The 254,397-nt window shown below is 36.2% G+C and overlaps 2 protein-coding genes across 6 annotated transcripts; one reads left to right on the top strand and one right to left on the bottom strand.

Annotated features, from left to right (window-relative positions):
- Positions 1–14,033: 14,033 nt before the first annotated feature.
- wdfy4 (WDFY family member 4) lies at positions 14,034–249,152 on the top strand. Of its 5 annotated transcripts, XM_039773967.1 has the most exons (65): positions 14,034–14,316; positions 16,062–16,227; positions 18,437–18,662; positions 21,498–21,763; positions 24,623–24,737; positions 41,080–41,189; positions 41,895–42,032; positions 42,674–42,863; positions 44,998–45,187; positions 52,902–53,062; positions 56,627–57,088; positions 61,492–61,593; positions 66,651–66,841; positions 70,325–70,920; positions 71,741–71,828; positions 79,176–79,390; positions 79,826–79,932; positions 87,573–87,798; positions 94,127–94,203; positions 94,767–94,985; positions 96,444–96,622; positions 97,291–97,522; positions 104,250–104,398; positions 104,542–104,653; positions 109,483–109,673; positions 110,433–110,585; positions 111,397–111,470; positions 114,784–114,945; positions 116,915–117,006; positions 129,534–129,633; positions 130,077–130,282; positions 130,974–131,140; positions 135,801–135,920; positions 136,833–136,994; positions 138,659–138,847; positions 139,493–139,619; positions 141,219–141,376; positions 143,944–144,182; positions 146,587–146,708; positions 146,842–147,033; positions 151,354–151,493; positions 158,409–158,486; positions 158,600–158,806; positions 162,277–162,364; positions 162,871–163,025; positions 176,855–177,003; positions 177,144–177,264; positions 178,076–178,161; positions 178,252–178,314; positions 200,748–200,790; positions 200,889–201,008; positions 201,700–201,817; positions 202,554–202,663; positions 209,708–209,861; positions 210,213–210,304; positions 211,520–211,732; positions 216,180–216,321; positions 217,275–217,432; positions 218,051–218,209; positions 222,054–222,233; positions 222,820–223,002; positions 224,574–224,670; positions 226,173–226,241; positions 241,221–241,332; positions 248,724–249,152. In XM_039773967.1, the coding sequence occupies exons 4-65, from the start codon at positions 21,512–21,514 to the stop codon at positions 248,788–248,790; spliced, it is 9,669 nt and encodes a 3,222-aa protein (XP_039629901.1). In that variant the 5' UTR covers positions 14,034–14,316; positions 16,062–16,227; positions 18,437–18,662; positions 21,498–21,511; the 3' UTR covers positions 248,791–249,152. The 5 variants fall into 5 exon arrangements, with proteins under 5 accessions (XP_039629901.1, XP_039629915.1, XP_039629893.1 ...); XM_039773981.1 differs by lacking the exon at positions 18,437–18,662 and having other exon boundaries at positions 87,576–87,798; XM_039773959.1 differs by lacking the exon at positions 18,437–18,662.
- LOC120541971 (leucine-rich repeat-containing protein 18-like) lies at positions 182,606–188,529 on the bottom strand. The gene is made up of 2 exons (XM_039774003.1): positions 188,250–188,529; positions 182,606–183,992 (listed from the first exon to the last, which is right to left on the bottom strand). The coding sequence occupies exon 2, from the start codon at positions 183,986–183,988 to the stop codon at positions 183,221–183,223; it is 768 nt and encodes a 255-aa protein (XP_039629937.1). The 5' UTR covers positions 183,989–183,992; positions 188,250–188,529; the 3' UTR covers positions 182,606–183,220.
- Positions 249,153–254,397: the final 5,245 nt, after the last annotated feature.

The following is a 254,397-nucleotide window of genomic DNA, read 5'->3' as shown; positions in this document are numbered from 1 at the left end:
ATATCAGATATAAAATGCACCTATTTGACTTAAAATGTTGGAAACAACAGCCGTAAACAATCATTGTTACATATTAAAAGAGGTGCTAAGAAATCTTGCATCTTTCACTTCTTCCATTATCGCATTTGCCGAAAAACATCCCAGCAGAACTGGCCAAAGAAAGAACACTTTCTGGATGACATCATTTATTTGCAATGCATTCTCAAAGCCACCCCCACATTCACTCACATGCCAGTTTTATTCTGTTGTATTTTCAGTAAAAGTTTGTCTGTTTAAGATCTCATCATTTGATAAACAGGGAAAACCCATGTGCTTGCAGGCTTTCATTTCAATTTCACTATCAGTGCTCTCTTTGACTAGTGAGCTGTCCCTTTTTTATTCTCATAATCTAAGAAACCTTAAAATATTCATATTTTTTGCTGAAATCTTAAATTCTTAGGTTTCCTTTACCGTCTTCTTTTTAATTTACCATTATCTGTGCAGTTCGCTCCCTTAATTGTATATGAATGTTAAGAACAATGCGTGCTAAAGGGGAGCAATTACTTTACTGCAAAACTTGTTTACTTGTATAGAAAGTGTATTACATTAAAACAAAAAGACCAAAGAAACAGATCTTTAAAGCTATAGCAAATAATACATGTTTATGCATTTTTTTAAAATGTTTGTTGGCCAGTTGATTCTGGGGTTCGTCAGGGGTGTGTTCTTGCTCCTACTCTGTTAAATGCTTGTATGGACTGGGTGTTGGGCAAGGTCGTGGGGTCCAGCGGCTGTGGGGCATCTGTTGGTGAAGAAAGATTCACTGATCTTGACTTTGCTGACGATGCTGTGATTTTCACTGAGTCAATGGATGCTCTGACTGGGGCGCTCGAGAGACTGTCTGGGCTTGCAAGTGTCCTGGATAAAAACCAAGATCCAGGCCTTTAACGACCTCTTGGGCACAGCCATCAGCAGCGTGCCTGTTTGCAGAGAAAGTGTCGACCTAGTCAAGAGGTTTACTTACATTCATGTCTCTGGTGACTCTTCCTATGACGTCAGTAGACAGATTGGAAGGGCATGGGAGGTCATGGGGTCGCTGGAAAGGGGTGTGTGGTGCTCCCGATATCTATGCAAAAGGACGAAGGTCCAAGTCTTTAGAGTCCTGGTGCTTTCTGTCTTACTATATGGTTGAAAGACATGGACGCTATCCAGTGACCTGAGATGAAGACTGGACTCCTTTGGTACTGTGTCTCTCCGTAAAATTCTTGGGTATCTTTGGTTTGACTTTGTGTTGAATAACAACAACAACAACAACATTTATTTATATAGCACATTTTCATACAAAAAAGTAGCTCAAAGTGCTTTACATAATGAAGAAAAATAAAAGACAAAATAAGAAATTAAAATAAGACAACATTAGTTAACACAGAAATAGAGTAAGGTCCGATGGCCAGGGAGGACAGAAAAAACAAAACAAAAAAAAAAACTCCAGACGGCTGGAGAAAAAAATAAAATCTGCAGGGGTTCCAGACCACAAGACCGCCCAGTCCCCTCTGGGCATTCTACCTAACATAAATGAAATAGTCCTCTTTGTATTTAGGGTTCTCACGAACGCTCTTGATGATGCAGACTTCTGGCTTTTAGTCCATCACTGTTGGAGCATCATGGTGCTTTGAGTAGATGGTGGTGGCACAAAAAGACACCAAAAAAGAAACAGAAAAGAGAGTAGGGGTTAGTACAAGTACAGATTTTAGAGCCACCATGAATAGTTATTATAATGAATTGGATATACAGAGTTTTAGGATTAAATTACAGTGGGGTTATGAGAAGGCCATGTTAAAATAATGTGTTTTCAGCAGTTTTTTGAAGTGCTCTACTGTATTAGCCTGGCGAATTCCTATAGGCAGGCTATTTCAGATTTTAGGTGCATAACAGCAGAAGGCCACCTCACCACTTCTTTTAAGTTTTGTTCTTGGAATTCTAAGGAGACATTCATTTGAGGATCTGAGGTAACGATTTGGAATATAAGATGTCAGACATTCCGATATATAAGATGGGACGAGATTATTTAAGGCTTTATAAACCATAAGCAGAATTTTAAAGTCAATCCTGGATGACACAGGTAACCAGTGTAGTGACATCAAAATTGGAGAAATGTGCTCGGATTTCCTTTTCCTGGTTAGGATTCTAGCTGCTGCATTCTGCACTCGTTGCAAACGATTTATGTCTTTTTTGGGTATTCCTGAGAGGATTGCGTTACAGTAATCTAGACAACTGAAAACAAACGCGTGAACTAATTTCTCAGCATCTTTCAGTGATAAAAGAGGTCTAACTTTTGCTATGTTTCTTAAGTGAAAAATGCTGTCCTAGTGATCTGATTAATATGCAATTTAAAATTCATATTGCAGTCAACAATTACCCCTAAGCTTTTTACCTCCGTCTTGACTTTTAATCCTAATGTATCCAGTTTATTTCTAATAGCCTCATTGTATTTGTTTTGCCTGTCACTAAGATTTCAGTTTTCTCTTTATTTAGCTTGAGAAAGTTACTATTCATCCATTCAGAAATACAAGTAAGACAACAAGTAAGTTAGTGAATCAAGAGAATCGGGGTCATCAGGTGCTATTGATAAATACAGCTGTGTGTCATCAGCATAGCTGTGGTAGCTCACGTTATGCCCTGAGATAATCTGGGCATAATGGAAGCATGTAGATTGAGAAGAGCAGCGGACCCAGGATAGAGCCTTGTGGAACACCATATAGGATATCATGTGTCTTTGAGTTGTAATTCCCACAACTAACAAAGAATTTTCTCCCTGCCAGGTAGGATTCAAACCAATTTAAGACACTGCCAGAGAGGCCCGCCCATTGACTAAGGTGATTTCTAAGAATATTATGATCAATGGTGTCAAATGCGGCACTCAGATCTAAGAGGATGAGAACAGATAAATGGCCTCTGTCTGCATTTACCCGCAAGTCATTTTAGGAGGATCCTCAGTGTTGGGGAGATATACTATGTTATTTCTAATATCATTAATTTTTTGATCGAAAAATACAGCAATAGCCTCACAGGTTTTAGTGGAAGTACTAAGGAGGCATTCCTTTGAGTTACCTGGGTTTAGCAGATGATCAATCGTCGAGAATAAGACTCTGGGATTACTAGCATTGTTATTTATAATCTTAGAGAAATAGCAGTGCCTCTCAAGACGGACAGTGTTATTGTATTCTGTTATTTTAACTTTTAATATTTCATAGTGGATAGTTAGTTTAGTCTTCCTCCATTTATGCTCAGCTCTACGGCATGTACTCTTTAAATCAGACACTCTTTGGGTCTTCCATGGTATAACAATGCTAGAAGTTTTTTTAACTGTCTTTTCAGGTGCAACTATGTCAACAGCAGCTCTCACTTTAGTATTAAATCTTTCCACCTTATTATTTACATTATCCTTGCTATTATAGTTGGCACTATAAACGCACTGATGTTTGTAAATTTTAAAGCTGCTGATGAGTCAAAGAAGCGTTTTTTAACAATATGCTTCTCATGAGTGTTTTCTATCATTATTTCTATACTAAAAAGTAAAAGAAAATTGTCTGATAGACCCTTATCAATGACCCGCTTTATATCAACTTTTAGTCCTTTAGTAATTACTAAGTCTAGCGTATGACCTGCTTTATGTGTAGGCTGATTAACGAGCTGTCTCATTTCATGGAGACGTTGCCATTGCTCATTGAGTCCCGAATGAGGCACATTACCTGCATTGTGAGGGAGCATCAGTTAAGGCACAAGACCATGTGGTGCATTTCCCAGAGGTTGATTCAGCTTGTAAGATCCTCATTGTTGGAGACCCGAGTGACTGGACCAGGCCAAGGGGTCGCTCACGCAACACCTGGCTGCGGCAGATAGAGGGTCATTTCTGGAGGGTGGAAACGGACTGCATGTCTGCCTCGACTGGTGCTACCTCTTCTTTGGCATTCTGAAAAAAACTAAAGCATCTAAAGACAATATATTACAATGACCGTAAAATTTTAAAAATATACACAAATTGTGAAAATGTGAAAATGAAAACAAAAATGATGAAAATGCAAAATAAAACAGAAAAACAAAAAGTGGAAATGCAAACTAAGAACATGAAAATGAAAACAAACTCAAAAAACAGAAATGGCTTCACTATTAGGAATGGGTCAAGTAGATCAGTAGTAAGAAACTGAAATATCCGAAGAATGTATTTTGGTTAACTTAATTAAGTGCCTGCTAAACTTGTTTTCCAGCTTTTTAAAATTTCTTAAACATTACTTCTCCCTTCTCAAAGGCAGATATTTGTACATATATGGGTACAGAACTGCTGCATTTTCCCAGTTCATTTAAGCAGACAGGGACATTTCTCCCCATCTCAGTTAAAAAGCAGATGTGGCTGCACCCAGGCTTTTAAAGAATCCCTGTCTTCAGCCTGTAAATATAGAACAGTCTATGACAGTAAGTTAAATAATAAAATGGAATAAGCTTCTTCTAAGTACTTATTAGGTGCACTTGCATATAATGCAAAAAGCATCTACTGTGATCAGCATGTCTGGGTGTCTGCCTGTCCGCATAAAACAACTGAAAGTTCACCGATTTTGTTGAAATTTGCCACACTTATTCTTCAAGGAAGTTTGCTGATAATTTCTCTTTTTCATTTAGATATCTTGAATACAGTGTGCTGTACATAGTACTGAAAGTTCACAATCTTCGATTGAAAAGCATTGGTGAATTTTCTAATTCGCCTCTTAAAAGAATGGATCATTTTGTGCAAGATCAATTCACTCTATCCTTTCAAATATACCTTGAGAGGGGTTGCTTCATTTTGGATATTTAAAATATTTTCTTCTTTGACAGTCGCACCTGACAGCAAAACAGATTCCCAATACAAGTTAGTCAAATGCCTGGAGTTGAAAAATAAATAAATACATTTTAAAAAATCACTTACCTGGAAATGAATGTCAGAGGACAGGAATTGTATAAAATTATGTAAGCATTGTTGTGTGAGCATAGAGTGCACAAATACAAACCGATCAGCCACAACGTTAAAACCACCTGCCTAATATTGTGTGGGAATTATTAGTATTATGGGAATGCACCTTTCTTGACTATATCATATACTGTTTTCTCTAAATAAATAATAATATTTTAGCAAAAAATGCATGCGTTTTGCATATTTTGAGCAAACAAATGGATAACGTGGATTATGAAATGTGAGTTATTTGAGCTTTTTTTTCAATGTTTCTCACATCATTTGCCATTGGACAGAATGGGTCACCATTACGTTCCATTATATATATATGAAAACATGAAAGCTTTAGATTTGTTACATCCACCACTATAAATTACAAGTACCATATACAAAATATCATTTTGGTTTGAGTATTTCTTTTACCATTCTAAATGGTCATATTGTCCTTTAGATTGTATGTGTCAGTTTACCCAATGATGTACAAGCATCCCATTCAATGTTGGTTAAAGGGGGTACTTGATATTGTCTGAGTATTTTCTCCCCTGTACAGATGGTGATGGTGGTAAAGTAGGAATTACAACAAATACTGGATGACGAGTATAAGTTTAGCTATGTTTATAGCATTTAATTCTGGAAAAATTCATATTGAGTTAGAATCCGTGTTGGACCACTCTTGATACAAAATCTCAGTAAATAAATTCTCAGCAGAGTAGCATTTTAATCTCTGTACTTAAAATCAACAGCTCTGAAAGTATTTGCCATCTGCTCGGTGTAGGCAGTCTCATTTTGCAGCTGCCAATGTGCAATGCCAAAATACAAACTGAATTGAACTGAAGCAAACGATTCAGTCTAAGACAATATACTGCTATTCTCAGATAAGTCTACTCAGGGATTTTGAAAATATGTCTGTACAGTTATTAACCCAAAATGAAAAGCTCGGTTTACCACTCTAACTGATGTACCAACCAGTGGTTTAGTGCATGGCCTTAAATGCATTGACAGAAATAGGAACCAGAAAAAGTTATCCTTGGAAAGCAGCATTTTCATTTTCAATCACAAATGTAACTGTAGATCTTAGCGAAGGGGGTATGTTAATTTAACATCTCATTTATTAAATGGATACAAAATTTAGGTTTTAAAATTATTTGTGTGGTAATAAATCAGAGTTGATCATAAGCAGAAGGTAGTTCACACTTTTTATTCAACTGTTACAAATATAGATTATACAGCAGTACAATGCTGTATTTACTGCTGCAGCTTCATTGCTTTAGGTTCTGTCCTGGTCTGGACACTACCTGTGAAAAGTACAGGCTTATGACATTGGTTTTCTTGTCATACTAAATCCCAATTTCTCTCACACCTCAAATTTTTCAAACATCCTAATGACCAGCTTGTTAAAATGGCATTTTGAAACTGACATGCTAGGACTTTATGTGAATGAGTGATGGACTGCCACCCCATCCCAGATCTGACAAATTCTGCATCTCTTTATTCTCTGTCTGCTGGTTAATAATAATAATAATACATTTTATTTAACCCTTATCCTTGAATGCCATTTTTATAACACTTCCATGAATGGGGGGTCTTGCAGACCCCCATCTTGCAGACCGTTTTAAACTGGTTAAATCTGTCTAAAAAGCAATACAATAACTTCAGAATTTTTTATTACCTCTAAAATGAAGTAAATGTGATGTAAATTTTCAATGGTTTACTTGTTACCTTTGTAATAGTAATGTGTGTTTAGTTTTCACCAAATCATATAAAATACAGTCATAGTAGCACTAAAACAAGACGTCCGTTACATGTCTGATTCGCATACAGAACAATCACTCAGAATCTGCCTCAACTTCAACTTGTTTGCAGGCCAGACACACAAGGGAACACTCTCAATGTTTCTGGCAAACCGGAAGTTTGCACTGGGAGCAAGCGGCCTTTATCTTTCTCTCCTTTGCCCTTGGGCACATGTGACAGTATTGCTTCTTAGCTACATTTGCTGCATCTCCACAGGACTGTTTCATCGTCAATTTTTGTTTCCTCATCACTTGACACAGTGTCACTTCCATCACCATTGTCCTCTTCATTTGAGTTGTCAGATGTATCGAAATCCGACAACTCCTTCATTATTTCAGCCAGGGCTTCACTTGCATTCAATTTCTTTGTTGGTTGTTGACTCATTGTTCATAAACACAACAGCTGGACTTGCTATCAACAAACTATACACCAGCAATGTCTCAGGCAGGACTAAGAAAATCTAAACCAAAGAAAATACAAATTTAAATAGAAAATTCAAATATAAAATATAAAACAAAGCAAAAGCGCTTGTACAAAAATGATTACGTTTCCATGAATGGAAACTACTTTGTGCTACTGTAGGACCTATTTGCACAAAGCTATTGAGAAGCAGATTTCGGCACATTTTTCAAGACAACACAAAATGAAAAGGCAGAAAATTTCATGGCCATCGTATTACCTTGAAAGGGAAAGAATTTGAAAATCTGCGACTGGGGGTCTTGGAAACCCCCTCATTCATGGATTAGGGTTAATAGGTGCCTTTCTTAACACTCAATGTCACCTTACAATGAAATTAAACAACACTGATAAAATATAAAAACAATGAGGATGATAAAATCAAATACTAGTAAGGTACAGAGGTAGTAGCAAACATCCAAAGATAACAGGTGGTAACAGTGTTAAATTCATAATTGGTATGCCAGTTTGAAAATATAAGTTTTGAGGGCAATTTTAAAATGTGTTATTGAGTCTAGTTGACAGATATGAGAGGGAAGAGAATTCCAGAGATGAGGAGCACAATGAGAGAATGCTCAGGCTCACATAGAACAAAATTTGATGTGTGGTAAAGAAAGTAAAGCTGCAGATGAAGATTAAAGTGAGCAAGAGGGAGTGTAAGTCCGTAGGAGATCAGTACGGTAGGAAGGAGCGAGGTTGTGGAGAGCTTTAAATGTTAAGAGCAGTATTTTGTATTGTATTCCGTAGTAAACAGGGAGCCAGTGAAGTTGAGAGAGAATAGGTGAAATATGTTCAGTGGATTTAGAACAGTTTATTATCCTAGCAGCAGAATTTTGAATAAGTTGTAAGCGATGGATAAGTTTTTGTGGGATGCCAGATAGAATAGCATTACAGTAATCTATGCGTGAGGTGACTAGGGCATTAACCAATACTTCACTTCAGTACTGTGTTGCGTAAGAACAGGACGAAGTCTAGAAATGTTTCGGAGATGAAAGAAGGCAGTCTGAGAAACATTACCTATATGGGAAGAAAAAGAGAGGGTACTGTCAAGAATGACGCCCAGGCTCTTAACCTGGGAAGAGGTGTTTGTGTTAATGTTGTTAATGTTGTTAATTAAAACAGAAGAATGGTTAACCTTAGTAAGTGTAGATTTAGAACCAATGAGGAGCACCTCAGTTTTATTGCTATTTAATTGGAGAAAGTTGTGAGTCATCCATGACTTTATGTCTTGGAGACATGCCATAAGAGTATTTGGAGGGAAAACAGAAGTGTATTTAGTTGATAGATATAACTGTGTGTCATCAGCGTAAAAATGAAATTTAATACCATGGTGCTGAAAGATATTACCTATTGGAAAGATATAAATGAGAAAAAGAAGCAGCCCCAAAACAGAACCCTGTGGACCTCTCAGAGTAACAACTGCATTCTCAGATTTAAAGCCCTTTACTTGAACAAACTGTATCCTATCAGTGAGGAAGGAAGAAAACCATTGGAGGACAAGGCCACAGATTCTAAAACTAGCTTTGTTTCAAACGTACAGATGAGATATGGTGTCAAATGCAGAGCTGAGGTCAAGAAGTACAAGAATTGAGAAAAGTCCCATGTCAGCTATCTGGAAAAGATCATTTGTGATTTTGACCAGGGCAGGACAAAACCCAGATTGAAGCTGTTCAAAAACGTTATTTTTTAAAAGATGGCACTGAAGCTGGGAGGCAACTATCTTTTTGAGAACTTTAGATATGAATGGAACATTTGAAATAGGCCGATAATTGTTAAGGTTATTAGGGTCTACGCCAAAGGAAATCAAGGTTAAAGAAAAGAAAAATGTATGGCCATGAATCTTGAAAACCAAGCCAAAAATTAACACAATGGAATCATTGTGTATTCCATTAGGAGCAGTAATTGGGTACTATTAAGAAAATAGCTGGAACGAAAACATATAGCCATTACAGCCCTCTAGCATCTAAGTTTGACATTACCAATTTAACAGTAACATGTCTTTGGGGAAGTGGGCGGAAAAAAAAAAGTTCACACAAACATGGGGAGAATGTCCCCAAGTAGATCTTCACCAATCTATGCTGCCTACTGTCTGCAGCCTTACTCCTCTGGAGGAAATGCAACAGAATTGCCAGCTCAGGAGGAATCCCTACCCCTCCCATTTTTGGAGGGAAATCATGGCCATGGGGGGAAGAGTTTCATGGGGAATTATGGGGGATCAAGAATATTAAATTAGGGATTCTTGAAATTAAGGGGGATTTTTTTAACGTAAATTACCATCTTAATGAAATAGGAGTTCATACCTTCCTCATTTTAACCATTCCTAAATGATTTATGAATGCAAAGTCAGAAATAACAAACATGTTGAGCCTTCCAGCAACTACCTGCCATTGTACTGCTCACTCATTTCGAAGTTCATTTATAATTGGTTAGGTGTCAGAGTGGTTTAGGATCGATAGAAAAGATCGATTTAGAAAAGCTGAAGAGTAGTATTCTTATCCTGCCCAAGTCTGTATGCCTCCTCTTACTTTTTCTGTTTTTATTAATAAGATACAGAGTTCTGGCTAAGTATGAAAGCAAATTTAGGCCTAGTATTAGCTTGGAGTGCTCTGTAATGTTGTTGTGATAGCTTTGCAAGATTAGTGTTGAATCTTCTGAGTATATTTCATTATAACTATTACCATTTGTAATGACATCTCAGCTCCAAAGGCATCAAGGTATGGGCAGAGATTCAGCAGTCAATAAAGTGCAGAACCAGAGTTGCATCTACAGTATTATCTAAATAACTACTTTTGGTTTTGTAAAAAAATATTTCCAGTAAATGAAACTAATATCATAGTATATTTTGGGATAAACACTATCCTAAGTTATTCATATTTATAATGAAAGTGTCTGTTCATATCAGAGCACACACACTGCCACATTGCCTTTACATGTTTATGCTGCAATTTTTACCCATTTTCCTAACCCATTTATTCAGATCAGGGTTTAGGGGCACCTGGAGCCTATTCCAGCAAACAAGAGGTGCATGGACAATGCTTGGACAGATGACTGGCCCATTAGCAGGGTGAACACACACATATGCAGGCACACACACTAGGACCCATTTAGTAATGCCAATTCACTTTGGACTGTGTCCTATGAGAGATTTGTATGTCCATCCATCCATTATCCAACCCGCCATATCCTAACTACAGGGTCACGGGGGTCTGCTGGAGCCAATCCTAGCCAACACAGGGCGCAAGGCAGGAAACAAACCCTGGGCAGGGCGCCAGCCCACCACAGGGCACACACACACACACACAGCCACACACCAAGCACACACTAGGGACAACTGATAAGTTAATTAAACTTTAAGATCATTAAAGAATATCTTCAATCTTTTAGATAACAAAAGGTGTCCATCATTTGTTAAAATCTTCCATGTAGTGCAAAAAATGGCATTTTCTTGCAGAAGGCATACAATAATGTACATGGAGTTTGGAAGTGATTTTTCATCAGAGTAATTTAAAATATTTTAGTTCAACTGTAGCCTCAGTCTGTGGTGGGCTGGTGCCCTGCCCGGGGTTTGTTTCCTGCCTTGCGCCCTGTGTTGGCTGGGATTGGCTCCAGCAGACCCCTGTAGTTAGAATATAGCAGGTTGGATAATGGATGGATGGATGTAGCCTGAGTTAGTTAGTGTTAGGTAAGTAGCATGGGCAACATAATTTACTTATACAAGTGATAAGATATTTCTTTACAATAGATCAGTGTTCCATTTTTTATAAACAGCTGGAACCAATTGTGCAAATTACTAAACAATACTTATGAGATTTTTTTTTTTGAATATGGAGAAAATTCTCAAAAGGGAAAAACTGGCTTGCTGATAAGGGGATTTTGACTGAAGTACCTGACAACCCTGATTTGCAAGCAGGTACTGTATCCATGAGGTGGTAGCATTGTTCTCTGTGCCACTTTAATTTAGTAGCATATCTTAAATATGACCCAAATCAAAACCATAAACTCTCAACTTTCTTGCAAGGCTTAAATTTAACTTAAAAAAAATTCATTAATTGGCAGGAAAAAAAATCAAAAAAGGTGTGATTTTAAAATCTTGACACCATCACAATATTTTCCTTTCCCTATATTATGTACTAGCTGTGCTTACTGTCTAAGATGGGTTGTCAGTAATCAACATAGATGTCAGCATAAATGTTTGCAGTACACCATCTATTTTGGAATGTATGTCAAATGTATTGCATTTGTCATTTGAACAGATGGCATAGCACAAACATTTTTAGTAATGAATTTGATTTGTAATGTACCATCTGTTGGAATGACAGAGATATAGCAAATGGACAGATACACAGATGTTGCGCAGATACAGAGACACACAGCCATTATTAAGGTAGATTTTTGTCCTTCTGGCAGTTTGTTGGATGCATTCAGAGTTACTGTTTGCAATGCAGTGTATCTGTTGAGTTGCCATGTCTCGGTTACATGCTGTTTGATACAGGATTATTAGTAAGACTGTGAAGTTGGGAACATGTGCAGCACATTGTTGAACCCACCACACAACGAAACACCTGGATTGGGACCCGAGTGCAAGCTGTGTAACGGGTGACACTTCAGCACCACACTGAAACAGTGTCAAATGTTTTTTTTTATGGTGGCTGGAGTGCCTGTCCTGCCCCCAACCCCCTACCCTAACCCTGTAAGTTGAAGGTTCTGCTTGTTAATGTCATACCCAGGATGAAGCAATTACAGGTTAAGGGCCTGCTCAAGGGCCCAATGGAGTAGAATCATTTCTGGCGTTTACGGGATTTGAAGCGGCAACCTTCCGATTGCTGGTGCAGATCCCTAGCCTCAGAGCCACACCTCAGGATTAGTCAAAGCAGTGCTAATCTTTGTAATGCACCGTCTGCTGGATAACCGAGCCATAGCAACTGGACAGACATACAGACACTTATCCTTTTAATGCTTTAAACTCAGACCCGCCGGCAGGACCAAACAATGATACAATTTAAAAAACAAAAAATGCATACATTCATTAATTTCCTCATAACTATAATTAAAGTGCAGTGTTTTGCTATTAAATTGCCGTATTTCATACTCCGATTCCACGCTGCAATGTTTTTTGTACTTACCTTAAATTTGGCCGAATTGCTGTATCACAGCAGCACCTGACCACACCCATGGCATTCTTGAACGTTCTGATTCAATTGGGTTCAGTGACGTATCTCGGTTATTGTCTACTAAATGACAGGGGTGTTTCTATTTTCAAATGGCACCGTATTCCACTTTCTATGCATTCCACTTTCTATATTTCCGATATTTATTTTTTTGTAAAAACGTTTCCGAATCTTACAACTTTTGGTGTTGTAATTTGAAAACACAATATACTTTGTTTACCAACTGTATTTTGACAGAGTAATGTCTGTCCTTCAAAATTATACATAGGCCATGGGTCCTCAATAACGGTTATACCCATCCATCCATTATCCAACCCGCTATATCCTAATTACAGGGTCACGGGGGTCTGCCATGATATGAATATTTACAGTATTTAAAAACATCAAAAGTGGAGAAAATTAATCATTTTCTTGTACTACTTCAAAAAAGTTATTTCCTAACGATTTTTTTCCTGGGTGTTTCTGACAGATTCATTGACACTTTTATTGTGTTTGAAAGCTTATTCCAATACTTATGAAAATAATAACATTCAAAGTGCGTTTTTTGGTAAACGTGTTGATGAATTTTGCAACGTATTTTGGTGTAACATATGTGCACACTATAACCAACTCTCCAGCTATTAAAATTCTCAAAGGGAAATGTCATATCTTTGTTTTCAGGGGGAGAACATGAATCTTGCGTGAAAGATGATGAGGTCACAGCCAGTTAAATCAAAGTAGCAGAAAACGGACAAAATAAGGCTGAGGTTAAAGGATTAAGGTGGATGTTGCTGTGGTTCCTGTATTTGCAGGGGAACTCTACTGCGTCGATTTGATTACAATGTGCTCATCTTTTCACAGAGCTAATAACTATGGTAAGATTCATTCACACTGAGTGACCGACATCAGTCTGTATTTGATCAGTATGATCAAATTGTTAAAAAAAACCTTTAGGTGGTAAATATTGACTTACGAAGACACAAAGGGCTTGTCTTGGTAAATGTTCCTGGTAGATGTTGTCTGCATTATTAAACAAGAGGAATATTGGAAAATTAAATATTAGACATTCGTAGGCGTGTTTTGCCATGTAAGGCGGTGAAACACAAATTACTCACGTAGGGGCGGTGCCATGTAAATAAATGTAGAGCTGCGATTGGATTGGCCATTTTAGCGCCGTTCCTGCACCCTCCCAAAGTTCCGTGCAGTTCAGGGCTCATAATAGTACCACAATTTCAAGAATATTTGTGCACCAAAAATTTGACGTGCGCAATCTCACGCAGAGCGGTAACCTGTACGCTTTTTGTGTGTGGTGTCCAGTGTTAGTGATTTTTTTTCCTCCGAGAGTTTGGCATTATAGCATTTTGTAGAAAACAGAGACGCATGGTCACCGAAAGACGGGCATAATGGTAACAGTGTCTTATTAGAGAGCACAAAATTGAAAAGGTACAGTCCCCAGAAATGACCCATGCAATAACGTCCCATCAAAAGAGCCTTGAACTAGGGGGTAGGGAATGGCAATCTGAGTAAGGAAACACTAATAACAGGAAAAAATAATATATTTTTAACCATCTTTATTATCAATGTTGAATTGACAGTTTACGGCAAAATAGGGCGTTGTACGATGGCCCGTTTGCACTTAAGGGCCACCGTAGGATTGGACTGGAGAGGCTCTGGAGGCATTGGTTGTGGCTGAATCGAGTTGTTTTCCGAGTATGAACTGTACGTTTTAAAGTAGAATCTACGTGTACAGCTTTTACCTTAACGTTTTGCCTGATCTTTTTTTAAAGATCACATTGACGCTTGTGTGAATGCCAGACCTCGAGTAAATGCGACCCCCGGAAGGCGGCCACAAAGTAGACCTGAAAACATGCTGCGTACAAGTAAACCGAAGACTTAAGAAGATGTAAATCATGCGGCTGTGTTTCAGTTGAAGAGTATTGTGAGACCATCATTTCCCATGTAAGGTTTGCAATGATCGCACTTTCTCATGCTGTTTTTATTCAATGTCAAATTCACGGAAGCTTGATAAAAACTGCTAGACAGAAAACCCTCGAGAGCTCTTTAAGTGTGTCCTTCCAAAAACATATATATAAATATGCCGATTCATTTGTATATTTTTATTTATCATTATGAACAGACTCACTTAAGTCCGAACTGTTGTACTATTAAAGTGAAACGAGCTAAGGATTTTTTTTTACGTTTTCAACACAAATTCCTCTAGATGTCGCCAGACACATAATAATATTTTTCATAGTCTGATTTTTCTGTGTGACCAAAATTGCAGGACATCTTTCAGCCGAAATACGTATTTATATTAGTTAAACTAACTTCTGCAGTTTTCAGTTTTTTTCTTTCTGTGAAGAATAACGAATTGAAGTTCACTGGTTTAACAACAACCTTATGCCCACTTAATTCGGTTTAATTAGTAATAATTTTTGATTTCCATGTATCAGATATTTGAAAGAGTGAATTTTTCTTTCCAAGAATCTGTTATTATTGAATTGGAACATCCATTTATCAGTAACCCTGGTAGCTAAACGCACAAGGCAGAAACCAAACATGGAAGGAATGCCCCTTTTTTATACAGTAGAGAGGGCCGGTTTTCAGTCCTCAGTTCACTGAGCTTGAACAGCTGTTGGATGAAAATGTTTGCTGCATCAACCTCCTTTCTGCTCAAATTGTAGAAATTCATGTTAGTAAATATAATGGAAAAATAGCTGTACGTGATAGTAATGTATGCAAAACATTAAGCATATGTTACAGCAAATAATATTTAAAAAACGTTTATATTACGTATTTCACAATGAATGGGATGACAAGACAGCTTACAGAACAGATAAAAGCGAAGCATCATGAGATCAAACACATTATAAGATAATTTGATTACAAGGGACAGTAAATTGCTGAGAAGTTTTGAGACTCATAGCAGAACTTGGCAGTATTCGTTGACTGAATGTTCACAAATATTGATTCACTGAGGTATTGATAGCACTATAGCAGAATGAGTATTAGTTTGTTTTAAACCAATTTGGTACTGATTTTCAAATGTAATTTAAACATTAATACACAAGTAGTAAGAATTTATTAAGCATCCTCTGTTATTGTTTTTGGCTTTACATGAATGTATCATAAAATGCTTTATCCAATCAGTTTTATCAGTGAGGAGTACATTAACTGTATTAATTTTAAAATAAATATGCCAGTTATTACATGCATTGCAGATTTTTATGAATGGTTATTAGAAACATTCTACATATATTTAAACATGATTGTCTCACTTTGTCCGTGAGAGATACAGATTCCCATTTACTAGTGAACAACATATTAAGTTAAGTAATAAATGAAGACTTTTTAATGTATAATTGCATTTGCAGTTACCAGTAATTAAAATGTTTTCATTGATGTTGTTGAGTGACAAACCCACATCTTGTCTACAGTTCAACTGTGAAAAGAAGCCGGAAATGCAGGTTGCAGTAACTTTGGATCAGTGACTTCATGGTTTTATTTTCAACATGTTTTTGCAGAAATTTTTACTTTCAAGATTTGCAATGTTTTAAATGTACGTAGCAGCAGAAAATACATTCTGTTGTGTGATGTGTTTTTGGTTTAGAGAAAAGTAAGAAAATCGTCATGCAAGTGTTTTACAGTATAGTAAGTGTGAAAAGGAGCATTCAGCCACTGCTCTACTTCTGCTTTTCCAACAGGAAATATACCACATGATACAGTTCGAGTCATTCCTTGTTTAAAGTTCAAACACGCTGCAGCCTGAGTACTGCACATTAAGAAATAGTGAAGAGTGAAGATCCTGGTGGAATTTTAAATTGTTTTCAAGGAACTGGATGATGGACTATACATTCTTTCTGTAGAGAGGTAACAATTAAAGTATGGGGTAATTTTTGAAGACACTATAGGGGTAGGATTATTTTTTAGGAGTGGATGAGTGACACAGGGCAATGTTGCTTGAGAAGTCAATATATGTAACTTTTTTTTTTTAGGCATTCTTCATAGTCAGCTGTGTGTCTTTTATTCTTTCAGTGTTAATAGTTTGTATATTCAGAGGATGGTAAATATACTGTAGAGCATGTGCGGCATGTGTATTAATAAATCTAGACATGTTTTGAAACAGATTTTTAAAACAATCTCATATAAACATCCTTAACCCATTTCATTTCTGTAAGTTTTACACGTATTTCTGGAATGATATGTATATGCTGTGGTGGGCTGGCACCCTGCCCGGGGTTTGTTTCCTGCCTTGCGCCCTGTGTTGGCTGGGATTGGCTCCAGCAGACCCCCGTGACCCTGTAGTTAGGGTATAGTGGATTGGATAATGGATGGATGGATGGTATATATATAGATAGTTGTTGCATTGTTGTGCAGTATTTTTAGCTCAGCTGCCCCACTGATCCAGCGTCATTTGAATCTTAAGACCATTTATTCTCCTCCTTTCAATGTGGGGTTATTTCTTATGTACTGAGGTTTCCCTCTCACATTCAAAAGACAAGCATGTGAAGTTAATTGACCCTGTGTGGATGTTTGCATGAGTGACACCATAGCTACGGTGCTTTCCTGTCTTGCCACCATTACTTGAGACATAAGTTCTAAGCCACCTTCAACCCTGAACTGGATTACTCATATTTGAGTGTGTGTGAATCAAAGCGGTACTTTTGGAATAACATTTTCAGTTTTTGTTTCTTTCACAGAGCTTTACACAGTTGGTAAACTTCATAATATGTATTATCAGAGCAACTTGTTTCTTTCTCATCATTTCTCTTAAATCCAACTCTGTTGGGCCCTTGACCTGCAAATTGCGGCAGGGGTACTGTACAGTGGCGGACCCTGTACTCTGACCTCCAAAGGTTATAGGAAAAGTCAATTTCCCCTTAGGGCAAAACAATTCTGTACCTCTGGTTAATAAATAATTTTATAATACATATTTTTTCTCTGTGAGTAGAACTGTTATTAATAAGCTGAGTAATTTTAGAGCTTAAAGTGCATGAAAAATCTGAATACTTCTAGTAGAACATTACACAGTATAACAGACTGCATAAATTGAATATCTAAAATAGTTATTTCATAATATCTGGAGTAACCATGGAACTTTTAGTGGGATGTCTCTACTATTGATGGCTAGAGAACCTTTGTTTAATTTCAGAGATGGAAATAATTTTAGAACAGGGTACTAAGTATAGCACATGGTAAAATGGCATAGCATAAGCCTTTGCTTCATTCAGAAATCCCTGTGGCTTTAGAAAGTCTACCTTAAAATAATCTTGCAGAATTATGAATTTGCAAGTTTAAAATAGCATTATTTATTTGTGAATTATTGGTGGGGCCTGAGCCTATCCTGGTAAAACAAGCCTTTGATGGGGAACCATTACATTGTAGGCCTTATTCAAACACACACTTCCATATTCACACTTACACAAAGGCCAAATTTGAATCGATTGCACATCTTTGGGGATGTGGGGAAAAAAAATCCCATACAGATATGGAGAGAATGTGCAAGCTCTTCATGGGCAATATCCAGGCACAAGGTTCAAACTCGGGGCACTGAACTCATGAGGAAGAAATAGAACTCATTGTGTCTCACATGCTGCCCACATACTTTTCCAATATTATGTAAATGTCCATTGTTTTTGAAACGATAGAAAAAAAAACCCCAGATGACTCATAGTTTAAAATACACTGATTAACACAATGCTGATTTCACCCTACTCATGACTATGAGGCAAGAATATGGGGATTGCAGCCTGACAGTGTAAACATCCATAAGCGTGTGCCATAGTAGTTGCAGCAATTTCTGTACATTACCTGGGAAGGAAGAGCTGAATTAGTGTCTTATCTTAACTTAAGATATTCTGGTCTTCTACCACTTGCTAAGTAATTCATGGTATCTTTTCTGTAGAACAGCAAACATTCCAGAACTATCTAATTGGTTACTTTAGTTCAGCACCTGCTATACAGGAAAAACCCAACTGGATTGACAGAGAGAGAGAGAGAGAGAGGCGCTTGCAAAACTGAACATTAATCAGAAGTAATGCATTTGTTTTAATTTTTCTGTTTCTGTTATGAGCTACAGGGAGAGTCTTAAAACATCTACCAGTCGATTGAAATCAATGGGTTGGTGACCATTGCTCTAGAAGATCATTTGACCACTGCTGACATTTGCTGTAACAGAGCAATTCTGACAACAACAGGCCATTCAGCCTAACACAACTTTCCATCCTGTTTGCCTAATTTTTTCAAAATAACATCATGTCAAGTTTTGAAAGTCCCCAAAGTACTGCTGTCGACCACATCATTTGGTAATTTATTCCATTTATCTATGATTCTTTGTGTGAAGCTGTGCTGTGCCATTTATGCAGAACATGGATGGGAATTGTCATAAAAGCTGATTTTTTTAAACATACAGTGTATGTTTTCTTGTATAAAATTAGAAGCAAATAACAAATTCAGTCATGCATGAAGAGTAAAACCTAGACCTCTGTATGATATTAGTATGATTCTTTATTATGTTATAGCATTTAATAAAGTCACTTAGATTGTGACTGGAGGTGATATGCAGCTCATTGTTAAAACACAATCCAAGTTTGTCAAATTTTGTGACTTGTGAAGGAAGGTGAAACCATCTGATAAGACTTTAAATAACAGGATGTCTGTGTTACTAAAAAGCCGCAGTACACAATCACTTTTGAAACTTTGTACTTTAGTGTCATTATCCAAGTGAGCTTTTTTCTAGCAAGCAATATTTGAAATGCTAGTATGTACAGAAATTTAGCATTTATACTTAAAATTTTTATATGCAACAAAGTGCTTATCCAAGTAGCCATGAAGCGGTATTCTTGTACATCATATAAGTGTTGACACAACTGTCTTTAGTGAGTAGATTCGAACCTCAGATTCAGGAGGAACAGTGTGGTTTTCGTCCTGGTTGTGAAACAGTGGACCAGCTCTTCACCCTTAGCAGAATCCTGGAGGGTGCATGGGAGTTTGCCCAACCAGTCTACATATGTTTTGTGGACTTGCAAAAGGCGTTCGACCGTGTCCCTCGGGGAATCCTGTGGAGGGTGCTCCGGGAGTATGGGGTACCGGACCCCCTGATAAGAGCTGTTCGGTCCCTGTACAACCGGTGTCAGAGCTTGGTCCACATTGCCAGCAGTAAGTCAAACCCGTTCCCAGTGAGTGTTGGACTCCGCCAGGGCTGCCGTTTGTCACCGATTCTGTTTATAAATTTTATGGACAGAATTTCTAGGCACAGCCAGGGTGTTGAGGGGTTCCGGTTTGGTGGGCTCAGGATTGGGTCACTGCTTTTTGCAGATGATGTTGTCCTGTTTGCTTCGTCAGGCTGTGATCTTCAGCTCTCTCTGAATCGGTTCACAGCTGAGTGTGAAGCGGCTGGTATGGGAATCAGCACCTCCAAATCCGAGACCATGGTCCTCAGCCAGAAAAGGGTGGAGTGCCCTCTCAGGGTTGGGGGAGAGATCCTGCCCCAAGTGGAGGAGTTGAAGTATCTTGGGGTCTTGTTCATGAGTGAGGGAAGAATGGAGTGTGAGATCGACAGGCGGATCGGTGCGGTGTCCGCAGCGATGTGGGCTCTGTATCAGTCTGTCGTGGTGAAAAAGTAGCTGAGCCGTAATGCAAAGCTCTCAATTTACCAGTCGATCTACGTTCCTACCCTCACCTATGGTCATGAGCTATGGGTAGTGACCAAAAGAACGAGATTGCGAATACAGACGGCTGAAATGAGTTTCCTCCACAGGGTGTCTGGGCTTTCCCGTAAAGATAGGGTGAGAAGCTCAGTCATCCGGGAAGGGCTCAGAGTAGAGCCACTGCTCCTCCGCATCGAGAGAAGTCAGATGAGGTGGCTCGGGCATCTGATCATGATGCCTCCTGGGCGCCTCCCTGGTGAGATGTTCTGGGCATGTCCACCCGGGGAAGACCCAGGACATGCTGGAAGGACTATGTCTCCCAGCTGGCCTGGGAACGCCTTGGGATCCTCACGGAAGAGCTAAAAGAAGTGGCCGGGGAGAGGGAAGTCTGGGCATCACTGCTCAAGCTGCTGCCCCCGCAACCCGACCTCGGATAAGCGGAAGAGGATGGATCAATAAATGAAATATTCCTCATGAAAATCTGTTCACATTTCTTTATGGGGATCCCAAGAACTGAACAAAATTATGCACAATCATTTGTAAAGCATTTAAATGTCTACAAGTAACCATGTGCCTCATACAGCTACCTGTATATTACATCATACACAGTTTTCAAGGATGTCTAACTTCTTTCCATAGCAATAAAACCTATGATGGCAAACTCAGTATCATTGTTATTATACTATATCTCATAGGAATCGGTAGGAGCTATTCATAAATGTTTAAAAGGGTATATTTTACCACAGATTTGTACATTGTCCAAGGTTGCTGGTCAGTGAATAGCAGGCTAACTGTAGAAAAAAGTACAAGCTAAAGAATCGATGAGTAAATACTGTGCAACTGCCATAGTATCTGCAATATTGAGGCCATCTTTGTGCCTGAAAGTCAGATCCATGAATAGTACAAAAGCTGGTCATAAATGTAGTAGGTACTTTAAATTTTGTCATTTCCTATTGGTAGGATCAAAGACACATCATTATGGTATACATTCATTTCATTTACTTGTTTCAAACTGTCTATTTTGGTGGAAATGCTTGTAGAAGAAAGCAGAAAGGGATACTTTTAACTGTTTTACCTCTTTTTTCTTGGAAAGTGATTAATAGTTGCTAGTATATATTTATGGTAAAATTTATATTACATAACCTGATTGCAAGTAATGAAATCTGATTAAAGTATATTCATTAAAGTGAATAAACTAGATGTAATTATAATAAAAAGAAAACCTTTCAATATGCAGAATTTCAGTCTTTATGTTGTCATTGTTTTATATATGAACTCAGAAAACGTGTTAAAAGATATATTTTACAAAGAAGTCAATAGTACAGTAGTACAAATGACTAATTTATGACTTGTATTATGACAGTATTTTAAGTCAAGTTTGCACCACTTAAATCAGCCTAATAAAATATGGACATTCCAGCCATAACAATTGTAAGATGTCTTTTTGTTTTGCTCATAGAAATGATTATTTCTGTTTTCTTTTAATTTAAGATAGTACAGCCATCATGGAATTGAAACAAGATTATGTGGGGGAATTTAGCTCCTCTAGCTTTACTGAAGACCCACAAGTGAAAATGGATATTGAAGAACTAGCAGAGATTACACCAAGACAAGGAAATGAAGATGTGGAGGTGGACAGCGCAGAAGCACAATCAAGGTTTAGGAAGCAGCTGATGCAGTATGAAAAGCGCAATCTAAATTTGTCTTGTGATGAATGGGAGGACGCTTTCATAAACCTAATGCAGCTTTTTCTTAAGGTATTCTATTAATTGCATTTGTTTTGTTAATTTTTTCATGTGATAGAAAAACTGCACTGATTATCAAATAAAAGGCAACAAAGGGAATACAGTAAATAAACTGCTCAAAAAAATTAAAGGAGCACTTTTTATAGGATCGAGTATAACATCAAGTCAGTGAAACGTCTGGACTATTGATCTGGTCAGTTAAGTAGCAGAGGGGGTTGTTAATCAGTTTCAGCTGCTTTGGTGTTAATGAAATTAACAACAGGTTGACTACAGGGGCAACAATGAGACGACCCCCAAAGCAGGAATAGTTTAACAGGTGGAGGCCACTGACATTTTTCCCTCCTCATCTTTTCTGACTGTTTTTTCACTAATTTCACATTTGGCTATGGTCAGTGTCACTACATGTAGCATGATGCCATACCTGGACCCCACAGAGGTTGCACAGGTAGTCCAACTTCTCCAGGATGGCACATCAATACGTGTCATTGCCAGAAGGTTTGCTGTGTCTCCCAGCACAGTCTCAAGGGCATGGAGGAGATTCCAGGAGACAGGCAGTTACTCTAGGAGAGCTGGGCAGGGCTGTAGAAGGTCTTTAACCCATCAGCAGGACTGGTATCTGCTCCTTTGGGCAAGGAGGAACAGGATGAGCACTACCAGAGCCTACTAAATGACCTCCAGCAGACCACTGGTGTGAATATCACTCCCCAAACAATCACAAACAGACTTCATGAGGGTGGCCTGAGGGCCCGATGTCCTCTATGTGGGCCCTGTGCTTAGTGCCTGGCACCATGGAGCTCGATTGTCATTTGCCATTGAATACCAGAATTGGCAGGTCCACCACTGGCGCCCTGTGCTTTTCACAGATGAGAGCAAGTTCACCCTCAGCACATGTGACAGATGTGAAAGGGTCTGGAGAAACCGTGGAGGACTTCATACTGCCTGTTACATTGTGCAGCATGACTGGTTTGGTGGTGGGTCAGTGATGGTCTGGAAAGGCATATCAATGGAGGGATGCACAGACCTATACAGGCTAGACAACAGCACCTTGACTGCCATTAGGTAGCGTGATGAAATCCTTGGACCCTTTGTCAGACCCTATGTTGGTGCAGTGGGTCCTGGGTTCCTCCTGATGCTCGATAATGCCCAGCCTCATGTGGTGAGAGTATGCAGGCAGTTCCTGCAGGATGAAGGAATTGATACCATTGACTGGCCCCCACACTCGCCTGACCTAAATCCAATAGAACACCTCAGGGACATTATGTTTTGGTCCATCCAGCGTCACCAGGCTGCACCTCAGACTGTCCAGGAGCTCAGTGATGCCCTGGTCCAGATCTGAGAGGAGGTCCTCCAGGACACCATTCCTCATCTCATTAGGACCATGCCCCAACATTATCAGGCATGCATACAAACGTGTGGGGGCCATACAAACTACTGAGTACAATTTTGAGATGCTACAATGAAATTTCAGCAAAATGGACTAGCCTGCCGCATCATTTTTTCACTTTGATTTTCAGGGTGTCTTTGAATTCAGCCAATTGAATGTAGGTTGATAATTTTCATTTCTATCAAACAATGTGGCATCCTTTCATTCCTAACACATTACCCAGTCAGTATAGATGTCCAGCAGGATTTTTTTCCCATTGAGATCTGATGTGTTTTCAAAGTGTTTCTTTAATTTTTTTTGAGCAGTATATATCATTGAAGCAACATAGTAAAGTTTTTTCCTTCTCTCTGTGAAACATAATGTAACTGAATGTATATCTAAATCAAACAAAGAAATACATGAAGAAGGCATACCAATTATAATTTTTGTTGTTAAGAATATGTCGGGCATTCATTCATATGAAACATTCATGACTGTCAATGTGGTCATAAGTGAGTAACTAAATATAAAGGCTTAGGGTTAGGTTTGGGTTAGTAGAGATGGTGTGCCCCCGAAGAGGTACAATGCACTGGTACACATCCTGTGTGTATAATTCTATGTTTACCCCCCAAGCACAGCTCCTATTCCTAAAATGGCTTTAAATACCTTAGAAAATTGCCTTATAAGTCCCCTTTACAAACTTTTTAAAAAAATAGTTAATATTACATAAAACCATATAAATACCTTAAACTGCATAATAAAACAGTTAAAAGTAATCTTTGTCTAATAGGTCTAAAATACAATAAAAAAGGTAAAATCAAGTATCGCAAAGCCATAAAACAATATACCAGTGTTATAAAAATTAGTGCTCACTAGGGTTTTTAAGTAAGTCTAAAAATAGAGAATTAGGGTTTAATTTTTAAAAATTAGGGTTAATACAAAATGCGCTAGGGTCTAATTTTAGATGAAGCTCCCTTATATTTAAGATTAGAGCCCCATCTGAGATCTTAACATTAGGGACCCTAGCTAACTTGGCCCTACCCCCACTAACTTTTTAAGTTTAGAATTTGTAGAAGAAAAAAGAAGTTCTAGAAAAATATTAACATAATCATTTCGACTCAGTTATGTTAATTTTCTAGAGAAGTATGGTAAACTTCTGTAGATGGATTTTGACCAAAACATTTTTTCAGGAAACATGGTGATGAAGAGATTAATTTTCTGACTGAAATTATTTGTCATTTATTAAAATTTTACAGTGTCTATATAGATAACAACTAAAGGAAATCTACAGACACTATTGTGTAATCGGCAATGAGGCCACTGAATGTGTGTGATTGAAAGGGAATAATTTTAAAGAACAAGTTATGCAGTCAGATAGTTTTGATGTGTAACTTAACATAACACAAGCATCTTGAATCTCTTGGTACATTTTATATTTCAGTCAGGCCTTAAGTATAAGTTAGCTTTTTTTTAACTAAATAGTATAATATGTTAACATTTTGATATAGGCAACTGAAAAAATGGAAGGAGAAGAAATAACAACTGGCTTGGAGAAATTTGCTTCTGAAGTTTCACAAGAAATGGTTTCAGCTATTCAAGAAAAATTATTTAGCAAGCCTGCAGGTATTGAAAAATTTATTTTATTTTTTTGTTTCGTTTTTGTTTTTAGTTTATATCAAATTCTTTCAAAACACAAGGCATTTAATGACAGAGAAAGTATTATGTCAAATGAGAGTGTTTCCCCCATATTCAAGATATAGGTTATGTGTTAGTTCTATACCAAATGCTTCAAAGTGAATATTGTGGTTTGTTGAATATGTAGAAGTATAGTGTGGATTTTGAGCACATGTTGCTTTTACTGGAAAGTGAAAAATGCCTTTGAGTGATGTTTTGTCCTGTCTTGGTTTATAAATAAAAGAATTATTGAAACATATGATTGTCAAAAGTTTATTAGGAAAAAATAAATGAGAAAAATTGTTTTACCTGTTTTATGGATGAATGCAACTTCTGCCCTCTATGAACTATTTTCTGGAGGTGTCTGTTTATTGCAACTAATGAACACTAAGTTGTGAATTGTATCTTACATCAATCAGTATAACATTAGCTATCCACTAGGGGGGAAGCTAAGCAGATCCCAAGTATTTAATGAAAAGGTGTGTTTTCAAAACACACCTACACACAAATAAACTAGGTGCAGTACAAATCGATAAAGAGAGATCATTGCACAGCTTTGGAGCAAGAATAGTGAAACATTGTCCAGTCTTGGTACATCTTCCAAGAGGAGGAATGATAAGCAGACAGGTAGAGGCATAATGGAGACTTCTTGAAGGGATGTATAGAGAGACCAACAAATGGAAATACAGAGGAGCAGAATTGAGCAGAGATCAAGACAAGAGCTATATTGAACTAGATTCTTGAAGCAACAAAAAGCCATTGGACTGTAGTAGGACAGTGGACAGTAGTAGGAGTGAAATGAGGAACTAAGGTCACTAGTTGAGCCACTGCATTCTAGAGGAGCTGAAGAGGTCTTATAGCAGCTGAAGCAAGTCCCATCAGGAAAGAGTTGCAATAATCCAGCTGAGAGAGAACCAGTACCAGAACAAGGAGCTATGTGGCCTGATTAGTGAGGAAGGGTCAAATACTCTGAATATTATAAAGAAAGAAGCTACAGAACTGAGACATTGAAGATATACTGTATGTTCAATGAATGAAAATGATGACTCTGGAACCACACCAAGATTCCTGACCGTGACAGAAAGAGTGAATAGAGTCAAGTTCAAGAGACAAAGCTGAGGAAAGAGGCTCGGAGGGCAAGTACACAATGTCTGACTTTGAAAAGTTACGTTTAAGGAGATGATCATTAATTCATGATGAAATGGCAGAGGAACAGCAAAAGATTTGAGCTAAAAACCTGTGTGTTATCAACTGATAGGAGAAGCAGTGAAAAAAAATGACATTGCCTAAAGGAGTAGTTTAGAGAAAAAAAAGAAGAGGTTCCAACACTCATCCTAGACTAGAAGGCACAAAATAATTGGTCTGAGGGGTAGAATTTGAACCAGGCCAAAGCAGAAATACTAATTCTACCAAGGTGGTGGTTAATGTATCAGAAGTTGATGAAAGGTCAAGGAGCAACTTGAGCAGATCTGCGAGCATTAGGTACAGAAAGCAATGCAGTCTCACCAGAATGATCTTTACAGAATACAGATTGAAGCAGATCTAGTAGATTACTATCTGAGAGAAATGAGTTGTTTGTGGACTGTACGTTCTAGAGTCTTGGACAGGAATGGCAGAAGGGAGAGAAGACAGTAATTCTCAGAGGCAGATGAGTTGAAAGAGAGGATTATAATGAGATATTTTTAAATCAGTAGGGAATATGCCAGAGGTCAGTAAGGCATTTAAAAGAGAAGAGATTTGGGGGATCAAGGAAGGAGAGATGGACTGAAGAAAATGTTAAAGTAAAGGAATAGGGTCCAGGGCTCGGGTGGTGGGTCTGTAGTTACAAAGCAGGTCAAAAATATTTAAATAATTTACAGTAGAGCAGAAGGAAGAAGGATAGTGACAGAGAGGATGGTCAGAGGATGTTTTTGAAGTCTTGAACCGTTTTTGGATGTTGGTGACTTTGTAAGTAAAGAAGGAAGCAAAATCGTTAGGAAGAAAGGACAATGGTTTTGGAGCAGAAGGAGGGCTCAACAGAGACTCGAAGAGGTGGTTGGCATTTCTATCAGAGGATGCAATAATGCTTTAAAAGAAGGATTTCTGTGCAGATAGCAGAGATGCAGGGAAGAACGACACAAGGGACCTATACCTATCCAAGAGGAATGGTAGTTTATTCTTGTGCCAGTTTCCTGCGAACACCAGTGAGTGGAAGATAGGTAGAGGTGGTACGAGCAGGGAGATGGACAGAAGGATAGTGGGCATCAAAATAAGAAGAGAAGCAAGGAATAAGAGTGCTTGTTGTAGAGTCTACAGAGAGCTGGGCAAGGTAATTGGGATAAGGAAGTGCAGACAGAACTGAAGTGCAAATGACGTGAGGACATAGAGAAGGCAGATTTCATTGCATTTTGATGGTTGCAGTTGAAGGTGTAGAAGGGGGGACAGAAAAACAACAGAAAAGGAAATGAAAAAGTAGTCTGAGATATGTATATAAGGGAGTGATGGATAGGAAAGGAGGAGAGGAGAGGTTGTGCATGGAAATAAAATCAAGTTGATGACCTGCTGAATGAGTTTGAGAGGATTGAGACAGGGAGAAGGAAAAAGAAGAGCAAAGGGGATAAGGAAATCGGATGAGCTGGGAAAGTCAAGGTTATGGTTGAAATTTCCTAGAATAATGGGATCTCAGCACAAAGATACAGAAGAAAAAAACAAAATCAATTTAATGCAGACCTGGAGGATGATAGATCATGATGAGAAGTAGGTTATAGGAGAAGGTTACTTGAACAAAATGAAATTCAAAAGAAAAGAAAATAAGAAGGAGCTAAGATGATCAGGAGCAGTAAATATTCAGTTAGGAGACAAGAGAAGACCAATACCACCACCTCGTTTAAAAGCAGGAGTGAGAAAACATGTAAGAGGAGGAAAATGCAACAGGACTTAGAGTTACAAGAAGTGATCCGTGTTTATGTCAGAGCTAGGAAGCCAAGAGAAAGATGAGAGACATAGGCAGTGATAAAATCAGCCTTGTTCAAAGCTGAGAAAGAGTTCCACAGTCCACCAGTAATCAAAGACCTTGAGGGTAGAGGAAGAGAGATTAGTTTAAAAGGAATAGAGACCTATCGGTGTGGGAGGTGAACATAGAAGTAGGAAGTAATATCAGGAATAGGGAGTGTAAGTGAGGAAAACATGCTGGAAAAACAAACATTAGTGAAAAGCTGGATATTCAGGACTATCACTACTTCTTTTTAATTATAAATAAATACCTGACAAAAAAAGAATACTAAGAAATTCTCTTGATGATCACACATTTCAGTAGATGAGGAACAGCTGTTTCTGAACAGCTTCTTAAATGGCTAAATCACACTACTACTCACTCTAGCCCCATTTAACAGCTAGTTATCAACACTTGGCGGCAGATACAGAAAACTAAGTGCATTGATCTTACCTGAATCGGTTGTCAACAGTACCTCACTTTGAACCCAAAATAGACACAGGCTGAAGTAAACAAAAAACTGAGAACAACACTACGAGAATAAACTATGGACAGTAATACCACAACCACAACAACAAAAAAAGCAAATGCCTGATTCCTACTCTATTCTTCCATTCATCCATTATCCAACCCGCTACATCCTAACTACAGGGTCACGGGGGTCTGCTGGAGCCAATCCCAGCCAACACAGGTGCAAGACAGGAAACAAACCCCGGGCAGGGCGCCAGCCCACCGCAGCTACTCTATTCATTATAGGTTCAATTCAGTCTATCTTCATTTCCTTAATCATCCAATTTATCAATCTTTTGGCTATAGAGTGTTAACACTACCTATAAATAGGGGGATCCAAAACTTTTTTTTGTCTACCAAAGTATTGTACCAACTAGTGAAAGCCACATACTAATATAAACCCAATGCTGCGAAGTGGAGTATGATGGTTGATTTTGGTTACTGATAAAAGTAGGTCACACTTCTTGATTTGGATAATAGTAGACATACTAAACAATGAAAATGCTTAACCATAGCAAGCTGTTGATGCATATCTGATCAGATGTCATGTGATATCACTAGATCAGGTGTTCTCAGCCTTTTTCTCGGTTTGCCACCTCTAGGAACTTATTTTTCAATTTGTTCTGAATGTTCACTCTAATGTAGTGTCCTAATTGTTGATCCACATAGCTTTTTTTCTGATTCTTTTGGAGTATTATAGAGGTTTGTTCAGAAGAGGAAAGCATTGAAACCAACTGTTTAGCCTGTTTCTGTATTGCAAATATCCTTAAGTTTGAATTAAGTCATAGAGAGGACAGGAATGGTTTTAACAATATTTTCTCTTGTAACATGTATGCTATGTAAGTCCTGAAAGATTTATTAAAATTGAGTATGCTGTTTGTTTCTGTATGGAATATGCACAAATATGTCTTTCTGTGAAGGTACTGTATAGTCTGTTAAATTGATTTAAATATTTTTTGCAACAAATAAAGTTGCATAAAACATTCATCTAAGGAAATGTTTTTTATGGCTACAGTTTTGCTGAGTACTGTACACTGGTTTCCTCTTACACTCTAAAGCACTTTGAGCTACATTATTTGTATGAAAATGCGCTATATAAATAAATGTTGTTGTTGTTAAAGACCTATGTGTTAAGTTAATTGTTAGCTCTAAATCAACACTGTATACGTGTGTGTGTGTGTGTGTGTGTGTGTGTGTGTGTGTACATTGGTGTGCCCAGCAGTAGAGTGCTGCCTCATTCAGGGTTGCCTCTCACCTTACAGCTGACTCTAAATGGGACAGACTACATACATTTAGTAATTGAATGAATTTAATAAATTAATGAATTTGCTCAATTTCATTCCTCTGTTGTGGTCTGGTGATTTGTGCAGGATTGGGGACGTCTCTTCATTACAGCACTTAGTCAGGTACACACCCACACACTCACTCATAAACAGTCAGTTTAGAGATACCAGTGAACCTAAAATGCATGTCCTTGGTATGCAGAAGCAGAATTGTGTCTCAGGAGAAAACCTCACACATGTACATGCAAACACACTTTTAATATTTGGGCCAGGATTCAAACCCAGTGTCTTGGAGCTGTTAGGCAGCACTGTTTCTTCCAAAATGGGGGTGAGGGTGGTTGGCTTGGTGTGTGGTGGGGGTTGTGGAAGAGCTGGTATAGCCTGCCATCCTAATATGACAATGTGTAGGTGTCCTTATTACTCCTTACACCTAGAGCACTGCTCTAATGTTTTCTTCCTACTAAATGGTGATTTTGCTTAATCTGTGTGCCGATCAAGATCTCTTCCCATCGACCACTACACACTTCCGCTGACTACTGGGATTGAGGTCCTCTCTGCATCTCTGCCACAGTTTAATCTCAGTAAATCTCTTACAGTATAGCTGGAACGTCCACAAATAAATTGAACCACAGTTAGCTGCTTTTATGACAAATATCTGGTTTATCTGGTCCCAATTGGTTAATGTTTAACTTTTCTGCAAGTATCCCTCTCACCAGTGTATTTTAAGATTTCATGTCACATGTCCATTTTGTGTAGCTACTACCGCTCCAATGGACAGGGGATTTCTCTTTACTGCTCTAACCTAATATTTTATGCGCTCCTGATTTGTTAATGAAGAAGGCATTAAGCTGAATCAGGATATATCCCCAAAGGATGATGTTAGCAGATGTCCAAACAGCACAGACAGAAAATATAGTACAGGTTTTGACTCTGTCAGTAAAGTAAAAATTTGTAACCTTTTTTAAAATAATATGCTGATATGTGACAACCACATCATTTACATTTATCTGGCCAACACCTTTGTGCAAAGTGACTTGCAACATTTGAGATACAACTGCTTACATTTCTTTTGTTTTTCCAGTTGAAGCACAGGCGGGTGAAGTGACTTGCTCAGTGTGACATAGTGTCAGTGGTGTGATATGAACCCACAACCTCAGGGTTTGAAATCCAAAGCCTTAACCAATGTGCCATGCTGCCTGCTCATTATAATTTAAATTAGTTAATACAAAAATAGTGCTTAATTTCAAGTAAGGTTATGATTCTTATTTTGTGCTGGTAAAAACAAGTTTGACAGTATCCATGGTGGGTACAGCACCATTGTTGTCCCTCATATCCGTTACTGAGTACTGTTCACTTGACTATAAACCTTTGAGTGATTCAACAGATTTATAACAATAATATGGCAGGAATAAATATGTATCAATAGAAAGAAAACATTTATCAATTAAAATAAATAGCACAAAAGTTTACACATAGACGAAGACATGCACAAATATAGTACATGCTGGGTACAAATGATATTAGTAATTCACAGCTGAGGAGAGAAAACACATTCACATTCTTATGTGAAGAATCGAGGGCGTCCACGGTCCAATATATAAAACGCACATTTTGTTAAACTAGTCTAAATGACTTCCCTACACTTCTGTGAATTCTACAGTTTCATATGCTAGAGAGCATCAGTCAGTTAAAATCTTGTACTGCAGACCACCCTCTTCCACCACTACATTTTTCTAACTTTCAAGGGATCTAGAGGTAATTGCTTATTCCGCTATTAACCTATAAACTAGCACTGTCCTGAATCTTCTTCTTTCGGCTGCTCCCGTTAGGGGTTGCCACAGCAGATTATCTTCTTTCATATCTTTCTGTCCTCTGCTTCTTGTTGTGTTACACCCATCACCTAACACTGTCATGAATAAAGATTCTAAATTAACCCTGTGTGCTTTTGTGTGCCATGCAGTGCTTTGAAGTCTTCACCAGGGTTTGTTTCTGCCTTATTCATGATGCTGCTAGGAAAGGCTTAGTGTTCTGCAATGGTGAAATAGTATAATTGCGTTCAAAATGTTAATGAATAGATTAAATTTAGTAACTAATAGCCATTAAGAATGTAAGAATAAATGCTAAAGTATTGGGTTTCACAATTTAGAATTTAACAAGCCTGGTACACTGGCCTTATTATTCAGTAAGCCCTATACATTTTTAAATTAACTCTTCAAAGTCTATATTTTGAAACTTTGCTTTCACTAGAGATATTGCTGCATTCCATTAATGAACAGTGTGGATGCATTCACCATTCTGATAAATGTATAGTTTAAAAACTATAAATGCATTTAACAATACAGTCTAAGACTGGCTTACAGGTCAAAATGGAGTAGCCTGAAGTTAAGTAATGATTTTATAAAACACAAATGTTGCCCAGTTAGCATTTTTTTTTTAAATTATTTTGGGTTTTGAACATGTATACTGTATTTTGGTAGAACAAAAATAACAAGTAGCTTTACAGTGCAGTTGTACAATTAAGCTCTTTCAATACTTCATCTTCTTTAATCTACGTTTTATAATTCACCTAAGAACTATTTTAGTCAATTATTAATTTCATTTTATTCCTGCTATGCCACACTCAGACAAGAAAAGGAGGTTTCAGTTCTTTAAAACTCAGGTGTTTTGCAATTCTTCTGTAAACTTGAAAGTCTTCGGTAGAGCATAACCTACTAACTGCTTTCATGGGGACTTCATAGCAGCTGCTCAATTCAGTACAAAATATACTGCTTACTATTTAAAGCAACAATCAGGGTCTTGTGAGCGGTGAAATGTGAAGAAATGTCCTTCAACTATCAAACGCTTCAGTGCTGTCTAGGGCATAAAACATTTGTTTGCTTTGTTGATATTGGTTCATTTACAATACCCGCACAACTTTGATAAAGCAGACTTTGGAATATCTTGCTAAGTCTGAAATTACAGTTTTCACAGAATTTTTATTATGGATTGAAAAATTCTTGAAAATTGCTTTATTTCACATGGCTTGCAGTCTCAGAATTGTATAGAAGTAATCTAACAATATCCGAGTCTGGGTGGATTAGAATAATAAACAGCCTGTGCTAAAGATTGACAAATGTAGAAAGAGTATTGATTAAAACTTATACATCATGGTTATTGTTTACCTCAACCTCTTTTATGAAAATGAATGCTTCCGTCCTCATCTAGACTGATGTAAGCCTATTTCTAAATGTTTAGCTCTGTCCAGAGGTAGTGTTGATAAAATCTGTTTACATTCGAACACAAGTCATGGAGGGATGATATTGTAACCAGGGTATTATTTTCCAGTAGCTCCTTAGATGACCATTCAGCCTGTACATAGTAGCTACTGTGCTGTCTAGTCCACTTATTATTCCCTACAGGTGTTATTGCTATCATTCCCTTAACCAAAAGGAGCAGATTATGGCAGGTCTTTTCTGTCTCTCTTGCATAGTTCTCAATAATACCACTGGCCTCAGAAAACTATTTGAGCTGCTTTAGCTGGTAACTCTGCCTACACTTCTGACACATGCTCTCTTCAGTTTACTTTGTCTTGCTTTCATTTTTATTACTGTCTAATACACTCCTGGCACTAACTGGCTAAGAACTCATAGTGTTTTCCTGGGACTTACCACTCATTTTGGTACTCAAGTCAGTCAGTCAGCCATTGTCCAACCCACTATATCCTAACACAGTGTCACGGGAGTCTGCTGGAGCCAATCCATGCCAACACAGGGTGCAAGGCAGGAACCAACCCCTGGCAGGGTGCCAACCCACCACATGGCACACACACTCACACACACAAGGGATAATTTAGGATCGCCGATGCACCTAACCTGCATGTCTTTGGACTGTGAGAGGAAACCGGAGCACCCGGAGTAAACCCACACAGACACGGGGAAATCATGCAAACTCCACACAGAGACTCATGTAAAGTAATTCTAAATAAGTGGAGCAATATTATTACTCATTAACTATCATTTTGGATTTTTAGGTCTAAATCAATATGGAATGGAACTCTCATTTTTTTCCATTTTGCTTAGTATGCACTTTTCATTTCACATTTCAATCTTGTAGTTTAACTCATCCAAGATCCTTTGTTGCATGTTATTATCAATGTTCAACATGGTAGCCAAATTGCATTCTGTCATTTCCTAAAATGCCAAAATCTGGATAATTTGGTGCATACTTCATGTTTATATAGTGTAATACTTTATTGCTAAGTAATCCATCAAATGTTTTTCAAATTACCCTGTATATTATATTAAGAGGGATTTAACACTGGCCTGCCTCAACAGTTGTACAGTACAACAGAGAATGAAACTAATTGTGTGAGGAGAACAAACTGTCAATACACAGGAACTTTCAGCTGTTTGAACAGGAACCTTCAGCTGTTTAGACAATTTTCCATGTTCTTTGCAAAACACTGTCAGTGTGCTACAATGACATTTTTCTTACAGTTTAAAGAAAAGATTTTGGTCAAGCCACATATACATAACATGGTAACTTTGAGACATAAACCACAAGTGTTACCCTTTTTAACATTTATTTATATGCTGTTTACCTTTGTTATGCTGTAGTTCTGTTTTTGTGTATCATTACTAAGATGCAGGGGTAGATCATTGTAGCATCTATAAAAAGAAGACTCATTTCTTAAGCAACAAATCTTTTCATCAACCTTCCTATGGCACAGCCAAAAAGGATATGGTGGTAGTAAATTTTTAGAAGATTCTAATTTAACTTAAATGTGTTGATCTATGTGCAGTGGTAGTGTTTCTGATGAGTTTGTTAGATACACTTACTAACTTAGTACAGCTTGTAACAAAAACTACATCAGAATTAAATACGGGAGATGGTTATAGAAAAAATGCTTCAGAAACAAAATGGTAGGTAACTAGGTATGGACTCAGTGCGGTAGACTAAGGTAGTTGTAAGCGCTGCACCACAATGTTCAGGTCAAGTTTGGGTTTTTTAACATTTTCTGACTTGCAAGAATAAAAGAGCACATAAGGTTCCAAATATTTATTTATTAGCATTTGGGAAAAATGTGCATGCTGTAACGCACCCACACATGATGTGCTTACACAAATATGACACATTTGAATATGTTGTTCTATTATTAATGTAATGGATTGCTAAAAAATAGCTTTGATTAGATTTGATTGTCATTGGTTATTGCAAGCTACCCCAAGACTTTAAAAGATTTTCAAAAATATCATCCTCTACTCAAAAGTAGTAAAAGTGCTTAATTTCTGAATCCTTTATAGATGTGTCAGTGAATATAACTGCAAAATAAGAACTAATCTGTAATGCATTTAACAGTCTTAGCGTAATTTTAATTTTTCTTGCAAATTTAAGATCTCAACATTCTTTCATTTTGATCGTGTGACTTAGCATAGCAGCAGAGAGCAGTGCCTCTAGACTTCGGCATCTGACTTGGAGATTGGTTACAATTGTTGCACTTAATGTGACCCTTCATAGATTTAGTTAAGTAACCATTCTTGAGGTTACTTAGAGCAACCTCAGGGTTAATTTATGTACACTAAGAAGGCCTTCTTACTTGAAGTTGCAGGCATTGAAGTTTACGAGGTATGTTAATCTGGGATATATTATTATTACAATTGGTATATGTAGGAAAAGTAGAGAGCATTTTAAGAATAGTACATGTGGGTGTTAGTGTCTGTGCAACTATGGTCTATTGCTCACTAATGGTACTTACCTGGGAAATGTATCATAGCAATAGAACCACATGCTTTTGGGGGATCCCTGACAATCATATCAGCTATCTTATATATATACACCTGTACATCTACGCGTGGAAGTGTGTGTGTCTGTTTGGCCTGGAAGTGAGATGTAGAGTCGGGGTAAGGGCTCCACCTCCGAGGATACACAAGCGAGGCCAGCATGTCAGCAAACCAGAACCTCCGAAGAAAGTCCCTCGCTTAGCTGCTAATACAGAAGCGAGACGAGCACGTCGGCAAAAGGAAACCTCTGAAGAAAGACGGTCGCTTAGCCGCAAATGCACAAATGATACAAGCATGTTGGCAACATGAAACCTCCTCGGAGAGAGATGCCCAGAGTAGTTCCTTTCAATTTCCTGACATCTCCGCATTTCAGTTGTTTTTCTGGCAATTTCAATAGTTTCTAGGACCCCGTGCTTTTTACAGCACGGGCTTACACAGCTAGTAGTAAATAAAAGGTTTATTCTATTTGATGGCTTTGGGGGTGGCACTGTAATATAGTAGTACATCTGCTGCCTCACAGTAAGGAGACTAGGGTTCATATCCCTGTGTGGAGTTTGTATGTTTTTCCTGTGTCTGCGGGGGTTTCCTTTTGGTGTTCTGGTTTTCTCCCACAGTCCAAAGACATGCAACATACAGTGCATCCGGAAAGTATTCACAGTGCATCACTTTTTCCACATTTTGTTATGTTACAGCCTTATTCCAAAATGGATTAAATTCATTTTTTTCCTCAGAATTCTATACACAACACCCCATAATGACAACGTGAAAAAAGTTTACTTGAGGTTTTTGCAAATTTATTAAAAATAAAAATGTGAATTGACATTGGTAAATTGGCCGTGTGTGTGTGTTCACCCTGTGATGGACTGGCACCCTGTTCAGGTGCTATAACTGACATATACCCAGTAATTACTGGAATAAGCTCTAACTACCATGTGGCCTTGCTCTGGATAAGTGAAAAATGGATGGATGTATGATACCCTTGGTTGACCGTAATCCTCTTATTTCTCTCCTTGTGTTTATACCAGATAGTAAAGCCTTTCTGAATGGCCATTTTAACATTGCCTTTGCTAAATTTCTAGTTTGCTGCATAGACTAGCTGAATTGGCAGCACTTTATATCACCTTCTAGTTTGCAATGGGCTAGGGTGGTGGTATAATATCTGAAATTGGCAAAATAAACTGCATGCAGTGAGAATCAATATGATAGCATGTTTTGGGTTTGTCTGTTTTTGATTTTTTAATCCCAGAGCAATCTTAGAAATTAAATGTTTCTGTTCTGTTCTGTGATGTTATTTATTCCCTAATATTTTGGTAGAAAAGACTGAGTATATTAAAAGGTTAAACATATTTCTAACATTGTGTTTAGGGTAAATGATCAAATGAATCTAAAATGCTTTGAAATACTTTGAAAGACTATAACAGAAAAAGGAGTACAGAAAAAAATATAGACTTGGTCGTCTGTTGACATGACATTCTGTTAAATTCAAAAGTGCATTTTAGATTGTATTTTGATCTCAGCATATATTTTCATAAATGGCATTTGGGTGGCATTTACAGGAAATTAAACCTGTTTGATATAATAAAGACAAGTTAGGTATTGCCCCATATACCAAACAGCTAAAGACAATGCAAGGCAGATACAGGGCTTTACAAGTTCCTAATAGTAGAATAACAGGAACATCTACCATTGTACAGAGCCAAAATTAGAATGTAATATGGGTTGCCATACTTGTACATGGAGCACTGGAATGAATTAATCTTAGGTGTCCTAATTAAACCAAGTTCATAAATACTTAGATGCAGACAAACTAAGAGAAAAGAACAGGAGAAGGTATTAACTTTTATGTAGAAACTATATTTAAAAGAACTATTTTAAGGACTTTGTCTTGGAGTGGTTTAGACATTTTGGTTAGCAAAGTACACCATACCCTTCCTTTGGAATTAAGGAATTACAGTCTCTAGTGTAATGTTCTTACATTTACTTGAACATAGTTTAAATTAATAAAGAAAGCATACCTTCAAACTAACATCTATTTAAAAAAACAAATTAATATACACATTTCTAAATACCTGTAATAGTCTGGAGGCAAAATACACTGAATAAATATATGTAGCTTCCATATTACACTGCTTTAAATTGTAAAAATGCCTGAGCAGTCTTCAAGTATAAGAACTGAATGTTGGATGGGTGCACACAGTAAGCTTAAGGGTTATTTGACGTAATATTGCATCAGTAACGATTTCAGTAACTTTTATCTTATACATCTGAAATAACCAGAGAGATAGGCATATCTGTGTTTGAAGTAAAAAGTTGAGTTAGGGCTTTTTGCAGTGAAATACCCTAAAAAAGATGGTTTGTCTTTATCTTGTGCAATCTATACTTTTACATGTTTTAAGTTAAAATGTAGCACATTATTTTTCTCATTTCTCTTCAAGTGTTTTTATATGTATAATGCCAACCACCATCCATCCATCCATCCATTTTCCAACCCGTTGAATCCGAACACAGGGGTCTGCTGGAGCCAATCCCAGCCAACACAGGGCGCAAGGCAGGAAACAATCCTGGGCAGGGCGCCGACCCACAGCAGGACACACACACCCACACCCACACACCAAGCACACACTAGGGACAATTTAGAATCGCCAAACCACCTAACCTGCTTGTCTTTGGACTGTGGGAGGAAACCGGAGTACCCGGAGGAAACCCACGCAGACACGGGGAGAACATGCAAACTCCACACAGGGAGGACCCTGAAGGTGAACCCGGGTCTCCTAACTGCAAGGCAGCAGCACTACCACTGCGCTACCGTGCCGCCCCCAACCACCATTCATATTGTATATTTAGATTTAAAGTTTTTGTTGGTCTTTTGTTTCTTTTTGAATAAAAAACTTTACTTATTTTTAAATCTTCAAGATGCTTTCAGGTTCTTCATTGAATAGTTACTGTGTTTTAGCTGTTCCAGCTGTGTTGTCATTTACCCTTGAATGATAACATTTCAAAATAATTAGCTTTTATTTAGTATAAAGGAGAAAAACACAAATCTAGTTGTTACATTATCCTCTGTTTTTTTAGCAGTATGCCTTCACATTTTTTCATTTTCAAATATCAGTTTAAAAACTGATTATCACAGTTGACCTCGGCATCATTACGGAGCCCAACCTGGGCCTAGCTGGAATAGGTTCAGAGCAGGGACGTATGCCCTTCATTTAAAGTGCATACATACATATGTTAAATGCGTTTTAACAAAACTTGCTTATACAATTTATGTACGTTAGTTTGGGATGCCGTGTGTGTTTGACTGTGTAAACAATGCAGTATTGCCATAAAAAGCCCATGCTCACATAGTTTATCCATGGCCACACTTAAACCTAGCACAAACCCGGTTCCTATTGGTGCAATGCAGGAGTTGTGTGCCATGATGCTTTCCTTTTTGGTTTACAACATTGCTATCAAAAGTTTTAATGTTGTGCAATAAAATGCCTTATGTTCCTTGATGATTATTTTTACAGATATGCCTGTTCTGGCTTTTTAAGATAATTTCTGTTTAAAAATGTTATTAGTTGAAATCAGTTCTCTCCTGACTCATTATGACATTCTGCTGTTTAGCTTTTAGTTCAAATTTGACATTAGTTTGAAATCTTTGATTATGTATATTTTTCTCATTTTTGGTAACTGTTATTAAAACTGTAATTGGAAAATATAGCTGGATGATCTCAACTCATTCTTTCTCTCCTTGACTTTAAGATGATGAAATAGTTATTGTTCTCTTTTGCTTATATTTTTCAGAAGCCATTTCCATCCTCATTGTCTGTTTGGTATAGCAGTAAATTTCTTGTTTCATGATTTTCTGGATCTGTACGCAATCCCACTTTAAAACATCCATTCATCAGTTTTTTCATCCTTTTCACACTCAGAAAGTTTATTAGTGCAAGCTAGCAGCATTATGTACAATGTAAGAACCAGTCCTTAATGGGATACCAATCCATGCCAGGCCATACTTATGCAACACACACATGCTGGACCAACTGTAGAGTCACTAAACTGTGAACATTTTCCAGATATGGGATAAAAGGGAAATTCTATAGTCTGGGGGGCATCTCTGTGTGCCAACCTGATCCTCATCAAACTGTCTTATTTCAAAACTTGCATCAAAATGATGTTTCTTGTTGAAAACAAATTCTGATTACTTGTGTCACATGATCCATATATCAGATATACAGCCATGTGTTCACAAAATCCAAAACGCATGTAATTGTAATAAAATACTGTACTGAATGGCTGAGAAGTGTGCTAAAATGAGAACGATCGTTTGAACTGAAGACCGAACTCCCCTGACATTCATTGGTGAGTGGTCTTAGCCAGTAATAGCTCATTCATTGGCTACAGTGGTGCATCATATCAACCTGGCAGAGTGTGGTCTGAAAGAGGTGTGATTAGAGATTGAAAGTTAGAAAAAATACAAGTAAAAACTTTACCAGGTGGACACTATGCATTGTATTTGTGCATATTCAACGTTGAATGTCCAAGTCATTAGAGTCCTGGTGCTTCCTGTCATGCTACATGGTTGCGAGACATGAATGCTGTCCAGTGACCTGAGACTCCTTGGAGAATCCTTGGTTACCGTATTTTGACTTTGTGTCGAATGAGCAGTTGCTCGTGGAGTCCTGAATGAGGCACATTACCTGCATTGTACGGGAGTGTCAGTTACAGCACTACGGCCATGTGGTGCGATTCCCTGAGGGTGATCTGTTTCGCAAGATCCTCATTGTTGAGGACCCGAGTGGCTGGACCAGGCCAAGGTGTTGCCCACGTAATACCTGGCTGCGGCAGATAGATGGTCATTTCCGGAGGGTGGGACTGGACCGTGTGTCTGCCTGGGGGGTTACCAACTAGGATCCCGGGCTGTTTTGTCATGTGGTGGGTGTGGCAATGCACTGTACCAGTGTAACCTGACCTGACCTGAAGGTGGCTTAATTCAATGGTGCAAATTCACAAACTGCCATAGGAAAGCCCAAAAGTATACATAGATAACATATTATTTTTTTCGTACAACCTTTACAGTGTTTTCATGATATAAAACGAACATCTGAGTAAATAAATCCATCCATCTATCCACTTTCAAGCCTACTATGCGAAACAACTTCATTTTAATATGTGATCTGGCATTAGCAGACATGAGACGTTTTTCTCTAATATATAAAAACAATATATAATTATATTTCATAAATTTTTTTGCTTAAAAACACCTGTGGCTAATTAAACAATGCTATAAGGCTTCTGAAAATTTAGTAAGATTCAGCATTATTTCTCATTTGATTCAATATTGTCACCTAAACATTTTTATTTAATGTATTACTGGTCTTCCATGTGAGCCTGTGTTAGGATATAGCGGGTCAGAAAATGACTGACTGACTGACTGATTATTGGACTTTGGAACTCTTTTTCTCTTTTTTCTGCAACATGAGGAAAAGAAATCACCTAAAAGTTTATCTTTGTAACTGTAAAAATGTCTTGATGGATATGAACTGCAGTGAATGGGTTTAAAAAATATCAGAATTGTTAACGCCTGGTCTTCATCCTTTGGTTGCTTACTGGCCTGGGCCTTTGCAAAATAAAAGAAAGTGCAATATTAAAGCATGACTTACGGAGTACAAAATAAGCCATTTATTCAAAACATATTTTTAGGTAAAAAAAGGATAAATAATTCATTTGGATATAATAAAAATAAGTGGCTAAGGTTAAATTATTTTTTTCCGTTTTTACCACAGAGGAAGCACAATTTGCTCTGAAACAGTTCCTCCAGTGGAAAGAAGAAGTGAAATTAAACAAAGGATGGCTTCTCTTAAAATCAATTTTTATACTCTCAAGTGGTAATTCGGTGAGTGAAATGGAGTCAGTGACATAATGTCTTTCCAAAACATATTTATACTTCATTGGTTAAATTCATATTTTGACTTTTCTAGAACACTTTTATTATGTTGAATTCAATTTGAATCTTTAACTGTTAAGTGATATGGTAACTAATCTACATGATGTAATTGACAGGCTAGTTAATTGTTAATGTTTTTAAGACAAGTGCTGTTTGCCAGAGTTTGCACATATTTTTCCATAGTGCTGTCTTTTTCATAAGGAGTAAATTCAGGTAGCACTAATTCTCAAGATAATTTTTAGATAATATTTCAAAGAATTGTGCTGTTTCTGGCCACGGTACATGATAAAGAACAATAGTAGACATATATTTTGAATCCATCATGCATCATATAACAGTCCAGTGAATGACAGATGTATTAGCCATCACCTGCACACACATACAGAATCAATGGTGTCCCTTGTTAACACAACACTGAGTTTTAGGACTGTTGGAAAAAAATGTTAACACAGGAAGAACTTAAAGACTTCTAACAAGAAACAGTTCTAAGAAAGGGATGTATAGTTCAGTGAAAACAACATAAACTAGTGTTTACATAAAGTGTACTTAATGCTTATTGTGAAATAAGTAATACTTGATTTTGTGATAGGTGTTATTTTTACAGTTGATTTGTTTATTGCAACTTATTTTCCTTTTTAATTCTTTTTAAAATAGGTAATCACGTCAGTTATTACTGAGAGTGGTATCCCAACCATTCTAATCAAAAGCTTGTACTTATTTGCTGCTTTGCCTTCCCAAGATGAAAATATACAAAATACATCGGTCAGTTCTTTCCAGGACTTGCTGACTAAGGTAAGGCTATGAGTGCATTATTGTATGCTATTAGTAATAGATTACAGATTAATCAAGAGATTTAACAGTTCCTTTTTCATTGTAAGTTGCTCATGATAAAGTTTTAAATATTTCACTTCTTTAGAAATAAATGATTTCCTTTATGAGTAGGTTTAAACTATTACCCATGTTTGTACTGATAAAAATAAGCATAGAAATATTGTAACTTTAACTTTACAAATTTGCTCTTATATGAAGTGAGACATCTTGTAAGTTATGAGTTACTTATGAAATGTTATTCTGATGATTGTAGACATATCATAACGGTAGATCACATTTCCATTCTTTAAGTTTCTTTTCTTTAATGTTAACTTGGGAATACACTGCATTATTACCATGTAGACAAATCTAATAACTGCTACATAATTGAAAAAAGAAAGTCAATAAAATTGTATTTGCTGCAAATGAAGCAGGGATTAATGATGCAAATAGTTTTCACAATTGAGATACACTACTAACTAAACGTTTGTTATTTGTGATTGGGCAATCAACTTAATGTTTGACTTGTATAACTTTTTTTTGAAGTAGAGGTACTAACAGCAAGAACATACTGTATACATATATTTCCTTTGTACTGATATATTCCTTTGTTGTAATTTCAGACAATATTACAGCTATGCAGGTCCTTGAACTGTGTTGAGGAAATGGTACAAACACGTGAACTACAGTGTCTTATAATAGCTATGACCTCCCTTTGGGACCAATGCTGTGCCTCCTGGAGAGATTCTGCATCACTTGTTCTCAGAGCCATTTCAAAGGCCCAGGCAATAAATACAGTTAAGGTGCTAAAAGGTGAATGTATAGATTAATGGTGGCCATAAACTATGAAAGTAATTATACTGTATTTGAAGCTTATAATTTTTATTTTATTATATTGTTGCCATTCTTTCCATGATAATGGGAGTATTCTTGAAGGGGAAATTGGAGGTATCCTTGACAAAAAATATAATTTTTGTGTTCATAAGAATTAATTAAGAATGCTTTGAAATCACCTTAGCTTTTTTCTTCTGGCATCTCCTTTCTCACCAATACAAGAAAACACTCACATTTTATATATTGTTTGACACATCTTAATTCGTCCCTATTTTTGGCCCTCTAGACCTGAAAACCCCTCACTTGTTAGTCCATTTTTGGACCATATTTTGTCCAGGAAATACACTCTTATAATAATAATAAATATGATATTATTTTTGATCTTCTACTTGGGATCTGGCCAATGAGAAATTTGAGAATATTTAGACTTTAAATGTTTAAAATGAATCACACATTTTAATATTTCAAATACTGAGACAGCTATTCTTGTTAATTATGTACTTCTAACTCAAAAAGTAAATTGGTGCATTTCTTATGAACACCCCAAATTAGGGCAGCTTACGCTAATTCAGACTTTTTCTTTGTTTATTGTTTAGCATTCGTTTGCTCACAGGTCGATGCGCTTTCTGCTTCCTGAGCAGCTCTTCTTTCCTCCACCATAGCGGCCCGCTTCTTCTCTTCTTTCGTCAGCATCTTTTCTCATTAAAACTGATTAAGTCAGTGTTTGTGTTGCAATTACTTAGTACGTTTTCCTTAATTTTTAACTTAAGCTGGCAGTTAAATTTTCAATCGCCTCAAAAATGATTTAAGATATGAAGTGACGGTGAAGGTGATAGGGATGAGAATGGCGCCCATACGCATGCGCTGCCCTATTAGCTGCTGCAGAGAGTTGATTCTACAATAAAATAAAAATAAAAACAGGAATAACCTAGAAGGTCAATCATCACCCTGAAGGCAGGCAGTAGACATCACGTAGTATATGTGTACCAAATTTCAGGTCAATAGGTCAAACGGTGTGCAAGCTACAGGTGATTTAAAATCCTGGACAGACAAATGGACAGCCACGGTAGTGTATTATATAAGAAGATGTGTTGATCTGGCCAGTTAGAGTGCTAGAAAGGGTTGTAACAGGAATTTACAACATGAATTTCTCAAATACCTCTACAAAGTGCCTGTTGCTGTTTAAAGGTGGCAGTAGTCATTTGCCTTTGCTTATTTAACATTTAATTTAACATTTTTAAGGCTACACTATTTAGCTTGGCATCATTTTTCATGTTACATGCAAGAGTGGAATCAGCAGACATAACCATTTTGGAATCTTCATACAAAATGCATTTGTTTTTAGTAAAATAAATAAATAAAGGAGTGGTGACAAGACCCAACTGTGTAGGGCACCTATTCTCAAAATGATGGAATTAATGGTATTACCCTTCAGCTTTACTTCCTACTTACTGTCAGAAAGGAAATCTAATGCCAGTAAAACAAGTTATCAGGTTAACAAAAAAGTTTAAGAATGATAATGGTGGTAAAGGCAGAGGTGCAGTCAATAAAAAAGTACTCTGCCCTTACCATCATCATCATCATCATAATAATAGTAAGCACTTCATTTTTGGTAAATTAAACTTTAAAAAGTTTAAAAGACATAGGTTAAAGGTTCAGGTGGTGGTCATGTTTCATTGCACTAGAGAAACATTAGTGATGTTGGGATCTTTAGTAGAATAAAAATAAATAGTAAAAAATGTATGGAGTATGGATGTTGTGTATGTGGGCTTTTTATTTTTTACATGAGGAACATAACCTAAAGTGGCTTTGTGAGACAATGAACTTGTGGGGGTTCAGTGTGGCATGCTATATCATCTGAGAGACACAGTCCTCATCTGGTTCTCAGCAGGTGGTGTTTTTTTTCTAACATACATTTGAATTTTATCCCTTGTTAATCCATCAAATTATGTCTGTCACTGCGAAAAACAGCCTTCTGTACTAAATTTGAAAATACTTGGATCTCTCAGTCCATGCCATTTATGTACTAGCTATACAGTAGTGTATATTATATACTAATGTTACATTTGAGCAAAAAATATAATATTCATATTATCCTGTTATTCTTTCAAAGATACAAACTGTATTAAGATCTGCATACAGAACCTGCTGAAGATAATCAATGAAGTCCCTGCCATCACTTTGGCTCAGGTAGCTGTGAGTGTATTCAGTTTTGTAAAGGATTCCTATTCCATGTCACCTTGGCTGCTTACTGAGTTTGAACATAATGATGGCTACAAAGTTCTTCAAGCTATTTTATTTCGGTGAGTACAGTTCAATTCATAGTCAAATAAATACTTTTCATTACTTCTTTTCCTGTAAAAATCAGGGATCTAAAAAAGAATAATTGCTGTATTTGTATTGTTTTTTGAAAAGACTAGTATTTCATAAGAGGCTAGATTGAATAATAAAGTGTACTCTTTCCAGTGAATTCTCAAGCATATAATATTAGATTAGATACCCTACCTTTTATCATTGCAGAATAGTTTAAATACCTCGGGGTAAACATCACAAGTAAACATAAAGCTCTTTATCAACAAAATTTCGCCGTCTGCATGGAAAAAATCAAGCAAGACTTGCATAGATGGTCAACCCTTCATCTCACGCTAGCTGGAAGAATTAACACTGTTAAGTGTAAACATTCCAATATACATTAATAAATCATTCTTTAAGCAATTAGATTCAGCAATAACCTCATTTATTTGGAATTCAAAACATCCACGCATCAAAAGAGCGACCCTACAAAGACAAAAGGCAGAAGGCGGCATGGCTCTACCTAACTTCCAGTTTTATTACTGGGCAGCAAATATACAGGCGATAAGAACCTGGACACAAATTGAAGAACATAGACAGGCTTGGTCCGCAATAGAAGTAAAATCCTGTAGTACTTCTTTGTATTCCTTGCTCTGTGCTCCAATAAGTACATGTTATCGGCAATATACAAATAACCCAATTGTGCGCCACTCACTTAGAATCTGGAACCAATGTAGAAAGCATTTTAAGATGGAGAAGCTTCTATCTGTGGCACCTCTGCAAGCCTGTGCACCTCTTTCAACCTTCACAAACATATGCAGTTTTTAATATCTGGAAAAAATTTGGAATTAACTTGCTTAGAGATCTTTATATAGACCACGTCTTTGCATCCTATGAACAATTACATTCCAAATTTAACATTCCAACTACACATTTCTTTCACTATCTTCAAATCAGGAACTTTGTTAAACAGAACCTTCCAGATTTTCCTCATCTTGCATCCTCATCCATGCTGGAAAAAATATTGCTCAATCTCAAGGACTTAGACACCATCTCTACAATATATAAAATCATTTTGCAATCCCTCCCTTTCAAAGATCCAAGAGGACACTGGGAAAAAGATCTCTCAATTAATATACCAGAAAAGGAGTGGAAAGTAGCAATGCAGAGAATTCACTCGAGCTCCATATGCGCAAAGCATACAATTATACAACTCAAAATTATATATCGAGCACATCTGTCTCAACTAAAACTCTCCAAAATGTTTCCAGGGCATGATCCAACCTGTGAACGTTGCAACCAAGTCCCAGCCTCACTGGGTCACATGTTCTGGGCCTGCACCAAATTAACATTATTCTGGACGAAAATTTTTAATTACCTTTCAGACAGCCTTGGACTCACAATCTCTCCTAACCCATAAACAGCGGTGTTTGGGGTTCCTCCAGATGGGTTTAAAGTAGAGAAAGAAAAACCAAATTGTGATTGCATTCACTACACTCTTGGCTCGCAGACTTATTCTAAAAAACTGGAAGAATTCAAACTCTCCTCTTTTAAGTCAGTGGGATACTGATGTGTTATACTATTTGAAATTGGAAAAAATCAAATACTCAGAGGATCCGTACAGACTTTTTTCAAAACATGGCAGGATCTAATCAGTAATATTTTAAAATAATCTCATAAAGCGCAGAGAATTTATTAATTTAGGTATGCTTACAGATCTTAAATTTCATGCCGTTTGGCTTGTTCTCTCTCTCAGGGGTGGGGATCGATTTGTTCTTAACTCAATTTTTCTTTTTGTAAAAACTTGATTGATTTGTATGGATTGCAATAAAATTAATAAAAAGGAAAAAAAAAAACCTTTCCATTTAGGTTTCGATATTTTCCAACTGGAAAAGTACAGTTAGGTCCATAAATATTTGGACAGAGACAACTTTTTTCTAATTTTGGTTCTGTACAGTACCATAATGAATTTTAAATGAAACAACTCAGATGCAGCTGAAGTGCAGACTTCAGGAATACCTGTTTTATGTATATCTAATGATAAAGTACCTTCCGTTTATATCTTTCTGGAACTATTTCTTTCTCCCATGTGAATTTGGTGTCAATATCAGTTCATTCTTTAACTACTTTAACCTGTCCCTGTATAGATGGAATATCTCTTTGTGGTTGTCTTAATGCTATAGAGAACAGTCAGAACATACCAGCAATACATTAAATGTTTGTGATTGCTGTAAAAGTAGTCTGAGCTAGAGTTCTATGTTGCAGATTGTCTTTGTAATGAACTTTGAATATATAATTAAATACTGCATATTTGTTCAACCCACCATGCCCTTTTTGGGTGTTTTGTTCATTGAAGTGTTAATGTTTCCAGTCTTTAAATTATACCTGACTCCTGTTTGACCAGAACAGAAGCACACCAAAATTCGGGTTTTGCAGTACTGACAGGATGGAAACAATCATACTTTTTCAGAAAATGTTAAGAGTCACCTAATATATAATGTTTGATTCCAGGAAAAATCCAGTCTGCCTGTTATGGCCTGTATAGGAGATGCTAATAATCAACACTTTATGGTTTCATTTCTTAAAGGAACTGTTTACTATGTATCTGTATTGATAAATAAATTTGAAATGTTTGTAAGATATACAGTACTGTCGAGGTTTTGGCAGTCTACTAAAAATTGCCATTTGTTACATCACAGTCTAGACCTATACCCTTTGTGGAAGGAGACGCTGTAAATCATTAAATCACTCACAGGATAAGATATACTCTGACTGTAACAGTCTGCTGAGATTGATTATTTGCCAAATCCTGGCATTCCTCCTGGAGTTTGTACTTATACAGTATATCTGGGGTATAGGCCACTTCATTGAAAATATCATTTAACCAAAGTATTAAGTGTAAAGACTTTTTTTATTCTAGATACATATGTTTCATGTATAAGTACACAGAGCACAGTGAGAAGCAGGTGTGTGTATTGCCTGTGCAATTCGATCAAAAATTAATAAACCAACAAATAAACAAATAAAAAAGAAGCCCTTCTTCCCTTCACTCTGTAATTAAAGTAAAATTAAAAAGTAAAGTAAAAGTAAAAAAGTACCTCTCACAAATAAAGGCAAATGAAATAAGTATTTAAAAAAATAAAACCTTTAATAGTGATATTTATTAGTCAGTTGTAATAATGCATATTTTATGAATGTCACATAAAAAAAATCTGCAGCAACCTCACACCGCTACAAAGTAAATGGTAGGGAGTGAATAACAGACTGGAAGTTTGGCAACAATAGTTAATAAGCTAAGAGTCTAAATTAATTATTCATTATTCTTATTTTAATATTTAGGAAAAATAATAATTTGAAATAACAATACAGTAATTTATGTGTGTTATCTGTCTCTAATTGCTAATTCCTCTGCCGATCACCAGTAACATGATTTGTGGATCAAGGATTGAACTCCTCAACTATGTAATTTAATGAGAGTCATTTTTAGTTTGAGTCTCCATAAAAAAGAAAGATAGAGAGAGACAGAGTGAGTGTAAGGCAAGAAGGACATGCGGGCATGCATGTGGATGGAGAGATTAGGAAAACATGTAGTTTGCAATCAAAAGACAATAACCGAACAAAAGTCATGAGCATTGTGGTTAATTGATGTCTGCAGCTGATTAGTGTTTTAAATAAATAATCACCAGACTTGTGTCTTCAGGCGGCGGCGGGGGGGGAGGGCGGTGTTAGAGTGGTGAGAGCAGTTCCCAATGCGCGATGCAAGAGCAGATAGCCCAGCACTTAGTGCTCAGGTGCGGGGATCACCCGTGACCCTAATTAATGCTGGGAGCTGCTGATTGCCGCAGCTATGCCACATCCCCATTTAAAAGGGGAAGCGCAAGTGTGAGTAAGGTAAAAAAATTTGAAAGATAAAGAAATGAACGGACGTTAAAGAGAGAAAGAGACAGAAGAAGGCAGGAGGTGGATGGAACCAGTGTGAGCAAGATAAAGGGAGCAGGCTCAAGGGATAGAAGGCAGGCAGCTGGGAAGACAGCCCCTGGGGACGAGTGTGTGGCTGACACTCGGGGGTGCTTCAAATTGGTCACTCTGGCTGAGCAGGGTTGAAGAGCAGGAGTGACAAGGAGTGTGAACAGCTCGCCACAGAAGACCGGGAAGGCAGCGGAGGTCGAGAAAGCTTGGGAGGAGAGCCCGAGCGTGAGCGCTATGACCGTTGGAGACATAAGCCTGTGTCTGGAGAGGGAGCCTTACTGTAGACCTGGACCTACGGTAGGTCAGCTGCATCTGTCGGTAGGGTGACTCCTCTGCTGCAAGGCCTGTCTGGGATAAGCAAGGGAGCCCCCAGTGAGCAAGAAGAATGCAATGGGCTTTATACAGTCGAAAGAACTGTTTCCTACTAGTTGATTTTAACCTTGTTTTAATGGATTTTTCTATTTATTGAATTTTAACCTCCACCTCTCCTTTGTTTTTATTGGATTATTTATTATTGATGAAGCACTGCACTTTTTGAACACTTGCTTTGTTTTGATTTCTTTTTAATAAAACCAATTGCATATTTCACCATCCCCTTTCTTAGTTTGTTTGTCCTCATCTTCTTAGCTCATTCTGGTCATGACTATCGACAGTGTCGGGTTCTATTGACTCCCAAAAATGAAGAGGTAGCAAGGAGCTGACCCACACCGTCACAAGCATACATTTAATTTTAATCAGGTTAAAAATGAGTAAATTTGGTACCGATGTTTTAATGTAAGCAGAGTGGTAGAGCCAGGGTCTCCATGGGGTTTGCACATTCTCCCCATGCATGTCAGTTAATTGCTTGCTATGGGCTTTCTTAATCTCTCTCCCCATGCGTGTGCCCGATGTTATTGGGAACACCAGGCAAGATCTTTGAATACTGGAAATGTGTCAGGAATACTCCTCAATTACCAAAAATCATTTATTCCTTAATGTGCTGTGAAGTAAACAGCATTCGTCCCCTTTTTCTATCCCCAACGACAGCCCCTGGACATTCAATTTATGAACAGTAGCCGCAGAGCCACCAGTTTAATACTGTTTCAAAATATCTATAGTAAATAACTAGACTAAAGCTAAACAGATACTTTATTTATCAGTTTATATTAGTGGACTGCACACAGCACAATCATTTCTGCTTGGCTGTGTAACTGTGCCCTGTAAAGGATTATCATATTGTCCACCACAGTTACTTCTTGCCTTATAACCATGTGGACCCTCATGCCATGAGTCAGAAATGATAGCTCTGTGCTTCCACTCTGCCTGTGTCAAAACATACTGTATGTACAACTTATTAAAGTTTTTTCTTTTTAAAATTAAATGTGTTTCTTTAACCTTTGTTCAGTTATTGTTCCTTGATTGCAAACAACATGCTTTCTTTACCTCTCCCTCTATGTGAATGCCCAGTGTTACTGGCAGGTTGCTTCTTGTTTTACACTTAGCACTGCTGCAATAATCACTGGCTCCCTGTGACCCTAAAGTGTGCAGATTAAACGTATCCCTCCACACATACATGATTAAATGTGTACTGTAGGAAGAAGACGGACAATTATAAATGGTCTGGGGCACCTTAAGGTCAAACCCCGTATATTGAATTGGTGCAAAAAAAATGCACATTAGGCGCAAGATTGTTGAGACTTCTTCCTAATAAATTGAGTCTGTCCAAAATGGCTGCTCTTACGGTAGTGATGGTTTCTGGGAGGAAGAGGTGGGATCAGGTGGAGTGACCCCGGAAGTGAGGTCTTGATTGGTGGCACGTCAATCCTCCTTTCTGAATAGGGGAGAAGAGAAAAATGTTATTGCCTAGCTATCTTGTGTGTTCCGGGGTGGTAATACAGTTGATTAAACCCTTGAGATGTTTCCCAAGCACACATGTATGATGATACCTAAACCTTTTTTTCAGTTCTTGTCATCGTTTTAATCCTTAATCTCTTACTAGCCATCACAGTAATAATGCAACACTTTTGCAAAATAAAGCAATAATTATTGTGAAATAATACAATTCTTTTGAAAAATAATGCAATACTTTTGTGAAATAACACAATCATTTTTTGAGTGGTGGTAATAAGCTTTCCTTATGTATTTTTTAGAGAAACCGGAGTAATATAGTAGCTAGTAATTCACAAAAAGATATGACTGAGTACATTTTGTAATAGGTAAAATTATCAGCCTTTAGGGACCTTTTCTTTTTTATGTGATGAAGTATTTATTAACATTTAAATAACATTAAATGAGCAATAGACATAATAATAGCCAAAATGTTTCTTATAAAATTAGCAACCAGAAGAAAACAATTGTAAAAACAGTAATAACCGTATAAATTTACCCCACTCACCCACAAAATTTGCTCTGTTGGGAAGGTAAGACGAAAAATACCTAAGCAAAACCTAGGAGGTATATTCCTACTGAGATAGGATTTAACAAGTAGAAACAGGGGCGGCATGGTGGCGCAGTGGTGGCTCTGCTGCCTCGCAGTTAGGAGACCCGGGTTCACTTCCTGGGTCCTCCCTGCGTGCAGTTTGCATGTTCTCCCTGTGTCTCCAGGTACTCCGGTTTCCACCCACAGTCCAAAGACATGCAGGTTAGGTGGACTGGCAATTTTAAATTGTCCCTAGTGTGTGCTTGGTGTGTGGGTGTGGGTGTGTGGCGCCCTGCCTGGGATTGGTTCCTGCCTGGTGCCCTGTGTTGGCTGGGATTGGCTCCAGCAGACCCCCCGTGACCCTGCATTCGGATTCAATGGGTTGGAAAATAGATGGATGGAAGTAGAAACAGGAAAGCATCAGTAACCACAGGTCATTCTACTCCACCGAATTTCCCCCAGATCACACAATATATAAAGCAGATGACCCATTGATCACTATCACTGAGGGTTCCAGTAGATTAAGATTAAAATATTAAGCTTGGCTACAGAAACAACAGATGTTCAACAAGACTCTAAGGATGTCTTTGCAGCTACTGTGCCTAAGCACATTCTCCTCAACTGCACAGATGAAAGATAGAGAGAGTGAGATGAGAGGTCCAGTAATGGAAAAATTTGAGGAAGGCAAGGGATGTTAATGTGAAAGACAGTCAAGAGAAATTTAACTATAGACAACCACAAAGCTTTGACTGAGGGGCACCTCCAAAATATATTCAAAAACTTTATCAAACTTTTCTATGCAAATTCTATATGCGGTGCAGTAAAATATTATTATGGTATTTGTGTACATTTGTTTTATACTGACAATAATTTTCTAGAATTTTGAAAAGTTATTGTAAGTAGAAGATCATTTATGTCTAACTATTTTGCTTTACGCATAAAAGCATTTGTGTTATCGTTAAGGTAACCAGTTGAAGTCCTGACAACATTATTAAGAGATTAATTTTCATTACAAATCTATTGCATCTAAAGTTCTGTAAATGGTAGAATAATATGGATGAAATAGCGGCACAGTGGTTAACATTGCTGCCTCTCAGAGTCCGAGATCCTGCTTTTATTCCCATGCTGACTTTCTGTGTGGAGTTTGCACATTCTATCTGTGTCCATGTGTTTTCAAAAAGTATTCCACTAGACTAATTAGGCTAATTGATGATTCAAAACTGAAATGGTTATATTGAGATTTTGCATTAAAAAATCTTTGAAGGCGGAAAAACAGTAGAATAGCACAAGGAAAAGCATATGTATATTTACTTACGATAAATGTTGGCTTTAATTTTTTATGTGTTTTTGTTCTATAGATGTGATACACAAATGAATGAAAGCAATGGGAAAAATATTGTAGACCTACTTGACTTTATTGCATCACTGACTATATGTGGACAATCTGAGTTAAAAGTGGCTGTTTGCATCACCAGCCCTCAGCCTACTGGATTCCAATTTAATCCAATAACTACAACAGGTGATTTTTTATGTGTTTTGTAAATAAAGTGTCCTTTATAGAGCGAATCCTAAAGTGATGGTCAAACTGTAATAGACAAAGGTTAAGGCAGTGCCTCATTTTCTAAAATATTCCATAGCTAGGCTCTATCAATGACAATCCGGGAAGTCTAAATTTGTAACTGGCAAAATATACTGAAATGCATATCTTTAAATAGAATTTAAAAGTAAAAATACATAATTTCTTAAAAACGACATGGCTTACCACACTGCTTAGTTTTTTTGCAACTCTAGTACATTTTAAGTAACTTTCAAAACTCCACTTACTGCCATCCAGATATATGCAATCCTATTTCCCAACACAAGAGTGAATCCAGCTATGTAGGACAATATCTAACAAACAAAACATTTGTCATACTCATGTATTGAAGGACAGCTTGACGGGGAAAATAGTTTTTTTAGTTCCTTCAAACTTGGACATATGTTAATATACCAGCTCAAGCACCAGAATGTTCAGGTTTCTTTTAACCTTTAGTGGAGCAGTGTGACTGAATATATGTTTTAAGTTCTGAAATACAGTGTTTATTTTATTAACAATACTTAATAATTAAGTCTTTTTTCAGAGTACCTAAAACAAATTATTTTGATGTTCCTCAGCGTTTTAATAATAAATCTGATGAGGTTTCCAATATTTGACTCATTTTAAGTCTGGATATATATTAATTATATGGTATCTATTTAGAGTCCATTTTTATTTCTTAAGCTCTTTATGAAACGTCCACCACCACCAAGTGGTTAATAAAGCTTGCATCTTTAGCAGTCATTCATTTGCAGCAGTCATCATTCAATTTTCTCTAGTACTGACTTAATCCATTAAAAAAACTGAGAATAGGTGTGTTAATTAAGTGTAACAACTGTAGGGGGCATGCCAGCCACCCAACCCGGCACAGACAGATGCTAGAGGCATATTGATAAAAACAAAGATTTTTTAAAATGTTTTCTTCACAATGTGGGAAATGCCTTCTCCATTTCCCACAGGCACAACTCAGTCCCACCAACTCACCAAAAAGCACACAATACGATAAATTCTCTTCTGTTTCTCCTCCACTCCTCCTCGGCAAGCTTCGTCCACCTTCCACCCGACTCTTGCTCACTGAGTACTGTCCACTGGTCCCTTATATAAGGCACCTGGAAGTGCCTCTGGTGCTCGTTGCCCTACTTTTGGCAGCATTTCTGGGTGTGGCAGAAGAACCACCCATATGGGCTCAGGAACAGCTGCAGCGCCCCCTGGTGGTGCCCCTGGATCCCAACAAGGCTGTATCGGACTCCAGCTCCCATGAAGCCCTGTGGGAATCCGAGATAGGGGGGCTGCCATCTAGTGTTTCGGGGGAGGTAGTGTTCTGTCCACACTGGCTCCCCCATCCCATCCTGGCTGGGCAAGGGCCCTGGCCATCTATGACATAAGTTATAATCATTTTTAGTTCATTTTACAGCAGCAAATTTCAATGTAAATATATATTTGGCTTGAGATTCAATCTCTTTCAATTTTATGTCTTTTCTTGTTATTTATTCTTAGGGATCAATTTCAATTGAATTTGCATTATTTTTATATAGCATTCTTTATTGAGTACAGGCTTGGAGTTCTGTAGCAGGCTTACAGATATACATATAAAAAAATTAAAATTAAGCTAAACAACCATAAAACTGTAGCAAATTTAAAGAATTTAATTTGTTGCACTTAGTATAATGAGATCATCACTTCACACTGAACAGGTGTAACCATAGCTTGTTGAGCAACAGAGACACCCTTTAAGCAAGCTACATTTCTTGTTTCTCTGCTTCATTAATGGACTGATCATTATGTAATGATAACTTTAAGTCAAAGAGGAAATGTCTCTAAGCCAGGCACCAAGCAAATATTTAATGATAGACACTGAGTCCCCTTCAGCGTGGATGGTGAATTTAAATGGTTGAGGATGTAACTTTTAAGGAAATTAACACTGTTACAATTACATCACCAAGAAAGAAGAGTAACTTTAGCTTCCTGGGTTAAGTGAAATGTTTACTTAGCTCAGCAGGCTACGTCTTTCACTTTTGTTTAGAGGGTAGATGCTTAGCTGCAAAGTTTTTGGTTGAATTCAGTAAGCATTCAACTTGTGATATATGACACAAACCTCTTGCAGCAAGAAATGTTAGGAAACACACTAAAAATAAGTAATGGTTTTCATTTTTTCATATAGTTTCATTTTATGTCAGTTGTAGATTTCACAGTAGAAACATCAGAAAATTCTGAACATTAAAAAAATAGGCTTAAAAGTTAAAAAAATTGAAAGGCTAAAAGGAAAATAAACTAATTTATTCATAACTGTAATTCAAAACTTTTGTTCTACTTAAAAATAGCCTAGCTCAGGGGTCCTCAATCACGGTCCTGGAGAGCCGCAGTGGCTGCAGGTTTTTGCTCCAACCCAGTTGCTTAATAAAAAGCACTTATTGCTAAAGTAACACTTCTGCTTCACTTTAGTGATTTTGAGCCCTTATTGCTTAATTTTGTCTTAAACAGCTATTTTAATTGCTCCTTATTATCAATAACATGCAAATGACAAGAGAGAGCAGCATTTCTCCATTTAGCTTATTTACATTTACACCTGTGTGTATTTATCTGCACTATTGGGTTTAATTAAATACTTGGAAGAAAAACGAAGAGAAAAAAGTGAAGGACTGAGAATTACTCGTCCATTTTAGCCTTCAAATCATTTGCATGATAGAAAGGGAAAGAAAATCTAGGATATGAGAATGACCTGACATAGCAGAGTTAATTTAATTTCATAGCTTGTTAGTGCCTTATTGGCAAGAATTGCTTTCTAATTAAGCAACCAGGTCAGAACAAAAACCTGCAGCCACTGCGGCTCTCCAGGACTAGGACTGAGGACCCCTGGCCTAGCTCTAATAAAAACAGAAAAAACAAAATAGTCTTTTACAACAGGTAACTGCCATCACTTGTAGACCCTGTGTGAAGTGCTTCTACTTCTGCATAACTTCAATTAAAACAACAATAATAAAATAAAAGATAACTGTTTCTTAAATATTTGTCTGCAACAGAATTCATTGTTCCACATTGTGATTTTAGAGTTTAGACTAATGAAGAATTACATCCCTGAGCAAAACCCAGATATATGGGGAAACAATAAGGCTATTAAAGTCAGGATAATCCGTTTACCCCAAATTACTTACCAGTGATCTTTATACATTAAGCATTGACTTTAGCCTTTTGTAAAATATTCTTAAGGGATATGGGGGAAATACACCTTAAAAGGTACTAGCATAGTAAACAATAAAATGTATAAAAGATTTAGATTATATAAATTGTGTAATAACAAACTATACCATTATGATTATTATAATGTACTATGTTACCAGTAATTGCTTAGTGCATGAACTTTCAAGCCAGTGCTGTATTTTGATAACAACTATAAACTGATAACAAGTCTGTTAATATAAACAATGCTCATTTGCATATAAAGTGCTGATGGTTTTAAACACCATTTAATCTGAAAAAACGTAATCATATATTTTCACTTTCTCAAAGGTTCAACAGTAAAAAACCTATCAGCTTACCGGATTCTTCAGACTACATTCCATCAATCAGAAAACCAATACTTGTGCACAGAAATTCTTTCTTCAATTAAAAAGATCTGGACTTGGGCGAAGACAAATTTCTTTCTGCTTGAGTGGACACTGCAGTCTTTCTCCCAGCTTGCTGATTGTGTTTATCTGAAGCCCACTACAGTTTACAGCTCATTCTTTGATCTTTTGGAGACTGTGGTGTTTGAATTTTCTTACATTCCTCATGAAACATTAAAAAACGTCCAAAATAGTATACAAGAAAAATGTTCCTTATCTTTTAACTGTGCTGCTCTGGATAGTTTTTGCAAATTAACAATGCATAATATGTTATTTATTGATATCTTCAGTGACTCAGGGCTTTTGGAGCTGCTTCTTTTAGAACTTCGGAAGGAAGCAAAAGTATTGAGAAAAGCAGGAGTGACAGGTATGTCTATTCAGTCAAAAATATGTTTTCATTATTTTGAAATTAAGCTGGTTTAGTTGCCATTAAGTGTAAGTTTACTAACCATAATTGGTTAAACAAGCGTCCACATCTTAATAGTCTTGTTTTGCTAGCTTCATAGACTTTTTCTGACATTCTGTGCCTTGTTTGAAAGTAGGGGTTTGAGGTGGGACAAAAAAGCAGAAATCCGTTTGTTATATTAGTGTAATAGCTATATTTTCTAAAGGATTTTTGCATTTACAATACATTTATATTAATATTTTATTCTGATATTATTTATCTAATGTTATTTTTATAACTATTCATAGTTTATTTTGTATTGCTCAAGACGTCTGCATGTATTATTACTATAAACGGTTTTTCTTCAAAATCATAAGCCATTTTTGTTGGACTTCTTTATTATTGTTGTGGCAGCACCTTAAATTCATTGTGCTTATCACATACAATTTGCTTTGAAAATGTTTGTATGATGATGGACTGGCTGTTTCATGCCTTGTACCCAATACTGTTGGGATAAGTTTTGCTTCTGTGCAACCCAGTACAGGAATTAATGATCTTACAAAATGGATGAATGAACAGCATTTCTGGAAAGTCCTCTGGTCAGACCATTAAAATCAATAATTATTAAACAATATATAATATTTACCAAACACAAAAGTATTCAATTAGAATTATAAAGTAACTGTTTGATAACCCTGAGGAAGAGGTCAACAAAAATTATGTTAGACCAGATTGATTCCATTTTGTGCACCTTGTCATTGCTAAGTAGTGACTTAGTTGCTGTTTTCAAGGTAGAATTTCATCTTGTTTAATGCTTTAGCCTTATGTTATATGTATTTTTGTAAGTATTGGGTTATGAACTTATACCATCTTTCTTGATGTAAGAATTCATTCAAGAACCCACATCTTAGATGTTAGATAGTAACTAATTCACTTGAAGTCCAAGTGACCAAAGAGTACCAGTAACTTAATCAGTAGTAACTAACTGTTTTGGTAGATACATTATTCTCTGTATATGATCAACTTCAATTATGATCACCAGTTCTATTAATTTTACTAAGAAAAAAGAAAGAGCAAACCTCTGGAAATGTACGATTTGAAATTTCCTACCCTCATCATTCTAACTTCACACTGTTAAAACTCATTCATATCTGGCTAATTAGGATGTTGCAGATAAATTCAACATACATATGTGTAGGGTGTGAAAGGAAACTGGAGTCCTCAGGATGAAAAATTTGCACAGAAACAGGGAGAATCTGCAGACATGTCTAGGTTGAGTTTCAAACCTTGGTCCCTGAAGCAGTTGTGCTAACAACTCCACCACTGTGATCTCACTGCACTATTCTCATATTTATACTCCTTGACCATTAGTGCAGATAACTATAGCAGTCTGACTCTAGTCCCAATAATGATGAAGATCATGATTTTTTTATAGATAAAATGTGCATGAGTTGCACAAATAAGGTAGTCTGTTGTACAAAAAGTGGTTAAACAGATTAAGTCACAAAAAGTACTCAGTTATAATTCATACATAACATAATTTATGTAGTCAACACATTTAAGGGCATATTATTTTTGTTGAAATGTATATTACTGAAGAAATGTCTATTTCATTCATGCTTTGCGCATTTTCTGAAATTTCTCAGAGACAATTTTAACATAAATTTGGTAGTACTCTATAAATTTATTTTTTTATGTTTACAATTTGTTTATTTTATAATTTCCATTATAAAAAAACATTTATTTCTATACCACATTTTCATATAAAGAATATTGTTCAATGTGCTTTACAAGATTTCAAAGAAATAGATATAAGCAAAGAAAAACATATTAAAATTACATAAGAATAAGAATGGATAAATTGTATGCAGTTAATAAATAATACACACTTAAAAAAATAGATATCTAATAGTATCTCTAGATTTAACAGTCTTTAAATATAGAATTGTTTTTTAAGTCTGTAAATGCAAGTCTGATGATAATGTCAGGTTGACAGAAAAAAACAGAATGTGCAGGGTTTCGGGTTGCAGGACCACCCAGTTCCCACCGGTAATTTTACCTAACATAAATGATCTTAGGTCGTTCTTATTGTTTTTTTTTTTTTGGTATTTTTTTAAGGGATTGTCTTAGAACATAGATTCTTAAACTATGGGTTGCAACGTATTTTGGGTCGCGTGTTATCTGAATTTGGGACATGTTGTGATTTCCATCCATTATCCAACCCGCTGAATCTGAACACAGGGTCACGGGGGTCTGCTGGAGCCAATCCCAGCCACATGTTGTGATTTACAATACTCAATTTGAAAGGGTCACGTGTGGCTGTGGAATGTGCTGTATTGCGTTGGTTCGCCATGGACAGTTTAAGTAGGCACTATTTTTCTCTATGTATTTTATTAGTGTTTCTTCAAGGGGGGCATAAACCACCACCACCTCCCCAACCTGCAATTATTTCCAGCGGCGATTCTTCTTGGGAGCCGCACACTTTCTGGATGATGGTCGGTGACAGGCAAAATTTGGTCACAAGAAAAAAGTTGGTGGGTCTCGTGGCAAGTTCTCACGTGCAATGGAAAAACCAAGTAACTGCCATTTTTTTCAAAAGGTAGTTTTTTTTAGGTTTTGGAGTTCTTATCTGTTTCCTGATGTTATAAGGTAGTGGTGATGGTCAAATATGTCTTCAATCCGGCCATAGCACGATGGAAGAAGTTAGTATGAACACAGTATTTTACATACTGCAAGACAAAAGCCTAGCAACTCCACTAACCAATTAAGAAAGACCGCCTACCAATAAAAACGTTACATTACGATCACGTGACTTAAATGCTACAACTGCGCGAGTTAAAAGGTGGTTGATGTTAGGTGTTGTTGATTCGTGAAAAAAACAATATTCTGTATGTGAAGCTCAGGAAAAATGAAATCTAGGTGATCATTAATTATAGGGATGACATCATTTTTTCAGTTTTCTGAAAACGTGAAAGATGTGACATACTATGTTTTTCTATAGTTGGTGAGAGTTAGGGTATCCACTTTTAAACATCATAGGCAGCCACAGGACTTTGATGAGGTGGTGGTGGTGCAGAATGCTGCCACTGAAGAACTGCTAAACAAAACAGAGAATAGTAAAGATTAATAACAGATTCATCGAAGAGTATGAGAATTCTATGCATATCTAGTTTATATTGGGTAGACACAAATGCAGCTGCAAAGAATTCAAATTGAAAAAATGTTTTTTAGGAGTTTTGTTTTTGAAGTATTCCACAGTATTAACCTGACGTGTGTATTGGTAACCCAGATTTTCGGTAAATAATAGCAAAACACTTCATTTATGCTTGTCTCCTGCCTCACCACTTCTTTTATGAATGGCTCTGTGAGTAATAAGCAGACCACTATTTGATATCTAAGATTACGACTTGGAATGTAGTGGGATATACACTCCAGAATATAGTACGTTGTAAGACTATTAGCAGCTTTAAAGCCAAAGTCAATTCTGAAGGGCCACAGGTATTCTCAGGTATTTTAAATAATATAGCCAAATGTAGATGCAATGTATTATTTGGCATGTTTAGTTTGGCCTTTTTAATTGTGTTCTGAGTTGCAGACTCTAAAAGAACTTGCAGTTTTAAAAGAATTTTGAGACAGATTAGAGATGTAAGCCAGACAGCAAGTCCATGGACCTTGCCCCTACTATGTCTTTTTTTAGGTGTGCCACATAATTACAAGAGCTCTTGGTATACATGTAAAACATATTTAAAACATCTCTTTGTTACTCCTGAGGAACAAACCATTTTTTAATAGATTAATACCTTAATTAACTATTTGAAGTATGATGCTTATCCTTTTTTATCTTATACAGATAAGAATACAGTATTTTTAGATCCAACATTATCTTGACACATAACATTAATGGCATAGTGTTTAGTCCTGCTGTTTCAGTTTTAGGGACTAGTGGTCTGATTGGAGTGTGTATTTTAATTTTCCCTTGATTTTTGAGTTTTTTTTCTCAAAACACAAACAAGTGTAGGTTAGGTTAAATGGCAATGTTGTGTTGGTATGATTAGAATGAGTGTGGGTGTAGATACTGCAATAAACTGATTTCTTGTTCATGGTTGTTTCCTTCCTTGTTCTTAATACTGCTAGAGTAGGCTCTGGGTTCTTCCTACACTGAAACATAAGTAGTACTTTTAGTAAAGTCTGGGTGGTTTAACACCATCTATGCAATTACTTATACTGTACTCTATTTTAGCTATGTTTTTCTTTTTAATTTTCAGATGTATGTTAATAAACCTGTTTTAACAACATCTAATGGGTAGAGTGATTACATGGTTGTTACAATATGGAAACAAATAGATAATAACAGTGTATCATTTTATGTTTATTGTTTTCTAAAGATAACAAAGACATTTTAAATAATGACGGCCTTTCAAAGGAGCTGACTTGTAAAATGCTGAACGTTGTTGCTGCCTTGGTCCTGAGATCAGTAAAAAATGTTGGTAAGGATTGAAAGCTATTCCTAAATTTTCTGTATGTCAACTTGTCTCAAACCTATTATTTATTACTTACCATAAAGAAGATACTTCATTTTCACATTACCTTTATTAGAGATGACACAGAAAAACATCTGGTGTATATTGCTCCTATAGAGATTTGCTTTAATCTTCCATCATTTATTCATTCTCCTTCTTTAAATAATAAAAAACAAAAGAATGCTAACATCCACAATCTTACAGAAATAGTTAAACATCCTTCATTCTGTCTGCTGCATTTCAGCTTTCTTTCATAACTTATGCTGGCTATGTTTTTATTCTTGTTGGGCATGTAATAAAATTGTTGATTGGACAGTTTACAGTTTCACCTTGGCTATTGAAAAAGGTTGCATTGCGTGGTTATTACAAGAGATTTCCAGCTCTACATCCTCCAGATCAAAAATACTTGAGCTGCATCCTGTCAAACCTTCCTGTGTGCTGCCCCTTACCTGGTTCGGTCTTCTTCCAATTTATTTTACAATTTTGCAGAACTGTTATGGAAGTCCATGAGTTAAAAGCAAGGAAGACATTAGGATGGTAGATTACTCTCCTAGATAGATAGATAGATACATACATACATACATACATACATACATACATCCATCCATCCATCCATCCATCCATCCATCCATCCATCCCAAGGGGAAATTCACATAATCCAGCAGTAGTATACTGATACAAAGAAACAATATTAAATTAAATAGTAATAAAAATGAAAAAATTAAAACTAGTATAAACTTATACTTAGAGGGTGGGTTGATGCAAAAATAATAGGGACATTGTCATGGACTGTTTGAATCAATGTATCTTTTATCATTTTTTGTTACAAATGTTTAGTTTTGGATGTGTTTAGTGGAGTTTCAAATTTCCATCCATCCATTCTCTTCCGCTTATCCGAGGTCGGGTCACGGGGGCAGCAGCTTAAGCAGAGAGGCCCAGACTTCCCTCTCCCCGGCCACTTCTTCCAGCTCTTCCGGAGAATCCCAAAGCGTTCCCAGGCCAGCCGGGAGACATAGTCCCTCCAGCGTGTCCTGGGTCTTCCCGGGGCCTCCTCCCGGTTGGACGTGCCCGGAACACCTCACCAGGGAGGCGTCCAGGAGGCATCCTGATCAGATGCCCGAGCCACCTCATCTGACTCCTCTCGATGCGGAGGAGCAGCGGCTCTACTCTGAGCCCCTCCCGGATGACTGAGCTTCTCACCCTATCTTTAAGGGAAAGCCCAGACACCCTGCGGAGGAAACTCATTTCAGCCGCTTGTATTTGCGATCTCGTTCTTTCGGTCACTACCCATAGCTCATGACCATAGGTGAGGGTAGGAAGGTAGATCGACTGGTAAATTGAGAGCTTTGCCTTACGGCTCAGCTCCTTTTTCACCACGACAGACCGATGCAGAGCCCGCATCACTGCGGATGCCGCACCGATCCGCCTGTCGATCTCACGCTCCATTCTTCCCTCACTCGTGAACAAGACCCCGAGATACTTGAACTCCTCCACTTGGGGCAGGATCTCTCCCCAACCCTGAGAGGGCACTCCACCCTTTTCGGCTGAGGACCATGCTCTCGGATTTGGAGGTGCTGATTCTCATCCCAGCCGCTTCACACTCAGCTGCGAACCGATCCAGAGAGCTGAAGATCACGGCCTGATGAAGCAAACAGGACAACATCATCTGCAAAAGCAGTGACCCAATCCTGAGTCCACCAAACCGACCCCTTCAACACCCTGGCTGCGCCTAGAAATTCTGTCCATAAAAGTTATGAACAGAATCGGTGACAAAGGGCAGCCCTGGCGGAGTCCAACTCTCACTGGAAACGGGCTCGACTTACTGCCGGCAATGCGGACCAAGCTCTGACACCGGTTGTACAGAGACCGAACAGCTCTTATCAGGGGTCCGTACCCCATACTCCCGGAGCACCCCCACAGGATTCCCCGAGGGACACGGTCGAATGCCTTTTCCAAGTCCACAAAACACATGTAGACCGGTCGGGCAAACTCCCATGCACCCTCCAGAACTCTGCTAAGGGTGAAGAGCTGGTCCACTGTTCCGCGACCAGGACGAAAACCACACTGTTCCTCCTGAATCCGAGGTTCACTATCGACGGACCCTCCTCTCCAGAACCCCGAATAGACTTTTCCAGGGAGGCTGAGGAGTGTGATCCCTCTATAGTTGGAACACACCCTCCGTTCCCCCTTTTTAAAGAGGGGACCACCACCCCGTCTGCCAATCCAGAGGCACTGTCCCGATGTCCATGCGATGTTGCAGAGGCGTGTCAACCAAGACAGTCCTACAACATCCAGAGCCTTAAGGAACTCCGGCGATCTCATCCACCCCGGGCCCTGCCACCAAGGAGTTTTTTGACCACCTCGGTGACTTCAGTCCCAGAGATGGGAGAGCCCACCTCAGAGTCCCCAGGCTCTGCTTCCTCATTGGAAGGCATGTTAGTGGGATTGAGGAGGTCTTGGTACTCCTCCCACTGACCCACAACGTCCCGAAGTCGAGGTCAGCAGCGCACCATCCCCACTATATACGGTGTTGACACTGCACTGCTTCCCCCTCCTGAGACGCCGGACGGTGGACCAGAATCTCCTCGAAGCCGTCCGAAAGTCGTTCTCCATGGCCTCTCCAAACTCCTCCCATGCCCGAAGTTTTGCCTCAGCAACAACCGGCCGCGTTCGCTTGGCCTGCGGTACCTATCAGCTGCCTCCAGAGACCCACAGGACAAAAAGTCCTATAGGACTCCTTCTTCAGCTTGACAGCATCCCTCACCGCCGGTGTCCACCAACGGGTTCGGGATTGCCGCCACGACAGGCACCGACCACCTTGCGGCCACAGCTCCGGTCAGCCGCCTCAACAATAGAGGCACGGAACATGGCCCATTCGGACTCAATGTCCCCCACCTCCCTCGGGACGTGGTTGAAGTTCTGTTCTGGTTGAAGGGTGTCCTGGTGCCAAGTGCACATATGAACACCCTTATGCTTGAACATGGTGTTCGTTATGGACAATCCGTGGCGAGCACAGAAGTCCAATAACAAAACACCGCTTGGGTTCAGATCGGGGGGGCCATTCCTCCCAATCACGCCCTTCCAGGTCTCACTGTCATTGCCCACGTGAGCATTGAAGTCTCCCAGCAAAACGAGGGAATCCCAGAAGGTATGCCCTCTAGCAACCCTCCAGAGACTCCAAAAGGGTGGATACTCCAAACTGCTGTTGCGCATACGCACAAACAACAGTCAGGACCCTTCCCCACCCGGGCGGAGGGAGGCCACCCTCTCGTCCACCGGGGTAAACCCCAATGCACAGGCTCCGAGTCGGGGGGCAATAAGTATGCCCACACCTGCTCGGCGCCTCTCACCGGGGGCAACTCCAGAGTGGTAGAGAGTCCAGCCCCTCTCAAGGAGATTGGTTCCAGAGTCCAAGCTGTGCGTTGAGGTGAGTCCGACTATATCTAGCCGGAACCTCTCGACCTCGCGCACTAGCTCAGGCTCCTTCCCCTTCAGAGAGGTGACATTCCACGTCCCAAGAGCCAGTTTCTGTAGCCGAGGATCAGACCGCCAAGGTCCCCGCCTTCGGCCACCACCCAACTCACATTGCACCCAACCTCCTTGGCCCCTCCCATAGGTGGTGAGCCCATGGGGAGAGTTTAAAATTTTTTACGTGTTATGTGGAAATTCATTGTATATGTACTTTGTGATTTTAGAAAGGACACTAGGAATATTATGCTTCAGTGAAAAAGGGATTATTTATTGCCATGATCAGTTGGTTCATAAAATGATCTTTTTATAATAGTTTCATTATAATCATGTAAATAACAGTTGGGTTGCATGATCACATGCCTTACAATATGTGAGGAAATGTAGTCTTGGCCTGTATGCCTTTGTGAATTGAGTTACAGTGATCCCTCCTTTATTGTGGGGGTTGCATTCCAGAACCCCCCGTGAAAGGTGAAAATCCGCAAAGTAAAAACCATATATTCATATGGTTATTTTTATATATTTTAAGCCCTTATAAACTCTCCCACACTCTTATAAACATTTCCCGCACAGTTATACAGCATAAACCCTTTGTATTCTCTTAGATATTAGGTAAGATTTGTTGAAATTATGTATGTAAACACACTATTTATATACAGCAAAACCTAAATATTATTTTAAAGATATTGAGTGTCTCTGATATCACATATGTTACAGCCATTACGATAGACAGATCGTTTTGGAGCCATAACGAAGGAGTTGACTATGCACAACGATAAACACAAAAGAGCACAAAAGTTAACTCTTTACACAGCGAAACATGTTGATGCTGAATGAGTGAGACGGGACTTCCTGGTTAATGCAGTGCAATCGAATTCGGCCCTCTGTCTCTGAGCCAATCAGCACACAGGAACTTAACTACATGCTCTGATTGGGTAGCTTCTCAGCCATCCGCCAATAGTATCCCTTGTATGAAATCAACTGGGCGAAACAACTGAGGAAGAATGTACCAGAAATAAAAAGTACCATTGTCCACAGAAACCCGCGAAGCAGCGAAAAATCCGCATTATATATTTAGATATGCTTACAAATAAAATCCACGATAGAGTGAAGTCATGAAAGTCAAAGCGTGATATAGCGAGGGATTACTGTATTTATATTTTATCAATCAATGACTTTTTTCAGTATACTCCATTAATAACAGGATTTTCTCCATGGATATTATTTGATTGACTTTATTACATTTTTATTTTTACATACCTATGTATTGCATTTTTAATAACAGGTTATGTTAAACTGTATGGTGAAGCATTCATGTTTTAAGTTAGTGCAGCAACACCTTTTGTGATACAAGTTGAAGATTTTAATTTCCAGTCAATTTTTTTCCCAATTTGTCAGGTAGACTGGTAGAACCTTGTGACAGCCAAGTTATTTTATATACATAAACATTCCAAATGTCATAGTATTGCATAAATGTTTTACTGAACTTGCTATTGCCTCTTTTTAAGTATCACTGCTGTCTTTATTAACTGTGCCTAATTGCATCAAGAATTTAGTTTTTTTAAGGGACAAAGGAATGGTGCCATACATTAAGATATTTCTTGATGACCAACTCTTCCGAAATTCCACTCTGTGTATTCTGGAGCAATTGTCTGTCGTCAATCCAGAAGAATATATGAGCACTGTAATTGGAGCCCTGTGCACTGCCACTGAAGGTGAACTGCATCTAAAAAGGGACCTTCTTCAGGTAAACAATTAGTTTTTCATTATTAAAAAAGTAATAATTGAACCTAAGAGTTACGTCGTTTATCTTCAGTTGCCAATGTACTTGTGTTTACCTTCTAGTATCTTCCTAAGCATGATTTATTCTTCCATTTTCAAGAACCTATTTTTCTAGTAAAAGGTTATGAGGTACCAACGTTTACATCTATAACGACAAGTACAAGAATGTAATTAACTCTGGATGGGATACCGGTGAATCACAAGGCAAACATACTAATACTGAGATGAAATATTGTTGCCAGTTAAGTTTATACTAGTTGTTTTTACAATGGGAGACCTTTAACTCATGTATGTAAACTCAATGCATAAGATACTCCAGCATGTAAATGAGCAGACGTTCAAATATTGTAACGTATTGACACCACACACTGCATGGAAGTGCATCCATTGTTATTTATTTATATATTTATTTTAGTATAAAATGTTTGAATTCTGCAAGGTGCACTCACGCACACCATTAGAAATTATTCTTTAATTTACACCCAAGTATAAAACACTCAAACTGGAGAGCTGCGTTCTTGTGGAAATCTTGCAGTACCCGAGGGACCCGACTCAAGGTCTTACAGAGCAGAGCTAATAGTTGTGAGTGGACATATGTTGTTAGATTTTGTTCAAGTAGTCAGGAGCAAGTGGTTACAGCGTAAAAGAATGTCTGAGAAAAAAGCTTCTTAAAAAGTAAATAAACTATCATCAATATTCTAATAAATACTGTATCACTGTAAAATTGCATGCAGTCAAAAAAGGAGAAAAATAACTTATACACATCAGTAATGTGGCACATCTCAGTCTTTTAAAGCTGTATTTTGAAACAAATTATTACAGGCAGCTGGCCCTGAAGATGCATTAGTCCATTGGAGGACACATTTGTGAATGTGTCAAGATTACTACTTAGAATTACTTGGCTGACACCATTTTCCATGTTGACTTACACCATTTTAGAGATACAATAGGTTATATTTCTTTTGTTTTCTGCAAGTGAAGTGACTTGTACTTGGCCACGCAGCGTCAGTGTCAGTATTTGAAGCTACACCCTCAGGATTTGACATCCAAAACCTTAACCACTTTGCCACACTGTCTGAGCCAATTCAGAGTCAAAAGTTAACCTAAGACACACATCTTTGTGATGTGGATAGTAAAGTGGAGTACTTGGAGAATGGGCAGAACATTAACAGAGGGTGCCTGGGCTGAAGTTTGAACCCAGGAGCTGTTGTCATAATTTTAACTCCATACATATTATCTTTTCATAATATCAGTTATACTAAATAGATTGCACTGAATATATTCACCTTTATAGTGGACATTTTCAGTAAGTCTAAAGGCCTTTTTTTCTGTGTGCTTCCTCTGGTGCCTCATTGATTGCCATTGTAAGCTAATTGAAAAGATGTTTTTTATAAAAAGAACTTTGACTTTACAAATACCAACCTTATCATTTACTTCTCATCCCATTTGCAAGAATTCTGTGTTTTTGTAAAGCAGTCAAGATGATTAAAATATCTTACTCTTAACTTGTAAATTATGATGGACAAATGGTTTCTGTGTACAACATTTTGAGTCTAGATAAAACAGGTTCAGAAGAAGGTTTGATAAATAGTTGGGAGAATAGAGGTATATAGTATGTTTGTTTTTGTGCAATTTACATTAAATGGTAATAATATTATAACTTGCTTATTCTAAATTTCATTTTTGTTGTCAAAACACAAATTCAGATTTGTAATTGTCTGTGTTAAAAATTAAGAGTTTCATGCAATCAGTTTATTTTCTTCAGTAACTTGCAATGTGTGATCTGACAGCTCACCTACCATTATAACTTAATCAAAAGCTTTTCAGTCTTGTTTCTGAATTGCTTTTTAATTTTTTAGTATTAACATATTACATTTACATATTCTTAAATGCACCAATACATAAACGATATACTGTACATTGCACTCACATTAGTGTTGCTGTAATGAATATAAAGAAACAATAGTGCCTCACATCTATGTTTATTTCTTTCTGGTTGGGGCGAGAGTTAAGGCACACAGCTCATAGATTTCACATTTTTACTGATAAATAAGGTTTTCAAAAAGCCATAAGACAAGAATGGTGTATTTAAAGTATTGAATTGGTCTGTCTTAGATACAGCGTTTTCTGAAAGGCTCTGACTAATGTACAAATACCTCTTTTTTTTGTGGGTGGTGTAATTTTGACAAATTGTAACACACTTAAAATATAATAAGCAAGTGAATTTATTATCCCAGCCATTGGGAGTTTGATTACATTACTGACAAATTCAGATTGATTTGCTAATATATATTTAGCTGTTAACTCAGCCTCAATTTGATTACTGCACCACTCTTCCAGTGTGACACACCAAAAATTATGAGCAATATCAAATCATGGAATGTGAAATAAATTCAATTAGGTCTAACCAAGTTACCGAGTTACAGTAGACATCAGTTTTTATAGATTCAAGCTAAAGGAATACTAACTCACAGGCGATTAAACTGTAACTGGGTTAAAGCCTTTGGCAATAAGATTTACTTTGACCTTTTCTGAAATGTGTCAAAGCCATTCTGATTACTTCTATTGGCGTAAATTAAATTTCTCTTCCCTTTATGACACCTAACCCTTTTGATACATTATCATGCTAAATTAAATAACTCTAATTTAGTTCTGCTTGGCCTTTGAAAATTGTTGCCCGGCATGATGTATTGTTTATTTTTTATTTACAACAGAAAACCGTTTGCTTTAAATGATTTAGAAGATGCACTTACTGCTTTGAATTTCTGCTCATGATTACTGCTCATTAAAACACCCACATTGCACAAGTAAACACACAGTAACAGATAATGCTTATTGTAAATGTCTGAAAGTAAAAAGGCCTTTTTATGATGGGGTGTATTTCATACCTTTGAGTATTTGCCTCTCTTGTTTTAATTATTATTACTATTATTGCTGCAAGAGACCAAAGTGGAAGTGTATTATTGTATTATTTTTAATATATCTGTATTTTTTTTTTAAAGTTTGTTGTCTTTTCAAGAATGAGAGAAGTACTGATACCATGGAATTTAATTTTAGCTAGCACCTGTGTTATTTATGTTATGTATAATGGACTGGTCAATTTTTGCACTTGGGAGAAGCAGATCTACATTTTCTTTTTTTTATAAGGGTAAAAAGAGCTATTTAAAAAGGAATAAATAAAATGTCTGCAGGCAATTGCACAAAAAGGGATATCAAATAGGTCTGTACTTATGAGTTATTAAAATATAATACAAAAAGGAAGAAAAATAAATGTTATGAAAATGTGTTAGCTTTAAAACTGAAGGGTTTTTTTTATCAATTCACTCCTATTGTTTTATTATTTCATTTTTCTGCATACTGTATTTACATGCTGAACATTTTATTTATATATATTTTTACACCATTTCCTCAAATAGTTTTTCAAATTGTTTTACTTTCTGTTTTACAGTCTCTACTGCTAGTACTGGAAACACCAAAAGGCTGGTGTGCTTTTAGAACTGCAGGTGGATTTAATGGATTGCTATCTTTGATAATGGATATGGAGGGAGCCCTGTCTGTTCATCCTTCTGGACTCTGGGCCACAGTGGACCCTGAAAAAACTCTACATTTAATTTTGTTAACCTTTCAAACTATTGCAACTGCTATTCATTTGGACCTAGCCAACAATTACTACTTTAAAGTGACGGACCAGTATGAGAAAATGGCTGAAGCCCTCAGGTTGCTTGGTTGTTTCAGTCAGAATGAGAACTGGTCCTCTAACAACAGCCTCCCAAGTGGCAGAACATTTTTTCAATTTGTCGGTATTGCAGCAAACAGAAAAGGATCAGTTGACCAGATGCCATTGTGCTTACAACATTGCGTGAAACTTTTGTACTGTCTAGATAAGATATCACGGGGGATTTATCAGAACGTAACAGAAATTTCAGAAATTTCTGAAGAAACAGTTAATGGTTTGGATGTGCGGTTAGATGACTATGATTCTCAGCATAACACCAAGAGTGACCTTGCTCGCTATAGGAAGAATACTGTAGAACTGAGACATGGGTTTGTTTTCTTTTTTCTTCTTCTTTTTCTTTATTGATTTATGTCAGCTTACATTTAATAAAGGGTGCCTTACAACTACAGTTACCATGTTATTGTCTGTGTGTAGTTTGCATGGACTTTCTCTGGGTGCTTCAGTTTCTTTTCTGTTTCGAAAGACATGCCTCTTATGTTAATATGCAACTCTAACATTCAATAGCTAGAACTATCTATTTCCTAATAATGCTGAATTAAGCTTTTGCTCACTTCAAACCTTTGATGGAATACGCATGTTAGCAAAGTGGATTGCAGATAGATTACATTTATAATTTATTAAGGTAGCACACAGTTTTATTATAAATTGTATAGAGTATTGTATGTTTATGTTTAACCTGTGTGCAGGCAGTGTGGTTTAGGGGTTAAGCCTTTGGACTTCAGGCCCCTGAGCTGTGGGTTCAAATCCTATTACTAACACTGTGTGACCATGAACAAGTAATCAATTGTATCATGAATGTTGTAAGTTACCTTGAATGGAGGAATTAGCCAAATAAGTAAATGTCACCTTTAGTAAATTCACCTAATAGCACATCTTTAGGACTGGGAGGAAAACCACTGTACCCAGGGTGAAACCCAGGCAGCCTACAGAAGAATGTAAAGACTTCATATAGACAGAGACAGGCCAGAACCCAGGCACCTAGATCTTTGAGGCCGTAGTGCTAACAGTTGTGTTTTTCTGTAGTCATTACAGATAATTGTAATTTGTGGCAATAATAAGAAGTAGATTTTCTCAATAATGTTTTGCAAAGTTTTATATATATATAATAATTTTTTTTTTTTTTTACAGTCAGTCAGGAGACCTGATATATCATCCTGGAGCTATACATGTTATTATGACTTTAATTCCACTAATATCCTGCAAAGAGGATACAGAGGTTAGTTGTCTTTTTATTGGTAACATTTCATCCTCACTGCTTCTACCAAGACTTGGGCCATTGTCATAAGCTACATACTTGTCAATTGCTACTTTTGGGTGTATATACTTTTATATTTTGATATATTTCTTTTCATTTGGTGGTGTTATTCTGTAACTTGTGTAATGTAATAATCTGAAAAGCATACGTACTGTACTTTGTCAAACTCACCTAATCCAGTTCAGGATGGGATGAGAGGGTGAAGTCAATCTCTGTAGTTTCAAACACAAGGCACAAACCAAATCTGGACAGAGCTCCATTCCATTGAAGTATATGCATTTTCACAAAAACACATACCTACACCTATTTATAGTCACCAGTTAAATTAACATACTTTTAGAACTTGAGAGAATTGCTGAAGTTCATGGTGGAAAACCCTAACAAACATGTCATGTCATGAGAAATAGGTACATTGTACTACTTTCTAAAATTCAATTACTGTATTTGCATGCTTTTAGTAGACATAGTTAAAATGTCATCAACACTGGTAGAATAAGAAGTTATGCTCATCAGCATCTCCCATTTAATGGCCATTTTACTCAAATGAACAGGTTGCCCCCTAAACCCCCAAATCTTTTTCTTCCACTCCTCACTGTCCTGGGCATTAATTCATGTGAGATCCAGTCTTTTCATATTTTCAGACACCACCTCCAACAACATTATATTCAACCTTCTTTTGGGCCTGTTCCCCACCACCACCACCCTCTTCATGTACCTCTTTGCAAAATCATCCTCTGCAATTCTCTCCATGGGCCCAAACCACCTTAGTCCATTTCTCCTCAACACAACCATTATCACCTCTACACCAAATCTTTCTCTTAAATTAGCATTTGGTTATCTTGGACTGCTACCTAATAGTTTACTGATATTTTTTCACTTTATTTATTCTGGTTTTGTATTTGGACCATACTGGATATCATAAGGTTTTACTACTAAATGGGACTTTGAAATTAAAGAAAATGAAAATACCAACTAGAATAAGCAAGAAACTGTGGTTAGCTTATTTCAACAGTCTCTTATTAAGAGGAAGTGTTTAAATGGGAAAACAGGACGTGTTTCTCAAATTAAAAATAATAGAAAAGGAGAGGAGGCGTAACTCTGTTAAAGTCAGGGGCATGCTTCCTTGGTCCTGGGGTACCACAAAGACTGCAGGTTTAATTGTTGGCCGTGTGATGTCAATGAATCAACTTCTTGCTTCACTGGCTGCCTTCTTCATTTGCTACTGCAGCAGTGGAAGTTATTTTGTTCTTGGAAATGTTGATGTAAATACAGTGACTATAAAAAGCATTCATCCCCTTGGACCTTTTCATATAATATTGATGTATTTAACTAAGATTTTGCACAAGTCATCAACACACTGTATAATATCAGAGTTAAAAGAAAAATCCAAATACCACACCATCCATCTATACTAATAAAAGGCAAAGCCCTCACTCACTCACTCACTCACTGACTGACTCATCACTAATTCTCCAACTTCCCGTGTAGGTAGAAGGCTGAAATTTGGCAGGCTCATTCCTAACAGCTTACTTACAAAAGTTGGGCATTTCGAAATTGTACACGTAATGGTCATAACTGGAAGCTATTTTTCTACATATACTGTAATGGAGTTGAGCTCGAAAGCCGTGGGGGCCTAGTTTCATGTGACATCATCACGCCTCCGGCTCCCACGTAATCACATTAACTGACTGTCAACACAGTACGTAGAAAACCAGGAACAGCTCCAAAAAGCGCTGAAGAAAACATGCATTATATAATTCAGCAGGCAGCGAAACAATAAGAAGCGAGCGAGTGACATATACAACCATATTCATGAGTGCTGCTACTTCGGAAACAAAGCACGGTGTAAACCTGAACTTTAAATTACGTTCATAGACAGGCTGCCGTTGGCGTTTGTCATGCCTACGGGTAATGCAGGATACAAGTTTAATGAGAGGACGCAGGATATAAACGACAGTTTTGATCACTTTGTATCTAAGTTAAAATTGCAGGTGAGGGGCTGTGCTTATGCAAATTCCGAGAGACTGTGTTTGTGGGGCATTGACAGTTAAGGCGGGTGGGGGAGTCACGTCATCATCTCCCCTCCCATTTATCTCATTTTGCTCGGAGCTGCGCTCCGCAGCTAACGCAGTGTTACGACTTTGTGACGCTGCCACCAGATACTCACAGAAAAATCCACAAGTTAATACACACGCTGTGTCTAGAGTTTCTCCACACTAAATCCTCCAGGCACTACTTACAAAAGGTTACATTGACAATCGTGTTATTTTTAAAATAGTTCCTTTTCTTAGCACAAGCACAGCTGAGACGCTTCGATGCATGTGCTCCATAACGCGTTAAAAATCACGCATTTAATCATAAGCAAAGGGAAACTTCTGTCAATGCACGATTTCCTGGTACACCGATTACATTGATCAGTGCATCCCGATTCATTTTAGCCTCGCACCCCCTTGGTTTGAGAAGAAGTATGACAAAATGTGAGGTTAACAGAAAAAAAGATCACCAATTGAAGCTTTATGAATAATCGATTCGCCATCAATAATTGTTTTGGTAAAGCCATACTCAGTGTAATCCTCCTTCCATTTTATAATTTTTCTGCCACTAGCCATGATTAAATGAACGGTAAAAAAGTAAGAGCGAAGTGAGGGTGATTTATTCAGGCAGGCAGGCGAATTTGGATATAAGTAGCTTCTATTTAGTTGCCAGAAATATCTTTGTTAGGAATGGAAGTTGAATTTAGTCTTTAAATTTCTATGGTAAAGAAAAAGTTATGCAACGATGACTACATTTAACTATATAAAGTCAAAACTTGTATATATAAAGTCATTCGCGAATATATAAAGTCAAAACTTGAATATATAAAGTCAGCACTGGAATATTTAAAGTCAAAACTTGAATATATAGCCTAAAGTCATTCCCAAATATATAAAGTCAAAACCTGAGTATATAAAGACGGCGTTGGAATATTTCGGAATATATAAAGTAAGCGCTGCAATATATAAAGTCAAAACTTCAATATATAAAGTCAGCGTCGGAGTATACAAAGTCAGCGCTGGAATATCCATCCATTTCCCAACACGTTGAATCCGACCACAGGGGCACGGGCGTCTGCTGGAGACAATCCCAGCCAACACTGGGCGCAAGGCAGGAACCAATCCTGGGCAGGGCACATGCATCATTTTCAAAACATTAACCAAACAGTGTTTTTTTAATTTATTTTTCTGAATACGTTTTTGTTAACTTAGTTCAGTTCAGAGTCATTTCAATCAATAAATTTTGACTTTCACTTTATATATTCAGGAGTCAGTTTATATACTCCGATGTTGACTTTATATAATCAGGAATGACTTTATAAATTCCGACGCTTACTTTGTATATTCAGCTTTTGACTTTATATATTTCAGCGATGACTTTATATATTCTGATGCTGACTTTATATATTCAAGTTTTGACTTTATATATTCTGATGCCGACTTTATATATTCACAAAATCAATTTATTTGCCTGTTTGGCACCCCATAGTTTATGTGTGTGTTTATATATGTACACATGTATGTATGTATATATATATATATATATATATATATATATATATATATATAGATATATAGATAGATAGATAGATAGATATATAGATATGACAACAACACTCATATCAAAGACAAAACAATTACATTAACAATCATGTTACGTTATTTTTAAAATTTTTCGTTTTCTTTTTCATAACTTCTTTAACACACTACTTCTCCGCTGTGAAGCACGGGTATTCTGCTAGTACTATTAATACTTGGGTAAGTCTCTATCAGCATTGTATATTTTGACACATTGCACATTTTTGAATGTTTTCTTATAATTTTTGGTAAAATTTCTTAAGTTCCATTAAGGTGAACAAAACCATTTGTAAAAACAATTTTTAAGACATTCCACAGATGCTTAATAGGACTGTGGTCTGAACCTTGACTGGACCACTTTAAGAACATTAACCATTTTGGTTTTAAGGCACTCTAGTGTGGCCTTTGCTCTGTGTTTCTGGTCAATCCTAAGTTGGAAGACATCTTAAGTGTCATTGTTCTTGAAGACTGCAAAAGGATTTCATTCAGGATTTTTCTGTACTAAACTCCATACATTTTTTTCTTCTATCCTTTATGAAATTTTTTGTACTCTAATCGCAGAGAAGCATCTGCCAAGGTGCCAACACCATTTTTTACTATGAGACAATTTTCTCTTTGCGATGTGTTATATATGTTGCAAATATACAGTTGTGTCAAAATGTAAGTACACCCCATGAAATGTTGTTTTTTTTTTCCTTTTTCACATTTGTTAACATATCAAGATTTGATTGTCATTTAAACAGTGTCTCTGATTAGATAAAGGTGATACAATGTAACAAACATCTACTCACATTTACATTTTGTAACCCCTTGCACAACTGAAATAAACATAAATGCCATTTTGCAATGGATAATGTAAGTATGCCCCTACATTTTTCACTAACTCACATGTCTAAAATTAGAATCAGGTGCACCAGATCAAGGGCAAATTATTAGAGATGATCTTGGAGAAATGTGTCATGTTTAAACCTCAGACATTTATTTTAGTTATTTTTCTTGTTGAAATGTGTGTTATCACCATGCCTGGATTGAAACAAGCCTCTTAGGTCTTTAGAAAAAAGATTGTAGAGGAGTGTGGAAAGGGATTTAATAAGATCTTCAAACACTTGAAAATCAAGCATTCCACTCTCCAGAAGATCATGCCGAAAGAAGTCTCTAAGAACCTCTAAATTTCATCAAGGAACCTTCAGGCAGCACTTGTCACTATTGATGTCAAAGTCTACCCTTAGAAAGAGGGTGCATAATTATACAACTTAAAATTATTTATCGAGCACATCTGTCTCGACTAAAACTCTCCAAAATGTATCCAGGGCATGATCCAACCTGTGAACGCTGCAAATTAGTTCCAGCCTCACTGGGTCACATGTTCTGGGCCTGCTCCAAATTAACATTATTCTGGACAAAAATTTTTAATTACCTTTCAGATAGCCTTGGATTCACAATCCCTCCTAACCCATTAACAGCTGTGTTTGGGGTTCTTCCAGAGGGTCTTAAAGTGGAGAAAGACAAACTAATTGTGATTGCATTCACTACACTGTTGGCACGCAGACTCATTCTGATAAACTGGAAGAACCCAAACTCTCCTCTTTTAAGTCAGTGGGAAAATGATGTGTTATATTATTTGAAATTGGAAAAAATCAAATACTCAGTTAGAGGATCTGTACAGACGTTTTTCAAAACATGGCAGGATCTAATCAGTAATATTTTAAAATAAGTTCATAAAGCATAGAGAATTTATTAATTTAGGTATGTTTAAAAGCTGTAAAATTTTTATGCCGTTTGGCTTGCTCTCTCTCTCGGGGGGGGATCGATCTGTTCTTGACTCAATTTTTCTTTTTGTAAAAACTTGATTGCTTTGTATGGAGTGTAATAAAATTAAAAAAAAAAAAAAAGAAAGAGGGTGCATAAATTAGATTTACATGGGAGGTATGTCTAGTGGTAGCCTTTGCTGTCCCAAAAGAACATTAGGGCAAGAAACACTTAGGCAAAGACTATGACTTCCGGAATAATGTGCTCTAAACTGATGAGGCAAAGATAATTATTTGACCAAGGCACCAGAAGACATTTTTGGAAAAAACCAAGAGCCTGATATCTACTATATAGCAAAATAGTGGAAATGTTATGGTTTGGAACTGTTTTTCTGCACCAGGGCCAAAGTAAGTCACCTTTATAGAATCCACTATGAATTCTTCATTGTACCAGAGGGGACTTGAAGATAATATGAGACGATATGTCAGAAAATTAAAGCTCAATCGAAAGTGGTCCTTGTAACATGACAGTGACCCTAGGCGTAATAGTAATTCCACTAAGGAATGGCTGTAAAGTAAGAAATGGAGAGTTCTGGAATAAAAGTGGTAAACATTCAGAATGTTAAGTTTACAGTAATCCCTCCTCGATCGCGGGGGTTGCATTCCAGAACCCCCCGCGATAGGTGAAAATCTGCGAAGTAGAAACCATATGTTTGTATGGTTATTTTTATATATTTTAAGCCCTTAGAAACTCTCCCACACTGTTTATAAATATGCTGCGCACAGTTATACAGTAAACCCTTGTTTATAACGGTTAATCCGCTCCAGACAGATAAATGAATTTCCACAAAGTAGGATTCTTTATTTATAAATCTAATATTTTCACAGTTAGAGCATAGAAAACCTGTTTACGACCTTCTAAATATGTTTTTTAACATTATTAGAGCCTATTATTAGACGTAAAATAACACCCTTTAGTCAAAAGTTTAAACTGTGCTCCATGACAAGACAGAGATGACAGTTCTTTCTCACAATTAAAAGAATGCAAACATATCTTCCTTCTTCAAAGGAGCGCCGTCAGGAACAGAGAATGTCAGAGAGAAAAGAAACAATCAAAAATCGATAGGGCTGTTAGGCTTTTAAGTATGCGAACCACCGCGATAAAGCGGCTGCAATGAAGGGATCAATGTGAAGGTAGTCTTTCAACATTTTTTAGAGGAGCGTCCGTATCTTCTAAGCAAACAGCCTCTGTGCAAACAGCCCCTCTGCTCACACCCCCTCCGTCAGGCGCAGAGAATGTCAGAGGGAGTGAGAGAGACAGAGAAAAGCAAACAATCAAAAATCGATACGGGCTGTTAGAGCTCTGAAGTGTGCGAAGCACCGCGCGGGAAGCATATTGTATATCATTGAGGAGTTTTATTTAATACGTAATACATGCTCTGATTGGGTAGCTTCTCAGCCATCCGCCAATAGCGTCCCTTGTATGAAATCAACTGGGCAAACAAACTGAGGAAGCATGTACCATAAATTAAAAGACCCATTGTCTGAAGAAATCCGCAAACCAACGAAACATCCGTGATATATATTTAGATATGCTTACATTTAAAATCCGCGGAGTGAATGGAGTGAAGCCGCAAAAGTCGAAGCGCGATATAGCGAGGGATCACTGTATTATCAATTCATTTTTTAATATAGCACCTTTTATTGTTGATACTGGTTAAGTTACCATTCAATTTCATTTATTGGCACAAACTTTACATGAAATTAGAACTAAGACATGGCAATGTGGGAAGTTTGAATTTGATTCACATTTGTGGAAATTACTTTAGTAAGGCATAGATTACACTTCAAAATGTAGAAGCAGTTTATTAGGGCAGAGAAAATAACCTACTTTTGGGTAGAGAAAACACACTGAGTTGAAGTAAAACCATATTTTTATTCATTTGCAGTTGGCAAAGGATCTTCAGTGTGCTGTGGCTGATCGAGTTCAGTCCATAGTTAAGTCTGAGAGAAATCGACAGATTATGTGTGAGTCTGGGCTGCTTGAAACCATTTTAACTCATTGCCAAATGGCTCTGTGTAACCCTGCTGATCCATTCCATTTATCTGTCACAAGAATCTTTGAGAAACTGGCTTCACAGGCTATTGGGCACAATTTACTAAGGTTAGTAAATATTTTTATTTTCAAGTATGAGCAATATGTTTTCTGGTGTATTTTGAATAAGAGTGGAAATAGAAATATCAGGCTTATATAAATCATTGGAAAGATGTGAAATCTTTCATATTTCCACTAATCTGTTCACAAGGTTTATGAATTCACCTATTTCAAGTCAGGATTGCTAGAAGCTGGACTCTGTAGAGTTAGGGCAAGGCAGAAGCCTTCACTGGATGAGGCACAATTTCATCCCAGATCTTAACTATGATGCAGTGAGATAGCTATTGAAACATTAGTATATTTATGTATATATTATTTGTACATTTAAGGCATTGAATGTCATTTCTCTTTATATTTAATGGAAAATATAAACCATAAAGTACTGTGTGTGCAAAATGCTCAACAATTGCAGCTAGCATAAAGAATGATTTTCATCTTTTTCAGACAGTTTTTGAGGATTGGAGACCCTTTAAAATGTGCAACTGGAAAACAAATTCAAATGGGTTCTTCAATAAAAAAAGATTGTGAGAGTTCCACGTTTGTTACCCACGGTAAGGTAATTTGTTTTTTTAACCTAAATTATTATTAAAAGCGCACTTTTCAAAAAAGTAGCAACAGTTTTTAAATATAGTATAGCATCCGGTGTAAAATTTAGCCAAATCAATATGTGGACAACAATTTTGGATTATCCGCTGTGGCAACCCCCTAATGGGAGCAGCCGAAAGAAGAAGAAGAAGTCTGTTATTTGAAGCTGTTTCCAATATACTCAAGAACATGAAAACTCTTGCTTCTACTTGCATTAGATGACTATACTTCTTCCATGATTCGTCACTTGGACATTATTTTCCCTTATGGTAGCCTTACTAATTTTCCTTCATCATTGTTAACTGCAATCAATGGCTGAGTGTTGTATTTCAACCTGTTCCTCCTGAGGTGATTCGTTGTGTGTTGGGTATCAGTGCATGCTCCCATCCTCTCTCTCTCTCTCTTAGTCAGAAATGAATTGCTGCTTTAAGATTCCCCATGAACCCAAACCCTTTAAATACAGAAATAGTTGTGTATTTTAGGTTCAGAGGTTTGTGAGGTGGCTTGAGCTTAGCATGAGTTTTTCTTCTTACTTTGTTCTAAATTGTTAAACAAGGTGCTTGAAGTTTGTGGTTAATGTGTGACTAATCTGGCAAACATTCAAACATTATTCATATGTATTTTTCACGTTTACAAACAGAAACCATTAAAAATAGTAATTTCTATAAACATCATGCATTAGGTTTGATGTTTGTGCATACCTTGGAGGTGTTAGCTTTTAAATGAGAAGATGTGGCTTCTTAGGATGAACATATAGCCACTAGACTTTCTTTTTTCCCCATATTAGTTATTATTTTTTGATCATATTCCTTTGCTTTATTTTACTTAATAAAGCTGAAGTTGTGTTTGTCCACACCTGTACTTTATTAGGGAAGTATTTTTGGCACATGACACAGGTATGCAAAGTTGCCCCACATGGTGAGTTTAGTTTGTGAAATTTTGGTTTGAGACTAACATTTTCTCTCCCAGGGAAATTTATTTAGTAACATCACCAGAACTTTATTCCAGTCTAGGCAGCCCTGGGGTTCACTTCTAGTTGTACTTATTCTTATACACTACATTCTTCTTTTCATTTTTTTTGGACAGATATACCCCATAAAAAGATTTTTTTTCTTATTTGCAATTATTCTTTTAAAGCAGCAGTCTGATGTTCTCACTTGGTTGCCAGTCTTAGTCTGTGTGTGTGCTCAAATAAGTTATATAAGTATTTAATTTAAAGAAAAGAATACATTTTTTTGCATTTATTAGAAACTAATGAATAAAATAAAGGATATTCACATGCTGAACAAAGAAAAGAAAGTTAGAAACACATTGTTTTGGCTGTGCAGGTTAGTGCCTGTCTTTCTTTTTATTTTTTTCAGCATGGGAATAGCATAAATACAGTGGGTAGTAGGGAACACTTATGGTATATTCCCCAAAACAAGTCCATGGAGTTCTTAACTCTGTCCTACACTAAGTTGAAACACATGAAGGCATGGCCACAAAAGGGGTGTTGGTTACAACATGCATAAATAAAGCAACGTTGGTCAATTACAGGACATGTGATTGCTGATAGCTGCACTCGTTCTTACAGGAACATGCAACCTCCGCAGTAGAAGTTAATATTTGAAACCGCGACACTCTAGAGCATGGGTGTCGAACTCCAGTTGTGGAGGGCTGCAGTGGCTGCAGGTTTTCATTCTAACCATCTTCACCATTAGTGACAAGTTTTTGCTGCTAATTACCTTCTTTTGCCTTAGTTTTAATTCACTTGACTCAGGACCCTTAGTTGTCTCTTTTTCCTTAATTAGCAGCCAAAATATTATGAGACACAAAACAAGCCGCATGACCAGCTCACCTGTGCCCATCACACAGTATCTGAAAATGAAGAAAGGTGAATGTCTCGGTAAGGTTGATCTATCCTGGTCATCAAAACATGTTGACGGTGTTCTTAGAAAAAACAGAAAAATCAACAGTTTTGGAATTGTCTGCTGTGGCAGAATGAGAGCTGTAACAAGCCATGGAATTTAATAATGGGTTTAATTAACAGCAAGAATCAGCTTCTCATTAAGAGATTGGTTGGAGTGAAACCTGTTGGCTCTTTTCACGTCTCATTTCTGTGTGGCTGTCATTTAGTGAAGAAATGAATCAATTCAGAGGACTGAATCCTTAAAAACAGGGCTATTAAGATGAAGGGAAAAGAAATTACTTAGCAGTGAAAACTGGTCACCGATTACGAAAAGGGTTAGAATGAAAACCTGCAGCCACTGTGGCCCTTCAGGCCTGGAGCACGACACCCCTGTTCTAGAGCTATGAGAGAGCAACACTAGCTACTCAACCACTGTATGCTACCTATATATATATTTGGGAGGTGCCTCAGAAAACTATTCCACTTGACCTTGCAGTAAGCAATCTAACCTAAACCAAAGTCAACTGCAGACAAATTCCTTATTTAAAATTATCGAAACATGGCAGGAATGACGAAAAGGAGAACATAAAGTAACACAACTGCTTAAAGAAAACACAACCGTGCATCCTCTGTGGGTTTGCCTAAATTATAGATCTTAAGCACCATTTGAAGCATGGAATGACTAACCTGTACATTCTTACAACATAGAAACACTCATGCATAGCAACACCTATCAATTTAACAGCCTAAACTTTCACTTATTTTATTTTTCGCAGTCACTTACAGCTTCCCTGGAAGCCAAACTTGTATTCAAAATTACCTTCAGTAGGTAAATAGCAATAAGTGGCTTTTAAAACCAACTATGGGGTTGTTTCTAGAGCAATTGCCAGATTCACAGAATCAGAAACACCCTTTGGAAATTATCTAGGTTTCTCCATAGATCTATCTCTGGTGTCCCCATGTCTTTCTGCAGCCATGAACCCTGACCCTGTGACAGTCTGTGTCAGCTCCACACTCTTTTGTTGCATTCGGGAAACTCTTAAATCTGAAATAGTCGATAGTCATCAACAGAGTTAAGTCGGGCAAATGAGGAACACACACTTACATCAATGGGTAGGTGCAAAGGTGAAAGTACTTTTATTAAAAAATCCAATCAAAATGCCAATAGTGCAAACTAATAAATAAATAATCTTTAGTAAAATTCAGTACATATGGAGGTTAAAAACAAGTCAATAAATAATCAGATAAATGAGGTTAAAATCCAGAGACAGTTCTTTCTTAGCATATGAGCCCCAGTGCTCTTCTAAAGCCTGCCGACAGGTGCAGTCATCCTTTTCCATCCATGGGGCGCCGCACCAAGCCACACTCATGTCTCCTACCACCAGTCCCTCTGCATCCACAGGAGAAAAAAAATAACAGGCTGTTCCTACTCCCCAGCATCGTTCAGTAGGAACACCTCTTTTTCACCCCCAGGCTCCTCTTACTGAGGCTCAACCCCGACTACCTACCCCCGTTCCTCTTTCGCACAAGCTCTCTCAATCCTGCCTCTCACTTTTGCTTTTTCTCTTTCCTCTTAACCTCCATCTTTGTCATTTGGCTCTTCTGAACTGTTTTTCTTCCTTTTTCTTTTTTCTGTTCTCCTTTCTGTCTTCAGTGCAGGCTTCTTTATACAACCCAATCGGGTGCAGATGTAACCCTTCTCCCCTTCCGAGGTATGAATGAGGCACCTGGCAGATCTACTCACATCTACACGTGAGTGTGCGATCAGACAAGAACCACAGTCAGTCCAGGAAAGTGCCATCATGTGCCCAAATGCACCTGTTCTAAGCCTGTACGCCCTCGGGACTTGACTATTTATTTAAAACCTGCACCGCACCAAAGACCACTCATCACAAAACTCCAATATATATTTAAAGGTTTAGTGACCTAGGCATTGCCTGATGTGCCCAGGTTATACTAAGACTCTACCTATCCCCCACAGGAGTCCAGTACTGCCACTTCCTCTCTTTGCATTCTGCCCATCCTCCACCATCTTTTTTCTGAACTGTTGCCCTCAAAGTGATTACTTCCTATGCACTCCTTAAACTCTTGAGGTACCCAGCCCTTTAACAGCTGCTTATCCACTTTATATCTTGCATTGACTCCTGCTACATTGTCCTAGTCACCAAGACCTTCAGTCAAATACATGAAATGTATAAAGTTTAAAAAGCTGTCAAGCAATATTGACTGATTGCTCTTTTATCTACATAAATACATACAATACACTTTTCTTTTCCTGCATGTTCATTTATCACATCATGTGTGCAAATCAGTTAGTCAAACAGTGACCCCTTGGGTCCTGTATAGTTCATCTAGTGATTTTAAATTTTTAATAAGCTTCACTATGCTTCTGCTAATTGACTGCTGATTCCTTTCTGCCACTTTTGCCCAAGTTGATAAATAATGTATCTGACACTTTCCATTTTCTATGATTCAGTATTTTGAGACAGTTCCAAGTGGCTACAGATGTGAAATGGACAAGTAACACATTAAAAGGCACAATGTTGACAGGGCAGCTAGTAGTGTGTAGGAGGTAAACGACTTACTGTTCTTGTTGATTTGCTTTTTCAGATCATTAAGATCTTAGAGATGCATTTGCCCTGAAAAACATTCATTCCATTGATGTTAATGACTGAAAGAACTGATTAATTTGCTCATAAAATAAATATATACTAACCATACAAAATGTTCATTGTTTGAAATAATAATAATATGATAATATTTCTGTGTTTAATGAGAAAATGACAAGCACTATTTTGTCATATAGTCTTTAATAATCAACACAAAATACAAGTATTCACTACATGTTAAGACAGTTTTTTGGGAGTCTTATTTAAATCCATTTAATCGTAACATACAATAAAATACAGCATATGTATTGTTATTTTTAAATTCAGGCACTTCATGAGATGTTATTTTTCATTATGTCTTCACTGGATGTTCTTTGTCTTTGTTCAGAATGTGTCATGATAAGAAATGTGAAAATAATGGGTATAATGCTCCAAATGAAATACTTAACAAATTTTGTTTCTAATAGGGTGATCAAGTTAACAAACAGAATGATATCATAGATAAAATTAAACTGTGAAAATATTACAGTTCTGAACTAAATTGTAAAGAGTCAGAAGATGGGAATTTTGATATACTGTAATGCTTCTCCTGTGTTGTAAGATTTATTTTTGCTTCTGTAAATTGTTTATATCATAAGCATGTGTAAGACAGGGCACTACTAATGACACAGAGCTCAATAGTTATAAAATAAGAATAATACTATATTTATTTGGTGGCACGGTGAAGCAGTGGTAGCACTGCTGCCTCTCAGTAAGAAGACCTGGGTTCGCTTCCCATGTCCTCCCTGCGTGGAGTCTGCATGTTCTCCCCATGTCTGTGTGGGTTTCCTCTGGGTCCTCCGGTTTTCTCCCACGGCTCAAAGACATGCAGGTTTGGTGCATTGGCGATTCTAAATTGTCCGTCGTGTGTGCTTGGTGTATAGGAGGTGTGTGTGTGTGTGTGTGCCCTGCGGTGGGCTGGTGCCCTGCCCAGGATTTGCTCCTGCCTTGTGCCCTGTGCTGGCTGGGATTGGCTCCAGCAGACCCCCATGACCCTTTCTTAAGATATAGCAGGTTGGAAAATGACTAACTGACTGACTATATTTATTTATTTACTTATATAGTACCGTTCATAAATTCGGTACAGTTCAGAACTAATTTGCTTTGTTTCTACATTTCATATTCTGATGAGAGTTGGATTGGCAATATGCTAAGCTGGGCAAACTAGGCTGTCCTAGCTACAGTTACCATTTTCCAGCTTCTCTCTTTTCAGGCCAACTGGGAAATACAGTATAATAGCCTCTAGTGTGTCTTGGTCTTCTTGCAGTGGGTCTTACCTGACATACCTCTAGAAAGAGACACTCTCTACTCTCACTCTCTACTGATTCCTTTCAGTCTGGCAAAGTAGCAGTTGTAGTTTATGGTTCTCTCATTTTGCTCACCTTCTCACCATCCTTTGGAGAGTGAGAGCAGCAATCCTTCTCAAGAAAACTTATTATGGTCTCTTATTCTTGAAATCTCAATGTTTCCGTTACTATCTACAGCTTGTGAAAGCCGGTGAGGATGAGGATATTGAATGAACAATAAGTGAAAAGGTTTATCTGAGAGTTCACTTCTCTCCTGTCCAACATGCTCCAGTACAACTTCCACAAAACTGCTGTTGCTGTGCAGATTCTTTGATAAATCTTTCATTTAACTATGCATTCATTTATGAAGGAGACTCTAATGTATATCTGTATTTGAGTTCCACCTTTTGAGACAGCTGTTCACCTTACTTAATTAGAATTAGGCTATGTTTGCACTTTGAAACAAGATTATTGCTTGTTACTTCTCATTCTAACTGTAAACTCTAACTCATTGAGTTGCAAATCCATTCCAGTACTTGTCGGAGATTACAGTCTGATAATGAAAATAATAAAAAAATGCAGCTTTTGGGGATTAAGTGTAGAGTAAGAAAGGTCCAATTTTGGCTAATTCCCCTAACCCAGACCATCCTACGATAGAATGCTGGAGGACAAAATTATGGTATAATTCTGTGATATTCTGAGTGCTTGTAACTGTCCATACTGAATGTTTTTAAACACTCTGATGTTTTCTTTCACTGCAGTGGGTTGGCACCCTGCCCGGGATTGGTTCCTGCCTTGTGTCCTGTGTTGGCTGGGATTGGCTCCAGCAGACCCCCGTGACCCTGTGTTCAGATTCAGCGGGTTGTAAAATGGGTGGATGGATGGATGTTTCCTTTCATGTCTATGAATAGCAAGCCAAGTTAGCAAATAAAGAAAAGAGCTATTAACACCTGATGGTGATAATTGCCATAATTTTACTATAGAACAATAACTGACAACCATTTTTGAAAATTAAACACCCAAAATCAGCAGTTCTAGTAATCTCACAATAAGGTATTTGGTATGGATTTAAAAGACTGAAACTAATGGAACATTTTTCACACTAGCTAAATGATCACTTTAAAGTTTTGGGATTCTATAGCTAAAATGCTTCACCATCTACAGCCATCTAGTTTATCTTATGAAATCTAAGAAGGCCTAGATCCTGATATTTCAGTATGTTCATGTACTTAATTGAAAAATTCTGTTCAGTAAAAGGGCTTAAGTCATTGACATTTGTATGTTAGGAAATAGATTTTGAAAGTTGACGCTACATTTACAGGTAGCTGAGGGGAAAAGTAGAGACATAAGAGCAAGAATTCTATGATGATGCTTCCAAATTCTACAAATGATCCATGTGCCAGCATTTTGAATTAACTACAGACCAGAAGCAGAACCTTTGAACAGCCTATGAACAAGCTTTCCTGTAGCCCACTCTGCGTGAAATAAATGTATGAATTGGCTTTTCTTTATTTTGCAAAGTGAGAAAACACTTTAATTATTGTGTATTTAATAAGTAAAAGTTGAATGGTGTCGTAATGTGGCTACATTTAGGACAGATCGATATCGAAGATACTACAAAATTATATGTGCTTTAACCAATAGTAACCCTCAATCCCTCTTAGTTTTACACTTGACAGTATCTTGCTATAGTTGTCAGAATTTCCAGCCATTACCCTCTTTTACTCTTTATTTGTTTGTTAGTATACTAATTGTGTCTTTTTGTTTAATTATTCCCCATCCAGCAGCACCTTTAGAAGAAATGCGCCCAAAACTGCAACACAAAGAAAGTGTCAATGATTTAAAGTCAAAATCCGTTTTTAGCTTACTCTCTGTTTTGGACAACTCACCCACTGATGTACAACGTATGATCAGCCTTGTGTCTATCACCTCACCCCGGAATTTTACAATGCAAAAAATAGCATCACCGCCTTCCTTTATTGAATTTGACATGAGCACCAATGGATACGGGTAAAGGATTTATGTATTTTCACTAATTTTAAAGAAAAGCGATTTATTCTGCTCCATATTAATGGATAATTTTACTTTTAAAGGTTTAAAGTTTTATGTTTTCTACAGTGTAACTAGTGCTTAATAATAGAATTATATAATATTGCACATAGGTGTATATAAGTGAAGCAGAACATCATGTGATAATTCTTACATGAAAACGTTAAAATTATAATAATATGAAATTATGTTATGAGAATCATATAGCATTTGAGTGATGATTCTCCTTTCATTTATATATAACCTATTTAATTTAAATTGCATTTTACATTTTCTTGAAGAATTTAGTTACACTAATTAAACAAATCAGTATGTTGTTTCCAAAGTGCAGGTTATGGTAAGACTTTACAAATTTGCCTCATGTAAGAAGGCAGTGAAGGCTATCATGCAGTTATTTTTTTCCAGAATCAAATGGAATGAACAATAACATTCTCACTGTACTTGTGACTTGAAGTCAATGTCCAATGGAGTGCATTTCCTGAGAAATTAATGTAGAAGATTAAATATTTGGCCACTGAAACTCAAATGCATTTAGCAGACTGCCCACAGGGAGCTATGTACTAAGTTCATTTGCAAAATTTCCAAGGAGCACAAGTGATAAATGTGAACAAATGAAACATTCTGTAAATATGTCATCAGATAAAAAGTAAGAGTACTGTCTAATAAAGATGCAGCATTTCTTTGTGAATAGAGAGCTCTTTTGCATGCTGTGCTGTTTTAATCTAATTGGTGCTTGCAACTGTTTTAATTAATGCCTAATGTGAAGGCTGCCAAAAATACGGGAGCATGTGCTTTAATGAGACAACTGCTTTCTTCAGCACTGAAGGTTCATAGTTATTGTCTGATGAATGGTTAACAAAAATTAAAACTTCATTTCTAGCATGGTTCTTTCTTTGGCTATCATAGCACATGCTTGTTAACACTTTTATTTTTTCAGAAGATCAGCGTTCAGAATAACTAAAGAGGATAGTGGGGTTTTTTGTTTTAGTTTCAGCAAACTAATGGAAGTGGTAAATGCTGCATTTGGTGCATTAGAAATTAGGTTTGCAAACAAGCTATCCCCTGTAATCAATTAATGAATCACATTTTATGAGTTAATATGCTGAATGGTGAAGAATGAAATTGTAGTGCTAGTTGCTTAAATACATTCATATAAGAGCCACTGAACAGATTGACATGATACTGTTTTTCTTTATTTGTCAGAAAGCTAAGATGTGCATGTGAGAATAGCATTAAATGTTAGTTTTATAATTGCCAGATGTTTGGGAATTAACTTCAGGCTTGAGGTTTATTACGTTTGAGGTTTTTTTTTCCTGAGCATACTTCAGTTCCTTTAAACTAATTTTGTATTGTCATGACAGAAACAAAAATAGCTAATCACATGGTAAGGGCAAGTTTTTGCTTTGGGTTCTTCGCCATTGTAATGAGGCTGATGAATCTTTTACTTTTTAAGAGCCTCCTCTTTCTTTTCTATAAATCCTACTGTCTTCCACATCATTGTGCTCTCTTCTTCACTTTATTTCCCTTTGTGCACCTCTTAATAAGCAGCAAACTTTGTGTTATTTTTTGGATACATTGTGATATGATGTTTCAACTAATGAATGATTCAGAGTAATCTTGAAAATGCTACAAACAAGCTTTGAGAAATAAAGAAAATCCAAATATTTTTCTAAAATAGAGTTGCATAGTTTTGCTTAATGCTGTTCTATGTTTTTATTTTACTATGCATGACAAACGTGACTACCTACCTAATTAAAGTTATATATTCATAGGATGATGAGTTGCAGGGGCTTTTTGAAAAGTAATCTGAAACAGACTCAAATCTTCTTTGTACATTCTTCTGAGGTCTGGAACACCAAGTTACCATCTTTGTTCTATCTATTTTAGTTTTTTATACTCTGTATCTAGGTTTGTTATTGTTATGTGTTCACAGTAGAGTAAAATTATTACTTTCATGTGCTAATCAACATGCAACACATTGTCACTCTCTTACACCATAATTGATCAGTATGGCATTGACACAAGAGAAAAAAAAAAGTATAGTTCTTGTCTGGAAGTATTTTCGTGCAATAATTCCACACACGTCTGCCTGTCTTTTATCCTTCCATCCATTATCCAACCTGCTATATCCTAACTTGCAGGGTCATGGGGGTCTGCTGGAGCCAATCCCAGCCAACACAGGGCGCCAGGCAGGAAACAAACCCTGGGCAGGGCACCAGCCCACTGCAGGACAGCCTGTCTTTTAGTATTTAGTAATTTAAAAAAAAATTGACGAAATCACTTCCTATCACATGAAGACATTTCTTTGTGTGGTTGTTTTGGTACTGCTTGGTACTGCATGCTGTGATGTTCACTTTGCCAATTATGATAACACTCTTGGTGACTGCAATGCTAAATATGCATCAGAAACAGAAAAGAAACTGAGTGTTTTTTCATGTAGCGAGTTTTCCTGTGGAGGAAACACAATAATGTGCATAATGCTGCATTTTGGTATGTCTTTGTGTGGAAAATATGAACGGTGTCACATTTTTAGTAAATGCACTGCTCACCTCCATAACGGTGTGAATGAGAGGAATAAACAGAATTGATTTTTACTTGCACTCGAAGAATTACATGCATCACACAGCAATGAAAGAAAACACAAGGGGTAATTTTTGTTGTTTTCCATACACCTCCTTCTAGTGAGTTTTAAGTTTCACAACTGTGAAATTCCTTGCTAAACGAATTTTAGTGTAAATTTTGTAAAACTGCAAAATGAAACTTACCTTTTTGACTCATCACTAATAAAGCTGTCCTTGTCATCCACTATGTATGCTAATCTTTTATTTATCTAATTGTACAGACTACAAAAACTATTACCCCTTGTCATTTGAGCATTTCTCATTATTTATAGAAACTAATTATATTAGACTCAGACTTTCTTGCTGATAAAAAGTTTCTTAAATAAGGTCCATTCTCCTTTGCTTGTAATAATAATATAAACTGCAGCTAATACCATTTATTTTTCTTATTTTATTGAAAAATAAAGGTACGAAGGGCGTTCAGATATAAACAGGAATTTATGAGCTATGCTTTATTTATTGAATACACTGAAACGACTTACACACTATTTTTCTATGTAGTTTCTATGCCCTTGTTCCAGCGCTCAGGAAGCTTCTTAATCCCCAAAGAGTAGAAGTCTTTTGACGGCATGTTGACCCATTCTTGCACAGCATCAATAATCTCATTCATCTTGAATTTCTTCCCTCCTAAAAATTCCTTAAGTGGACGGAAGAAATGATAGTCCCTCTCAGAAAGACTTGCACCAGTCATACACACTAGACTGAGAGAGACACTCATCCTCAAACTGATTTTTATGTCTCTAAATCAGGACACACACAAACACACCCACACAACAAGCACACACTAGGGCCAATTTAGAATCACCAATTCACCTAACCTGCATATCTTTGGACTGTGGGAGGAAACCGGAGCGCCCAGAGGAAACCCACGCAGACACTGGGAGAACATGCAAACTCCACACAGAGACTCGCTTCCCGGGTCTCCTAACTGCGAGGCAGCAGCGCTACCACTGCGCCCCCATGCTGCCCATTGATTTAATTCAGATACATTAATATGTCTACAAGAGTGAAATGCTCATTTCAGGTCCGACCACAACTTCCCTGTAAAAGTCCAGAACTTAAGCTTTGTTTCTTCTAAGCCTTTCAGTTGAAGACTTACTTTGTGTTTTGTGCCTGTTGCAAAACCCAAACACTTTAGGTTCAGGTGACAATAAAAATGACTGAATATTGTTCTTAATAATATTCTGATAATTAATTGTTTCTTCAATAATGATTAGTCTTCTAGGTCCCGAGGCAGCAAAGCATCCCCGCACTATCACACTACCACTTCCCTGCTTTATTGTAGGTATGATGCTCTTATTATTGAATCCTGTATTAGCTTTATGTCTTAGTGTCTTCCAAAGAGATCTACTTTTGACTTGCCAGTTGATAGAATATCATTATAGTGAGCTTGTAGGTCATTCAGGTATTTCTTTCAAATGTGAAAGGAGCCTTGTTGACTTGCTACTCTCTCATGAATGTCTTTCATATTGTGGAGTCATGAACATTGATCTTAGCTAAGGTTAGAGAGGCATTCAGTTCCTTGGATGGTCTTCTGAGATTATTTGTGACTTCTTGAATAAGTTTTCACTGTATAATATATATATACGCTACTGGTCAAAAGTTTAAAAAACCTCACTTTTTCCAGTTTTTCTTCATGTTTAATCAGTTGAAATTCAATGAATAACCAAAAATGGTCAAAAGGTAAGCAGTAAACCTCAAGAGGTTTACATATAAAGCTTAGGTTAGCAAAAACTGGAAAAAGGAAATATCAGGTGTTACAGATTGCTGGGATTCTTTCCCAGCCGGGATGCCTGGAAGGACCGGAAGTTGGCATTTATGTCCTCTGGGCCACAAAGGGCAACCGCCCCATGGGAACCATGGGAGCAAAGGAAAGAAGTTCCAACCCGTTGGGACCTGTGGCCACCGTCAGGGGGCACCTCAAACCTCGTAGAACCCGAGAAACATTTACTTCCGCCACACCCGACAAGATGGAAGAAGAGCCTTCCAGGGACGCCCGGAGTGCTTCTGGTGCAAAGGGCAGCACTTCCGCCACACCAGGAAGTGCTGCCAGAAGGACGTCATCAGCCACCTGGAGCACATCCGGGCGGGAATAAAAGGGGCCTCCTTCCTACATTTGGGGAGCTTGAGTCGGGTGCAGGTGCAGGACAAAGCTCCCATAAGGAGAGGAAAGGCGGCCACGGACTGAGAGAGAAGTCTAAATAGAGGTGCTGGGAGCATTGTGTACTGTGTTTGGGACTGTGTTTTGTGGATTAATAAACGTGTGACTTTTATAAAGATGTGGTTTCCGACTGGTGGTGTCTGGGTAAGTCTCACACAGGATATTACAAAGGGCCTTCTTCAGGGAGCAACTAATAAGTTACAACCTACACTTGTTCCGGAGAAATTAAAAATATACTAAGCCTTGCAAGTTGAAGCATACAATTTGCACAGGCGTCCTAGCTTCTGTTGATGACTTAACAACCTTCTGTCTATTTAAAAACCTTCTATCTTGAAGCAGAGCTGGAACAGATCCTCTGCAATACTACTTCGACAATATTCCAGTGATAATGGCAAAGGAAACGACAATTGACAAATGAAATGAGACAGGGCATTATTATCCTTAGAAGTCTAGGCCTTTCATTTAGAAAAACTGCAAAAATAATTAAAGTGTCAGTGAATAATGTAACTGAAAACTGGAAGAAACTCTGAAGAGACCTGGCAGACCAAAAAGCACAACCCAATCAGAAGAAAAGTTTATAAGTTTACAAGTTTACAGCTTGTGTGATAGGTGCCTCACAGCACAACCGCTTCAAGCACAGCTCAACAGTGGTAAAAAAAAAAAAACACAACTTAGTTTCTAATGTGAAGAGGAGACTTTGTGCTGTAGGTTTGACAGGGAAAGTGGTAGTAAAGCAATTCCTTATAGGACAAGATAGGGCCTTGAAACACCAGCTGTGGACTACTGCAGACTGGAAGAAAGTCTTACCGACTATGGATTCAAAATTTGAAGTCCTCAGTTCATCATTCAGGGTGTTTGTACACCGTCAATTTGGTGAAAGGATGGTTCCTCAGTGTGTGACATCAACTGTCAAACATGGAGGAGGAAGTGTGATGAGTTTGCCAACCAGGATTAGCTGGCATCCTGGCCAGGATTAGTGCGATGGTAACAGTGGGATTAAACTCCAAAAATCAGACATTTTCATTCCCCATTTGCTAGACTTGGATTGGAAACAATAAATTGACCCTGTAAATGTAAGTGTACATTTTTGGGTAAATATCCAATGCCATGGGAAAATGTTCTGGCTACTGTCCCTCTAAACATAAGTAAGCACATTTCAAAAAGCATTGTACTCAAATTTCAAGAACAATTTTGGTTTTCAGGGCGTATTCTTCAAACACAAACAGATATAACTGTAAAATAACATTCATTTCTGCCCTTGCATCACAGATTCAAATTAGTTATTTTGTCTGGTTTAATGATAATGCTGAGTGAATCATTTTTATTTTATGCAATACTGTAAGTTATTAAAGCTTATATTAGATTATCTTTGATCTTTGTCAGAATATTATTATATTCCATGTTTTGAGATAAAAAAATAATGCAAATAAACCACAGTTAATTTATAGATATCCAGTATTAGAAAAGAACTTGAATCTGACCATTGCTTTATTTTTGCTTCCTTCAGATGTCTCTTTCTTCCTTCTCTTGCTACAGTTAAGGGTGTCAACTCTGATTCAGTGGCAACAGGAGGACATGGCATTGGTAAGTGCAAAGTGAAATGCAAGGGTTTGTAATGTAAATAATATACTTTTTGACTATCAGCAGCATGTATACTGTATCAGTCTTGCTATATTCAAATTTGATGAAAAAAGAAAAAGAACTTTATATTAAAAGAACTACATTAAAACTGATACAAAAATATGATTATGTATTGTGTACAGGAGTGTTAAAGCATTGACTGATACCTTAAATTGTGTATTGTTCCAAAGCTGATTTCTAGTTAGCAAAAAAGTATGCTTAGCAACTATTCTCTTTAATAAGCCTTGTTCCTCTTATATAGTTATCAGTTCCTTTTTTTGGGCTGTATCCTTTATTCTAAAAATGTTTTATTTATAATAGAAAATAGTAAGTAAGGGTTGTAGTGTAATGTTTTACTGTTTTAACCCCATTTAATTAAATTAATATACTGTATACTAGTTAACCTGATTTCATGTAATTATTACTCATTCTTACAATTATTTGGGAATAAATGTGTTTTTGATTAATAAACTGACCTTTGCATGAAAATTGCAGTACAATTACAATTTCAGAACTTCTTTTTTCAGACTGCCGGGCCTTTCCTCCAGCTACAGGCTTGTCTTTCTCCATTTGGTTCATGGTCGGCAAGTTCAGTTCCATTTCTGATGCCCATCCTGTTCGCTTGTTCACAGTCATCCGGCATATGTCTAGAATGTCTTTCCACTATGTTTGCCTTTCTGTCAGCATCTCAGCTCCAGATAATATCTTGGTCATTTCAACAGAGGAAGAAATATTTCAGTATCTAGGTAATGCCAATTTGCATTAAAATACAAAACATTAGTGAACTGTAAAATAGTCGTGAAAGATGTTTTGTATATAATGACACAAAATTGACATGATAATGGAATAATACTTAGAATCATTCTGTAACCATTTCTATAATTAATAATTTTAAAAGTATTTAGAATTTATAATAAATCAAAATAATTGTATACTTAATATGAAAAGTTGGATAAAAGGGAATTTGCTGTTAAAGTTCACTGTTATTAGTTAAACACGTGAACACTGGTCTTCAATTCAACTCTTTGTTTAATTTTTATTTAATAAGCTAAATTATTTTTATTTTATAGAAATTAGTCTGGTAAAGCACACATTTTCGTCAACTTCCAAAGCCCATAACATCAGTTAACCAGTCAAACAAAGAAAACAAATATCTGACCAGGGGATCCCACAAGTTATATAATAAACCAAAAGTAGACCTAACTGAACAGAACTAAACTTGATATAAACATATGACAACTGCAAATAATGGAGGTGGTTTGGTTTTTCCTGAGGGACACATTCTGGTGAATAAATGATTCCTTCTACAGTATTTCATAAAAAGGCAGAGAATTTCAAAACATATACAATATTAAGTATAATACATAACATTCCTGAGCAACTTTAACTTGAATCATTTTTTAGAAAACAAATTCATAGTGCCTTAGAGCTCATTTTCTGTCCTGACTGTAAATGGTTAGACACATCAAATTATGATTGCTAGATCTTGTAATTGTCCACAAATTCATTTTGGAACCGTTTCTCTAATTAGAACTTGTATGGTTGCTTCTAATAAAATTAAAAAATTGTTTTCTAAAAACAAGTAGTTGAAATCAGTAGTGTTCTAGCTTTACAGAATTTTAAGAAGAGTTCCAGGTTTGATTGCAATAATCTAAAAATAATCTCTTGATTATATTCTACAAACATTATGCCAAAGACCTTTCAGTGTGACATGATATGTGCACTTCTAGTCATCAGTATACTGTAGCATTCTCTCCTTCCCTTTTCACTACTTTATATTTTCAGTACATTATCTCCAAATATATATTTAACTTAAGGTTTTGGATATAAGACTTCACTGATTATATAAAATTTATATTTGTGCTGTTGTTTGTAATTTATGTCTTATTTTGGAAAGAAAAAAAAGCAATGCAAATATATAAAACAGTGACATTGGTAAAAATTAAGATAACAACCTGTAATCAATTTAAAAACAAATTTCGGTTTACTTGTAGACATAGTATGCTTTTTATTGTACGTTTTGATAATAATATCCTAAAACCTGCTCTGTTTAGAATTCCTAGAAGATGTCATTAGTCCGGAACATGTGCCATTGTAGCAAAATCATTACAATATCAGACATGTGAATTACTGAAGTTTGAGGGGAATATTGTACAGGCTATATTTATAAGCAGCTGTATCTTGTTCATTTTAATCTCTTGCAGATATGATGGAGCCAGACACCAGCCATTCAAGCTCAACACCAAGTTGTATTCGTTTAATGTGTTCCAAACTGTTAACTCCTGACCAGTGGCATCACCTCACTATAGTTATTGCAAAGGATGTAAAAAGAACTTGTAAATTAACTGCTTATTTAAACGGAAACATTTTAGGAGAATCTAAGGTAATTTTCTGTAAATTAAGATTTATTTCTAGAGACTAAGTCAAGAAACAAGTATTTCTAAAGCAGCTTCAAAAGAATACTTTTCTTTTGGCATCTACCACTATATCCCTTATATACAAATGAAATTTTGCTAGGGACTAAACTTTGCTAGGTACAACCCATCTACAACTCTTATAATACTGCTTTTAAGGGGAAATCCTTATTTGTATGCTTGTGTTATTGTTAAGTAGTTTTAAAATTAACAATATGCTGGGAAATAAAAGAAGAACTTAATAAAAGCCACAGAAAATGTTTTTGTTTCATGTATAGTAAGTTTATGGTGCATAGTGAAGAAATAAAACTGTTCAAATTGTCTTTTATTTGATTTTAGGCATTTATAACAACAACAGTAAACCAAACAACAAATGTTTTATAATTCTAGTATTTCTAACAAGTAATAACTTATGTTCTCTAACTTTGTAAAAATTGTGCAATGTGCTATAATTTTTCCTTAAGCATCCTAACCACCCAGCATAGTCACATATACACAACCCATCTACATAGACTGCATAAGCAACTTTCCAGCTTTAATAGATTTTTGATAAATCATACATTAATAGTTCTGCCATTATTTTTTATATTGAATTAATTCCATTTCTGCAAACATTCACTACTTATTTATTTGACAGATGCAGTATATCCAGCCTTTTCCTGGGCAAAGTGTTTCTATGGATCCAACTTCTGTAACTGATGTGCATGGAATCATAGGTACTCCACTGATATGGAGGAAAGTTTCATCCTTGTCGTGGCGTCTTGGCCCAGCATACCTGTTTGATGAAGCAATTTCTCAAGAAACCGTCAAAGCTATAGACAAGCTGGGTCCTAACTATATTGGCAATTTTCAGGCAGTTATTTATTCAGGTGTGTAATGTATATATGGAGAGATTTTTGAGAAATAAAAGAAAAATAAAGACATAGTCAAATGTAATTACAAATTACTTGCCATATACAGTACAGTATATGCTTAAGGACAATGGGACAGTAACTAGTGCTGCTGACCATCTGCTTTAGAGATCTGAGTTCAAATGCTGACCGTATAACTTTCTTTTTGGGATTTGTCAGCTTTTGTCTATATTTGAATGGGTTTTATTTAGGCACTTCAGTTTGTTCAAAATCCTAAAATTGTGCATTCCTGGTTAAGTGATGATTCTAAATTGACCAAATGTCAGCAAGTTATTCAGAGTGAGTGCATGTGACTAACTGAAATGCCATCTAGGTTTCTGTCTTTTGCCTAATGCTGCCATGAAAGACTCTAATTACCTGTGACTCGGTAATAAATAAAGTAGGTTAAGGATATAAATGGATGGGTAGATGGATGAACATATTTATTGTCAGTCATAATACTAATGGGTAAGTAATATTATTTTCGTAGAATGATATTTAGTATATAATGTGAGAGACAATAACTAATAAAGAAAACTGGGATTCTGAGGCTAGATATTATCATTAAATTACAGTGGGATGCAAAAGTTTGGGCAACCTTGTTAATAGTCATTATTTTCCTGTATAAATCGTTGGTTGTTACGATAAAAAATGTCAGTTAAATATATCATATATGAGACACACACAGTGATATTTGAGAAGTGAAATGAAATTTATTGGATTTACAGAAAGTGTGCAATAATTGTTCAAACAAAATCAGGCAGGTGCATAAATTTGGGCACCGTTGTCATTTTATTGATTCCAAAACTTGTATGTAATGGTTCCCCTAAAACAGAACTGCTATTAGTAAAACTGAGTTAACAGAACAGTTTTATAGTAGACTAGCTGTCCCCCGTGGCTCTGCCCATTTAGTAGTGAAACAGGACAGTGAGGAGGGCCCTGCTCGGCTCCCCACTCCTGATGTCACTTTTCCCCCTCCCCTCGGCCTGCAGCCTCTGTCTTGGATTAGCGCGAATGTATCACTCCTGCAAGTGAACTATGATTAGTAGCGCAATGAGAGACGTAAGTGAGGTAGCGCCCCTAACTTAGCCCACTGCGTGTCTCTCAGATTTGCACAAATAAATTGGTACCACAAGCGAACAATGATACATAGTGCAAAGAGAGAAGTCACAAAATCAAACCGGAATGTTCCAGCAAATTCTAAGATTCTAGAAATCTAAATTCATTAAGTAGTTCTCTTGTGAAAAGTGGACAGACATACAGACAGACAGACATTGGATTTTATATGTATAGAGATAATATAAGATGTGTGCACTAAATCTTAATGAACACTGAAATGTTCTTAAGTTAAAATAAACATATTTAAAAATATGTGAAAATACCAACTATAAACTTGACATTAATATTTTAATGAAACATTCAAATAAACGTATTAATAGCTGATTGTTTGAATATCCTTAACTAGATTCAGTAAATGGTGCAAGCTGAACTGTTATGCAGAAAAACAAAAGACTGCCAGCAATTTAAGGTGGACATTGTCACTGTAGCTCTGCTGATAGGAAGTTAAAATTTTTATTTTGTGAATTATGTTTAAATATCTCTTGCTCTGATGTTTTCACATTAGTGTAATATACCTGCATTTTCTAATGGTTTAGAAAATAACTATTGTAATCCAAGCTTATTAGTACATCATATTATTCCTAATGCAAATTAATTTCTTAACAAATACCAATGGTACACAAAATTAATTTTAGACAATTTCTTGCTGTGTATAATATCACATTTCTTGTAGTTTAATGTGACCAATGTGCCTAAAAACTAAGAATATTTGTAGTGTAGGTGGAGAAAACATATTTGCTCAGCATTCCTAATATTTCCTATATGCATAATACAGTGCATATGACTGAAAGTATAAAATGTGTGTTCCATACAGGGTGAAGAAACATCATACTATAAACATTCAAATTAAAGACATATACATATATCTGACCCTCGACTTTAACAAGGGCCCCAGTCCCTGATCTAGCCACACAGCCCCACAACATAATGGAACCTCCACCAAATATGACAGTAGATAGCAGGTGTTTTTCTTGGAATACGGTGTTCTTTTTCCGTCATGCAAAACTCACGTTTTGTCTCATCAGTCCAAAGCACTTTGTTCCAAAATGAATCTGGCTTGTCTAAATGAGCATTTGCATACAACAAGCGACTCTGTTTATGGCGTGAGTGCAGAAGGTGCTTCTTTCTCATCACCCTGCCATACAGATGTTCTTTGTGCAAATTGCAATGAATTGTAGAACGAGGTACAGATACACCATCTGCAGCAAGATGTTCTTGCAGGACTTTGGAGGTGATCTGTGGGTTGTCTGTAACCATTCTCACAATCCTGCGCATATGCCGCTCCTTTATTTTTCTTGGCCTGCCAGACCTGGATTTAACAGCAACTGTGCCTGTGGCCTGCGATTTCCTGATTACATTCCTTACAGTTGAAACTGACAGTTTAAACCTCTGAGATAGCTTTTTGTAGCCTTCCCCTAAACCATGATACTGAACAATCTTTGTTTTCAGATCTTTTGAGAGTTGCTTTGAGGATCCCATGCTGTCACTCTTCAGAGGAGAGTCAAAAGGAAGCACAACTTGCAATTGACCACCTTAAATACCTTTTCTCATGATTGGACTCACCTGTCTATGAAGTTCAAGGTTTAACGAGCTAATCCAACCAATTTGGTGTTGCAAGTAATCAGTATTGTGCAGTTACATGCATTCAAATCAGCAAAATTACAAGTGGACCTACATTTGTGCACAGCCAGTTCTTCACATTTAGTTTAATTTCATACAACTAAATACTGCTTTACTAAAAATCTTTGTTCGGAAAACACCCCAGTACTCAGATGTTTTCTAGGAAATGAAAGACACTGTTATCTTTTTTTGTTGAAAGTAGAGTCAATTATTATGCAGGCTCACAGGGGTTTTTCATATGACTGTATGTATAAACATATATATGTATATATATATGGTGAGTCAAAATTATGTAAACACTAATGGTACTTCTATGTATATACTGTACTTGTATACAATTTTTGTGGACAATTTATGTGTCACATATGGTACATGTGTTGAACATAATGGTGAACAGGTTGAGACATTCCTGTAAATCATCTTGCACACATGAAGTATGTTTTGTGAATAAATTGTTTCTGCCATTCAAATGTTAAAAGTTTTGACTCACCCTATATATATATATATATATATATATATATATATATAGTAACAAGGGGCTATATGGCCGCTGACCCGACACTGACTGACACCATGAGGCACACGTAATGTAAATAAACTTTTTATTTTTCTTCACCTGTGGGGTACGTCTTCCCCGTGACCCCCACAGGCACAACACAGTCCCAAGTACAGCAAACAAAACACCAACACACACAGTCCTCCTTTGCACCACCACTCCCATGTCTCGGCTGCACTTCTGGGTGTGGTGAATATGCTGCCCATACAGGCTTAGGAGTCCCAGCTGCAGCACCATCTGGCAGTGCCTGCAAGACACAACAGGGCTGCACCCAACTCCAATTCCGATGGAGCCCTGCGGGAAACCAAGGCACCGCTCCAGCCCAGGGGGGCGGCCATCTAGCATCCAGGGGGATGTATTGCACAGTCTATGACTGCTCCCCCTAAACATATAATGAAGGCGTCCCGGCCAGGCATGGAACCTGGCCGTCCGCCACAATGTATATATATATTAATTTGATCCATTATTCTGCTAATAAGTCAACTTTAATTAATAAGTAAGTCTACTAGTAAGAATAAGTAAGGTCCGATGGCCAGGGTGGACAGAAAAAACAAAAAAAAACTCCAGACGGCTGGAGAAAAAAAAATAAAATCTGCAGGGATTCCAGACCAAGAGACCACCCAGTCCCCTCTGGGCTTATACATAATGTGTATCCACACATTTCCATTTTCAGTTATCATATCTGAAAATTTCAATTTATAGTGTCTTCAGATTTCCTTCAGATTGGCAAAAGTAGTTAAAATTGCCTATGAATTGGTAATTTTGTATTTTTTTTTTTTAGCAACCATTTCGCATTAACAGCATTTAGGCCTATGAGCTATACTCTTTATTTTTGTCTGTCTGTTAGTAAAATGTTAGTAGTTAGTTAGTAGTGATAAAATAATTATTGCTTAGTGATACTGATGGTTTGTTCTGATCACATTTTGCCTTTCAAGTTTTTATGGAATAACCTCTTTATGGGAAAATTATTAGTCTACTGTATAGTATGTCCAACATTTCTACAGCATGCACATCTTGCAATCTACACTCTTTAAGTGCATTTGTAGATAATAATATGAGTATGAAAGGCCTTGTGTATTTATAATGATTGTATGCTAGTAACAAAAATATTGATTATGGTATTTTGCAAATAGTTTATTTCAGCATTCTCAGCCTTTTCACATAATGATCAATTTCATTGAGAAAAATCTGATAAATTGCAAATGGTTTTAAGTGGTAGTGTTTGGCTGGAATCTCTTCACAGCATAGATTAAACTCATGCTATCATAATAGTATATTTTACAACTAGACTGAATAGTATGGTTTTACAATTAGACTGAGAAAGATGTTATCTTTATAAGTGATTCAAGTAAAAGTCAATTTAACTGAAAAATCCCTTTCTCAAAGATAATGTTTCTTTTTTAACATTTTAAACGACACACAGTTGGTGAGAATATTTAAATGATAGCCATGATCATTCATCCTTTTACTGAATATGCTATGTCATGTTTGTTTAACTCCAATCCTAGAGGGCCGCAATGGCTGCTATTCTTTCTTCTTACCACTATCCTAATTAGTGACTAATTTCTGCTTCTACTTGGCTTCTTTTTCCTTTATTTTATTCAACTTGCTTTTTGAGACTCAGACTCCATAATTGTTTCTTAGTTCATTAAATAGCAGCCATATGTGCTGCAAAGCAAGCCAACAAATGATCAGCTGCTGTAAGTAGGGGCATCACGCTCTAGTCACTTTCTCTTAAATCCATTTCTTCTATAGATGCCGAATCTGCTTGTTAACTTAACCTGTTATTTAACTCCTTGATTTGCTGGTGCTCTCGTTCTGCCACAGCAGACATTGCCAAAGCTGTTGATTTTCTTTTTTTTTGGAGGGCAACGTTAATATGTGTTTGTGGACCAGAGTAGAATAAGTACTTCTCAGACTTTTAACTTTTTATTTTACAGTACGTTTTGATTATCAAAGATTAGCTGGAAATCTGTTGTCATCCACGCAGGTGGCCCAGTGGTAGCGCTGCTGCTTTGCAGTAAGGAGATTGTGGGTTTGCTTCCTGGGTCCTCCCTGCATGGAGAGCGCTTTTACTAATGAGAAAAGCGCTATATAAATGTAAAGAATTATTAACTTTGCATCTCATTATTGCTTGATTGCTAATTAAGGAAAGAAAAACAATTAAGTGGTCTGAATCTTAAAAAAGCGAATCAATTCAAATTGAGGCAAAAGAAGTCAATTAGCAGCAAAAATCAGCCATTAGTTAAGAAGTGAGTGCTTTAAGGATTGAGAAAGCACTATTTGAATATAAAAAGGTATTATTATTAAAGTGGTTGGAGTGAACCACTGTGGCCCTCTAGGATTTGATTTAGACACGCTTTTTCTATGTCTCAGGAATGAATTGTGCATTTAATTGTGAAGATACAAATACATCTCTACATGCTTACGTATTTGTACCTGTGTATATGTTTATACACAGTGCCAATTGTAATAGGAACAGTATGTTAAAATAATTATGTTTGACTCCTTTAGCCTTGTGCAGAAATCTGTTTGTCTTATTTTAATTTCTTTTTTTTCTTTGTAATATATTGAACAACTCTGTCAGGGAAGATGACTTTCTGAAAGTGGACTGAATGTGACTTAACACTGAATTATTCATGTTTACATAAGCTACCTAGCCAGTAGTTTCTTGGTAAAATCAAAAATAAAATCTGTCCATGATTAGATTTCAATGAGAAAACAATTACAATACATGCTAAAAACGTAGCTGAATGTCAACTGTAGTGATTTAAAGTGTAACACTAGGTATTTCCAGGTTAAATGTGCTCAATGCAACAACTTTGTGCTGTTTTTTGTAAGTAAACTGGTCCGTTGAGGATGACCTCTAGTTTGTAGATCAGGAATTCTTACAGTATATAAATGTTGTACGTATAAGCACCTGTCCTCATTGTAAAGGTGCTGGTTAGAATTACAGATTAGTTAATATGGCACTATATGTCCAGTTTTGATACTATTTAAATAAAACAAAGAGCCGAATGGAATTTCTCAGTCTTGTTTTATGGAAACATTGGTTTCAAAGATTAAATATGACAGTTGAGTATGAGTAAATATGTTGGTAATCATCACAAAAGACAAAAGCTGTGTTTCACTTCTCTTTTAAATGCTGCTTAGTTTAAACTTAAGAATCATATACAAAGATTGTTAATTACAGAATAGCTGAAGTGACACACTTACTTTTGAAAGCATTTACATAGCTGTTTCTGTTTATTCTGAGAAGTACAAATAATGGCTTTTTAAGTTTCTCACAGCTTGTAATGATTGTGGCAAGAAGTGTAACATTTTGTTATTGGTTATATTCATTTTGTTTTTGGCAGATAGGTCATTTCTTTGAACAGTTATTAAAAATCTCAATAAAACCTCTTTTTTTAGAGAATGGTAATATCGAATCATCCCCATGCAGACTGATAATGGAAGAAAAGATTTCTTTTGGGTTGCATGCAGCATCATCCACTGTCACAAATGTAACGTCAATCAAAAACTCCTTCAATGAAGTTGACAGTCGACTAATAGCACAAGAGGTACAATATTACACATGTGGAAACAGTGAATATCACGATTATATGCAGTACATACTGTAAATATCACAGACTGTTGAATTCTGAAAGATGTATTTATTAAAATGTATAAATATATGTTTAAAACTTAATTTTAATTTTTGTAGCTTGGAATTTCTTCTCGAGACAATGCAACACCAGTTTATCTTGCTAAGAATCTTGCTCTCCATCTCTCTGGAACATCACGCACAATTGGAGCTGCACTTGTAGGAGATTTTGGTAAAAAAATAAATTATAATTGAGTTGCTGAAATTAGCAAATCCAACTGTTTAAATGTAATTATAAGTTAACTTGCAGCTCCTCTTCTTCTAAAATAAATGGTAAATGATTAAGCAAGTAATTAAGAAGAACTTTTAGACTCCTCTTTTTCTATGTGTGCATCATTTGGTATTAAATATTGCTGCAACATATGCAAATAGAGCAGTAATTGATTTATTTTATTAAATAAGTATTCTGCTGGGCGGCACGGCGGCGCAGTGGATAAAGCTGCTGCCTCGCAGTAAGGAGACATGGGTTTGCTTCCTGGGTCCTCCCTGTGTGGAGTTTGCATGTTCTCCCCATGTCTGTGTGGGTTTCCTCCGGGTGCTCCGGTTTCCTCCCACAGTACAAAGACATGCAGGTTAGGTGCATTGGCGATTCTAAATTGTCCCTAATGTGTGCTTGCTGTGTGTGTGTGTCCCTGTGGTGGGCTGGCGTCCTGCCTGGGGTTTATTTCCTGCCTTGTGCCCTGTGTTGGCTGGGATTGGCTCCAGCAGACCCCTGTGACCCTGTAGTTTGGATATAACGGGTTGGATAATGGATAGATGAAAAAAGATATGCACTTATCATTTTATTTAAGACAGTAAGCATAGTTTTTAATTTAGTATAATTGTAAAACACTTTAATAAAAGGTATGCAACCACCTTAAATCTATTTAACCAAAGATAAGATCTGTAATAGTGGTTAAAAATAATGGATCCACAAGGCATATTCATAAACCAATCAGGTAAAGGCAGTGGGGCTTAAATTTAATTAGCTTATGTAGCTGCCATAATCAACAGTAATTTATTTTTACCTAAGCAAGGTACTCTCTAAAAATACTGTCCTTGAAACACATCTAAATGTCAGATTATATTAGAATATTCCTGGAGATGGAGATAACTTATAACTTCATTATCTGGTGTCCAAATATTGCCTTGGTATGGAATACTACAATAATCATAATAATGTTGCTATTAGATTTCAAGAGCATTTAAATTATTTTATTATTTCAATGTTCTTTTTTGTAATTTTTCATACCTTAACTTTATTTTCAGTCAGTATAACTATAAAGTTGGACAGCACGGTGGCACAGTGGTAGCGCTGCTGCCTCGCAGTTAGGCGACCCGGGTTCGCTTCCCGGGTCCTCCCTACATAGAGTTTCATGTTCTCCCCGTGTCTGCGTGGGTTTCCTCCAGGCGCTCCGGTTTCTTCCCACGGTCCAAAGACATGCAGGTTAGGTGGATTGGCAATTCTAAATTGGCCCTAGTGTGTGCTTAATGTGTGGGTGGGTTTGTGTGTGTCCTGCTGTGGGTTGGCACCCTGCCCAGGACTGGTTCCTGCCTTGTGCCCTGTGTTGGCTGGGATTGGCTCCAGCAGACCCTCGTGACCCTGTGTTCGGATTCAGTGGGTTTGAAAATGGATGGATGGATGGATGGATAACTATAAAGTTGTTTACTTCAATACAAGTGTACTGTTCTTAGAACAGTCCTCAGAACAGATTAACCATTTAAAATTAATATATTAGTTCTTCTTCACAATTTAAAAATGATTTTTATTATTCAAAGTAATGAAATTTAAAGACCTGTATTATAAAACACTTGGAAATTGGAAGTTGTTCTGGTTGTAGTAAACCAAATGCACAGTATGTTGCAATACACATGCTTTAATGAAATATTACCTGTAGAGGGCAGCAAAGAACACGAAGATAACAAATGAGAATTGCATTTTACTTGTCATCAATATTGATTTTCTGGTGTCATTGTCAGCATCTCAGCGTATATTCCTTCAGTCTTTGAAGATGAGTCTTATCTAACTTTTGCCTGCATATTAAAGAAAGGTGCCTGTGTGTTATATAGGAACATGTTGAAAGGAATAAGCAGAGGGAAGTCAAAAGTTTGTTTTGGAACTGGCCCTTTAGTAAGACACTCAACAGTCCAAACCAGAAGGCCTTAATCCTGTTGACTTAAAATAAACTACTTTCAAGCAATGATGCTATGAATTTAAAGAAGCGTTACTTTAAGCCAAAAATCTTTTGGTACTTTGAATTCAGGATTAGTTGTATCATTTGTATCAGGCTTCCTGTGAGCCTTGTGAAAATAGAGTATATTGTTCTACATGAGTTATCAGGCATTATTAGGTGTATTGGGAAATTAGAATTTATTTTTCCTCAACCTCTTTTTCTCACCATCTAGAGTCTGGTTAACAATTGACTCTTTTAATGTCTCATAGATCCAATGAATCCTTGTAACAAACAAATGTTAAAAATTACTCTAACCAGTTCTCCTCCAGAACTGTAGGTCCAATTTATATGAAACTTAAATGACTTCTTTTATTTAATATTTTTTACAAAACTGCTTTGTATCTCTACAAAGAAAATAATGTCTCTACTGCACCTGATCTTGTAACAGATTATGGTCCAATTGTGTACAAATTGTAGTTACTTTGCAACTCGCCCATAGCAGATGTTGCAGTTGACAAGAGCTTTCTGGGCAAGTCCTCTTGGACAGATTTTATGTGGAGTGTTGCAGATATCAGAAAGTGTTTTTGTAAGGAGTATTACGGAAGAGTGATATTACTACCACTAAAGCTGTTGCAGACATTGCTACACTAATGTTAAGACTGATGACAAAATTTCCTGATCTTACACTAAACTACACTAAAGTTGAAGAACATTGCTAAATCAAAACCAGAAGCTAGAAGTAAAATTGTGTACTGCTTGAGCACAGATCTGTTTCAAAGTTCTCCCTTTTCATTAACAAATGTTCAGCACTACTTAAACTATATGGTATATGTAAAGTGCACCTACACAGTCACATAGCGTCATAGTGATTGCAAATACTAAAATGGCAGCACCCAAAAATTATAGTGATGTCATCATCATAAGTTAAATTACTAGCAACCACATAAAAACAGAAACAAAATACAATCTGTGCAATCCTAACAGCAAGATAAAAATGTGATGTGAAATTTATCATTTCCGAAAAATTAGCATTACTATTTTTGTATTTTTAGGTTCTCTAAAATAGTAAAAAGCAGATTTTAAAAAATTAACTTGCAAGCCAGGTTAAGCTTTTTATGTATGATACTGAAAGGACCCTATTTGAAGTCTGCTCACACTGTAATTTCTGAAAATGGTTTGATATTAGCTGTAGATTTAATGTTTTTTAAATATCTGACCACACTTATTTTTGTATGTCTTATGGAGCATCTTCTAATTTAAAATGAGCAGATGATTTCAGGTCTAAGATAAAAAAAAATCCTCCTCTTGACCCTGCAAAATGTTGCTAAAAATAATATCAATATAAATAATATCCTATAATTATAGCGTCAGCTTTTCTTTCAAAGGAGTTACTATTAATTTTGACCTTTCATTACCCTATAGTGGAAAACTTTGCTTTAAGATAGGAATACTGTGGCCTAGCATTTGGAACTAAGGAATCAAGAACTATTTTCTTTCTTTGTTTATTAACACATATTGCATTTCTTGTGTCTGAAATCTGTAACTATGTGCCATTAACAGTGGAAGGACTGAGCCGTAGTGATTCTTTCCTGTTCTGTAGTTGATTACATTTAACTTGAATAAGATAGTGGCAATAAAAAATGCGAGTGCATTCTTGAGACAAAAAATAAAATCTGTGTATGAACAGCGAAAAACAAACCATTTCCATAAATAGTATAGGCACATTTACATGTTTATACTGTACTAGTTATGTAAGCCTGTGCTGTAAAAAGCCTGGGCTCCTAGAAACTATTGAAATTGTCAGAAAAAAATTTGAAATGCAGAGTCGGTGGTTTATTTTTGCGGATGTGCTCGCCCCCCTTGTCCATCAGCGGCTAAGCGAGTTTCTCTCTCCTCGGAGGTTTCATTTTGCCGATGTGCTCACCTTGCTTGTGTATTAGCGGCTAAGCGAGTTTGTCTTTCGCCAGCGGTTTCACTTTGACGACAGAGTCGTTTTCTTTCAGCTTCATGCTGTAGCCTCGTACTTCTTTCTTCTTCCAACTTGTTAACTTGGGGTCATCTTGTCGCCTTGCACTTCCAGGCCAGACACACACACTTCCACGCGTAGATGTTTATATATAACATGTTCACACTATACTTAGATAATTTGCCTCATTATTCTTATTATTTTCATGGTATATTTGTCAAACACTCATTGTAAGGGACCTTACGGTGTCTTTAAATTGGTCCTCTGGACAAATGGGTAGTTTAATTTAGGCCATAGATTCAGTTACGAAGAGTGATTGAATACTCATGACGAATGTATTGTTCATCCAACTGGCAATGTAAATGTTAATAGAGATTACAAGATATTCGAGTTCTCTAATAATGATGGCCCCTCCTAAGAAGAATGTTTCAAAATGGACAGGTAATTTTGTTGTGAATGAAAGATATCTTCAGAACTGGGAAGCAGTTGGCATTGTTCTTTTTGCTGCCAACAGTCTGAAATTTGTCCTCTGCATGGTGGTGAAAGTGAGTCTACATGCATGTTGCAAAAAATGTTTTTATAGATATAGACTAGTATTATGATTTTGAACCTATATTATAGCTTTTACATTTATAGGTGTTTGTAATCTTTTTAGTAATGTTCTGGCATTAATGGTCATACTTTTTGATAAGAGGATTTCAAGACGTACTGAAGACGTCAACACTTAAAGACCTAAGCACCTATAAAAATAACTCAGTGAAATGAACTCTTTCTATGTTAATACTTAGCCACAGACGATGTATTGTTTGTTTTATTTTTGTACTGTTTCATGGAAAGTTCTGATTAACTTATATATATTTATCAACATATTTTATCTTTCAGGAGTGAGGAGTTTTGTCTCTCAGACGGCTGCCAACAGCTTTCTGTTTGTAGGTGGGCCAGCAGTGATTTTAGGTTTTGTTGCAATAGCATCTGACGATAGCTCCATGTATACGGCTATGAAAATTTTGTTGTCTGTCATTACCACTAGCCCCGCATTTGAGAGGGAAATGAGTCGAATTCAAGGATATAAGGTATAGTTTCTAGTGAAAGTAATAATTATCTTTTTGCTTCAGTTTAAATTTCCATACGTAGCATAAATAAATAAATAAAAAATTTGAAAGAGAAGGAGATTCTTCTCAGTATACAGTAACTCATTGTTTTTACTTAAATATTGTAATAATAAAACATTATCATCTAATATATAAAGTTGAAGGCGTGCTTGAGTGTGTATGTATTTGTCCAGTATGCAAACCCACATTGTTGAACTTTTGGGCCAAATTTTGTGCATATTCCCCATTTCTATAAGTGAAGATCACAAGCAATGTTTTGTTTCAAAATTTTGTCTGTGCCCCACCCTGGACAAGCCCAGGTACCCTACTTGTGTTTGTCTGGCATGAAAATCCATTCCATTGAACCTATCTTCACCAGATGTTCCCATTTGCACACAGGAACACCATAGGCCATTGTTCATTCAAAAATATAGTTTGTACTTCCTTGCCATGCAGCGCCAGGTACCCCTGCTAGAACTAAATAAATATAATGCTGATAATGAGTTTGTGCATGTGTGTGAACGTGCTGAACAGCAGATAGGACTGGTAATGAATGTTCAGAAATTTTACAACAGCTAGGTGGAGACTGACAATTGTTTTCATTTCTTAAAATAATAAAAATGGATGGATGAATACTAACAATCAAACAATGCGTACTTTTTTTTTTAGAAATGTACAGTGTCACTGTATGAATATTGCCAGTTTATTATGAATAATTCTTGTTATTTTTTCATTTTCAAGATTTTAGCATTTCTCCTGAAATTTAAGTCTCCCTTATTAAGCAACAGAATTTTTCAGTTAATTCTTTCTGTTGCTGGTACCATGGAATTGGGCTGTGGATCAGTTGCAATTCAGAACTACAAAGCTTTTGAACACGTTCTCTGTGATTTTGAGGTATTTTATTATCTGATCAAATGTATTTACATACATTTTTTTATTTGCCAAATGTTTAATCAAACCATACAAAATGCAACACAATTGAGCAGAAAATTTAGGAAGAAAGTATTATGGCCTATTTTCTTGTAAGAACTAAACTTGAGTCCAAGCTAGAGCTAGTACTTCCTTGCAAAGTTTTCATGATCTTTGTTTGCTTCTCTGATTGGTTTGAGTGGCCCACTCAATGCCCGTATTGAGATTTTAAGGTCTCATTGCATCTGTTTGCTTAATTCTGATAATATACAGTAGTTTAATTCCAGAGTTTAAGCCAGAGATCTACAACTTTAGCAAAGGTTAGGGCTATCGATGCATTTTCCATTCAATATACACTCACCTCAGCCAATGTTACTTCTTGACTTACTGCTGAGTATGATCTGATAATAATATAATAGATAGATAGAGAGAGAGAGAGGAGCATACTGATAAAGAACAATATTAAATTAAAGAGTAATAACAATGAAGGTATAACAGACAGACAATAACTTTGCATAATGTTAAAAATTACACTGCGCCCCCCGGGTGGAATTGAAGAGTCACATAGTGTGGGGGAGGAACGATCTCCTATAATATAATACAGTATATAAATATAATATAATGAAAAACAGGATAAGATAATTAATATTTAAATTGCCACCAGTATACTGTTATTAAATTGGTATTAAATGTGTTTGAAGGCTTTTGTTATGCTTAGTTATTTAAATATACAGTACATCAAGAACATTTGTAGCATTTTTCCACATTGATCAACATATTCACTTCTTATTTAAAGATTTGGAAGACTGCACCAGATAACCTGGAATATGCTGTGTTGACTCACTTTGATGATCTTCTCAAATCTACAAGGTACTCTAGTATTGTTCAGCTGTGTAAATATGTATTCAGACAAACATTAAGATGCACAGTGTTGTAAATCTTGAATTTCTTTATTTCATTTCAGCCTGCTAGCATATTAATGATGTTCATGCCATTATTCATTTGAGACTGTAGTTTCAGTTATCATTTTAATTCAGCTATTTAATTTCTAGGTCCAAAATAGACAAGAATATCTATGCACTGTTTCTTTCCAAGGGCACTTTTTCATTTCCTAGGCCTGTGTTATACATTTCACTTTGTCTTTTTGTCGATTTTCAAATGTGCTTTTCTTTAATGTTATGCAATTTGGTTTATTAACTCTATCCAACTCCCACCATTGGCAAAAAAGGTAACTTCATTATGATGCATCCTTCCACATTGTGTTTTATAATGTTACATTGATGGAGATATGGCTTTAAGGCGCAGTGTTAGTGCAGGCGGCAGAATTCATCTCTACTCTTTGATCTGTTGAGGAGTCATAGAGAAGTCATAGATTAATAATCATCAATAAGCTTTTTAAATTTAGTAACTGTGACTTTTTAAAATACTTCTTTTTATGTATTTCATTATGTAGAATGTAACGCTGATTTACAGCATTATTATTTCATGTATAGGCTATCTGGGAAAAATCCAGCACTATAATACATAAATAAATTTGTGCATTGCTGTGAAATGATTGTTGCTGAACAGTTCTAACTTAAATAGAGAAACAAGATAATAATTTTACATACAGCATTGATATTTGTAATTCTTCTTTTTGTTTATGCAAACATTCTTCACAGTAATTCCCTTGTCAGCCATTTATTTCCCTGAGAGTTTTATGGTAAAGGCATTGTTGTTAACTCAAAACTTATTTATATTTAAATGTTCTACATCTATGCCCATGCCTGGGCGTAATTTTGCCCGGTGTCCTCAAAAGAACGGGAATGCAGGATGAACAAAGGCATGTGCCTGGCGTAAGATCGTAAATCGTGTATTGTATGTCAGTATGTTTGGGCGTCATGTTGTCTGGCATCCACAACAGGGCTGGTATATCTGATTAAGAATGGCAACAAGAAACATCAAGAAAGAAGGATGTAAGGGCTAGAATCTATGATGAAAAAACGCAACAAGACAGACAAAGAAAGAGGGATGTAAGCCATATCTAGTAAACAGGGCATGATAGGCTGATACAAAGATACATTTTGGGGCACAAACCCAGCCATCCCTGCTTAGTACAGAGGAATAGGATTAAACAAAAAATAGCACTTGATGGCATGTGAAAGAAGTGCAAATTACTGCTACCAAAATAATGTGGCTTATCACAATAAAGACTGCTTTGTCTGCTGTCAGGTAAGAGTGGAGCTCCTTTGCTCTGGTCACTTGGGTAAGAAGTAACATCACTTTCCAGGTGGTCATGCTTTTTTGGCCCAGGGACAGGAAGGGACTGAGTCATTTGCCCTCAATTGACAGTTTATACTCAGACTGGAAATAGGAATGCAACACTAGTTATTGAAGTGAACCTTTATTTAAAATAATAACACAGAAGAGTAAAAAATTGCTACAACACACATCTTGAAGTAGCAATCCAGGGCAAGCTAAAGTTTTACTATGGGGTTACAAGGTAAGGGGAGATGGCAGGCCAAGGTGGCACTTGCACAGCATTTATTTTTCGGGGAAGGTGTTTTGTGTGGCCTGGCATTGCCCTAATGAAGGGTCAGGTCAGGAGGTGAGATTAGAGGGTCTCAGAAAGTTCACCTTGCTCTAAGGCCAGAATCGTGGAGCTTGTTCCTTACTGTCCTATAACTGATGTGGGCATTGTGCCAGGAGGCAGTTTCAGTAACTGTGTGGGTGGCAGATCTAAAATAATCTCCTTGATGGGTCAGTCTGATGTGCTGGCCCTCCTCTGATGTGCGAATTGAGTGCTAACAGGTCTTGGACAGTCATCTGACCTGTTCATCTGCTGAAAATCTTGCTTACAGTTTGAACACAGTCCACACTGGCACATGACCTGCCTGCCTACAGTACACCAGTGGCCTTCTCTTTTGCTTCTGGAGAAATCTGAGGCATTAGGGAAAACATACAAAAATGACTAAGTGCGGCCTTTGTAATGCTGTGACCTAAGCTTTGAATTAAAGCCTTTTTTGAAAGTGATCTGGTCAGATACTGTGCCACTTGGATGTTTAGAAGGTTGCAGGGTGTCACTTCATAATCTGTATTGCTGGTCAGGGGGGTTTAACAAATTGACTGTTTATGAAAGTATGTTGTAGCTGCCTCATTCCAGAAAACTACAGTATGTATCTTTTCTTCCATCAGTACAGTATATATTTAAATACAGAACAAAATTCACAAAGATTTTCAAAAAAATATAAGAAAATCTATTGACTTTGTCAAATAAATATATTCTATTAACTCATCACCGTCTACATTTTCATATTAGCCATGGGTATCCTTTCACAATTTATTTGAATCTGCTGTATGTACAGGACAATCAGAATGTCATACCAGAATCAATGTCCCCAGTTTAATGCACAAAAACATCCTTCTGAGGGTAAAGGCAGAAGTTGTAATCTGAGGTGTTTCTCAGTGCATAATACTGTATATGTTACAGTATCTCAGAAAATACAGTACACAAGATATTATATTATAAATTAGTAATTTAGTGCATCCGTTTTCCATTTCCTTCCTTGTTAATATATTTCTGGCTAACAAAAAAGAAAGGGAAACTCAAGTTATCCTTTTGTCTATGGTGCAAATTCAGAAACTATAATAACTGCAAAACTGAATTTGTGGTAGTAGACCAGACTAATGAATAGAAAGCATAATATCTATAGCAGGTGAACCATTGACTAGTGTCTAGACTTCAAAATTTTGCTCTTGGAGAAATCAATACATTTGCATTAATGAAATGGCAGGCAAAGTTATTGCCAATGCAGTGATAATACACTGAGTATTATAAGACAATTTCATCCTTATATTGGTTCAATTGGATTTTAGCATGTTTTAGTTTTTTTTCTCTGATGGAATCTTTTTCTTAGTGCATTATTTGTGTTTTAGTGGCTTATGTGTATAGTTTAATGGATTTAATATGAAAGCCCTTTCTAAAGCAATGATAACATCTTTGTCTGACAAGCTTATGGAATCATTTAATAAATAAATACATTTTGGTGGATTAGCCAAAAAGAATCAATTTTACAGACACATGTTCAATTGATGCTTGACTTTCAGCCAATATAAAGCAATTAGCAAATGCGACCAAGTGTGGTTTTTGAGAATTGAATTGCTTAGTTTGCCTTCCAGTAACTTTGTTTTTTTTTATTTCCAGTGATGGTACAAGAAATGCGGAAATCATGCATCAGCTGAATTTGATGGAGAAGCTAATATTCCTTTTAAACGAACCTAACATTACATGTGCAAAAGTGAAACTGATTATTGATATTATGAAGCAGCTCTTACAAAGGCAATTTAACATCAAAGACATTCTTAGGTATGCTAGTATAAATGTGTTCAACAGCTCTGAATCTTCTGAATGTTTACTTTTATATCTTTATCAGTCTATACAATATACTGTATGTACTTGTATTACTTATTACTTGGATCACTCAACAACCTAGCAAGGCTAGAAAACTACTATTCCACCTTTAAAACACACCTATTGAATATTAAAATGAATATGAAACTATTTTACCTAAACCCTTCCTACTTTCCACTATTTGTATTTGACGAGAATGAATAATTTAATGTACAATAGTTGTACAAATTAACTTTACGGAATTATGGTATGGCATGGTACTATGGTAATAAACTGTGGCATTTTTCTCAATACTTGTGACATTTGTATGAATGTATATTTTTCACAATACATTAAGAATGAAGGCATTATTACTCTTTGTATTCCATGTACTAAAATGTTGAGTCTGCATAAAACAATTTATTTACTCAAATTACAATAAAAGGCAAATTTTCATCCATTTAAATACATGATTGAATATTTGCAGATTTCTGTTTGTTAATTTTGGTTTCTGTTGTTGCCTTTGAATGTGTGCTTCATTGCCTAAAATCACATACTCAGTGCATGTGAAGATTACTTTCCTTCAATATTGTATCTGCTCAAGAATTAGAAGATTAAGCTTTCCTAAATTGCTGGTTTTTCAACATGTCCATGGAAGCACATACAGTGGTTGCTTTAATCTGTTCTTATTTTTGGTTAATTATTTACTTTTTCTGTGTGGATTCTTTACCCAAATTCAGCATGGACATTATACCTCTTGCAGAAAGAATGAGACTTTTTATTTTCATAAAAAACTATTTCCATATTCTGTATTTATATTTTATATGTAATTGCAGATTTACATAAAATTTGATTATCTAATAGAAGGTCTTGTGTAAAATTAGAATTTACAAGTGACTTGTACTAGGAGTACACTTAATAAAGGTAGACATAGTTAATAGTGAGGTGGTCCTCCATTCCCCTCAGAAAGGTTTGAAGTTATCTTGCAATTAACTGAATAAAGTCTTAATGTACAGCGCAAGAGGCCTGTGTGAAGTTCAATGTGTTACATAGTTACATATGCCTGTTTGGACTGAAATCAGATGGCTGAGTAGGCCACTGTATCAAGCAGAATTGCTGTATTACTGGATCATTTATTGTTATATTTTCATTCAACCTTCAGCATACATCAATAGAAAAAAGGATTCATCACACCAGTTGACATTTTTGCTGTCATCCAGTGTCCAGTATTTGTTTTCCCTAACCTACTACAACAGGGTTAGGGTTACAATAATAAGAATAACATTCTTATTTAATAATTTACCTGTGCTGTTGATTATAAACTAGAAAGAGTTGTATATTCTGATATTCTTCTTATGTTACCTCTATTGTACTTAGCTGTTATTTGGGTGATTATTGCTGCATGTTAATTTGTGCAAATTGGGATAGCTGTTGGTTGGCCTCTTTTTAGCGGACTATTTCTAACCACAGAATCTCGATACGTTTCATTTGGTGGTTAGTTATAACTTAGTTACACTGACCTGCAAAAAGATTATGGTAGTTTTATTGTAATTTGTATGTTTATTCCAGCATGTTTTGCTGTTTCTCACTCACATCTGTCTATGTTCATAACCGATTGGTAAAAATAAAAAAGTGTAGCAGTTTTCAATGTGAACTCTACCTTTAAGACCTGGCAGTGAGTGTGGGTGTGTGCTTGAGTGCACACTGCAACAGAGTTGTGTTTTGCCCAGGATTCATTTCTGTCTCAACTCCAGTTCTGTGTCACCCTGCAATTGAAAAAGTGGGTTTGAACAATTAATAAATGATGGAACATGCAGACTACATATAAAATAAATGGTATATGCAGTTATTATCTTTAGAAAGAAACTGAACTTTTATTTCTAGCTTTATATCAGCCATAATTTCTTCATATAGTTTACTCTAAACTGTGTTTTTCACATTATAGGATTGGGTTATTTCTAATTTCAACACTTTTACCAACTTCTTTGAATGAAAATGTAATTTTTCCTGAGAATGTCTACAATGTACAAAAGCAAGGTAAGGATTTCACCATTCTTTTAATTGTGCAATACACATTAAACCTGCTTCTCCAGTATTTCTGGCATCAGAACTACTTATTTCAAATACAGTATTGTACCATTAAGTATAAGTATGAATGAAGCAATGATTAAATTCAAAGTATTCCAAATAGATTTCCCCTTGGGATTAATAAAGTATCTATCTATCTATCTATCTATCTATCTATCTATCTATCTATCTATCTATCTATCTATCTATCTATTCCTTGGCATGCATATTTAAAAAGATATGTCTTCTCAGAAAAAAACAAACATATTTTGGCAAACACATGGAATGTTATTGTTAATGTGAGCTGCAATGAACTTTGGTAATAATTCTTGGCTATTCCAATAATTACTGAACTAAAATTAGAATATTTTACTCCTCTGTTTGAAATATCTTATAATGCTTTATTTGAAGGATATTTGTATTAATATGTAGTCACATGTTGTGGAAATGGATATACTGTAATCTAACACTCATATGCAGTTATATATATGGATTGATAACCGTTGAGTGCCTAAGAAAACAATCATGAAATCAACACACTTACTTTTTAAATGAAATTTATAAATTTACTCAGATGTGAAGTTTAAATTAAAATGTTCATTTTTCCATCAGTAAGTAAGTTTGATTGCTTACATTTTGTAGTTTGTTGTATTGCTTATTAAAGTTAAAGTACTGTACATTATTAAGTAAGTGTAAGTAAGTGTAACTCTAACCATTTTGATGTGCACAAAATTTAAACCTATTTTACAGGAGAAAAAAACATAAGGATTAATGTTAAATGAGTAATTTTTTTTATCTTGTCATCTTTTAAATTTCTAGCATGACAAACAAAATTGTCTATAACAAATCTAATTCTGTTTTCCACTTTGGGAAAACATATAATATTACAATTTAAAACCTATGGATATGTTTGTCTTTATTCTTTCTTGAGTGTAATGCATAATTAAATAGTACAGGCAAACAATAATCAAAAGTATAACAAGAAGAATATGAATTGAATAAAAAATAATGATTTAGTACAGGAACATTTCAAATATTGAGTTTTGTAGAAAATCACAAATGAAATTAGTACAGTGGATCCCAGCTGTTACTATAAAATGAGCTCTTCAGCAGTGGAGGGTGGAGGGACATTTTTTTAAGGGTATATTTCTGACAAACATTTCAAAGTTTTCCTTCACATAAAGAGACATAGAAACATAGAAAGATTACCAAATAGTGTGATAGGTAACCAGGAGTCATCTTGAGTAAATTAGTTGAATAGAATTTGCAAGCTTTGTGGGTTGAATAGCCTTTCATAGTCAAAAGTGTTCTACTGAACTATCTTAAAAACAAAGCAGGATGCATGAAGTGATTTACAACTAAGAAAAACCACAGCAACAAATACTGTAAAGACACACACTCACACACACACACACACACACACACTCACACACTCACACACACATATATACATATATATACATACATACATACACTGGGGGTTCTGCCCTGCTCGCTTCGCTTGCCAACCCTCCAGGCCTGAGCTACGCAATAGCCACTTCATGTCTCTGCCGCTTGTGTTGTGAAGAGGAGGCCTGAACCCAACCCAAGGAGACACAGTCGCTCCTCTGAAACCTCCTCTTAAACAGTGGTACAATGGGAAACAAATAGTTTTTTTTTTACCTCCTCTTTGCTCAATCAGCTGCTGGCTTGCTGCTGCTGCCTTGCCGCATGATCTGCATCTTGAGCAGTACTTCGAACATTTAAAAGCCTGTACAGCAGCTGTCCTACTCTTTGTCTTTTATTTTCAGGCTTAGGCGTAGGTTAAATCTCTTGGTACAAAGTCTCGTCTCGCTGGACGTGAGTTCTTGATATTTTGCAGTTTATAATTTAAAAACATAATAAGAATCTGAAAATCTAACAACATCACATTAAACTTTGATAACTCCTGAAAAAAATGATAGCAAACATATATATGTAGGTTTTAAAATAAGCCCAATTTATAGCATGACAAAAAATGTGAATGCTATGCTATGAATTCTTTACATTTGTGGATTTCTTGAGTTAATACCAATGTCTGGTAAGAATTTCATGTAAATAGCGTCATTGGAGATATATTTACTGAAAAAAATGTTGACACTTTCAGTACTTATTTCCCTCTCTGTGTGTATATATATTTATTTACTGTACATACTATTTTACTCATTAATTTATTTATATTAGTAAACATTAGAGGTTCTAGCACGTTTATACAAATAAGTGATTTAAAATCAGACATTGAATCAGGCTATCTAATCCTAAAAGGAAGGCTGTTCCAGAGCCCAAGATTAAAATTAAAATCTAGACTTAGGCCCATCAAGCCCTGACTGTTCTGAGAGATTTTTAAGTCTCACTTGAGTTTCATTAGGGCTCAGTATCTTGTTAATATGCTGTTGGAGAAACCCATGTAAAGTCTTGTACACAATTAATAAAATCATAGAAACAGTCCTAAATCTCATAGGCAATTAATGCAGGGAGCTAGTCATGGGGCAAGCTGAAAGTTTTCTAGTAGTTAACAATTTTGTAGCATATTTTAAAAAAGAAAACAAAGCATTACAAGAATATGAGCAAGGCAACATGTATATATGATCGTTTCTATGCCACTTAAAGTCACTAAACTTTCCTACATTTCTAAGTTGGTGCAAATAAGACTGCACAAGTTTTTGCATATGGTACTCAAAGCTGGAGTTTGAATCAAAAATTACTTCTACTTTTTTTTTTTTTTGCAGTGGCTGAGCACTGGAAGCCATTGCCCTGAGCACACCCCTAATTTGTTTAGCAGAGTTAGGCACTGTCACAGCTACAGTAGGTACACTCAGGGAACCCACAATAAACATTGCAGAGCCAGCTGGACAACCCTGTTTAATGAAAGAAACACAAAACTATTGTGGCTTGCTATCGAAAGAAAAGATGGCCAATACAGCCTCAACACAAGCAAACATAACACCCGTGAGAGCTTTTTCAAAATACACAACAGTTGAAGAATGTCTGTTTCAGGTAGCTCGCGAGCTGCTTTCATGTTCAGGGTCCAAGTGAGTCATTGTACCCTGAGCATGCCTCTTTTTATTTGGTCCCGGCAGAGTCTTCTCCTGGCTCCAAGGCAGTGTAAGTTGCTGAGGCTCTTTTCAGTACGAGTGGAATAGAGAGAATGATTAGTAACAGCATCTTCTCCTAGTGTTTGGGCGGAATCACTCGGCACAGTGTAATTGCAGAATATGTAACGCCCCAACATCACAAAACACCCTCAACATCAGTCATGAAACGCCCATTGCACACCCCGTTATACTATGGTTAAGACTATGGCGCCATTACGCTATGGTTAAAATTAGGATTCTGGGACGGTTCTCTAACTCAAAGGATGTTTCATGACTGACCTGGGAATTACATGACCTACTGTATGTCCTAAGTAGTGCAGACTGCAGTTAGACCTCGATTCATCCAGCTTAAGTCCTTAAAGTGACTCCCAGGCACTCATTCATGACAGCATGCACTTGCTGAAAAATAGGCTCTTTTATCATACACTGTTACTATCCCAAAAAAACAGACACACATACAGTTTACAAAACAGGAAAGAGAAAGCACCCAGTCACTAAAGAAAAATGGAACTTCAATTAACTTTTAATACTAATTTAAAGGATTAGTTTAGTATTTTTTAAGTGAAATTAATTTTTTCACTACTATTGTATATATTCAGTTTTCATAGGAAAATGTTTTATAAAGTGAAGCATATTTTATACATTTCAGAAATAAATGCAGTACTATATTCTGTACTACTGTACATATGTGCTTAGTATATTGTACACCATACCACCAGAACACTTTGATGGGCAAGGGTCAGTTGTTATCTTGCCTGTCGTCACCTGACTTGAAGCTGTAGGTTGGTTAGATATATCATAGAGACCCAAACACTTAAGTAATGTTTATTTTTTTTTTTTTTTTTTTTTTTGTTTTTTCTGTCCCCCCTGGCCATTGGACCTTACTCTTATTCTATGTTAATTAATGTTGACTTATTTTATTTTCTTACTGTGTCTCTTTTTCTATTCTTCATTATGTAAAGCACTTTGAGCTACATTTTTTTGTATGAAAATGTGCTATATAAATAAATGTTGTTGTTGTTGTCATGGGTACTTCAAAGCATAATAGTGTTGGGAATGTTGTCTCTGGCATAGTGTCATAATAGACTCAATATCAGAAGTGACTACAAGCAGCCCTGCATTAATAATACTACATTTAATTAAATATAAGACCCTCAAGTAAAGTCTGGCTGCCAGAAGATTTCTAAAGATTTGGGAAGCACCACAGTGATGAAGAGCAAAGGACATAAAACCTTCACTAGAAGTACCAACACTGGAAGTGAGAGCAGTTCAGTATGCCATTGTGGAAAAACATTTTGATTGCTTAATTGTGTCATGCATGGTGTACCAGAAGGGCATCAAAGCAGGAAAGATAGAATACTGCCCAGTTAGATAACATTTAGTGTTCTCCAGAATTCTACAGGGCAGGCGATCCAGTGGATGCCAAATATACCTGACTCTGTACCTACAGAGAAGGAGTGATAGAGAGAGAGAAAGGCCAAAACAATTATCTGAACAGTATTAATCAGTGCCCTGAAATGAAGCCATGCTGCTGTTTGCTATCCTTCTCTCTTTTTACAGAGCTGAGTTAAAAGGACTGAGACCATTACACACCATTAGCAGAGTAGCCAACTGGGGAGCTGACATTGATGCCCAGCTATTCAAGAGCTATGGAATGTTAAGGATCACCAGGTGCCACAAAGGGAGTGCCATCCTAGTTACTGTGTGGCTATAGAAGGGCTGTCAATAAGCCCAGGATGGATTTTGAGATGGTCAAAAGTGACTAAGAGAGAGAGAAAGACAGGTTTGAGCCTTACTGACGTTATGAGATGAGAAGGAACAGTCATGGGGTAGAAGTAGAGAGAGAGACACTGATGGTAGGTAAGTCATTAGGTTGGCTCAGTGGGGTAACAGTTTTATTTTTACTTTTGTTGTTTTTCTTTGTACTTTAGATTCTTCCTATTGATGGTCTCTCTCCTGCAAGATAAAATTAGCATACCATTTTAGGTAGATTTAATTTTTTGTCATTATTATGTGTATGGAGAGAGACATAGGCACCATCTCCTGTTGAAATACTTACTACACATTAGCATTTAAAATAAAAAAATCATATTTTTACCATACTATGTGGAAAATAATCCATTGAACGCAAGATCAAGTGTGCATGAATATAAAATTGAGATTTGGTGACCAAGAGAATCTTGTTAAGGGGATTAATTTTATTCCCAGTATGAAGTTAAGGGACTGCAAGTAAAGCTTATATAGAATGCTTTCTCAAATGTTGTTATTGTCCCTGGGTGGAGAAAAAAGAATGAAGTTAAATGTGGTAGCTTTATAATCTTGTTTTACAATGTTAATCACTATAATTTTTTAATATGTGGTCAAAAAAAGAATGAAGGTTTTCAGTTTTCTTTAGTATTCACTGCAGACATTGACAGAATAAATCAAACACTTCATAAATAGATTAACCCAATTCAGTGAATAAAGAAAAAAGAAAATAACATAAACACCAATGTACATTATTATTATTATTATTATTTGCTATGTATTAAAAAGTTAAATGCACATAAAAGTGTTTTAAAACTTACAAATTCAAAGGATATTTGCTCATGTCAGAGTAATGAACATTTTCTAGCTTTCTAACATACTTTGTATTCTAAGTTAAACACACTATAAATAAAGAGAGATTTCATTACAACTCAATTTAAGACTTTAAAAACTGAACAAGCAACAACAAAAAGTTGCCTAATCCTAATTCAAAAAATGTAAGTACTGTTTCCTTCACATGATGATTGGTTACCAATTAAGTATAAAAAGTAATTACCAGTGAAAATCATCTGTTATTTTATTCACTGGTGGAGTTCACAAATGGGGCCAAAACATACTTGTCCTTCTTAGATGTGTCTCCTCAGGGTACATCTAGGACCTGGAAAAACTTTCTGGATAAGGACTTTGTAGAGCTCCTTCCACTCTGCAGAATTCATTTATACTTTGTTACTGAGTGTCGGAACATGGTTTAACGGAAAAAAATGTAAATGGGTGCATGTGAAATTTCTAAGCTTCCACTTGATGCAGCAGGACATAGACTAAAGGCTAAGAACAGAGTAATATAAGGCCTTTGAATTAGGCCTGTTGTCATCAACATAGGTCCAGAGCACAATTTGTTTCCTTTTTTTGTAACTCTCTCTTCAGCTACTCATTCCATCTGTCCACATTTCCTTCCTTACTAAACATTGTCTAATATTGTCATAATTTTCCATCCTCTTTATCTGCTCCTCAGGAATTTTCCCTCCATCACTTCCTTTATCAGGTTGTTATCTCTCGCGATATATCCAGTCCTTGTTTTGCTCCTGTTCATGGGATGAGTCCTCATTCTTCTTCTACCTGACACAGGAACAATTTATTTGCTTTTCCTTTCCTTCAGTCTTATTTTTATACCTCTTTCTCAGATCCAGATTTCAAAACCTTCTACTCTCTTCCTTTTGCATGTTCAAGGCTCACACGCATATGTTGCTGCACTTTAAACGTAACTCTTTGTATTTCACATTGTGAATCCTGCTGATTGTGTGGGTGTGGCAAACATTCCTAAAGAGGAGTCCTTACGAGATTATTAATAACAACTTGATTCCACATTTTAACCAGTTTCTTACATCCTGCAAGTCTATTTTTGAGAACCTCTATGTACCTAATAACTTCCTCTTAATTAGTATAGCCAATCTGGCAATGTTGGCCTTTTGGTATTATCGCTTCCACAACAGTACCATAGAGCCCTGATTAAGTTTAAGCAAGCCAAATTACATTCCACCGATAGCTTTACATCTATAAAATAAAGGTTACCTATCATACCAAAGTTGAGATAAAACAGACAGGCATTTGTGCTACTACTGACCTCAGTTTTTAGTAGCTGGTGCTCAATGGCCAGAGCATACAACATATCCAACAGAGCACAACACTGCTGATCCTATAAGCAAACCAATGTTTGAGGCCACTACTTATATATAGAAAACTTTAAAGATCACTGTAGTGGGCTTGTGTTATAAGGTGTGTTAGGGGTCTGTAGCAGTGTGCTGGTTTTAATTAAAAATGCTCTCTTCAGATGAACAGCCAAAATGTGAACTAGCAGGAGGGAGCATGGCTATGTGAGTTGATGGAAGGAAAGAGTTGATGCAGTTGCACTTAATGGCAGCCATGATGCCTTGGGAACTGTGGGTATTGGCGGAGGTGGTAGTTCGGGTCCACAGGTACTGGAACAGTTGGCAGATTGTCGGGATGTATCTGATAGAATATCCTTACAAGAATGAGGAAAGAGGAATGACATAGAGTTTACCTCTCCCTTATGGATTTTAATTTATTTTTTGGATTATTTATTGTTTATTTTGTCCCTTTTCATGGGCACTGTTTTATGGATTGTTGAATTATTTATTTCAAGAACTGCACTGAACCTTGCTTTGGATTTGGAGTACTTTTGTGAAAATAAAACCACAAAGCATTTATACCATCCACTGCTAAGTGCCACTTGTCCTCATTGCCCAGATCATCCTCGGACATAACTATTGATGACCCGGTTTCAAGGGAGTGATACCAGCTGCGGGTACCCAGACCATAAAAACATGGGTTATTTAAGAAAAAATAATGAAGGACCTAAACCCACAAGTATGCATACATATTGATATTCCACCCAAACAAAAGCTTTTTTGTGACATAGGAAAGTATAACTCCCGTGCAGGTGAACCACTTTATTTGATGTGTTTGGCATCCTTCGTTCAGGATTGACTCTACTTTATTGCATATTAGCTACCACAATGTAATATTTATACCTTTTATTATTTCCAGCCACACAATGTTATAGTTGAAACTTTATGATGGTTGGTGCATCACTTTCATCTCTTCGAAAGGCTTCAATGGACATAATTATATAACTTGTGACATTTAGCATATAGTGATGTCAGTACTGGCAGAACTGCACTCTCCTAACACACCATCATTATTTTATGGAATACTATGTAGCTTCATCCCCTGCTTGCTTTGCTCACCAAATAACCCAAACCAGCGAATGCGCTACACGCCATTGTGAAGAGGGGGACTGAACACACCCCAAGGAGATGCGGTCACTCCTCCGAAACCCCTCTTAAACTGTGATACAATGGGACACAAATAGTTTTTTTTTTTACCTCCTCCTTGCTCGATCAGCTGCTGGATTGCTGCTGTGCCCCGTGATTTGCAATTCGTGTGGCGCTACGAATATTTAAAAGCCTGTACAGCAGCTGTCCTTTTGACTCACTGCCTTGTCTCTCTTCTCCCCCAGTCATCCTCAAAAACTATTTAATCTCTTTTCGCTGTTCCGTTATTTCACCAAGTAATAATTTCCATTTGTTTGCGCTAATGCAAACTTTGCTATCATTTTTTTGAGACTTTCAAATTTTCCTACTTCCATGATCTCTAACCTTCTCTGAATGATATTGAATTCTTTATGACGTTCTACTTTGTCATCTACTCTTTGTCTTTTTCTGACCCCGGGCGTGTTTAAATCTCTTGGCACAAAGTCTAGTCTCGTGGGATGTGAAAGTGTCTTTCTGAGAAAGTCACATCTTGTCTCTCTGAACAGGTCTTGTCTCGTCCCAAGATTTTTTTATATAATAGCGAGACAATTTATCATACCATACCATAACCCCTATTTCATATTGCATATAAAACACCTTCAGCTTAATAAAATAAATTTGTGATTTCTTAGACTATAGAGATGGGATTGCTGCTGTACATACGATCCAAGAGTGTTTAAATTAAAATGTGAGAATAAAAACAGAAAAGGGGAAAAGACTAAATTGATATAATAGGGAAAAGGAAGGGCATCCATATGTCCCAGAGCTCAAGCCACTTAAGTAACCACCTGCAGTTGTCATGCAGAGTGGGGCTCAGATTTAACTATTAATTTCACTATTGTCTGCACAATGGAAATCTCCTCCTACAACACATATAATAACTGGGGGCACTAAAAGCAGTGCGTTCACTCTTTACAGTCTTATTATAAATTAAATAAAAACCAAACTGCAACTCAAATATAGCCTTTGCTGTTAGTAGCCATACTTTCATAGCTTAACATGATTGGACGCTGAACTTAGTAGTTGTGATATCTCTAGTACAGTATATCAGGCCTTTGTTTTTAACTGTGACTAAACAAAACACAGTCATCTTTGCCACACCAGTTCTGCGGCAGAATTATTGTATGTTTTCTGCAGATAAGCCCACAATTATTAATTGAAGGGTTATTGGTGGAAAACAAAAGTAATTTATTTTAAACATTTGATAATTTAGATGCAGCATATACCTTTATAATAATTCTTTATAACCTCTAGTCATGGCTTACAGAAAGCCCATTATTCCCCAAACCCTGCTTTAAAAATGAATAAATTATAAATAAATAAATTGAATGTTGGAGAAAAATTTATGCACAGCAACCCTCTTCATCCCTTTAGCCTCAGTTAGAAAAGATTTGATTCTATAATTGCTATTGCTCTCTGTGGTGTCCAGACTGCCTTCTTAGGTTACAGCCATACTGCTGTCTCTTTCATGCTTTTATGTTGTTCTGTGTGATGGATTTTATATCCATTAGATTCCATTTCTGTGTCACTTCATTCAGAATGAATTACTAATTTGCTTACATTATTCATTTAATTTTATAATAATTTATATGGCCATCTTTCTTATTTTCTCTCAAGTTATGTGTTTGCAATATGTTTTCCTGAAGATCTTTTTATTCTAGACATTCTTTGATTATTGATAACCTTCAGTTTGAGCAGAATGCCCAATGTGGATAATTATTGTGACAACCAGCATCTCTTGTGATCTCTGGGAAAGGTGTTTTTTATTTCCTTTAAAATTTCTTTGCATTTTACCAGAAATAACCTAGGTATTCACATCTGGCCAGCCATATACAATGAGTCAAGTGCTTCCACATTTCTTATGACAAAAGTTCAAACATTCATAGTCATCTAGTCAAAATCTCAGAAGACCATGCAAAGAAAGTAGGCTGACAGCACACTATATTTAGGGTAGAAGAAAATGGTTAAGTAGTATTATATGACACTGACCTGGCAATAGTATACCCAACTGACTTAGCTATAGTAGTTAGTATTTTCACTTGATGTGCGAACAGCTGGGAATATAATGGCAGAAACTTAGGTTATGCATTGCCACAAAAAGGTTTGGGACAGCCACCCATATATTATGATCCTGACTGCAAAAGGTTGAAATGATTGAGTTGTTTACAAGACTGAGTCCAAAACAGAACTGAATATGTGGAGGTTAGATGGCGGTTTTAAGGGCTGGTGGAGCAAATGATGTCATCTATGCCAGAACCGGAAGTGATGTCTTCGGAACCAGAAGTGGTGTCATCAGAGGCGCCGGAACCTGACAGGATTTCCTGGGAATGGTCTGCAAGGAACTGAGAGAGACAGTCAGCACACTCTGCCACCCCCTGGTCTGATGTAGTATTACAGTTACTCTGGCCCTTTAGCTGCCTCCTAATCACACGTGTGTGACAGTATATACCAGAGAAAATTGTGCACATGAACCACTGATAAGTTTCATGTAGTTATCTTGGTTAGAGAGGTATAAAAGCTGAAATAAAGTAAGGATTTACACATGCATTTCCATAGAATGTAATAATTGATGACAGAACTATTGGCAATAGAAGCAGGATTACTAATATATAAAAACAGTTACAAATCTGGAATCAGTTATATTTGAAGGCAGAAGCAGATTTGTTTTTGTGAATCACTAAAATACCACTCCGCACAGGTATATGGGATGCATGATACATACATTTTTAGAGACTTCTTTATCAAAAATATATTTGTATTTTTTAATAACTGAATAATTTTGTTCTAAATGTAATATCTCACAAAAAACATTCCTTCCATTAAAAGGAACATGCAGCTGTGCTCAATTTACTAGCATTCCTTTATTACCTTCAGTAGAGACTTTATGACAAAGTATCACCATGGCTAAAGGAAGTTCATCAAAACTATCCTACTGCTTTCATAATAGTACATCTTAGAAAATCCTGGGAATTGGACCTTGACATTTTTGTAGATTCTCAGAAGATTCTCAGTTCTAGATGGAATACATTGCTCATCATTTTGTGTAAAACATGGTCTAATTCAGTTCAAAATTGCCAATTACTTATATCTCTTCAAATTTACACAGTCATAACTTTCAAATACTCAGAAGCTCCTAGATATTTATTTTGGCTATGCCCTTAGCTGCTGTATTAGTACACTACAGTTTTGACCTGCAGTACCTTATCAAGCAGCACCGGGGTTACCTCATCTTCTAATAGTCTTTTTTTGCACTTTTGCTTAACTTTGTAACATATACCACACTAATTGCTTGATGTCCCATGCTGCCTTCTGTTTTACAGTTAGACAGATATGTTGCATTATGTAAATTAGAAAAAATTAAATTCTCTGAATGATAAGACTCACAAATGTTTAGGATCAAATGCATACTTTTATCAAAACCAACCAAAGTTAGCAGTGTTTAAAGTTATACAACAGTATTTACTGGAATTGTATAACTTTTTTCACCGCTTTTAATGGTTTTTAACTGCGTGCTCTTTGCAAAATTTCATATGTTTTTTTCTTTCTATGCCTTTCTTATTTTCTATTACATTTTGTCTTTCTTTTTCTTCCATTATTCAATTAGGAATGGTAATTGATTATGTTTAAAGTACAATACGGATTATATTGTATATTCAATATATAATTATATCTAATTTAACTTTTAATAAATATATTGCAACAAACCAGAGTGTTCTATTTAAATAATTAAAATATAATAAATGCAAAATAAAATAAAGACGGAGAAATAGATATAATCAAGAGCATAGCTGTCTGACAATGATAATAGTTCAGCGTTAAATGTATTTGTCAAGTGTACATGTAACTGTAGCTAGCTCATGTGACCCTGTAAGAATAAAGTGGTTATGAAATATAGATAGACAGATGTATACAAGCAATTTCAATTTGCTGAATTCAATTCATTATCACTGGCGGCTGGAGTCCAGCCCAACAGGACATAGCACAAGGCAGAGAGGGCACCAGTCCATTGCAGCGGTGACTTGTGCACATACCCATACTCACTCCCACTGAGTCGCCTCTCCATCTGTAATTTACATCATTGGGAACTTGGGAAGTACCTACACAGACACAGACTGGGCTGGGCACAGGTTTAGACCCCAGGATCCTGGATCTGTGAAGTAGTAGTGCTATCTCTTAATTAATCAAAAGAAATGAATATTATCATGTCATATTTCATCTTTCACATACAAGTGGATATCATAATACTTGCTAAAAATTTTAAAAGTTTCAGTAACAGTTTCATTTATTTTCCTTTCCACATTTTTAGCCTTAAGCGAGACACCTGCAAGAACAATCTGGATGAGGAACCAGCTGTTAGAGATGCTGTTAGACTTTGTCAGCTCAAACAATTCTGGTATAAGTTTAAAGTGAGTATACTGCAAGCTAAATATGTTACAAGCATGTTTTTTTTGTATATTATATTTCACTGAATGAAGACAGCTTTCTTGATTTTTGCATCGGATTTCTTTTAAGAATTAATTATGCTTTTGTAGCACACTAAAAATGAAATCACTGTCAAAAGCCCAACTTAAAACAGATTAATTGATTTAGGCGTATTAAGCATTTTTTGCCTTATTATACTTTTGGATTAGTTTTGGAAAATTAAATTAAATCTGGCCTTTTTTATTAAGTCTATATCAGTAGGTTTTATACAATTATTTAACCGGTGCTTTTTAGTTCTGATTCCATGAACTTTGCCACCTGCTAAAAACAATTGCTCTTAAATTGTCTTTCACAATAGCTCTATAACTTTTTTCTTTCTCTTTTTTTGGTTATGTATTTATGTTTGTTTTTCATTGAATTTTTGAAGAGATAAAGAAAACATGTTCATGGCCTTGGGATCTGATTGGTTTTTGCTGTTTCTACAAAGTCATCTTCATTCAACCACTATTCTGCTAGCAATACAATTACTTTTATGTTTTCTGAATAACCCAAATATTAAAAATAAGTTCCAAGAAGGAATGGCAGCAGGTACCTGGCTGGAGAATATAATAAAGGAACTTGGGAAACCAGTGGGTATGTTTACATAATTGATTTCATTGTCACACAATCTAATGCATTGGGTTTACTTTGTCTGCATCTTTAAATATATGAGTTACACAAGTGATTTATCTAAAGAATTGTTTTGAAAACCAACATTTGAATTGGGGTAAAATGTAAAGAAAAGAAAATGTGATGAAAACTATATACTGTAAAAAAATGCATATGCAAAAACAAGACAAAAAAAACTTTAAATGGAGTTGTTTTGCTTTTACTTAGCAAAAAATTCTGCCAATGGGTTAAGCAAAATTTAATTTCTTAAAGTAAGCTAAATAATAGTAAATACAAATTTTTGGATAAGTCCATAACTCTTACAATAAGGAAAACAAGATTTCATGATATCAATACTTTTCCACTTGCTTAAATTTTACTAAAATCTTGTGTGCTCAGATTTCCATTTATTCAAAAAGGTTCCTATTGTTTCCACCTGATGCTTGTTGGGATGGGCTCCAGTTTTCCCATGACCCTGTTCAGGATGAACGGATTTGGAAAATGGATTGATGGACATTTTTAATTGTTATGATTTTTAAATAATAACTACTGTCAAACAGAAAGAGTTCTTTTTTAATTTGGAAATCTGTGCTGTATTTGAGTATTATGAAAGTAATTTATAGTAACATCATGTTTTCCTGTGAGCAACTGTCATTTTCTTTCATTATACTTCTAGACCCGCTAAAAGGTTATCCTGCTTTCACTGAACAGACAATATGCATATCACCAGGCTTTAAAGTACTGCAAAGTCTTTTGTGTCATCATATACACATTTCTCAAATCTACTACTTACTGGCAGCTTCCTTCTTGGGAAAAATCACTTTTGAAATCTCATCTGAACAGGTAAATTCATATTTTCAACTGTATTTTAGTCAACTTAACAAAAATATTATAATTAATATAATTTTTCCAGACATGTGCTCATATTTCTCAAGCATCTCAACCCTAACTGGCTTAAAAATCTCAGTCTAATAGTATTTTTTCAATTTACCTATTTTAAGAAACTACTCCTAACTTCACCAGGATTCAGGAGTGCTTATGAGCTGTCCTAACTCTCTAGGAGCTACCGGACCATGGCTTTCAGGCAGAGATCAGCATGCAGAATTTGGGAAAGACTAATTGCTTTGGAAATGCTGGACAACAGTGAACTCATAAAAAGATATTGATTTGACAGAGATGGAATAATCTATATATATAATTCACTAAGGCAAGACAACCATGGAAAGCACTCCGGAAGAGGCGTGGATTCACTAACCTGCCGACAAGTGAGACACCTATGGCGCACGCAGGAAAGAGCCACGCCCACCAACTCCAAGACCATTGGATACGACGACAACTCGCAGGGCCACACCCACCAACTTGGACGCGACGACACAGAAAAAATGGCTTCATTTATATTCGTCTGTCGTAGAGGCCACATGCGTGCAGGTCAGGTTAATGTCATGTGCATTGACTGTTCATAGAGGCATGTTTCTCGCGGAGGTGAATCGCCATATGCAGCGTGTGAAACGGTTTGCGAGGGGTATCCTATGGGATCCTTAAAACAATCCTTTACAACTGAGGTTGAAGCACAATGAAGTAAGCAGTCTTTAAAAACCAACTTTTTGGTTATGATGCATGACCGCGTGCACCATAGCAAACTGTTTTACACGCTACATACAGCTATTCGCTTCCGCGACAAACATGCGTCTTCTTAGATGCTCCTGCAGGAACACGGAAGACGTTTTCCTGCCCACCAACGCTCCTTTTTCACCGGCCGGCATCTACCCTCGCTCTCTAGGCATTCACACTGCCTGCCCATTTGCCCGGACGCAAAAACTCACCGACCACCCAGTTAGTCCCTTTCGTCTGCGGTAAGAGTCCACATGCACGTCTGAGCCACGCGCTGTTTGTTATGCCACGGGTTCACTATTGTGTTGTATTTTGCTCTCTCCAGAGTTCCATCTTTTCATTCACTTACTGTTGTATTCTCACACCAACCCGTTTTAGACATCCGTGTCTTTCCAGAAGTGTTTAGCATTCAATAAATAATTATGCATGACATTGACCGTGTGTCTACCCAGCGCAGACAGGCATGGGTAAGCCGTTAAACCCCATTCGGGCTGCAAGCCATGGAATTCCCACTAAGTGTGACTCATACGCTCCCACTCATTACGTCCCTACCCTTTGTGCACACCCCCCTCCTACCGTGGTCGGGTATCTTGGTGGATTATATATAGAAAAGCAGCCAAAACCGAGGGGTTTCCCATGGGGTCCTTACAACATTCCTTTACAACTAAGGTTAAAACACAATGAAGTAGGCAGTCTTTAAAAAAGAGGTTTGATTACACACGCCTCGTGCACCATAGCAAACTGTTTTACACGCTACATACAGCAATTCGCTTCAGCGACAAACATGCGTCTTCTTAGATGCTCCTGCACTTTGTTCACACTCCCCTCCCACCTTGCTACTACCGTGATCTGGTGTCTTGGTGGATTATATATAGAAAGGCAGCCAAAACCGCACAGAGCAATGAAAAGTTCCATCTTTTCATTCTTATTCTGTTGTATCCTCAAACCCTCCCTTTTTAGACAACTGTATCTTTCCAGAAGTGTTCAACCATCATTAAATAGTTATGCGGCGTTTGTTATGCCGCTGTTTCACTGTTGTGTTGTATTTTGCTCTCTCCAGAGTTCCATCTTTTCATTCACTTAATGTTGTATTCTCACACCAACCCATTTTAGACAACCGTGTCTTTCCAGAAGTGTTTAGCATTCAATAAATAGTTATGCATGACATTGAGCGTGTGTCGACCTGGCGTGGGTAAGCCGTTGAACCCCATTCGGGCTGCAAACTAAGTCCCACTAAGTAAGACTCCTGCGCTCCTACTGGTTGCGTCCCAACCCTTTGTACACACCCCCCTCCCACCTTGCTAATACCGTGGTCGGGTGTCTTGGTGGATTATATATAGAAAAGCAGCCAGATCCGCACAGAGCAATGAAAAGTCTACGTCACTCACAGGTACATCTGGACTATGTAAAGACGGCGACTTGACGAGTTGGAGGTGGGCACATGAGCGGGCAGTGCATACTGAACGAGAAATCAGCAGACTAGCATGTCGGACGGAGCTGAATGGACGTCATTCTCCTTTCCTCCCATTCCACACTCCACGTCGTGCACCCCCATCCCTCCGTCTGGCAGGAGAAGGCGCGAGGACGGTGCGCCAGTTTTCAGTCACTTCAGACGATTGTGTGTTGGTTCGTTCCGTGCAATGTTACAATGTTGCTTTTCTTGCTGATTTATTACATTACCGATTTTTCAAATGTTAATTTTCTCCCTGTGCTTAAAAATCATTAAAAAACAGCCTGATTATGCGGCGTATGGTACGCCGCGGGTTGGCTAGTATTCATAACAAATCTTGTATGTCACATGACATCTACATGAAGAAGAAGTCATGGTCTGTCAGCCAAAATTAAAGTGTTAGCAAGGTTAAGTTTTTTTGGCCATGGGTAAAATGCAGCCTTGCAAAAGCAATAATCTGAGTATGTCCCAGCCTTTTCTTGAATTATGCACTAATCTTTGAATGCCGTTACAACATATGAGGTAATACACACATTTATTAATTTCCCCATCACTCTGCATGTATGTCTGGATTTGTAGGAGTGATTTATAGCACACACATAAAGGCTATTACTCCTAGTGTGGATGAGCATTAGTATGTGACTCGCTTGCGATACTACAGTATCTGCTCTCTCGGCACATTGACAAAAAAGCTTTAGAGCCCAACTGGAAGATGCACATAAGAAAATAAAACAAACAAAAGGTTGATAACAAAATGAAATCAAAGTTCAAAATGACAAGAAGAAACTGAAATTAAAATAATAAAAAAAGGGTCAAAACCGAAGTAACATTCAAGACAAGACAAGGTTGATTATGCTTTTTCTTAAAGAGATTTGGTTTCCGCAGATCAGACAAGGAAATGAGCGCAAAGCTGTCCTTTTATCTTGTCATTTTCAATAATCATGGGTCTAACCTCAGAGGCCACAGCCATAGAAATGCTGGAAGCAGACCTAACAATGGGAATCAAAATGTAGTACAAGACATTGCAAAACAAAACAAGAAATTTGCAAATAAGCAAACAGAATCAAATCCTGACAGAATCAACACACAGGTGGATATGAATGTAAACTATGTTGTTCTTAATATTTTTTTGAAGTGGCCAGTTTAATGCATGACTTTATAGTGGCGTAAATCTTTTATTTGAACGTAATCACTTCCCCCCTAGATGTCATTTTCTTGGAGATGAGGGATGACCTCAGAAGAGAAGGATGATTACTACTTTTTCAAATCTAACAACTAGTTCTCAGCTTTCTTACTTGATGATGATGATGATTATTGTTATTAATTTTATTATTGTCTTTGTGATAACTACAAAACACATTCATAGTTTCCAAAGAAAACTAAATAACACTTTCATAATTGGCATTTTTCAGCTCTGGGTGCCGTAAAATCACGCTAGGAGAGAAAGGTGTAGGGCACTTCATAAATACTTCTCATGTCCTACTTTGAGATAGGTCAAATTCTTATTCTAGTCAAACTTTTGTTGCAATTGATAGTAGTAATTCGGTGATCTTCTTGAAAAATATGGGCACTGTTTTTCATTTGATTATGGATATTGATATTGTATATAGTTGGGATGGTGGATCAGTGGTTAGTGCCTTATATGGATCATAGGATCATGCATCCAATGTTTAAATCCTGTTCTAGACCATTTTCTATGTGGACTTTGCATGTTTTTCCCAATTCTGTTTGGGTTTTTCTTCAGGAATCCCACTTGTACTCAAAAATCGCAAAGGTGATTGTTGGATTAATTGGCAACTCTACCTTTGAGATATACAAGTGTGTCCAAGAGTGGGCCCTGATGGGATTGGGTTCCTGCCTTGGAGCCTGTGCTAGGAAAGGCTCTAGCCATCTGTCACCTTAGCTTTGAACATTTTGAGAATGTTTTGTTATGATAACAAGAGAATGTGTTTTGATATTTTATAGGGGAGATAAACACACTTTGCATTTAAATCGGAAAACAGAAAACCCTACATTTTTATGTCCTTTGCAACCTAATATACTCATTTGTTAGATTAGTAGATTTATACAAAGTTGTGATTGTCTGCCATTTTTCTTAACAAAAACAGAAAATAAATATAAGGTAGTTTTCTTTGAGTACTCTGAATATCCTGGTCATACATGTTTAATGATATTTCTCCATTGATTGACAGCTGTCTTATATATCAACACATGTTATAAATCTGAAGGTTGATCTTTTTGGTTGATGGAGCATGACATCAACATTTTTCCAAGGTGGAATATTCTTTTATGGTAACTCAGTGTAATTAATATTGAATGAAACTATTATTTTTTCATGCATATTGCATGAGTGTCCTTGGCCAAGACACCATTATTAAAGTATATTATAAAATATTATACAAAATGTTCTAATAAAAAAAATCCTATATACATTCCTTTTAGGTCAATTTGGATTCAGTACTTGAGTCTCTCATAGAAAGCATTGATGAAAAAGAAAAGGTTTGTTTGTGTGTCAATATGGCTGTTGTTCTCTTTGGAATGGTGAAAGCCATATTATCCAAGGTAAGAAACAATGATATTAAGTTTTCTAATCATTTTACTATTACCAAATAAAAAAGACTTTACATGTTTCAGGTTCTTAAATTATTTTTATAAGCATACTGATGTAATAATGATATTTTACTGAATTAAGTCTAAGGGCTGCTGGCATGTTTAAAAATTGTCAGGAGTAGTTGAGTGGCACAGTTGGTTTCAGAAGAGAGAGAAAGAGATATTCTGGCAGCAGGAGAGGTCATGCATATTCTATTGTTAAAGCACAGTAGCCATCAGTAGGTGGTACCTTTGTATATGTTGAGAAAAAGTTGCTGTATGGGCAAGAATCTATGATAGTTCTCCAGAAGAGTAGAGTGTTTAGTGCAAATTGGTGCTCCCAAACTGCTGCTGCTGGAATATAATATCTGATAATAGAATTTAGACCTTTATTTGGTATCTTTATTATCATGTTTGATTTTCCTGACCCTTGACATATTTTGCCTATGTTTAAAGTTTTCTTCCTAACTTAAAGTTAGATGGACACACACATACACGCACACCGACACTTGTCCTTTTATTAAAGCAGATAAACTGATTTCTATCCATCTAGCAGTTATTGCATGTTGTATTTTGGAAATATTTAATGTTAACATTTGCAATGCATATAGTAATAAAATGAATTGTGTTTTTCATTCCAGAAAAAGGCTCATCACAAATATTAGCACGTCTTTAATGTATCCCATTCTAAACTGAATATAATAGAGACATAGCAACTGGACAGACACACACACAGTCACTTGTTCTTTTATTAAGGTGGATTTTATTAAGGCTGTTTGAAAAAGTAATTGTGCTGAATGTTACATTTAATCTAAACACTTAATACAAAATTCTATTTAATATCAAAATATGTCTCCATTAACCTTTATACTTTTGTCACTTTAGTCTGATACAGGTACTGAGGAATCATGGGAAAATCTCTGTCCTGGGAGTATCATGAAGTTCTTCTGCTTGATACACAACATATTTCCAAGGGACAAACTTTGGTCCACTCCAAGATTTCTTGAAGCTTTAGCTGATACAATTTTTCCATGTTCTTCGCAACAGGTAAGAACTTTGGAAGAGTTTTACCTACTGTGCATATTCATATTTGTTTTGTTGTTGTTGTGTGGGTGTGTCTAAATATATCATAAGTAAGACTGACACAACTATTTGCTTTTTTGACCCAAATATAAAGCTGCCAATTATGTAATATATCAATGGCATATAGGTACCAGGCAGCTTTTGTAACTGAGGAGGTGACATTTCTGCTTACCTCATGTTAAGTTTTCTTCCTATTTTCCTTGCTTTCTTAGTGTGTTGCTCTTCTTCCAACCTGGACATTTTCCTTTCACTTCCTTTTCTTAATTCATTTGACTCTTGGTAGACACTTTGAGTCCACTTTAAAGTTTAGAATGTGTGATTTGTTGTCCCAACATTCTTCATTCCATACATTCTCAAAACTTCAACAGGTGTCTGAGCCCCAGTAGTTATCATCTAAGATGTCATACTTCCACTATGTAGCTTTATATGTCTGGATATAACCTGGAATGAGATACCTCTTTAGTTTAAATAAAGGTCAACAAATAGATATACAGTATATAGTAGGCAGACAGTTACAGTATGATACTCCATGTGTTTTATTGTCTTTTTGTTTTCGCAAAGAGGGTGCTGTTTTCAACAATCCCAGACTTATTAAGGATACATTTTTCTTTATACTGAAAAGAACAAATACTAATATAACATTAAGAACAACAAATTAACAAGGACAGAAAACAAATGAGTCCTCTACATAGACTTTTTGGATGCTCCAGATTCCACTGACAGCCTGGTTTGAGAGCACTTGAGCACCTGTGCCATGAACTGATTTGATATTCAGGGTTACTTCATACTTTCTTCCTGATGCTGTGGTAAACAATTCAACTTCCTATAATGTACTTAACAGGTTGGAAAAGTCATGCATACAAAATTAATTTGCATCTTTAAACAACAGAACTTAAACAAGACATACTTTTAAGTTGTGGTACAGCATCATATAGCCAAAATGAATAAAGTATGCCCTTATTTCAAAAGTGAATGAAAATGCAAGAATAATGAGAAGTGTGTTTCTCTTTCACCAGAGAATATCAGTCATATGTTAAACTATGTTTGATGTAATGGACTTCTGTAAAAAAAATGTTTAGGGTGAAGATGAAACATAATGAAGTTACAATTACATTTTTTGTTAAGATGGTTTCACGGATGAAAAGTAAAGGAAATGTTTAGATTATGTTGTTGCATCCCCCTGTGGTAGGTCATCCATGGTTGATTTGTGCTGCTAACTCTATTATCTGTTGAAGAGATGCTGGATTTAACCCTGTACTGGATAAAATAGGTTTAAAAAAGAATGAATGCTGTCAATACTTGTCTCCTAGTTCTGTTTTCTTCTTTTTTGTAAGCACCCTTTTATGTATTCTGTCTATTATGATCTCAAGTAAATCTTACGGTCAGAATTGATTTTTTTTCCCTTGCCTATAACTGGATTGTAAAATTGAAAAAGGAAATTAATCTACTGAAATCTGATTTGGTATAAATTAGTTTTAAAATTTTCATAAAGTAGGCAATTGTATATAATGTTAGACCTTTATGTTGGCAGACATGTATTTATAATTAAATTAAATCATATTTGCTAAGCTATTGTCATCTTTTAAATTGTGGAAGAATATTTTTTTTTTTTTTGACATCTAATTTAGGTCTATTTGGCTTCATCTGGGCAAGTCAGTTCTGTACTTTCAGAGGACTCCTGTAATCAGGAGACAGTTTCCATTGACTATTCGCACCCTGGCAGGAAACAAGTGTGCAATTTCATGAGGATTCTGTTGATGGATAGTCTCATTAACATCACTGCACAAAAACAACACCCATATGAAGTTATTCTAGAGGTTAGTGGTTTATACATTTTTTTGTAAATAACTAATGTTTTCAGTATCTTCTAAGTGAAAGAATTATGCAGACTTTTTATGCCTGCTCTTTCTGCTTTAAAATAAGTCCTGTAATGATTTCATAAGTTCTATCATGTATGTTGCATTGTTATGATATTGCTTTTTGCATTCAGAGTATTTTGTGTTAGTTTAAAATTTTTGGCAGAAACTCATCTTGTTCTGTATTTAAAATACTTTGAAATCTACCTTTATTTTAAAATCAGTCTTTATTTTGCAATCTATCTTTACTTATTTCTTTTAATACTGAAGGCTCTCCCATTGAAGTGTTATGATAATACTGTAGAGTGCAAGTGAGTATGCATTCCCATCAAACTGTAAGAATATTTAAAATTTGATGAACATTATTGGGCCCTTGGAAAGTTGAGTACAGTTGCTGCCGCACAGGTCTACAATCTCAAGTCTAATCTCAACTGAGGGGCAAAAGTATTTAACTTAGTTAAAGAGAATTGCTACTGTAAGTTACCTCAACTTGAATGCCCAGTGTTCACATTTGGTCTTTGATGAAATGATAATTTCTAATTTGTACCACTTTGCTGGATTAGATATATTTATAAACTAAAAAAATGTTCTTTTTTTTAATTTTAGTTTTTTCCAGAAAAAACTACACAGGAGCAAATATGCAGCTACCAAACAGAGATTTTGGAATTTGTAATGGATATAATTCGTATGACCTGCCAGGAAGAAGGAAAAACAACACATTTGATAAGAGAAGGTGAAATTTAATGAGGCCCATGCTTTTTCATCCATCAAGGACAATTGCTCTTCGAGAGATTTAATTCATTGTTAGCACACACAAAGCAGTATTTACTCATTGTGCTTATAAATTTGAAACATACCATTATGAGCATTTGAATTTTTAAACAATGGCTATCATTGCCAAAATCTTAAACTAATGTAGATAGACAACCTTTGCATTTGCTCTGGATAGCTAGACTCAAAAATCCTATTATCCTGGACAAATCCATAGGCCGTGGTGGCTTAAAATAACCTCTGATGTTGATTTTCACGTAATCTACCATAGTAATGATTTTACCTTTTTCTTTCAGTATATCATCAAGTCTAATAGCAGAATGTTAAAAAATTAGTAGGGCATTGAGATTTTCAGAAGTGCCATTTTTTCATATTGCCATTCAGTAGTTTAATGTTCATTTTGACCATTTGAGTACACCTACTTATAGAGATCTCCCTTTGCTGGGTAGACCTGTCCAGTACTGTTTAAGGCCTTTTTTTACTTCTGGGTAAGCTTGAGTTTTTTTTAGCCACGGACTCAACAAGGTGCTGCAAATATTCTTTCCTGGTCCATGCTGACTTGATAGCATTACACAGTTGCCAATTCTTCAACCCTGAGTGTCCCGTTCCACCTTATCCTAAAGTTGCTATATTGGATTGATTCATATTTTAGGCTGCCTCAGTAAATTCAAGTCATTTTCATTTTCATAAGATCAGCTTGAGGCGATGCATGTTTTCTGATGTAGCACCTTATTCTTGTGGAAGTATCCATTTTGAAAACTGGTAGACTGTGGCCATAAAGTGATGCATATGATCAGCAACAATGCTTGGGAACACTGTATCATTCAAATTATTATTAAGAGTTTAAATGTTTTGATGAAAAGATGTTAGTAGTGATTAATATTCCAAGTCCTGAGATAAGTACGACATATTAAAAAAAAAACAATGACTTTATAATTGCAAAATCTGAAACATAGATAGAACATTACTACGAGTATCAATAAAGAATTCATGAACACATAAAATAGCCTGCCATTGTAAATTTTTGACTGCATATATTGGAGTCTAAAAAAAGAACATTAGCTATAAATTCCTTATCATCAGTATAGTCAGAATTAGTCTTTGTTTGTTTGTTTCCACTACTATAATCTAATGCTATTCTGTGTCAGAAAGGGAAGTTTTATTGCTATAAGTGGAATGAAATTCTTGTTCAACCTTTATTTCTCCAAGCTAAAGTAATCTCTAATATTTAAATAGCTCTCCTATAAGAAGGCAGTGTCTAAATTCACTGAATCAAGATGTCATATAGTAGCATTTTATTTTTTGTTTTCAGTTAATGATTGAGACCCATGACATTCCAACTAAATAAAGTGTAATAAATGATCATAATATTCTAATGTTTGGTTTTTATACTTCATGTACTTCTCAGTTATGTTTTATGGTGATCGGTAGTGAATTATGCTATGAAAATACTACTCACAATTTACTCATACATGAATTTACAGTATTGTTTTAATCTTTAAAATAGATTTTATATGATTATACATCTGTAAGTGAAAATTTAAACTTTATGTTTTCATAGATGATAAGAAATCCATCTATAAACAACAAGGAAAGATTGCTATATTGATAGAAAATGTTGCTCTTTTCTCCAAAAAGTTGGTTGAGAAGCTTTACACCGAGATGTTTTCCACAGAGCCTCAAAATATTCTCATTTTCATTACCGAACAAATTGTTGTGGTAAGTTTCATTCTTTGAAAAACTGGAATACTTCTTATCTGATCATGTTGTTCCTTTACAACACCAGGCATGTAATAGATTTATTTATTGTGATATTACTTATCATTTTTTTTAATTTTCTTTTTATTGTGAGGTATTCCCCATCTGTAATGCTTCCTATTTTTTCCTGCTTCAAGTTCACATTTAACCTTTCATTAAGAAATATATTTTTACACAAAATCAGCAACCATTGGGGCTTTCTCCAAATCGAGCTATATGCCGATACTGTTGTAGAAATGTCAACTTTTCTTAGCTGAATTCATTAGAAAATGTATACAGTAATCCCCCTCTCTATCGTGGTTCAGCTATCGCACCCCTGCTACATCGCGGATTTAGTAATACTATTATTATCACTAGGCGGCTCCACCCCCTGCTTGCTTTGCTCGTCCACATCCTCGTTTGGTTTACCAGATAAACAATTTAAAGAGATTGTTATTTTCATGGGAATTGTTACATATGCATTATTTTCATTTTTACTTTAAAACATTTGTAAAAACAATATTTGTTCTTTATTTCCTGCCCGGGTGTGGTTAAATCTCTTTCTCGCGGCACTTATAATGCTCCCCGCATTGTGAAGGGTGGGGTCTGAACGCACGCTAAGCAGAAGGGGACAGATCAGCTACTGGCTTTGTGCTGCTTCTGCCAAGATTGCTGTTCTGTTTGCTCTGTGCGTTCTGAAGGAGGAGGAGGTGTGTGACGGCTGAACGCACACTAAGGAGAAGCGCTCGGATCTTGTGACGATCTCTTCGCTCAAGCCACCCCCCCCTTTCCCCCATCACTTCTGGAGGCACACTACATGGGGAGCTGAAAACAGGCTAAGGAGAAGTGAACTTTGTGCTGGCTCTGTGCTGCGTCTGCCAAGATGCTTTTTCAGCTTGTCGCTCTGCATTTCAATCATTTAAAAGCCTGTACAGCAGCTCTTATCCTGTCTCACTGCCTTGTCTTGCGTGAAGTTCAAATGTTTTGTAATTGAGAGATGTTACTCATATCCTTAGCCCGACATCCACATTAAATATATGTTTACAAAATGTGTTTTAATAAGTTTACATGTGTTTAAAGCGTGTGAGATGGGTATTTTAAGGCTTAAACTATAAAAAAAAAAGTGGTCTTTCTATATCACGGATTTTCACCTATCGCGGGTGGGTCTGGAACGTAACTTCCGCGATAGGCGGGGGATTACTGTATTGTTTCTGACAACTCCAATCAGATATAAGAAACATTTGAGCACTTAACAGAAAACCAAATAAATACAGAATCTATATGAATTTGCATTAATAAGTATCTTAATTTGCTATCTCATCTCTGATATTCTATATATGTCAAACCCACTTTCATTATGAAAAGTACAGTATCACTTTTTTCGTTACTATTAGAAAGTTTTTCAGATGGTTATGCTCAGAAGGAATTATAATAAACAGAGATTCTTGCAGGGACAAGCCCTCAAAACAAGCAGGAGCTAAAGATGGCTGCATTAGAGGCTTGGCAGAGAATCACCAGATAAGATACTCAGCACCTGGTAATGTCTATGAATCGCAGACTTCAAGCAGTCATTGCATTCAAGGGATTTGCAACAAAGTACTAAATTTGACTGCTTTAATATATCTGCCATTGCTACACCCCCAAGCATGATGGTGCCTTGAAATGTAGAAGTGTTGTAATTTGTACACGATGTGACCGAAATGTATGCAAATACCCTTAAATTAAACGTCAGCAATGTGCACTTTAATCATGTCTGAATTGTTTGATTTGTAATTTTAAACTGTGGAATAAAGGGGTAAATAAAGGGAAAATGTGTCTTTATCCCAAACCTTATGGAGGCCACTCTACTGTATATGCTTGAAGAGGATAGATCTCACGTAATCCTAATGCTCCTTACAAACAGACAATTTTCATATGCATCTGGTATGGTTTGTTTCATTTACACATTCTCTGTATTTTACTTACATATTCAGCAGCACTTCTGAAAGAAAAGATAACAAAAAAAGAAAACCAACACCTACTACAAAGGGCTCCTCACTGCAGCTTTACTTACAAGCATTTTTGGTTTGTCACCTCACCCACTTGCAATCCTTCTTTCATTTGATTCCCAGTGGAGTTTTGAGTACAGAACACAAGCTAAGATACATTTGTCTACGAGAGAGCATACTGTGTGTGCATATGAGCAAAATGTCACGTTACATCAAGTGAAGTCAGTCAGATTTATGGTCATGTGTACGTAGCACAGTGAAATGTCTCAAACGCCTACAAATTCTTATACTTGCTGTTTTGCATTCATTTTTGTACTGTATATGTTCAAAACTTGCACCCAAGAAGTGTTCTATCAAAATATTTTAAATAACTAAATACTTTTCCAGTTAGTTCAGTTTTAAAGCATTTACATGTTAGTTTAAAAGCTCACAGTGAGGGTTACTGAGCAAAATAAAAAAAAATATTGTGTGATCCCAGTAATAGTTAATGTAAATATAATAACTGTTCACATCACCTAATCTAGTTCTGTGAAGGATGTTAATATTTATTATTATTTTCAGGTAACGGAGAAGGCGTACTCTCAAAGGGAAACACTTATTAGCATTCTGTATAACAGTTTAAATAGAGTTATACTGTATTTTCTGTCACGATCAAGACAGTCATTATCAGATCTTCAAATGCTTGTCAACACGTTAAAAGTCTTGCAAGAACAATGGGACATTATCTTTGCAACCTACAATTCAAATGTGAACTTCATTACCTGTTTAATGCATTGTTTGATTCAAATTAAATCAGGAAAGTAAGTACCAGAATTCATTATTTATCATATTAATTTATTCTGAAATTAAAAACAACATCAGTTGAATTTATTACATTCATTTTTCTGTTGTTTGTTTTGTTTTTTTTTTGCTTAATTTTTAAAAATTGTACCAAGAAATAAATTGTAATATTAAACAAAAGACTATTCTTCCAAGTTTTATTTACTTGAATAGTAAGTTACTACATAATTCAATAGTCACTTATGCAAATCCTTTTAATCTTCAAATGTTTTAATGATTTAAATATATGTGTAATCCATTTAGGAACATCTTATACATTATTTGGAACTGATTTAAAGGAGTATGTAGTACATTTAAATATATTTGAAATATGAAACAACTTATCTTGTACCAACTTGAGAACTGTTTTGGAAATTAAATAATTAAGCACTGATTCCAGAATAAACTCCTGCAAAGGACAGAAATACAGTATTTTCTCCTAGCCAGTGCTCAATTAGTCTGGAGTCTGGACATGAACTGAACTGAAGGCTCCCTAGTGTTGAACTTACATGAATAGAACATTGGAGAGTGAGAACGAGAAAATAAATAGGAAAATAGACAAAGCAGGCCCAACTTTATTGTATATTATACAGTATGTAGGGGCTGTTAGGGTCTTGTTTATTGTTTTATTTATATGCTTGTGCACATTCTTTCCCTATATCAAAATAAAGACACGCTTCAATTTAAGTCAAAATAGGATCCACATTTGACAACAAGATATTTTTTAATAACAAGTCATTTGTATAAAAATATTAATTCTGTTTTGTGAATAATTAAATACCTACTGGAAGTTGTATGAATGCTTTTGTACTATACCTCATTTTTTGAGAGAACCTAATTTGGACATGAATTTCTCCATTTGATATTTTACTTGTTAGATATTTTACATCTTTCTAAATTAATGTAATGATGTCAAGGCCTGTTGAGCAGTTTCCTTTAAGCTTGCCAGTTATGTTGTGTCTTTTGTTAAAATAATTTTGATCATTTAAGTGTATATCTACACATATAATGGCAGCTTTAGTTATTTTTGTTATTCATGTTATCTTTGACATTCCATTATGAAGTATTTGTACAACCAGTTATTTAAATGTATGAACAGATACTGTATGTCTCATGAGATACTACAATAAAAAAATGTTCTTTTAGGAAAGGATTTTCTACCCGTGAGAAACGTCTATTAACTTGTCTGTTGTCAGTCTTGAATGATGTCATTTAAGTTTACTGGCTGAACAATAAATAGCCCTCCTGCTGTGATATATCAAACAGAAGGAGAAAAAAGCACTTCTCACTGAAAGTGCACTTCCCCTGCGGACTCACTAAACTTTTTTTAAGGCAACAGACATTTGCAAGCATAATGTCAAGAGCCAGACGGTGTAAATAAAGAGCCAAGTGTTGCATTGAAGCTGATGTCACAATGTGTGGAACATAGCACATGGAAGGAGAAGGTTTTTGACAAAATCCTCAGTAACAGAAAGGAACCAACTAATTCATAACCTAGTGTGCATTAAAAACAACAACCGTCGTTAGTAGAATCGATAGAGAGAGAGAAAGAAATAAAGAAAGAAACAAAGAAAAAGATTGTTATTTGTCCATGAGGAAACATTTATGCTAACAGAAACACCAGTAGAGGAAGCTCCATTTGAATTGGGAGGATATCAGTGCAATTCCACCATTATTTTTGTATTGAGAGAAATTATGGTGACCCTTTAATATTTTATAGTTCAGGAGTGCAATGGTCTCAGGCAGTGGCAGTGTAAACTGTACTTTAGATATTACAAGTTTTGACATCTTCCCCTGACACTGACGTTAGTTCTACATCAGAGTAGTCCTAGTATGGGGTTCAAAGGTAAAAGCACTCTTCTGTAAAAAAAAAAAAAACAAGTAAGTTTAGAGAGAGAGAGAGAGAAAAGAAAATGGGAAAAAAAATAAAGATTATCATTTTAGATTCTGACTTCTCTTAAGTACCCAGCTCAGGACATTTTATATAAAAGATGTTCTTATTTTAACGTCTTCCATGAATAAAGTATAGCAAAACTTCTGTTTTCAGAAAGACTGGAGACATTTACAAATATCAAACAGGCCTTAACTTTGAGGTTCTGCTGAGACTGTGCTGAATTATTATTGGGTGGCTGAAGGAAACACTCAAAATATTAGTAAATCATGTTTAGATTTGATTGTAGAAGTTAGTCAATGTCATTTGTCAAGTTAAACCCACAGTGAATTAAACCTAGAAAAAAATCTGCAGATCTTTTGCTCAATGCTTAGTAAAGCCAGTATAATATTATAGTAACTGTATATACAATATTACACACTTGAAACATTATTACGTTTAAAACTGTTTTCTTATTACAAGTTTTTTATTTATTTGTGATATTCATATTTTAGTGATCCTGATGGCTTTGGATGGAAAGTTAACAAAAAAAATGCAAAACGTTTTTTATTTAACTTTTTACCAAACAAGAATGTGGATACAAACATTGCAAGTGAAATACCAGATGCATTTGCAGGTAAATTACTTTCTAAAATGCAACCTTTCAAAAATACTGTATGTTTGTTTTATCCCTACTATTTCAGCTAATCTTGTGTTAAAATCTGTTTGATAATGTATAGAATATATTTTTATTTTGTTTTCCTTTCTAGTTCAGTCAGAACTCTTATACTTACTAGAATGTACGTGGAATAAAGTGCTGTCTGAGAGAAGACACACTTTAGAAGATACTTATAAAATTGATCTTTCAGTAAAGCAAGGACACACAGCAACTGGAGTGAGCATTTCTGAAATTACACCATTGTGGGAGGAAACGGCTAATAAAGCCTGGCAACAATTTGTAGGTGGGTTTCTATTTTTCATTCATTTCACTAGTAGTATTGATTGGTGAAATTCGCCAAAGTGTCTTTTGAAGAGAATATGCTCTTGTTTACCCTGTTTACTGAATATTTTGCTAGAAAACATTGTGTGGCCATCTTAGATTAACAGTTTTAATCTAGTGGCCCTTGTGAGGCCAGAATGACATCACAGAGCAGTAGCAGCCATGCACAGAACTTTCATGCATGCATATTGTAAGCAAACTCCACCTTACATTCAAGGTTCGACATGGTGTGCATTCAGAGATTCTCTTCTGCGTACCTCTGTTGTAACGAATAGTTATTTCAGTTACTGTTGCCTTTTTATCAGCTCAAAGCAGTCTGGCCATTCTCCACTGATTTCTGGCATCAAGAAGGTAATCTCACCCAGATAACCGCTGCTCATTGGATATTTTCCCTTTTTCATTTAATTCTCTGTAAATCCTAGAGATGGTTGTGCGTGACAATCCCAGTAGATAAGCAGTTTCTCAAATACTCAAACCAACCCATCTGGCACCAAAAACCATGACACGTTCTGGGTCACTTAAATTACCATTCTTCCCTATTCTGATGCTCAGTTTGCACATGCGCATTGTAAGCAAACTCCACCTTACATTTAGGTCACTGCCTGATGTGCTTCACACATGCATGACGTCACTACTCCAAGCCAATCTGCACCCCACAAGAATTATAAAAAAAAAAAAAGTTGCAGTATTTTTGTTTGAGGAGTGGATTATCTGACAATATTAACAATATCATGAAAATACTTCATTGTTCTGCATGTATTCATTATACATTTTATCTTCACTGCTAGCCTCTTAACGCGCACACGTACCGGTCCCGAGACATAACATCGGTTCAAAAACGTTACAGTAATGTGTGCATGCCCATCTGCCATGCATTTCGACACCCTACCCATCAAATGAAACTTCAAAGTCTCGTCTTCCGATGATATAAACCATTTTGACACACAACAACCACAGCACTGACACTAAAGCCTTTTTTACAGAGAAGTACATACTTTTAAGAGTTGACTGTGCCTACCTTTGAAGACCCCCTGCAAGTCAAACATCAATATTTCCGAGCAGTATTGATCCCATTGTGTCCGTAAGGCTCCAGCGAATATAATCCAGTAAAACGATTTAGGTCCAAAACACACGATATATTCTCAAAGGGACAAAAACTCCAGAAAACGTTTCATAACTTGAGACCACCTAAGTAATTTTTTTTCACTTATATTGCTCATATTAGACGTAATTTGTTTCTGTCGGCGATAACCATGCTACCGCATGAAACACGGAAGTGTTAGCTTTCGAAAGACACCTAAGTTGGCCAATTACGACGGGTCTGGGGTTGACTGGCACCTCGCATAGCCAACCAGTGTCGCAGAAAGCTTAGATGATGACGTCTACTTCAAACTCTGGTAGAATCTACCAGTTTGATTGGACATTGTGACTGACACTCAAAACTTACAGCCAATGAGCAGCCGAGCATTTTGATATGTAACTTGCTATACTAACTTGTAAACAAAACGATCGGAGCTACGTGAAGGTGGCATTTGTGCCAGTCTGCAGAGTTGGTGCGTGGTTGTTTATTGTGATTTCGCCAAGTTTTTTCGCAGTTTAAATATAAATAAAAGTAGAAGTTTAAACGTAAATAAACGCTCGATTAAATAATAGATGCATGTACGCGTTGCGAAAGTATTCAACCGGCATACGGGACGTGTAATGGGAGAGAGCAATGTGCCACGCCCTTGTGCTTTCTGCTTGCTAGTGATTGCTGCCATCAAGTGGCACATGGAAAAACGCTGAGCTGTGTTGTAACAGTTTGTAAAAGAAATATATATAGTTTGTGTGCATTTTATAAAAAAAAAAAGTAAAAAATAAAAAATATAAATATATTTTTGGCCCATAACTTGTATTGACTATTTTTACATAGAAATGTGTATTTTTTATTGTTTTTATTATGGAACATGAATTTCCATAACTAATAGAATGACACTGTGTGTAGATATAGATTCCTTTAGGTGTAAGCTTTCAGTAGAGCCCTTATTGATATATGTGGGTTGAAGCATTCAAAAGTTATTACACTTTTTCCATACGTTCCAAAATGTGGATAATGGTCCCTCTAAAAGCCCCTGGGCATGCCCACATAAAACTGGTGTAAAAAATGTCATTTTTACAGGTATTCTTTTCAAATTTGAAATTTGAGTAGTCAACAAGTTATTCTGTTGGTACATAGTGTGTTTCTGTCCACACCTACCTACTGCAGCTTTATTTTCCTTTATTTTCATAAAAAAACTTAGGCGAGAACAAAAAAATTCGTTTTTTTTGTGAGTTCTAATGTGCATAACTTTTGATCAGTCACACCTACAGTGATTCTGACTACTAAGGGTGAAACTAGAGAATGTTACCTTTACAAAGAGACCAAACATGTGTTTATACTCCAGATAGTTCAATAACAGCAATGATTCTAATTTGGAGAGGTCGAATTACAAGCGATTTAGCAAAAATTACCCCGAACTAGCTTAAGCATATTATGCTCCTCAGTAGGTAGCACAGATCGGGTACTGACAGGCACAGCCCCCTGAGTGTTAAACATTGACCCCTTGCATCACAGACTCTGGGTGTGCAGGTACGTATCGCTACACATATATTATCTGACGGTACTCCAAATCTCAAAAAGCGAGGTTCCAGTAACCCAAACCAATCTTTGAGTTGGCCTGAGCTGCAGCCAACTTGCTGCACACCAAGTCCATATAAGTGGATGAATGCATACACAGTAAGCCATAATCAAAACAAACCTTAGGAGCCTAACTCATAGATCAGGTTATACTTTTGGCCACAACTATCAGTTCAGCATAGTTGGCAGATACCTTTCCAGCCCTTGGGGACACTTGAAAGACCATTGCACTATTTATTCCCACAAAATAAATGAATTCCATGTTTCCGTTTGACTCCAATCCATTTTGCCAAGTCCAGCAATGTTCCTGTACATTTCCATGATTTTGCCAAGCTCACAGCAAAGCAAACTCCACAGTGTTTGCTCATCACTATTCTATAGAAACAAATGATAATACTGGATTAGAATAGGACTTAATTGGTTTTTTTTCATGTGCAGCATCAGGCTGTAATGGAAGTGTTTTTGTTTAATCAGTGACTTGGCTCTTGCAAAAATCCTTAAAGAAAGGTGTCAAATATTCAAGGTTCCTGAAACATATTGAAAATATGTATTTTTAAATAACTTTTTAGAATATATTATCATATATTTTTTTGTTTGAAATACATGTAATTTGGAAAGTGAATCTTTGCTTCATACTTCTTATACTTCCAAATGGTTTACTTTGTTGCAGCATATACACTCACTGGCCACTTTATTAGGTACACCTTGCTAGTACCCTTTTGCCTTAAGAAACGCCATAATTCTTTGTGACATAGATTCAACAAGGTGTTGGAAACATTCTTTAGGGATTTTTGGTCCATATTGACATGATAGCATCACGCAGTTGCTGCATATTTGTCGGCTGCTCATCCTTGATGCAAATCTTCTGTTCCTCCATATCCCAAAGGTGCTCTTTTAGATTGAGATCTGGTGACTGTGAGGTCATTTGAGTACAGTGAACTCACTGTCATGTTCAAGAAACCAGTCTGAGATGATTTGAGCTTTGTGAAATGATGCATTATCCTGCTGGAAGTAGCCATCAGAAGATGGGTACACTATGGCCATAAAGGAATGGACATGGTCAGCAACAATACTCAGGTAGTCTGTGGCATTTAAATGATGCTTAATTGGTAGTAAGAAATATCCACCACACCATGACACCACCACCAGACTGAACTGTTGATACAAGGCCGGATGGATCCATGCTTTTATGTTGTTGACACCAAATTACCATGTGATTGGCTGGTTAGATATTTACATTAACAAGCACTTGAGCAGTTGTACTAAATAATATGGTCAGTGAGTGTACACGTCTCAAATGACTTGTATATTACCATCCTATATGTACACTGTGCAAGTGGTTTTCTATAGGGACCCTGTTTATTTTTCAAATTTAAATTTGGTGGCTTTTCATGAATTCATATTTATTATAATTGATCTTTTTAAATATCTTCATAAAATAAATGTGGTGCTAATGGTGTAAATGTTCAATAAGTTTATAAAGGAGTTGAAAATTAATGATTCACTTTTTTTTTCTTCCAAAAAAATTGCAGCATTGCAGGATTCAGTTCAGCAATATTCTATTGGTATGAAATTTCCAACTTGGTTTTAACTAATAAGTTCTCGGTTGTATTTGTCCACATTAAGCCTCTCAAAAGAAGAAATTAAGCAAAAGCAAGGTGCCCCAGTTGCAGTCAGGGAGGATAAATGCAGTAAGCAACACCATATCAACAGCTATGCGAACAGCATATAGAAAATTTGACAAAGAATCTGAAGGAGACATGCAGGTAAAGTCAAATGTATTTTATTTTTTTTTGCTTTTGAACTACCTGATAAATAAAACTCTACGTTTGATGATATTCAACATATATAAAATAGCTTTGTTTGCAATAATGTGGCACTCAAATTTGTATCTTTTCTGTATGGTCGTCCTTTACTGTAATTTGTTCAGTATTGTTAGTGCTTGATCAGCAAACGTTAACCTCTTGAAAAAAGGCATACTGAGGACAGCTGACTGTCTCTGATGAACTGTTTTTTAAAACAGCAATATGTTCTCAATCCGAGAGCCTGAAAATTAAACGATTAATTCAAATGTTAGCTGTCTGAATATGGCAATTGTGCTCGCATTTGCTGAAGCTGGTACATGCTGGTATCAATGAGGTAACACATCTTAGCTGAGAAACATAAGATGGCAGCTGATTTCTAGAATGACCTGGAAAGGCTAATTTATATGAAATCTGGCATGTATACTTAATAATGGAATAGGGACCTGTATAACTAAATGCAAGTTTCCAAAGAGGAATCCACAAGTAGATAGCCTGCATTGTAAGCCAAAACTTCTTCACTGTTCAAAATTCAGGGGTATCTGTCTCTTTGCTTTCTGTATGCACATCCAGAAGCAGAAGTTCTTTCCATCAATAGAACCTCTTAAACTAATTTCCAAAAGTCCATTATCTAAGATTAATATTTAAAAATTATAGGAAAAGCTATGCATATGAAAATATAAACTCAACAGAAGATGTTAGTATCCAATCAAGCACCCAAATGAGGAAATTCTCACTGAAGATGCTTTCTGTAATGAATCTACTGTACCTTACAAATATTTTTTAAAGTCTTCACTTACCCATTTAGTTTGACCATTACTTTGTGGGTAAAATATTTCCAGAACCTAAATACAAATTGTTAAATAAATAATTGTTTTAATAGCCATGTAAGCGAAAATATTCACAAATAAAAATACCTGATTCTTTAACAGTATGAAATGTGGTCCCTTTGAAATTCTTTCTACTGTCACTAACATTATAGTATATCCTTGAAAAAGAGGTAAGATTTCCTAGCTGTGTTGATATAGACGAGGTAAGGGCTGTTACACTCTTCACAAGTTTTCACATACTCTTTAATATCAGTATTAATTAATACATTCTGCTAATTTGTTTATGCCTGGATATCCAGGAAGCATTTGATCATGATCCCACTGAAGGAGAAATGAGCAAACTTCATCATTATCAAATTCCTTCCCATCAGGAACTTTGGCCCGAAAGGCATTTGATCTGTTAACCAAACTTAAAGATAGATTACATTTTTATGATCAGTGAATAAGGTAAAAGGATATTCATATCCCTTGGGCTAATAATGCCATTCCTAAGAGCTACTTTTACTATTAATAGTTCTCTGTCACCCACAGCACAAAGAATTCTACCCAAATCCACTAATCTTTGCAATAATACCACTCCTACACCTACATAAGAAGCATCCACCTCTAACTCAAAAGATCTAGAACAATCAAGGTGCTTCAGTATCAGAGCTGTACAGAACAGAGCTTTTCAGTTTCCAGAAGTTTTTTGCACCTTGGGTGTCCATTGGAAATGTTGCATAGTTTTTTAGTTAGAGGTGAAATGGAACCAGTGATAATGCCAAAATGTTTAATAAATCTTCTGCAAAAATTAGTGGAACACACAAACCTATGGACATGCAACACTATCCATAATTCTTGCAAACCAACTAAAAGCTCCTTGCTACACAAAAACAGCAATCTTTAAATTGGAACACCACCAATGGAGCACAACAGTCTGTCATTATTTAAATATCTTCAGCGGGACAGCATGCATGTTAAACACACATTTCGTAGTGTGGATTTAGGAGTGGAATAATTGGTCAAAATGTGAATTTAGAAGATATTGTGTCAATGAAGAAAAGAGATAACTGCTCATATTTACACAAAGAAAATTCACTATTCCAAAACAGGCAAAGGTTGAATTACACATACTGACAATAAATCCATCCATCCATTATCAAAGGTACTTAATATTTTTGTGATTGTGAGAGTCCTGCAAACATTGGATACAAAGCAGCAACCAAAAATGAATGGGACATTAGCATACTGCAAACCACCTTAACATAGTGACTCATACAAACCAGTTAACCTTCCAGTGCTTGCATACTTGAGAAAAATATGGAATTATATTTGTGATTTGTACATTGATTTATATATGCCAGAGGATAACTAAGTATATATAGAAAAAAGTAAACTCTGTCCAATTCCCTTAATTCAGCCTAGATCCCAAGTAGTTTGAAACAGAAATCCTGTCTACTGCCTGACCATACTATTATTATTTTTTAATGAAGTTAGACGTATACAGTAGATGCTTCTTAATAGTCAAATTCATTTTTGAGAGGCAGGTATACTGGTGATTTATAAAGAGCTCACGTACAAGTATATGTATTCAGTGACGTCACACTGCTTAGCATGGGCAATTCGCCCTGGGGTCTGTTTAATTATTTTTTAAAATTAATTTTGATTATTACAGCTGATTACACCTCAGTGAGCAATGTAATTGATATTTGTTAATTTATCCCCAGGAACATTTTGTAGAACAAGCTTTTTGCTGTTGAAGGTTAAAGACTCAGTTATTCTTTTTCTTTTTTTTTTTTTTCTTTCTTTTTTTCCCCCCTAAATATGCCTACATCATTACTTTCTCTGGTGGAAATGTTGCCATCTGGAAAAGGAAGCACAAAGATATTATTCAGGCACAAGTGCATGAAATTGGTGTTTCTGCAACTGCTGTCTCTATTTGTTGACAAAACCATGCTTTAATTATAAAAAAAGTCCCAATCTGATGAAGCATTATTCATTTTGTGTTATTCTTTATCATATCACGGAGTGACAGCTTATCAGGCTCTTTGATAAATTGTTCTTCTTTGAGATATTATACAAGTAAAATCTACCACCTAGGGCAACAATAATTTATTATGGGATGAAAAAATCATTTCAGAACTTTCATTTTTACAGTCCAGAAGTGTCATTGGCTAGGTGTTTATACCTTTTAATAGCATGATTGAATCAAAGGTGAGTTCATGGCATTTGCCCAGAGAGAGTTCTATACCATAATAAGATGAAAAATATCCGTATTTATACAATAGAAATAGACAATTATAATGTGTTATTGTATACATTTTGAAAAATAATAATTTATTTGACTGCCCAATTCTTTTTACCTTATATTCTTTAAAGTCAGATTTCTATCTTAGCTATCTCAATGTATACAATGGAATTGAACTGTTTATGACAGTGTTTTTTTTTTTGTTGAATAAGTTCATTATTGATGTGCGAAAAGGCAGTCCTTTGTGAGCATGGCAAGCTATTGCTAATTAAAAAGCTACTAATCTGATGGCAGTGCACTTCTCAGATGCTAGATGAACAAGGCAGATGTGTTAACACCTACGGAAGGTGTCCTAGCATTTGTTTTAGTGTAAACCTTTAAGTTTTTTCCCCTGAAAGAGAATGTATCATTTGCATAATATCTTTATCTTCGTATTAGAAAGATAATTAACATCACTAATTATCAAATTAAGTTCATTAGGCATTCACCAACAGCACACAATGAAGTTGACATTATGTTGTATTGTCAACAAAGGTACTGATTTCTTGGGAAGTAATTAAAATGTAAATTAGCATGATGTTAATTGCAGAGGGGTGTAAGGAATTGAATTTTTAATTCAAAATGCTTATAGCAACAATTTACTTTTATTTAATACATGATTTTATTGCTTGCATATATCATCATTAACATTTGCTTTACTTATGAATGGGGTCACTAGGTAGATAATATGATGGTTTTAAGTGCAGAGTATGAGAAATATTTTTAAACTGGTAAATAAGTTTTGACTTGAGAATCTTAAGGGTTTAAATACATTAATATTCTAATAAACCAACAATGATTTCTAGTGTTATAGAAGAGTTAAAAATAACTGTGAGGTCAACTCTTAAAACGACATCATACAAGAATGTATCTTTTGTTACCTGCTTCATTTTCAAGGAAATGTAAATTGAGGTTTCTAATAAGGTACATACCACATAGTGGATTGCTTTCCCCTTACATTTTTTATATTACAAATCAATACATATCAAATAATATATTATTGTTTCCAGAGAAATCAAATATGTCTATTGCCATTAATAGAACATTTTCTTGTCCTGCAATCTGTTTCAGTGTTTATGTGAAAGCAAATGCATTATATCTATAATATATTAAATCAGATGGAAGTGATTTGTTTTTTTGTTTTTTCCATGTTCAAGGAAGTTGATTTTAGGTTGTTGGATATGTAAAGTGGCAAAATCAAAATGAACTAATTCATAAAATACATAGCATTTAAGAATGTGTTCAGATATATTGCTAAGAAAAAATATAGTATTTACCATGAAGTTTTAATTATTTTTTTTGTTGTTGTTGTTGTTATCTGATTCCAGACTACCACCTCATAGGTGTTTTATAATTATTAGATGTGTTTTCAAAACCTACATGTTTGTTGCTTGGTTATAGTTTGGTATTTGTCCACTATTTAACACAGTTTTCTCAATACCACCTCTGTGTTTTCCTTGTGTCTGGTAAATGAACCCTTATTGCTGTGCTTGAAAATGAGTGAACTGTCACTTTCTAGTTCATTAAAATGCAACATTACTATAATAGTTCACTTAACAGAGGGAACTGTCAACACTAATGTTAAGTGGGATGCATATTGTTAAGTAGTCTTCCCTGTAGCAGAGAAAATGGGCACTGTAGGTCAGGCTTTATAACAGCATCATGCGGATACCAGCCATTTTGATAGGGACACCACAGTGATTATTAACTAAATGATCCTTTAAGTAAAGCAAATACAGCTATATTGTCAGTGCAACATAGGGGCTTCCTGCAGGGTGATGTCAATTTCTGAAATATATCAGCAGGACATCGCCACTGGCAAAGATCCAGCAGCTTTCTTACACCAATAAGATATTATGGTTTAACTTAATTATAGCACTTTGAAAACAATTAAATTTGGATCCATGGCTTTCAGTACAGTATGTGAAGTAATTGCAAATTAAATTTAGCATAAAGAAAGGATACACAGTTGTCCACTAAAAATAATGTTGGCAAAGCAGTATACTATATTAAAGAGTGCCTGATTGCTGTTGTTTATGCTGGCAACAGTTAAATATATTATTTGCACTGTTATTTTACAATAGCAGATTCATATAGCCTATAACAGATACATATGCCATAAAATGAAAATATCTATCTATCTATCTATCTATCTATCTATCTATCTATCTATCTATCTATCTATCTATCTATCTATCTATATTAGACATATACATGTACACACACACACACACACTGTATATATAATAATGAGAAAACAAGATAAACAGTTTGGGGTACCACTGGATAACCCCATTTAATGTCCAAGGTGAGAATATGACTTTGGATCAAAATGACAAGAAGAAATCCATCAATATTGATGTACTTTGAAAAATAAGGTAGAGCTGTTCTGGGAACAGATCTTCTTTATGGCTTGGTCCAGAATAAAAAGGACTTCCCATAGCCGGAGGATTTAAATAGCAGAGCAAAAAGTGGAAAGGGTAGATTTATTTGTGCTCCCACCCCAAGTGACATCAGTGGTCCTCCAGATTGTCCTCTTGAATTCTAGGGTAAATAGAATTTAAGGTAATGGTGTCACATTCAAATTCCTCCCTGCTTCACATTCCTCCCATTACACATGTCCTTGTCTTGTATGCTTGACAAAATTTGTATCCAATATTTATACATACCTCAACCCAGTTTACCTCCTTTGTGAATTTTAATAACACATACCGTATTGTTTTATATGCTGGCCTGTTATGAGTGTTTTCAAGTATGCCCATCATTGGTTTAGCATACAGACCTGGATTGCATCCTGTCTTGCATCTGATTCAGCTAGGACTGACTCAGCTATTTTCATACCTAGAATTTAAAAAAATGAAATCGGGAATTGAATGGGGAGATATACAGTTAGATCAATACGTGAATGAAAAGATTAGGTTCCTATGAAGTTATCTCGCTTTAAAGCTGAAGCCAGTGAGCTTCATTAGTTTGTCAGTTCAGGATAATGGTGAGCCACAGCCTGTTTGTCAGGATCTCTTTGGAGTATGTCCTAATTCAGTTTGTTTGATTGTTTGCATTATTCCTAATTCATTCTTGTCCATTTTTAGATTATTACTGTTGTTATTTTTACAGTTATTTTCAAAATATCATCATGACGCCATTTTGTTTAAGGTTTTCCTGAGAGCCACTGCCATGTTGTTGATGACAAAGCCACTCATTGCTAGCCATGTGATGCAAGAAGTACTGTAATTGTGCTGTTTCTGTATAACATGGTGGCACATATCAACTCAGGTCTTAACTTTAAATCACCAGAAAGAGAGCCACCACAAATAAATTAAATTAAAAAAATAATAATGATAGCCAAACTGCAACTTTAATTCAGTTTTTGACTAAGAATTTTATGCAAATTTTTTGTTTTGGTGAAAGGTTTCTTGATAAACATGTACTTGACGTCTTCCTGCTTAGTGATGATCTTTTTGAACATCCCTAAAATTGTAATGATTGATCTCTGCCTCTTTAAACACTCTTAAGTTTACTATATGGTAACTACATCTAGATGTAGCGGCGGGCCATCAGAAAACATTTTGACACACTCACAGATACATGATTAATGAGGAAATTTAAATTAATTTAACATGCACAAGTTTAAAGTTTGGGCTGAAAACCCGCACAGACACACACAGACAAAAACATGTAACATGAATATTCACCATTTTTTATTTTTCTTTTGTTTCTTTTATTATCTATGTCTATCTGTAAGGAGATAATTGTTTAATTTTTATATACTTATTTCTTTTATAGGTATTTTTGTCTTGCCTAGATTACTACAGAAAGACTGGTCAGGACATGTTTACAACCCACTTTAAGTGTCACATGCAGGTAATTTAATGCACAGCACACAGGTCTTCATGTTAGTGTGTATATACATGTCTGCATGGCTAAAAGTGTAATATTTTGAAGTATGGGTTATTTCTTTGCAATATCACCATTAGAAGCTTCAGTGTGATAACGGTAGATCTTCAACAAAATGGATGATGCTGGAGAATCAGCTTCTTCATGAAAGAGGAGTGTTTGGACCAGATAAGGGAGTCTTCCTTCCACTTGCATGGGTACTTGATCCATCTGAGGGCCCTCCACATATGAGGAGGAAACTGAGAAGATACAACCCTGAGAATGTCCAACAGGAGGGGAAAACTGAAGTGAGTTTTAACTATAATAATTTTAATCATAATGTTTAACATTTCCCCTTTAACATTTCAGATTTAACTGAGTTCATAATGGACATGCTTGATTCCTAAGTATAATATATATGATTTGAAGTAGCGATATTACCCACATAAATACATTACTAGATACAGTATTATAGATTGCAATGAGACATTGTTACAGAGTGGTGAAAATCTTAGCACATAGAGAAGGTACTTTCATTGTACATTAATCACCATTTAATATAGCTTTACATAAAATATGCAGTTTCTCAGAATAGTGATACACAATAAATTGTAAAGTTTAGTTAAGAACTTGAAAGCACACCCACAAACTTAAAAAAGGTTAAAGGTTATTTCCACGCTGAAAGTGAAAGAAGTTTAAAGACACAATGTTCTGACTGTATTGCCTTCATCAGGTGTGTAACTGAAAAGGAAGGAGCAGGTAACATGTATAGCAGGAGAAGGAGAGAACAACGACAGGCAGATGAAAAGGGTAAATGTGACATTAGGTGAGACAAAGCTGCCATTAGAAAAGATGAAGGAGAGATTAAAAAGTTAGTCAGTCAATAAGACCTGGAGAGATATATAATTCCATGCTATGAATGAGCTTACTGTACCTTCTTCTGTTTTTCTTATGAAGTGTCTTTGAAGCCCTTTGAAAGAACACAGAGAGATCAATGTGGCTATGATCAAGTGATGTGATGTGTTCTAAAATTATCTTTGTAAGGTTTTTGATTTTAACAACCTAAAAGTGTCCCATGAAATGGTCTGCAAGTCATCTCCCTGTTTCACCTATGTAGATGTCTGGACACTTCCTAAAAGAAATACAGCAAATAAGATTTTTAGACAATCAAGAGGCCTGTTGTTTAATATTGAATTTACCAGAAGTATGAGATACAATTATATTGTTGGTGACATATTTGCAAGTGACACAGCGGCTCCTGTTACACCTCAGTGTGCTTGGTGAGGAATGTGGCTCTCCTCTGTGAAGTGAGCTGCAGAGGAGACGTTTGCATAGGTTACGTGGTCAATGGATGCAGATCAAGTCAGAGTTAGGAAAAAGGCACTTTTGGAAGGATCAGCCTTAAAAATTGGGACATTTTGTTTGATGACCTGTGGGAGTTTTAGGATACAATGTGAAGAGTTCATCTTAGAGCAGATGCTATGAAGTATACCTATGGCTGGATTGACAGCCCAGTCCACAATATGAGAAGGGTATCCTTTATCAAAAAGAAAACTCATTCTGAATGCTTCATTACAGAAATCAACCACATCACAGCAGAGGTGAAATATTTTAAAGAACTGTAAAAAAGATAGTGAGCAACGAGCCTTTGCTCAGTCATTCTGAGCTAGTTTAAAGCTCCTACTTAGCATTCCCCATCATTTTTGGGGTTTGGGAGGAAAACTGGAGTGCCTGGAAAAAAACCCATTCAGACACAGCCAAGAACATGCAAACTCCACATCAAACATATTAATCCTAGGACTCTAGAGCTGTGAGACAGTCTGTACTAAGAACTGCCCCTCGGTGCCACCCCTACAATGTAAAATGCATAGAAAAAAAGTGTAATTTTATTTTTAGAGTTTTTGGAGGAATTAACACTAATCCATCCATTTCAAATCCATTTATCCAGGGTAGGGTCATGGGACAGCATGAACCTGTCTCAGCAATCACTGGGTGCAAGGCAGAAACATCAACCACACAGGGTGCCAGTTCATTGCAGAGCAAGCACACACAAAATAATCCAAATTTAGCAATACCTGTTCATCTAACGTGCGTATATTTGTATTGTGGAAGGAATCTGGAGCACCCGGATGAAACTCATACAGATATAAGGAGAACATGCAAACTCTACTTTACACAGGAAACACCCAGATGCGAACCCTGACCTCCTTAAGGGGATACCACATTACACATTTGCATTTACATGTGTTTGCTTGGCAAACGCTTTTATCCAAAGTGACTTACAAAAGAGGTGAACATAATCAAATAACGTTAGGCTAGGGCCTGTTTGTTCAGCAAGTGTAGTAGGACAGGTAACAAAAGTTAATGGCAGAACAGTCATAGATTAACAGTTGATTAAACCTAATGTAACAATAAATCAACCAATATGAAAGGTCACAGAGCAAAGTTTTTTTTTCCTGTCAATCAATTAAACAGATATTGAGAGAACAGATGAGTTTTCAGTTGTTTCTTAAATACATTGAGGGTGTCAGCAGATCAGATGGAGGTGGGCAGCTAGTACCACCAACTAGGAACTACACAGGAAAAGAGTTCGGATTGAGACTTGATACCACACAGCAGATCATTTCCAGTGATTTTCACTTGAGTCCTTTATTTACATAATCATAGCGAGTTTCAGGAAGTCAGTGGCGTGCCCCTGTAAAGCCAGCGTTGTAATGTGATATACTCGACAATACACTTCAACTACTCCATAGCTTGCTATGATAAAAATCAAATGGATTTGATTTTGTCTTTACTTGGGGGGTGGGCTCTGTGTGCATGGGAGCTGACAACCATTAAATGCTGATATGGAAGTACAATGCATAGGAAGCAGCGATGAGGAATAAGGAATGCAGGTGTTTTTGAACTCATAAGCAGAAGACGAGCTCATCCATCTGATGTTGCTCATTTTATGTACCACGACAGAATGGAAAAATGAAAAAAAAAGGACAGATTACTGCTGAACTTGTCAAAGCTGTTAACCTTTCATACAACAGTGGCTGCTTCAGGCAGCACACCATTGGCTGTCTGAAAAGGGGGTGAGCACGACTGCATTATAAGGTCACCATTCATTCAATAAATTTGACATGGGCATCTATTATTAGTCATTTAGACTGACATGGTGTGGCGACAAGATCAGCTACCACAGTTGGCAAGTCTGACACAACCCATAACTACAAATTGCATAATGTGACGTTGGCTTTACTGTGAGACACTGGTGCTACCACTGTGCCACCTTGCTGCCCTATTCTTAAACAGAAAGGAATATAAATCTGTACATGTTATAAATTTAGTGACATCTACAGATAAGCAGTGCAGCTGAAATCTGGACATCACAAAATTACTTTGTGCTTACAACTCAAATTGTAGGCAAGCACTGCAAGATATGAAACAAATGACACATATAAAGGACAGCAAGCTTCATTTTTAGCCAAATTGAAAATATTAATACATTTCAATTTTAAACCAAAGTCATGGTTTAAAATTAATTGGTAAAAGAAAAAAAACGAAAAAGGACAATTCACAAGACACAGTGAAACTAAAAACAGACCAGCAATTTCAGGCCATCAAATTAGCATCATCTTATGTGACAATAATATAGTACCATTATTTTGTATTCAGTGCCGTTTTGCAGCTTGTGGCTACGTATGTTTTAGTCGCATTTGTCAAGTGAATCAATAAAGGTTAAATAATGATTAATGCACAAAATTATAGAAATCATTTTGTCTTTCTTCTGTAGCACTCAACATTCTGCAGAGGATTTTATTTAAAATTTAATCCTGTTGAAGAGACTAGAGGGCTCACTGAGGGCACTGGATTGATTTCAGGTAATAGTACAATGCTTTTTATTTTACTTAATTGTGTGACAGACTGACAGCTATTTAGTTTAAAACTGTTCCATTTTCAGAAATCAGTTACTTATAAAACGAAGCAATTAAAACCATCCAATTTAAGGCAAGTTCTAGACTGCAGTATACAGTATGTCATACATTATGTTTACAAAACTTTAAAGTATCTTTCTTGTAGCATCCCCCAAAAAATGGTCAAAACAAAATTTAAAACTTTCTGTATTTTGCCTGGCAACTGCCACCACAGTGAACACTACTTTCTTGTCATGGACTACTCAAGGAGCACTTGCTCTCAGGTGAAAACAGCCATTTACAGTCCATCCTGCCTGGCATAAGTCACTGACTTTGAGTGTCAGTGTGACACCTGAACTTTTACCACTGAGCCATGGTCTACATTGGACTGGATGAGCATGCAGCACTGTAGGAGTCAAAAGAAACCGAATGATTAAACCTGCCTTTCTATTTAATGCTGTTCTTATTTATAGGGCAAGACATGAGACAAGATGTTGATGAGAATGGACTAGAGTGCAACCAACTAACCTTTTTCCCTTCTTTAAATGAAATTTTTCCTTCTGGGGACTTCTCTGAACAATGTACCGAAACACAAGTCATTCTTCAAGAGCTGTCTGAATTTGAGCAGGTAGGTTGTATTTATCGGGAATTTTGAAGACAATTAAAAGCATTAAAGTAGTAAATCCTTCAATCCCAAAGAGCTGTCTCTCGTTTGAGTGTGTGTGTGGGTTTTAAACAGCAGGAAAAAAGGGGCAAATACGTGATACTGATCTCAGCAGGCGTGTTATACAAATTCTACTTACAGTCTACACTATTATGCAAAAATTATATTCCATTGTTTAACTACAAGCTTTGTAATATGGCTTGATTGCTGTAAACTAACTTACTTGATAAAGAATGTGCAATGCTGAGTGACTTATTAAAAAACTGAGATGATCTCCATGAACAGTGATGTTTTCCTGATTTTTTTAGCTTTGTGGGCAGAATGCTTCTAGAGATGTTAGCTTTCTTAGGCCGAATAAAGGCAAAGTCCACACAAACTTGCCAGAAAGCACTGGCATACTGATTTTATTTCCCAATGCAAGAAACTTTGTAGTAATGCTGATTGGGTATTGTTTGGTTCATTCACTGAACTCAAATTGCTAGCTTTTTAAAGCCATACTTGGAACAGTGTATATATTAAACCCGATGTGTAGTTATTTTGGTTTTTTTTTGTACTGCTTTCTCCACCATGAAATTATTTAAGCTACTGGTGGCCATGTTCTTCAGTGGCAAGTATCATTAAAAATGGCAGGGATTGTATGCATTCTTGTGAAAAAATGAGTGATGTCTAGCTAAGCAGTTGATTGTGTCCCTGCAAATTCTAAATTCAAAAATCATTTTGATTTTGAAATGTGCTGCCTTGATAGCTATAGCATTTTTAAGGTGTTAATTGTTTGCTCTTCATCCACTATACATCTTTTTGCTGTAGTAGTGAGGCCCTTTTTCTTCTTATTTCATCCAGTCAGCTGGTGCTCTTCCTTTCTGCTTCTTACAAGGCAATTAGTGGATTTTAAAAGCCACCCATTGTGTCATTGCTAAGGCTCTTCATTACTTTTACAGGAAATCATGACCAAATTCTCACGATTAACATTTAATATATTTTGTTGGAACTACTGACTTCTAATGAATCAAATTACATCCTGTGAACAGCATTAACTAATCCATTTCTGAAAACTGGCACCTTTCCATAACTCCTTTGCTGGACAAATCTACCACCTTACTTTATATTGTTCAAAGCAGTAAAATTAATGACTGTCCACCAGTTTCATAGTCACCCCAATGTTTTACTAATTTTGCCTGTGATAGTATATCTTACAATTTCAGCTTCTTGGCCAGACTAAAGACTGAAAGTTGTTTAAATGTGTCGTTGTGTTCCTGTTCACCAATATTCTGTACCTCTGATTGAAATTCATGTGTGCTAAAGAGCCAAAACACATGCAACAAGAAATTATCTGCAAGGAAACATAACTTATAGGGCACTTGCTACAATTTTGGGTGTAATATAGTCATGCTAATTTTCCGAATATTATATTGCCTTCGCCCCTCTGTGTATAGTTAAATATAATGAGCAGAATCCATGGACAAAATGCATAGTCAAGCTCCATTTTTGTACTATGAGTATGACAGTTTGTAATTGTAATTTTTCCTTATTATTGTGACCATGTTGGAAAACCTGAATTAAACTGATGTGGGGTTGAAAAATTATATGGACAGCCCTGGGTGTGGGTAAACCAAAAAGACAAGGTCAAAACCAGAAAGCCTAAATATTACAATTAAACCCAGGAGCTGAAGCCAGAAAATGATAAAAGCAGAGGTCCTAATGTAACTAGCAATCCTTTGATTAGCTAAAGTAATTTGTAGCAAAGATTCATTGTTGATTTTAAATAGTTGGATGAAAGTCAAAGTACACTGCAGCCTTAAGCAACACATCATGTGACTGGCAACCATAAACAACATGGTGGTACCCATGAAGAAATGAAAATAGTGTTGAGCAAGATCTAAATATATTTAAAATTAAATATTTGAAACATATACAATAACAGTATTAAACTTTACAAAACCATGACAAATATTATATTAAAGTTGACATTAAAGCAAGCCAGATTCATCACCATAAAAGGTTTTCCTATTTTGATTCTTACTGACAATTAAAATGCATAATGATTGGTATATCATTTGTGTTTGACTATGAGCTTTTTGAATAAATATTTTAGCTCAATGGATGTAACTCTTTTTAGTGGTTCACTTGCTAAAAAACTATGAAAAATTAATTAATTTAAATTTACTAAAATTTATTCTAGTAAGATTAATTCTTTTATTTATTTTTATACTTCTGGATGCCCCTCCATGCACCAGCCTTTACAGAAGCTCTCTCTCTCTATCTGTCTCTCTCTTTTTTGACATTTATACATGTTTTTAATGTTATTAATTGTTAATGTTAAGATTTGGCCTCTGGCTTTTTACTATAAATTTTTGAGTAGATTTTTAAATTAAATGGAAGAGATGCTGCTATCATTGCAGACCTGTGCACTGGCCTGTCTCAACTGCCTTTCTGACAAGCTGTTAACTTGAGAGATGTCACAGGGTGAGCATAGAGGAGCTGATAGCTACCTGTTAGGAGCGTAAAGTGGAATATAATAAACATTCCCGTATTCACCAGGTAGCACTGTGATCATCACCACCTAAGGAGTCCTGTTACACCTTATCGGAGGAGCAGCTAATTTGAAAAATGGAAAATGGTGAGAGTAAGGATAAAAGTGAGATGGAAAGAATTTAGTCCATATAATGACAAATGTTCAAATGCTTTTATATTTTAAGTTGTATAAACTGCAGGTTACAGTGAGTTCAGGTTCTGTGACATTTTGGATATTGTGGAGAACTGGTTTACACCACTAATTTCAGACGCTATATTAATGATAGATAGGTCTCACCACATGAAATAGAAAAAGCAGGAGATGGACTGGACATTTATGTGAATAGTAAAAAAGAGCACATTACATTTAAAACCAAATGTGTCATCCAGACATTGAAATGCGGACTGATTCTGTCATTGTTACTGCTCAGGGAAATAAGTTACATCATCCTAGATAACTCAGCAACAGAAATGATTCACTCTGTACCTATATCTTAATGATGAATCATTCCGAATACGGGTGACTTCAAACAAGGAAACCCGCCATCAGCACGTTCCATTTGTGGATATTATAAGCTGGACCTGCTCTGTTTAAATGTTAACCGCTTTAACTATAAACCAGCAATGTGAACAGGTCTGACCTCATCTTACTGCCACCAACAAGCCCATTACTAACAGTAGCTGTTCTCCCATGATCTAAGCCTGAAGGTCTTGTGTATGTTTTTGGTTGTTGTTTATTTTTGTTACAGTTTTTTACAGTATCTATCTATCTATCTATCTATCTATCTATCTATCTATCTATCTATCTATCTATCTATCTATCTATCTATCTATCTATCTATCTAAAGCAAGATATTACTTTGCATGTTTAACATTTACTTATGTGTTAAGCACTGAAATAAGAGTCATCCATCTGATGACCCTGTGATACAATAGTGCATTTAAACTCACCTTATAATAAGTTCTAATATTTTGACATAGCCCTAGCCAAATTACGTTTTTCCACAGTTTGACACAATGTCTGCCCTTTTCTAGGGTTTGTTGCCTAGTACCCACTATAGCTAGTTTAGGATCATTTTCATTGTGTCACCCTGTAAACATGAAGATAAGACTTTTTGCAAACCCTTACAGGAGTTAAAAGTTTTATAGTAATCCAGACAAACAGATATACTATTTAGAAAACTGTGGTAGATCCACATAATCTACATATTTTTATAATGCAAAGTTCACTGACTGACACCTAACATAAACACTATTTCATGTTTAGTTAAAAAACTGAAATTTGGCAAGCTTGTACATCTAGGACAGTAGACATTTGCTAAGAAAGGACCTTTCAATGTGTCAGTATTTAGGGATAAAATCCCCTTACAATAGAAAAACTAAATATCCCAAAATGTCAAAAATGCTTTGACTAGTCTGAAATTGTAGAAGGAAGAAAATCTGATGACAGGTTATTTAAATTTGACAACGAGTTTTTTATTTGTTGATACTTATTAAAATTATGCTAACATTCAGGCTCTACGCCACACTTAGAGGTGGCTTTATGCAAACAATGGACTTGATAGAAGCTATTTGACAGCACCACTACCCAATATAGCAGATGACTGAAGAAGAGATGATGTCCTGGATAGGAAAAAAAAGAGACATAACTTTTGATGTGAACAGTGAGGTCTGAAATGGAAGAGAAACTTCAGTGAAGCTCAAGGAAGATGCGAAGCTGAATCATTAGCAATTGTGCTCTAAATGTCACATGCCAGTGCCACGCACTGTGGCTTTGAACATAGACATTGCTTCAATAGAAGCATAAAGGTAGGGGAAGAGATGAAGAGGCAAAAGTGATGCCCTCAGATCCAAAACAAGAGGGACCAATAGCATTAAATTTAAATATCAGGTCTCCCAAGAGGTACTCCTTCGTAATCTATATTCACATCTACGTACTTTGAAAAGTGACCTCATCACACTCTGCCACCAAAATCGTCTGCTTATTTCGAATAGGGATGCCCCACAACTCCCCATGATTTAAGAAGCCTCTAAAACATAGTGCCGACAGTAATTTTTTTTTCACCTCAAGCACTATAGATAATAACCCCAAAAGTAAAATATTCAATTCATTGCATGGGTGGACTAAATGTGCAGCTTGTAAATATCATTGCTGTTTCTAGAAAGTTGAAGTAAAACGTGATTCATTATAAACACTTTATTGTCTGCCTTGGCTGTGGCAAAAAAAAAAAAATAATACAAATTTAAATATATAAAACTGAGGAAAATAAGAAACCAAATACTTGAGTGACTTAATGATAATATTATTATTACTTATTATTTGAGAGAAACCTTTCTGCAACAACATATAAGATACAATTAGTTACATTTCTTTTGTTTTTCCTGTTGGAGTACAGACAGGTGAAGTGACTTGTTCAGGGTCAAACAGTGTCTGTTGCAGAATTTGAACCCACAGCCTCAGGATTTGAAGTCCTACACCACACTGTCTGCAATAATATTAGCCCTTGGTAAGAAAAAGCTGAAAATATTTATAAAGGTTACTTAAATATTACTTCTGTTACTTTCAATTAACTGACAGTGCTATAACTGAGCCCCCATTACTCTGCAAAATGTCTTGGACGAAGTTGAGTAACACAGCAAATTGATAAAATAAAGGTAAATTTATTTAAACTGATCAAATAAAAGGTTAGACCACCAACTTCAGTGTGCCTTACCTAGATTCTGCAATTGTCTGGAAGTTTAGGACAGGGATGTAACACCATTTGTCCATGAGAAATTTTTTCTGTGTTTTGATAATAGAGATGTAAAATGTCTGAAGTTTCACTTTAGAGTCTTCCATAAGTGTTAAACCAATTTGAAATCCAGGAACTGGGATTACCATGCTCAATTGTTTACATCATTATCATGATCTTCAAACTACTTACTGATCCCTTATGCATTAGAAGTATTGTCATCCAGAAAGACTCATCAACTACCTGGATGGAAATGCTTCAAATAAAATGAATCTGATTGTGAGAAAAAAATATCACACCTTCAGGCATGGAGATTTCCTTTGGGCTCTGTTACTTTCATTTTAAACATTCCAGATTTCACATGACACACTTTGCAAAGCCTCAGCCCACTGAGAGCTTTAAAAAATCAAAATCATACATTCACGTTTTGATACCACATTGAAGTACATGGTATTCGAATTCATGTTCTTGGTTTTTAGATATTACAATAGCTTCTGTCTGTGGGGTGCAATTCTGCAGGAGCAATGCAAAGTCTCAATAGTAAAAATGAGTTGAAAAATCAGACTCTACAGCCTACTTATGTTACATTGAAACAGCTTTTAAAAATGTATCAATTTCATTTTGAAAGTGAATCAAATTCGATATGAGCATGTACTGATACCTATCCTAAATCCTCAAAATTAACAAAAAATTAATTCATGAGGCAGTTGGGACCTAATGAACAATGTATATCAGCTACATGCTAGCTAACGTAGGACATCTGCAAATTGGTTAGCTCACTATGGCAAATGCTCAAAGATAATTTGAGTGGAATCACCACTTCCAAATGTGTCCACAAGACTCTCTTAGGAAAACATGTGTTTGAGGTCTGAAATTACAGAAAACGTGTAACAGATGGGCTGTATTTGCAGACTTTCTGTTTATGCATTTAACAACACTGTCATAACACCAAAATCTTCCTAACACAATTTTTAACGTACACTTTTTTAAAGGCTATAGAATTTTTACATAGGATCCGATATGTGGATGATTTTACTTCATTGCCACTAAAATTTAAACCGAGTGCATGAGGATGTCACACATAGAAATAAATGCCAGCAATTATGTGGTAGCAACAGACATTGTTGGCCCAAATAACATGGCAGTAACCATGCAGAACTAGGGAAAAAGAGTTTCAAAAACATATAAATGGCATCTAAATGGTAAAGAACCCAATTTCTTAACATATTTTAATAAGGCTGCTGTAATCACTTATAAAATCTTATTATTTTATATCTCAACTCTTCATACTTTCTGCATCCAACATTTCTTAAGATTTCAGTGGAGTGTGCATTTTGTGCTCTATAAATGCAAGTGTGTGGCTAAGTTTAAAGTCTGTTAATTTATGTCAGTGTTAACTTGAGTTATTATCTAATATTTAAGAACATTTCTCTGTCTCCTAAATTTATTTTAAACAGGTGTTTAATACTGTGAGGGAGTGCATATGAAATGTGAGCCTTGAGTCTTGTGAACTGAGAGAGAGAGAGAGAGAGAGATCTCATAGAAGATACCACAGGTGTTATGCCACACTGATCATACAGAAGTGCTGATTTACATGTATTACACATAATAGAGTGTCCATATGTACACACATTGCACATAATATAGTGTCCATTTTCATGCACACGTCCTACAGTAAGTCAAAGTTGAATTTTATACAGCACATGGTCATATTAATGATTCTGCTAAATTTACTTTGATGATGGAAGCAGCTATAATCCTAAGGAACTGAGTTGGATAACCATACCAACCAAGCAAACACATTCTGATGCACACGTAAGTGTGAAATTATTTCTAGCCAACTATTTTATAACTTTACTATTGCACATACAATTGTTTGGAATATTTATATTCCACTGGAGTGAGAGAACATAAAATAAACTGTACAAAGTAGAATATTGTAGGCGATGACGTGGTGCTAATGTTGAGTTTGCCCTTGTGCAAATGAGTCTAATAGAGATTTTCAGGTAGTATTGGACACAAGAACTTTCATTGGGATACAGTTGGAGCTGTCACAAAAATTAAATAGCCAAGTGTCTTCATGTGAAAGTTGTGTTTCAGGTTTTGGTTCTTTTGGACTACCTCAGCAAAGACATTGCCTTTCTTTATGAATTTATCAGTTGTGGGTTTTTGGTCCTCAGAAACGTGAAATTCTTAAATTTCCATTTTTCCCCATGGATGCTGATACAGTATGATGACTCCCTTAACAGAGCAGACACACACCACATCTCTGAACTTCACTGAGGCCCTGTTTCCTTGAGTTAACAACAACATCTCCCTTCACTTACTGGTTTTCAAAACCTGTGTTTACATTTTTAGATTTCAGTGGCACCTTGGGTGTTGTAACTGCATTGTTGTTTTGGAGTTCATAGATCAAGACCACACTCTCTAAGCATATGCTTTCACATTCGGGCATGATACGTGTGCTCTCTATGCCCCCAGTTGTTTCATCCTGAGACACTTTTTTTTAACTAGCTATTGAATCTTTTTGCAGTTAACTATGTAATTAACTCCATCCTCATCTTTCACCACTGTGACATTGTTTACAGACCTTCCCATTTTTTTCTTTTCTTTAGTATTTTCAGGTTTGATAAGACCTTTGAATTTGTCTAGCAGCTTGGATTTAGATCACTTTGCCTCCTTTATCTAGCAAGAAGTTTAAAACTGCATCCTATTTCAACATCATGATATTTTTGGTAATCACCTGTTGTATATGAGGTCAAAAGTCTCAGTCCATATTAAATATGCCATACTGAAGGCACTTGCCAGTATATTGACCTGTTACTGTGTGTTTCCCTCTACCTACCCCAGTTTCTGGGGGTACTGTGTCACTGGAATGATCACACTGCACTTTTTCAAAGAGTAAGATGCAGCTGCAATTGTTTTTAAATCAAGCCTGGAGTTCTGTAAAAATGTGATATCTAGTTTTTTTTTTCTGCCAGATGTAGTCACATCTGCTCACTCTTTCAATATGTAAACCAAGACCCTGGACTTGAGAGGCAGGAGGCAACATTTAAGTTAGCCATAAGGGTATCAGAAGAGACATTGTAAAGAAAGAGACTGAAAGAAAGGAATAGGATTAAGTAAAATGAAAGCTTGACATGTGATGGCAAATCCTACCATTAAGGACTAATAAATATATGCAGTGCACCCCCCATAACTGTTCCCTCATCAACTCTAAATCAATCAACACACTATAACAGCCTTTTAAAATCTTTCTTATATATTTTACAAGCAACATTACCTTTATATTTTTTTGATTAGCATAAATAAATAAAGAAAAAGCTATTACAAAAACCTCCACTTACCCCTACCCACCACATCACACCACCTATAAAATCCAAATAAACATAACACTTAAAAATATTGCTGCCTATCTTATGCAGTTGTTTCACCCAAAACAGCCCCTCCCTGCCCACAACCTCTGAACAAACATAACATTATGAACTCACTATGATAAACGAGGTCGAAAACAGTAGGAAAACCGCTACATAACATAATCAATAGCATATCACGCTCAAACAGGTTAAATAGCTTTGTTGCCCCTGATTTTTAAGAAGCCAACTCACCAATATGGCAGTATTGCAACCAGCAAGTTGAAGAAGGTAAATTCCATGAACTTCCTAAAGCTTAAAGATTGTGATGTGACAATGTCAATAATATAGAAAGACATGGTCTAGCTTTACTACCAGCAATGGTGTGCTATTATGGATGAATATTATGATAGACACACAGGCTCCAAAGGAAAATAATAAGACCAGAGGGTGATAACAGCATTGGAGCATCAGTGTACTTCATGCAAAAACCAACAGGAAGCCCTAAGGACTTCATTCATCACCCAAAGAGACATAAAAGTCTTTATGTGTATCTTGATGAAGAGAGACGTAATGACCAACAAAGAAAGTCACCAGCACTGGAAGGAACTAGAAGTTTTATGTGTGTTAAGAATGGAATTTCCCAAAGATGACGACATTATAGACAAAATCTGCTTTTGGCCTAGAAATTGTCAGTAGCTCCAAGAGCATACTTTGGGTCAAAAAAAGTCAAAGCTTTCCAAGGTATGAGCATGGATACAACAGAAACAGATGCAAAAACACTTCTCAGGAGTTGGTGCCTTCTTGGCCAAATCCAAGAAAGGTTGGGGAACAGATTAATCCACTGGCCCGCAAAGGAGAGACTGGAGATTTTCTAGGTTCCTGGAAAGCTTTCTAATAGGTTAGAATGAGAAGAATTTCTGTTAATAGTAAAACTTCGGTGACAACTATCATTCATTGTGAAAAAAGCACGCAAACTGGAAAATACAGCTGGTCACAGTTTTTTCAAAAATTCTATTGGGTTACATTCAATTCCATAGTTTTCTTTAATGCCTATCAAGCAACATTATTCCTTTGATTTTTGTCCTCCAAATCAATTAATTTGGGTATTAGAGATGAAAGTTGGCATTCAGAATCTTGTGTGTTATTGTCATGGCAACTCACCATTTTCACGCTAAAATCCTTCTTTGATCTCAGTTATACTGCAGTAATGTGTGCGGGTTTCTCCTTGAAACATGAAGTATATGGAGTTTCACATGACAACAAGCTGTTCCAAAACAAAATTCTTAATATTCTCATGGAAGGTAATCATATTAGTCTAAGCAGAATCTTCTGAGGATAACTCAGAAAGAGGGAACTTTGTTTCCTGAGCTGGACACCTTAGAATGGATTAATTTGGCAAACATCATTGGAAGCTTTGCTGAAGTATAGAAATGTATTTATTTATAGCTTTGAAAGGATATATGGGAAAAAGCAAATAGCCCCATGAGCTACCCTGTCTCCTGCACAATGAATCCGATTGTCTCACTTTGTCAGTATTTTTAATTTGCGTCACCCTAACATGTGTCCATCCACCAAAACGACTCGCATGATATCTCTCTGTCAATATATTAAGTCTTGTTCATACTTGTATGTTTTTGTTACTTTACTGTTTGCATCATTTTTTAATTGCTTTATTTCAAAACTATTCTAATTTTTTATGGAAGGAACAGTTGAAAGAAGTTGGGTTAGGTTTGAAGTATTTACTATTTACTCCTCAAATACTTTTTAACAGCCGCCAAATATATACAAGTGTAAAAATATATATTTTTTGTCAATTGCATCAAAAATACCTGTTTAATTGCTACATAATTATTACTCTAATAAACTTCACATGTATTGGAGTCTTTTTTATGGGATGGTGTCTGAAATCACTGGATTTATAATTATATTAATTATTGACATTTCATAGCAAAATGATCATCAAAGTTTTGACATTTCAGTGATTAAAAATACCACCAAAGTGTATAAAGTGGTGCCTCGGTAGTTATGCACAAAGAAGCAATGATCATGCTGTACAGGCCATTTGTTTGATTTGACAGATGTATTCATAAAAGCAGTAGGGGGTGACATCAGCTGTCTTGTTTTCATTTAGAAGGTTTCATTCCTGCTGTGATATCTGTCAGCTGAATAATCTTCCCCAAGCTCATTAATATAAAACCTCACTTTAAGCTGTCTTTTACCATACTTTACACTTTTGAGAGAGAAGATATGTGTGTCACTTTTCACATAACTAGATTTTTTTTAATCATTTTTATTGATCGAATGTTGAAATTTCATGCAACATAAAGAGGCTTGTCTAGTGTGGGGTGCATAAGCCCTGCAAACAGTGGATTTGTTTGACGGTATACCTTTATGAAATTTTTGATGTATGTTCTTTAAACAGTTAGTCCTCCTGCACACTTTTCCTAATTAATTCCATCTATTCCAATGAATGTGAAGGCCCTGTACACATTTCACAGTTTCCTTATTTTTCCATGGATTATGTGTTAACCAGGATGTAAAGTTTGTTGCAGACCTTTAGTGACAGAGTGTGTGTACCACATGATCATTAGTCTTTCAAGAAGATGTGAGGAAACATAGTTGTAAATAATTATTAGAACTGAATAGAAATAAACATTGTATTATCAAGATCAAGCAAGCTGGTGGTTTGAAATTAAACAAACTGCTCATTTGTGGTTACAGAATAGTGCTGTAGGTAGTCTTCCTTTAAAACTGTATTTCTAAGGTCAGTTGAATTTAATATTATGCTGATTATTTCATCTTTCATTGCATAAATGAATAAGATTTAAAGTTGGTTGATGGTGATTCAGTCTGCTTTATTTGTACATACTGTGCCGCCTCTTTCGTCTTTACCGCACACTGAATATATAAAACTCAGGTCTGAGATTTCGGCATTATTCGGAAAAAGTGGAGATTTCTCAAAAACAGAAATACAACAAAACTATAAACCTTTTGTTATCTTATGTGAGGTCAATTTATTTAAATTTAAAACCATAAGCAGTAATAGACCTGGTTCAGAGCATGATTTTACTTACAATGAATTATCACTTAATGTCAACAGACTAGAAGAGTAACACTTGAGAGTTCATTACTTGGTATTATCTACTCAGGAGTAGACTTTTAAAAGTGAATAATTCATGGTAAAATGCATTGCAAAAATCTCATTTTTTTCTATGCATATTTTTAAAAAAAAAACCAATCAGACAAAAAAATGAATCCTTAGGGCATTCACTGCATGGAAAGCTACTATTCAATTATCACAATTCTATTGTTTACATGTCATTGATTAATTCTTGTAATAAACACTGATCTTTTTTCTTGTACTCAGGGAGTGTTTATTGAAAGGAAAGGTTTATTTGATTTATATTAATTGCAGACTGCAGCCAGGAAGCTAGTAACCCATATGGTGTTGATATTTCAGTCCTGTGGGGATTCAGTTACGTTGATGGTAGAAAGAGAGACAGGTGCATGTTTGTTCTCAGAAATAAATAGAAACAATAACATTAGCCATGCATGACATAACAACGCTTTATCTGTTTTTCATATGTTTCTTTTAAACCTTATCCTGGATACTTGATCTATATATTTTTATATATAATTTCTTTGCTTTTATACTTGCTATATATATATATATATATAATATAAAGAGAGAGATTTTTTTTCTTCTTTCCTTTGTGGTTGCTAATATGCAGCATGTTAATAATTTTAATATTCTGTGGAAATACCATCACTGTTACTGACTTTTTTAACTTAACAAGGATACTGTTGGGTAAAGCCTGGTAAGGTACAGTGTTCACCCATTCTTTTTTTTATATGATAATTTTACTTTTTTAGCTCATACCTGTATCATTTTTGGTATGAACTGCGTTTGAAAAAGATCCATCCCTCCATTTTTGTAAACCTCATATGATCCCAATGATCTGTTCTGGCAGCATCAGGCACAAGTCAGGACCAACTGAAAAGGGCACATTTAGTCATCTAACCACAGGCCATATTCTAGTCTCCAACCAGCATAATACTTAATGTCATTATGCTGGAGGCAACTGGAATCCCCTGAGAAAACCCAAAGAAGGAATGCAAAATTTCCATAGCTCCTGAACAGACCATGATTTAAAGCCAGGCCCCCTGCAGCTGTCAGCACTCAGATTACATTTTAAAACGTTTTTCTGTAAGTAAGAAGTCTTAATCTAGATTAAAATGCACATTGTGGCTACAGTATATGATGTATTTTTGCCACTCAATCATGCATTTGTTTTTTCTTTCCAATATATTTGCTAACTTTTTCCCCCTGAATAATCAAGCCCTTATCCAGGATGGTCAATGGTGCTGCATCTTAAACAAAGGTAAATTCCTGCTGTATGCTCTACTTGTCTGTAGCAGTTCAGGAGCTTCAGTGACTCATCTCTACAAGATGACACTATACAATGAATGAGCCTAAACGTAAATGTGGTGTAGCAGATATCATAGTCAATCAATAGGCTGAGAGTTGTAGGTTAAAACTGGTATGTTGTTTGTTACAATAAATGCTTGCCATTAAAATTACTCTCATTGATCATTGATTTATTTTTTCAGATTAATATGTCTTTCAAATCTATTTTTGTATGCCTCTCTAATACCTTCTATGTATCATAACGCTATATGCTATAAAGTTGCATAAAATTACATATGTGAATGTTCTTGTGCGTAAAAAAAAAAATACACAGCCCCTAAAATTCGTAATAAAATAAAGCCAGTTTCTTGCCTCAAGTAGCACATTGCTTGAAATCATTAGACAAAGAAGCAACTAGACCATTTCTTTGTCAGATGACTTTAATAACTGTTTTTAAACCTGCTGGAATCCCAAACCTACCCGACTGTACTTTGCACATGAAAAAGTCCTGCCTTATGCCATCACAGAACCCACTCACACACATATACACTCACGATTGTCCTATACCGAAGTACCAATTAGCCAAAGCTTGGGGACGAGGCAGGAACATTGGAGCACCCAGAAGGAATCTACAGAGACGCAGGATTTGATCCCAGAATGCTGAATCGATGATGAAGCAGTGCTGCTGTACTGTTCTGATAAATATAACTGAAAGTTGTAATTATTTTAGATGATGCCAGATTTATTTTATCTTTTTCATTTAAATTTCACTGCACTGCTTTTCAGATAAATATAAAGCTGTCAGTGGCAATCTTGAAAGCCCATGTCATAGCAGAGGGGGTGCTGATGTTTGGTAAAGCTGATTTCTACATATGTGAAAATTTCACACTTTCTGACTCCAACGATGTCTTTTGTAAAATTCATCATCCTTCCAGGTAAAGTGAGATTTTATCATATTAAGTCATTACATGCTTAAACACAGCAAAACTGTGGTGGTTTGGGCTTTTTTGTTTTTAAATTGTTCTGCTCCAATTTGAAATCTCGGTCATTAATTAAGATTTGCATTTTGTTTCAGTGTTAGAAATTCCTTCATTTGTAGCTTGTTTAATAAAGCAGTACCTGGTGAAACACCTACCTGCTGCAGGTATCCTTTTCATGAAATCAAAGAAATACATTACAGAAGATTCCTTCATCAGGTATTTATTCCTGTGTGTAATTTATTAGAATATGAAAATTGTTGTGAATATGGTCAGATTGGGAATGCTTATGTAATCAGAACATTCTCTCATTTTCTTACCTGAGTGCTTAATACAAGAGTACAGTTTCCTGGGTAGTTTTTCTTCTCTTTTCTATATTTACAGTGTAGCTGTTTAAAAATGCTTCTCAGTTGCAGTCATACCCTGGGCTTTCATTCTGCTTGTTGTTTTTTTTTTGTTTTCTTTTTTAGCAGAGATATAAACAAAAGCTCTTGTAGCCCAGGTATTTCCTATGACATATTTATTTTACTGTTGTAATTGTATTTATTTATTTAAATGAATACTGGTATTTTATTAATTGTATAATTTCAAGTTACAAATAGAAAAACTAAAGTGAAAAGTAATAACAGTGTACATGCTGTTTTTTTTTATTCTTGTCATATTAGTTTGGAACATCTATATATTCATATTATACATAGCATTCGAATCCCAAAGCAGACTTGGCTCTGACACTTATCTTTTAGGAAAGTTGAATTTTAAGATACTAGTAAATTATTAGATGCCACATCTTCTTTGAGATATAGCAGTCACACTCATTATTAAAATTCTTTCATGGATTCCAAATATTAAAAAATATACACTTTATTTATTCATTTTCATTTAATTCTAGTTAGAGTAGAAGAGTATTAATGTTCAGGTTAAGAAGAAATCCTGTACAACAGAAATTTGTGATGTGGCTCTACTTTAGCAAGTGCTGGTAATTTTATACTTGTGTATTTATTTGTTTGTTTTTGGTGTTTTTTTATTGCAGGACAATGCACTGGAAATATTTATGACCAGTGGACATTCTCTGTTCCTTGTGTTTCAGAATAAAGATCAAATCGCAGCCTTTAAGAGGTAAAGTCAGAGAGCACTAAAAGAGTTTCCGTTGTCAATTTCTGATGTGCCCATCTTGGAGAGTGAAATTGATTTTCTGCTTTTACTTAGGTTTTGCTCTGCTGTACCTTCATTAAAAGGGAAAGGGGTCACTGAAGCCATTATTAATGTGCGGTAAGATCGAATGCATCCCACAGTTATATCAGCTTAGACACTTTTAAAACATAAGAGAGCTAATTGATATGTCAACACGCAGAGGAAGCCTGTAGCATACTTTACTGATGAAGTATATTTTCTGCCTCTGGGGCATTTTATAATAAACATATAATTGGATCAACACTTAACAGTCTGTACCAACCTTAACTTTTTCTTGGGACAAAGCACAAGTTCATCTTCAGTGCTGACAGCAATTCACAGTCTTTCACTGGTGCCCAATTAAAAAGCATGAAAAGGCTTCAAGAGGCTCCTCATAATGGCAGCAGGATCCTGTACTTTCTCACTCTGCTGCTGTGATATTGTGCACATGGGGTACACTTAGGAATCTCCAAGAGATATCCAGTGTTGCTACAGCCTTTCTTCAAGAGATGTTCTGTTTGGAGCATTAGCACTCTTGTTCTTGTAAAAAAAATATAAATAGAGCTTCTTCTTTTTAATGCTGCTATTATCTGTTTCATGTTCTTAACATATTGCATTTTATATTGCTACATTTTGTGTCATTAAGTAAGCATAACTTCAAGAAAAAAAAAAATCATAAGACCTACACTGCACTCCTCTCAAACGTAAAAAGTCTTATCTGGCATACTCTGCTAGTTTGCTAAATGAATATTTATTTTTCATGTTAGTTCATATACAGAAAACTGTATTTTGTTTGGAGCCTTGAAACTGTTTAAAACTCTTAATATATTATAACGTAACAGAGTAGTTTTAAAGAAGAAGAAGAATTGTGTTCTGTAAGAAAATTAGATTTCTTCTCTGCTCTATTTAAGATATAATGATTTGCTTCAAAGTCCTTTTTTGCTTGTTTTTTCATGTTTTATATTTAAAAGTAATAGCAAAAGTACTAATCTAAGTAAATGACAGTAGCTTTTGAAAATTCATTATATTAAAATATACCAAAGAGATCTAGCTAACTAGGTATGTTTACATTATTTTATTTATTTTAAATATATTTAAGTCCTGAGTATTTGTTCCTGTTTAAGAAAACATTATAATTACCATGTTTTTGACAGTCAAAATGTGAAAAGTAATAACTAAAAAGTAACAGAGTAACAGTAAATATTATGTTAATGTTTGTTGGTATTGCGTCTGTTAGTAGGTTAAAATAAACTAACATCTCAAAACAACATGTTTATTTACCAGTAAGCATTTCAGATGTGTGTACAGTGCAGTTGTACAGTTTGCTGCGCTTGCATCCCATAATGATCCCTTAGTATTTTATCGCTTAAAATAAAATTATTGTGAGCCCTTCAGGTGTAGCCAGATATAAATAAAATCACACAGAGCTTGACCAACAGTAGCATTAAGTCTTTTAATATACCATCTACAGATATGCAGTGCTTTTATATTGGCATAATTGAGGTTTGTGCTTAACGTACAATACCAGTAAAGTAAAATAACACATAGTGGCTATAATATGTAAGCTAAAATGATTTTTTAAAACATTAAATGACCAGAGTAATCAGTACACTGCTAACAAAAATGTTAAGTCGGAGATGTTTCCGCATTTGTAAGTAGAGAAAGCTGGGTAGTGAACTAATTAAATACTATATTTTACAGCAGTTTACCTCATTTCACTAGTCAATATTACAATGTCCTGGGATAATTATAGAATATAAAGAATATACAGAATCAAAGGCATATCTACATGTAAAAACTAAGTAACAACCACATTTAAAAATAATCTTTTAGAAAATGCTTGATTCTTACATATCTCAACCAGGATTTTAGTTGTATGTATCTTGAAAAGTTGTACATTGTCTAGTTTGTCAATCAAACTATATGCTTATAAATCTATGACCTGAGATTAGGCCTCTTTTATTTTATATTAATGCACTTTTTGTTTGCATTTATTTATTTCTAAGTTGCAATCACGAAGGACATCTACTGAGTCATTCTTTAAGTTCTACTTTCTGCTTACATTTGTAATCCATCTCTTAACCTTGTATATACTGCAAGTTATTGTCAGAAATAATTGATAAAAAATTTGAATTATTATAAGATTTTTTACAGTAACATCTTGATTAGGTTTATTAAAAAAACAATCTAAATGGAAAACTCTAATTATATCATAGCTAATTTTGTTTCACAATGAAATATGATTTTTATTGACTGTGTATGATTTGAATCATTATTTACTGGCAATTGATGTAGTCGCTGCACTGGGAGCACACATACTGTACACAGTTGAAGCAATGATGAACAGTTAGTTTGTATTAGGTAGAAAATGTTGCTTGATTAAGGATACAGCTCTATGAGAGAGCAGTGTTGTATAATGGCCTCAGAAATGCCTACATGAAATGAGACTAATTCAAACCAGGTAGATGTCTGAAAATGTATAATTGTCCAGAACCATAGAGAAATGATGTGAAAAGATAGGAGTTTGGACATGTTTTTGTATTTGGTGGCAGCTAAGATAAACCCAAAATAGGTAAAACTGATTCCCAAGCAATTATGTAGCACAAGATTGTAATTTAGACTAGTTTGTGTATGAAGCTAACCACATTTACTGTCCTTACTGTTTCAGTGTTACTGCTGGTTTGTGGTGTTAATGTATATCCTGTATATAAGTTATTGGAGAGCAACAACCTGTACAGAAAGTACAATCCTCTGTTGATTTGTAAGCATTACAGTTTCCAATAGGTGTCTTTACCATCAGCATTTAAAATAAATTTGAATTTTTTTAGCCTAGTTAAGTTTAACTCCTATATATTTTTTCATTACTGCTTATTGATGCTTGGCAAGTTGTGTTCAGCGTTTTGTAATTGGGTATATTTCGGGGATTCTGTATTTGAAACCATAGATGGAGAGGAGAGTTGTATTACAGTTGGCAAATCATTAGTTAGAAGCCCTGGGAAAACGTAAACACCTCCCATTCAGTTAGGTTATACTGGAATAAACAATCTACCGTCCTTATATGAGGAAGTGTGAATTTGTGAAAAATGGTTTGTTTGATTATTGTAGATTTATAAGTAGAAACATTTCTGTTTTCATATCTGTAATTATTGTAGTACATAATATATGCTATTTAGAATATCAGTACCTCTCCTTTTGAATTGTTTGTCTATCTGACTGGCTGATTGTCAAGTATCACTTTCAGAAATTTTCTTCTATTTCGTGTACTGCATACTTCATACACATATATCTTTTACAGGGCACAGCTATAAAGATTCACTTTTAAAGCAGACAGCCCTAGAGGAATTACAGTATAAGCACAAATATGGCAGCATATTATATTATATTATTATGTTATACATTTATCAGTATCTATCAGTATTTCTGCTTTTCACAGTTTTTTGTTCTTCTGTATTGCAGGTTACAAGTTTGGATCAGTAACATAAAAATTATGGGCAACACTTTAGTTTATGTACTGCAGATATTGCATCTATTACTCATTTACTTTTATGTAGCATGACCTTAACAAACACTTCTTTTGGTCTTCATAACACTTATAAAGCATCAGTAAAGTGTTTATTCATCTCTGCAATGTGGCCTACTAATAAAACTTCACTTCGGAGTGGCTTAACTGAGACACAGTTCTCTTGATATTACATATTTAGCATCAGAATCCTTCATATTAACAAGTCATTTTACCATCATGTCAATATGCCACACTGCACAGGGATGAATAACCTATCTGCTGATGTTTTATAACTGTTATGAAGACCAAAAAAAGCCTCTCTTAAGATCTTGCTAGATAAAAGTAAATGAGTAACAGATGCATTTTTGTCGTACTTAAACAAAAGTGTTACTAAATTATGTAGTTTTCATCTTGGCCAAAGCTTGTTTTAGTGCCTTCAGGATACCTGTAAAGCACCTTTTCCTGTATTTAGGAATTTGAATAAGTAGGTTCCTGTAGTGTTGTTCATGTAGATACATTTAGTGGCCAGTACTTTCATTGTCTTCATGATTCTAAACAGACTTTTTAGTGCAATCTCAAAAAAAAAAAATAATACCATTGAAAACGTTACAGGGAGTCCTCAGGTTACAACGTCTCGACATACAATGTTTCGAGTTTACAATGCTCACTCCTATTAAAACTTAAAAAGAATTGAGACGTGAGAAGGAATAAAGGTAAAGTTTTTTTTTTTTACAATCATTTTTTCTGTTACTACAGTACAGTGTACAGTATAGTATATGTATGTCCTTTTCCTTTTTCTGTGGCTTACTTGTTTTTTTTTTTTTGTTCAAGATTATGATTTTGTAAATGTGTTAGGATAGGTAACTGACTTAGGCTAGGGTGTGTTTCGACTTACACCAAAATTCAGGTTACATCACTGTTGTAGGAACGGAACTGTGTTGTAACCCGAGGACCCCCTGTAATGGCTTCAAGCATGTATTTTATTCTCTCATTAGGTTAATTCATACTTTTCTATCAAAGTCTCAGAAGCTGAACATATAATCTTTAGTAAGATTTTGTTTTTATGCCTTTTGAGAATATAAGAAAAGTTGGTTAGAAATGTATGGACTGTAAATGTCTAGATGACACGCTTAGGTTCTTTGGCACAGCATATCCTTAAAGTGTAAGAAATTTTCACCTTGATGGATTTTGCTTAGGATAAAAGCCTCAGGATATTTGTGATTTGAACAACACTATTCATAACAAGCTATGTGTTTCCAAAGTGATGGTTTCCCAAAATGTAGTGAATGGCTATATTTGCAAATAGATAACATTAATTTCAGCTGTATCATTCAGGATTAACTGTATACCTTTGTATGAAAATTCATTCTGTATGTACAGTATTTATGCACTCTATCTATCTATCTATCTGTCTATCTATCTATCTATCTATCTATCTATCTAATTAGGTTTATTAGGTTAGGTTTATTCATTTTTTAACATTTTTTTCCTGACTAGATTTATTTACCTCCACACAGCTTGGGTTTCCTGTGCTATGGAATTTGGGGTAATAAGCCCAGTAAAATGTACTTTCTTTTGTGAAGATGTACATGTTTTCATTTTGTTCAGCTTCTCCCTTTCATCTTTACACTTTGTCGAACATGGCACACACAGTTTATCTTCATGAACCAAGTAAAGGCTCTCTACACGTTTTATGGGGTCCAACTCTTCTTCCTCTGCTGGCTGTGGGAATGGATTCCGTTTGGTATTAACCTTTTTGAGCTTTGGGAGCTTTACAACATTTTCAGGGAGGGTGGTGAGCTTATTGTCAAAAAGACCCAATTCCTGCAGTTCTTTCAGAGCTGCGATTGTTGTTGGGATGCATTCAAATTCATTCATTCCAAGATTCAGATGACGCATGTTCTTTAGCTGGCTGATTTCAATGGGGATTGAATTTGCTGTCAATTTGTTATTGCAAAGGTTGAGATAATATAGGTTTTGTAGTTGCCCAATGGTGTCTGGGATCTTTTCAATATGGTTACTGTGTAAATCAAGCCAGCGCAGATTCTGAAACTTTTCAATATACTCTGGAATTTTTGTGAGCGTATTTCTGCTAAGATCGAGCTCCTCCACATCTGCCAGTTTAAGTAAGCATTTGGGGAATGTTGCAATGCCCATGTTGCTGAGGTCAAGACGTCTTTTGCCATCAACTGTCATCTTTATGGAGCTTTTGGCCATTTTAAGGGTGATTTTCTTTCCTTTTGGTCCTGCTTTTTTCTTTCCTTTTGCCATTTTTCTGAATGGAAGAAGAAAAAGAGTTTATTTTACATTATTTTTTATTTTCTAAGTATTAATATTTTACTATCTCATCTGTGTTCTGTAAGGCAGCCATAATATATGTGTATATTTGAAAACATATATTATTCTGTGTAAAATTAAGAAAAGCCAACAATTGCCTTTCATGGCAGTTACTTCTACCCATTCTGAATCAAACGATCATTAACACTAAAAAGTAGCGCAGCCTTTAATGAGAAGTAATTTTTGTTCTTTGCATGAAGATTACTTTGAGCTGTTCATTAGACTTAGCTCTCAATGTTTTAGTAAAGCTGAAAACTGACTAAAATAAAGTGCTGTAGCTGAATTTGTTTATTTATTTGTTTGTTTATTTATTGGAGGAAAATAACATTCCATATAATCAAGTCACAGTTATTAAACAAAGAAAAACATTCTGTACAATCAAGTCAAACTTAATAAAACAGAATTCAGCCTCCACCTGATAGCTGCATTTGTAAAAGCCATACAAGGAGCAGTTTCTAATTCTTCGTATACTTCAGAGTACTAATAGGAACTGGGCTGGATTTTACTTAATTATTTATATACAAAGTCAAGGTTGATAAACTATATCTTTTTCTAATTTACTGCTAATAAACCAAATAAAGAAATGATGAGTAGTTCATTCAGTTAAAACAAAATGACTGTTGATAGTAAGCAGAAACTAACAAGTGTTACAGTTGAGCGATCAGTGATTTTTTTTTTTTCACAGTAGAGTGGAAATTCATGAAGTCAAATCAGGGCCGTGATAAATGATTGTTTTTGGATATGATGTGGGCTTTGATACTACACACCTCCCCATTACAAAGGATTCATTATAAATACTTCAGGCCCTTTGGCTGCTCATTAATCATATTCAGGGCTTCGAAGGAGAGCACAAAAAGAAACTGATGTAGTTTAGGTAATTTGTATTATGCACAAAACAGAACAATTGGACTTAATCTGTGTATAATTTATATGTATGTCCATGTGATATTGTTTAATATGTGTTTAGCAATATTTGAATTCATAACTGTGTGTACGTGTGTGTATCTCTGCATATAGCATGTATATACAAGGAACAAGTATAACCAATAAATGATTTCAATGTCATTATTTTCAAAATATATAAAGAACTTCCAAACACATTTTATACTTGATATCTCAACTGGAAAAGTAATGATCTTCTGTACCCAAAGAAAATGAGAGTAAAAGCATTTCTTCAATGAATATTATTAAAGGGCTTTATTCTGTAATTGTACCAGTCTCTTCTATATGATATATAATAGTGATAAAAACAATAAGAATCCTTTGCTTTTTCTGGTATATTAAAGCTAATGTTATCCTTGTCTGAAACATGTTTACAAAATTTTGGTGGGGGAAGTGTGTGCAGAATGAGCTAGAAAATGACAATGCTAATTGTATACCTACAAAATTTGAAAATTGTGTTTTAGAGGTTATTTTTTGCAATAATAAAGCAAACATTGCAAAATTGCCAGTAGCAGAATTCATACCTTAGCCAATATGTGAGTAGAAAAGTAGAGCCAAAAATGCACAAGTTGCAGTTTGCTGCAAACTCACCTTTTTGCCTAAAAGCTGTCATTGTTTTGCACATGAAAAAAATCTTTGGAACAATGTTGATTATGAAAGACCCCACATAAAATCAAAATATGATCAATGTTTCTCAATAGGGTCGCATTTAAAATTTCAGAGTCATGGCGAGATGAAATCTGTCCCTTCAAGCACAAATAAGAAGTATATCTGGTGGAGATGTCAGCCCATCACCAGGCACACTCACAATAACTCACACCACACTGATACAGTTTAGAGATGCCATTTGTCTGCATGGGGTTCCATCCAGTGGCAGTCATGGTCACTCAGAATGGGACAACCACCAAATAATTTAAAACACATCTTTGCAATGTGATAAAAACAGTCATGGTTTAAAAAAATGCTAGTGTAGGAAGAACATTTAAATACATTATAGATATGGTAGGTCCAGCAGTTTAAACTACATTCTACATTTAAAATACATTCTTCAAGCTGTGAAGCAGCAGTGTTAACCACTGCACCACCATGCCACCTTCTTAAATATGTTTCTTTTAAATACATGGAAAAATTCTGCACTTAAACATTCATTTATGCTATACCCAGGGATTGCTGGGATAGCCACTGCTCCTCCACAGTCCTGAGCTGGATAAGCAGAGCCCTTTTACCCAAATATTCTACAGGAGGTATAAATAGACAATGTCTGAGAGAATTACAAAGTTAAGCCTTTAAAAATATTTTGTATGGTATACTTCTCCATGATTTTTCTGTGTTACTTGTACTTTGTGATTATGTTTTGTGCTGACATTTTTCTCAAAGCTTAGGCCTGAAACCACAGCTGAAATGAAGGAAAATCTTTTTAGGTTTCATTTGGCTCACTACAAATATTGTATCTCTTAAAAATACACATAAGCTATTATATTCTACTTATGAGCAATTATAAAATGCTATGGTTCTGTACTTGTAAAGTGATTTGGAATGATGTTCACTATATAAAGACATTATATTAAGTGGGTTTATTTGTAATTGTACGTAAATCACTGTTTATATTAAAACCAACTGGAATATCATAAAACTGGGGTAGGAAGAATCAACAGAAGTGTTCATAAAGTAAAAGAAAAAAATGAAGACATCAATAGTATATGCAAATGTCTGTTCTGTACAGTAAATGTTTTTCATTTACAGTACCTTAAAACTAACACATATAAAAAATGGTAGTTAGTAGCCCATTGTTATTTACAATTCACTTCATAACAAACTTAAAAAACCTGTAATGATCATTTAGAGCTTTTAATTTAACAAAAGACGTTTTTGTGAAAATACATTCTGGACTTTTGGTATGAAGTTTAAATTAGTGGTAGGATGGCTCATCTGGCTGCACACATTTTTGGACCATATAATTCATTGCAGTGTTTTTTAGGATACATGCCTTTAGTTTCTCAGAAATGTATTATTTCATTTTTTTTTTGTTTTGTTTATTACCAGTAGTGAATACTGTACTAGTTCGAGTTACTAGTGAAGATATAATTTAAATTGAATATTTTCTGATGCTGTCTCTAAAGAGTTTTTTGCGTAACTCATAGTTTACTTGATAGTATTATGGGACATGTAATAATTAGAATAATTTTGCATTAAAATAAATTAATTTCAGGTCTCAAATGTTAATGCTTTATCGTGTCCAATTCAATGCAAATTGAAGTCATTAAAATTGATAGCACTAAATTTTATATATATAGTATTATATGCTGCAAGTATAAGTGTCCATTCTATCACATAGTGCCAGTACAGTAAAGTCGTATTCCATCCGTCCATTTTCTGAACCAACTTAATCTCATTTTAGGGCTGCAGTGAGTTAGAATCTATACAAGGAAAACTCATCAAGAGAATGTGATGCCAGCCTATTGCAAGACACATTGTTATACTGGGCCAATTTAGAATTGCCATTATCCTAAAAATATATCTTTGGAATGGTGAAGGAAATCTGAAATACTTTGTTTGGGGATGTAAACTATGCAGGAAAAGACCAAACTATAGTTCCAGCCCAGTCTCATTACCCACTTTTTTTGAAGAATAACAAAATAGTAATAGGCAGTAAGGAGGAACGTATCGCATATGTTGTATAAGACCATTGCAGTGAGAGAATTCAAACACATTTACCAATAAGTATTCACACAGATGTCTTTGTTCTATAAGCAGAAAACAAAAGTGTCCAGAGGAGACTGACATACATGTGATGAGAGCATGAATGATACAATTATATATGATTAGTTATAGAAAATGTGAACCTGACATACATTTTCCATCAATCCTTCTTCCAAGCTCGCTTATCCAGAGTAGGGTTACAGGGCAGTTGGAGCCTATCCCAGCAAGCTATATTTTCCTTCTTTAGAATCATGAATCAGCCCAGGGCTTTCAGATGTGGCATCTCCCACTAATAACTGCAAGCGTCAAAGCAATCTACTTCATTGTAGCATGATTTTACTTGTTTTCCTTTACCACATGATTTTAGGGGTGGAAGAAAAACACCAAACATATGAACACTATAAACTCTACTTTATATACACACAAGCACCTTGCTTACTTTGGGAAAATGGTATAGGAATTTCTAAAAGTTTTACTGCACCATATTGGAAAGTACATATCCATTTATACAGTGAATTTAAAGCAAAGCAATATTTCTAAACATTTTTCTTACCTTCTTTCAGTATTCGGTCCTGTAAAATAAGAAGACTTCTTGGTTCTCAAGTTATGGCAGAGTAGTGTTTTCTCGGGGCTTGTCTCTTCGTGTTACATTCTTCCTTCTCTTTCCCTGTCAATTATAAATTAGGTCTTGTATTGTTTCTTAAAGAGAACCTATATGTTACAGTGACCTCTAGCAACCCAGCAAAAGATTTCAAGAAAAACTGTTCATTGAAAGTGTAACTGATGAGGAAGCATATTTGACATTGCAGACAATTAGTCAATACGTGACTGAGTACAGCCTTATTCCTGCACTCTTCCTTGTTTAACTTGGTTGCTAAGTGACAGAAATCTGGCCCTCATTAGCATGACACTGCACTGCTTAGGAAATGTTTCTCCATCGCGTTGCTTTATTGTTTGCTTCTATGTTACATATGGTGCATGGGTCTAATTTTGCACAATTAAAGTTAACTTTATAGTGAATCAACATTTTTTAATCATAACTACAGTTCATAGACTTTTAAATTAACACAGTCTGTAAACATATTCATTTATTATATAGTAAAAGTGTTTCCCAGAATTACATTAAAAGAAAACATAAAGACTGTGCATTATGTAGAAACTTATACATGATCAAAATTGCTAATTTTTTAGATAAGATATTAAGGCTGTTAATATTGGTCATATAAGTAATTATTAATAAAGTCCAGATGGTACATATTTTTTCAGTCCTTAGGCAAGATGTTGTGTTTCATTTATTAACATGAATGTCTCTTTTTTGTTTTTGATTTTACACGCGCAATTTAGAGAGCTCGACTTTATAACTGATTTCAAACTTAGTGTCTCTCCTTATGTACATATACAATGTGTGTATATATATATATATATATATATATATATATATATATATATATATATATATATATATATATATATATATATATATACTGTATATTAAAGCTGAAACAGCATAGTCAACATGCTTCTCTAAATGTCTATATTAGATTACATATTTTGATAACTACTGACCATTCTAATAACAGGGCTGTCCTAATATTCTTCAATTTTTTAAATCTGCATATTACATATCACTATCCTTAAAAGATTACAAGTGAAGGAAGCCTTCATTTGACACTGATATAAACTATGTGCACATTCTTCACGTGTACAAATGTTCGGCATACCTATGTAGACACATAGTAACACAATTCCCAAGGTATTTGCTTTCAGATGTTACAGCAAATACATTAGTTTCATAACGTAATGTTAATAATTTTTCCATGCTGTAGATATCTCAATAAATTAATTTAGCACCTTTTTGTTTTTACTCTTTTTTTGTTTGTTTGTATTTCTGTTGTCATACTAATGAAAAATGTTTCATTTAGAGGTCTTGGCATGTACCAACTTCACTATTAAACTTTATTCTTCATTTATTTATTTAATTATTTAATATCCTGATAGTAATCCATCACAACATTATCATGTTTGATTGTTTTCTCATACTCTCTAACATTTATTTAATTAATAATATATTTCTGGTAGCCCTAGGTATACTTTTTTAAAATAAAAAAATTGCCTTTATTAATTTATATCTTGCATTTGCATTCTTTTATACACAAAGAAACCTTACGAGAATTAGCACAAAGAAAACAAAAGAAAGCAAATAAAGTAAAGGAATGCAGACAATTGAAATCAATTTAATATGTTTATTTGTGTTTGACAGTTTCGTGATTAAGAAAGAAAAACAAAATCCCCATTGACGTAAACCCAAACTGACAGTGCTGTGACTTAAAGAGATGACAATAAGGTGAACATGTTGAAACTTGCACAGTTAGAGGAAATGTGAGTTACGGTTTTAAATTTCACAGTGAAAGATTGCAAGTGTAATCAGATGAGGCAGGAACTGAACCCATTGAGAGAGAGTGACGGAAAAAAACACATTACCTATCATGATAAGGTCAGCAGTGTAAAGAAAATTCACAAATGCTCAGTAAGTCAGCCTTGTTTCTGCCTGTCACAGATTACTGCTACTGAGCCTGGGAGAAATATTGTGATGTTAACTGCAATATCTTTTAATTTTTTTTTTACTGAGACAAATTTAATGAGTTAGATATTCTTTTGAACATCAGAACAACTTTGACAAGACCAGACCATCCATCCCAATGAGGCTTGCCAATCTTATTTGCCTAATTTTTCCAAATTAACAGAATCAAGTTTTGAAAGTCCCTAAAGTAACACTGTCTTCCACACTGCTTGGTTTTTTGTTGCATGTCTCTATTCACAGGTCTGAGTTATTGTGAATATTTATTTTTATTTGCATTCATGAACACAGTTAAAAAATTGGAATGTTTCGATCATGTCTCATTTGAGTAGAAAACTGAAAGGAAATATAACAAATTATTGTTTATTCATGTATACAATGTTGATCTAATTCAATAAAATATGAATATTTAGCCAATCTAATACTTTTAATCGTGTATGTACAGCGTATAACTCTAGTTTTTTGTCACTTCTTCCCTCACTGCTCTAAGATTTTTCAGGAGAAAATGCAAATCCAAACAGTGAACTTTGACATTCCTGTTGCAACTCAATTTTTTAAACATCATACATTTTTCACAATGTCTTTATACTTTGGATCATTATTGTTACCTAAAAACTTGAATGATACCTAAGCCTCTCTTTCCAGACCATTCATCGCACTACACAATACTTCATCAGAAATCATTTTGGTAATATCAGGTCTGGGGAAAATGCCCTCTTTCAAGTAAGCCATAGACAAACTTTTAGAATACTGTAAATACATAAATCAGGCTCTGTCTTTTGATGGAGTTTTGACAAACTTCTTCACTAATCTAAACTTATTATGTAGGAGCGCTTTATGTAAATTCTGCAAACGAGGCCTAATGATGTTTCTTGACCCTAGTTGTAGCTTTTCTCTAACTGATCACTCCTTCTGAACTCAGTGTAACATGTAGGGTCGGCTATCCCACTTACAGAGAAAATATGGGAATTTTGCATTCCCTCATTGCTGACCCAGTAAGATACATAGAACTTTCAGGTCTCCACATATGAACCAATGGTGATCGTTGTAGTTAATAAGTGTTAAAAAATAACTGTTATGCTTTAAACATAGATTTCAGTATTAGAAAATATAAAATTGAAACAAATTATTATTAAAACAGGCAAAATACTCGCGCTTCGCAGTGGAGAAGTAGTGTGTTAAAGTAATGAAAAAGAAAAGGAAACATTTTGAAAATAACATAACATGATTGTCAATGTAATTGTTTTGTCACTGTTATGAGTGTTGCTGTGATATATTTTATATATATATATATATATATATATATATATATATATACACACACACATACATATATACAGTATACATATACATACATATCTACATATATACACACATACATATACACACACACACATATATACACCCTTTGGGGTGCGAGCAGCTGTTGCTGGGGGTGTCAGAATCCATCGAGGAAGAAACATGAAAAACATTTGTGCAAAATCTTAATTTACCTATCCATTCCTAAATAATTAAATGGGCAGGCTATTTCGTATCAGTGCAATACGCTGCTTGTTAAAACGGATGACTCCTGCTCTTACGCGCACTTAGTGCTGCATGGGTATTATTAACTATCGTATCTGTTCAAGTTCTATTTAAATTTTAAATATAAGTAATTTTTATTTAGTCGACAGAAATATGTTTGGTAGGAATGTAAGTTAAATTTAGTCATCATTGCATAAATTTTTCTTCACCATAGAAATTTAAAGACTAAATTCAACTTACATTACTACCAAAGATATTTCTGTCGACTTATTAGAACCTACTTATGTCCAAATAGAACTTGAAAAGATATATTTTTTCAAATCTGATCACGTATTTTAGATCGACTTGACGCGTACTACATCGTGCCAGCGAGCTATTGAGATGTCACCTGCCTGCCTCAATAAGTGATCCTCGCTTTGCTCTTACTGTTTTACCGTTCATTTAATCATGGCTAGTCGCGAAAAAATTAGAAAATGGAAGGAGGATTACACTTAGTAAGAGTATGGCTTTACCAAAACAATTATTGATGGCGAATAAAGTATCCATTATTCATAAAGCTTCAATTGGTGATCTGTTTTTCTGCGTTAACCTCATATTTTTTCATACTTCTTCTGAAACCAAGGGGGTGCGAGGGTAAAATGAATTGGGAAGCGCTGATGTATATATATTGAATATATTGAAATAATTTTACTGTCAAATAATGCAAACAGTACGCGGTACGTGTTTCGCCCTAATTCTGGGCTCATCAGACGTACATACTCACTGCACCCCCTCTCGGGAATCAAACCTTGACGCGTCAGCTAGAGCGAAGCCTCTTGTGTTGTGCCACGGCGTGTGGTTCGTTTATTTGACAGTATGTAGATCGGGATATATATATATATAAGATAACTCCTGCAGCCACAGCCGCGACACACATAAAAAACATCAATAATAACTCATAAACTTGCAATATTATTTAGGAAAATTGCAACATTTTACTCACCAAGAATTCGGATTATTTGTAAACAAAATCCATCCTCCTCTCTTTCCTCAAAAACTGTTCAATTACTCTGTCGTATGGATTATCCGTGCGCTTCAGTTCCATCAAAATGTCCCTTTCTATCGCCATCGAAGCTAATGCTGAAAGGCGAACCCACCCTATGGTATTTCTGGCGTAAGTTTGAATTTGCTTTAGGGCTGAAAATGTCCGCTCGAAAGAAGCAGTGTACACGGGAATGCTCACTGCCAAATATACCAATGTGAACAGCTGCCCCATGCTCTCATTCATATTTTTCTGATGAAGGAAGTCAAGGAGATCAGTGGGCGATTTTCCTGCAAAATCATCCATGGCATACATTACAGTCAGTTCTGTTTTTAGCTGAGACAGATCAAAAAGCGCTCCGTGGCTCTTGTGTTAAACTGGAGAAGGCTGCATGCGTGAAATTTTTCTTGTATTCCCGAAACTTCTGGGGCTCGAGGAGCGTGACAAACATCAGGTTTTCGTGGTCTTGAAATCTGGTCTGTGTCTGGCAAATAATATTGTCCAGAATCTTGCCATGGAGTTGGCCGTAGTGCGCGCGACGATCTTTCGCTCGGAGCGTTTGCGATGCGTTCAGTGGCCTCGTAGATTTCCTCATATCGGCTTCTATCCAGTCAATGGGTCTGAACACGATGACGTTGCCGTACGCCTGCTAGAGGGCCCTACTGACACCAACTCAAAATCTGATTGGTTGAAGCAACACGTTAATCGACATTTATTCTGTGTTAGAGTGCCTGCACAACGGATTGTGAAAGCCTCTCTGCCTGGCAACAAATGATGGCTGAAATGTGACTGGTTAAATGCTTTAATACGAAACTCCGCCTCCCATGGCTATCGAGCTGCAGTCTATTACAGTATATGGACGAAAATACGAACCAGTTATGACCATTACGCGTAGAATTTCAAAATGAAACCTGCCCAGCTTTTGTAAGTAAGTTGTAAGGAATGAGCCTGCCAAATTTCAGCCTTCTACCTACACGGGAAGTTGGAGAATTAGTGTCAGTCAGTCAGTCAGTCAGTCAGTGAGGGCTTTGCCTTTTATTAGTATAGATATGTATAATTAATTAAAGTGAAAAAACAATAAAAACTATAATTAACAGCTAAAAATGTGTTTTGCAAAAAAAATGTTACATGATGGATATAAATGGTTTATATTTCTGAATTTAGTGCCCAAAAATGTAAAAACATTTGACATGAAATAATCAAACAATTTCTTCAATGTATACCTGTGCAATGTGAAAAACAAAATTCTTTTTATAAGATCTAACCTTACCAAGTTTCCATCAATGTCCTCACATTCTTGTTGAAGTACAGCACTAAATTTAAAGTAACAGCTTAGATCCTCCATATTAATTCCTTTCATAATTTTCAAAACTTTAATCATGTCACCTCTCAATCTCTGTTTGCTTAAACTAAAATGATTCTACTCCTTCAGTCTTTTCACATAGCGAATAGAGTATCTTGCAGTGCTGGAATCTGCCACTCTTCTCTCCAGCACTGCTATGCTTTTTTGTAATATGGTGACGAAAAACTTTACGCAGTACCATCAGATAAGGCCTAACAAGTGAGCTTCAAGGGTAAGTTAACTTTTTTTTTAATCCAGTTATTTGATCACAATTGCTGAATATATTAATTTGCCACATGCAATTGTGTTTGAAACTAAAATATTTTTTATTCATTTTAAAAAATGTCATGCTTGTTTTTGCAGATTATAGTGCCTTTCAAAGGGCATGAATCCAAATGTTAAAACAAAAACCTTAAAATTTACTGAATGCAGCCATTTTTCAAGCAAAAAGTTTTAAGTACATGACACACAAAAATGTTGATTTGCCTTGTGACCTTAGCATCAGCAAGCAGGAGGCCTTGGCTTTTTCAAGAATCTAAGGCTTTGATAAAAATGTAACTTAGTGCAATTAGTTCAGATTTATTGTAATGTGCATAAAATACAATGGAACTCTTACATGCACACATGACCAACAAGCACAATGATGCCACTCATTATGAATCTCACTCCATAAAGTGTATAAAATGTAACAGCACAGAACATAACAGGAATAATCACAGTAAACCCATGCTATGGGTTCTCCAGTTCATGATTTAAAAAAATAACACAACCTGCACCAATTTCCAAATGGAAAAAAGAGAAGATAGCATGGTGTTGATGGAGGTGAAGAGCAAAATACTGAAAGGCAGCTTGCACACAAATATGGCAGACCCAACCATGTATGAAAATGCAACAATAAATAGTACATTTTATTTGATTGCTTATGACACATACTGTATCCAATACTTCACTAAAGCTGTAGCTGAAATGATCAATGCAACTTGGCCAATTGCAATATGACTGCATATGAGGAGCTGTTGACAATAAAATTATGTGATTTATGTGTGCTTCTGCCTGCAGACCACTTCATCGAATCCATTTTTTTGTAGTTCCAGACACTTTCATATGGACTACCTCTCTGAACTGGACTTTAGTCAGTAGTGCTTTTACTTTGCCACAGTGTATAAAAGAGGCCTTATATTGATGGCTGGTATCAATGATCATTTTCTTTGCCTAATTTGACATTGCTTGGTGTAGATGTCCTTTAGCTGAGTGCAACATTCTCTGTTGAGCCCAAACCAGACAGTAATATTTTCTGTCAGAATCGGTGTATTTTGACCTAGGTTAGGTCCTATGTGATGTGGACACCAAACTATCTGAAACAGTCCACCTTCTCCACCTGAGTGCTGTTAATACTGAGGGGATGGTAGTGCCTCTGCTGTTTTCTCCCAAAGTCCACGATCGGCTCCTTTTTCTTGCTCACACTCAGGAATAGACTGTTGCCCTGACACCAGTGTGACAGACCCCCCACTTCTTCCTGGTCAGCCTGCTCATTGTTGTTAGATATTGTTTTTGACTGTTCTGTCACCCACTGCATGGCTGCATTTGAGTCCTGACTTGGGATCCTGAGGTGATTCTTCCAAGTGGTGGGTGCAGCAACATGCTATATCAGTGCAACAACGTGCTATATCAGCGCATGCACCCAACCTTTCTATCTCTGTCTTTCTCAAAGAATGCTATAGGTGTTAGTGTAACAGGTTTGTAGTCAGACAGGTTGGACTTGCTTTCTTAGGTACAGGGACAATGGTGGACCTTGTAAAGCATGTTAGTGCAACAGACTGAGTAAAAGAGAGGTTGAATATTACTGTGAATGCTAGTGCCAGCTGATAATCTTGGAAACATGTATTGAAATACTGTCCAGACCTGCCGTCTTTCTAGCATTTCTGGTGTTTACTTTCCTGAAAGCTCTCCTTCTGTCGTGTTCCCAACAAAGTTAGAGCTGTTTCTTCACTGAATGGTTCTTACGCCTCGGATGTGTTGGACTTCAGGCTGACGGTAGCATAATTCACATTGAAGTACTGTAGAAATGACCTCATCTTCCAGAGAACTGTTGGCACTCGCCGTGCTGGGAGTAGTTGCTTTATAGTCCGTTATTGTTTGCAGACTTTGTCACATGCTTCTAGGATCAGACTGTTCAAATTACCCTTTCACTTTCTCCCCATATCATTTTTTAGTTACATTCACAGCTCTCATTAGATTGTACAAGGCGGCTTTGTAATTGTCCATATGCCCAGACACAAGCCATGAGTTATACGCAGCAGAACATGTGTTTAGTGCATTACAAATAGTTTTATCCACCCATGGTTTCTGATATGGGTAAGTCCGCATGATGAATTTTTGTACTGTAAATATAATATCTGATCAAAACCAGGAGAATGACCATTATACTCAGTAGTGCCTTCTTGAAATGTTGGTGTTCGTAATGTATGGAATTAGCATTGCATATTCAAATTATCATATGAGTAGATTTGGAATAGAAAAAAAGTTGGTTACACATATTCTGCTGCTGAAAGCCGACAAGTTAGACACCTATGGCGCACGCAGGAAGGAGCCACGCCCACCAACTCCAAGACCATTGGATACTACGACAACTCGCAGAGCCACGACCACCAACTCAAATGCGACGACACAGAAAAAATGGCGTCATTTATATTCGTCTGTCGTAGAGGCAACATGCAGCTCCGACCCACGCTGACTGTTAATAGAGGCATGTTTCTCGCGGAGGTGAATCGCCATATGCAGCGTGTAAAACGGTTTACGAGGGGTATCCCATGGGATCCTTAAAACATTCCTTTACAACTGAGGTTAAAACACAATAAAGTAAGCAGTCTTTAAAAAACGAGTTTTCAGTTACGACGCACGACCGCGTGCACCCTGGCAAACTGTTTTACACGCTACATACAGCAATTCGCATCCGTGACACACATGCGTCTTCTTAGATGCTCCTGCACTTTGTACACACCCCCCTCCCACCTCACTACTACCATGGTCGGGTGTCTTGGTTGATTATATATAGAAAGACAGCCAAAACCGCACAGAGCAATGAAAAGTCTACGTGAGTCACAGGTGCATCTGGACTTGAGTGACGAGTTGAAGGTGGGCACATGAGCAGGCAATGCATACTGAACGAGAAATCAGCAGACTAGCATGACGGAGGGAGCGGAGTGGATGTCCTTCTCCTCTCCTCCCGTTCCACCCTCCGCGCTACACGGATGATTGTGTGTTGGTTCGTTCCGTGCATTGGTTAAAACCCAACGAAGGAAGCAGTCTTTAAAAACCAATAAGCCCTGTGCCTCTGTTTCATTACCGTCTCACCTGCTTCACCAATGCAGGCCCCGCAACAGGGCAGCCAACCGGGTAACCAATGTCTTTGGGTTCAGGGGGGAGTATGGTTACAAAGCTGAAACTTAAAGAAATTGACGGAAGGGCACCACCAGGTGTGAAGCCTTTTGCTTCATTTGACTCAACACAGGAAACCTCACCCGGCCCGGACACGGAGAGGATTAACAGATTGATAGCTCTTTCTCGATTCTGTGGGTGGTGGTGCATTGCAGTTCTTAGTTGGTGGAGCAATTTGGCTGGTTATTTCCGAAAACGAACGAGACTCCCACCTGCCAAATAGTTACACGACCCAACAGCGGGCGGCGTCCAAATTCTTAGACGGACAAGTGGCTTTCAGCCACGTGAGATTGAGCATTAACAGGTCTGTGATGCACTTGTATGTCCGGTACTGCAGCGCGCTACACTGAATGGATCAACGTGTGTCTACCCGGCGCGGAGAGCCGTGCGTAAGCCGTTGAACCCCATTCGTGATGGAGACCGTGGCTTGCAATTGTTCCCCACAAACGAGAAATTCCCAGTGCGTGCGGGTCATACGCTCGCACTGATTACGTCCCTACCCTTTGTAAAATACCCCCCCACAGTCGGGTGACTTGGTGGATTATATATAAAAAAGCAGCCGGAACCGCAAAGAAAGCGACTCAGGTAGGGAGTTGGGGCGGGCACATAAGCGGGCAGTGCGTACTGAACGGCGCCGTTCAACCCGTCCTTCGCTTTGGAAGGAGAAGGCGCGACGGCGCTCCTCCGGTTTTCAGTCACGGACAATTGTATGTTGCATTTTTGCAATGTTACTTTTCTTGGTAGTTTATTAAATTACAGATTTTTCAAATGTTTATTTTTTCCTCTGTGCTTAAAAATCATTTAAACAGCGGCCTGATTATGCGGCGTACGCTACGCCGCGGGTTGGCTAGTATGATATATTTAACTGACATTTTTTATCATAACAACCAACGATTTATACAGGAAAATAATGACTATTAACAAGGTTGCCCAAACTTTTGCATCCCACTGTACCATGTACTACACAGTTCTATACTGAGCAACACTTGTTAGCCATGGCGGAACAAACTGTTGATGAAACAGAATTTCACAGACACATATGCAGCTTGAAGTACCAGGGGAAAATGTAAAGCTTCACTTATCATAGCTGCTGTGAGCAGACAACCTTTGACTGAAGAAAATAGTACAAAGAATCTGTGAGTGAGAATGGGCCCATTTTGTTTACAAGAACAAAAGCTTTAGAGTTAAAGCATAATAATTTGAACCAGATGAATAGATTAGCTAAAACTTAAATGTATGCAAGGTGATAAATGAGTAATCAGATTCAGCTCTATTGAGTCACTTAGAATGAGATCAGGTTTTGTTTATTTATACATACATAAGCCATCCCCCTGTGGCTTTGCCCGCGTATTAGTGAAACAGGACAGTGAGGAGGGCCCCACCCAGCTCTCTACTACTGACGTCACTCTTCCCACTCCACTCGGCCCGCAGCCTATGTCTTGGATTATAGCAAATATATCGCTCCTGGAAGCGAACTATGATTCTTGGCACAATGAGAAAAGTCGCAAAATCAACCAGAATGTTCAAGCAAATTATAGAAAAAAAAGATCTAAATCCAATAAGTAGTTCTCTTGTTCGCTAACTAAGCAGAATTAAGGTTATGCCCGAGGCAGACAGGTGAGTGAGGAGGGCCCTGCACCCCCCTCCCCGCAGCCCGATGAGCCTCTCTCAGATTTGCGCTAATAAATCGGTACCACAAGCGAACTATGATACTTAGTCTCAAAATCAACGGAATGTTCAAGCAAATTATAGAAAAAAACCCAATCTAAATCCATTATATAGTTCTTTCGTGAAAAGCTGACAGATATACAAACGAGTCTGAAAAACTATAAGAAATTTTTAAAACCGTTTCTTAGTGAGCACCTATGGGCCAAGGGTAACCTACATTCCAAATTTCTAGTCCCAAGTCCTCATGGTTCGGAAGATTTCGTGATTAGTGAGTCAATGGTATTTGGCTTTTATATACAGTACATAGAGATACATATATAAAGAACATTATAAGTCTAAAGTGATTATCTGCCATTGTTTACTCAGGGAAAATGATGAAGGGTGAAAAAAGAACCTTATCCAGTGCCTTAATATCAGTATGTAGCAGGGAGGTTTTTAGAGTTGCAGTTTCTTAAGGAAGATGGATATAGAAGCCTGGTATAGAGTTTAAGGTCGTGAAATCTGCTCTTTCACTTCAAGGAACATCTATCCAACCCGCTATATCCTAACTACAGGGTCACAGGGCTGGGAGCCAGTCCCAGCCAACACAGGGCGCAAAGCAGGAAACAAACCCCGGGCAGGGTGCCAGCCCACCGCAGGGCACACACTAGGGACAAACTTAGATCACAAATGCACCTAACCTGCATGTCTTTGGACTGTGGGAGGAAACTGGAGCACCAGGAGGAAACCCACGCAGACACGGGGAGAACATGCAAACTCCACGCTAGGAGGACCCGGGATGTGAACCCAGGTCTCCTAACTGCGAGGCAGCAGCACTACCCACTCCGCCACCGTGCCGCCCACTGCAAGGAACATTAAAAGCATTATCAGCAATAACTCAGAGGACATTTTTTTCCATTTTGTAAAGAGAATTTTAAAAGTATTAGTGGTTTATCTAACTTGTTTACATGCTTGATCATAACCTTCTACTTCTTTAAAGCAGGCTTGTTAACTGAAGTCATAAATGTACATTATATGAATTTTCTAAAACGTTCAGTACTGCTATGTTGTCTATCTATGAGTTTTCTTCTGTTTAAAAATGTTAATTATAAAGGAAATGCTGGAGTTTTATTTTAGCCCTCTCTCTGTTTCTCTAAAATATTGGACTGACATGTCACAGGTGGCTGGAGCTTATGCCAGAAGTATTGGGTACAAGCCTACTTTACTGTAAGATAACAGTGCTACATATTATAAACACTAGGCTTTCCTCTTTGTAGACAGTAGTTATCAAAAATAAATCAGTAGCTTATAACGTAACTGAAACTTTGCTTGTTGGTGCCAGAACATGTTGTATTTATCATCTCTTTGTGTGCTGTCATAACGTCTTTGTGCTCTTGCTTTTTTGTTAAAAGATTTTTGCTTTTGCATTAAACCCCTCATTACAGTTAATTCATTAAGTTTTTGCCATGACCTCTGCTAATTCTATATAACCTTTTTATAGGAAGCATACCATGGTTGAAAAGACAGCCCTCCAGAGCTGGCAGGTTGGGCCTCTTCTTTTTTATTTAAATAGATATCTAGTGTATGTGAAATACTGATATTTTTATTGTAACCATTTTGCTTCTTCATCTTTATATTATAGAAAGGGGAGTTAAGCAATTTTGAATATATTATGTACTTAAATACCTCAGCTGGCCGTACCTACAATGACCTCATGCAGTATCCTGTCTTCCCATGGATTATTGCGGACTATGATTCTGAGGTAATAATCAGCTGAAAACTTTATTTTCAGTTCTTTCATCTAGCCATCCCTCTATGTTATGACCCTGTTTTTACAATTAAACAGGTGCTGAAAGAGTGTTTTTTCTTGTAACAGGCATGTTGGTATAGTGGTTAATTGTGGTGACTTAGAGCACAAGAATACCGATTTTAAATACTAGCCTGGGTTCTGTCCAGGTTATTTCTCCCACATCCCAAGGAACTCCAGTTTTGGTTTATTAGCTGCTCAAAAATGACTTTTTAATGTAGTAAAAATGTTCAGTGGCTTCCTGCCTTATGCCTGAGGCTTACAAAATAGGTTTCATCTCACAATGGCCCTGTATTCCACAAATAGAGTTAAAAAAAATAAAAGGTTATTTGGAAGAAGGAATTAAGAGATCACAAATTAGCCTTGCCCTTATGATTTATGAAAGGAAATTGACCTGCAAAGCCAGATAATCTTCATGAACAGCTCCATTCTCACCCAAAAAGAAGGAGCAGTAGTACGACATGAGTTCCTTCCAATAAAGTTCTACTAGAATGTACCTCAGGATTCCCTGTATTAGAAAATCAAAGGTGCAAAGTGAATGACCTCATTTAATTATAAGTGTTAATTTTCTGAAGCTAATTTTTAATTTCATAAGTGCAGTACATACTGGACATACAATTCAAATAAATCCTCATTATTTTTTCAGACTTTGGATCTTTCAAATCCTAAAACATTCAGAGACTTATCCAAGCCGATGGGTGCCCAGACTGAAGAAAGAAGAGCTAAGTTTATTGAAAGGTATAATGAGGTGGAAAACAATGACGGTAAGATAATGAATAGATGCATATCTCATTTGGGACATTGATGCAATGACAGACATTAAAAGGCCAAAATAGTGTTTACGTTTACATTTTTATATATTTGTATATAACAGATAATAAAAATGAGCTTGAAATAATTTGTTTCCTAATCTGTATGAGCAACTAAGTAATTCTTATTTTCTCCTTTCATAAAGATAATACGTTAAAGTGTAATTTTGCACTGAATACATGTCACTCACTGCTCCTTTCAATTGGATATGTTGTTCTGCAAATCATTGGCATATACTGATTATAAAATGCTAATTTAGCATTAGAAGGATAAGCATGGTGCACTGTGCGGTTTATCTAGTGGGAACGTACTCAGGATTTAATTTAGAACAGGATCCGTTCCCCGTTATTATTTTACATTATTTTTCAGTTACTCATAAGAGCAAGTTAATAATGTGTCTAATTGTTTAACAAATCAAATAAGCTGTTTAAAGTTGTTTTTCTTTGTTTTTGTATAACTGCCTAATGATATTTATTTTGTATTGCAACATTTTGAAATTACTTAGCTTAATCAAGCAATATTTGTAATTGCTTTTTTACTATAACAAATACAGTAATTACATTTTTAAAATGTCTTTAAAGTAACAGATGTTAACTATTAAGTGTGGGAGCTGGTATTCAATGTAATCTTTGCCTTTCCAAGTAGATCATGTTAATAAAAAACTGTTCTGCTTTTATTCTCACGTGATAGGTGACCTCTCTGCACAGTGCCTCTATTGCACACATTATTCATCAGCTATCATTGTTGCATCCTTCTTGGTGAGAATGGAGCCTTTCTCAAAGACATTTCTGGCTCTCCAGGTTATTCTTCTTTTTTACATTTTTTACGTGTAACTGAATGAATTTTTTTTCTATCTCTTAATATATTTCAGGTATCCACCTTTCATGTATTTTCTTAAATCTTTCAGTTCAACAAGGGGTTAATACCAGATGGAGGTTATCTTAGCCATATCAAATACAAGGCAGGATCCCACGGTTCTCTTCAGTTTTTCATTTCCTTTCCTCCATTGTCAAACCGGCTATAGTTCAGTCATTCTATTACTGAACTTTATGTTAATCATCGAGATTGTTTCTGTCACTGTGTGATTATATATTTATATATATATATATATATATATATATATATAAATGTTGTATGGCCTTAAAACTTACTGTTTGTTCATTATTGGCTGTGTCAGTACTTCAAGCCTGTATGCAGTGAAGAAAACCTGTGTGACAGCACTGCTAACCACTGTACCAATGTGCTGTGTATTCCTTCATACTTTTTATTTTCAAAGAAAAAAATTTATAGAATGTTTAAAATTACACCGTTGTATTCATTAATGTGTCATATGATGGACTGGCATCAACAACTCCTCCTTGTCTGGAACCCATTGCTGCCAGGATAGATGCTGACTTCCCACTCTCCCAAACTGAATTAGACTGTATGGATAACATTATATTATTTTATGTTACATATCTATGTCAGGATCATAGGAACCAACACCAGCAGAAACCAGAACAAATAAAAATGCAGCCTGATATACTAGTACATTTTTTAGATCAAATATAAAAGTAGTTGAGATGTACAGGTACAAAAATCATTTTTTTGAAAAACATTTACATAAACTCAGACAAAATATACTTTTACTGAGCTCTGAGCTGAACGTGCACTCCATCCACTATAAAAGGGAACATCACCCTCCATTAAAGTGTATGTACAAGCAATCGTCAGGTGACTTTTGTTATCATTTAGGGAGAATTTACTGTAACAAACAATTTTCAATCCCATTTTTTCCAGTTCATTATCTTGGCAGAACTTCTCGTGACACCACTAGCTGCAAGGCAGAAATCAGCCCTTGACAGGGCACCAGTCTATCACTGGCCTCGTTATTTAACACGTGTATGCTCACTCACCCTGGGCTGAATTTAGGATTGTAAACTAATATTACTTTGAAACATTTGGAAGTTCTAAAAGAAGGGGCAAACACATACGGCTATAGGGAGTACCTGGAAACTCCACATGGACAATGACTGGGCACAGTCTTCAAACCCAGAGTGCTGGATTGATGAAGCAATAGCTTCCATATAGGAAAAACATCATATTTCTAATTTTTTTTCTTATTTATAGTTGAATCCTTTGTTATAGTGAGGCAGCAATCAGTTACTGGAGATTGTTTAGGTTCAAATAAATTAAACTCACTGTAACTTTGGAAATAGTGTAATGATGGCAAAGTCCAGCTTTGAACTTTAGTGCTCTGATTTTCATCCTTCATTCAAAAGACATGCAGGTTAGATTGATTGGTGACGTGAAATTATTCTGCTCTGAATGGGTGTTTGTGTCTCTTGCACACATACTGAACCAGTATAGAGCTTCTGGTCAACCTGACATAAATTGAATGCCTTTCATATGTGGATGGAAAACCATAGTACCTAAAGAGAATGTGTAAACCCCGCACAGACAATTCCCAAGCCTGGATTTTGAACTGATTAGATGATATCTTCTTCATCAATTTCAGGCTATTTCTCCATGCTGGACAGCCCATTACACCGTGTCCCCAGCACTTCCCTCAAGTATCTCAGCAAGAAAAAACTCTGATCCACATGCAGGACAGAATCCACACTTCTCCAGCATAGGTTTTCTCAGAGATGCTGTGGAGTGCAATCAGGAACCACCACCATAGCCAGATAGTCCAAATGCAATATTTCTGTCGTCTACACAACATAGAAGAGGTGACTTAGTCACCCAGTGTGGCCTTGGTACTATGGAACTTCCGTATCACCCCAACCACTTTAACCAGAGAATTGGGCCCAACTCATACTTCTGTCACTGCATTTTCCAATGGGCACATATCCACCAAATTGAGGAGTTACTTATAATGTTTTTTACACATCTCAAGGATATCCTCAGTTGAGGAAAATGATTCAACACCCTTTCTGAGAACTGCCTGGGCAATGCCTCAGATACTTTTCCTAAGTTATTTGATAGTTCGCCAGAACCTCCTCAAACCTGTTCCAAATGTTATTCACCATTGACTTTTTAAATTCCACCACCAAATGAGATTTTGCTATAGCTGCTACCTTTTTAGCTTGCCAGTATGTCTTGGTCAAGTCTGGAGACACATTTGTTAGCATTTTATAGAAGCCATTTTTCTTAACTTTGACTGCTTTTCTTACCGCCGGTGTCCACCTAGGATTCCCTCCATGGCAGACACCAACAACCTTTTGGGCACAGTTCCTTGTAGATTCCTTCCTTACTTTAACACGGTCTATTCAGATTATGTATCCAGGAATTATCCTGTCATGTAGGAAGAACTTTTTCAGAAGTGAATGATGAACTTATTCTGAACAGATTCATCTACAAGTCATTTGCAGCAACACCTTAGTACTTCTGTGGCTTTTCCAAATCTATTTAACAAGAGTTTCAGCCATTTTAGCTGGCTAACTACTCAGTTAACAGCTTGTCATTTCTCTTATTCCAGATTTTCAGAATGCACAGCCTCATATATGAGGACACGATTACAAAGTCAACCAAACATTTGCTAAAGGTATTCTGGTATCACGATAATTGGCAACCCTGTGTTTGAATAGGATGTTTGTATCCATATAGCATACAAATTCAATAGAAATGCACTGCTCAGATTCAAAGGCAGTTTTCCTTCCCTGTCACACCCCACAAGGTGTCGTGTCTTTCCACATATGTAAACATGCAAATAACAATCACAATTTTCCTGTCTGCTACACAAAATCATATTTTCCATCAGGTCAAATATCTGCTGTAAGGCACCTAGCCAGGGGAATGTAAGCTGAGCCAGCCCAACACATAAGGAAAGTAAATGGCCAGTAGCGGCCCACAATCTGCCGAGCCTTGCACTGAAAATGGAAAAGATGGAGAAGGGAAATTTCACAAAAGGTAAATAGGATCTTGAGCCGTTGAGCATGTTCTTCAATTGCGCTCAACAACCCCCACCCTGGTCTTCAACTATTCTAATCCCTCTATGAGGAGCCACCCTTCCTTGTTCTTCGATCAAATGCAAAACTTCAATGAGAACAAAACTCCCAGGTCTTCAACATGCTAATTACACCTTTCCTAGTGGCGCTCCTGCCTTAGTGAGACCTCTTATGTGTAACTTTTTAACAAGGGGCCTCTAAGCTTTATTTTGCTGAAAACCTCACCACCTATGTAACCTGCATTGCTTGACAGTATTCCATGGAGTAACTCCAAAGTGAGAGAGGGTCCAGAGTCAGTGCTGTAGTTAGAAATGACTGCTAATATATCTACTTAATATTTTTGAACCTCTCACATTATTCTATCTTCTTCCTGGCCAGAGAAGTGAGCGATGTCTCAAAACAATAAAATATAAGTGAGTTCTTTAACCTGTTGTTTTTAACTCTTTTTTATAGTTTTCACATAATATTAAACATCATTAGAGCCACTACACCATATGACATTCATTGATGAACTGTCTGTTTTACTGCTCAAAGACATACACCGAGTCCTTCCATTTAGCAGCTTAGACCCCTCTCCTAATGTTCTGTTTAAAAATGTTGATTAATCACTGCAGATTGAACACGTGTGCTGCTTTACATATAGATTAAGCAAGTCTTGAACTAAGCCAATGATTTATTCACTTATATCTTTCTCTCACAAGTGAAGGATTGATTCTTTACCTTAGATCAAAAATGCATACATAATAAATAAAACATTACAACAGGAGTGCAATCATTGTACTCTAAGGTACTTGTAGGAGAGCTACAGTAGTTTTTACTCTTTACCTAGCTTGTTTCTGGTTCAGTTCCCTTTTCTTTGTAAGCATCCATAAAATTGAGATTACGAAAGATTTATGATCATCTGCCTTAACGTCACAAAAACCCCACTTACAATGCCTATCTTTATTAGAGGAACTGTAACATCTCAGGTGCTGTACATTGAAAAATTCTGTTTATGTGCAATGACATGTAACACGTGTTAGTGTTGAATGATAAACTTTATTGTATGTCATTTTTCATTCTCATTGTAGGCATACAAGAACAAGTCAAACTGTTTGATTACATTTGCTGGATGTGATCATAGGATAACAAAACAATTAAAGTTTAGATACTCTAATGCAATTTAAAAAGACTTTTTAACTACCTATATAGTGTTTAGTGGTGCTATTTTAAGGATTGTGTTATGGATGTAGAACCATGCCATTCTGAGGAGATTCTGAACTTCATAGATATTGTACTGGAAACATTTTTTTATATTTTTAGTGAAAAAGTATGATTTCAATATATATGTAAATAAATTTATTAGCATCAAAAGCATACAAATAATCTGTTCTTCTCTTTTAAAAGTATTAGATTTATACACTGCTATCCAATTGATTAAAATAAAATGTTATGCATATTTAATAGCCTGCATAAAACAATAAAGATATTAGGTGCTCCACAATGCATTAGGCTGCAGAAAAATCCCATTCTTCTTTGCTGTAATAACTTTAACTTGATTTGTAGCACTAACAACATTTACTATGTATATATTATTTTTATTTAATATAAGTAATCTTTTTACTGTAAATTATAGTGTTTCTCCAGAGATTTCTATCAGAACTTATAAAATCTGCAAAAAATGAAAAGCCTCAATCACCCAAAGGCAAAAACATCAATGTGTGATTAAGCATATCATAATTTTAATATGCTTCTGGGGAAAGCTATATGTCTTAATTTACTCTTTTTTATATGGCACTCCAGTCCTGAGGTAAAGTCCTTGCTTTTCTCTGCCATATGATATCAGCAATTCTTTATTGTTATACAATCCTGTTCACATTCACATTATACACATTTACCTTACAAGAAACAATTGATTATAATTTTTAGTAAAGCAGAACATATGCTTTGTGAAACATAAAGTTCATTGTGTGCATGCTTTTGTATTTCCTATATGGATCTATTTGCCATCATATTAAGGTATCTTGCAACAGTAATAGAAATGAATTATAGAAAAAATAGATTGAGGATTGATGATTATTACAGACTATGCTGTAGTTAAAAAAAATAATTTACTGTAGTTTCCTCTTTTAGGAGTAAAACTGTTTAATTAAAAAACAAGTAAAGCATGCAGTGCTTGAGTTAATTAAAGACTTGTGGACACGGCTTAATCTACTGTACATGCAGACCTACTATTGATTTCTCATTTCCCTTATAGTTTTGTATTTGTACTATCATAGCATTCGGTGTTGGACGTTACCTTAGTTACATTTAGTCTTATTTAATCTAGGACTAAGCTATATTGCCCTCTTTATCTTTGGCATAGCATATGCCATTTCCACTTTAGCTCTAGATGTAAACTGGAATGTTTGTTCATTTAATATCAAAAACACAAAAGTGAAATTATGGAGAAGTCAAAGGATGTGTTTCTTCAAAAAGGACCCAGACCTTGTACTGTCTGTTTCATTGTTCAGCATGACTGTAACTCACCATCTGTATACCAGTTACTAACCAAAATGTTGGGCTTATGTGTAACCAAGAAACAAACAGCAAAATGCCATTTCTTTACTTTTAGAACCCCTTTCAGCCCTTGCTCTCAGTTCTCTCTACATCAATTAAACCTAGACTCAGTCTGGCCTCTACAACAGAACCTCTGCTGCCTATGTTGTGGCCCTCCTCAAATTCTCATCAGTCCTCTTCTCCAAGAAGAAAATCTAGTGCAACAACATAACAGTGGAAGACATCCCATAATGGGGTTGGGCATGTGTGCCTCATCATCTCATAGCAAGAGAGAGGGACTATACGTCGATTCAACACATTTGTCTTGCTGGGACAAAAAAGAATGAACAGATCATTAAATACAGTATTACCAGTAGAGGATCACCATGTGAAACCTCAAAGATTGTAACTGTAGTACAGCTCAACACCCCAAATTATAATTAAACTGAAATCCATACATTAAAACACACAGCATGCTCTTCTTTTTCCATATGTGTCAGTGGATTCTTTTTTTTTTTTGGTCCCTGAAGATTTCTGGACAAAGCATCATCTGTTTCCTTAGAGACAACAGAAACTGAACAAAAAAAGTATATTACTGCTTTGTACTTTGTGAGGCGAATACAGCTTGTACCCTCTTCTTAGGGTCAAGTGAGCTAATGTATTAACATATGCATGTCTGGCTGTTAGTTTTACTTAAACTGAAAGTAATAATGAAGTACCAGGTAAATTTATAGGTGTCACTTTTAAAATTTAATAGAAAGCTAAATTTAAGAGAGTATGAGCTCTTTCCATAAAACACAGGCAGCAGCTTCAGATTGTGATGCATGCATAAACACAAACACTCACACACACACCAGTCTATCCTTAAAGGCAAGCTGTGAGAGAGCAATTTATGAACACCAGAGACTCTGAGAAACTTTTAAATCCATGACAGACTGGAGGATAGATCACAATTCTTATGAATAATGTTTCTTTTGGCAATTTTTAGGGGGAAATTTAATTCATAAGTTTGTGCCTTTTTGTATAGGAGAGAAAGAACAAAAACTAAGTCTGCTTATAAGTATATTTCTATTGTTCATTTATTGTTCTGTATTTAACGAACATGCATATGAGCATCTTCTGCAGTCCTAGTGTTATGAATAAACTATTATTTTATGTATTAAACATATGGATTATTTATTAAAAGTTTGTCTATTGACAAATCATAACCAAGAAGCAAAGTAAATTAATGTGTGTTTTGAACTTTTGACATAAATTGAAATTCATCTCTCCTTCCCTATACTGAAACCCTGGAAGTGATCAGGAGCTCCACAGTTGGACTCAGGCATTTTTAGATTTAAAAATTTAATTTAGGTATGGCATTTCTGAGTTGAGTAATTTTGCATGTTTACTATGCAGGGAGGAAGTTTTGATGTTGCAGACAGGATGTTTCACAGTGTGAAGAAGGAATGGGAATCAGCCTCCAGGGACAACATGAGTGACGTGAGAGAACTGATCCCTGAGTTTTTCTATCTTCCAGATTTTTTAATGAATTCTAACAGACTGGAATTTGGTAAATACTCAGCTTTATGTTCTCAGTATTGTTACACATTTTGTAGATAGATAAGGTCACTATTTATTAACTCAATAAAGCTAAATAAATTCTATATACTTTCATATTGTCATTATTTATGCTTATTTTTGAGGTTGCCCATAAGCCTATTTTTCATGGTTGTTTTGTATGAAATGCTGATGCATACAGGTCAGAGTTGGCTTTGTCCTGCTGTTCTGGTGGTATCATTCATCAGTCTGTGGTATGCTACATCAGGTCCTGATGTTATAATCATAGTAATTTGAGATTTATGAATACAAATGTATAGAAAAATGTGTACTTTTTTTCAGATAATATCACTTTTATTTTCAGGTTGTATGCAAGATGGAACTTCTCTAGGAGATGTAATACTGCCACCATGGGCAAAAGGAGACCCTACTGAATTTATTAGAATGCATAGGGAGGTATGTAAAGTTTTCACCGTCTCATAACCTTATGGTTTTGATTTCGAGTAAAAATGTTTATTTTTATGGTAAATGTTGTGACACTAAAAAGCAAAACATTAATCTTATACCCGTCTATAAATGCATAAACTTTAGTTGGTTCTGATTTGATCGAACAGATTTTCTTAATGGCACTAGGCAAAATAAACATCTTTATGGATGTTCTAACATTTTTTAACTATCTACTGAAGTGACTTTTCTACTTATTTAAACTTCTCAGAATTGGAAGAAACCTCTCTGTTTCACTTGCCCACCTCCAATCTCTGTACTGGGCACCTGGGCCAAGCCACAGAAGCATTTTCAGAATCTGGGGTGCTTTTTGTAATTTCAGGGCTTCTAGCTTACATTCACAAATATTGGCCCCTGAGGCTGGTTTTACACTGTCTGCACTTTGTCTAGAGTAATGTGCAGCAAGAAGATCATTTTTTTTCCCAAGTAGGACTATTTTGCTATCCCCTGTCACCCAGTCCTCCATGGGCTTGATGTCCTGGGTTGAAAAAAGTTTCCTGTCTTCTACTTCGCAAGGAAAATTTCTGAAGTTTCCTTACTAATTGTTATTTCATCTATCTCTCTCTCTCAGTCTCTGTTTCTCAGAAGTTGCCCTCGGGAATTCTTCTTATGCACACACCTTGCCATAGCAGAGCCTTCTAATGGTCCCCATAGCGTGCAGAGTTTTACTTTACTGTTTTTTACAACAACACAAACATGTCAAATATGTTGAGGCTATTAATATCATAAGCCTTAGAAGCATTAGGTGTATGTGTCTCAACTATTTTTTTCTTTGATCTGTTCAGTCAAACTTTATGAACCTTAGCTAACTATAGTTGTTTTTCAGGGACTACTAATTTCCTTTATGTTTTCAGCCAGTAATTGTTTCAGAAATTATATTTACATAACGTACAAAGAGGATGTTAAACACTTAAAGACTATCCATCTATTCATTTTCTGATCCAGCTTAGTCCATTATAAGGTCAAGAGTCAGTCCCTACAGCATCACAATGTCTTGTGTATCATGCTTTGCCATTGTAAATGGTTGCTTAATTAAACATTAGCATTATGGTATACTCTTAATTAGAGTATGCTGGAAAGAGACAACATAATTAAAAACATTTGCAATTTGTGCTGTTTTTTACAACTGTATAATGTTTAAAGTGCCTTCATCATTTATTACTACAGGCTTTGGAATGTGACCATGTTAGTGCACATCTTCATGAATGGATCGATCTGATCTTTGGATATAAACAACAGGGTCAAGCAGCAGTGGAGGCCTTAAATTGTTTTCACCCTTATTTCTATGGAGAGCAGCAAGACCTGGATAACATGGATAATCCTCTGAAGAAGAACACAGTCCTTGGATTCATAAGTAATTTTGGCCAAATCCCAAGACAGGTAGGAGTGTAGCAATGTGCATAATAATAACAATAATAATAATAATACATTTTATTTATATAGCACCTTTCCCATAATTCCTCTAGTCCACGAGATTTTTAATGAAGAACAGAACAGCACATTCCACTTTCAGTAGATCTGGACATCCACATTAGAACTTTCCATTTGTGGATTGGTCTGTGTAATTGGTTATAATGTTTATGCCTTAATCCTATTCAGCATAGTGTAGCTTACCCATTCTGTGAAATTGTTTAAAAAGAATATTTTCCACAGAACACACAGTAGTTTGAAGTAATTTTTTTTCTTAATTCAGTCACAATTGGTGAGAAAATGGCTACTTAGACCAAGTGTGGTACACCACATCCTTGATGAATCTGCAATAACATGTATTGTTCTTATGCTCCTTAGCCAATTATTACAGCTTAGAATACTGTTTTACCAAATACTATTAATTGATCTTCAACAGCTATATTTTATAAGTTTCCCAGAGCTGAAGAACCCAAGCTGATAATTCCCTTTACCCCACACTTCTTTCTATGAAGAAAGTTAATTTTTCTATGAAAATGAACTTTTTAGCAGCACAGTGTAAATCTTAACATGTCCTGCAATTTCCTCCCAGGGACCAGCAGAGTCCATATCAATTTATTGTGAAAACTAACAACGCATTAATGTTGAAGGTTACAATACCTATGGTAAGGTTACCTAGAAGCCAGTAGAGGTCAAAGATGTTATTAAATTCAAACTGCATACTTTATTATAATATGTAAATGAAAGGATGTCTGTCTTTTCCAAAGTATTGAATGAAATCACAGTGCCTGATTACCGTATTTAATTGTGTACCACGTGCCCTCGTGTAAGACGCACACCCTAATTTTTACAAAGAAAATCGTGAAAAAAGTTTTGCACCGTGTACAACACGCGTTGTGATTGTATAGGAAGCGTTTAGAGCGAGAGTGCGAGCGAGAGTGAGCGAGCAAGTGAGCGAGAGAGAGCGCAAGTGCGCGAGAGAGAGCGCAAGTGCGCGAGCAAGCTGTGCGAGAGAGAGAGCGCGAGTGGGCGAGCAAGCGAGCGAGCCCAAGCAGAAGAAGTAAACATTACAGAATTACATTTCCTCATGTATGATGCACACCTGATTTTCTAATGCTAATGTTCGGGAAAAAATGTGCGCGTGGTACACGCGTAAATACGGTAATATCCTGCTTTAGGTGAACCAATCATGGGAAAAATACAGTAACTCCCAGTGCACGGCATGTTGTTAAAGTAAAATATATTCAGTAAGAATGTGGCCAAGTACAGCGGATATACAAAGTGTTTACACCCCTGACAAAATCACAGATTTTGTGTAATAACAACATGAAGCCAAGATAAATGCTGTCAGAACTTATTCCACCTTTATTGCAAAATTGCAATCTATACAAATCAGAAAATGTTACGTGAAAAAAGGAAAAAAAACTCTTACAGAAACCTGGTTGAATTAGTGTGCACACCCTGTAAACTATTCTAAACTAATAATCATTACAGCACTCAGTCTTTTGGGTAAGAGTCTATCAGTTTGGCACATCTGGACTTGGCGATTTTTGCTCACTCCTCCCTGCAAAAATTCCCAGATCTGTCAAATTACGGAGGCATCTCCTATGCACACTCTCTTCAGGCTACCCCACACAGATTTTCAACTGGATTGAGGTCTGGGCTCTGGGTGGGCCATTCCATAACATTGATCCTTCTTTGATGAAGCCATTGCCTTGTTGATTTTAAAGGATGTATGCTTTGGGTCATTCACATGCTGAAAGGTAAATTTCCTCTTCATCATCAGCTACCTAACTGATGCTTAAAGGTTTTTTGCCAAAATAGACTGATACTTGGAGCTATTTATGGTTCCATCCAATTTTGACTAAAGCCCCGGATCCAGCTGAAGAAAAGCAGCCACAAAGCGTGATTCTGCCTCCACCATGCTTCACTGTGGGTATGGTGTTCATATGATGATATACTGTGTTATTTTTGTGCCACACATACCTTTTGGAATTATGACCAAATAGTTCACCTTGGTCTCATAAGACAATGATACATTTTTCCACATGGTTATGGATATTTGTTTTTGCAAAGTTTAGCCAGGCTTAGCCTGGTTTTCTTTGCTAACTTACAACACAACCCAGACATATGAAGAATATGACTGATTGCTGTCACATGGAGGGAACAACCAGTACTTAGCCTGGTTTTCTTTGCTAACTTACAACGCAACCCAGACATATGAAGAATATGACTGATTGCTGTCACATGGAGGGAACAACCAGTACTTGCCAGAAAAACCTGCAGCCTCTTGGCGGTCTCCCTGACCAGTTTTCTCCCTGTCCTCTCATCGGTCTTGGAGGGATGTCCTGATCTTGGTAGAGTCACTATTGAGCCATACTTTCTCCACTTCTTGATGACTGTCTTCACTGTGTTCCATAGGATGTTTAATGCTTCGGTTACTTTTTTGTACCCCTGTCCTGCTTTATACCTTTCAATGATGAGATCCTGTTCATGTTTTAAAAGCTCTTTTCATTGCATTATGTTGCAATGAAGAGGATATCATAATAATCTTTTTCAGAGCTCAGCCTATTCATGTTTTAAAAGCACTTTGCGGACCATGGCTTTTGTAGTATGCTGCAACCAAGAGGATATCAGAATGATGCTACCTGAGTAGCCAAACTTTATCTGAGCTCGGTCAGATCCACTTTAATTGATGTCAGGTGTATACTAGCTACTATTGTAATTGGTTGATTCTGAACACAGACACATGCTTGATTTTTAAAGGGTGTGCACACTAATGCAACTAGGTTTTTGTAGGATGTTATTTCCTTTTTTATATTAAACAGTTTCTGATTTGTTTTCTCCTTCTTTGTATAGATTGCAATTTTGCAATTAAGATGGAAAAAGTTCTGAAAGGATTTATCTTGGTTTAATTTTTTTTATTTCACAAATTCTGCGATTTTGTAAGGGTGTTCAAATCAACTGTATACAGTGTTTTGTATTTTTCACATTAATATAGCATTCATCCATCCATTTTCTTAATTCGCCTATCTAGGTCAGGGTTGTGAGGCAGATGGAGCCTATCCCAGTAAGCACTGGGCATAACACAGGAACACCAGGAACTAATTTAACTTCACCAATCCAACTAATCTGCCTGTCTTTGTGCTATGGGAGGAGACCCACACAGATATGCGAAGAACATGAAAACACTGTGCTGCCCACAGTGATATTCATTATCAGTAAACTACTCCATAAAAACTTACTTTACATCCATAGAATACATGTCAATTTTTGTTATCATCCGTTCTTATTTAATAAACCTGAATGTGATATTACAGTGTATATAGCCTCCCAATTTAAATAGATGGATTGTGAGATCGCAGTAAACTGAACAGCTTAAAAGAAACACATTTGTCTCACTATGCCATTAAAGTCATCAAGGTATACATTTAAAATAGTGTTCATGCTGCTGTAGCTTGTTCAGAATTACAGTGACCCATTATGTGAATAAGTGCATCCTGCTGTCTGAGTTCATTACATTGCCGGATAAACTTTGTAGAATTCTGAAAATATTTGGTCTTCACATAGCCTTCAATGAAAAGTGCGTTATAAATAAAATCTATTATTATTTATTATTATTATTCTCCACTTAAGAATAACAAGCTTAATTCTCATAGGCAGTCAGAGCGAGACATGCCCTTCAGTTTAGGGGTACATTTGGTAGACCTTGCCTATACAGCTTTTACTATCCTGCAAATTTTTATTTATCTGATGGCTACTGTACATCTGCACACAGAGCACCAAATGTAGTCTTGTTAGCACATTATGAAGCTATAACATAACATATATTGATGGGATGGTTGGTGTAGGTCTGTTGTTTTTTTGTACCTATTGCTTTTGTACAGAAGCAGTAAATTGTCCTTATTTGTGTGGTCATGGACGTGTATTTATTTAAACTGATGTCCTGTGCAGGGCTGTTTTCTGATGTGCTCTCATAGGTGTTGGCACAGATTCTGGCCACAGGGATCCATGATTATTTGAGAAGAGGAATTCAACATGGATAAACAGGATATTCTCAAGAAGAAACAGAATATGTTTAAACTATTCAAATTAAAGAGATTTTGTGACATTTGAGGGGGACCAAAAGGTGAAGGGTATAAGTTAGACAGCACTGTAATTTGTGTTAATAATGTATGGACTGAGAAAATCACAAAGGAAAAGTGTAATGGCATTTACTGTACAGAGAAGTCAATAGCACTGAAAGAAAATGTATTGCCCGTTTATTTTAATTAAGCAAGTACACTTCAGGAATGGATGTCTTGCATGGAATTTTATCAAATGACTATTAAATTAATCAAATAAAAAAGAATTACATAAAAATGAACAAAGGAACATTTCATAGTATTTTTTTATTTATCATTTTAATGGATTTTGCCAGCTTTTCACAAAGCCCCATCCTCCTAGAACAGCAGTTCAGAAGAGTAATTCAGGCAAGGAGACAACATCAGGATTTTCACCTATAGGACAAGCGCAGCCTTTTTTTTTCAACAATTTGAAGCCGTCTGCACAGCCCCTTAAAGGTAATTGAAAAAAAAAAAATGTTTATTCACTTTTTAATATTTGCTGAAATAAAAAGAGAAGAACCTGTGGTGCTTAATCATTCTTTGTCATCCATAGATTTTATTCTGCCATTAAATTACAGTACCTGAAATGTAGTATGTTCCATTGGGAACAATAGTGTGGCATCAGAAAATGCTTGCTAGACTGTTTAAGTGATCACTTTCTTATGCACAAAGAGTTCACCCCACCCCCATCATTAGAAATACCTTTCTGAAACCACAAGTGATATTTATTTAATATCCAGAGTAGCCCAAAAGGATTCTTGGAGAAAACCAGATGCATTTCTTTGTGGGATATGGTAGTCCTATTATAATTTTCATTCAGTCAGTCAATAACTAAATAAAGATTAATATAAACAGAAATATTCATTGTCTCTGGTATTTCTGAGCAGGGAATTCCTGTGTCAGACTATGTAGCACTGCAATTGTTATTGAACGAGTTTTTTGTTTTGTTTATATATATGTATGTATAAAAAATATGTATAAATATGTCTATGTGTGTGTAAAATATATGTATGTGTTTATCATATCTTTATTTGTGTAACAAACAGTATACATAATTTCACACATTACACACATTCACATATTTAATGCATAATAAATCTGGGCGTTTACCAACAACTATATTTTGCAAAAGAAATTCTGAGAAAATGAACTAGATCAGTTTGCTAGTTACATACTGATTTCGTTCATTTTTCTGTTTGCTGGGTATCTGTTTCTCGTATCTGAAAAGCCGAGTGGGTGAAATTCTGCTTATATGGCAAGAAAGCTGCACATTTAGAATTCCTTAATCTAATAAAGTAGGTTTCTTTAGTGTTTTCTTTACGTTTTCGTGTTTTATTTATTGTGTTTAATACTTCAAAAACATAAAATACAGCCAGTAACATGACACTGATCTTGAATTTTATGAACAGAATTATTTAAAGGACCTGTGGGACAAATTGTGTGTGGAGAAAAGGACATGTTGGTTGTGGAAAAGAACAAACTCTTGATTCCCCCACTGTGGAACACAACGTTTTCATGGGGTTTTAATGATTTGTCCTGTGCATTTGGAAATTATGGAGTTGAAAAGGTAACTTTTTCATATACATAAATATTTAACAGCACTAAAGTTACCTCCCTACTTTACCTTATCATAGAGTATTTCAAATATAAGAACTTCAAGTTTATTTTAGGATTTATTTGAATTTCACAGACAAATATTTTTTATGTATTTCAGTAATTAATTGTACATGTCCTACTTTCAAAATGCATACATAATGTTACAGTACATTTTTCTTCAGTCTCCTTTGGCTGCTATGCAGTAGAAACATGAACACTCCTAAGATGTAGATGGCTGAATTCCAAAACTGATGTAATTAATTAAATACTACAAAAGTGCTTTTTGGCTTGAAGACATGTGGTTTCAACTTGTCTCTGGTTAAAAATGCTTGCTTTAATGCTAAGCAGTTGGCATATAAAATATAAAATAAAAAAATAAACAGGTCAACTCATAAAATATTAAAGAGATACATTTTTCACCTGTTTCACTACCTGTTATAAATGTATTTCTCACACCTTTGTAGTAATCCATTTGTAATTCACTATATCTTTGTGATTTCTATGACTATATTTCAAAAGCGTTAACACATAATTACTGTTTTTGAAACATATGGATCCTATGATAATTGTAAGGTGTTTTTATTTGCAGAATTTTGCAATATCAGAATGTCTTGCGGATTGGGGCCACTGCCTTTGTGCCGTGTGCCCCTCAGAATCCACTATTGTCACTGCTGGAACAGGCAGTGTGGTGTGTATTTGGGACACGTTGTTTGGTAAGGACAAGCTAAAGCACATGAAGCTAAGGCAGGTGCGTTACATCTTTTTAAAATTATTATTAGTATTTTTTCTGTATGGTTTTTAACCACAGTGAAATTAGTTCTTTGTGTCATCATATACTGATTCAGCTGTTTAACACCAAGCATCTCCAAAAAACATGTTGCTTCAGGATACAGTAGGTGTTACTTTTTTATAGAAGAGATAGATGAAGGTGGAACATATTATAACAAAAAGTACAATTTGATGATTTGACTGGGAATTAAGCTAGCAGTATACAAATAATATTGAATTGAAACATTCATATAAGTTCAAGCTTTTCTGAATATTATTTTAAGTTCAGAACAGTATTGAGACTGTATAAAATAATTACTTACTGATAAAGCATTGTGAGCTTTAGGTTCTTTGCTCATTCTACTCTAGGACTGAATCCTACCCATTATGTTATTAGCTTCTCCAAAGAATGGATCTACAAGGGTCTTAACTGGCGGTGATAATAAACAAGATGTCTAGTTTAGGCATTTAACATCAGGGTTATCTGCAGAGGTGCTTCTATTATTTCAGCATAACAGGCTTGCACAATAAACACTGTTACAATCTTATATTTGTATGTTATGGGCAAGATATGGTGCATTTTATTTATCTTAGAGACTATATTTTTGCTTTGTAATAATGCTTATCTGTTATTAGCATTTTTCTTTTGCATTATACAGTATCATGTCACTTACGAGCAACTCCATGGTCTGATAGTACATTACAATTTCAAAAAGGACATAGTCAGCAGTGTCATGAGGCTGTGTGACTTAATCATGGTTGTCTGCCAGGAATTGCATTTAATTTTCTTCCTAGTAATTTTCCTTTTTCACAGTTTAACTTGAGGAATATTCCTTACATGCTTTGTAAGTGTATGACCACATGCCCTGTAACGTCAAGTCATGTCTGTGCACATACTGTATATGTAGTTTTCCAGCATTAATAAGAATGAATAACTGATTACATGGAAATGAACACAAGAGCTGCAACTTCAAGACATCTTTTTATATGAATAGTTAAAGCTATGGCTTTAGAATAATCTTGTCAGGTAGCAATATTATCCTTCTTATTTCGTAAAACTGCTAATCTTTTTTAACATTTTCTCTTCCACTTTTTTTTTTTTTGCTATACTGTTAAATATGATTAAGTAGGTATCAGTAGTGTTAAACTGTTCATTTTTAGTTTCAAGTAGTATTTCATGGATGAGGTGATAGGTCCGTGGTTTGCTCAGCTGGTCACCTGGTCAGTGTGTGTTTAGAATGCGTAAGTTCTTCTGGTTTCTATGAAGGCTTTTCTCACAGTAGCTGAAGCGGTGTAGGTTAGGACTGTAAACAGATACAGTATGGGTGAGATGGATGAGTGTGCTCTGCGACAAACTCTTTTTTTATCTAGTACTGTTTCTTGAAATTGATGCTGTCAATTATAGACTCTGAACATCCACAACCGAGTTAAAAACTAGATTGGACATTGTTTCACTTTTACTACCTGCAATACGTATAGTAATCATATCATTATTTTTACAATTAAAAGTTAAAATGTGTTTTTAGATATGCATCATTACTCCAAATGGGTTTATTGTGGCATGGTGAAATGCTCATGCTGGCTGGTTACACCCTTATAGCACGTTGCCTGTTCAGTTCAGCACTGCAAATTGAAGTCACTCAGTGCAATGTGAAGCTGTATCTCACTTAGTTTGGCTGTCCACACAAGAAGTGTTAAGAGGGATATATTTAGGTGGGTAATGGGAGGGGAGCCATGACAAAATCAGAACTCTGTAGAAGTTAATTAAATAATAAGGAACAAAATGACAAGATGGAGCACACCTGAGCAAAAGTTTCTGTCATGTTCAGTGCCTGCCATTAAATCAGTCTTGTGCGCCTCAGACTTGCAGTGCCTCACGTCTTTCAGGTCCTGGCCCATTTCTCAGCAAGAGCTTTCTGTTTACATTTTGCATGTCATAAGTGCCGTTCTTCCCCTAGTCCACGGATGTCAAACTCCAGGCCTGGAGGGCCGCAGTGGCTGCAGGTTTTTATTCTAACCCTTTTCTTAATCAGTGACCAGGTTTCATTGCTAATTAACTTATTTTCACTTCAGTTATTAGCCCTGTTTTTAAGGATTCACTTCTCTGAATTGATTCTTTTCATCATTAAATGGTAGCCAAACAGAAATGAGACATGAAATGAGCCGACAGATGACCAGGTAAATTGGGGCTTCAGACTCCAACCAGTTTCACTCCAAACAGGTTCTTAATGAGAAGCCAATTCTTGCTGTAATTAAACCCGTTATTTAATTCCACAACTTGTTGCTGCTCTCATTCTGCTACAGCAGCAGACGTTTCCAAACCTGTTGATGTTTCTCTTTTTTCTAAGAACACTGTCAAAATGTTTTGGTGGCCCTGGAGATCAGCCTTACTGAGACCTTCATCTTTCTTTATTTCCATATATTGTGTGATGGGCACAGGTGAGCTGGTCTTGTGGCAGCTCGTTTTGTGTCTCATTGTTTGGCTGCTCATTAAGGAAAAAGACACAACTAAGGGGCCTGTGTCAGTTAATTAAGTCTAAAGTAAAATAAATTAATTAGCAGACAAAACTGGTCACTAATTAAGACGATGGTTAGAATGAAAACAGGCAGCCACTATGGCCCTATCGACACCCCTGCCCTTGTCCAATTATGCACCTATTAGGTTAATTTATATCTCCAAATTGACTAGTGTGTGTGAATGTGAGTGTGTGCTCTGCTCTGGATTATTTCCCCCATCTACAGTTTGTTCTTCCCTTGCGTTCAGTGAAGCTTGGGTCCAGCTCCATGTTACCATGTAATGAACCAAAAAGATTTAGAAGTTGAATGGATGGGTAGTTGTCATATACAACTTCCTCCCTAATGTTCTAACCTGATCTATTTTTACTTCTGCTGGAAAGAGCAAAACAATGTAAAAAAGCCATCAGCATGTAATATTTGGGTGACCATATTCTGTATATAGGTCATATTGTCAGGAAGTGAGAGTTGTTGAAGGAATCTTTTTACTGTTCTGTACTGTGAAATATAACTTTACACTATATGTTAAAATTCTGCAAATGTTTTGAACATTGTAGAATAAATACATATCCTTTGTACAGTTATAGATTTAGGGAATGTTAAAATGAAATGTTAAATTAATTGATTAAATAAGATTCAATAGTGTTCAAGGCTAAAACCTCAGAGAAAAAGTAATGTTCTTACATGTTCTGTGTAATTACAAATGCATTAAAAAACATCATTGTCCAATATTGATAAACGGTCATGTAAATTATAAATTTATATCAATAGGCTGATGACACACAGAGACTGTTGCCAATTAAATTTGCCAGTAAAAAAGAGAAAGCTTGTAAGTCAGACTGCTGTTAATTGTGGGTTTTGACTGCATTTTTAACCACTGAGAATTTACAGCCTTGATTGTTGTATGACTCATAATCATAAAGCATTATTTCATAGATACACAGAGGGAAAAATTAGTCAGTTTATCAGCTTTTTTTCGAGAGATCCTGCTGGTAAATGTAACCCTGATGAGAACTCAAAGCAGATCACTTTTTCCAGGTGGTTTAGAGCAACCATGTTATCAAATTTTTATTCTCCACTTTAATGAGCAGTCATTTTTTTCAGGTTTTGGTTTTAATTTGCCAGGGTAAGCCCATGTGTTTGCAGAGAGAAAATGTGTATTTGCCAAAAAGAAATTTTTATTTTGTGCAGCTTACAATATGTGCAGCACCATAGGCTTTTATCTGTTGTTTTTATCATTGTAGAGGTACAGTAATAATTTTCTCACAATTGTGGTAACTTACGGTACCTTAACCTTCTTGTGTTCTCAGGTTTTATATGGACACACAGATTCTGTGACCTGCTTGGCAGTCTCTTTGACCTACAGTGTGATAATCAGCGGATCACTTGATAGAACATGCATTATCTGGGATTTCTATCGACTCAGCTACATCACTCAGCTTCCGGAACATAATGCAGGGCTCTCAGCAGTAGCTATCAATGATTTAACTGTAAGATTTTCATCCATTACCATCTCAGTGGCTCAACATGAATATATCATGACTCTTTAATGAGCACGTAGGTCCAGTGGATGCTGATTGATTTTTGCACTGAAAGCATAAAAACTGTAACATAATTGTTAAATGGAAATAAATTAGTTGATATTTAGCTGAGTGTGGAAAGTGAAAGATGACTGTAATATTTAAAAGCCAGTTGTAATGTTTGTGAATGCCACTGTGATGCAGCATATGTTACAACGTCTAAATTGCATAGTATTGCAAAAAGATTCTAGCATGTGTTTGAAGTTAGTAACCAGTTATTATTTTTGAATATATCAGTATAACATTTATAGTATACATCAGAGTCTTAATCAACAAATCAGATATGAATAACTTAAGACCACCTTAAACACTTAGTATAACAAAAAACTGTACTTGCATGCAGACAATTAAAATAATCTAAAAGTGGGTTTACTTATTGACAGTTATTTACAATGGTTTAAAATGTAATGTAGAAAATAAGATAGATAAGAGGAGACATAGTGCTTAGAGTGAAAATTTATAAAAAATAATGAGTTTGCACAACTTGCTTTGTTAGGGAGATATTGCATCCTGTGCAGGAGGATACCTTTACTTATGGAACTCCAAAGGTCAGCTTATTGCTTCAATTAATACCTCCTGTGAACCTGAAGGAGAAATTAGTTGCTGCTGTTTTGCACAAAAGTTTGAATGGGACTGTTACAACATAATTGTCACCGGGTGTGCGGATGGAATTGTGAGGGTATGTATTGAATTTCAGGTACAAATATGTAAATTCCACAGCCTAATAATAGTATAAGTATGGTAACCACTTCTGCTTACTGTTAACATCTTCTGTATATTACCATGATGTTGTATAGCAAATAGTGCTACAGCTTTACAGCAGCTCCAGGAGACTGGATTTGAATTCCCTTCTGTATGTCAAGAGAAAAACACATGGAACTTGGATGTTCTACCTGTGTTAGTGTGTGTTTTTCTCCAGGCACTTGATTGTTTCCCACAACTCTCAAACATTTGTTTGCCAGGTTGACTGGTTACCCTAAACTGGCATGATATGAATGAAGGTCAGTTCATGTATGAGTTAGTCCTTAGTTGGATATTCATCCAGTCCAGGGTTTGTTTGCCCACACCTCCATTACATTATTTTGAAGAGGTTCAGGCAAAGCATGTAAAAAACGTAGGGCAATTGAAAAGGATTTTCTGGAATTTCAGAATGCTGTAATTCTGTGAATGTAGAACAAAACACAGCTTATAATGTGGAATGGTTCCAATGTATTTTAGAATATGGCAAGTATTTATTAATGCTGTCACATTTGTTAATATTGAACTATTGGTAGTTCTTTGAATGATAGCATCATTTTAAGTTTCTTTCTTTCTTTTCCTAAAATATAAAATATTTCTAGCAGATATATATAGTGTAAAATGTATATGACTATGAGTTTTCTATGTATACTTTATTTATATGTTTATTTATTTATTTATTGTTAGTGTATGAATAATTGAATAGTAGTGTATGAATTGAATAATTGTCCGTTCTTGTAACATACGTATGTGAGAATAAACCTGAACTTTATACATTTCAAAAAAAGATAAGAGCATTTCCTACTTTAACATGTTCTTGATATGAGTTCAATTTAAAACTTTATGAGCATTCAAGATGTACTCATTCTGCATGCAGATACAATATGTTAAAGCATACACAGCATAGCTTGCTACAAATATGGAAAGTTTTTGTCTTTTTGACAGTCCACATCACAAATTAGTTCAGTATACACAATGTTATTCGTTATACAATACTGCCTCAACAAGGTTTATCTCTTAATGTTTTTATCGACACCTATACATCACATTCTAGATTGTAGTCTTAGATACCACAAATAACAAAATGTAATATTTTTTAAACTCTTAATTGTTTGTCATGTTACACAGTCTGTTTGCTTGTGGACTTCAGGTTATGGTCAGGTGCCTAACAATCAGAGAAACACTGAGAACATGTCATTTTTTAATATGTGAATTATTGTTAGTTGTCTCAGTTTTTACATATTTTAAACAATGAAAATCTTAGTGTTCTTTTTTGAATAAATCTTTGTAATATGAGTGAATCTAACGGCTTCTTCTCACATTTGTGTGGCTTTCATTTTCATAATCCAAATGTGCTTCACATTTCAATTGATAGAACACAAAAGCCATTTGTTTATCTTAATATATGGTAAATTAGGCAAGAAACACTAGCAAGGTGTCGTGAAGAGATGACCAATGTAGTTGATTTATGACATATATTCTGAATTGTGTATGTTTTTGTTTTCCTTGTAGTTATGGAAGACTGAATATGTGAAAACACAATTACAAGCACATCATGAACAACCACTGTCCCCAGGGCACTCGGCGGCCATAACTCCAGAGAAAAGCGGTAACATTAATATATTTCATGTTAACTGCAGCTAGGGACTAAACTCAGCATTGAAAAAATATATGCATTTTTTAATTACTGAACTTTTTTTTTTTATCTTCTGACTTCTGGCACCCTGATTTAAAATCAGCATTTTATTTAATCAAAATTGCACTTGTATGCATATCTGCCTACACAAGTATAAAGACCTATTTGGTTATATACCATATTATATATACTGTACATTATACAGGATGCATATATACAGTATGTTGACTCTCAGAACCTTGTCTTCTGTTTCTTTTGTGGCTTTGGGTCTACCAGACGTGTTCCTGTCAGAGTTTCCTCCACTTACAAACTCCTTTTGATGGTGTTGGAAACTGTACTCTAAAGTGAAGGGCTACACTTTTAAGAGCTATAATGGTCTATCTTCCTTTGTTAGTTGCATTTTTTTGTCATTGTAATAGAAACACACAATGCAAGGGTCTAACAACAATCTGTTCCAACACTGCTTTTATACAGATAACAGTGTTGGGCAGAATCTCTAAAAAGTATTTAGATACTGAATACCGAATATACAGTCCTTAAGGTATTCAGATTTTTATTATCATTAAATACTTTTGGTTAAATACAACAAATTGTGTAACTTATTTTGAATAACTTATGAATGCGTTTCCAATACTTCCGGGAACTGATTTGTAGCCTAGTTCATAAAAATGGCATAACAACCTAAACATATTTAAATTGAATTTTGACTTGAAAATGCGGTTCAGACAGTGCCGGTCTAAGCCCATTTGAAGCCCTAAGTGGGATGGACAGACATCATCCCTTCTTGTCCATAGCAAGTAGTCGGTATTATTAGACTTTGACAGCTAGGTGGGTTCCCTCTCTGTGTGTCCCTTCAGTAGCACAATGGGCGAACCTTTGTGCATAAAAGGAGTGCACAACACTTGGGGTATGGAGTGTGTGCACTTTTATATTCATAAACAACGCACACTAACCATCATCAGAATTCAGTGTCACGTGAGGATGGTCTGGAACGTGCCCCTCAGATGACAGCACCCTAGGAGGTTGCTTATGTCACCTAATGAATCGATGGGCTCTGACATCAGTCTCACATAAAACAGAAGCCCTGGTTTTAGGGAAACCTACTTTTTCTAAAAAAAACCTATATTAATAAAAGTTGAATTTTTGGAAAAAAATAATGACTGTACCTTAGAGCGTGTTTTAGCCATTTCACATTCTGGAGTTGTTCTTCTTTGAAAAAGCAAACTTCAAAAAAATTATCATTAACAAAACAAATTTAGGCTGTGCATTTTTCATGTGGCATACTTACGCTTAATAACCTTACAACTAATTTACTAAAATATTAGTATCTGCATATAAGTTACACATATCCTCAAGTACAATCAAGCGACATGACACTTTTATTTCCTCATCCGGAGATATTACTTTACATTTCTTCTTAACTTTATAGGGATTGCTTTGACCACTTAATTATTTTTGGGGCCATTTTTTCACAGAAACAAAGGGTGATCAAGTTAACTTCCTTTTACACAGCCACTCAGTTCCTGGCGTCTGCATAATAAGAGGTGAGCACACATGCTCCTTTAACTTTATTGTCTATTTCAAGATGTAATTAGGCACAAAAGACTAAAAAACCAACAAAATAACCAGACTCAGTAGTGTTCCGCAAACCGTTTCACATTTCTCCGTATATATTGTGCTGCCGTTTAAAACAAGACTTTGTTCCTTTAATGTGAGAAGTGACATCTTTTATAACTCTGTGATGGCCAGTGCAGTATTCCATGCTGTGGTGTGCTGGGCTGGTAACATTACTTCAGGAGAAGCCCACCAAATCAACAAGTTAATTAAAAGGTCAGGCTCAGTTATAGGACCCCCTGGAGGTCTTAGCAAAGGAGAAAATTAAAAAAAAGATGAGTGCCATTATGAACAATGCTGCACAATGTCTCTCTGACACACTAACACTGAGGACATTCAACCAACAAATTATTCAGCAGAAGTGTGTCAAGAAACATCAATCTGTATAATGCCACACTGGGACTGTGACAGACAAGTCAGAACTTTTCTTTCTTTTGCATTTTCTTGTTTTATAGTGTGTGTTCAGACCAAAGTGTGTTTATATATTCTACCTACCTACCTACCTACCTGTTTATTTACAGAGCTTATGTAAAAAGGCACATTTCCCCCTGGGGACAGATAAAGTTCTATCTAACATTAAATAATTACTTAACTGCTACTCATTAAAGCACAAACAAATGTAAAGCAACAACAAACACTTTTAGAAAACTAGGTAAAGAGAACAAGACTATTAAAAGAGTTTAGCTCACCTAAAAAACAAACAGAAACAGCCTGAATCAGCAGTGTGTCTTGAACCACTTTCCATCTACAGCAAGCACTAGGCTTCCTAAATGAAAACACTTAGAACCCAATCCCCCAGTAACTGTATATCAAATTAACCAGTTACATACACAACACATGTTTCAAACAAATGCAACATGAGGCAAACAATGCTCAGGCAATGAGTACTGGGCTGAGACTGTGGATCTGTGAAATGGCAGGAGGATAATGCATACTGTGGACCACCAGGGGGCATACCAGTCACCCTACCTGACTTACACATGCAGATTCAAATATTGTCCAGTGCACACATTTTATTTTAAGCGGGGCAGCGCTCTCCCTTCACTCCCTACCACAGAGCACAGCACACAAGTACAATCATACTCCTTTCTTCTCGCTCTCTGCCTGCCTCCTCTACTACTCTCCCAGCAAGCTTCATCTTCCTCCTCCCGACTCTGGCTCCTCAAATGGACTGAGGCGGCCACTTTTATAGGGCACCCGGAAGTGATCCAGGTGCTTCCAGATCTTCTTCTGGCAGCACTTCAGCAGGTGTGGCAAAAGTGCTGCAACCCAGGGCTCAGAAACTGTCCAGGCGCCCCTTGGCTGAGGCCACAGGCCCCAGTAGGGTTGAGCTTCTAAGCTCCAAACCTGTGGCCATGCTTTGAGCCAGGGGGTTGCCCTCTCGTGTTCCAGGTGTGGTATTGCCCTGAATATGCCCACTCCTCTGGTGCTTTCATCGCAGGGGCATCCCGGCCGGGGTAGGGCACCGGCCATCAGCCACAATACACATCACTTAATCTGCGGATACAGAGGGCCACTATACATGATTATTTTTTTAAAGATGTAGTTTAAAGATATTCAATATTAAATTTCATATAGAATAAATCTGTAAAAATGTACCACAAGCTCAATCTTGAACACTCATTTTTGTATACTGAATGTGTAATGCCAGTACTGGTATTCCATTACATCCCAACCATTACAGATGGAGGATTTGAAAGTAATCAACAAAAGTTGGGATATCTGTAGGAATTTTTTGCATCAGCTTTCAAGGCTTAATTAACTTCCCTTGGTGCAGTAACGCTGTAAGTTATTAAGCCATTACCTGTTCCCTGAAAAAGCCTTTTATATAACTCTGAAAAGTTCATTATTTACTCAGTTTTTGGTAACATGAACTTTTTTTACCCTCTGGAAGTTCACTGTTTACCTTTGTGCCATTTCCGATTATTCAGTGAATGTAATTTTGGTAAATTTCAAATAAAACTGTAAAAAGGGAGGTGTTCTAAAAGATACATTTTAAAATAAACGGTATTGTAAATTTCATTGATTTGATTCTTAGGTAGAGTACATGTTCTGTTCATGTTCATGTGACTGAAACCTCTCTCCTCCTATAATTCACACACAGGTTAATAGCAACTCAGTCAGCCCCAGAAAGGAAAAATGAATGAGACATTTGTAAGATTTTGAATGGATTAACAAATTCTTAGTTATCCTTCTATATAAAAGCGGTCGGGATTGTCCTTCCGTCCCGTGAGTGCTACACAGGCGCGGAGTTTCACACACGCCCCGTCAATTTGCAATGCACGATGGGATTTGTAGTTTCGTTTTTCTTCCTATATAAAAGTGGTCGGGATTTTCCTTCCGTCCCATGAGTGGAAAGCGTAGCGGTATTCCACTTATCACTACTTACTACTTGCAGCTTGTGGTACGAAGCGACATGATGTGAGCAGAGTTCTGGTGCTCCCATCGTTCCCTTGCTTTTGTGCACGATGCGCTGGAAAAATAGACAAAATTATGTCTCTGGAAATAATTAATGTTGATGGAGTACAAATGCCTCACCGCGTAGTAAATATATCAGGGGGGTTCAAAAGGGCGACCTCAATATAGAAAAAAAGTTTACATTTCATCACAAAAATAACAGAAATAACAGAAACTACGAGTATTAAAGTAATACCACTCTAATGCAATATTACCAAATTGTATAAAATACCAAATTGATCTTGTGAAGCCAACCTGGACACAGACAGGCGGACATGTTGTTTTTTAACCACCACACGTTTATTTACAATATTTACAAATTATATGGTCACACAGACCCAGTCCAAAGTGCACAAACCCCAAACACACACAGTCCTGGCCACTCAAATGCCTTTCTTCGGGCCGCCTCCACACCTCTCCTGTGCTTCGTCCTTTTGCCTCCCGACTCCAGCGCTGAATGAATGGAGACGGCCCCTTTTAAACAGTCCCCGGATGAGCCCCAGGTGTTCCCAGCATTCCTCCTCTGGCCACGCCCCAGCGTGGCGGAAGTGCCGGCTGTCCTCCCAGCAGCTCTCCCGGTGCCATCCTAAATCTTCCCTCCAGCACTTCCTGGTGTGGCGGAAGTGCTGGGGTAACAGGTCCCCAAGGCATTGGGGCGCCTCCTGGCGGTGACCACGGGCCCCTACAGGGTGGAGCTTCCATGCCCTGTACCCGTGGCCCCCAGAACAACCAGGAAGGCAGCCCCCACGTGATCCAGGGTGGGCTCTGACCCTCTTCCGGTCCCTCACGGCGCCCCGGCCGGGTCGTTGCCCCTGGCATCCCTGACAATCTACATATTGAATTTCCTTAAGAAGTGGTCAACTTAAAAGTCGGTCGCCTTAAAAGGCGGGTCAGCCTAGTACAAGATAAAATAATACTAAATGGAAATTCAGGTATATAGTATATGTGGATTAATTGCAGGAACTGCTACTAGTTGCCATTTCAAATCTAAAGCAGTTTCATGTTGTCCGTGTGTTACTGTGAAATTTGCTAGACTTAACAAAAACTGTTATTGGGTTTGTCAACTCTCACCCTTGAAGATTAACACACACACACACACACACGCACACACAAACACACACACACACCTACCCATAGAGATCCTATACAGACAAAGTCTCTAGTGGTGCCAATTGCCAGTCACTCCACAATATTCTGCTTACGAATATCGAAAAAAGGGGTTCACTATCACAAGCCCTAACAAACACAGGGGTGACACTGCAACACACAGAAAAGCACAACTCTTTTGCTTATATGCCACTTACTAACCAAACTATGTCTTGCTTTTACCGCAGTTTTTTAATAATCGAGGAGCAACCTCAGTAGCCTTGATAAACCTGTGAATTTGACAGTAGCCATGAAACTCACAGTTCGTACCCTTTTATTATTTCACTCAATTTTTTCACTCAAGATAAAGGTCAAAGTGTAGAAAATATATAACCTATGTGGTATTTATTAACATATACTGTAATAATAACGAATAGAAGAAACAAAATTGTTAGCAAAGTCTGGATATAAACAGTCTTGAAAAGCTTACTGAAAATAAGAAATGTCAAGGGATGGATGTTGTCCTGAGTAGCTTTTGGTTTAGTGTTATTCATAGGTTACATTTTCTGACTTCCAAATCACATGGTCTCACATTTCTTGATCTCTGATGTCACTTCCTATGTTATCCTTCTGTTGTTTTCTTCTTCTTTTTGGTCCATCAGACAAGCCATATTTATGTTAAAATGCACTCATGGGGTTTCGGGACATGTGATATTGCACACTTTTGATTGGCTATCTTGTCCTGATGATGAGTGACTCTGATCAAAGTGGTTGATCATTTAAGTATCTCTGGACTCCTTCCTTTCTCAAGCTGTAAACTAATTTTGTAATACCTAGGCCTACGACAGGATGTAAATTAATTAAAACAGGTTCTGTGGCATCTGGACTTATTACCCTTTTCCCAGGACATAAACTAATTGGAAAAGAAACTGACTGGAACAAATGCATAAATTACTAGTACAATACAAAAGGACACTTGCAATGCCTGTAATTATAGTTCTGTAAATTCAGTTCATTTTGGTTGGTATGAGTTAAATAATTAAAATTTAATATAAACAGTCTGCAGTTCAAAAATTGAAAGATTTTCCAGACCGGGACAGTCAGGTAATACAAAATCCATGGCTATTAGTTAATAAACAAAAATATTTTTTTACTGATTTTTTGTTGAAGTGCTTTACTGATTAGTACAAGCTGTATTTGGCTACATTGCAGTTTAGCATATTTTAGTATTTTTAAAATCTATTTACAAATCATTCTACATTCAGGAATTGCTTACCACATGGTGGATTGGAAGGCTTTTGTTTTTATATTGAGAAATGAAAAGTTAAGATGGTGTATTTATAAACTCGCTGTAACAAAGATAGTAGTAATTTCTTTAAAGAATACTGCAGCTGAAACAATCAGAAAGCCATTTGGTGAAAATCATCTTACACAGGAAAACTGTAGCAACATGTTACTTTGTACTTAGGGTTGAACAAAGTGTGAGTATTCAGTAATTCTGTCTGGATTTACAAAAGAGCGGTAATTCAATTCAGACTTACAGATAAACACTTAACAATAAAAATACAAACAAGAAACTCAACGGTTGCCAGCCATACCAGTACAATAGGAGCTGGCCAAACAAGTAGGTAAGCTGAAAATGAGTAAACAATCATTTCAAAGAAACAACCAAACTGGAAATCTTAGCAACACTGCCCTAGCTACTCCTTACCTAAACACCGTACTGCCACACACTATAGGGATAAAGCTACTAGCTAATTATACTGTTCACACCCAGCTATTTCTGTAGTGCTCAGTGAAAAACATGGCTTGGGCATCTCACTCCAAAAGCTGTGTCAGATTAAGTACTATTGTTATCATCTATTCAGCAGTCTGTTCAATTTTAAATTAGTATAAACAGTTTGTGCTACTTGCAAATGTATTTGTCGATATTGCATTTTATATTTTTCTTTTTCCAGCATTAAATGTACAAACATTAAAACATAATCATTATACTGCATATAACTTCAAGATTGTAGTCTTATTACATTATGCATGTTTATTTTTTCTCCAACAGGTTACAGTATAAGACACCATTGTACAGTAATTCGTACTTTAAAATGATCACTGTCATAATCTACCTTGTGGCTTCTTTAAGACTTTATATTACTTGCACTGTGTTTTCAAGTTTTTAATACTATCGCGTGCCCTGAAGTTCACTTACATAAACTAAAAGTGATTAAAATTGTATGTTATTGCAGCTGGGCTGGAAGATGGTGTCCAAATTGAACTCATAACTACATCTACTGTATGTCTCAAACTTAGGATATAAAATAGCGTAATCTAGCAAAGGGTTCACTTTGGTTCTCCTTAAAACATCTTTCATTATTAGTACAGATTTCTATTTGTTTAAACTGTGTTCTGAGACTTTTCAGTAGTTTCAAGGTAAATTCAGCTTTACTCAATAATCATAGTGTTAAAGAGATGGCAACGTTTTTCATGTTGATTAGCACATGTAAGTAAGAATTTCACTGGGATCTGTAGTAATAGCAATAGCCTTGTAAAAGTGAATGTTACTCTTCAAATAGGTTAGAATGTGGTGCACAAAATATCCATTGAAGAAGAGAGAAAAGAAAACTGACAGATATACACATACAGATATATGTTTTATAGATGTCAGGGTAAAGAATTAGTAGTAGTAATAGTAGAGAAAAGCCAAGCAAAATGACACCTTTTATTAGTAGTAATAGTGAGATGCTGTTAAAAAAGCACTAAGGATTGCCCAAATCTGTTGAAAGGGAGTCAGGTGCACAGAAGAGGAAACTGTGAAGCAAATTAATGGACACATTGCTTTGATTAAAATGTTTTAACAAAGTTATTAATTGCTGTCTGTTAAATCAAGACAGAAGTGTTGCTAGTGCTGGTCCCCCAGCAGATGTCGCTGTTCTGGTAAACTTTAAAAAGTAGTAAAATCTTCTCAGTAATTGAATATATTGTTACTTTGTTTATAGCAAACACAAATTAGTCATCATAATCACATTTGTCCAATTTTTCATTATTAATTTTGTATTTAGAAAAAATATGTCTTTTTTGCGTCATGTTTTTAGTATGCTATTGCAGCCTCTTAAGCCCCGTAGTGCTAGATATACTTTTGCTCCTGTGTGCATTTGTCCACTTTGGGGCTTGAAGGGTAGGGTGCTTTTATGTGACCCAAGGATTGATATTTTTGTGCTGAAAATTAAAAAGCTTATAAATTTGCACATTTAACTCTTTTCCAGTGGTATTTTACTGGAAGGCATCTCCTTTCTTGGCCAAGCTCCAACATCATTTTCGCCTCACCAATCTTCTATGACTTGTTCAACGCAACTCTGCGCGTTCTTATCTGCCTCGTCTTCTGATTGCACATTAATGCCAACAGCTCCTCCTCATCGTGCTCACTTGGAGGCAGAAGAGACACAATTTGCATTCACTTTCCCCACTCCGTCAGTCAATGCAAGCCATGAACTTTGCTGAGTCTTGCCTGCAGCCACACAACCAAGCTAATGGTTTTTAACAGAAGAGGGAATTTGTTTAGTGCTGCTTTTTAAGTTCTTCATCATCTCTTCCACTCTCTCATGCACACACACACACACACACACACTCATCATCTATACAGCTTCTTAGGGGGGGCTCAGCCCTTTCTGAAAGCACCTCTCTCCCAGGTCTCTGTGGCCCAACCTTTTCATTCCAAAAGTGGCACAGACTGAAGATAGTACCTTCCACAGGTAAACTTCTCTCAAATGACTTTAGAATGTAATTGACATTGACAGAATGTATATATTCTATGCATCCGACTACACTGTAAGCTGGTACCATGGGTTTCATTGTAACTTTAGTTAAACTGCTTCTCCTCACTAGGAAACTCATATGGAGCCCTAGGCAAAGAGAGGGTGGGACTGTGAATGGGGGAAAACTGGCAGTATTTTCAATTGAGGGGTACATTAGTTGACCATAATGAGAAAATCATGAGTACTGCCACCAGATATATAACAGTAATCCCCATGCTTTAGCTCAGTTTGTACCACATGGCTAATTATGCATGCGTCAGATCACATTTTTGGCCACAGTAATTGTTTCATTATAGTTGATAGCTGCTTCCCCAGGTCTCAGGGCCACTTAAATGACCACTGCACCATTATAATTCACTCAGAACAAATTCAGTCCCTTCTTTTTTATTAACGTCACTGCATTTCGTGAAGTTTGGCAAAGCTCCTAAACAGTTCCATGATTTCACCAAATTCACTGAGAAGGGAACTTTGCAGGGTTCTCTCATCACTATTAATCACTTTGCAAGTAGCTCATCTTAGTATCACTTGTGGACTTGTCCTTCAGGACATTTCACAGTACTTGGTCCATGTGACCGAAAGAACGAGATCGCGAATACAAGCGGCTGAAATGAGTTTCCTCCGCAGGGTGTCTGGGCTTTCCCTTAAAGATAGGGTGAGAAGCTCAGTCATCCGGGAGGGTCTCAGAGTAGAGCCGCTGCTCCTCCGCATCGAGAGGAGTCAGATGAGGTGGCTCGGGCATCTGATCAGGATGCCTCCTGGACGCCTCCCTGGTGAGGTGTTCCGGGCACGTCCAACCGGGAGGAGGCCCCGGGGAAGACCCAGGACACGCTGGAGGGACTATGTCTCCCGGCTGGCCTGGGAACGCCTTGGGATTCTCCCGGAAGAGCTGGAAGAAGTGGCGGGGAGAGGGAAGTCTGGGCCTCTCTGCTTAAGCTGCTGCCCCCGCGACCCGACCTCGGATAAGCGGAAGAGGATGGATGGATGGATGGATGGATGGTCCATGTCTGTCCGCCACCAGACTATGCCACTGGACCACTCTTAACCTGAAAAAAGAGCTAGGAAAAGAGAAAGCAAGCATGTAGTTTTAATGTTTTGGCTTTCAAGACTTCAGCGATTTACAAATAGACACCAAGGTGAAAGGAACACTGTAAAGTTTCAAGCTTTACAAACAACAACATTTGTTAGCATTTATACAGTATTGTGATTACATACAATGACAGTATGATATTCACAAAAACTGCACCCCAACATGACTAAAACTGTTTAAATCTTTCGTATTCTACTTTGGTAGCAACTCTGCTTCCAGCGGCAATTTGCCATCAACCACTAATGCAGCTTTTACTGTTAGTGGAAAATTATAAGCGGTCACTCAGGAAACAACAGAATTAGCTAAGCCATTCCTATTTCTGTTTACCGCAAAATGTTGTTCTGTTTCTACATCACACTTATGTATTCTCCCCTTTCACATAATGCTAGAAGCTAATTGTGATGTAGTCCCCTTTCTGCAGCTTTTTTATTTGTTCTATGGGCAGAGACAGAAAGAGAGAGCTTTGAGGTTTATGTTGACAGCTTTTGGAGTATTTACAGCATGTGTATGATGTGTGCATGAATTTTGCTTCAGCCACAATGCAGTAAGCAGCACCATTATGCTAAAAACCATCTCCAGTGACCAAGAAAACCAAGGGGTCATCTTGTCCACTGTCATGTTCATGATTTTCATGGCCTGGATATATCCAGATTACATGCCTAAAGGTTACATCTCTGTTTGCAGATGATGTTGTCCTTTTGGTTTCATCAGACTGTTATCTCCAGTGCACACTGGAACAATTTACACATCAGTATGGTTCAGTTGGGATGAGAATTCGCACCTACAGTATAAGTCCTTTACCAGAAAAGAGTGGTTTGTTCTCTTCAGGTAATAGGAGAGTGACTGCCCTAAATGGAGGAGCTTTGGTATGCTAACACCATATTTATATGTGTGCATAAACGTTCTTGTGAGATGTGCTAATGAATCAGTGCAGGGACAGTAGTTTTGAAGACATTGTGCCAGAACATGGTGGTGAAGAGTGAGCCAACTCATCAGTTAAAGGCTTACATTTATTAGTTAGTCTACATCCCCATCGTCAACTATGGTTACAAGTTCTGAGTATTGACCAAAATAGTGAGACTTTTAAGTACAGGTAGTCCAAATATGTTTACTTGTTTAGTGAATAGGATTATCTTGAAGAAGAACCACTACTATAGTACTTTGGAGCTAGTTGAAGCTGTTTTGGGAGATGTATAAGGCAAAGCCCACTTGGAGAACATCTGGGGGGCCCCCAGGTTCTGCGGGGAAGCATTTTAAAATGTCCTAAATGAATTGGCAGAGGTTCCAGTTCAGGATGTTGTCACTATAACTTTCATCAGGTCAGCAGGAGTGAAACTGAAGTAAGCTGACTGGCCAAGTAACTAAAAAACATTAACTGCTCTACTGATTTACATTTTTTAATAATTGTCTAAAACTTAAATACACGTATGTTATAATGCAGCTCTTCAGAGCAATCACTAGAGTTTTAATACTCAAGCTATATTAATAGATTTTTTCTTTTGTACGGTATTTTTATTTGAGCAAATAGACCAACCTCATAAACAGACTATTCTCTGTTGCTTTTCAACTTGCTGGCCTTTCCCACTGATTAAATATCCCCTATGGAGCTGTTTGTTAGCCTGTTTGTCCTGTAGTCTAGTAAAAATAAATGCATCACATAGACATGCATAATGCTGGTCCTGGAGGTTGCCATGGGTGCTAGTTTTAATTATAGCTAATCTATTAATTGCAGGTTAATTTCTACTTTAAACTGAACAATGTACTTAATTAAACTACTGTATTTGATTATCTGTTTCTGTACCTAAATGTGAATGCAGAATTAGTCTAAAGTACAAAACATGGTAAAGTGTGCAGTACTGTCTTACCTTTTGTAAAGAGAAGTATATTTGCTATACTTCTTTCTTTTACCATTCATTTTTAAATTTTCATAAAATTGAATTTCAGATACAAACTTTGCAGGGATCAGGCTCAGTCAAGTTGTGCCTAATAATTATGTAGTTGCACTTATTTAGGGTCATTAGTGCTATAGCCCTTTAATTGGTCTGATATTGATACCCCTTTTTTAATATTTCATTGCCAAAATGGTTATGGGTGCTTAGCCCTTCCTTGCTATTTGCCAGAGCTCTGACCATACACCCAACACCAGTACATTCCATGTATGTTGGTGATTCCCTGAAATAGTTTTCCAACAAAGCAATAAGTGGAAAATGTATGCATGGCATAACATTCAGGAGCATTCAAGGGCTGTGCAAGCACTGTGGCCCTCCGCGGACTGAGTCCAGTAGGTACAGTAGGTTCTAGAACTTTCTCAATTCATTTCAGGGTTGTGACGACCAAGGACTATCTCAACAGGATTGCGTAAAAGGCTGAAAACAGGTCTGGACCAGACTGTAATCCATCATGGAGACCACTCTCACACATGCACATACATAAATACACACACACCCCATATTCACAAACCATAAAAATTTAGAATTGCCAATTATCATAACCTAAATTTTTTTAAATTAATGAATTCCATCTTTACTTGAACCTGTCTGGCCGTGGTAATTTTCATGAAATAGAACTTACAAAGCTAATTATTTATGACAAATGTTAGGGAAGAAGAGAAGTGAAAGGCAAATTTTATTATGACAACTGACCCTCATGGACATCAGGTGAATGTGGCACTCTGATAGAAGAGAGTAACCAGATTTTCAAAGTCCCACACTGGTACACTTTTGAAGCAGATATGTCCACACAAAAACATTACCATCATTAGTTTAATGCTTGCTTTATCACATCATCATCAGTGAGGGATCAGGGCGCAGGAGATGAAAGAAGAAAAAAAAACTTTTATAAATTTAACACACAGGATTCTACACAGTACTTAAAGTGGAAACAAAATAAATGGCACTACTGTCCATCTTAACACAAGTTCTTAAACAGGCTTTCCCTGTTGTAGTTTGGACTGTGCTATTAAACATGTAAGTACATAGAACTGGAAGCTGGGATATGAAGGGGTCCCCCTTGGAGTTTTGTATATGCTCTTCTAAATATATAGTAAATGTTTGTTTTGGCACAGCAATGTTTTATTAGATTGGCAGCCTGTTAAAACGGTGACATTTTGATATTCTTCACTTATCTATCGGGATGCATAGCCTGAAATTGGGAATGTCCCTGTCAATTGAATGTCTGTCCACCATAGTAAATTAAAATAACAGTGAAATTGTAAATAATTATAATCTGTAGATGATGGAACTGTGAAATAGTTTCAGTGTAAGGTAAATAGTACTAACAAAATGTTTATTTTTCTTGTTCACAATGGCTTACATGCCACAGAATATTTCATTCATATCTAGATAACCCTTCTGTTTGCTTGCATTTTATAGATTTAAGGTTACTGAGATCACTTAACTTACCTATTACAGCTTAAAGCATCGGGGCGAGGGAGATGTATGTAGAGGTTTCTGCGTGTGCCATACTGGACTTGCAGATGGGTTGCAGTTGCGCACACACACAATCAGCTAGCGACTTCCATACCCACGCATAAAGTCTGCTGGTGTTTTATAAACTTGTCTTGGGGATCTGTTTGTCATCTGTAGTGTCTATTGTAGGTGAAAAAGAGGAAAATCAACAAAATAAACAAATTGGCATAATCACTGACAGCAACTTTGCATTATATGCAAATGTACATAAAAATGAGTAAACAATAGTAATGTAAATTGCGAAATACAGTAAATAACCATAGCCTGTCTCTGATTAAAAGACTGAGTAATGTGAAAGAAAAATAAAACTGCAGTTGCTAAATTTCACCATCACCAAGATTGGGGCCCCCTAATATAAGTGATTTAGGTTCAAAGACACAGTTACTATCAGTGCAGGTTTTGAAGACTCGTCAGTCGTGCATGTTTAAACAACCCCTGTTGGTAAAAATGTTTATGTACAGCAGGGCTGACAGGTTTTGTGTAATTCTGTGTTCTTTTTTTGTTGAACATGTTTGAACTAAATTTAATGACTTAAAAACTGCAGAATGCCTAGTATGTTGGATGCCTGGTGATCCTCCTAGAGCCAAGGCATACCTTAATTAATTTTGAAGTGAATGTTAAAGTTAGACATAATAAAGCTTGCAAATTCTAAAGTCACACATAATAAAGCTTGCATATTCTATCATACAAATGAGAAGTCAAAGTCAATATCATAGATAATGGCTGATTAACCAAAATTAATGTTTTCCTTTCTTTTTCCTCTTTTTTTAGCTGCTCCCGTTAGTGGTCGCCATAGCAGATCATCTGTTTCCATATCTTCCTGTCCTCTACATCTTGCTCTGTCACCTGCATGTCCTCTCTCACCACATCCATAAACCGTCTCTTAGGCCTTCGTCTTTTCTGACAGCTCTGTCTTTAACATCCTTCTCCCAATATACCCAGCATCTCTCCTCTGCACATGTCCAAACCAACGCAATCTCGCCTCTCTGACTTTGTCTCCCAACTGTCCAACTTGAGTTGACCCTCTAATATGCTCATTTCTAATCCTGTCCATCCTTCAAACATGGTCATTTGTTTCAAGTGTAACTGGTATTAAGTATGAATATTTTCTTAAATGTTTCAAGTGTAACTGGTATTAATTATGAATATTTTCTTAAATACTTTTAGCACAGAAGTTGTGATATTATTAAATAGTGTTGTTTATCATAAACTTCACACCACTCCAGTAAAGTAATATTGATACAGTGTAATAGAAAGCCTCAGTTTGATAAGATTGTGGCCACCTTATTATGTACACATAGTAATAGCAAATTTATTTTTCGTTTACCCTACCAATTTGTTTGGACACAAAAATTCTGGATGAGTGACTCTTGGATACTAGAATATATTGTTTTAAATGTCTCCCATAGTGCCCGCTAATTTGCTGATAGTTATTCACTTCATGGTATAGATCGTATATTTTAATTATACATACAGTACGATCAGGTAACTTGAGCCAGATGACAGGTAAGCTGAATTCACTGTTGCCTTTCATCACGCTTCCAAGACTTTCCAAGTCTTCAGGCTGAAAATTGTCTTCACAGATGATTACACAGTGGTCATAAGGGCCTGCATCTGATCAGCAGTGATTTCAGGTATCCTGTGGTATTCAGACATAGCTCTAATTTTGAATTATGAGACCCAGTGAGTAACACAAAAAAAATGTCCAGTAAGTTAGATTCATTGACTCGTCAGTTTTCATTTGTCAGGAATGCAAATCTCCAGGATACACTTTGCTCAAACCAGGTGATATTCTTTTCCAGTCCTCCATATCCAGTGTGTGTGTTCCTTATCTTGATGTACTGCATTTTTCTTCTTTGTGACTGGAAAGAGTTGAACTCAGCTGGATCATTAGTGGCCTAATTATGCCTGTGACGGTGCAATAAGATTTATTCATTAGTATAGACTTGTTCGTAGCACTGTCTCTTAAATTGTTTTTTCCTCTCTCTTCCCCATTCATCAATAGTAATCACCGAACTGTTGGAAGGTATTTTTGAGTAGCTGAACATTTGTGAAAAAGTGAGCAGGGTTATTGATTCTGATGCACACATGTCACCACCTTCAATATCCTCAACTATGTTTCAAACAAATTGCCAATTTCCTCTGAACTGCTCACTTACAGTGCTCTCCAACCTTGATCACATGATATACAGTAGGACTATACTAATGAAGAAGAGATCAATGAAATAACTATTTTAAAATGTTAATACTGTTTTATTTATTCAGTCAACTATCAATTGTAAGGAGCCATATACATTATTACTGCATTATGTGCTGTGCAGGACCTCAGTCTGGATTCTGTTATTATTAGCCAATTTAGGAATATTAATTTATCTAATTTGCAGATGTTTGGGATGCAGCATAAAACCAGAGTGTCCAGAGAAATTCCTTGTTGGCACAATGAAAATGAGCAAACCTCCATTAATAGTTTATTAAATTGCACACACAATAATAAACATATAATAAAGCAGTAACTAAAAAATCAAAATACGTTGCAAAACATTTCATGTCCTTTCGAATGGCTGCTTTGTTCTAGTTTTTGATTTTATGTTGAATAGGTAAGGTCAAAAAGTGGTATTTATTGGTCTAATTGTGCAGTGGATTTGAATAAAACTTTGCAATACTCTTACTGTTTATACACATCATTAAAGACTAGCTGCAAGGGCTTATGGGTTAGATTATTAAGCATACAGCCTTATAGCCAGTAAACACTCATGAGCAATTCTGCTGAACTAGGCATGCAATTTGGAAAGCAATAATACCCAAATCCAATTTAATACACATTGGTTACAGCATAGCGTCAGCGCATATAAGCATCAGAGTGTACAAATTAAATTGACATGCCCTCCCCCACTTCCCACACCCCCTTTGTAACAGCACAGGGTTATATTAGATTTTCTCAATTTAACAACATGCTGACCATAAACAAAAACACACCTCTGATTCTTTTTTTTTTTTTTATAACAGGTAAAAGCTGGGAGAGACACCTTGTCCTTTGTCGGGAACTGAACAGAAGTCAAGTGGTTTCTCTCAGAAGGTACCGAAATAATCCTGCGATCACAGCAGTGACTATGTCCAGGTAATACATTATTTTCCATAATCAATGTTACATTTATTCTTTTATCATTTAGTTGGTCATACATTGTTAATCCAATTTTCTTTCATGCTATTTTGGCATAACATATTGCTTTATTATCCAATGCCAGAACCTTAGTTTAATGTTTCTGATAGTGAATATTGAGAAGCAATAAATATTCCTTTTTAACAAAATAAAAGTTCAAGAAGAATAAAGTTCCCCCCACTTCAAGCAACACCATGTTGCACCAGGTAAATGTGTTTTCTTAATAAATACTACAGTAGTAACAACAATAATGTACCTTTTTTAAAAACCTTTTTCAATTGTTAACTGTTGTCTTCGGTTTGGTTTCACTCTCTTCACTATATTTGTAGGCTTCCTTTAGCCTGAAGGATGGGCCAGTAACTTCACCAACTTGGCCACATTAGTCTCTACAGAGACTTGAATCAAAGTGTTTCACTCGAGCAGTAATCATTTCTTATGACATACATTAGGAGTTTCTATTTTATATGCATGATAAAGTGATCAATAATAGATTTTAAATATAGTAAGCAAATATACATGTAAATATTATCATTACAGGGAATGAGCACAAAACCACAAACAGTGTTGCAATTTTAATAACTATGTCTTTGAATAATGGAAGCAAATTATAGAGTTGGAAACAATCCTCTGCAAACTGAGGGGATCTGTTTTACTCAAACATTTCTTTCTTCAAACATTGCAGCATTTATTAGTATAGACAAATCACATATCTTCGTAAATGTTGTAGTCACATTTCAATTTGTTCAATCGAAATTGAAAAATAAAGGAAGGATTTTAGGAATCCATAAAGATATATACTGTTATTTAACCTGTGCAAAGCATGCCATAATTTGGGTAAAATATTTTCACTATGCACATCAGTCTCACTTAAAATATTCTAAAATGTTCTAAAATTCTCAAATTGGGAATGCTGTCATTATGTACCACTTCACTAGTCCGTATGTTTTGCAAATGTTTTATACTCTCACTATTTTTGCATAAAGTGTTTACATATCTCTCAGATTGAATCTAAAATCACTCCAAGTTCTCTAACTGCAGTATCTGGAGTAACACCAGATAGATGGAATAACATCAAACGTGAAAAATCTATTGTGGTGTCCTGCGTGCACAAGGACACATTTTGCTCGATTCGATGAGTCCTAATTCATCTATCTTAAACGCAATGGAAACGTGATGTATTATATTTTTATAACTGGAAAAAATTCTCTTGTCTCCCTGGAACAGTTCAAAAATGTTTTAGAATTTGGAAAGAATTTGTTAATATTTTTCTAAAAGAGATCTTAGCCAAACATTTACCACTGTTTTAATATGTGAGGAACCACATTAATCTGAACTTTTCTTTCATACAACTTTCTAAATTAGGTAGGGACACAAGATGAGTTTTCTGTTTGAATAATATTTTTTGGAAAATAATTTGCTCCATTATATATTTAACCAAACTCTATGTTATTGTTTATGTTTTGTTCTCTTATTTATCCATTCATCCATTATCCAATCCATTATATCCTAACTACAGAGTCACGGGGGTCTGCTGGAGCCAATCCCAGCCAACACAGGGCGCAAGGCAGGAAACAAACAGGGCGCCAGCCCACCACAGGGTCTCTTATTTATAATAATAATTTGTGCTTCTCAGTTTTATACACCTTTGGCTGACTGCAGCCAAAGGTGTAAAAAAAGGGATTTTATCTCAACACGTAACACCTTCAAATACTTTATAGAACACAGAAAAGCTAGGGAAATAGTAATAAATTTACAACATAAAAACATTTAATTGATTTATTTGTATGGAATGTTGTGTGATTTTAATAAAATCAATAAAATCAAAAAAAAAAAACAAAAAACAAAGCATATACAGTATGGGTGGATTTGGATTTTTCCAGTGAAGTACAATAAGGCAATGAGAGTGGTCAGTCAGTCATTTTCCAACCTGCTATATCCTAGCATAGGGTCATGGGGGTCTGCTGGAGCCAATCCCAGCCAACACGCAAGGTGGGAACAAATCCCGGGCAGGGCACACACTACGGACAATTCAGGATCGCCAATGCACCTAACCTGCACGTCTTTGGATTGTGGGAGGAAACCGGAGCACCCGGAGGAAACCCACGCAGACACGGGGAGAACATGCAAACTCCACACAGGGAGGACCCGGGAAGCGAACCTGGGTCTCCTAACTGCGAGGCAGCAGCACTACCACTGCACCACCATGCTGCCCAATGAAAGAGCAATGTAGTATAAAATGTCACAATATATTTATTACTATGTATTAGTATTCCATCGTATTCCAATGTAAATTGATTAGGAATAATAGTGGTTCCAATATTGCCTAACAGGCAAAGGCAGAGATTTTTTCCCAGTGTGGTTTGAGTGTCAGGCAATCCCATAATATATTGCCAAGCGAGATGGGTGGCTGACGACATGATTCTAGTTAGGGTCTTGACCTGGGTACATTTTGAATCAAGGTAAGTCAGCACAATGTAAAAATTTTACTTGGATTGTGCCATGTCCTGCACAGATTTATGATAAGTATATCTGGTTAATGATTGATTGTTACCTGTTATGTGAAGTTTTGATCAAAAGGATCCTTTCTCAATGTTTCCTCAAATCTCTTTGGGCAACATTTTCAAAGAGAATGGCGTAGTGTAAATATGTTGTATGTATCCTCATTATTACAAGATAGTACAGTCTCCATCAACAGTATTAAAGTCACATTTAAGGAAAATCTTTTAGGTATAATTTGAAAAGCAAAATCGGACTGGGTTACTGGAAGCTGAAATTGGAGGAATATTTGTCTGAACAAATTATCAATATAGAAATCTCTAACCATGCCAATAACCATTCTTGTGAATGTCAAGTACAAAAAAATAGCTGAAAACTATTCCTTAAATGTATTTTTTTACATAATATATTTGCGTATCACATTTTTACTTTGATAATTAATGATGATTTATGCTATGTTAAACTGTACAGCTGATCATCACTTGCTCTAGCAGATTTGTAGTTTTGTGTTTCATTTTAATGTTAGGCACTTGATTTTGTTTCTGAAGCTTGATAGAACACCGATATAATTTGAGTGTGCATGCTTTATTTAAAGCTCTTAGTGAAGACAGATAAACTAGAAACAAGCCAATCACCTTACATTATGGATAAAAATATATTTTTTTAAGATTAAAAACTTTCCTAACACTTTTGTGTTTAAATACTGGCAAATTGTGAGCAAAGAAAATATGCTGTGTCCTTAAACCTGACTTTTTAATTGTTGTCCCAACAGATATTTCTACATTAATTAAAAATACTGATTTTATTAGGATTCCTTTACCTTGTACCAATATTTGGTAGAGAAACCGTTGGGAAGATAAGGATAAGGAGTGATTCTTTTTGAGAAAGCCTCTGCCAACTTTGTACTTACACTACAATTTATGCCCACATTTTACAAACCCCCTGATGATGGACAGGAACTGTCAGTGTAAACCAAGCCTCATCTCCTAGCCTAACTGGGCAGGTATTTAGACTTTGATTGGGCCTCTCCATATATGTTTGGTTTTAATCCTGTCGGAAGAACAATTTTGTCCCTCCTCCCCAATTTTTTACAAGCCGCAGATGACTAAGGGCATATTGTCAGCTTCACATCCATTAATCCTAGTCTTCATGTTACTTTAATAAAAATTTGAAGTATGGAATGGATGTCCCTGATTTTTATATCGGGACATTACCAGTACAATTAATGGTCACTCTCTATAGTCACAATGCCTAACTTCTGTTTTTATTTTATTAACATCAATATAGCATGTAACCAGTAGATGGCACTGTGTTGACTGCTGTCATGTTTAATAAGTTTCTTTTATATTGCAATAATTTCTTTGCAATATTTTAGCATAAGTACATGTGAGTAAAAGATTGTCTGCAGTTAATTTATTAATAAGCAGTACTCAAGCATTAAAAAAAAAGATGTTGAATACATAGAGACATATTGTTGCCTGCAACATATTACTTCATCGTATCTTCTTAGTTATCATAAGAATTTCAATTTAATGTTATAATGTTATGAAATGACTGATGTTAATATTAATCATTTTTGCCTTACTAATGCATTTGGTGAGTATTTTGTACATAATGCTTGCCCATTGTAATATTTATGCAGCCTTCAAACAGCCAGAGTTTTGGCAGTTTAGGGGAAAATAAATCTTCTGCAAGTGTGCACCAGACTGTAATTTTAGTGGGGAAAAAAATCTTCCTTATCTTTACTTCCACTGTATAAAACAGACAACAATGAACTTTCATTAAGTATGACCAGACAATGCCTGTGAGTGTGAGCAGGCCTCAGAGATTGTCCTTACAAATTAAATGTTAGAGACTAACGAAAACTGAAAATGCCTGAAGGCGCAGGGGGCTTCTAAATAAATTTTGAAACTTCAGATGGTGGTTAACTTTTTGTTATCATTTTATTACTTAGTTTTTTTTTCAGTTTGCAATATATTTCAGGACTGCATTAGTTATTTATTTTTAAATTTCTTATTAAATATGTTGATTGGATATCATCACTGACACATCACAGCCACTCAGTCTTATTGATGTCCTGGGGATGGCTTTGGGTAGGCTACAGATCACTAGACATGGTGTCCTCAGGCACATTAAGGGGGTAAATAATCTCCAAACAGTGGTCTCAAGTAGTTTTTCATCTTATATATAAGCTTTTGCAGGTTAAACTGCATGTTCAAACATATCCCTGTCTATACTACCCACATGCTTTAAGAAACCCGGCAGACCTCTATTGCCCAGGAAATCCAATGTTTCATGCCATTGGTTCTCTTGGTTATGAAGGCCAGTAGTAGCTCAAAATCTATGAGACTGTCAGGTTAAAACCTGTGTTGCTGCTTTTACTAATACCAGAATTTTAGCAACCTTTAGATTTTCCGATTATGATAATTAGGTTAATCAGCAATAATAAAATCTTAAACAAAAATGAAGTTTCAGATCTGAAGAAGAGCATTCAAAGCAACAACCAATAACTGTGTATGTCTAGGACAAAGCAACTTACATTTGCCTTCAAATAATACTGCTGAAGTCACATCCTGGTCATCATCAATGGAGAAGCAGTAGAACTGATATCTACTTCAGATATATTTCACTGCAGAGCCCCAGCAGCTTAGACTGGAATCAAAACATTGAAGTAAAACCAAAACAATTTAAATAAAAACACAAAAAGATTGTCTCTGTTTTCCGAGATACTTGAAGAAATAGTGGATGAGACAGAAGAATATCTTGAATGTTTTTTGCTATGTTACAGAAATTGTCCTGGCTGGTAGCATCACTCTTTGTTGTAACATAACCACATAAGATATGAAACCTGTCCACAGAGCATATACAAATTACAGTGTCTGTCTTGTTCTCAGACATGAAGCTCTGATCCAGACCCTGCTGTAGTAAAGTCTGTGCAGATTAGAGGAATCCATTCTCCTTGGGCACAGTGTGTTCCTCTGTGGTCTGGCAGAGAGTACTGCAGCATCAATACTTAAACCAGCAGGTTCAAAACCAGTTTTTACTTGCCAAACTATATGTGTTATGAACAGGTATTCATTACCACTGGCACGTTCAAAGGTCATACTTCTGCATCATTTATTGTAGGGTTGGCAATTTTGCTCTCAGTTGTAGTGTGTTTCTGTGCTCAACGTTGGTTGATGCCATATGTGATTATAGTTTCTATTTTATTTACTTCCTTTTTATTATCTCTTCTGTTTTTGTTGTTACTGATTTAACAAGCACAAATAATATTTCCAGTTTACCAGTTAGACATGGCCTATATGGCCTTAACCTAAACTTATTATCCATTTAAAAATAAACAGTAACACAAACTAAAATGATTTAAATGTGCTGTGCCATAGTTTATAGATAATTTTCATTATGAAAAATCAAAGGATTAGTATAAAGAATTTTAATAGACGACTAGGGTGCTTTTCCCCCTGCTCGCTTCGTTCGCCAACCCCCAAGGCCTGCGCTATATGCCAGCCACTTTGCGTCTCTGCCACTTGCCACTGTATTTTATCAGTATGCTGCTGTTGGAGTATGTTAATTTTCCCTTGGGATTAATAAAGTATCTATCTATCTATCTATCTATCTATCTATCTATCTATCTATCTATCTATCTATCTAGATAGATAGATAGATAGATAGATAGATAGATAGATTTCACTTTCACCAAATAACAATTCTTTCAATTCTCGCGGATACGCCTCTTCATTGGGAAGAAACATTGCTTTTCCCCGATGGCAACATGAATTAGACGATCTACAAGTCTTTGACTTAAAGTTTAAATCCGAACAATATAATCAATCAATCAATGAGTAATAATTTCCATTTGTTTGCACTAATGCAATCTTTACTAACATTTTCTGGAGACTTTTGAATTTTACTCGCTCTATTATAATAAAAAAATCCTGAGACAAGACTTTTTAGCCTGTGGGGAGACGTGACTTTTTCAGAGAGATACTTTCACGTCCCGCAAGACGAGACTTTGTGCCAAGAGATTTAACCACGCCCATGTTTGGAAATAAAAGACAAAGAGTAGATAGAACATCGTAAAGAATTAAAAAATGTTGGCAAGATACACATGCAGAGCAGGTTAGAGATAATGAAAGTACTAAAATTCAAAAGTCTCAAAAAATGATATTAAAGATCATTTTTTGACACAGTCTTGCGGGACATGAAAGTATCTCTCTGAAAAAAATCACGTCTCGTCCCAGGATTCTTTTATTATAATAGAGTGATGTATGAATTGGAGTTTTTTGAGGATACTTGGGTATTGCAGGGCACTGTAGCCTATCTCAGCAATACTGGGCATATGAATGAGGTGCCACAGCACCATATGGTCCATTTACAGAGCCAATTTAGGATCACCAGTCATCTTAACCCTTACTTGACTGAAGTGTAGGAGGAGATTGGCATTGGTGACAGAGGAAGAATACGTAAACTCGAAACTGACTATGAAAGTTGAACTCAGCACTCTGGAGGTGTTAAGTAACAGCAGCAACAGCCACCATGTAGTTAAACGGTGCAGTTTAACAATAAATATTCCTGGCTAAGATGCTGCCTGTGTGTACAATTTCCAGTTCATTTTTTTTTCAAGAGATGTCTATGTTCTTCCTCATTGTTTAAATGTACATATTAATTTGAGACTTTGACTGAGGGAGTGGATGTTTGTTTAAGCGATGTACTGATTTCCTGTTTAAGAGATGTTTTTTGTGTATTACTCCATGCTGCTGGGCATAGAAAAGATCATAGATAAAATGAGATGACATTGTGATAAATAAGCCAAACATGTCCTTTTACTTTTTTCTTTTTTTTTTTTTTTGCAGAAACTGCAGTGTGCTACTAGTTGGTGATGCCTGGGGCCGAGTATTTAGCTGGTCTGTGGATGTATGAATTCAAAAGCCCATAAATTGTAACACTTTGATGAATTCACAAGACTTTATTAAGCTTGCAGCACCAGCATCAAAGACAGTGTTAGAAAGGTACCCTGAAAACAGAGAGACGCTTTTCTGACAAGACCAGGAAAACTGTCAGATTCCAGTACAGAAAATTGTTCTTCAGGGGAGAAAGTAAAGTCATCTTTGTGTTGAATATGAGAGTTTGTCTTTGTAATTCACTGCCAATGATATTGTGTACATGATACAGTATTAACTGATTACTGAAATCAATTACTTGCACTGCTTGAAAAGATTCACTTTTTACCAAAGGCAAAAATGAGACTAATGCAAGCTTTTTATATTAACATGTGTATGGCAAGCCAAATTAACATTTAGAGATATCTCAAAATGAATTTTGGATATCTTAAAATGTAATTTACTTTTTAAGATATCTGAAACTCGCTTTCAGATATCTCAAAATAATTGTGTCTGCATTTCAAGATATCTCAAATGAATTTTCAGATATCTTAAATTGACCTTTCATGCATTTTAAGATATCTTAAATGCATTTCAAGATATCTCAAAATCATTTCCTGTAAAATTGCCTATTATTTCAATGGGACTACTTGTTTATTATAAGATATCTGGAAATGTATTTGAGATATCTTAAATTGTATTGTAGATATCTGAAAATGCTATTGAGATATCTTGAAATAATTGAGTGTCCTTTTAAAGATATCTTAAAATGCATTTTAGATATCTTGAAATACAATTTGAGATATCTTGAAATACATTGTTAGATATCTGAAATGGAGCAGAGACCCATTTTAAGATATCATGAAATTAATTTTAGATATCTAAAAATGTATTTCAGATATCTGAAAAAAAAAGAATTTCAAGATATCTTGAATGCTTTTTAAGATATCTAAATTATATTTCGAGATATCTCAAAATAACTTCCTTCTCATTTTAAGATATCCCAAATTCATTTTGAGATATCTGAAATGCATTTTCAGATATCTTAAAATGACTTCCTGCACATTTCAAGATATCTCAAATACATTTCAAGATATCTTAAAATAACTTCCTGTGTATTTCAAGATATCTCAAATTCATTTTGAGATATCTCGAAATAGACAGGAAGTCCCATTGAAAGAATAGGAAATGTTACAGGAAGTTATTTTAAGATATCTCGAAATGTATTTGCGATATCTCAAAATGCACAGGAACGTATTTCAAGATATCTTGAATTGCATTAAAGATATCTTAAAATGCATTTCAGATATTTCAAAATGTACAGCATATCATTTCAAGATATCTTGAAATCTATTTAAGATATCATAAAATGCTTTTTAGATATCTTAAAATAGATGCATTTTTAGATATCTGTAAGTCAATTTGAGATATCTAAAATGCATTTCCAGATATCTTAAAATCCATTTTGAGATATCTCTAAATGTTAATTCGGCTTGCCATACATGTGTTTAAAAAATACCTGTTACTTTTGTTGTACAATTATAGAAAATTGAAATATGATCAAGTAAAGATAAATGATGTATTATTTTTATTTGCTGCTTTTTACACTTAAAATATATATTTAAGAAAGAATATATGAAGTCACTGTTTTTTCTTCACATCTGCATGAAAAAAATTAAAGGGTTTTAATGATTAGGCTCTGTGAGCAGTCAGCACTCAAGAGTACATAAAGAGGAGTTTTGAGAGATGCTGATGCCAGGTTCTTATAGCAGTTTTATAGAAGATTATACGTGGTCCTGTCCCAAAGGTGCTCCTAGGTGGTTTTCTTGACAAACGCTGACATTAAGTGTCTTCTCTGTCTGTTTAATTCACATTCTTGTTCTCTCCCTTCCTAACTCCCAGGTTAAGAAATCTTCTTAACTTTTATATGTGAAAGGGGACATTGATTTCCAAGATTCAGTTTGATCTGCTCAGGCATAATTTGCCCAGTTGGGAAGAATGGAGAATCTCTGTCTGGATCATTAAAAGCCATCCCCACAAAGCCATTCCCCTTTTAAGATCTATTGGTGACAGCAGGTCCAGAAAAAGACCAGTCGGTTCAGATTCAGCACTAATGTTTCTGTGCCATTGACATTCTGCTGTAGAGTTTGTCCTTTCTGTGTAGCTGCTAATGTTTGTTATTATTACAAACTGAAGGTATCAAATTTATAGAAATGTATTATACAGTGGGAGGCACGGTGGCACAGTGGGTAGTGCTGCTGCCTTGCAGTTAAGAGACCCGGGTTCGCTTCCCGGGTCCTCCCTGCGTGGAGTTTGCATGCTCTCCCCGTATCTGCATGGGTTTCCTCCGGGTACTCCAGTTTCCTCCCACACTCCAAACACATGCAGGTTAGGTGCATTGGCTATTCTAAATTGTCCCTAGTGTGTGCTTGGTGTGTGTGTGTGCGTGCCCTGTGGTGGGCTGGCGCCTTGTCCAGGGTTTGTTTCCTGCCTTGTGCCCTGTGTTGGCTGGGATTGGCTCCAGCAGACCCTCGTGACCCTGTAGTTAGGTTGTAGCGGGTTGGATAATGGATGGATGGTATTATACAGTAGGATGCCTTTTTCACACAGTCTTTAAACAATGTAAAGGCCATAAAAGACCATAAAAGGTAAATACATGTGCTTTATGTTGTGATATTTTTCCATTTATAATTTTTTATTTTTTTCGTTGGCATATTGCTAAATCATTATTTAAGTTTAATGATTTTTTTGGGATGCCTAATCTTATAGTGGTATATTTTTCTGTTTCACTTTCATTTTAATATTGTTAGAATTTATTGGTATCTTTTTCAGACCCAGTTTTCTTTTTATGGGCACTGCCATTTTGTGATGACTGTTATTACATCCTCTTTATATGAGTTTGATAATTCCTGTCACACTTAGTGTTCTGTGTTTATACAGCAGTTTTTCTAATATTTGTTTTACTGGCAACAATATTTTGACTACAGTGTAGGAGTTTGATGGTTTGATTCCTTGTTTTAAGACTTAAGAGTTTCCTTGTCTTATGTTTCATATTCAGGTTTAATTTTAGCAGAATGCCATACACATCCAAATGAGCATTTTATTCTACTTGTTCAAAGTATTTTTCAGAAATTCGAGTTGTTGGGTTTTACAGTAGCTATTAACACTGCTTTGCAACCCAGCCTCTGTCAGAGTAGCATTTTCCCATTCTCCCTTTGCTTTATTTATTTATTTATTTTGATGTACTTGATCTGGTTTCTCTCCTTATCTAAACCGTATATGGGTGAAGCTGAAAGTGAACTGTAATTTTGGAAAGTAAGGGTGAATGTGGATATGTGAGTGTTTGAACCCTGTCATGAACTGGAGGCCCTTCCAGAGGTTGTTTCTTGTCTTGTGACCAGCGGCGCCATGATAGGGTCTGGCTTTGTTTGACCCTGTAATACAAAGAATGATTTTGACGTTGGATCGATGAATTTAGTTTTTTATTTCTCCTAATAGCTAACAAATTTTTATATATAATACGCTACCGTGGCTGTTCATTCGTCTGTCCAGGATTTTAAATCACCTGTAGCTTGCATACTGTTTGACCTATTGACCTGAAATTTGGTACACATATACTACGTGATGTCTACTATCCACTTTCAGGGTGATGATTGACCTACAAGGTTATTCCCCTTTTTATTTTTATTTTATTTTACTGTAGAATCAACTCATGCGTACGGGCGCTGTTCTCATTCCCTACCACCTTCGCCATCACTTCCCCAAACCTCTTCATATCTTGAATCATTCTTGAGCCAGACTGAAGACTTACCTGCCAGCTTAAGTGAAAAATTAAAGAAAACATACTAAGTAATTGCAACACAAACACTGACTTAATCAGTTTTAACATGAAAAGATGCCGACGAAAGAAGAGAAGAAGCCACTAGGGTAGAGAAAAGCTGAGCTGCTCAGGAAGCAGCAAGCGCATCAACCTCTGAGCCAATGAATGCTAAACGTACATAGAAAGAGGATGAAAACTAGGAATGATGAAGTGAAGTGTATTCAACGCAAATTATCTTGCAGTGTGCCGTTACTGGTTTCAACATAATCATTGAAGTTGTTGACTTGGTGTGGAAATTACCTTCCCCTATGATTAAATTTAACATCATCAGTTAGTCAAATCCAAATTCATTAACCAGTTTTTCAATTTAGCTTACAGCAAAACCTATAACCATAATTCTTTAAGCTTAATATTTGATACATATGTGATCGATAGATTACTATCACCACACATCACAACCAGAAACCCTGGATGAATACAGAGGTCCATTCACTACTGAAACCTTGGAATTCTCCTTTCAGGTCTGGAGATACAGCCACACTCAGGGCAGCAAGAATGACACTGGTGGTGGAAATAAAAAGGGCAAAAGACAAGTACACACTTAAAGTGCAGGGTCATTTTCTTTTTTTTTACCAATGACCCCAAGAGAATGTGGAAAGGCATTAATTGTATCACAGATTATAACAGCAGAAAAGCAGAGTGCCCTGTAGACTCATCTCTACCTGATGCTCTAAATATCTTCTTCAATGATTGTTTTGAGAAATTGAACACTTTTCCAACCACCAGACTGGCTTCTCTATCAGACATGATGTCCCTCACCATGTCAGTAGCAGATGTAAGGAGGTGCCTGTTGAAGGTTAATCCCCATAAAGCTGCAGGCCCAGATAAAATCCCAGTCGGGATCTTGAAGGACTGTACTCATCAGCTAACCAAGGTGCTGACAGATATTATTAACCTCTCACTGTCCCATCATGCCTTAAGACCCCTATTATCATTTCAGCCCCAAAGAGCTCCACAGTGTCTTGCTTACCGTCAGGTGGCTCTCACACCTATAATCTCAAAGTGCTGTTATAGGCTGGTAACAGAGGAGACAAAAAAAGAGCAACAATATAAAAGTGGGCCCCCATCAATATCCTCTGTGATTCATCTGGCTTTCACCCACCTAGAGAGAGAGAGGAGTCTTTCGTCAGATTGATTTTAGTTCTAACTTTAGCACCATAATCCCCCAAATGCTGGTGAACAAACTGTCCCCGCTTCGATTAAACTCAGTACTTTGCAACTGGATTTTGGATGTTCTAATAAACAGGCCCCAGTCATTCAGAATCCACAGCATTGCACCTTCTACCATCATTCTCAACACCGGCACCACCCAGGGGTGCGTTTTGAGCCCTCTACTGTATACTCTGGTGACCCGTGACTGCATATCTCACTATCCCAACAGTCACAGATGACACAACGGTGGTAGGACTTGTCACTCATAACAATGAGTAAGCATGCAGGATGGAAGTGGCAAAACTGGAGGTTTGGCGTAAGGACAACAACCTTAGCATCAATGTCACAAAAACTAAGAAAATGCTTGTAGACTTTCGGCAGACATTCATCAATTACATCAATGGAGAAGAGACTGAAATTGTCACCTGTTTCAAATACCTGGGGTGCATATTATTAGAAATGACCTCTCTTGGAGTTGCAATACGGCCTGTCAGGTAAACAAAGCCCACCAACTCCTCTACTTCTTTAGGAGACTGAAGTGGGCTGAGAACACTGGAATGAGTGGTCAAGTCTGCACGGTGGATCATCAGCAGCAGCCTACCTAGTATCGGATAT

This window comes from Polypterus senegalus, chromosome 1, assembly GCF_016835505.1.
Source record: "Polypterus senegalus isolate Bchr_013 chromosome 1, ASM1683550v1, whole genome shotgun sequence".
NCBI classification, from domain to species: domain Eukaryota; kingdom Metazoa; phylum Chordata; class Cladistia; order Polypteriformes; family Polypteridae; genus Polypterus; species Polypterus senegalus.
Note: the sequence above shows the minus strand (reverse complement) of the source record. Positions and strands in the feature narration are given on the sequence as shown.

What these genes read in the sequence shown, in the direction of transcription:
- wdfy4 (XM_039773975.1), top strand. Translation starts at nt 21,512, where the DNA reads ATGGAATTGAAACAAGATTATGTGGGGGAATTTAGCTCCTCTAGCTTT. An exon ending in TAATGCAGCTTTTTCTTAAG is followed by an intron (nt 21,764 to 24,622) that starts GTATTCTATTAA and finishes ATTTTGATATAG; the next exon opens with GCAACTGAAAAAATGGAAGG. An exon ending in ATGAGCACCAATGGATACGG is followed by an intron (nt 87,799 to 94,126) that starts GTAAAGGATTTA and finishes TGCTTCCTTCAG; the next exon opens with ATGTCTCTTTCTTCCTTCTC.
- LOC120541971 (XM_039774003.1), bottom strand. Translation starts at nt 183,988, where the DNA reads ATGGCAAAAGGAAAGAAAAAAGCAGGACCAAAAGGAAAGAAAATCACC.